We start from the raw sequence: 288,358 nt of genomic DNA, 5'->3' as shown, positions 1-288,358 counted from the left end.
ATGTATCCAGAATTTGAAAATAAGGCAAAGAGATGACTCTGTGACCTTTTATTGTCATACTAGGGCCCATCTGAGACTCATCTGAATCTCTAGAAAAATGGTAACTTTGACTAACAACAGATAAGGGTCCAGATGTTTTTTATCTAACTTAGTAATCTTATTTCACCATTCTTATTTTCACTGAGTATATAAATCCCAGTTTCTCATACTTTCATTGAACTAGCTTTGTCATTCGATGGTCCCTCCATTAATCATTTAAATGAAACTGACACATACCAAATATCTTTCTTTTTTAAATTGTGGTGAGAGCACTCAACATGAAATCTATCCCCTTAACAAAATTTTAAGTGTACGATTCAGTACTGTAGACACAATGTTTTACAACAGATCTCTAGAATTTATTCATCTTGAATAACTGAAACTTTATACTTGAATAGCCACTTGACTAGCCACTTCACATTTTCCCCTCCCTTCAGCCCCAAGCACCCACCATTCTACTCTCTGTTTCTATGAGTTTGACTATTTTAGGTTGCTCATTTAAATAGATCCATGCAGTACTCATACTTCTGTGACTGGCTTATTCCACTTAACTTTCTCCAGGTTCGTACATTTAGTCACATGTGTCAGGATTTCCTTCTTTTTTAAGGATAAACTATATTTCATTGTATGTATATACCACATTTTCTTTATCCATTCATCTATTCATAGACATTTAGGTTGTTTCCCCATCTTGGCTATTGTGAATAATGCTGCAGTAAACATGGGAGTGCAAATATCTCCTCAAAATCTTGATTTAAGTTCTTTTGGGTAAGTACTCAGTAGTGGGATTGCTGGGTCACATGGTAATTCTATTTTTAATTTCTTGATGAACCTCCATACTGCTTTCCATAGTGGTTGCACAATTTTACATTCCCCAAAAGAGTATACAATTTAATTACTTCCCCCCCAACCCCTATATTTTTGTCTATAACTTTTACAGTGTCAGGTTTTATGTTTAGGCCTTTAATCCATTTTGAGGTGATTTTTGTGTATGCCATAAGATAAAGGTCCAATTTTATTCTTTTGCATATGAATATACAGATTTCTCAACATCACTTGTTGAAGAAATTGACCTTTCTTTATTGTCTATTCTTAGCACCCTTGTTGAAGACCAATTAACCATATATGCATGGGTTTATTTCTTGTCTCTCTATTTTGTTCCATTTGTCTATATGCCTATCTTTATGTCAGTGCCATATTATTTTAATTACTGTTGCTATGTAATATATTTTGAAATCAGGAATTGCATGATGCCTCGAGCTCTGTTATTTCTTAAAATTTTGGGGGGTATTCAGGGTCCTTTGTGGTTCCAAATGAATTTTAGAATTGTTTTTTCTATTTCTGTAAAAATGCTATTGGGATTGTGATGGGGATTGCATTGAATCTGTAGGTTTCTTTGGGTAGTTTAGTCTTTTTAACAATATTAAGTCTTAAGAAGGTAAACACAGGATGTCTTTCCATTTATTTGTGTATTCTTTAATTTCATCCATCAGTGTTTTATAGTTTTCATTTACCAGTCTTTCATCTTCTTGGTTAAGTTTTTTTCTAAGTATTTTTTATGCTATTGTAAACAAAATTATTTTATTAATTTTCTTTCAGGTAGTTTGTTATTAGTGTATAGAAATACAACTGATTTGTTTAATGTTGATTTTGTATCCTACAGCTTTACTGAATTCATTAGTTCTAACAGCATTTTCATGCAGTCTTTAGGGTTTTCCATATATAAGTTTTGTCATCTGCAAACAGAGATAACTATACTTTTTCCTTTCTGATTTGAATGCCTTTTATTTCTTTTTCTTCCCTGATTGCTCTGGCAAGGGCTTTCATACTATGTTGACTAGAGATAGTAAGAGTGGGTATCCTTGTCTTATTCCTAATATTAGAGGTAAAGCTCTCAGTTTTTCACCATTGAGTAAGATGTTAGTTGTGGGCTTCTTATATATGGCCTTGATTATGTGGAAGTAAATTCCTTATATTCCTAGCTTGCTGCAAGTTTTTATTTTGAAAGGGTGTTGAATTTTGTCATATGCATCTATTGAGATGCACCATGGGAATTTTTTGTCCTTCATTCTGTTAATGTGGTGTAGCACATAAATTGATTTTCATATGTTGAACCATCCTTGAATCTCAGGGATAAATCCCACTTGGTCATGGTGTATAATCCTTTTAATGCACTGTTGAGCTCAGTTTGGGAGTGTTTTGTTGAGAATTTTTACATCTATATTCATCATGAATATTGGCCTGTAGTTTTCTTTTCTTTCAGTGTCTTTGTAGGGTTTTGGAATCAGGGTGATGCTGGCCTCATAGAATGAATTTGAAAGTGTTACATCCTTTTTAAGTTTTTGGAAGAGTTTGAGAAGGATTGGTATAAATTCTTCTTTAAATTTTTGGTAGACTTTACCATTGATGCCATCTAGCCTAGGCTTTTCTTTGTTGGGAGGGTTTTGATTACCGATGCAATCTCCTTAATAGTTATAGGTCTGTTCAGGTGTTGTATTTCCTCATGATTCAACCTTGGTAAATTATACATTGTTACAGTTTTACCTATTTCTTCAGGTTATCAAATGTTTTGCTGTATAATGTTTCCTAGTAGTCTCTTATGATCCTTTTTATTCCTTTGTCATCATTTATTTATTTGAGCCTTCCCTCTTTTTCTGGTTATTTATTCAAGCTAAAATTTTGTCAATTTTGTTAATCTTTTTTCAAAAACCTTTATTTTATTGATTTTTTCCTATTGTTTGTCTATTCTGTATTTGATTTATTTCTGCTCCAATCTTTTATTAGTTTCTTCCTTCTACTAATTTGGCCTTAGTCCATTCTTCTTTTTCTCATTCCCTTAAGGTATAAACTTAGGTTGTTTATGTGAAATCTTTCTTTGTTTTTAATGTAGGCTCTTATCACTATAAACTTCCCTCTTACTACTGCTTTTGCTGTGTCCTATTGTTTTTTAAAATTTATTTATTTATTTTTGGCTGTGTTGGGTCTTTGTTTCTGTGCGAGGGCTTTCTCTAGTTGTGGCAAGCGGGAGCCACTCTTCATCGCAGTGCATGGGCCTCTCACTGTTGCGACCTCTCTCGTTGCGGAGCACAAGCTCCAGACACACAGGCTCAGTAGTTGTGGCTCATGGGCCCAGTTGCTCTGTGGCATGTGGGATCTTCCCAGACCAGGGCTACGAACCCGTGTCCCCTGCATTGGCAGGCAGATTCTCAACCACTGAGCCACCAGGGAAGCCCCATGTGTCCTATTATTTTTGATATGTTTAACTTTCATTTTAATTTGTTTTGAGATATTTTCTCATTTTTCTTTGATTTTTTTTCCTTTGGCTCATCGGTTGTTTAGGAGTGTGTTGTTTATTTCAACATATCTGTGAATATTCCAGTTTTCTTTCTGCCTTTGATTTCTAGTTTTATTCCATTTTGGTCAAAAAAGATACTTAGTATGTTATCAGTCTTCTTAAATTTTTGAAAAATTGTTTTGTGACCTAATATGTAACCTATCCTGGAGAATGCTACAGGTGTACTTGAGAAGAATATACAGTTGACCCTTGAACAATGTGTGGGCTAGGGGCACCAACCTTTCACACAGTTGAAAATCCACATATAATCTATAGTTAGCCCTTGAACTCCATGGTTCCTCCTTATCCACAGTTCCACATCAATAGATTCAACCAGCTGCAGATATGTAGTGTTATAACATTTACTAGTAAAAAAGTCCATGTGTAAGTGGGCTGACACAGTTCAAACCCTTGTTGTTCAAGTGTCATCTGTATTCTGTTTTTGGGTAGAATGTTCTGTATATGTCTGTGAGTTTCATTTCACCTATGGTGTTCTTCATGTCCACTATTACCTTTTGATTTTCTGTCTGGATGTTCTATTCATTTTTGAAAAAAATGATGTACTTAAGTCTCTTACTATTATTATATTACTATTTCTTCCTTCAGTTCTTTAATGTTTGCTTTATATATTTGGGTACTCTGATGTTCGTTGCATATATATTTATTACTGTTATATCTTTCTGGTGAATTGACCCTTTTATCATTATATAATTCCTTCTTTGTCTCTGTGATAGTTTTTGTCTTAAAGTCTATTTTGTCTGATATAACATAGCCTCTTCTCTTTTGGTTACCATTTATATGGGATATACTTTTTTCTCCTTTTACTTTCAGCCTATTTGTGATACTTAAAACTAAAATGAGTCTCTTATAGAATGCACATAATTGAATATTGTGGATTTTTTAATGCATTCAGCCACTCAATGACTTTTGAATGGGGACGTTAATCCATTTACACTTAAAGTTATTACTGATAAGAAAGGACTTATTGTTACCATTTTGTTAATTTTTATTTTCTGTCTCTTATAGCTCTTTATTTTCTATTTTTCTCTTTTGCTGTCTTCCGTTGTATTTTGCTTAATTTTTTATTGTGAAATTGCTTAATTTCTTATTTTCTTTTGTGTTAGTTCTAGACTATAAGAGATGTCTGTTTTTTCTAATGAGCAGATACAAACACAAAGAGTCCAGGAAAATGAAGAAACAGTGTACCATGCCTCAAACAGAGGAACAAGATGCTCCAGAAACTAACCTTACTAATAAGGAAGTATATGAGTTACCTAACATAGAATTCAAATTACTCAATAAATTCAGGATAAAGAAGAAGATACTCATGAATTCAGGAGAAAAAGGCATAAACAGAGTGAGAATTTTAACAAAGAGATAGAAAATACAAAAAAAAAAAAAAAAAAAAAGAACCAAACAGAAATCTTGGCCCTGAAGAATACAATAACTGAACTGAAAAATTCAATAGAAGAGTTCAACAGCAGATTAGATCAAGCAGAAGAAAGAATCAGTGTATTTGAAGATAAGCAATTTGAAATTATCCAGATAGAGAAACAGAAAGAATGAAATGGAGTGAAGAAAGCTTAAGGGCTTTATTAAACTTTATTATTTAGACCAATATATGCATGTCCTAGAAGGAGAAGAGAAAAAGAATGAGCCAGAAAGCTTATTCAAAGAAATAATGGCCCAAAACTTTCCAAATCTGGGGAAGGGAATGGATTGTCAGAGCCAGGAAGCCCAGAGGATTCCAAAAAAAAAAAAAAAAAGAAACAAAGAAATCTACACCAAGAAACATGATAATCAAATTGTCAAAAGTCAAAGACAGAATTTTGAAAACAGCAGGAGAAAAGAAGTTTGCCATGCAGAGGGGGAAACCCCCCCATAAAACTACCAACAGATTTCTCAGCAGAAATCTTGCAGGACAGAAGATACTATATAATATATTCAAAGTACTGTAAGGAAAAAAAACTACCACCAAGAATACTGCACCCAGCAAAATTCTCCTTCAGAAATGAGGGAAAGATAAAGACTTTCCCAGACAAATAAAAGCTGAAGGAGTTCATCACCAGTAGAAATGCCTTCTAAGAAATGCTAAAGGGAGTTCTACAAACTGAATCAAAAGGATACTGAACAGAAACTTGAAGCATATGAAAATAAAAAACTTACTGGTAAAGGTAAATATATATATTTGTATATTTATATACAAAACAAAATACTATAATGGCAGTATGTAAATCACTTTTAATTCTAGTATAAAAGTAGTTAAAAGACAAAATTATTTAAAGTAACTGTAAGTATAAAAATATATTAATGGATACACAATATGAAAAGATGTCAATTGTGACATTAATAACATAAAGGAAGTGGGGGAAATAAAGGTGTAGAGTTGTTTATGCATTTGAAGTTAAGTTGTTATCCATTTAAAATAGACTGTTATACCTATAAGATGTTTTATGTAAGCCCCATGGTAAACACAAAGAAAATGTCTCTTTTTAAGAGAATTTAATAATTTGAAAAGTATGGTTTTCCATCTTTGAATTCTGATACTGTCTTTTTTTTTTTTTTTTCCAGCACGCGGGCCTCTCACTGTTGTGGCCTCTCTCGTTGCGGAGCACAGGCTCCGGACGTGCAGGCTCAGCGGCCATGGCTCACGGGCCCAGCCGCTCCGCGGCATGTGGGATCTTCCCAGACCGGGGCACGAACCCGTGTCCCCTGCATCGGCAGGCGGACTCTCAACCACTGCGCCACCAGGGAAGCCCCTCTTATTTATTTCTTATTGAGAGTCTTTTTGCTCATTTACACCATAAGCTTCTTAAGAGCAGGACAATGCCTTATATCTCTATACACCTTAGCTTCACATAAACTGTCTTAAATCTTGTAGCCATTTGCTCTAGTTAGACCCTATAGGTCAGGAGGAGCAAAGTTTTGCTCAAAGCAAAGCTTAAAAGAATGAAATTAATTATAGAAATATATGTATCTTGGTGCTGGAAAACTGCTGATGTCTCATTACCAACACTTTTCATATATTTTTTCAATAGTTTAAAATATCTTTTACTATCCCTCTCACCAGAAATACTCCTACTTGTCCAATAGCTCAGACCTGATAAAATTTTAAATTGCCAGTTTCTAGAAAGTCTTTCTTGAACTGCCCACATTATCCCATATATTCTCTATCAAGACACTTAGGACATCTTTTTCAAAATAATAATCTGTTCAGTTGTTGGCACCATGAAATCAGAGCTGTGTCTGTCTTACTATTGAATCCCCAATGCTCAGCCTTGTACAATAGGCACCTAACAAATGTTTGCTTAACAAGTGATATCTCTAGTGTTTCTACTTCCCTCTGCAACATAAACTTATTTTCTCTTGCTACCAGCTGACTTAAACTTTTCATTCTTATTCTGTACTTTTTACTGAGCTCATAGTATCTGCTACTTTATAACAACTACTTTGCCAGTATCCTGTTTCTTATTCTTTCTCTTGTAACTTTCAGTCTCCATCGGCCCTGGTCCTTCCTCATGACAATTCTCTACCTATAAACTCTCAATTTGAGATACTGATTCTTATAATCTTCCGCGGTAAATTTCAGGGAGAATCTCATTTGTTCACCTCCTCTTTTCATATCAGGCTGTATTATGGATTTTAAACATGGCTATCTAAACCCCTTCTTTATCAGGAGGTATATTTTCCTAGAAAGTATCATGGGTGTGTCAGCTATTATAGTTGAAATATGTTGTATAAATGATTATAAAAATACCAAAACATTTTGCTAGTTTCCAAAAATTCATAATCTGAGCTATACAAAAATCAGATATTTTATCCTCACAATGTACCCTCCAGAGGGAGCAAAACAAGTACTGCCTTCCTTTCAGCAACTGAGCAAACTGCACAGAGAAGTTGATTGACTAGCTGAAGATCACACAGTTAGTCAGAAAACTGTTTACCATGACAGGGGTCTTAGTCCTGGGGCTTTGCCAACTGGGCCTCTTCCATTTTCTCAGTCAAGTCTTCTTTCACTTCTTAATACCCAGAATACCTATTCAAGTAAGCCTTAGAGGAGTTCTGTTACCATACCTTTAACGGAGAGGATACAGAAGAAATTGGAAGAATGGAGATTACTGATTGAGACTCTTAAAAGTTTGAATTGAAATTTCTGTGATTAGCCTGAAGTAATACATTTCAATCCTTCCCATTCCCTCCTCCTCAATAATAAATAACCAAGTCTACTAAGATTAAACAGAAATTTCTTTGCATTTTTTTTTGACCATGAAATGTCTCATTGGGGAGTTGCCATGGAGACCGTGATGTCATGAGCAATACAATGTACTGCCCTGAAACCTCAGAGAATCAAAGATAAGCTTTGATGGAAGCATTTTCTGGGCAACTTTATTGCACTTAACAAGAAAATGGAAACTTGAGAGAAAATAATTTCTAAACATTGCACGCTGCTGGGGGTGTGCTGATGTGGTCACTGAAAACTTCACAAAGGAAAGTGGCTTTACAGTTTAAACACACTAAGAGGTCAGATTGAGGGGATGAACAGAGTATGTTACCAACCTGGCTGCACTTTGGACAGACTGTTCCCAATCTAAGAATGGCTCAATTTTTGGTAGCATAGCAAACTCTCTCTGTTGGATTTTTTGGTCATGTTGAAAATTCACTGTGGGATTAAATGGAAATAAGAAACTTCTAGATTAAATAAATTAGCAAAGCTTCGTACACACTCAGGACCACATGAGCTATGGTCTTCTTCAATGTCAAGTGTTGGACACTGTTCCATGTGCTTTCCAACTCCAATTCCCTTCCTTTACACTCAGCCTTCTCCACCCGAACTATATTCTGGCTCATCATCAGAGGGGTTTTGTTGTTGTTGTTTGTTTTGTTTTTTGCTTCATTCTTACAGACCACAACTTTCCACAGGAAGAAAAAAGCAATCCTGAAGGAAAAAGAATAATGAAATGAAAAGGAACTGAGAGGAGACCAATGTGGGTGATAGAACTGAAAAGCTGCAGGTTTGATTATTGAAATAGGGGTTGTTGAGGATAGATGAATATGATGAGCAGGTATGTACATGTCAAAGAATCAGCATGATCTTGGTCAATTCTGAGATTCTCTCAGATACATGGAGTGGTGCCAACTTTCAATTTAAGAATTTCAACATCTTTTGTGTTCCTGAGATTCTACATTGCAGGGACTTTAAAGCATATGGGATTATAACAAAGTAGATTAGCTGTAATAAAAAACTACCTTTGTGAAGGTATGTTCGTTTCTCATCTGTCTTTTTTTTAACCCCAGGTGAAATTCACATAATAGAAAATGTATCATTTCTAAATGAACAATTCAGTGGCATTTAGTACATTCACAATGTTGTACAAACACCACCTCCACTTAGTTCCAAAACATGTTTATCACCCCACAATGAAGGCTTGTACCCATTAAGCTGTTACTCCCTAATTCTCCCTCACTCCAGCCTCTGGCAACCATCAATCTGCTTTCTGTTTCTATGTATTGATATTTACCTTTTCTGGATATTTCACATAAATGTAAATATACAGTATGTAATCTTTTGTGTCTGGGTTCTTTTACTTGGCACAATGGTTTCGAGGTTCATCTTCATTGTAGCAGATATCAATACTTCATTCTTTTAGTGGCTGAATAATATTTCATTGTATATATAAACCACAATTTGTTTATCCATTCACCCGTTGATGAACATTTGGGTTATTTCCACCTTTTGGCTGTTGTGAATCATGCTGCTATGAACATTCATATACAAATATTTGTTTGAGTACCTGTTTTCAGTTCTATTGTTTATGTACCTAGGAATGGAATTGCTGGGTCATATCATAATTCTATGTATCACTTTTTGAGAAATTGCCAAACTATTTTTCACAGTGATTGAACCATTTTACTTTCCCATCAGCAGTGTATGAGGATTCCAATTTCTCCACATCCTCACCAACAATTGTTATTTCCCTTTTTTTTTATAGTCAATCAAGTGGGTGTGGAATGGTAAGACATCGTAGTTTGGATTTGCATATCCCTAATGAATATGATGTTGAGCATATTTTCATGTATTTGTTAACAATTTGTACATCTTCCTTGGGGAAATATCTATTCATATATTTTGCTCATATTTAAATGTGGGTTTGTTTTTTTTTTTTGTCTCTTTGTCATTGAGTTGTAAGAGTTCTTCATATAGCCTGCATCCTAGGCCAGTATCAGATACGCAATTTGAAAATATTTTCTCCCATTTTGTAGGTTATCTTCTTATTTTCTTGATAAAGTCCTTTAATATGCAAAATTTTTATTCTGATAATGTCAAATTTATCTTTTTATGTGGATGCTTTTGGTGTCATGACAAATCCAAGGTCTTGAAGACTTACTCATATATTTTCACTTAAGAGTTTTATAATCCTTTGTTTCTTTATTGATCTTCTGTCTAGATGTTCTATCCATCATCAAAAGTGAGGTATTGAAGTCTCCAGCTATAATTGTAGAACTATTACTCCCTTCAATTCTGTTGATGTTTGCTCCATATATTTGAGGGCTCTGTTGTTTGGTGCAGATATGTGTATAATTATATCATCCTGACCAATTGATACTTTTATCAGGATATAATGACTTTTTCATCTCATAACAATTTTTAGAGTCTATTTTGTCTAATTAGTATAACCCAAGTTCTCTTTTTTTGTTACTATTTGCATAGGATGACGTTTTTCATCCTTACACTTTCAACCTATTTGTATCTTTGGATCTAAGGTGAGTTTCTTGTAGACAGCACATAGTTGGATCATTTTAAAAATACATTCACCAGTCTCTGCCTTTCGATTGGTGAGCTAACTAGGTTTTTTTTTCAACTGAATGCAAAAACTCATTCCAAACACCCTATACTTTTATCCATTCATCCATTCACTTATCATCAACAAACACTGATTAAGGTCTTATTAAGTTCCAGGCATCATTTTAGATGCTGTGTAAAACACAACTGAACAAAATTTAGACTTTAACCTGGAAGAGTTCACAATCTGAAAAGTGAGAAACATATATAAGTAAATAATTATAATGCAATGAAATATGTATTATAATGGAGATGTGCATAAAACATTTTGAAGGAAACAAGTAGGTGGGAGGAGGATCTAGGAAAATCCTAGGGGATGGGTCATATGGAAACATAAGAAACTCAGATATTAGCTGAAATTCCAATAGAACAGGAAAATTTCCATGCAACATCCACTTATCCTGTTGATGGGCATAGGACCCAAATCAAACCAATCATAACCCTTTGCCATAATTTTTAAAAATTATTGCTGGGAGAGGGAAGCCTCTTTTTCCTTCTAGAGAGAAGCTTTGGGGATCATTTCTCCCTGCTTAAAAGACTCAATGAAGGTAAGCCTGAAACTGAACAATTAAGTACCTGGAAGAATACAGCCAAGAAGCAAAAATAAAGGCAAGAGAGAAAAAGCAAGGAAGTTCTGAAAACATTTCAATTCTAGTTCAAGATACCTCAAAGTAAGCTTGGCATGTCCCTCACACAATTTGGTTATGTGAGCTGTTATATTCCCATTTTCTTCTAGAGACCATTCAAGTTGGTTTACTGTCACTTGCAAATAAAAGTATTTATTAACACAGAGATTCTTGTACTGTAAATGTGAGAAGAAAGAGGAGAAAGGGCTAGGAAGCTCTTACAGTGATAAATAACCCGATCAAATACTGAAGTTAGCATTTTCACACTAATTCCTGTAACAAAGACAAACTACCAAAAGGCAGATTTTCTGTGGCTAAAAGATATGTGGGCCAAAGATGGGCTAGATTTCTTTAATTCAGTGCTAATGTTTGCAATTCTTTTGCATTTCTCTAATCATCATAATCAAGAAAAATTTTTCCAAAGAGATGTTACAATAACAAAGGTACATCTTATTGATGTTCAGTATCTACCTTATCTGTATAAAAAAATCTTTATTAAACATCCACAGTAAAATATTTCCTTGTCATCTCCCCAAAGGGCATGCTCTCCTCTTCCCATATCCCTTTAGCTTTATTCTTTAATAATTAGATCACTGGTCTCAAACCATGCAAGGAATAAGATATGATCAGCAAAATAATCCTTGGGCATTCCTGTGAAAAAGGAAGAAAGAAAGAAATGATGCTATTACCCTCTCCTCCTTTGTGTTCTTGTACAAGTCATCCCACTGTGCTCAAATCCCTTTTACCTGGGCATCTTTCCTATGGATGAGATCACATATACTCAGTTTCAATTTCTACACCATTGAATATTGGTGCTAGTTCTAGTAGAACAATTCTCTCATTGGCATATTATGGTACCGTATTACCTCCAGTAAGGTAAAGGCAGCCAAAGAATCCAAAGTTACTTGCCCAAAATTATAAAACTATTATCAGCAAGCTAGGACTAGAATCCAGGCCTCCTAATTCCCCGAATTCTCCTAATTCCTAATTCTGTGTTTTATTTTACTACACATCTCTGTCTCCACCCTACTTCAGGAAGAAGTAGAAGGGCAGGAAAACTCTTCACAGGGGAGTGTCAGTAAAAATTGAGGAGAACTCTAAACTGGAAATATCTTTCATGTCATTATTCTTCAAGAGTTACTGGCAAGGGGCAAGAGGTGACAGCGGGGATTAAACAGAATTGTTTGCAGTTTCATGAGTTTTCCACTGGAATGCCTTGACGAACATCAGCTGTTTCATCATCTGGGCATGTTAAGATTTTTTTTTCTACTCAATGTTTATTGCACGCTTACAACATACAGGGGACATTGCATTCTGCTGCCTCACTGCCCTCCCTGGAGTTAAATTAATAATTTCTAACTCTAAATATGTTGCATGTGGATGATACTCTCTGTTGGCAGAAGCCTACAGCTAAAAACCACCTGCCAGGCCATAGGTAAGCATTCGGAAACACGGTTTCCCTCCCTCTCTTTTCTGCACTGCAGAAGGCAAAACTACTACCTTGCCGAGGGGGCGTGGCCTATGCCGTTGCTGCCAGAGAGACACATGTCCCCTCAGTATCGCCTACGACTAAGGTGTAGGAAGAGCACAGGCTTAGGAGTCTGATAAGTGTCTGAATGTCAGCTGTGCCAGCACCTAGGCATTTGACCTGGGACAAGCCATAAAACTCCGAGGTTCACTTTTCCCATCTGTGAAAGGGGAATAACAACCCATATCATGTCAAACGTTTTGAAAGTAAGATGAGATACTGGAAGTAAAATGTTTATCATGTACTATGCCTAGAACACAGGATATGCTCAATAAGTGGTACTTTCACTCTCACTTCCTTTAGGTTTAACTCCTGCCTTCCTGACCAGACTGAGGGAGAGCATGCCTGAGCTCTGAGTACGGGATGTGAAGTACTCAGAAGGCCTGGCCGGGAGGGGCACCCTCCCCCTCTAGAGGGCCGCGTTGTTTGAACCACCACAAGAGAGCTTCTCCCACTCCAGCACGGCCTGAGTCCTGAAACAGCTACTTCCTGTTGCTCAGCTGCCAACCCACCACCTAAAAAGACTAAGCCCACCTTTCTCTGCCCAGGCTCACTCAGTTCAGCGTCCCATGGAACCTGTGAAATGTCTTTCATTCCATGGGTGCTAGAAAAAATTTGCTTTTGCCAGGTAAATGAAGACCTTCCAATACCAAGATTGTAGAATTTCCTTAACTGCATTGCACAGTTTAGTATTTAACGCTAGAGGATTTTGATGGCATTGCCTTAAATCAGACTGCAAACTCCTCAAGAAGGAAGGGATGCCTTACATTTCTGTATTCTCATGTTGTACCTAGTACAGTGTATTCAAGAATCAGTTTTATTACTGCATTGAGAGCCAATTTAGGTAGAGATTAAATTTAACCCAAACTAAAAGAATTCATCATACAGTGGTAAAGATCAGGAGATGAAGTTATAAAGGCAGTCTTGGCCTAAATACTTACTATTGGATGGACTTTTAACTTGTGATGGTGATAACATTAAGGAGTTAAATGAGGAGAAATAGGCTATTTTTGCTGAAATCTTGGTAACCCACATCTTTCCTCCAGTTTAGTACTTCCTGTCTATAGCCCTGATTTGGCATAAACTGTCTCATTGGACTAGTTATCATTTTATGTGTCAGCCATAAGCTGTTAGAGATCAAGAACCATATCCTTTTGATCTTTGTACCCTGCATGTCTAGCACAGCACTGGCTACATTGTAAGTGGTCAGTAAATGCGGTAGTTACTGATGATCGGCATATTGTGTCCTTGAAGTTGAGGTGACATTGAGATGCCCACCAGAACTTGGAAATAAGGCTTCTCTCTGAAGGTTAAACCAGTAAATCAGTTCTTAATAGATATGATCTGTTATCTCCAGAAAATGCTTTATAAAATAGTATGTTCTGCAAGCAAAAGATCAGGGACAGGAAAGCAAATGCCTGAATTCATGGGGAAAAAGAAAAAGGAAAAACCTGATGCCTAATCAATGCTATTGTTTTAATTGGTTTTAGAAGGGAAAATGTAGACACAAATAAGATGGTGCAGATGACACCTAGAAAGAGGAGGACCAGAGAGCAAGAATTTGTCAGTGTTTGTCCAGCATTGCTCTGAGTGGAGGAACTGAATGGGCCTCTAAGATGTTCTTTGATGTGGTAGTGTCATTGTTCACTGAGCTGCCCCAGGATCTGGACTACAGAATCTCAGTTGTCATCACCAAGCTGTCGGCTCCATGCAGGAAGAGGCTATCTAGTTAATCATGGTGTCGGTGACACCTATCATGGTGGCACTTGGCATGTGACAGGTACTCAGATATTTACTGAATTAATGAATATTTCTTGTTGTTTAAATATTAAAACTTCACTCTCCTTTAGGGTAATTAGGAATTAAAACTAACTTATGCGACAAAGGCAAATCCAAATAATTAGAAATTGACAATGTTTTTTTAGTATCATACGTCCTACCTCTTTCTCCTGCAAAGTTTTACTTGCTCTCTGAGGAAGGCAGGCCTCTCACTTCTCTTTCCAAGTGCCCCCCGCCAGGTCCTTTGGTTTGGGAGCCGCTGGCCTAATGGTCTACCTGCTTTCCTCTGAACCTCCGTTCATCAAAAAATCTAAGGAACCTTACAGTAGTTTGTTATTTCTAAGAGATGATGTACATTTCCACATTTTTACGTTTCTAACATTTGGAAGCATCTTCAAATGAGTACATTTAATGTGGTTCTGGTTTTGTTTCCCAAAAAATAGTAATTAATCTGTGCTATAATCTAATTATCATTAGCACTTTATTTTAAAATTTTTTTATTGAAGTTTAGTTGATTTATTATAATTTTGTGTTAGTTTCAGGTGTACAGCAAAGTGATTCAGTTATGTACATATGTGTGTGTGTGTGTGTGTGTGTGTGTGTACTTTTTCAGATTCTCTTCCCTTATAGGTTATTACAAGATTTTGACTATAGTTTCCTGTGCTATACTGTAAGACCATGTTGTTTATCTGTTTTATATATAGTAATGTATCTTTTAATCCCAAACTCATAATTTATCCCTCCCTCCCCTTTTCCCCTTTGGTAGCCATGTTTGTTTTCTATGTCAGTGAGTCTATTTCTGTTTTGTAATTAAGTTCATTTGTATCTTTTTTTTTTTGGATTCCACGTATAAGTCAAATCATATGATATTTGTCTGAATTACTTCTCTTAGTACAGTATGATTAATTATCAGTAACATTTTAAATCATGGAAATGCAGTAGTAATTAGTAGTAAAGTACATCAGCTCCTTATGTACTTTAATACTAGGAACAGAGGGCATAGATGATAGTTCTATAAAATTCAGACACTGGAAAGAACAGCTACTTTGTAAATGAATACTTCAAATTCTGATTTACATACCCAGCTCCTATGAGTTCTATTATCTTTATTAAGCTCCCAGGAGCTGGCCAAGTCTGAGGCACTGAGAAAATTGAGTTCCTAGTGACACACACTCTGATCCCCCCTGCCGACCAGTAAGCCTGGGCACCGAGGCTTCTTTCTTCCTCCCTGAGTGTGTCACCCTTCTCTAACCAAAGCATGGTAATTTTGATTTTAGCCTCAGACTTTTCTATCATAAATAGGCAAAATAATAGGTATTTCCCAGGGCTACCTCTCTGGTGTACAAGAGGGTCAGAAAATCAACAGTGTAGTAATTACAGTCATTTAAAAATTCAAAATCTGCTCAATGAACACCCAAACCTAGCCTCCTAGCTCAAAATAAACCATCTCCAAATATCCCACCATCTGCCACCTTCTTCTACATTCCCACCTGTCTCCTGATACCAGGTCACCAAGGTGCTCTGATGATATTTAGATTTGCACATGGAAAATCCACATGCCACCTTCACTATGAAATGCTTCCTCCAATGTCTATTTGAGACCACAAAGCAATGGCTATTTGCATTCTTTTCACTTCATATTGAAGCTCCCAGTGGCACAGCTTTTATTTCGCTCATTCTTTATTTTGAATTCCTCTTCTAAAGACTGTCAGACTCACCCAAAAAATACAGCTCTGGGAGCCTGTTTTCCTCATCCTCTGAAATCTCTCTGCTTTAGTTAGGATGTAAGCTGAGCTGCTGTTACAGAGAGACAAAACCATACCAAAAGGAGATAAAAGTTGATTTCTGTCATGGAATAGTCCAGAGGTAAGCTGTTCTGCCAGCCTGAACACCTGGGCTCTACCTGGTGGGACCCAGGTGCTTGCTCCATTCCTCACCTTCTCCACACCACTGGGAAAGAGAAAAGGGACCAGGAGTTGTGAGTGGAGTGATGGCTGCTGCCCCTTTCCTCCTTCCCATACAAAGCTTTAGTATGCATCCTGACTCTGTATCCAATCTGGCAGGTTCCTTCCCTATCTAATGCCAGACTAGTTCAAAGCCAGCTGCTGTTCTCTAAAGGGGGGAAGATATTTTTCTACCCTTGTTCCCCAATGTGTTGTCACTGCCCTCTGCCCCACCAAGTTCCCATTCCTCAAGCAAAGTGATGCCTGGAAGACCCATCTACTTAAAGGTGCTCAGACTCAGCTGAATGGGCAGATCTCCACAGCATCCATTTAAAAACAAAGAGAATTGGAGAAGGAGAGTAGAGTAAAACAGATGCTCAGTAACAAATTCATTTCCCTTATTGTTCATTTATTTGCACAACATGGGCTTTGTGCTTGGCACTGGGGATCGAGGCAAATGAGGCAAGCATGGTCCCTGGGCTGGACATCTTCCACATCTAATCTGATCTCCATCTTTCTCCACGCTCCTCTCTGCCAAAGGACATCAGTGGATGTCCTTGCCCCCGGCTTCCCAGCAAAAATTTGGAGGGAGAAAGGAGAGTGAAGCAAGGGGCATCTCCGACCCTGGCTCCCTTCCTGTGGAGTCAGCTTGGGTTGGCTGTATCCCTCAATCAAAGAGGATTACTTCACTCCTGGTGTTTCGGAGAGAGTGGTTGGTGATTCTGTCCCTCCAGGCCAGTGGCCACTCCCTTCTCGCACCCTTCAGGCTAAGGATGTCAATATCCCCACTTAGGTAGCTCCTGTAATGAACTACCCCTTGTGGTTTTTCTACATCCTGCCCTGACCAGCGCAACTAGCTCCGATAGTAAGTCCTGCTCAAAGTGTCCTTTGAGAGTGTGTTGTCTTTTCCCCACTGGGACTCTGAGTGATGGAGTACCTCTTCTCCGAGACTTAGTGACTAGTGGGAGGGGACAGACAACAAACAAACAAACATATAATTACAAGTCGTGATAAGATCCAGGAAGGAAATACAATGAATGGCGTGAAGAATAACAGGTTGGGATCTCAGTTAGACAGAATGGAGATGGCATTTCAGTCAAGTCCTAGAGAATGAAAAGAAGTCAGAAGAAGTGGATTCTAGGCAAAGGAGGAAGCAAGTACAGAAAATCTGAAGTGGGAGCGGGTTAGGTGTGTTCAAGAAATTTTAGGAAGGAAGGAAGGAAGGAAGGAAGGAAGGAAGGAAGGAAGGAAGGAAGGAAATCCAATGTTGTTAAGTGACATGAGAGAGAGTTAAAGAAGTCAGTCTTAGATTCAAAAGCACTTGTTTACGGTGAGTTTTTTAAAGGATTTTCTCATTGCTAAAAATCGTATCTGGACTTCTATCACTCCTTCCCTTACTCCTCAACTATGAACATCTCAGTTTAGCTAATATTTGGTGACATTTTATTTGTTTTCTTTTTTTTTTTTTTTTTGCTGTACGCGGGCCTCTCACTGTTGTGGCCTCCCGTTGCGGAGCACAGGCTCCAAACGCGCAGGCCCAGCGGCTGTGGCTCACGGGCCCAGCCGCTCTGCGGCATGTGGGATATTCCCGGACCGGGGCACGAACCCGCATCCCCTGCATCGGCAGCCGGACTCTCAACCACTGCGCCACCAGGGAAGCCCTGGTGACATTTTAAATTGCCAAGTGAAACATGATTCTGGTAAAATAATTAGACATTTAAGGGAAAATCTCATTTTAGCCTGTGCCCAAAATACAGCTCACACAAACACTTCGCTAAAGCCCCTACCCCTCAGTGCTCTCCCAACTGAAGACATTGTTAATTCAAATACTAATTAGCGAAAACACTGTAATGGCTCATCTTCCACTGAGATCTGCCTGACTGGGCTGTATGGCTGGTGGGTGCTGAGACTGAGAATGTCATTTAAGAGCCCAAGGAATTCAGCCTTTTATAAAGGACATTGTAAAGTTAGCTGCTTTGGGTAATGACTCAGAAGACCTAACTTCTCCTTTCAGTCCTTTATTGGACAGGCCCTCGGGTTGGGGTCCAGTCCTCTCACCCTCTGTCTGTCTGCTGAAGGGGCAGAACTAGAGAACAGTAAGGTCTACTCCAGCTCTGATGGCCTTTGAGCCTGGGTAGTAATCAGTCTTCTTGGGAAAAATTTGGTCTCTTTGAAATAAAATATCTTGTTGTAGACTACTCTGAGCCAAGCTTTCAGAATGAGACTCCTCTCTCTGTTCAATTCACTATCCACCTATGTCTTTACCTCTTCTGGTTCCTTTCTTGGGAAGAGCGTATCTCCAACCCTCAGGAAATACATCACTTGGCCTAGGTTGAAAGAGTTCTATCATGTATGCATATCTGTTATTAGCTGTAACGGTTAATTTTATATGTCAACATGACTAAGGCCATGGGACCCAGATATTTGGTCAAACTTTTGTCTAGATGTTGCTGGGAAGAGTTATTTTTAGGTGAGATTAACATTTAAATTGGTAGACTTTGAGTAAAGCCACTCACTCTCTGTAACACAGGTGGACCTCATCCAATCAGCTGATGGCCTCAAGAGAAAAAAGACAAAGGTCCCTCATGGAAGAGAGAATTCTGTCGCCAGGTTGCCTTATGACTTGAGCTATAGCATAAACTCTTACCTGGGTCTCCACTCTGCTAGCTTCCCCTACAGATTTTGGACTTGCTAGCCTCTATAGTCATGTGAACCAATTCTTAAAAAATCTCTCTCTCTCTCTCTCCATATACACATCCTATTGTTTCTGTTTCCCTGGAGAACCCTGACTAATACACTAACAAATAACACATAAAAATATATCCCTTTAGGAAGCTGAATTTGAAAACTCCTTTTATGAACAGTTTTATAGGTATTCAAATCAACACCTTTGACTTAGGAGTGAGGAGATTCATCCTCTCCCAGACCTGCCACACCCTTGTTATTAGCACTAGTTGCTTAAACTTTCAAAGCCACAGAAATTCTCCCTGGCCCCATTTGTAAAATGAGAATAAAGTGGCTATTATGCTTATTTTAGGAGATTAGTACAGGAAACATTAAAAAAAAGCATGTGGAAGTACTATATAAACAGGATCATTAAGCAATAATAATAAGTAAGCCTTATTGCATTTAATAATAATATGTATACACATATAATTAGGAAACATTCCACCCACAAAACCACCCTGTTTCTTAGATTGGGATAAAGAAAATCAGTTTCCTTTTTTTTCTTCCAGTTTTATTGAGATATAATTGACATTCAGCACTGTATAATAAGGTGTACAGTGTAACGATTTGACTTACATATATCATGAAATGATTACTATGTTTAGTGAACATGTATCATCTCATGTAGATAAAACTTTTAAAAGTAGGGAAAAAATGTTTTTCCTGTGATGAGAACTCTTAGGATTTACCCTCCTCACAGCTTTTCTATATAACATACAGCAGTATTAATTATATTTATCATGTTGTACATTACATGCCTAGTACATATTTATCTTATAACTGGAAGTTTGTACCTTTTGACTGTTTTCATCCAATTCCCCCTCCCCCTAACCCCCCACCTCTGGTAACTACAAATCTGATCTCTTTTTCTATGAGTTTGATTGTTTGTTTTTCAAGGTTAAGTGACCTATAACATTATGTTAGCTCCTGTTACACAACATAGTAATTTGGTATTTCTGTACATTTCAAAATGATCACTATGATAAGCCTAGTTATGATATGTCACCATACAAAAATATTAAACTATTATTGACTATATTCCCCACACATACATTTCATACCCATGACTCATTGATTTTGCAACTAGCAGGTTGTCCCTCTTGACCTCCCTTATCTATTTCTTACCTCCTCCCCTCCACTAGGGCAACCACCTGTTTGTTCTCTATATCTACAACTCTTATTTCTGTTTTGTTATGTTTGTCCATTTGTTTTGTTTTTTAGATTCCACGTATAAGTGAAATCATACAGTGTTTGTCTTTCTCTGACATTTCACTTAGCCTAATACCCTCTAGGTTCATCCATGTTGTATCAGATGGCAAGATTTCATTCTTTTTTATGGCTAATATTCCATTGTATATAGGTATTGTGTGTGTGTATATATATATATATATAAAACCTCTTCTTTATCCATGCATCTATTGATAAGTATTTGGGTTGCTTCTATATCTTAGTTATTGTAAACAATGCTGCAATGAACATAGGAGTGTGTATATCGTTTCTAACTGGTGTTCTTGTTTTCTTTGAATAAATAGGAGCAGAATTTCTGGATCATATGGTAGTTCTATTTTTAGCTTTTTGAGGAATCTCCATACTGTTTTCCATAGTGGCTGCACCACCTTACATTCCCACCAACAGTGTCCGAGGGTTTCCTTTTCTCCACATCCTCTCCAGTACTTGTTATTTGTTGTCTTTTTGATAATAGCCATTCTGACAAGTGTGAGGTGATATCTCATTGTGGTTTTGATTTGCATTTCCTTGATGATTAGTAACTTTGAGCATCTTTTCATGTGCCTGCTGGCCATCTCTATGTCTTCTTTGGAAATATGTCTATTCAGGTCCTCTGCCCATTTTTTAATTGGATTGTTTGGTTTCTTGATTTTGAGTTGCATGTTATTTGTATATTTTTGATATTAACCCTTCATCAGATATATTGCTTGCAAATATTTTCTCCCACTCAATAGGTGGCTTTTTCATTTTGTTGAACATTTACTTTGCTGTGTAAAATCTTTTTAGTTTGATGTAGTCCTATTTGTTTATTTTTGCTTTGTTTCCCTTGCCTGAGGAGACCTATCCAAAAGAATATTACTAAGACTGATGTCAAAGAGAATACTGCTTAAGTTTTCTTCTAGAAGTTTTATGGTTTCAGGACTTAAATTTAAGTCTTTAATCCATTTTGAATTTATTTTTGTGCATGGTGTGAGAAAGTAGTCCAGTTTGGTTCTTAAGAATATCAGTTTCTGACTGGTGTAAATGTTCCTCCAGTTAACTGATCAATGTAGAGGATCCTGCACTGTGCATGGAAGGAGAAAAGTGAAAATAATAAACACAGACTTTTTAAAAATAAATTAGAGCTAGAGTTCACATTAATAAAATAAGATTAATAAACATTGTAAATAGATGCTTATCTTCCTCACTTAAGTTCTTTGAAGGACAAATTATACAAGCATAATTCCTGTTGGAAATTATGTGGACAAACAACTATAAAGAGGGAAAGAGAGAAAATGAAAGAAATCATGGAGGAAGGGAAGAAGGGATTCCCTGAAGAGTGACACAAGGACCTACGGATAGACCTTATATGGAGACAAAGAGGAGGTTTTCTATGGTCAAGTAAATTTGAGAAATAGTGAGTTAACAAAGGTAAACAAAATTCTTTACCACAGGATTTCCTAGAAACTTTAAGATGCCAAAGTGCACAGTAAGTAAAATACAACAGTTTGCATTTCCTCAAATTTCTCATTTCCTTTTCTCATGTTCCCCAAGTTCTCTGACAACAGCATCTCCCTCCACTCCACCATTATCTCATAGGATGAGCAAAACAGCCTAAGAAGCCCTGGTGTACTGAGAAAAGTCCAAGGGATGCCCGTGTCCATCCTTTACCCAAAACCTTCCGTGGCTCCCCGTTGCTTACAAAATAAAGCCCAAGTACCTTATCACAGCCTGCGAGGCCCTACTGCCACCCCAACAGCCTCTCCTCTGTTCCTCACTATAATCTGTGTTTTAGCAACCCGGACCCATTTGTAATCACCTCGTACACACACAAACATTCTGTTGTAGAAAAAGAAAGAATAGAGAGAGGAGTGTCACTGGAAACAGAAGGAAAGAGAATTTCAGATTGAGGAATTGCTCAGCAGGGTCAAGAAAGACATGAACTGGAATGCTTTGATAGTTAGCGGGCCCCAATGGCCTCAAAGAGAGCAGCTCTAGGAATGATGGTGGAATCCAGAATACAGGGCATGGAGGAATGAAGCAGAAGTGGGGAGTAGAGACAACTCAACAGACAGCTCTCAAGGAACTTGATCTTTAGAGGGAAAGAAGCAATACACAGGTGCGAAAGAGAAAGCCAAGATAGACAATGAAAGTTTTTAGGAAGTTACATATTTAGGATATTGATGGTATTGATAGATCAATAGGACTGACAATACAGGCAAGAGATATGGCATCTTTATGACCAAGTTCATCTATATGAGAAAGTCTTCTTTGAGCAATCCTGCCACACACCCTCAAACTAGGTGAGGGTCACTGCATCTCACATAGGACACTGTGCACACCCCTATCATAGCATCTATCATTCTGGATTGAAATTCTCTGTTTATGGATCCCTTCATCTCATATACTGTAAATCATTTAAATGAGCTTACTGTTGCCATTATGAACTGTCATAAGCTTAGTGGCTTTTAACAAAAATTTACTATCTTACAGTTCTGGACTGTCCAAAATGGGTCTTATGGGTGTTGGCAAAATTGTGTTCCTTCTGTAGGCTCTAGGGGAGAATCCATGCCATTGTCTTTTTCAGCTTCTAGAGGCTGCCCACATTCCTTGACTTAGGACCTCAACTTATGGTCTTCACATCACTGGGACCTCTGCTTCTATCATGACATCTCCTTCCCTCTCTCTCTGATTCTACTGCCCCGATCTTTCCATTATAATGACCCTTGCAATTACATTAGATCCACCAGATAATCTGGATAACCTTCCTATCTCAAGATCCTTAACTTAACCACATCTGCAAAATCTCTTTGCCAGGTAAGATAACATATGCACTGATTGGGAGGATTAGAATGTGAAATTTTAGGGGGCCCTTATTCTGTCTACCACACCCTTTAATGGTAGGTCCATGTCTAAGTCATCTCTGCATCCCAAATGCCTGGATCGTAGTCTATGCTCAGTAAATGGCTGTCCTCCTTTCTGTCTACACTTTGTACAGTGCTTTCATGTATTCTCTTTTTATTGAATTTGCACATTCAATATTTCCCCTTTGAGAGGGAAATTTTTTTTTTTTAGGAGAAAATGCACTAGATAAGAAATAAGAGGTTGAGGTTCTTAGTTCCAGTTTCCCCATTTCCAAAAGGTGAATCAAGGCTCAGACAGTTAAGTGACTATGTCATACCCAAGTAGTAAAGCTAGGACTTGAAGCTTGCTCTCTTTTCATGTTAGTACACTAATTCATCAGCCTAGAAATAGGGTGTTTTACTATATGAAGATTCTGATCAGCATCTTATACAGATAAAGGGTTGGATGGAGTAGGTATTTGTAACAGTGTTAACTTCTCCAGAGATTATATATATGGATTTACTTATCCAGGAACACTAAAGACATGATGCTTTGCTCTTACCAAGTAATTTTCCTTTTACCTCATTTGATTTCCAACTGTTTATTTCCTAAGGAAAGAATAATCCATGAACTTTTGGACCTTACAGTGCCAAACATAGGCCACACTTCCCTGTATTGTACTGTTTGTGTCATTCCTGACATTGGCACAAACCTCCATCCAGATGAGACTGTTTTATGTCCTCTCTGGAAATTTCCTCTGGTGCCTGTGGTTGGCTGTGTTGGTTCACAGATGGGAATTCTGGCTGAGGTCACCATTGCACTTTCCTGCTCTTTAAAGTTTTGAAAGCATATCTGCATATCTTTTCAGATAAAACTCCCATTTGGCCTCCTTTTTTCTTTCTCATTGCAAATCCACTTTGAAGTCTGAGTCTTCTAGGGAATCCACCCAGTGCCATTCTAAACCAACAAGTACATGAAATTTAAACCAAGTAAATGAGACCACTTATTTTTCTATCAGTATACATTACTCTAGTCTTCAAATTATTTCCAAAGTTTAGTTTATCCTACTTTTAATCATACATCCTGCTATTAACTATTCTACAGTTCCTAAAATCTTCAAATATCTATCTTCAAATATTTTATTATTGCGATCATAGTTTTTATTTCATATCCTCCCTACAAATTTGTCCTTTTTTCTCCTGTATTTTTTGTACTAGTATTCTACTTTCCATCTACTTTTTCTCCAAAGTTGGACAAGTTTAATTACTTTCTTCATCCCCGTAATAAATGTCAGTTTTTTTGTCTGCTAAATATCCCCTTTCCCTTTTCTAGGTAACTGCTTCTTTGGTGGTAACTGCTTATACTTCCCTCAAAAAATAATGTGATTCTGGAGGAGTTGCTAATTACAGCCCCCACAACATACACACACGTGCACGCGCACACACACACACACACACACACAATACACATACATTTACATACACACACCACCTGCCACAGGGCTGGGCAAATGACCTGACCTGGTCCTGGCTCGGGACCTTAACTGAGCCAATCAGAATCTTTCACTGTGATTTATATGCATTGAAGCAGGAGGAGAAAAGTCCACCTGTTCCTCTATGGTCACTGAGCTGGGAAGATCTTCTTTAAGCCAAGGCCTGGAACAATGAATAAATCATGTGTGCCCCCTTAGATATGTTGCATGGAAAAAATCTCAGCCACAGGAGAGAAGAGCACCACCAGGCAAAGGGGAGCAGAGACAGCAGAGACTCAGAGAGAGTCCTGATATCCAGCTGACCTGAAGGCCAGTTTCACCCCATTCTCTCTAGCTGCATGAACCAGTGAATTCTCTGTTTCTTTAAATTAATTTCAGTCAGGTTTTTGTTACTTACAATCAAAAAGTGCCCAACTAATATACAATCCTTTTCCCCCTTCCTTATTGTTTTCTCATATTATATCCATGCTATATCATCCAAACTTTATTTCTTCTTTACAGCTAATTTTGGATCCCAAATCATTTTTTAACCAAATTACAATTCCCCCAAACCTATCATGGGTAGAGTAGAACTGCATCTTTCTGGAGCATCAAGAACCCAAAGACATACCAGGGCTGAGATGGGCCTGTCTGGAAAATACAGCCTCTGATCTAGTTCTGTACATTCTAGTGTGCAGCATACGGTGAAACCTGAGGAGCATTACAATAATCCACGTACAGAAGAACACTGGCTGTGCTAACTGAAGTCCTTTGGAGCCATTAGACTTCTGGAACAGTTGCAAAAATGTCTGAGAAACTTGAACAAAACAAAGCAAACAGCTCTCAGCAATAGAGAAGCAGTTTCTGAGAACATCCAACACCCAATGAGGGAGATACAGAACACTGAGGAGTTAAATTCCTCCCATAGCTATGAGATGGGAGAAGAAATTCTCATTTGATGGCAATATCTATATATCTCATTATCTAAGATATATGAGTAGAATGATAGGAAATGTAAGAGGCTAGAAAGATGGAAAATGGGAACAAAGGAAGAGAATGACAAATGTGAATCAACATGGAAGCAGTGGTAGAGATGGATTTTTAGGGGTGAGACCAGCAGTGGTGAACAGCAGATGCCCCGGCACTGTGGGAGAGGACATAGGAGCAGGACTCAGGAGAACTTTACCCACTTGGGGTGGGCAAAGAGAAGGTTCCAACAACCACCAGCCCTGTGCCCCAGCCTGTCCTATGCCCCGTACTCATTGAAACACCCAGGGACCTCATCAAAGTCATGACACCTGGTACATAGTTTAAATGGAGGTACATAGGAAGTGTAGGTGTTCCCCGTTCACTGCATCGAGGCAAAACTAAATGGCAAAGCTAAGCCTTAACAGTCACTTTGCTGGCACCAGATTGTAAACAGAAGTTTGGCATCTCAGTGAAGCCATTCCTTGATTTAAATTTCATCATTTTTTAGTGAGAGGCAAAGTGCACAAATCTAAAGTGTATTTCATAAACCTAAAAGAGAAAATAGACTCTACATTCCCAGTTGCTTTAACTAGTACTGGACCTCACAGTTTGCTTATCTGGTTGTCTGCACAGCTGTGGGAGGAGGGGGAGGGAGGCAGAGCATGGGCAAAGGCACTGTTGTGAGAAAGAAAGAACTCCTGAAGCCCTGTTGAGAAAGTTACTCAAGATGGGATTTCCCCTCTGACGGGCCATGAACAAGAGGCTCCAGGAGTAGCAACTGAAAAAGTAGTGAGAAAGCTTAAGCTCGTCCTCCCTCCCTTCCCTTTCCTTTGTATTTCCCAAGCCAAGAGTCACTTTTGTTATAACCATTACAAGCCCAGCCTCACCAATGCTTTCGGGAATTAAAGGGGCTTATGTCTACAGTGGGACAAATCAGTACAATGAAAGCAGCAGCAGCCTTGAGAAGTTGGTTACAAGCCAGCAAGAGATGCCCAGAGCACAGAGGAGTCATCTGGAACAGAATGATCAGCTGAGAGGACAAGTCCCCAACAGGATAGATTGGTGGGGCATGTGAGCATCCCTTAGGGATTTTCAGGAATATATGGGGAGGGGTTACAATAAAATACTGCATTTTCTGTGCACATGGAAAGGATTCTTACATTATTCCTCCTCCTCTTTCTTCTCCTCCTCCTCTAATTATTATTATTATTCAGAGTAAGGGAGCCCTAAAGGCTGTAAAACATGAGGACATAAAATTTTCATTGAAAAGTAAGGGGACTAGAAAGAATGGATACATGTATATGTATATCTGAATCTGTTTGCTGTACACCTGAAACGAACACACATTGTACATCAACTATACTCCAATATAAAATAAAAAATTACATTAAAAAATCTAAACAGAAAGAAAAGCAAAGGGAAAAATGCAAGTCAATCAGGGCAAAATTATGTAGCCACTCTCTGTGATATCGATGATCAGGATTCATATAAGCCTGCAGAGAGAGAGTAAGATGCACCTTCCATAAACTGAAGAATTTATTTTCTCTAGTTTTCAACCACATAACATCATAATTATCCTATTTCTGGCTCAATGACAAATCATAACATTTTACAAATAATTGAAGCTGACTGAATCATGTACATTTTTATAAGGGGCTAGTTTTGATGTTTCAAACCAAACTATGGTATCAGAAAGCTAAATATAGATGGAGAAGGAGAATCATTAAATCACACCTCATAAGAAAAACTGCAAGTGGATGAAAAGTATTTTGAAGATGTTTTCACTACCAGTGATGCAGAAATCAGAGGAAAAAAATTAATTGTACTCACCTGAGAAAACATTTCCTCTAAGCCCATTAAAGCATGTGAAAATTTTCTGTCATATGTATATCATTATTTTATTAAAATAAGACATACATGACTGTGCAACCTGTAAAAGTGACTGGTCACACCTGAAGTGTATGATGTCATTCCTAAAGGCACACCCAAAGTGTATGATATTATTCCTAGATTTAGTCCCATAAGGATGAGGTGAGTCTGGAAATATGGAATCCAGAACAAATCTGGAGACTTCTGGAAGACAAGGGGGGTAGAGATTCTGCCTTTTTAAAATAACTATTATGAATCCATTGATGTTAGCTGGACTGTGGGTTCCTGTAATGAAGACTATATTTCCTAGCCACCTTTGCAGCAAGGTGCAACCATATGTCCAAGTTCTGGCCAATGGGATGGAAATGGAAATGTTGTGCACAACTCTGGAAATTATCCTAAAAGGGAGAAGACATGATTTTTTTTCCTTTCTTTTCTCCTTTCTGATGGCTGATGTGGGCAAATAACTGGGGCTTCAACAGACGTCGTGGACAATGCTCAGTGCCCCTAAGAGATAGCAGAGAAGAAAACTGGAGGACACCAAGTTCCTGACAAATTCGTACCAACCCTGGATGCTGACCTCTAGAGTTTTTACATGAAGTAATGAAATGTTCTGGGTTAAGTCACCATATTTGGGTTTTCTGCCACAAGATACTGAACTCAGTTCCAACAAATACAAAGGGAAAAGTAAATCATTTTCTTTTGTGGCTTGGGCTTTGTACCATGTAGTTTCCTAAGAAAGTGTTCATTGAGTAACACGTTTAAAAACTGATAATGAACTCATGGAGCTGAACCAGGTACTAGAAAGTTAAAGACTCAGGCCAGTCATTTCTTTATCTGTAGCCTACTTAAGGGGTGGGACCGATTCTGCGAGACCCTGCAGTAGTTATATTTTATAGGCCAGATTGTTTACATTTCCCCTACTTTGGGTCCTTCCAACTCTCCATGTTTATTTCCCAGTTATCAAAGTTCCGTTTTGTTTTGTTTGTCAGGCTTGAGGGGAACTTGAGGGAAGTATCTTTATCCATGCTTGGGACAAAACTGAAAGAAGGACCTCCTGACACTTCTACACCTGAGTGGAGATGACAATCAAAATAAGTAAGAAACCCTTCAATGAATTCTTCCCATTGCTACCAAACCAGCAACATCTTTCTAGAGCAAATATTTTGTAGTTCTCCCTTTGCTACCCTAAAATAGAATTCAGAGGTAGTATAACTGATCCACTTGAATAAATAAATTTATATAATCCTCAAACTATAAAATAAAAATAAAATAATAATAATGTTTTTCCTATGTAAGTGCTCAAGTATGATCACATTGGAAGACAAAAGTGCCCCCATATTTTCAAAATGTTCCCCAGGGAACTGCTACTATGGAAGGTGATAAAACTTTGGGGTGAAAATGATGTCTCTTCTTTCCCTACAGGGACAACCATGAAGGTCTTGGTAGTTTTATTTTATTAATAAACATAGCACTTTCTCATAGCAGTATTACTTCAAATGTGTTCTGTAGCAAGCAAGTTTCCTGTTAATGGGTGTTATGTTAAAAAAAAAAAGTATAGTACAATAGTTATCAAACATTAGTTTAAACAGATTTGAAAGCTTTTTTCTTCTTCTAGGACATTTCAGAGTCCCAAAGATATCACTGTGCTCTGTGAATCTTATTCCCAAATGTATCTCACCATAGAATCCTTTTTCAGTGGGACTTCTCTTGGGTTCAGATTCTTACAGAAGGAACTTAGAAAACACTGCCTTACAGCCTGTCAAAGAAAGGAGATCTTCTGGAAATCTGAGGTCCACTTTTGGAAGAGTAGCCTTTACGGGACTAATTCATTTTGCAGAAAAGTGGTCATGTTAGTCTTCCTGGAACTCACAAATTTGCCCTGTTTCATTTGACTTTCCTGAGAGGAGGGCAAACAAGTCAAACTAAGATGAAATCAGAGACATCTTTAGGAAAGGACAATTTTAATGCTGCAGGAGTATTGACTTGTATTTGAGTTGATATTTCACACCACATACTTTTATAGCTATTTTAACATCACAGATATTCTGTTCATAATATAAACAATGAGGCATTAGAAAAGAATACAGGTTGTCTGATATTTTTAAAGAATATGTTTTACCAGTAGTTTTCAAAATATTTATCATTTCTGAAGTTTCTATCTTGTATAAGGACATTTTTATAATCATTGCTTCATTTCATCCACATAACACGCCCATGAGAGATTGGTAGTTTCATCTTCCAGATAAAGAACATGCAGCTCAGGGTTAAGTGCCAACGTCACAGAATTTTTTAGTTGCAGAACTTGGACAGAGCCCAAGTTTATCCTGCTTTTCTAAAGCCCATGTTTTTTCCATTGCCTCCCTTAATTAAGGGAACATTTTAGAATGTTTTAGAATGTTCCTCATTTCAAAAAAATCAGTTACAGCAATTAAAAGTTAACCATCAACAATCGGGAAAACAGCCACCCATGAGTACCCAGGATCACTCATTCCTTGAGGGTGCCAGAGCCCATGCTTTAGTGCACATATTTTAACTGATGAACCTACACTGAACTGCTGAAAAGTTACAAGATCTAAAAGATTGTCATGTTTTTCTTCCTCCCTCCATGTCACCTGCTTTAAACTTCAAGGTGTGTTCTTTGAAAACCACTGTTTCCAATGACTCATTTTGAAATCACTGATTTCATCTTCCTGGTTCTCTGCAAAGCCAGGAAGGGAGATCAACACCACATTGTTTTCACCTTCAAACACACTTACCCTGTAACCGGAAGAATCCAGAACTGTTATTGTTAATTCGTTGAATAATATGTTCTCGCTTCATCTTTCACAAGAGCAGAAATCCATTCTGAAAACAGGGTGCCCTGCTAGCCATCTGTTTAATCCACCAGCATGTTCAAAGGATTTTTGTAAAGGACTGCAAAGGATTCACATATTTAATCAACACACATTTATTGAACACCCACTTTGTACCAGACGTTGTTCTACATTCTGGGAATGCAGTGGTTAGACAGACTAGAACTTTTCTCCTTGGAGGCTGTACTCTCAGGATACACATATAGATAAAAATGGTCTTTCCAGATCGTGAAAAGGTGGTGTGTAAAGAGGGTGGTGTGCCACAGAGCGACCGAGTGAAAGATTTCTTTAGATTTAGGTAGACTTTCTAAGGAGGTAACATTTGAGCTGAGATAGGAATAATCACAAGGAGATAGCGATCACATGATTTGAAGGAAGAGAGTTCCAGGTAGAAAAAAGAACTTTAAGATGAGAGCAAAACTTGGGAGTCTGAGGAATAGAAAGGAGGCAGGTGCAGCTGGGAAGTGGTAAAAGAAGAGAAAATAGTAGATAAGGTCAGAAATGTTAACAGGGTCCAGAGCCCATGATAGAAAACTTACATTTTACCCCAAGTGCTGTGAAGAGTCATTAAAGGATTTTGAGGCAGCTGTTTGGAGAACTGATTCAAGGCTGGGAGAAATGGAGCAGAGAGACCGGTTAGGCCAATTGCAATAGTTCCGAAGAGAAGTACTAATGCTTGAACTGGGTAGTCCAATGAAGATGGGGGGAAGTAAACGGCTCTCAGGATAGAACTGCCAGAATTTACTGATAGATTTCACAAAGGAAATGGGAAAATCTTTTAGAATTTTGCCTAAACAACTGGATTAAAGCTGAAGATATTTTCTGAACTGGGGAAGAGTAGGAGAGTCATATATTTGGGGGAGAGGTGGGAAATCCAGGGTGCAGTATTAGACATGTTAACTTTGATATTCCTTTTAGTCATCTAATTAGAGATGTCAAGTAGGTAGCTGAGTATACAAGAGGTCAGAGGAGGGGGTCTTAGCTGGAGATATAAAGTGTTTCATGAAACCCCTGAGGGCTGAATCCTTTGCAACATGGTCATTCCCAATTCTCTGTGTACAACTGATTTGCTATGAAAAATAATTCTCCATGGAAATATCTAGTTTCAGTCTGATTTTTCACTCACTGAGGCCTTTCTGGGCTCTGTTCCTTTGTCAACAGTGTCTTCTTGAATAGAAGCAAACAGAATTAATACCCACCTAAACCAAACTAAATGAAATTGCAAACCTTCTTCAGTATGGCCATAACTTTCATTCCAAGACAATCTAGATGAATTTTGTAGGATTCTTAGGATGGATGGCTTCTGACCACCAGTCTGATCTTTGGACACTATCATCTTCTCATTCCTTGTAGGGCCTAGATTTCAACCAATTGCCAACTAATCAATCATTGGATGTTTAATGGCTTACTCATCTCCAGGTATATTTGCTTTTTACCTGGGAGACTGAAAGAACAAAAGATATTGAAAAACAAATAGGTGCTCTCAGATGGTAGGAATTCAAGCAGGGTTTCTCCAATCTTAATACATGGGTTGGTTCCTTTCCTGTGGCAGGCTCTATTCATTTTTTTCTCATATTCTCCATCTTAAAAATTTCCTTCTCCATGAAATTCTGACACATGCCAAAACATGGATAAACTTTGAGGACATTATGCTAAGAGAAATAAACCAGTCACAAAAACACAAATACTGTATGATTCCACTTATATGAGATATCTATAATAGTCAAATTCATAGAAACAGAAAGTAGAATGGTGGTTTCCAGGGGCTGAGGAGAGGGGGGAAATTGAGAGTTTCTGTTTAGTTGGTATAGTTTTAGTTTTTAAGATGAAAAAGTTCTGGAGATTGGTTGCACAATGTGAATATTCTTAACATTACTGAATTGTACACTTAAAAATGGTTACAATGGTAAATTTTATATTATGTGTAACTTGTCACAATTAAGAATTTTTAAAAATTTAAGTTAGCAGGTAAAAAAAGAGATTTGAAGCATGAAAAGGATTCAACTTGCTGTGGCTTTAAAGATGGAGGAGACCACATAATGAGGAATTCAGGTGGTCTCTAGAGGATGGACTCAGCCAGAAAATAGGAACCTCAGTCCTATAACCATAAGAAACTGAATTCTGCCAACAACTTGAAAGAACTTGAAAGTGGATTCTTCCCCAGATCCTCCTTATAAGAGCCAGCCTAACTGACACTTTGATTTCAGTCTTTGGAGACCCCAAACAGAGAACCCTGTTGAGTCATGCCAGACTTCTCATATACAAATCTGGGAGATAGTGAATAACTGATTTAAGCTGCTAAAAGAAAAATTACTTTCTTAACCTCAAGCCCCCCTTTCCATAAACTCCTATCCCATCTCTTCTTTCCTTTATAGACATATGATTTGACATTCAATGTCTACTTCAGCTTTTCCATTGACTCTATTTTCCCCCAAAATACCAGTCACTTCCCTTAGTTCCCAGTTTCAATGAACATTTCAAAAGTTTTCTCTTACTTGACCTTTGTGATGTTTGATGCTCCTGACTACTTTTTCTTTTATTAAATCATTTCCTCCCAGTTCTCTCCTGGTTTCCCTCTTATTGCTTCTTTCCAATCTCCTTTGTAGAATCTACTGTCTCTAATTAAATCTAATATTTATTGTCCCCTGGGGCTCTATTATTACGCTAGCTTTTCTACTGTATGTACTCTCCTTGAGAATATCACCTCTTACTTATGTATGTATCATTGACTCCACACATATTTTTTGGCTTGTACCTCTTGTTTAAACTTGAGATCTGTATATCCAACTGCTTATGAGACAGCTATCCTTTGAAACCCCAAAGGTCTTCAAGTTCATTATGCCCAGTCATTCTTTCCTTACCAAATCTGTACCTTTTCTTACAGTTGCCATCTAGATAAATCTCACCCAAAGTAGAATAAAATTGGTGTTGCCTATACTTTCTTTCCTCTCATCAACACTGCCACAATCCAAGCACTTGCTCAATCCTAGTACAGTCAATCTCCTAAATATCTCTTGAATCTGCCCCAAACACACCTTTCTCTATACCTACTGTCATTTCTTAGTTTGTACTCTAACCACTTCATACTTGCTTATAGCAGTAGCTTCCTAATGGTTTTCCTATCCTAACTGGTCACGCTGTTTTCAGTTTGTCCCACTACAAGTCATTCTCCACCCCAGGGTGATCTTCTTAAAGTGTGAAACTAATATTGTTTCCCTTGATTACACTCCTTTAACAGCTCTTCATTTTTTTCAGGATAAAGCTCAAATTCCTTTTCTTAGCATGAAATACTCTACAAGATCTGGCACCTGCTTACCTCAACTCCCCAACTAACTCATCCTCTCTCTGTGTACCTTTTGTTTGGGTCATACTAAATTACTATAAATTCAGTAATATGTCAAACTGTTTCTCATCTCCATTCCTTTTGGACACGTTGTTCCTTTTGTCCACAATTCTCCAACTCATTCTTCAAATCAGCTCACTTCCAACCCTCTTGAAAACCTATTCTAATGCCACACTTGCATTTAAGTGTCTTCCTTTTATCCATTAACATCACACCCTGTGTAAATCGGTAGCACTTCCTTTTCCACAGCTCCTACTGAGAGTGGTCATTGGCCTTCTCTGTCTCCACCATAAGAAAGTACACTCCTTGAGGATGGAGGATGACCCTTACTGACACTGTATACCTAGTATCCACCAGTGTCTGGCACCCATCAGTACCACAAGTATATTTTAATATATATATGTATTCATGAATGAATTGTCCTTTATTCGTTGTGTATTAAGAGCTGACTATATTTGAAAAATGATGCCAACACAAAAATATTATTTTTACCAGCCTGGTAATAATAATAATGGCTAACATTTACTATGTGCAGGGTACTATGCCACTTTACTGTGATTTCATTTGCACCTAGAACATCTTTAAGAGATGTAAATACCACAGTCATCCTATATTTTAGGTGAGGAAACTGAGGCATAGGGAAGTCAAGTAATTTGCTCAAAATATATGAAACCAGGATTCAAAACCAGACCTTTCTGACCCTACTACACTAAACTGCCAACCGTATAGTGAGCTGTATAGACGGCCTAGATTTTGAAATACTCTTTCCCATTGTCAGACAATGTACCTAATTCAAATTTTAGTTCAGAAAAGTCAGTCACTGTATCTGTATATGATGAATATATGAAAATGAAGCCATAATAAAAAATGAAGTCAATATTTTTTCTTTCTTTTTCCCCCCCAAAATTGATGTGCACACCTGGTCAAGTAAGCAAGTAGCTAACCTCATAGCTATTCTAACACATGTGTGTGTTCAAATAACTCACCATAAAGTAAGTTTCAAATTGACTATACGTATTTTGAAAAGTAGTCATTTCTTTTAATCACACTTGGACTTATAAAATTTTTTTAACTTTTTATTTTATATTGGAGTATAGTTGATTAACAATGTTGTGATAGTTTCAGGTGTACAGCAAAGTGATTCAGTTATATATGTATCCTTTTTCAAATTCTTTTCCCGTTGAGGTTGTTACATAATATTGAGCAGAGTTCCCTGTGCTATACAGTAGTGGACTTCTTATAAAATTTTATAGCAGAGTGTAACAAAACTCCTGGTACATAGAAGGGGCAGGATGAATTTGTCAAATGCTCTACAGAGCCCCATCTGTTCCTCAGTGATGCAATGCAGGTGAAAGGAAGGGGGGTTGGGAAGGATGCTGAAGATTGATGAGCATTTAAGACTGAGATAATGCAAACTTTGCAGCTTCACTTTCATTTATCTTGCTTAGTAGACTTGTAAGACTTTATTTGGAAAAAAAAGTTTTACTTTAAATAAAGTTGGAAAAACATTCAGTTTATGAAAGTAAATTTTCTGTGACTCTGTGTTAGCGAATTTCCCCAGGAAATTTTCCTTTCGGGGAATTTCCTTTTGGATGCTGTTTGCACATCTTCTACTTGAAACAAATATTCCTCCTTTCAGTCAACAGATTCTCCTCTATCTTTGTTGAAGACTATAAGCCCGAAATATAAAATAGACTTATTCAGTTGATTGTAATACAACAGTTTGAATTTAGGCACAAAAGTTACATTTGAATTGTACAAATAAGAGTCTCAGGTGTAATTCTCAGTTGCACTCCCTGGGTTCACATCCTAGTTCTGCTGCTTTCTAATTACATGACCTTAGAAAAATCACTGAATTTCCCTGCACACCCATCTCCCTATCTGTAAAATGAAGTTAAAAATAGAAGCTACTTCATAGTGCTGTGGTAAGGAATAAATGAGTTAACATATGTAAAGCTCCTCAAAGAGCCTGGTATTTAGTATGAGCTCAATAATTGAACATTGCTATACTATTCTTATTTTTTGAACTTTCTCAGTCCTTGAATACCCCATCATTTCCCAAGGGCCAGCACTAATCTTGGCCAGATCCATAAAAATAAGGGCACTAAGCTCTTCTCTTCAAGGAAGCCTAAAACAACACAGCATCTATCTAGTTTTTTCCCCTATGAAGATCCATTGACAAGATTGCAAACTCTCACCTGACCAACCAGTCAATATAGGACCCAATTGCTTAGGAACCCAGAAGCTTCCAGAAAGATGCTCATTCATCTTCTCCCTGCTTGGGGGTATGAAATTGTAATACTTTATTTTCCCGTGATATCCTCCCTGTCTTCCCCAGTGAACCAGGGATGGCTTGGAAATGTTCCTAAGCCTTGCTTTTGTTTTATTTATATTAGAATGCAAAGTTGAATAAGACATATTCCCATGGTAGACTTTTAGTGTCAAAGGAAAGACAGACCAGTGAACTTGTGATTACAGTACAATATAGGTGTTTGTGTAGCAGTAGCTAATATTTCTGTAATATACTGATGGCTTCCTCTTTCACTCTTCCTTGCATGAGACTGTCCTCTACTAAACCAGATGCATAGTTACATCTGGGAGGATTTTTTTAATAACTAGAATGCAAAGAAAGATCCACTCTTCAGCTTTTTGATTTGTAAGAGAGGATCTTGAAGTCCATGGCAAAATTGTAGTAATATAAGCCAGAGATTGCTGAAAAATAAAGGTATTTCTAAAGTTCAATAGCTTGCCTTTTAGTAACAGGAACAAAATTGGAAATGTTAAATATATAATTGTATTGTAAGTTCTAGATAAATATAAATTTAAGGTTATAACTTAAGAGAAGTTACCATCCACCTAAGGAGTAGGAAGGGAAAAGAAAGAACACCTGACTTGAGGGACAGAGGTCACAAGGAGATATAAAGGAGGTCAGAGGACAGAGAGGATGATCATGGGTCCCAGAGTATATCCCTGGAACAGGGGCTACATATGCATGGAGACAGGAGGATTTTGTGACAGCAGTTTGCCACAAAATCCCCAGACATGTTGAGGGAGAAATTAAGAGCATCCATGCTAGTGCTGTTTTCCCAGGCTGTCCAAGCTGGCCTTGGAGCAGCAAAGGAACAAAGAGTGGAGGAGGTGTTTGCAGAGATGGACCTGGTAGGGCACGCCTGACTCTCCCTTGGTGCTTATAGGGTGTGGAAGGAATCCAGAAGCTCCTGGATGCCTCGTGGAATGTGAACCATGCATGCTGGCTGTAAGCTTGCTAGAGGCAAAGATAGGCCAAGCAGGATATGAGATGGAGTCACTGGGAATCTGAAGCACCATGTGGTACCTGACCAGCAGGAGGTGATGGCTGAGCTCTTTGGGAGCAATCACCATGCATTGCCCATCTTGGAAAACAGATCCTGAGTTCAAACAGTCAGATGCTTGGTAGCAGCTTTAATGTGAGTGGAGGCTGCCTCCCAAATACCAGGTAGGATGAGCTTAACAGAGGATCAAAATGAAGCAAAGAAGGACAACATAGAAATCATTCACCTCTTCGTGGACACATCAGTCCAAGCAAACATTCCCCTACTCAGATTCCAACTCCCTTGAGAAGGTGGTTAGAACATTTGCAGTGTCTGATTATCCAAAAGAGACAGAGTCACTTTGCAATGAGCAAGTTTAAAGATTCTGACATTCCAGAAATAAGAACTCTTGAGCAAGATAAAGTCAGTTACCACAAAATTAAAAGTGTATACTTTTGCCCATCTGAGTTGTGGGTCATCACTTTTGACCTCTCTGTACTATGATTGAGTATGCATCGTGCTATGGAAACCTAGGAGGTCAATGTTTTCAGACTGTGAAATTAAAAAACGATTCCCAGAAGAATAACATTTAAGGTGAATTTTGAAGGGCAAGGAGGAATTATCCAGCTGTGAAGAGGCAGAAGTGTATTTCAGGAAATGCAAAAAACATGAGTCAGGGTACTTTGGTCAAACTAAGTACAGAATGTTCAAGTAAAGCAAAGTTGTCTGAGCTCAGGAGCAAAGGGAAATCAGGTTGAACAGGTAAACTGCAGGGAGGTTCTGTCAATGGTTGTAGAGGTTGTGACCTGCAAGGACCTTGGAGAGGTTGGGGGTTGAAAAACAGCATGTGCTCTACTCTCCAAGGTCACTGTGTACCCTACAGCAGAGGGCATGCTCCCCGAGGATGTGACCACCCTTCATCTGGTGTTCACACAAAGGCTTGCTTCTCTCTGTAAGCCGAATATCACCAGGCTTTCTGTGCCTCCAGGGGGTGCCTTCCCAATTTTGCACAAAGGCATCATGTAAATGAGCAGGGTTCCTTTAAATTTGGTCAGATTATGGAAGACCATGCAAGCTACTTTAAAGGATTTGGATTTTAAGGAAGAACAGTGAGGAGCCTCTGAAGGTTTTTGGACAGAGGTGTGATATGACAAAAAAATTATTCCACAGCAGCTGCATGCAGGGTAGATTGGAGCCAAGAGACTCAGGAAGTTACTGTAGTTGTCCAGGCATGAAGCAAAAAGGGAGATTCGATGGTATCCATGGTAACAGAAAGGGAAAGATATGGAAATTATTTTGAAGGCAGAAACAACAGGACTTGATTACTGATTGGATATGAGTGTATGAGAGAAGCAGCAATAATAAATGACTCAGAGATTTTGAGCTAAGGAAGCTATGAGAATAAATCTGAAATGGAGACTCTAGTCAGGAGGGCTGCTTTGAGAGGGAGGACAGAGAGTTTTGGTTAAGGCGTGTTCATGATGGAATGTGTAAGTGGAAATGCTCTCCATAGATTTAAAAGGGCAAGACTAGGGCATACTTCCTTTTCTTTTCCCCTTCTTCCTCTTCTTCTTCTTCTTCTTCATCATCTTCTTCTTCCTCTTCTTCCTATTTTTGTTCAGTCTCCATGATCTTGAGTGTATCTGAGTCTCTTTTTCCAAAGACTTTTGGGAATAAATTTACCGCTTCCTTTACTTTTAGTAAACTGTGAAGAAGTTTGTCATCATTATCATCATCAACTTTGTCTTCAAGTTAACACAAAGTGTTATTCAACACCTATTGTGTTTGTCACTTTTGTAGACACAATTCACAATAACAGATTCCATGCCCTTGAGACATTTCCACTCTATGACAGCCAATATTGATAGGATCAATACATAGAGAACACACAGGATAGAATAATAATCACTGAACAATACCTACGTAAGATTAAAAGTAGTATTGTATTTATGCTCTACAGGAGGAAATAAAGAAAGAGGAAGGGCACTGAGCTAGATAAGGTGGGAAACTGGTCGGGAGGTAAAAGAGAAAACCGGCTAGAATTTCTTTTCTGGACAAGGCTAATGTAAGTCATCATCTCCTTAGGGAATGAAGATGGATTTAGGATGCTGCTTTAGATGACACTTTAGATGATAATAATCATTATTTTCATTAATGCTTTGTACCCATTATTTCCTCCTCTCCATGGATTCCAGGGCTTGTGCAAGACCAGCTCTTCCACAGGAAGCTGGGTCTTAAACTCAACAAATCTCCAGTCCAGCAGGTTGAATCACTTTAAGGATGATGAGAAAGACCACAGTATTTCATGAGGAAATTCAGCTACTTTCTAAAAATATCAGAATGTAAGAACCCAAAAACATTGTTGTTAAGGGCAGGTCCTTTGGAAAGCTCTCCTTCTCTGCCTTTTACAAACTGAGGCCCTTCTGCATGAAAGGTTCCGAGAGTTGGCTGCTCGTCTCTGGACCATTGGACCAGCAAATCCCCTTCACTCAGACATCTCTGTTTGTCTCTGCTGCTGTTCCTTGCCTGGAGCAGCTCCCTGCCATATTTTCTCCACTATCTTGGAGAGGAGGATCAACTTTAAACAAAAAGAAAGAGAAAGAAATGACATGTTTTCTCCCTTGTTTTTCTATTTTGTTAGTTTCCATTACAGTTTAACACCGTGGGTCAAAATCTGGCCTTGGAGACAGGTGACTCGGTTCATGTTTTTGGTCCACTGATGGGCAAGTTATTTAACCTTTGTGTCAGTGTTTCTTCTGCTGTTAAAGAGATTTAGCAAAGCCATGGATGGCTGTTGAGAAGATTAAGAAACGCAGTCAAAATGGTACCTTACAGACATAGGCACCCTTCAAAATCAAAGTCTGTTGGTGCTGGTAGAGTCCACATTCCCACCTTTAGAGAACTCTGGATTAATTTAAGTTTCTCTGTAAGTTATAACCATCAAACATTCACCTTTAACTTACATAACATGTTTTCTTCAAGTTTCCCTTAGATTTTTCACTCTACCAAAGAGAGGGGCTTTCTAAAAAAATATCTTTATCTTTCACAGCAAGTTCAATATATGAAAGCTTGATTTCTTTGCTACCCACACAGTTTCCTCTGGGGCCTTAGCCGGTAAGGCTAAGTCATCATTCTATGACTCACAGCTTTACTTTTCATAAATAGATGCTAAATACTGTCCCTGATTCTATTGGAAATGGTAGATAAAAATACTCAAGACAAAAGCTTAACTAATGCAGTTAGATTTGAAATATACAACAGACCCCCTCCCTCTCTCCTCTGTCCTCTCCTTCTCTTTCTCTTGTGTTTCTGCTCATCAGCCTGCTTGTCATAAACAGTGGTTATCAATCTATGTCAGATAATTCTATTCTCTTTATTTCTCATTCCTCAAAATTCATAACCCTTTTATTGGGATGGGGTGGGGGGAGTCTTTAGTCCTCCTCCTTCTTTCTCTCTTATCCTTCATTTGTCCCTTCTCCCCCTCACTGTGTTTTCTCCTCTCCTATTTATTTTCTCCTCCTTCCCCATGCCTAGGCCAAGCAGGTGTCAGCACTGGTCCCAGAAAAAGTTCCTTCCTCCTGCCAGAGACCTAGTTGATTTGTCATCTTTCTTGATTGCAAAGATCCCTGGGAAACCTCAAGTGTTCAGAGTCAGCAAAAATAAAAATACTCAACATAATTCCAAGCCCAGTTTGAGAGCAGAAACTGGAGGCAGTGAGAACCACTACATTCTGGGTAAGATGGTGGCCTAAAGATAGCAGTGGAAAAGGGATGGAGAGCCCACAATGAGCATAGACACCACGTTTTTTCAAGACAGTTTCTGCACTGGACTCTCATTTTTCTGCACATCTCATGAGCAGAGGCACTGACTTCCTTTGTTTTGGAGTAGCTTTTCAAGGATACTTGTATGAAAAGCAGCCATGGAAGATAGAGCATTTCCCTCTGGAGTAAAGGGCAGGCCTACTCGTTGATCATTGTAATGGATTTGGGTTCCCCAGCCGAGGGTTGAGCTCCTGTCATGCAACCCACTGCATGTGCAGGTGTCACCTGGACCTCTTTGCATCACCCTGTGGGAATTAGGACTCAAGGTATTGCCATAAAAAAATTCTGAGACCCTGTCTACTGCCATGTCTCTGAGTAATAAAGCTTTTTGTCTCTGACCCAGGAGTCTTGTGTCTTCTGCCAGTATCTATGAAACTGTAGCAGAATCATGTTTTAAATTACAGATAGGGTAAAACCTCAAATCTTTATAGCTCTTAATAATCTCCATACTTTATATGATATTTTAAGCTGTCAGTAAGAATAGAAAGCAGGTAAAAATTTAGATGCTAATTTTTTCTCGATCAATATCTTGAAATAGTTAAATATACTTCCCCACCCCCTTAGGCTCCCACCTCCATCTAGTCTAATGTACCTTCTTAATGTTGATAATGATGGGCTTTAATGGACCATTTATTCAGTAGAGTGGATTTCTAAAAGCCATTTCCAGATTACACTTTGTGTGCCAGTATTACATTTGTTTTCATTAATAGAGGAGTCCAGCAGCAGATTAGAGCTGACTTTACAATCACTTAATCAACAAATGCATCCTGAGTACCTTCTTACTACTGTGTTGAAAGCTGCATAAAGCAGCCTCAGTTCTCAAAGCAAGTTAACTTCCTTCACTCCAATAAAGAAACACTTCCCCATAAAAAGAATCCAAATGTTTAAGCCACTCTTTCAACCAGGAGAAGCATTTTTATAAGAGGGCTTTTAAAAATATTCTCCCTCCTCTATCCTGCTCCCAAACAGAAAAGCAATTAGAGGACTCAGGCTCCGTACCCTTCTGATGTTGAAGAACCTCTGACCTTCAAGGAACTCAGACTAAAGAGTCCAGATCTATTAAGCCAACATTTTTTCTGGTACTACTGACTTATAGTAATCATAAAATCAAACATTGCTATCTGTCATTTCCAGTTAATTCAATCCATAATGATGATTATTTGCTGAGGGAAAGAAAGCAGTGAGTCATGGTAAGGCTTTAAAAGTTGGGAAAGGAGCCGCGTGAATACACACACACACACTCACACATGCACACACACAATTTTCAACTTTCGCATCAGCTTGAATCATAGCATTTTCTAAACAATGGTGCTCATATGATAAATGCATTTTACAGTTCAACAAAAACTTAAAGTCTATCCATTGAGAACAGACATGTGATTGCCCAGCTAGAGGGGAGGTGGGGGAGGAATGAAGTGGGAGTCTGGGATTAGTAGCTACAAACTATTATATATGGGGAATGGATAAAGAAGAGTATCCCACTGTACAGCACAGGGAATTACATTCAATATCCTGTGATAAACCATAATTGAAAAGAATATGAAAATATGTATAATTGAATCATTTTGCTATACAGCAGAAATTAACACAACATTGTAAATCAACTATACTTCAATAAAATAAATTTTTAAAAAACTTAAAGTCTATCACCTGTCCTCAATCCTTCTCAGTCTCTGTGATCCCCAATTCAGTCCAGAATTTAACCTCCAAACCGTACAGTACTGATCACTTAGTTTCTGCCACTGTCTTGAGAGAGAGAACACAGGAAAACTGGGTGCAGCTTGGCTACTGAAAGCTCACCAGGTTCTACAACCAGGGCACCCTGCAACCAGCCATTAAGGTAGTGAAGGGTTTAAAAGGATAGGAGAGCCTTAGGACTTGCATTTTTTCTGTGGGAGTGAAGGAACCCCAAAGCTGTCCTCCTTCCTATGACCTGCCCCACCATTCACAGCTTGTTGCTTTTAGTAACATGGCCTGTTTTCTTTGTATTGGTTTCCCTGTGGAAGAAGGCTGCACACATTCAGCGAAGTGTGCCACAGGCTTCACTGCTTACTGTCTTGGCCTCAAGACAAGGATGAGGATGAGAACCTAAGTACCAAAAAAGATCCTTTCTAGGTTTTCATAACTGAATGGGGGCAAAAAAAAATGGTTAAAGACCTCCATATGTACCAAATTGATGGGAGAAGCAGCCTAAAGTTAATGACACTTTTATAATAGTCAAGACTTTTAGGTAGTAGCTGGCTTGGAAGCTGTTCTCTTTTCAATTAAAAGCCAGTTATTTCTACAATTACTCACACCTCCTTCACTAAATAAGAGGTCTGGAAAACAAAAGTGAGGCATAGGAGAGAGTTAAGTCATATCCAGGTGACTAGCACAGTACATTGTTGGGAAAAAAAAAGGAAAATCTCAAGTTCCAGCATTACACAGACCCAGGCAGTAGTACTTTGGAAGGAGTCATTAGATCTCAAGAAACACAGCTGGTAGAAACTCAAAGTGTAGATTATGAGCAGTTGCAGACAGAGAGCCTCAGAATTCTATAGTAGTATAAGGGCTCTGATTCAAGAAATAATCACTCCAACACAGACGTATGAGGGATAAGGAATAGCATGACACAAAGCAGATAACAAAATCACATCCTAGAATTAGATGAAAATGGGGAGGGGAGGTGAAGACCTATACACGGACCGGGCATAGACATTTCCCGTAGGCATTCCTGACCAAACCTTTTACCAGTTCTCTAATGAGTTAAGATGGAAAATCTTGTGATTGCTTGAATGTACAAGATTGATAGTCTCATGTGTACATGTTGTGTATGTATATTTGCTTGTTAACTACTTAGTAAGTTGGACCTAGTACATTCTTGGGTATGGGTTTAATTATCCTCATATCATTATAAGACCCAATGTGGAACTCCGCAGCAAATATCATGATGAATAATTACCTGGACTGGATATGCCCAATAGACAATCATAATCAGATTCTGGTGATTAATGTAAGCAAACATTAGCAACAACCCTTCTAGAACGTTGCTCCAGCAAGATTATCCCTATCTGGATATGCCACACCACATACTGGCAAGGCACAAGGCTGCAGAAGAAGGGTCCCAAGTGATTTAGTTATGATATATAACTCTTCTCATAGAGGATCTGATTTGACAGAACTTAATGACCTGCCTACCCCCAAACGATCGCCTTCTTCAGCCTGACACGTGCCTGAAATTCTTCACTCCCTTTGTTAAAGCAAGCATGATGTTAACATGCAGTTGAGAGAAAGGGCTGATTGACACTCTTAGCTTCTACTCAGGCGTTGCTAAGGCCATTTCTTCAGATTAACTAGCAAGGGGTCTCCAATACAGTAAGCATATTTTACAAATCTAAAACTGGGTCAAGTGGTTGCAAAAGTAAAAGTGTAATCATGAACTTTAAAATTTTTTGAAATCACAGCAGTACTAGAAGAACTGAGCTATTAAGTTATCACGGGCATGAAACAGGGTCATTTTAATCTAGGGAGAGGACAGGGCAATAGAGCCAGGTAGAATGGAAGAGTGTGGGACCATCAGTGCCAGAGAGCATCACAGCATACACAAGAGGAATGGGAAGACAGGAAAAGAATGAGAATTAGCTGGTTCTGAAAACCAAAATGTCACAAGGCTGCCCTGGGTGACCCTAATGTTTTCACTTAGCCCTCAAAATTTTTGCTGTAGTCTTCAGGGAATGAAGTAAAAGAAAAGTGGACAAAGATAAGATATCCTACTTTCTTGAACATAAAATATGGATAGAGTGAGTGCTCAATTCACTGTTTCCCAAGTCCCTACTCTATGCCAAGCCCTCATCCCAGGTCTCCTTCCACCGGGCCAAGGACCAGGCGGTAGAGTGCATGTTCCCATAGCGACATGCCAGCGAAGACACCTCATGCCCCACTTATATTGATCTTTCTATTCTAAATATTTCCAAGGTTTATCTCAAGCAGAAATAGACTTTTCTTCACGCTTCTGAGAAAGGGCTGTAATGATTGATTATTTCTTTATTACCATAAAGCTTAACAATAATATACAAAAATTAAGCACTAGGAAAGAAACAAAATAGACCCTCAATGGGCAAGCAAGTTGTTTTAGTTTAAAAGATCATCATCTACCCGACATCTGGGCAGAATATCAACAGCCCTTAATGCAGCTTTCAATTCCATTTTCCAAAATGAGCTTTAATAATGTCTTTAAGAAATAAATGTCCCAGTCCCCCACACCTCAAAATATCATGAAAGAGCTAAATAGTTAAAACTACAGTGATGAGGGATACACTAAGCAAGGAATGGTAATTCGTTTACTGAGTAGGACAGCGACTTACTTCAGACATAGGAGAGGGTAGAGCCTCAGTCAGACTTTGGCTAGTCAGTGTGGGCTCTTCCTGCCTTGGTTGGAGAGCACCACCTAGAGTATCTGCCCCACTACACTTCTCACAAAGTTCCTTGGTCAGCTCCACACATCCCAAATGCCCAGGGCTTTGAGAACTCAGGGCCAACACTAATATTTATAAGCATCAATTGGACATACATGTCTTGGACTGTGGGATAAAGAAAGAGGAAGGAAGGGCCAGCTCTGAAGCTTGGAAAAAGGAGGAGCTTTGGAAGGAGGATTTTAGATTTCTTCTTAGCACCCAGACACCTGGTCTGACCCACTCTACACGAGCCCACTTTCTCAGCCTTATCTGCCACCAGTCCTTTGATCCATGTCTGCACCAAACTGGACTCCTCACCATCTCTTATGTTGTTTCTCATGATTTTGTTCATTCCATTCCCATTGCCTCAGCCTCACCACTGAATCAAAACCTCCATATCTTTCAATTATTAGTGAAGAATTTTTTTTAAATTTCATGCCAGCTTTCTTTCCAGCCTTCATGAGTCTTCATACCACACACGGTCAAGAACAATTATTTAACAATTAAACTGCATAGTGACATCTCTTGGAGGTTTTATTATTTAATTTTTGCCTGGTTCTCTAGGTAGTCATGTGCTTTAGGGTAATATCTTGACAGGTTTTTAAGCTCCTGGAGGGCAGCCGTGCTGTGAGATATTAATTCATATCACACAGCACCCAGAACAGGGCCTTGGACATGACAGGCCCTTCCTTTTGATCTCATCACTTCTTCTTCAGAACATCTCTCATTGTGCTCTGCATAATTCCTCATAGGAGCTTATCTTTGTGAGAGAGCTCTGAATTCAGTTGTTAACCATGTACCCGGTACTCTCTTATCTTCACAACACAGCAGACAAAAGGATGGGGTAAGGATGGGCAAAAGTGGAAAGAAGTACCAGCAAAGCTGAAGAGTGAATAATTTTTCTTTGTTTCTAGGGGTTCCTCACAGCCCAATAAGTCAAGAGGCTTAATTTTAATTACCCAGCCATGCTATGGAGATTCTTGAAATCCTTGTTTTCATTAATATTTAGAAACAGGTTAATGCATATAGCCTGCTATAAAGCATAGTAGCTAAGATCATAAATTTTAGAAAAAGACAGTAAACTGGGTTCAAATTCTAACTCTATCCATTGTATCCTATGTAACCTTGGACACATTTCCTAATACCATTGAACTTGCTCTCCCCATATGTAAAAGAAGATAACATTCACCTAATGGGGTTTTTATGAGAATTAAATGAGCAATAAACCACTTATTGCAGTATCTAATAGTAAGCATTGTTGGTGGTGGTGTTTTTATTCACAAGGCCTAGCAAGAGCCTGGCCCACAGGAAGTACTCAACACACCACACACACACACACATACACACACACATACACACACATACACACACACACGTGTTAAAGTAAAATAGAGTAGAGAAGAATAGATTCATTCTATCCCAGATGCTATGAACAGATCTAGCCTGATCAAGCACTGGGTGGTATAAATCTGTAAAGATTCACTCTCAGCCCCATTATCAGCACCCAACACTTGTTCAAGCAGTTCATTAATTACAGTCTTCTCTTTCTGCTCTCATCTTCTCTGAATCTCTGAACTTTTCTCCCAATTTCTACTTCTGGCCCCTTCTGTGTGGATGAGCCAGTGAGGCATCCCCCTGTAATCTGACCCATGTGCTCTTAGACCCAGCTGAGCAGCATAGTCTGGGTCCCATACTCTCTACTCAGTAAAGGTTGTTTCTGCTTCCATCCTTCCAGGGAATCCCTTCTGACCTCATCAAGGGAGGGAGACAGGCCACAATTATCCAAACGAATAACTAACAAAAGCAAAAATATCATCTACTTGAAAGATGAATACACTCTGAATTTTTTGATCATATTTTGACTGGTTGCAGGAAAATAACATATTCCACATTTTAACATTGTACATTAGCCTCTCCACTGTTAGAGACTAATGCTTACCATTGTTAATTTTTACAATAACCTATAAATATGTGTCCTGTAAATGTGATGTGCCAAAACCTCTTGAAGTAGGATGATTATTAAACACAGGTGGAGGACCAAAGATGTGTGAACTTGACAAACTTTGTCCTTGGTTTGTTTTAGCACCATTTCCTGGCAAACTGTGAGATTCACTGTTTTTCCTGTTATTTTGCTTTCGGCTAGTGTCAATGAGTATCCCTCAGGTGTAGACGACATTGCCTTAAGGTGTTTTAAGTGAAAAAATGTATAAGGCTTAAAATACAATACCTCCCAATGGTATTTACGCTTTTATATGGAACTCTTGAAGAGAGTCCCAAAAGAATGTCTCTCTCTTGGGCTTCCTGGGTGGTGCAGTGGTTGAGAATCCGCCTGCCGATGCAGGGGATATGGGTTCGTGCCCCGGTCCGGGAAGATTCCACGTGCCGCGGAGCGGCTAGGCCCGTGAGCCATGGCTGCTGAGCCTGCGCGTCCGGAGCCTGTGCTCCTCAACGCGGGAGGCCACAACAGTGACAGGCCCGCCTACGGGGAAAAAAAAAAAAAAAAAAAAAAGAACGTCTCTCTCACTGTAAGATTTCAGATATCTTGACAAAGGTTGAAAACTACATCTGTTCCTGAAATTGCATCATTTGTAGGCTCAGTCACTCCATCGTCCACTAATGTTAGAGCCCAGACATAGCAGACAGTAAGCAATAAAAAAGGTAGAGATGAATATGCAAAATATAAGGCTCTCTTCTTTCATTTGATTTCTGAGGTTAGAAGCAGTCATCGGCTCACAGCTGCTCCAAGAAGAGTTTTATAACAATCAAGCCCAGCTGTGAAAAATCCTCTCCTGGTTGGGCTCCTGACAGACAGCAGCTTTCCTATGAAAAGTAACAGCTCCTTTCCCTCAGGTAAAACCTGAAATGGCTGTGCTCTCTGTGAAATCCAAATTGGCCAAAGATTTTGAAAGAATATCATTTTGATACTGAAACCACCAACATGGAGAGAAAGTAGAAATGCTCTTTTTAGCAGGCATTATGAGTCATAAAGACTGAAGATAAAGCTGTAGAATTCAACCTACTTGACATTATTTCCAGAGGGCTTGGGACATCTAAATTCAATGAGCTCCATGGCCCTAACCCTCTAATGTATTGTCCCTATGTCCAGTTCAACATCACAAAACTCCCCACTTTATTTTGCTAATAAATTGAAAAAAATTAATGTCTGAAGGAAAGTGTGAAGAAAGCCCAAGGCAACCAGCAAAAAACACAACAGAATATTAAGTATGGCTGTAACTTGGCCAACTTAGCAGAGTACCATAGAGGAAGGGAGGGAATTGTGTGCGATGCAGTGCATGGCTGGGATCGAGAACCTCAAGGGAGACTAGAGAAAGAAAGGGCCCTGTGGGCAGGGGGATAGTGAAAGGAATTACACCCCAATCCTGGAAGCATGTTAGGGAGCATTTGAGCTGTGAGCGTCAGAGTAAGCTTAGATGGAATGATTCCTATTACATTAAGGTATCATAGGTCAGGTCAAAGATTCTCATGAGATGAGAAATATACAGATGTGACAACGCAGAGATTTTCAGCTTCATATAATAACCTCTGAACTGATGGGGTTTTTCCTAATTAAAACAATGTAGCTGTATGTTAAGAGTTTCTTGCCCCATATATTCCAGTATATACTTCTGGAAGAAGGAAATATGTTAACCCAGAAGTATTCCATGAAACTTATTGCCTGGTAAATTTGTGCAAAGAAAAATTAATACAGGGTTATTAAACAAGAGGTCTGGAAGAAGTTCTATTCTAAAGTCAATAGACTAAAATCAAATCATTATGGTATAGAGCATGAGACAATGCAGAGAGTGTCAATCGAGGTGTGTGGTAGGGAAGTAGAATTATCTCTGGCATCTTTTCCAAACTACACACATCTACCCACACATAGATTCTGATGGGATCTCAAGGGAACACTCCTACCTTCCCCGCCCATAGAGGAAAACTGCTATTGATGGACAGGAATCATTAGGTTTGTTGACTGAGAAAATGTTGGGAGGCATCAGCAAAATGAGGAAACCACTAGAGTCTAGAGTCAGATGGAACGAGAATTGAATTTGGGTTCCCACACATACTAAATACTTGTTTGGGTACTTATTATTTAACTTCTACCTGCATCTGTTTCCTTGTCTTCAAAAAGGGTGTTGGGGGATAGTAAGAGCAACCTTACCAGTTTAAGGTAAACATTAAATAAGATAATATATATGATAATGATATTAAATAAATATTAGTGGACTCTGAATTATATAGTGCCATTCATAACTATCTATGATAGTTTATCAAATAAATATGTCAGATTCTATCCACTGTTTTCATTTTACCTTATTTTCACTTATATCAATTTTCCCCAGTTTGTACTAAAAGGATTTCCTGGATTGTATATTTTTAATCAGTTTGTGGGAAAGGAAGTTCTCAAAGGAAAGACTCTTTGCTCTATATCCGATGAAATCACTGGCATAGTATTTAGAAAATTAAGAAAAAATAACTTGTTTACAATTATTTGATTCAACATGGAAATTTCCTTAAGTTTGGATTTCTTTTTGTTGATATCATTGGCATAAATTCAAACTGCTGAATATGAAGATATGAATCTAGTGTTTATGGAACAAAGCTGTGAAATGCTATCAACTAACCTAAATTTTATTCTCATTGGTGTTATCAATTAATGTGAATTTGGACAAATAATTTTCCCAGATTACAAGTTAGTCTATCCAAAATCTAAGGAATGCCACCCACTGATTAAAATAAAGAAATAAATATGGCATAATTCCATTGTAGAATACCACCACATAACTAGGATTCTGTAAGTCTACACACTTAAGGATAAAGTCTTATTTACCTGTTTCTATTTATGTATCACTAATATTTATGTATTACTAATATGTATCTCAGTCAACATTTGTGTATATACTGGTAACTCCATAAGATTTGCAGTTTGGTGGATCAGATGAGAAGATTATGCTAAGACTGACATGCTCCTTTCTCCACCTAATGGTTTATCCACTTAACTGAAGGATACTATGCTTATTGGGAATCTGTAAGTGTTCTTGGTGAAACTGACAAAATAATTCATTTTCTTAGAATTTTGTGATGTAGTTAATATTCAAGTTGGAACTTTCAGCATTCCAGAAAAGAGTCAAGTGTAGAAAGGAACTCCAAAGAGTATTTAAGAAGTGATGGAGAGGAATTTTGCCCTTCCTCCCCATCACAAACCTCTAACCTTAATCCACCTAAAATTCTGAGAAATCAATAAAGTTAAATGAATATGTGTGAGTTTATCATTGTCTCTCTAAAAAGAATTGGGCCCAGGCTTTACAAGCTGCATTTCTGTAGCTTCTGTGCTGTCATAAACTGCAGTTTCATTTAGCTGAGGTTGAGAATACTGGGCAGAGTCAAGGTGAACGTCTAGCAAACAGATTTGGAAGCACTCCAGGGAGAAAGCTGAAGCCATTTGTCACCGGAACAACAAATAAAGTGGATTGTTCTAGAGTTTGCTCCTTCACCTCCTTCCCCTACCTCCACTTTCACTTTGGTAGCCAGTATTGAATACTGGTTCTACACTGTTCATGAAATAACACCAAAGGGAACAGAAACTCAACATTCACCTCCTTTCATCCAAAATCTAATCAAGAAAATATGATAAAGTTTCTAACACTTCCCCTAAAAGATGTTTTAAAATGTAGCTAAATAAGATATATGAGAGTTTCTAAAAATCAGATTAGCAATTTAAAAAATCATTCTTAGGCTCAGAAATTTTGCCTAAACAGCTTCCTTCTCTGGAGTTCTGATAAAGCAGAATAAATACTTGTCATAAATATTCAATTGTAAAGGGTCATTTATAAAGCAACCATTTTACAAATGAAGAAACTAAGATTCAGGAAGTGCAAATGACTTGTCCTGTCATGGACCTAATTAATAGAAGAGCAAGGTGTTTCCTATACTTACTATCTTACTTTTCTGTTCATTATTTATGCAGAATTCCTGAGTATCTATTATATCTACAGTGCTGTATAAGGGCTGTGCAGGATACAAACCCAAACAAGTCATGCTTCCTGCTTCCAAATATATTATAATTTAATTCTTGACACAGAGCAATATGATAACCACTATTTATCAAATATTCATCATGTGAGAGAAACTAGGTCAACGTCAGGGTCACAGATATTATCTTCTTTCTTTCTTTCTTTCTTTTCATTATCTTCTTGATCTGAGTATCATTTTCTTCAGTTTACAGACAGGAAAATCAGGATACAAAATGGTCATGTAATTGTCTCAAATCACACAATTCATCTGAAGTAGAGGTCATATTTAAGCCAAGATCTGACTGATTCCAAGACCTTAGCTCTTAACTACATCATAAGCTATGCTACCACTGAAACTTAACACTTATCCTCGGAGGCAATAGGAGATACTTGAGCTAAATGTAAAAGGCATTTTTTTAACTTCTTTATTGGAGTATAATTGCTTTACAATAGTGTGTTAGTTTCTGCTGTATAAAAAAGTGAATCAGTTATACGTATACATATATCCCCATATCTCCTCCCTCTTGCGTCTCCCTCCCACCCTCCCTATCCCACCCCTCTAGGTGGACACAAAGCACCAAGCTGATCTCAAAAGGCATTTTTTAAAACAAGTTTATTTAATCTGGAATAATATACCAAAGGAAACTACAGAATTGCATCCTCTCTAAGTGACTTGAAAATGAGAGGTTTCATTTAAAAGTGGGCCTATGTGATTGCCTAATAGGAAATGAAACCAAATGACATCTCAGGCTTTCTTCCATCCTCTGACTCTAAAGGAAAACAATGACAATCAGAAAACAAAAACATCTACAAACAACAATGTCTTTCTCCTGTATTTTCCCTTGTGTTCACATGAGCTGAAAAGTAATAAATATATTGCAAAGAAAGTAGTTGTGCAGTGCTCTTGGGAAAAGAAGCATGGACTATGAAGCTTTAAGATGTTTTCAAGGAGATTTTGCAGAGTCTGTCATAGTAAAGCCTGGTACTGAAGTTTGGGCAAAGGTGTGTGTGTGTCTGTGTGCCGTGATGAAGCCTATGTGTGGAGGAGGCAAACATTGCAGAAGGCTGAAAAAGATGCTAATGCTGGAAGGCCAGTGTGATGGCTGGCATCCTGAAAGAGAGAGAGATGTTTCCTCAAAAGAAGAATTTTAGAACAAGTGGCTTGTGGTCCTATTTAGGCTTGGTTCTTTAGCTGTGTCTCAGGGTCATATATACAACGGAACAACTATGCTCCTCCCTCTGTATCCCAAGAAAGAGACAGAGCACCAGGAAAGAGATAGCTAGTTAATCACAAGGACTTGGATGATAGTACCTTTCATTAGAAATGCTTTTTTTAGTTTTCAAGATGTTTTCATGTTCTCTAACACTTGCTTTATAAACTCTGCCTTTGTTCACATACTGTGACCCCCTGCAGTGCCCCCATAACACTCTGTGCTTTCTTCTTCACAAAAACCAGCCCTCTAGTATTCACTTTTTAATACAATATCCCTTCTCTGCTAAGCTATATGCTCATTTTATGGCAAGAGCCATGACTGCCTATTAACCATAAAATCCCAAGGACCTAACACAATGCCAGACATATAGTAGGCACTCAAAAATATTTTTTCTCAGCACTCCTGAGAATATCTTTAGATATTCTCAGATATTCCAGAGGGGCAGAGGCTGGATTGGCTCTTTCATTAGGCTGCTTGGGCAAGATCATTCATTCATTCATTTATTCAACAAATAGTTTTGAGTTCATACTCTGTGTCAGGCACTGTGCTGAGTGATTGGGTTTCTACAATGAAAAGAAGAAAAGAGACAAAAACTTTGTCCCCATGGAACTTGCACGTCAGCATAACTACATTTGAGCAAGAAATTTTAAAATCCAGCTATTTGACTACAAAATCCTTTAGTTTGCAGATTGCCTATATGGCAAAGGATCTCACAAATTTTCTATCTTGATCAGGTGGGGATATATCTCCATAAAACCAGTAGAGTTTTAACTTGAGAAACATAAGTTAAAGGTGTAGAAATCTATTGTAATGGACATATAAAAGCCAGTCACAGCCACCCTTCCGTGTGTAACATTAGAAGTGGCTTTAGCATGAATACACATGTCCTATTGTTTCCTGCCACCTATCAGGGTTCTAAGTAATGGGCTCTAGGTTCTGATGGGAATAGAAACTTGTGGAGTGTGGGAATATTCGTCCAAAAAAGGAAGTTGAAACTAACACGTAACAAGCTGTTTGCAGGGGCTAAGTTATGATCGACACTTCACATACTACATTATCTCATTTAATCTGTACAATAAACAAACAATAAATTAGATCATATGGGCTCCTTTTTATTTCCTATCAAATGAGGAAATAGGGTCAAAAGTAGAGCTGTGACTTTACATGTCAATAGAGAAATTATAGATTTTGCAATGGCCAGAGCTCCTAAATCACTTATTAACTTCCCAACTAACAGATTTATAAACTTGCCTAAAGAGTGAATAAATGAATGGTCTCACCAGATACTAAGAAAATTTGTTGTTCATGACTCTGTGCCAAGAAAGAAATTGGAAATCATCAGACCAGAGAGAATGGCCATCTCCTTTCTATTCAGCCAGGCAAGATTTTGTAGAAAAGATGGAAACTGGCTACAGTTGATGCTATTTAAAGAAATCCTGACTTTTAAAATTCTCCACTCCCTTTCTTAATGGCATTTTTTTTCTGTCCTTAAGGTCACAAGCTTTTCTCCAGCTGAAAACACAGCTGTCTCACAGAAACACTGCATAAGAAAATTAATAACAATAAAACCCAGAGGAATCAGGGAAGTAGTGATAAGGCTGCTTGATTCTTTTCCTTTATTCACCTGGGAAATTCCTTTGAGCCTCACTTGCTGAGTGCTAAGAGGCCAGGGGAGAATGCTGGGCACATGGAGAGAGAAAGGAGAGGGGGAAGGAGCAAAGAGAAGAGGGAACAGAGGAAGTTTTACAAAGGAGAAAAGTCTCCAGCTGGGACTGGTCCAAGGAAAAATCGAAGGTCAGCAGAGGGGCTTTAACACAATCCTCTCTCTCTCTCTCTCTCTCTCTCTCTCTCTCTCTCTCTCTCTCTGTTCTCTGCCCTGTTCTGATCGCCTTCCGTTCCCATTCCTTTCCCAGCTGCTCTGCTTTCCATCCCCTCAACCACCTGAAACAACAAATGCTCCAAATCAGGAGTTAGCTTTGTGTGTGCAGCAGAGCCTCATTTTGTCCAAATTTAACTTCTATTCTGGCTTTAGAACCTAGACTTGCAACTAATTATTTTTCATCTTCAACCACAACAAACCTATTAGCATGTATTAAGGTTATAGTGTCTCAATAGTAAAAACCAAAATGCAATATACCCTGCAGGCAAGCTTTAGAATTGACACTTATCTCCTATTCTCCTCCAGAGAGTTAATAGGTACTTCAAAGGCAGAATGTTGTGAAGGGTCAGATATCAGAATATGTATATTATTTTTATTCCATCCTTAGTCTAGATCAATAGTAAGCGAATTCCAATATGCATAAGAATTACTGAAAAGCAAAATACCTCAAAACCATTTATACCATACGTCATAGATTAGCTCAGGGCTTTTCAAGCAAAATTTTGTCTCTAGTTTTGACTTTTGAACATGAACAGCTGCAAAAGTCACTTCCACTGTATGTACTTTTTTCTGGGGAGAAGGTCTATAGAGCTTGAAATACTCTCTAAGGAATCCAAAACCACCTAAGTTGAGAATCACTGCTCTTCCCGTATCAAATCTCAACTGTCTCACGTACTCTTCCCTCAGGAATATCCTGTTCCCTTACTAAATTACTATGGTTTAACTGATAAGTTAAACCGAGTTAATTTTATCATGGTTCCTGCACCTACATAGCACCTGTACTTTATGAAAGACTCTAGCACCCAAACCCAGGGGATTAGATGATTTGGGAAAATTCCAAGAACTCTGGCAGAATCAGAAAGGGAAGTGCTTGAGCAAAGGAGTCAAAAAGGGTTTTTAGAGCCTCTGAAACCACACCTTATAATTAAGCACTTCCTCCTCCTTCAGGAACTTTCTTCTTAGCACTCTCTACCAACCCTACTTTGGCTCTGTGTGGCAATATCAATGTGACCCTAAATTGCCTGGGTCTGAAGATCTCTAGGGAAATAAAAGAGAAAAGGAAGCTGAAGAGAAAGGACCTGAGAATCTTGAAGCAGAGTGAGGTTTTTAGAGGAGAGACTCTTGAGGCTCCTACTACTCCAATCCTCCATGTGTTGAAAGAGAATAGAATAAAATCAGAAAATCTTGTGGCCAAGCTTCTGAGATCCATCTCATGTCTTCAGGTCAGACAAGTACACATAAATTACAGATCCCAAAGTGATTCAACAGAGTTGGCATACTTTACCTCTAAGAAGTGTCACACTTAAGAGGAGGCTGGCACACAGGGCCATCCCCCAGCCAGTTCTGGGTAGAGAGAAATGACACTGGGAACCCCCTTTCCAACTGCCACACCAGGAAATTACTAATGTCCACTTGGTCACTCTAAAGAATCCACAAATTCTCTACCTTTGGGGAACATTTCAGGTCATCCCTACTTGAGCAGCAGCTCGCTTTTCCTCCACAAAGCAAAAATCCATATCTTGGTCATCACAACAGCACAGATCAGAACATGCATGTGCAGAGCAATATGGAAAGCTGAATCCAGTGTCTTGCAGAGCTTTGATTGTAGCTAAGCAACTACATGAAAAAGATGCCTAGAGATAATAAAAACCTTTGCACTCCAAACACTGCATCTGAACTTTGGGCAATTGCAAATAGAAATACAGAAAATTCTATGCAATTAGATGTAAAACCCATGACGAAAGTAATCAATCTGCACAAAGAGTCTGGGATATGAGTATGAGGCACAGCAGAATAGCAAGGTAGGCCCTGGATAATGAACTAAGGCAGAAATGTTTTCCTTGGTCACGTCTGGCAGAGGGTTTCACCAGTTCCTTGGGATGAAGGAACCAGAATTACTGCCAGAACAGGATTTTTAGTTTGTGATATATTATTATTTTGCTCATATTAACTGTATAGTAAAGTTCATATAATTTTCATTTCATAATATAGACTCACTAACCATACATTAATTCTTTTATTTTCTTAATAAATTTAAGGTAAAGAATTTCTTCAAATATTGTTATGTCAATATTCCTGGACTGGAATGAAACTTCACTGAATTTTGCATTCAAGATTCTCACATCCAGACAAAAATTCTAGGTAAGCAGCATATGTTCTTATTCCATCTTTTTGTTTTACAAACAGCAAATACAATGGATGGCAGTATGTATTTCCCCTTCCAGTGTCCCATAGATTTACTCTAATACTTGTAGGTTTTTAAAAAGATGCAGTCTCAGGATCAGGAAGTAGAATTGTTCTTAGTACAAAGCTAAAAGGATTAGATATTCAATGACTTTCCACCTCAGCCTCAGAAATATGGCCCCGTATCATCTGAGCTCCCATAATGCCTGGCACCAGGAAGCATGAGCAGATGCTCATGCTCATAGTTCCTGTCTCTGTTTCTGAAGTCTCATAATTTCCTTAAAAACATCTCTTGCCATTGTGACTTCTCCAAATTCTACCCAACAAACCTAGATCTGTTATTGTAAAAGAGCAATGGTGTCTTTTGGGTTTGTTTTGTTTTGTTTTTTGAAAATGGTCCCACTAATGACCTTGTTGTGATTTCTGTTCTATCAAATGCCACTGGGACTTTGCAAAGTAACTGGTCCTCAATTTGCTGAGTTATAAAACAAGGGTTTGGTCCAGAAGATAATCTGTAAATTGTACATGTACAGGAAACGTGAGTGAATGATACCCTTTCCTGTGAAAAATTCATCAATTTAACAGCAAAGAGATACCACTACACACCTATTCAAATGGCTAAAATTCTACATACTGACAATATTAAGTGTAGATAAGTACATGAATCAATAGGAACTCTCATTCATTGCTGGTGAGAATGCAAAATGGTACATCCACTTTGGAAGACAGTTGTTTATAAAACTAATAGTCTTACCAGCAGTTGTGCTCGCAGGTGTTTACCCAACTGATTTGAAAATATATGTTCACACAAAAACCTGCACACAAATGTTTATAGCAGCTCTATTCATAACTGCCAAAAACTGGAAGCAAGCAAAATACCCTTCAATAGACCAATGGGTAAACAAACCTTGCTACATTCACACAATGAAATATCATTTAGTGGTTAAAAAAAATTACTGTGTACTTCCAATTATGTGACATTCTAGAAAAGGCAAAAATATGGAGATGGTAAACAGATCAGTGGTTGCCAGATGTTCAGGTGGGAGGTGAGTAGGTAGGGTTGAATAGGTGAAGTGCAGATTTTTAGGGTGATGAAAGTATTCTGTATGACACTGTAATAGTGGATATATGACACTACACATTTGTCAAAGCCCACAGAACATTGCAACACAAAGTGAAACCTTAATGTATGCAAATATTTAAAAAATCATTTTGGAGGTCAGAGGATCTCAGGATTGAATTCAGAATGTGACAAAGGAATACAAATATATTACAGATGTATGAAACAATCTCAATGAATGGGGTAGGGAATTAGGGTGCTGACCCAAATAACTTTGGAAATCAGTGGCATCTGTCAGTCTAAAGGCAAAAGGGACTCTACATGTTTTCTAGTTGATAAAGTTTTTTCCCATGAATTATGGGTTAACAATTCTAAAACCACTAATGGATATTGGAATTGAACCAGTAAGTAAATGGATAGCAGATGGTGGAAAACAGGTTTCTCACTATTAGAATGGGATGTTACAGATAAGCAATGGGAAGAGTCTAGAATGATCCATACAGTAATGAGTTAAAGTTGGAGGCATCACTATAAACTAATGTTTAGCTTAATATAGATACAGATGGTTGCATATAGAAGTGTTTATAGATATGTGAATAAATACTGGTAAGAATACAAACATATATCTCCTTCCTTTGTCATCTGAAAGGACTTAGAGGCAATGACACCCTGGTAGCAATGAGCATATCTAGTGCCAAGATCTTGGTTTCTAATACCATTCTCTAATAAAAGGAAGTAGAACTCCTTGGAGAAATAGCTGATTCTAGGACTTGGACATAAAATATACAAAATGAGCTTGGAGAATCTTGTAGGGCCAGAAAATAAGAAAGTGCTCAAAACAAAACAAAACCCTGCACTGATGGGGGGTAGCCTACTGAAGAGTTCCCAATGGCAAAATTTGAAATAATTATAGAAAACAAAATGATGTAGCATTGGATTCTAACCCAAAGCATGAAGTAAGTATCCACGAGTTCACTCTGATGTAAATGATTGAATAAATAAGTAAATGGAGAAGAAGAAACAAATTCCCTGTGCAGACAAATTCCAAATAATTTATGTAGATACTCCACCTTAAATAAGATGGAGCATAATCCCCACTACTTAAGTGTGGGCTGCACACAGTGACTTTCTTCCAAAGAGTACAATGGTAGGGGAGGAAAAAAGAGTAACTTTAGAGTGGAGAAATCTGACAAACACTACCTCAAGCCAGGTGATCAACAGTGATAAGTCATATTGATAGTATGTACTCTTGATATGATGTAGTGAGAATGACACTCTACCTCTGTGGTCATCCTCCCCAAAACACATTATCCAGTCTAATCATGAGAAAAAAAAATCAGACAAATCCCAACTGAGGGACATTCAACAAAATATATGGCTAGTGCTCTACAAAACTGTCAGATCCTCAAAACAAGGATGTCTGAGAAATTTTCACAGCCAAAAAGAGACATGACTACTAAGTGTAATGTTGTATCCTAGATGGGATTCTGGAAATGATAAATGACATTAGATAAAAAACTAAAGAATTCACAGGATATCTGAATAAATTATGGAGTTTAGTTAATAATAAGGTACCAATATTGGTTCACTGATTGTGACAAATATTCCACACTAATGTAAGACATTAATAATAGGAGAAACTGAAAGTGGGGTATTTGGGTAGGCTGTACCACCTTCACAATAATTCTGTGCATCTGAAACTGTTCTAAAAAGAAAGTTTATTTTTTAAATTATCCATAAATGATAATTTTAAATTTATCCAAATGTTGCTATGTTCCTGCATTGTACTGGGCTGCACTGCCTATAAAGCAGTGAGCAAAACAAACCTGCTCCACACGCTCAGGAACTAATGGTTTAATTTGAGGCAATGACATTCAGCAAATACTCAAATAGAGAGAGAGAGAGCAAGACTATGCTGTGAAGATTTTATAAAGTCTAGTGACTGTGGTTCTGTAAAGATGTCCTGAGACTGATCCCAAAGGGGGAAGCATCATACTCTGGCCCCACAGCCACAGGCTGACTTTGAGCCCAGCCATCAAGCACTTTCTGTTGATGACAAAGAAGACTCTATGGGGCTTCCCTGGTGGCACAGTGGTTGAAAGTCCGCCTGCCGATGCAGGGGACACGGGTTCGTGCCCTGGTCCAGGAAGATCCCACATGCCGTGGAGAGGCTGGGCCCGTGAGCCATGGCCACTGAGCCTGTGCATCCGGAGCCTGTGCTCCGCAACGGGAGAGGCCACAACAGTGAGAGGCCAGCGCACCGCAAAAAAAAAAAAGACTCTAGGGAAGGTGGGGGTAGGCAGGACATGAATGGATCCATTAGAATCAGAAGACCTGGAATCAAATTCCTCATCCTGTCCCTTACCAGTCATTTCAATTCCCTGAGCTACAATTTCTTCACCAACAAAATTTAGATAATAATACCTACCTTTCAGAGTTGGTATGAAGATTAAATGTGATTGTAAATGCAGCCAGTCACACTTAATGTCTACTTTCAGGGGCTCAGCTAAAATCTCACATAAGTCTGCTCCCTTAGTCCAGACCATGTTCTGTCCCAACTTGCTGTCTTCCCTTCTCTCACATAGATCACAAACCACAGGCTTGCTAGGAATGTTTTCCCCTTTCTCCCCAAATATGCCTCTTTCTCCTTGAGAACGCTTGTTCCTTCACACCTGACTGCCTTATCTATAAAAGCCTGCTGTGCAATGACACTATAACTCAACAGAGCTGCCCAAAATGGAAAAAATTATTTTTCTAGTTGCTTTGCTTTCACACAAGGAAACAATTTATCTTGCAGAGGGCAAAAGGAAGCTTCATCCAATTTATTTCTAGAAGCAGGGAATATGTTACAGAGAAAGAGAAAAACTAGAAATACAATTGCACTTAAAATCTAGGAGAAGTTATCTCATTAATTTATATGCCACTAATTCAGAATTTTTGATAATTAAAAGAATCTATGTGTTTCTATTGAATAAAAATAAAGGCTAGCAGCTACAGTGCAATATGTTTAGTAGTATATTCTATTTAAATTAATTGATTTGATAGAAACAAACCCATGTTAAATTATATTAATGGTATAGGAGCACACTTTTTTAGTAATTTTTTTATGTATTAGATAATTCAGTCACAATCATTATGGATATGTGATGTTGTATTGTGTTAGTAATTCCAAGGATGCTGAAACTGAACCTCAAGAAACATACAATAGCTCTGTGTAAAATAATGCTGAAAAGGGTGTTGTTAGGGAGTGAAAGGAGAAAGCAATAGTTGGAACTTCAAATAAGAGGATATTCTTGGGTGAACAATCATCAGAAGTCCCAAATCCATTGCCTGGCTAGTATTAATTTTTAATCTAATTCAGGAGATGATGTCCAGCACCTACTGAAGAAATGGGTACATTTATATCTTCATCAGCCCTGAAGTAAACACAGGATTAAATTTTATCCCTGCCTCCCTTTTCCCCATCCTAAAATCTGACTGAGTTAGCAACTGTTTAGGTAGGTTCATTAAAATACATCTAGAGAAGAAGATACCACCTGTATCAAACACTAAAAAGACTACAAAAAGATTCTGACAGAAATACATATTTTTATCTCATTCTAATGAATTCATAAATATATATTGTGTACTGCCAAAAATATTTATTCTTTCAAATACATCATCATTATTTCTCTACTAATTTTAGCTTGAATTCTATTTGAAATATTTTTCTTTTAGTACTTCCAAAAGTATTATGAAAAACATTCAAATAGGAAAAGTACACATCTACAGAAAAACTGAGAAACCACTCTCAATGTCTTTTGTTTACGATTTCTATTATTAATACCCTACACTTCGCTGTTTCACAACAATGCCCTTTTCATAACATCTGTCATCTGTCTGTTTTAAAGGTGATGAAATAATTTCAGGGATACTAAATGCCTGAATTAAAGTCATACAGCAAATAAATGATGGACCCAGGACCAAATTACAGGTTTCCCAGCTTATAGCCAAGACTTTACAATACCTTCATAAGTTTATCTATTTTCAATACTGCTGCACTGAGAGTTTTTTAATCAAAAGAACATTTTCCAATTTAACTGTTTGCAAAACATAAATATATTAATGAGGTTGAGAATGTTAAACTTTGTAATATCAGAGGAAAATGATATTACCCAACAATCTGTTCTGTTCATGGATACTGACAACAAATCACATCAGAAAAATGAGTGAAGCCCTCAACATTAATTAATCTGAGAGAGCCTCACCTTGTAGGATATAACTAATAATGGAGAGTTTGGGGATAATCTTGGGAATTCTGAAGAACTGAAAAGATTCAGAATAGAAAAAGTAACCATGTTCACAGACAAACAGACCACACCTTCCTTCCACACTTGTTTCAGTTGAGATTCTTTTTGTTGAAAGTAAGAGACACTAACTTAATCCTGCTTAAGCAAAACATGGACATTTTTATTACAAGGACATGGTGCTGCATCAGAATCCAAGATCATGTGTCTGGGGTTCATGATGCCCAAGGCTCTATTTTTAAGCATTCTTTGCATGGAGGGAAGAGACTGGAGTATAGAAAATCAAGTCTAGAGAGGACTCAGTGGGTAGAAACATCTGAGCAGACTTGTTTCTGTGTGTACAGAGGTGTTCTCGGATTCCCACACTTAAGAGACTCAGGCACAGGTGGGGACTAGTAAGTTACTGCAGTTTAATAAATGAGGGCAAACGAGTGAACACATTCTGGACATTATGCTAATGTAGCTTTATTTCTACCCACAGAGGAGAAGCCTGAGGACATGAGTTACACACATACTATGAGTGTGACACAGAAGAGGGAGAGAGGGATTCTCCACAGACCAGTGGAGAAAACAGCATGAGATTTCTGCACCAAAGCTCTCCCCATCAGTGGCTTTGGCACAATGAAATAGCTTCAGTACTGAAAAAAGTGGGGGGCAGGAGGTAGGAGAGAGCCAAGGCAAGAACCCTTGGCAGTGGCATCTGCTCTTTGGCCCTGGGATATTGGCAGCAGACCCTACCCTAGGCAGCAAAACTGTGGCTGGAAAAAACTAAAATGATTGGGCTTGAGCCTGTCTGCTATGGTGAAACACCCTCTAAGGATGACTCAAAAGTAATCAGTAACAGTTTCAAAGGAATCGAGTGAATGAGGCAGAGCCAAAGAAATAATATACTTGTACTGTTATTCTGATCCTCTTATTTTTACCTCTTACTTAGTGTGGATTGGGAAACATGGTATATAATACGTCACTAGAAATATGTGACTTTATCACTATATATCTATAGAAATCACTGATTATTACCTTGGAACCATACTATTTCATGAGACTTGATGGTTGAAAAGTTGTTTCGTACATTTGTCTGCCCTTGCCTGAACACTATCTGACACACTGTACGGACTTAATAAACCATTGCCGTTTATGACAATCCTGATGCCTCACACATATGGGCTCATTTCAGTGTCACTGCTATTCTCTGAAAAGGATTCTACCCATGATATTAGTCAAGATGTCAGGAAATAAAACATATGGAATATGGCAACAAAGTTTTTTTTTAAACCCAGAACGTATCTATTACATTCATTTTAAAGGACATGTCTCATAATATATAATACTTACATTCCTGAAAACTCTTTGCAGTGAATTGCATGTAAAAGCAAATGGTGTAGATAGCCTCATCCACCAGGGGGCAGACAGCAGAATCAATAAGAACTACAATCCTGCATCCTGTGGAACAAAAACCACATTCACAGAAAAATAAACAAGATGAAAAGGCAGAAGGCTATGTACCAGATGAAGTAACAAGATAAAACCCTAGAAAAACAACTAAATGAAGTGGAGATAAGAAACCTTCCAGAGAAATAATTCAGAATAATGATAGTGAAGATGATCCAGCACCTCAGAAAAAGAATGGAAGCAAAGATCAAGAAGATGAAAGAAATTATTAAGACCTAGAAGAATAAAACAACAAACACCTAGAAGAATTAAAGAACAAACAAAGAGAGATGAACAATACAATAACTGAAATGAAAAATACACTAGAAGGATTCAGTAGCAGAATAACTGAGGCAGAAGAACGGATAAGTGACCTGGAAGACAGAATGGTGGAATTCACAGCCATGGAACATAATAAAGAAAAAAGAATGAAAAGAAATGGAGACAGCTTAAGAGACCTCTAGGACATCATTAAATGCAAAAATATTCACATACAGGGGTCCCAGAAGAAGAGAGAGAGAAGGACCTGAGAAAATATTTGAAGAGATTATAATTGAAAACTTCCCTAACATGGGAAAGGAAATAGCCAATCAACCCAAGGAAGCACAGAGAGTCCCATACAGGATAAACCCAAGGAGGAACACGCCAAGACACATAGTAATCAAATTGGCAAAAATTAAAGACAAAGAAAAAATTTTGAAAGCAGCAAGGGGAAAATGACAACATACAAGGGAACCCCCATAATGTTAACAGCTGATTTATCAGCAGAAACTCTACAAGCCAGAAGGGAGTGGCATGATATATTTAAAGTGATGAAAGGGAAGAACCTACAACCAAGCTTACTCTACCCAGCAAGGATCTCTTTCAGATTTGATGGAGAAATCAAAAGCTTTACAGACAAGCAAAAGCTAAGAGAATTCAGCACCACCAAACCAGCTCTACAACAAACATTAAAGGAACTTCTTTGCTAAGTGGGAAACACAAGAGAAGAAAAGGATATACAAAAACAAACCCATAACAATTAAGAAAATGGTAACAGGAACATACATATCGATAATTACCTTAAACATGAATGGATTAAATGCTCCAACCAAAAGACACAGGCTTGCTGAATGGACCCAAAAACAAGACCCATATATATGTTGTCTACAAGAGACCCACTTCAGATCTACCCAGATCTAGTAGTGGGATTGCTGGGTCATATGGTAATTCTATTTTTAGTTTTTTAAGGAACCTCCATACCTTCTCCATAGTGGCTGTATCAATTTACAGATCTAGGGACACATACAGACTGATCTAGGGACACATACAGACTGAAAGTGAGAGGATGGAAAAAGATATTACATGCAAATGGAAATCAAAAGAAAGCTGGAGTAGCAATTCTCATATCAGAGAAAATAGACTTTAAAATAAAGACTATTACAAGAGACAAGGAAGGATGCTACATAATGATCAAGGGATCAATCCAAGAAGAAGATATAACAATTATAAATATATATGCACCCAACATAGGAGCACCTCAATACATAAGGCAACTGCTAACAGCTATAAAAGAGGAAATCAACAGTAACACAATAATAGTGGGGGATTTTAACACAACACTTACACCAATGGACAGATCATCCAAGCAGAAAATTAGTAAGGAAACTCAAGCTTTAAATGACACAATAGACCAGATAGATTTAATTGATATTTATAGGACTTTCCATCCAAAAACAGCAGATTACACTTTCTTCTCAAGTGCAGATGGAACATTCTCCAGGATAGATCACATCTTGGATCACAAATCAAGCCTCAGTAAATTTAAGAAAATTGAAATCATATCAAGCATCTTTTCTGACCACAACACTATGAGATTAGAAATCAATTACAGGGGGAAAAATGTAAAAAAAAAAAAAAAATGCAGGCTAAACAATACATTACTAAATAACCAAGAGATCACTGAAGAAATCAAAGAGGAAATGAAAAAATACCTAGAGACAAATAAAAACAAAAACACAATGATCCAAAACCTATGGGATGCAGCAAAAGCAGTTATAACAGGGAAGTTTATAGCAATACAAGACCACCACAAGAAACAAGAAAAATCTCAAATAAACAATCTGACCTTAAACCTAAAGGAACTAGAGAAAGAAGAACAAACAAAACCCAAGGTTAGTAGAAGGAAAGAAGTCAAAAAGATCAGAGCAGAAATAAATAGAAACAAAGAGAACAACAGCAAAGATCAATAAAACTAAAATCTGATTCTTTGAAAAGATAAACAAAATTGATAAAACATTAGCCAGACTCATCAAGTAAAAGAGAGAGAAGACTCAAATCAATAAAATTAAATATGAAAAAGGAGAAGTTACAACAGACATCATAGAAATACAAGGCATCCTAAGAGACTGCTACAAGCAACTCTGTGTCAATAAAATGGACAACCTGGAAGAAATGGACAAATCCTTAGAAAGGTATAACCTTCAAAGACTGAAACAGGAGGAAATAGAAAATATGAACAGACTAATCGCAAGTAATGAAATTGAAACTGTGGTTTAAAATCTTCCAACAAACAAAACTCCAGGACCAGATGGATACACAGGTGAATTCTATCAAACATTTAGAGAAGAGCAAACACCCATCCTTCTCAAACTCTTCCAAAAAATTGCAGAGGAAGGAACATTCCCAAACTCATTCTATGAGGCTACCATCACTCTGATACCAAAACCAGACAAAGATACTACAAAAAAAGAAAATTACAGACCAATTTCACTAATGAATATAGATGCAAAAATCCTCAACAAAATCCTAGCAAACAGAATCCAACAACACATTAAAAGGATCATACACCATGATCAAGTGGGATTTATCGCAGGGATGCAAGGATTCTTCAATATACACAAATCAATGAATGTGATACACCATATTAACAAACTGAAGAATAAAAACAATATGATCAACTCAATAGATGCAGAAAAAGCTTGTGACAAAATTCAACACCTATTTATGACAAAAACTCTAAAGAAGGTGGGCATAGAGTGAACCTACCTCAACATAATAAAGGCCATATAGGACAAACCCACAGCCAACATCAATGTGAATGTCTCAACGGTGAAAAACTGAAAGCATTTCCTCTAAGATCAGGAACAAGACAAGGATGTCCACTCTCACCAATGTTATTCAACATAATTTTTGAAGTCCTAGCCATGGCAATCAGAGAAGAAAAAGAAATAAATGAAATACAAATTGGAAAAGAAGAAGTAAAACTGTCAATGCAGATGACATGATACTATACTTAGAGAATCCTAAGGATGCCACCAGAAAACTACTAGAGCTAATGAATGAATTTAGTAAAGTTGCAGGATACAAAATTAATGCACAGAAATCTCTTGCATTCCTATACACTAAGGATGAAAAATTTGTAAGAGAAATTAAGGAAACACTTCCATTTACCACTGCAACAAAAAGAATAAAATACCTAGGAATAAACCTACCTAGGGAGACAAAAGACCTGTATGCAGAAAACTATAAGACACTGATGAAAGAAATTAAAAATGAAAGAAACAGATGGAGAGACATACCATGTTCTTGTACTGGAAGAATCAATATTGTGAAAATGACTCTACTACCCAAAGCAATCTACAGATTCAATGCAATCCCTATCAAATTACCAGTGGCATTTTCTTCAGAACTATAGTAAAAAAGGTTAAAATTTGTATGGAGACACAAAAGACCCCAAATAGCCAAAACAGTCTTGAGGGAAAAAAACGGAGCTGGAGGAATCAGACTCACTGACTTCAGACCATATTACAAAGCTACAGTAATCAAGACAATATGGTACTGGCACAAAAACAGAAATATAGATCAGTGGAAGAGAATAGAAAGGCCAGAAACAAGCCCACGTACCTATGGTCAACTAATCTATGACAAAGGAGGCAAGGATATACAATGGAGAAAAGACAGTCTCTTCAATAAGTGATGCTGAAAAAAGTGGACAGCTACATGTAAAAGAATGAAATTACAACACTCCCTAACACCATACACAAAAATAAACTCAAAATGGATTAGAGACCCAAATGTAAGACTGGACACTATAAAACTCTTACAGGAAAACATAGGAAGAACACCCTTTGAGATAAATCACAGAAAGATCCTTTTTGATCCACCTCCTAGAGTAATGGAAATAAAAGCAAAAATAAACAAATGGGACCTAATGAAACATAAAAGCTTTTGCAAAGCAAAGGAAACCATAAACAAGATGAAAAGACAACCCTCAGAATGGGAGAAAATATTTACAAATGAATCAACAGACAAAGGATTAATCTCCAAAATATATAAACAGCTCATGCAGCTCAATATTAAAAAAACAAACTATCCGATCAAAAAAATGAGCAGAAGACCTAAATAGACATTTCTCCAAAGGAGACATAAAGATGGCCAAGAAGCTCATGAAAAGCTGCCCAACATTATTAATTATTAGAGAAATGCAAATCAAAACTACAATGAGGTATCACCTCACACCAGTTACAATGGGCATCATCAGAAAATCTACAAACAACAAATTCTGGAGAGGGTGTGGAGAAAAGGGAACCCTCTTGCACTGTTGGTGGGAATGTAAATTAATACAGCCACTATGGAGAAGGTATGGAGGTTCCTTCAAAAACTAAAAATAGAATTACCATATGACCCAGCAATCTCACTACTGTGCATATACCCCAGAAAACCATGATTCAAAAAGACACATGCACTCCGATGTTCATTGAAGCACTATTTACAATACCCAGGTCATGGAAGTAACCTAAATGTCCATCAACAGATGAATGGATAAAGAAGATGTGGCATATATATACAATGGAATATTACTCAGCCATAAAAAGGAATAAAACTGTGTCATTTGTAGAGACGTGGATGGATCTAGAGACTGCCATACAGAGTGAAGTAAGTAGGAAAGAGAAAAACAGATATCGTATATTAACAGATATATGTGGAACCTAGAAAAATGGTAGAGATGAACCGGTTTGCAGGGCAGAAATAGAGACACAGATGTAGAGAACAAACATATGGACACCAAGGGGGAAACGTGGTGGGGAGTATGTTATGAATTGGGAGACTGGGATTGACATGTATACACTAATATGTATAAAATGGATAACTAGGGCTTCCCTGGCGGTGCAGTGGTTGACAGTCTGCCTGCTGATGCAGGAGATATGGGTTCATGCCCCGGTCCGTGAAGATCCCACATGCCGCAGAGTGGCTGGGCCCATGAGCCATGGCCACTGAGCCTGCGCATCCGGAGCCTGTACTCCACAACGGGAGAGGCCACAACAGTGAGAGGCCTGTGTACCACTGAAAAAAAAAAAAAAAAAAAAAAAAAGATAACTAATATGGACCTGCTGTATAAAAAATAAATAAAATTTAATTTAAAAAAATTTTGTAATGCAGTGGTTTGTTATCAATCATGTAAATTTTTCTGGTGATTAGGAATCAATGTTTTAAATAGTTTATATCATAATATGATACTTTTACTGTGTAGTAGTTTTATTTTAGGAAATTGGTTGAGGGTTTTCAGTAAAGTATATTGATTGCACTATAATTTTTTCCCATTTAAAGAACTGGAAATATTGCAGTTATTTCCAATATTGCAGTTAAATATTCTTGGTTAGGTCTTTTGCACAGAATACCTGATTTTCAGATATGTATTAATGATGTTAAATAGAAGGTGACTGTATCTCTTCAATGTCATACTCCTATATACATCCAAATGTAACAATTTTGGGAAGTTCAGTTCTTTTGTAGTCATTGTCTGAATAACGTGTCAATATAACATTCTGATAATTGTTTCCTTAAAATATACTTAGGATTTGGTATCCTTTGTTTCCAACCTTTTTTTTTTTTTAGTTTTGTAATTTATCCTTATAAATGAATTACTTCTCGAAATAAAGAAAAACATCTAGTTATTAAAAAAAAAAGGCAAATGGTATTTTAAACACCGATCATTGAAAAAAAAATCTAGAGTGAATTCATTTGTGAAGGAAATAATCACCTTACATTCATTTCTTTTGTAGATTTGTCTTACCTCCATAGTAGGATTGCAGAAAGGGGATGACACAGCAGAGTGAAAGGAGCATGGGATTAAAATTAAATAGGCCCCAAATCATCTTTATCTGCCATTAACGAGCTGAATGACCGTAAACAAGTTTCTAGGATTTGTTGAGCCTCAGTTTTCTCATCTGTAAGTAAAGCTATTACTAACCTCACAACTTACTGTGAGGAACCATGTAAGGAACTTGTTTATAGTAGATGCTCATATAGTTGTATGTGGCATGTTTTATATTTCTCTCTCTCTCTCTCCATATATATATATATATATATACATATACACACACATATATATACACAAATATATACATATATAAAAATGTATACATATATAATACATATCTATACATATATAATATATATAATACCCACATTTTTGTTTCCAAAGAAAATAGCATTTCTAGAATTTTTAAAGTATATTTACAGCAATAAAAGTTTAAAAACTATGCAAGACAGGCAAACCATCACAACTCCTCAATATTCTGCATAATTAAATTTATAATTTTTAACCATTTCTAATTTTACTGAAATTAGCATCTAGCCTACTTTTTATTACTACTTAGATAAAGTTGAAATTTTCACCTCAGTTCCTACTAAATGAAAATATTAATGATTGAGATGCACTTTTCCTTGAGTGGATCCCTCCATCTCTATGAAAATCTCAATCAAGTGATCAGTCCCTACCTGCCAAGGACACAAGACTGTACTGAGCAATATCAGATCAGATATTAATTAAGCACCTTTTTTTTTTCCACTGAAATGATACACCCAGCTTCCCCAAAATCTTATTTTTGGTAATTTTATCTATCCTCTAAATTTTAGGAAAAAGTTTGCTCAAAATAGCAATGAATCCAAGAGTAAATTTCAGATGGCTTTTCTTCTTTGATAACATAGTCACCCAGATGCCATGTTTTATATGTTTTATAATGGTCACTCAGATACCATGACCATTAGTTGTTGCTCAAGTTTCAATATTTGTATATTTGCAGTTGCAAAGTGGGCCTCAAATATGCTCAAAAACCAATGTGTTTCAATTGCAAGGTTTTCCCCAAGAAGAAAACTAGAATAAATTTTATATGGTAGAATCACTGATTTGCATTCTATGACCTTAGCTGATTTCTACACTAATGTGGTAGAATTACAGGAATCATTTCTGGAACACATCCATCATTAACTTTGCTAGAAGAGGCCAAAACATGAGTTGGAAGAATATGTTCCTCAATGTTGGGAACACTTTGTGTCAAACAAATCTGTCAGTGTGTTTACCTCCACATAGGACATTAGTTCTTATTTTTAGATTCTCATTAAACCCAGTAAAGCAAGTGTCTGTGTAAACTGAAATTTCATTGATATGCTTGCTATGCATATGGATAGAAATTACATTGCTCCTTATTATTGGTAATGCTTGCTTTAAAAGCAGAATCTTAAGAGTATTTTAGTAACTGGATTGAAAAACTCTTTAGTTTCATTCTTACTTGAGTGGTCAAATCCTGTTATCACAAATGTAGTTTCAAAGAAAAAAAATCACTGTTAGCAAAATATTGGTTTCACACTAGTCAATGTGCTACCACTGACTTCAGGTGCTTCAGATCAAAGGATAGAATTTGAGATCTGGAAATGAACCTGGAAATTATCATATTTTCCAACCTACTTCTTTTATAGGTGAGTGAATTAAAGCCCATCGCTGTCTCTCTTGTAGATCTCATAGCATCAGACACTGACATGCCCCAGTTTTGTGAGTACTCTCTCACAGGTTGTGAACATTACAAGGTTTTTTCCCTAATAAGTGGCACTAGCTGTGTTCTCACCCTGTAACTGAGCAGGACCCTATGGGAACTTCCCATAACAGACCCCCCCAATGTTCTCCACCTGCCTCTTGGCTGTAGAAAAACTTTACCCTCCTAGGCCTTCCCCAAGTTCCAAAGAGTAAATTTAATCAGAGAAGAGAGAAAATGCAAAAAGAAAGGAAAACAGTCAAGCAAGACAAAATAATAATAGTTTAGCCATTAAAAAAAGTCAAGGACATTTAGTTCCTCCATGAAGGCTATAGATAATATTCTGAGCCATATCCTTCAAGCTGTTTTGCAGACACTGAAAACCCCACGAGGTGAAAGAAGTTAACTGCATGCTGCCCACAAGTACATGGACCCCAGAAGGTTGATGATGTTGATTCCTGATTAGCTCACCACCAACCGATCAGAAGACTATCCATGAGATGATCACACACCCCACAACCCCCCTCCCTCACCCTGTCTTTAAAAACCTTACCCTGAAAGGCTTCAGGGAGTTCAGACCTTTTAAGCACTAGCTACCTGGACTCCTTGCTCTGCACCCTGACATAAACGCTGCACTTTCCTTCTCCACAAGCTGGTGTAAGTAGATAAGCTTTATTGTGTGAAGGCAAGTGGACCCAAATTTGGTTTGGTCATAGCCCCACACCATTTTCCAGCCTGGGGAGCAGGCTCCCTTCAGGTATCTCATTCTGGTTACATAACTTTGTAGCCACTTTCAGTTATTAAAACCGTCACATTTTGGATCTTTAAAATCAAGTGCTGCTCATTTGACTTTAATCTCAAATTTGATCCCAGGTCCTCTTTCTCTCTGCCCTGCACAGACTAAACTCATGACTCTAGAAACTTGGAGGAGAATGAGGAGCACATTGGTTGACTTCCCCCCTTTTCACCCCTCGTCTTCCTGCTTCTTGTCCTCCTCCGATGTTGAGGTAGGGAGGAGGGAAAGGGACAAGAGACCAAGCCTCCTATTCTGATCCTGCTCATCACGAGGTTTCCATCTTCTTCCTGTTGGTGGATTCTCCTTTCCTGCCTTATAGGGCAGGCCAGAAATCCATTCAGTATGGCTGACATTCAAATACCCTTGGACCTCCCCTTTTATTTATTCACACATGCTTCATTGGTGATCTCACCCAGTCTGGTAGCTTTTCATAACTTCTATAAACTAAAAACTCCCAACATCCAACTGCCTGATCCTCATCTCCACTTGGATGCTCAGTAGGCATCTCGACAAAGCCTGCTCCACCTGTCATCTCCCCATCTCAGCTCACAGCAACTCCATCTTTCTAGTTGCATGAGCCAAAATTTGGAGTCACTTTTATTCCTTTCTTCTTCTCTTACCCCACATTCAATCTTTCCACAAATTCCATCATCTCTCCTTCAAAATTATATCCAGAATCCAAACTCCTCTTAACACCTTCCATGCTGCCATCCTCATCCCAGTCATCACTGGCTCTCACCCAGATTATGGCAATTGACTTTTAATGTATCTGCCTTGCTTTCCACAGTCTTTCTCAACAACAACCAGAGCAATCTTGTTAAAACGTATATCAGATCATATCACATGTGTGGAGTATTAAATATGACACAAATGAACATATCTATGAAACAGAAACAGACTCACAGACATAGAGAACAGACTTGTGGTTGCCAAGGGGGGCTGGTGGAAGGATTGGGAGTTTGGGATTAGCAGATGCAAACTATTATATATATAGGATGGATAAACAGCAAGGTCCTACTGTATAGCACAGGGAACTATGTTCACTATCCTGTGATAAACCATAATGGAAAAGAATATGAAAAAGAATATATATATGTATATATAAAAATATATTTATATATATACATATGTATAAATCTGTGATTCAAAGTGATCTGAGTCACTTTGCAGTACAGCAGAAATTAACACAGCATTGTAAATCAACTACACTTCAATAAAAAAATTTTTTTAAAGTATATCAAATCATTTCACACCTCTACTCAAAATCCTGCAAAGAGTCCCTATTTCATCCAGAATAAAAGCCAGAGTCCTTACGACAGCCTACCAGGCCTTCCATGATTCACTTCATCCCCTATTATGCCTTTGGACTCATATTCAGCCACATTCCTCCTTGCTCACTGCACACCTGCTTGTCTTCAACAAACACTCCTGGCACATATTTTTTCTTAATTGAATGGATGAATGAATAAAGAAGATGTGGTATCTGGAAAAGATGAAAACTCTAATTTGAAAAGATACATGCACCCCAATGTTCATTGCTGCACTATTTACAATAGCCAAGACATGGAAACAACCCAAGTGCCCATCAGCAGATGAATGGATAATGATGTGGTATACATATACAATGGAATATTACTCAGCCAAAAAATATAAGATATTGCCATTTGCAGCAGCATGGATGGGCTTAGAGAATAGCATACTAACTGAATTAAGTCAGACACAGACAAATATTATATTGTATCACTTATATGTGGAATCTAAAAAATAGTATAAATGAATCTATATACAAAACAGAAACAGACTCACAGACATAGGAAACAAACTTGTGGTTGCAAAAGGGAAAGGAAGGAAGGGAGGGATAAATTAGGAGTATGGGATTAATAGATATAAACTTCTATACATAAAATAGATAAGCAATAAGCATTTACTGTATAGCACAGGGAACTATATTCAAATATCTTGTAATAACTATAATGGAAAATAATCTGAACTATATATATACATATATATATTTATACATATATATGTATATATATATATATCACTGAATCTCTTTGCTGTACCCCTGAAACTAATACAATATTGTAAATCAACTATACTTCAGTTAAAAGAAAAAAAGATGCAGTATATATATATGCAATGGAATACTACTCAACCCTATATAAGAATGAAATCTTGACATTTGTGATAACATGGATGGATCTTGAGGGTATTATGCTAACTGAAATAAGTCATACAGAGAAAGACATATACCATATGATTTTACTCATATGTGGAATCTTAAAAATGTAATAATAAAAAGTTAAAACAAATGAACAAATAAAATAAAACAAAAACAAACTCATAGATATCAAGAACAGATACATGGTTACCAGAGGGGAAGGGGGATGGGGGTGAACAAGATAAGTAAAAAGGATCGATCTTATGGTGATGGATGGTAACTAGATTTCGGTGGTAGTGTACACAGATGCCAAATTATATTGTTGTACACGTGAAACTTATATAATGTTCTCTATCAATTTTACCTCCATAAAAAATAATAACATAGAAGCATGCTTCTGAATTGCAAATTGTAAATGTTGAATTTTTTAAATGACTTTTTTGTTATATTTATTGACTGTTTTCTTTTGAAGGCAGGGTAGGTTGGTGTTGTCTGTTTTATTTATTAATGTATCACCACTGCCTAGAATAGTGCCTAACACTTAAATAGACACTTATAAATAATTGTTAAATGGAAGCAAGGAAAGAAGGAAGATGTCAGAAGCAAGAGGACAATGTTTAAGGTGTGTCTCAAAATACCAAGTCATCTCTATTCTATGTGACTCCCCACGTCCCCCAAGCTGCTGATGCAGTGCCTCATTGTCCCCAGGGAATTTTGGTTATGGGACTCTGTCCCATCTGCCCTCTTCATGGACTTCCCAATCTTTCTCTTCAGCACATGCCAGGTGTTCACTTATGCAAAAAGCCTCTACATCTTGAGATGGAATTGCTAAAATGTTTCACTCATCAGGCATTAACCTGCTTGTCTTCCCCCTTGCTGTGTCTTGATGTATCTATGCATTCTCGCTCCTCACCCCCCACCCCCCAGCATACCCCACCCACCTAATTGTGAGGGGAGTCTCCGACTTCCTTCCCCTCTCCCATAAGCAGCACCCAACCTCAGACCCACCCCCTCCTCCAGTTCCTGCAACCCAGAAGGCACTCATACACTCTGTGCCCAGAATTCCTTCAGCTGAAGAGACTCCTGGCTTGTATTTCTCTTCAGAGCACTCATAAAAAGAAGTAGCTATTATCTGCTACATTACCTGGTGGGAAATTCTAGAAAGCTACATTTGTTTTGCCCTCCCAGTATCAGCCCTCACAAATAGAACAACAGGACTAGGATTGCTATTCATTTATTACATTTTCTTCATTTGAGAAAATAAAAAATGAAATGATGGGCATGTATGGGGATGGGGGTTATGGGAACTCACTGTAGTTTCTGCTCAATTTCACTGTGAACCTAAAACTTCTCAAAAAATTAAGCTTATTAATTAAAAATAAAAGTATAGCTCTGCCTTACAAATAACAGTGGATTTATGTAAAAATCACTGCCCACCATCTTCCTGTTAGTCCAGTAAAGTGAATGTGAACTCATTCAGACCTTAAGCAAATTCCCTCAATGTTTATTAATATTATTATTTATTATTTTATGTTTATTATTTATTAATATTACAGTATAACAAAGTTGTTTGTCTCAGTCACCTTTTTAAAAAATTAATTAATTAATTTATGGCTGTGTTGGGTCTTCGTTTCTGTGCGAGGGCTTTCTCTAGTTGTGGCAAGCGGGGGCCACTCTTCATCGCGGTGCGCGGGCCTCTCACTATCGCGGCCTCTCTTGTTGCGGAGCACAGGCTCCAGACGCGCAGGCTCAGTAGTTGTGGCTCACGGGCCCAGTTGCTCTGTGGCATGTGGGATCTTCCCAGACCAGGGCTCGAACCCGTGTCCCCTGCATTGGCAGGTGGATTCCCAACCACTGCGCCACCAGGGAAGACCTCAGTAATCTTAAAGTGATTATCAATGCCTATTTTGGTCAGGGTGTAACCAGAAAAACACAATTCACTTAAAGTATTTACAACAGAAGATATATAATGTTGAAAGTTGGTTTCACAGATAATGAAAAAACCGAGAAGCCAAATGAAATGGTGAGAGGGAATCTAGATATTAGCAACATCAGGGAACCACTACTATCCCTAGGCTGGAAAGACAAAGGGAAGAAGCAAAGTTACCAGAACCCAGGTGCCAGGGTCACTCAGCAGAGGCTGGCTTCATGGCAAGCCTGGCAGACAAGAGCTAGTGCCACGGAAAATATATAGCCCTGCCTGAGACACCCACCAGAAAGAGATGAACAAAGAGAAATACCCTTGTTACCAAATGCAAGTTCGTGTGCCTGACGCACAGTGCAGCCAAACAAACCGAAACATGAGTTTGGAGCAGAGAAAAGTTTATTGCAAGTCCATGCAAGGAGATGCCTAGCTCATGCCTGAAAGACCTCAAACTCCTTGAAGGGTTTCAGCAAAGCACTTTTTTTTTTTTTTTTTTTTTGCGGTATGCGGGCCTTTCACTGCTGTGGCCTCTCCCATTGCGGAGCACAGGCCCCGGACGCGCAGGCCCAGCGGCCATGGCCCACGGGCCCAGCCGCTCCGCGGCACGCGGGATCCTCCCGGACCAGGGCACGAACCCGCGCCCCCTGCACCGGCAGGCGGACCCTCAACCACTGCGCCACCAGGGAAGCCCAGCAAAGCACTTTTAAAGGCAAGATGAGGGAGGGGCAAAGTTGGTTGCTGCAAACTTCTTGGTGTCGAATCCTTTGTTCTTGCAGCTGTCCACGTATGTCAGGTCATGATGTTCCTGTAAACCTCCAACAAGACAAATGTTATTCTCTGTTCTTCAAATTTTATCTCTATATAAATGGACTCTTAAGGGACAGAGCCTTGAGAATAGGTTATCTTGAATATTTCAGGCTATAGGCAACATTCTTTTACAAACGGGTACAGAGCCAGCATGACTAAGCACAGGCAACAGAGCACAAAGGTAAAAGTAAAATGAACAGATCTAATGTGGAGTTAGATTTGTTCTTCCCTATAACACCCCGACATCTCCATGTCTCTCACCCTCTCATTTCCTGCAGGGCTTCCCATCCACCACACTGAGCCAGAAGCCAGGTGACACACGAACCTGGGAAACAGCCTAGAGGGATCAGCCCGTTCAAGCAGGGGCAGGGCAAGGATTAGATCTGAGGGCAGCAATCAGCACTGCACCAAAGCTAGAATAAATACATATAGCAGAATTTGAAAAATGTTCAATAATTTCTATCAGAGTAGATGTTATTTCAGAACATTTCAAAATGCGTGTTTTAACATAAGCAAGGGTAAATGGCTTATGCTCCCTTAGTTTCAAAAAAAAAAAAAAAAGAAAGAAAGAAAGGAAGGAAGGAAGGAAAGAAAGAAAAACTACCTAATGGTAAAACATTATTAGAATAGGGACTTCCCTGGTGGCGCAGTGGTTAAGAATCTGCCTGCCAATGCAGGGGACACTGGTTTGGGACACAGATTTGAGCCCTGGTCTGGGCTCCACATGCCGTGGAGAAACTAAGCCTATGTGTCTGCACTGTAGACCCTGCTCGCCACAAGTAGAGAAAGCCCACGTGCAGCAACAAAGACCCAACGCAGCCAAAAATAAATAAATAAATGTTTTTTTAAAAGCTATTAGAATAGATAAATACTCAAGCAAAGCTTGAAAATGGGTTCCTGTTGGATTCCAGCACACAATAATCCTATTCTCTTGGTCTTTATGGCATAAGAGAAGGTTAGAAGTTTCCATGTTATTTCTGGCTACTCCAGTTTCAGCATAGGAAAAAAAAAATAGTAATGTGAGTTCAGATCTTACCTTGATATTAACCTCAAAGGTTTGTATTTTTAGATAAGTGAAACTAGTAAATAATATTTGAAGATTTAAGTTTCTTTTTCTTCTTCTTGATGTTGTAAAGTTATTTCAATGATTAAAAAAAAATTTGTCTGAAAAAAGATTGTGCCATAAAGTTCAAGGGTCCATAATCTATAATTTACCAGGCAGAATGTTATGAGAAAACTAACAATCAGGCCATTTTTGCATGAAGACTATGAGAACTTAGGAACAGTAGAGACTTCCCAGGGATTTGAGTTCCAACACATGGGTCTGAGTGTCACCTGGAGTACTTTCCTAGCTTTGTATTTTTAGACAAAGAACTTGACAACTCTGAGCCTCCGGTCATTGCAAATAATAGTACACTCATGACACCACTTAGGGTCATGGTGATGATTTAAAGAAATAAGGTTGCTGACCATTATTGCACAAAGGTTGGCTACTGTTGTTTTCCTTCTTATTTCAGGGACCCAAGAATGAGCCTTCCTTTTACCGCATGAAAAAACAGGGAACACAAACATTACGTAGTCAGAAGCAACCTAAAATAGCCACTATATAATTAACCGAGTCTCCAGAAGAGAAAACAATTACAGGATTAGAGAAGGAAAAACACAGACAATTTTCTATGCCTTCTCCACTGCAGCAGCTAAATGAAGACCTTCAAGCTCACTGATGGCCCCCATCTATTTTACTGAATCTTTGCAGCCCTAAATAGTCCAGATGTGCAGGGCTCCCCTGGGTCTGGTAAGCCATGAAATAAGTTAACCAATGATTTCCCACAAAACGGTGGACTAAGTAATCAGAAGAAGAAATGAAGATCACCTGGACATCTTTGTCTTAAAATAACTGACACATAGTAGGAAAAATTTTCTTTTGTAAGCCCAAGTTTCTTACAGCAATTTTCTTATTTAAATACCTCCTGGGAAGCAGTTTGTCTAACCAAATCACCAAATTGGTTTCCACTTCATTGCTTTGTCTTTCTCTCCACTTCAGACCCTGAGAATGATCTATTACAACCCACTCACTCTTCTTTTCAAACGATCTTTTTTTTTTTTTTTTTTTCATAAAATTACCTCCAGTTTAGTCCCTTGGAGAAATTTGGCAAAGAATTCATCATACAACAAATAGTTAAAGACCTACAGTTGCCATGCACTCATCTAGGCTCTTGGGATACACTAAGGAATAAACAAAGGTCCATGACCTTGTGGAGCTTATATTCTAGTGGGGTAGGCAGACAATAAGAAATATAATAAAGAAGTAAGCTGTATAATGTGTTAGGTGATAACACATTAGGTGATAAATGTTACGAACGGTAGAGCAAAGTCAGCAAGATCAAAACTGCTGAGTTGGGTTTGGGGAGAGGGGCAGAAAGTTATCCCCTGTCCTCTCAACCGTTAGCATTTAAAGAGTGAGGATTCCGGAAAGGCACACAGCCTTTCTTCTGGAGCAGCGTTTCATACTGGCAAGTAATAGCTTTGTTCCCTTTCAGTTCAAGCAAGTAATGGAAATTTTACATAGTTATTTTCACTTTTTAATTTCCAGATCTGATTTTATGGAATAATATATTAGGATACCCTAGTTTCTACATCCATTATACTTCATTAGGGCTAATTTAGCTTCTCCATCTCCAAGTCCTCAACTTTCCATCTTCCCTTCACAAATAGAATAATTACCAGTTCATGTCCTTTGAGGTCAGAATAGTCCAATCAGTCAGTGTTTTACCAATTCAATTCTAAGACTTTCCCGGGACCTCATTTGAACTTCCATGTGTACAAGCCCATCTTAATAAAAGACATACTTTTATTATGTGGCAAAATTGTGGAGCAAGTGAAAACTGAAAGGGAGACCCTCCACAACTCATTTCTGAGGCTCTTCACCCATTTATTACTGTACTTTCCTTCTCCCCCTCCCTTCCAAAATATAGTGCTCTGATGGCAGTCCCACCCTGCACTACAAATCTCACCCACCACTCACCCAAGTTTACCCCCTGTGTGACACTTCCCTGAGGACTTTCCACTTAACCTGTACACCAGTGGTTGGTGATAAGTTAATTAAGATTTACTTAATCCAAGTAAAGTAATAATTTTTTAAAGTGGGGAGGGGTTTTTGGCCTCATCTTATTCAACCTTGTATTTCCAGGGCTCAATGCATGTTAGTACTCAATGTATGTTTGATGAATGAATGAATGAATGATTAACACCAATACATGAAAATGTCATCCTGTCAGAGGGAAGGAACAATGTGAATTTTGTTTAAGTGGTTGAAATCAGGACCACATCTCTCCTATAATCTTCTGCTTTATCCCCTACTCATATGTACTTTTATTTCATAATGTTTCACTTGTTTGTTTGTCTGCCTGTCTCTTTCACTTTACTCTGAGCTCCTTGAGAGATTCTACGTGTTTAGCTGTTTTATCTCCTGTCAGCAACATCCAGGATGGGGGAACACTTCTTTCCCCACTACTTGTTTCCATCCAGAGAGGAGCAGGAATGTCTATCTTCCTTCTGAGAAGAGAAAAATACAAGGGGATCTTCTAATGTCTCTCCCAGCCCTCCCTCACTCCTGTCCAGGCTGCTCACTTCATCAGGAAATGCAGGCGAAGAAATCACACGTGCTCGACTCAGCCCCATCTACCTCCCCTTTTGGGTTGACCTACCCTCAGAAGATCCATATCCTCTGTCATGGCCATGGAGTAAGCATATGGGGTAGGCTGGAGAGCGAGGGGGTGGTAGTGTTCTTCCAGGGCTGGGTGAGTAAGCTGGCCTAATCCAGGAGTTAAGTCTTAGGTGGCCGACTGGGGACACCATTTCTAAACCATGGTCTCTAGTCAGCCTTACCAACAAAGCCAATTTTATATCTCTGTTAAATTCCCGCAGCTATGCCTGAATCCTCTGAATACCACAGCTGACACTGGGCCTGGCTCATCATATGCACTCAAAAATCAGAGAGTTTAATGAAATAATATTGTCGGGGTCTTTGTGATGCTTGTCTAGAAATGTGAAGGATGAACTAGACAAGCACAAGGCAACTCCAATGCTCAGGAAAATGGGGAGTCGGCTCTGATTCCAAAGTCCAGGACTCATTCATTTATTTGGTACTTAGAGGAATAGGAGCAGGCTACGGTGAGGTAAAAAATGTCTAACCTTGGCTCTGTGTTTCCTTATTATTATATCATTATATCATTAATGTCTTGAGCCTGAGCTGGGGCAGGTCCCAGCAATACCTGATATCTTTATCCTGGGAATGCCCTTCTAAAAGTGTGTTCTGTGGGACTGTGCTTGAGCAAGATACTCTTTGGAAAATTAAAAAGGAAGAAAATAGAGCATTGTGGTCAAGACTGTGGGTTCTGCTGCCAAATGCTTGGGTTCAAATCACAGCAAAGCCACTCGCTCATAATGTCCTAGGCAGTTATTGAAGCATTCCAGACCTCAGGACCATCATTCCAAAAAATAAGGACATATCATACAATAGTTATATGGATTAAATGAGGTAACCTATGTAAAGCATTTAATGTGGTAAACAGTACAGAGGTGCTCAGTAAATGCTGGCTTCCTTGCATACATTTGATAAATTTATTACCTCCCTCTGTCAGAGATTCACAATTGGCAGAAGTATACTCAGGGCTCTGAAATACCCTGAAATATGCCTTGACTTCCTAAGTGTATTTCACCATGAACTCTTTTTTTGTGCGTTTAAATTTTTTTCTTAACATCCATGCAAAAACTTTACGTAACACTGCCATAGGATGTGAATATAGCTAAGGGCCACAAACATCCCTAGTGGCCATCAAACCCTAAAAAAATTCAGACATATACCCCCATTTGGCTGGTGAGGCATCTCTGAGGTCAAACAGCGCGCAGCTTCCCTCACCATCTGCCTTTTCATAACCAGTGCTATGCACAGGCCTTAGTTAATTGAACATGCAAAGTGCCGCCCACAGGCAACGATCTCAGTGTCTATTTTGACTCATCATCCCACGAAATCAGAGATGAAAGCAACATCTAATGGCTGCAAATACATAAATAGCCATTTCCATTCACTTTCAATTACCCTGCAGAGGAATCTGGTCACAGATGAGCTCAGTAAATTCACAATATGTTAGCCTCAATAGCCATGCTGAGCAAAATCACCCAATTTGTTAGAACATTAATCCTCTAAAAGCGTGCCAACCCTAATCATTTTATGGCTTCAGATTGCTTAATGGTAAAGCTGAGACGACCCCCCAGGGACACCCAGGTGTGACCTTCAGTTAGTCAAGTGCAGACAGTCGCCTGATAATGTGGATTGAAGTCTTGCTGCCTCCATAACTGCTTTACACTCGGGTGGCAGGTGTTCTAAACTCTCATTTGCACTGTACCTCTTTCACTAACTCATCTTGGAGGAACATCCAGTCCTTTGAAAGCAAGGATTACATATTATTTATTTCTGAATCGCCAGTGGTGGGCATAGTATCAGGCACATAGATGTCACACGAAATACATTTGTTAAATGAAAACTCAAATAAGCGACAGTCATTTACCCTTAGAAAAGAGGAGGGGAAAGAAAGAAAGAAGAAAGGGAAGGGAAGGGAAGGAAAGGAAGGGGAAGGAAAGGAAAGGAAAGGAGAGGAGAGGAGAGGAAGAGAAAGGAAAGGAAAGGGAAGGGAAGGGAAGGGAAGGGAAGGGAAGGGAAGGAAGGGGAAGGAATTAGGAAGGAAGGAAGGAAGGAGTGAGGGAAGAGAGAATGGCTTTTTTTTTTTTACACTTCTCTGTCTGAAGGCAGAGGTGAAGGCTCTCTTTGCTTGATTCTACCTGTGGATCTGAAATTCTGTACTGATAACTTCAGAGTAAAACTGGTAGAATAATGTAACAAATAAAAGCGGGCTGCACCATACTATGTGGGTTAAAATTTTTGGATGTCTCTTAGTAGCTGTGTGACTTTTGGGGATTTATTTAGTCTCTCTTTGTTTTAGTTTCTAAACTCTCAGATAGGGATGATAACATGTGGAGTAAATATAGTTTATATAATATCTATATCTATCTATCTGCCTACCTATATATGTAGAAGGTCTGGTATGTGGTAAACACTATGTAAGCCTGAAGGACTAGGAATAGAGCAGTAATGAGTTTATGAACCCTTGTTCCCATGTCAGTTGCTCTCTCTTAACACGCTGTTCCCTTTTCTGCATCTCTTAGAATTCGCTTCTCACAAGGCGGAGGCAGCATCAGAGACCAAGAACCTAGCAAGGAGCAGCATGTATATATTTGTCTGGCCGTGCCCTTTAGTCAAATCTCTCTAGTAGAATTGGCATCTAGTCAAGGGCACTATCTACCACATGGTAGACTTGGGCCCTCTGGCCTTCCCTTTTCTCTATCCTGGGGGTCTCTCATTCACACCTTCCACCCCCAGAGACCATAATAAATTGTAGCCATGCAGAACACCCACAGTCTCACCAGAAAAACTGTATTCACATCCTAGCTTGGATATTGAGTCAGTGTTACATGAATTCACACAACCAGTAGGATGACTGTTGCTGGCTGACCAGTGGTCATCTCAGGGACCCATGCTTCATAGTCACCTTCTTTTTTCTCAATGAAAAGTGCTTTTTTAAAAATCAACTTAATTGAGGTATAAATTATATGTAATAAAATGCGCCCATTTTAAGTGTTCAGTTTAATGAGATTTGATAAATGTATACACCTGTGTAACTACTACCATCATCAATACATTTCCCTCCCCCTCCCCAAATTTCCCTTGTACCACTTGGTAATCAATTATTCCCACACCAATCCCCAAGCGACCACTCATTTACCATTACTGATGAGTTTTGCCTTTGCTAGAATTTCATATAAATTCACTTTCGTGTATTCTCTTTTATACAACATGTTTTTGAGAGTTATTCACGTTGTTACATATTTCAGTAGTTTGTTTCTTTTTATTGCTAAGTAGTATTCCAGTGTATGGATATATTATAATTTGTTTTATTCACCTGTTGATGGACATTTGAATTATTTGCAGTTTTTGGCTGTTACAAATAAAGCTTTTATGAACATTCATGTAGAATTTTTGGTGTGGCATACACTTTTATTTCTCTTGTGTAGATTCCTAGGTGTGATTGCATGATTGCTAGTCCTATGGTAGTTGTGTGTTTAAATTTATAAGAATCTGCCAGATTGTTTTCCAAAGTGTTTTACCATTTTATGTTCCCATAAGTAATTTACAAGTGTTACAGTTACTCCACATTCTTGTCAATTATTGATCTTACCAACCTTTTTAACATCTTTAATATCTACTAATTCTAGTAGATATGCGATTATATCTTATTGTGTTTTAATTTTCATTCCCTAATGATTAGTGATGTTTGGCGTCATGCTTACTGGCCATTTGTATATCTTCTTTGGCAGAGTATCTGTTTAACTCTTTTACCCATTTTCTACTTGGGTTTCTTTTGTCTTCTTATTATTGAAATCTAAGAGTTCTTTATATGTTCAGGATATAAGTGTTTTGCCAGATATATATTTTGAAAATACTTTTTCCTATGTTTACTTTTTCATTTTCTTAATGGTGTCTTACGAAGATCAGAAATTTTTGATTATGGTAAAGTTAAATTTTTTAATTTTTTTCTTCACATTTCATGCTTTTTGTGTTCCTAAGAAATCTTTATGCCAACACAAGTTCACAAAGATTTTCTTATATTTTTCCTTTAACAACTTATAGTTTTGGAATTTACATTTAGGTCTATGAATCATTTCAGGGTACTACATGAGAATGATGTGAAGTAAAGTACAATGTTCATTTTTTTCTAAGTGGACACCCAGTTGTTCCAGCATCATTTGTGAAAAAGATTTGCTGCAAAGTGAATTCAATACACACACACACTATCTTCTGCTCTGTCTATCCTTACATCAGTACCATGTTATCTTGTTTATCATCATTTTTGTTAATCTTTTTTTTTTTTTTTTTTTTTTCGGTACGCGGGCCTCTCACTGCTGTGGCCTCTCCCGCCGCGGAGCACAGGCTCCGGACGTGCAGGCCCAGCGGCCACGGCCCACGGGCCACAGGCCCAGCCGCTCCGCGGTATGCAGGATCCTCCCAGACCGGGGCACGAACCCGCGTCCCCTGCACCGGCAGGGGGACTCCCAACCACTGCGCTACCAGGGAAGCCCTATCCAAGGAGAATTGATATCTTAACAATAAGGAGTTTTCCAATTCATAAACATGCTATATCTTACCATTTATTTAGGTGTTCCTTCATTTCTCTCAGCAAGGTTTTATAGTTTTCAACTCTCATAGTGTACAGTCTTAATATCTCTTGTTAAATTTATCCTTTATTATTTTATGTACTTTATTCTGTTCTAAATGGAATCACTTTTTTGTTGAACGCTCCAGTGGTTCATTGCTAGTATATAAAAACGCAATTGTTTTTTGCGTGCTACCTTTTATCTTATGACCTTGCTAAATCCACTTGTTAATTCTAGTAGCTTTCTTGTAGATTCTTTAGGGCTTATATACATATATGATCATGTCATATGTGAATAAAGACAGATTTACTTCTTCCATTCTAATTTGTATGCTTCTTTTTTTTTTTGGTCTGGCTTTATTGCACAGAGTAGGACCATGTAGAAGGACAAATGCAGTGTTGAATAGAATTGATAAAAACAGACCTCCTTGTTATGCTCCCAATTTTACATTGAGTCTTTCACCATTAAGTATGATGTTAGCTGTGATTTTTTTGTTGCTGTTTTTTGTAGATGTTCTTTATCAGATTGGAAAGTTTCCTTCTATTCCTAATTTGCTGAGATATTTTACCATGAATATGTGTTGAATTTTGTCCAATGCTTTTTCTGCATCTAATGATGTTTATATTGTTTTTCTTCTTTATTCTGTTGACTTGGTGATTGATATTGATTCTTTTACTATAAACCAACTTTGCATTCCTCGGATAAATCTTATTTGTTAATTTTGTATTATTTCTTTCATGTATTGCTGGATTCCATTTGCTGATAATTTGTAGAGTAATTTTTTTCAATATTCATGAGGGACATGGGTCAACAGTTTTCTTGTAATGTCTTAGTCTGGTTTTGTTTCAGGGTAAGGCTGGCCTCATAAAACAAGTTAGGATGTATTTCCTCTTCCTCTATTTTTCAAAAATGTTTGTGTAGGATTTGTTATTTCTTCCATAAATGTCTGACGGAATTCACCATTGAAGCAATCTAACAAATCTAGCAAATCTGTAGGGGTTTTTTTTGTAGGAAATCTTTTCATTTTGAATGCAATATCTTCCATAGATATAGGACTATATAGATATTCTATTTTTACCTATGTCCGTTTTGATAATTTGTGCTTTTCAAGAAATGTTTATTTCATCTTAGTTGTCAATTTTTTGACATAAAGTTGTTCATAATATTTCCTTATTTTCCTTTTAATGCTGCTGGATCTATAGTGATAAATCTTTTTATTCTTGATATTTGTAAGTTGTAGCTTTTTTTTTCCTGATCAATCTGGCTAAAGGCTTATTTATTTTATTGATTTTTTTCAAAGCATCAGCTTTTGGTTTTATTTATTTTCTCAGCCCACTTTCTATATAATTACTTTTGTTCTTGTCTTTATTATTCCCTTCCTTCTGCTTATTTTGGGTTTCATTTCCTCTATAGTGTACAATATACATCTTCTTAAACTGGAAGCCTAGATCATAATGCCCTTCTTTATCCTGATAATATTCCTTGCTCTGAGTCTACTTTATCTACTACTAATACAGCCATTCTTTCTTTTGATTAGTTTCTCCTTGGTATTTTTTTCCATCTTTTACTTTTAACCTAGGTTTTGATATTTAAAAACAAGTTTCTTGCAGGTATCATAGAGTTGAGTATTGCTTTTTTTAATCCAATTTGACAATCTTGGTCTCTTATTTAGGGCCTTTAGTCCATTTACATTTCATGAATTATTGATATAGTTGCGTTTAAATCCATAATCTTGCCATGTGCTGTTTATGTTTGTCTGAATAAATCTTTTTCTCATTTATTTCTGAAGGATATTTTTGCTTAATATAGAATTTTAGGTTAACAGGGTGTTTTTTGTTTGTTTGCTTTTTTACTTTTTTCAGTACTTTAAATCTGTTTTTCCATTACGTATTGGCTTGTACTGTTTCTGACAGGAAGTCTGACATCATTGTTATCTTTGTTCTCTTTTATATAATACGATATTCTCATATCCTCTGGGTTTTTTAAAATATGTATTTATTTGGCTGAATCAGGTTAGTTGCAGCATGTGGGATCTTTGTTGCAGCATGTGGGATTTTTCATTGTGGCACGCAGGCTCTAGAGCTCGCGGGCTCAGTAGTTGCAGTGCACGGGCTTAGTTGCCCCGCAGCATATGGGATCTTAGCTCCTCAACCAGGGATTGAACCCATGTCCCCTGCATTAGAAGGTGGATTCTTAACCACTGGGCCACCAGGGAAGTCCCCCTCTGCCTGTTTTACGATCTTCTCTTTATCAATGATATTCAGCAATTTGATTAAGATATGCCTTGATGGGGTTTTTTTGTTTGTTTATGTGATTGTTTGTTCATTTTGGTTGGGGTTTGTTGAATTTCTTGATGTAAAATTTTATGGTTTATATCAAATTTGGAATTTTTCTACTTTTCTACCCCCTTCCTTTCTTCTTGGATTCCAATTATATATATATAAAGTAATTGAAATTCTTGCAAAGATCACTGAGGCACCATTCATTTATTTTAGCCTTTTTTTTTAAATCTGCTTCCATTTGGATAGTTTCTATTCCTACATCTTCAACTTAACTGATCTGTTCTTCTACACAATCTAATCTTCTGTTATGTTCATCCTGTAACATGTTTATGTTAGATACTGATTTTTTTTTATTCCTAGAAGTTCCATTTGCTTTTTTTGAAATATATTTCTCTCCTCACTAACTTCATGTTTCTCTTTAAATCCTTGAGCATATTTGTCATAGCAATTTTAAAGCTGTAATATGTTAATTCCATCTTCTTTGTCATTTCTAGGTTTACTGAGTTATTATTTCCTGGTAATGGGTCACATTTTCTGGCTTCTTTACACAGCTAGTACTTTTTATTGGATCCTGGGAATTGTGATCGTTATACTTTGAATGCCTAGATTTTGTTGTTTTCCATTAAAGTGTGTTTAAGTTTGTTTTGACAGGTAATTAAATTATTTGTGATCAGCTTGATCTTCTTGAGGATTATTTTCAAGTTTTTAGGAATGTCTAGAGTAGCCTTTACTCTAGGGTTAGTCTAGATCTAGTACCAAAGTGTGAACCTTCTGGGGTCCCCATTTATCATTCATTGAGGTCTCACTACTTTGGCTAGTTGGAACTCAAATAGCTTCCAGTCAAGTAAGATCTCTGGAAATTGCTTATTTTACACCTCCCTAATTGTTCATTGGTTGGCTTTGAGGAGTTTTCATCCTCTGCTTGCATAGCTTACAATTCATCAACAGACTCAACTGGACCTCTGTGCAGGTTTCTGGTGCTCTTTTTCTGCATGGTTCCCTACTGTCCAATTCCCTGACCTACATACAAACTGCATCTTTCTCAGCCTTCTCAACCACTGGTTTCTGTGTCCTCAATGCAATAGAACCACTGCATTCTGCTTAGGCTCTCACTCTACAAACTGGGGTCATTGAAAGAATGACCCCACACTGCTTTTTTATCATCTCTTAAGGGTCACAGTTCTGCACTGCCAGTTGTCCAAAGTCTGAAGACAGTTATTTAATGTATTTTTGTCTAATTTTCTAGTGTTTTTGGTGGGAGAGCAAGCCCAATCTGTTACATCATCATATCTGGAAGTGGAAGTCAAATGCTGTGTTTTGATTGCTGTTATACTTTAGGCAAAAATGGTTTTCTGATTTAAGTAAAGTTCATGTTAATCTACAAGACTTAACCTTCCCCTTCAAAGATCACTGTAATCCCTTTTCATCATTGACAAGATTTGAGGAAGAGAAAAGAACAAATGGTCAAAGAAATCCTAAAATGGTTATGTTGTCAGGATTTCCATTTAAAAAGGGTATGTACCCACTTCACTTAGCAACAAACCTTTGCCTCACCACTTTTCTTCATTTACATTCTTTTTTTTTTTTTTGCAGTATGCGGGCCTCTCCCTGTTGTGGCCTCTTCCCGGACCGGGACCGGGGCACGAACCCGTATCCCCTGCATCAGCAGGCGGACTCTCAACCACTGCACCACCAGGGAAGCCCCATTTACATTCTTGGTTCTGGATTCCCCATGTAGTACACCGTGCTCCCCACTTTTTTCAAAATGTCTCTCAACAGAATTTTCTGCCTAATTATCCATCTGCTCAGAGTCCAGCTCCCCATACAGGGACCATACACATGGGCCACACTTCAGTGGTGGTGGGAGACTAATTCAGGGCTTATTGCCTTTGACCAAGGTAGTATCTGTTATTATCAGCAGACCCCTTCTGGAGAAACAGTTCTGCCTTTGTTGTTTAACCCAAAAGAGTACATTTAATCAATCCAGGAAGAACAAAGACCTCTTGGCCAGTCATTGGAAGTGAACATTTTAATTAGATCAGGTATTTAAATGTCTCCAGGTGGGTACCTAATACAACAAGAGAACTTTCAATGACGTTTAACCAAAATATATTTCTCTCCTTCCAGTATGCAGAAGAGCAATCGAAGGAAGCATTCAAAACGATTCCTACTTAATTGATCTCCAATGGATGATACAGTTATACCCAGCAAGTATTTACAGGCCAGGTGTTTGTTGTTGTTTTGTGTTTGCTCTTTTAAGTAATTTGTTAAATGGTATTTTTGTTTATTTATTAATTCAGAAACATTTACTTCACTCTTACTATGTGTCATGCTTTGTCCTAGCCAGTCCCTAGTGGTGACTGGAGATGGTGGCTCTTCCCAAGATTCTCAGAGTCTCCTAAAGGAGCAAGATGTGTAACTGGATCATTATAATATAGTGAACTCATTTTATGGAGATATGCTCAGAGAACTGCAGGAGCACAGAAAAAGGAGTAATTCTCCATGCCTGGGAAGAGCAACCCAGAGGGGGTATCATTTCAGTAGTAGATTATGGTCAATATATATGAACCTTTCAGAATTGAGGCAGTTTTGAACTGGGTACATTGTAAGAAATACAAGGGGAAAGTAACACAAAAGGAGACAAAATTGTATAGTAACCGCCCATGTACTTGTTTCCATAATTATCAATATATAGCCAATTTTGTTTCACCTATACCCTCTTTTCTCACTGAACTATTAAAAAAATGACATTACCTTTTTTTTTTTTGTGGTACGCGGGCCTCTCACTGTTGTGGCCTCTCCCATTGTGGAGCACAGGCTCCAGACGCGCAGGCTCAACGGCCACGGCTCACTGGCCCAGCCACTCCACGGCATGTGGGATCTTCCCGGACCAGGGCACGAACCTGTGTCCCCTGCAACGGCAGGCGGACTCTCAACCACTGCACCACCAGGGAAGCCCACATTACCATTTTTAACATAGCAGAAATATCATTATTACACCCCCCAAAATGACAGGAAATACTCAGTACCATCAGTGTACAAATTTCCCTGAGTGAGAGTCCAAAGTCCACCCTGAGCCTTTGGGTTGAGAGGGCTCCAGAAGTTTCCTCCATACTGACCTGTCCAAACCCTCCTAGTTAGAGTCCTCAGTTCCCTTCCCCTGCAGCTCCTGAGTCGGAGCTGATCAGGCCAGGATTGCAGCAGCAGTGTTAACCACCAGCAGGTGGATCGGGAAATTATCTTTCTTGCCATAGCATTTATCAACTATAGTTGAGCCTGATTTTCCTTTGTGCTTCTGCTTTATTTCCATGATAAGTTTCTGACCATTTGACTACTGCACTCATGACTATCTGTGGTGGTTTTAAAATCTGGCTACAAATTCTTTGACACCCCTTCTATTGATAAATGATGTCTATGCCCCAGTTGAACTGGGATGAGTTTTAACTGCTTTGATCAATAGAGTATAACAAAAGTGATACAATGTGACTTACAAGGCTGGGTCATAAATGGTCAGGGAGCTCCTGTCTTTTTTGCTGCACCAGTTCACCATACTGTGAGGAAGCACAACCCACATGGAGACGTCACATGTGGGCCTTCCAGTTGAGAATCCCGACTGAACCCAGTCTTTTCACCACCTCACCAGACACCATACCTGTGGTTGAAGAAGTTTCTAGCTGATTTCAGTCCATTATTATTTGAGTCATTCTAGATGTCTGAATCTTCCCAACTGAGACATGAGGTATTATAAAGCAGAGACATGCCATTGCCACTTAATTTTTATTAGAGAGTGACCCATCTGAAATCCTTACCCACAGAATAATGGATTCAGCATAATAAAATGGCTAATGTTTTTGCCACTAAATTTCGTGGTAATTTGTTACATACAACATTAATAATCACCCTAGTTACTGCATGTCTGTTTCCTTGGAGCACTAAATCCCCCCAAACTTCTGCCTCAGTTCAATCCACTGAATTGCCATGATTTGGGAGACCAGCTAAAGAAATAGACTAAGAGATCTTACCATTCACTCTGCAGAATTTAATGTAATCCCCATTTCTAGTACAGTGACTCACTCTGACCCCAGGCTGTAACTGTCATCATTAAGTCCAGAGTGTCTTGGTTCCATTTTTCTGGAGAATAAATATATAATATTTAAATAATAAATAAATAATAAATAATAAATAAAAATTTAAATAAATAAATGCCTGGCTTTATGGTTGTGGGAGAAGGGTTTAAATAGTCTGAATTTCAATCAGTCTTCCTACATTAAGCCCATCCCCACACTGCTTCCAATCCTTCCGTCTTTCCTGGGTCTTGCAGAATCAAGCTTCACTGTTGGCATCTTCTTTGGAGGCACTTACATTTCCGCTGTATTCACTTGGCTAAGTTGGACTCCACCAGCATTCTCTCTTCTACAGTATTTGTTGGCATAACACGTCTGCTGTGGTTTCCCACCCTCTTTTCTCTGTCCTTGTGTATCTGTATCTTGTTTTATTCATCCTCAGGCTTCTGATCTCCTAGAAGCAGATCAGGGAAAGTGGCTGGAGGGCTGGCCATGTTTTCTGGATGTGGACTCTCACTCAGTCCCTGCTTTCTGGCCTGCCTCTCACCCTAGCCAAATACGATGTCCAATACTGCTGAGTTCTAAGCTCAAGCTTTCTTCTGTGTGTTGCAGATTCTCAAACAATCTTCTTATTCTCAGTCCTGTGACTTGTTCCCAACTTGCACAGTACCTGACATCTCCAAGTTCTGAGCCTCGTATGGTCTCTGTGGACAAGCTCTCTCTATGGACAAGCTCACCACTTGTAAGTTTCCCCCTTCTCAGATGCTACTATGTCAGTCATCACTTCTCTGTCCACTTTCTGTCTCTCAAAAATGTATCATTCCCCCCTGAAGTACCATTTTCTTCCTGGGTCTATAGCTTTTAAATTTCTTTAGGTCTTATAAGGAAGAGGATATAAACCTATGTGGTCAATATACTAAGTTTAATAAATTGAAAATTGTCAATATTTACTTAGAAAGTCACCAATGAATAATGAAGGTTTGCTAAGATAAAAATCAGAAATCATATAGTAGTTGCTATTTTATATCATACTCACTGTCTAATGTACTTTTCTTTTTATTGGGTTGCAGAATATTGAGAGACTTCTATTTCATAGAGAAAAATAGTTGCAAACAATAATGTTTTTACCAGATTGCCCAGAAGTCTTCTGATACTCAATATAACTGATGCAAAAGCTTGAAAGAGGAGCTGCAAGATATGTTTTATCTACAAACAATAAATGCTGGAGAAGGTGTGGAGAAAAGGGAACCCTCCTACACTGTTGGTGGGAATATAAATTGGTATAGCCACTATGAAGAACAGTATGGAGGTTCCTTAAAAAACTAAAAGTAGAACTACCATATGACCCAGCAATCCCACTCCTGGGCATATATCTGGACCCCAATGTTCATTGTGTCACTATTTATAATAGCCAGGACATGGAAACAACCTAAATGTCCATCGACAGAGGAATGGATAAAGAAGATGTGGTACATATATACAATGGAATATTACTCAGCCATTAAAAAAAACCAAAATAATGCCATTTACAGCAACATGGATGGACTTAGAGATTGTCACACTGAGTGAAGTAAGTCAGACACAGAAGGTCAAATATCATATGATATTGCTTATATGTGGAATCTTAAAAAAAAAAGGGTACAGATGAACTTATTTACAAAACAGAAGTAGAGTCACAGATGTAGAAAACAAACTTATGGTTACCAGGGGATAAGGGAAGGAGGGATAAAGTAGGAGATCGGGATTGACATATACACACTACTATATATAAAATAGATAACTAATAAGAACCTGCTATACAGCACAGGGAACTCTACTCAATACTCTGTAATGACCTATATGGGAAAAGAATCTTAAAAAAAAAAGTGGATATATGTATAGTATAACTGATTCACTTTGCTATACACCTGAAACTAACACAACATTGTAAATTAACTATACTCCAATAAAAAATTTTTTAAAAGATATCTTTTTTTTAAGTTGATGCACTAACAATACCTCACATTTTTCACATTTTGTCATCGGTAAGTATTCAGTTTGGAGTGAGTTGGGACAATTTTTTGAACAGCACATAATTGGGAACATAATGAGATATCCAATAATGTCTTTAAAAATCTCAGAAAGATTTCTGTTCAAGGTTGTAAATGAAGCACACACTTCCCTCCCCTTGTTCTTGAGAACCAATTGGAGTGACAATAAGCAAAGAAGAGGAGAAATTCCTATAAGAGCTGGAATTGGGAAGGGGGATATCAATGTAATTTACCAAAAGGCATTGGTAAATTTCCAGAAGACAGAATCTAGGTGATGTGATTCCCATGGAAGAACAAGAGTAGATGGCACTCCAGCTCTGAGCGTGTCCCAATGTGGCTGAGGCAGAGGGCTGGTCAGCTTTAGTAGTGATACACACCAGAGTCAGGAGTTGATAATTATCATAGCTGAGTTTTGTTGAGCACTTACTACATGCCAAACAATGTATTTTTAAGCACCTTACTAGGTATTGTCCCATTGAATCCTGACAACAACCTTATTAAATCTGTACTATATCCAGATGAAGAAACTGCAGCACAGAAAAGTTAATATTATGCCCAAGGTTCCTCAGCTAATAAGTGGTAAAGCTACATGTGGGACTTGGGCAGTTAACTCCAGAATCTTGTAACTGCTTTGCCAGACTAAGGCTGTTTCCAAACAGCTATATTCATTTTGTTTTGCATGTAGAATTCAAACTTTAAGGTTCACTTCTTTTTTTTTTTTTTTTTAATAATATATATATATATTTTTTGTGGTACGCGGGCCTCTCACCGCCGTGGCCTCTCCCATCACAGAGCACAGGCTCTGGATGCGCAGGCCCCGTGGCCATGGCTCACGGGCCCAGCCGTTCCGTGACATACGGGATCCTCCCGGACTGGGGCACGAACCCACGTCCCCTGCATCGGCAAGCGGACTCCCAACCACTGTGCCACCAGGGAAGCCCAAGGTTCACTTTTATTGATGATATTTCATATGTATTTGCTTAAGCTAGAAAATACTGAGAGACTGCATTGTAAAACTGAGCTTATTCAATTTATTAAAAGTCAGACAGAAAGCACCAAAAACTCACAAATGCTAAAGCTGTCATATAATTGGATCACAAGTTACCCATTCACATATCTTTTAAAACAAGCTGTTTCTCCATGAAAATGCCATGCATCCCGTGGAAGCATTTAAGTGTTGCCTAAGATTTAATTGAGCACAGCATACAGTAGCTCGTTATAATATACTTTTCTATATAACTTTGTGAGGAGGGCCATACAGCAATCTGAATTCAAAAAAAACACTGGGGTGGGATGACAAATCTCCTATAGAATGCATTTTTTAAAGTACAAGTACAAAAGCTCTCAGAAAAATTTTATTCCAAAGTTTGCACAAAAGCTAGTTAAACTAGGTACCACAAGTCAACACCTAATTTGTGGCCCATATAGTAGACTTTGCAAAGGTGTCCTAGGGCCAGCACACACAGGAAGAGGCTCCTGGCAACCGTATTTATACTGCATGATTCTGTGCCCTTGGCCACGGTTGATTGGCTTTACAGTTGATACCTGGGTCAAGTTAGCCAGCTGGATTCTCTCTCCTAAGCTTTTGGAATTGGTACTGCAAATTGAGTCAGTGTCTCCAGATACACAGATGCAGAGGGTGTGTAGTGGAGATATTTTTGGCTACAAGGCCTGAAGAGCACAGGAAGCATGTCTTGAGAGAAAAGAATGAAGAAACACACAGAGATGAGAAACAGCCCTGTTGACCTCTGGTACCTGGCTTAGGTTCCTTTGTGAGACCTGGCTGCTTTCCAAACCTTGGTCTAGGACAAAGTCCTCAGTCCTTCAAATAAAATACTCCATTTTGGCTTGAGCTAGTTAGGGTTGGTTTATATTACTTTAAATCATAATCCTAACTTATAGGATTAAAATTTAGTAGCACGGGTTAAAATTTAGTATCAGCCCATGGGTGTGCTTTTTATTTTTATGAGTTTTTGAAGTATTCAAAATGTCTTAAATGAATTTTTCCTATGTTTGCAACTCCCGCTACTTCTGTGGCACGCACAGCATGGAAACCTCTCATCTAAAGCTGAACAATCTGCAACCAGAATGAAGAGTTTGGCCAGCTGGAAGTGCAAACATCACACCATTGGCAAGATATAAAAACTAAGCTGCCTCTCGATCAGATTAGTAAGAAGTCTAGTCTTGCTGAAGATGCGTTCTTGTATCTGTTGGGTTATCTCATGTTTCTTTGGGCCCAGTGGAAAACAAACAGGAGCCCTGGAGATTCAAAGGCCCTCCCTGCTGCCTGAGGCTGTAGCCTCTGCACTTATTGTTGCTGCTCTTCCTGCCTTTGCCGTGGGAAAGCAGTTATTTGTTTGCACTGGTCTCTCCTTACTTGTTGTTCTTGTTGCTGGTGCAGTTCACTCTGTTCCAGGCCTCCCACTCCTCAGAGACCAGGCTCAGCTTGAAACAGAACAGGACTCTATGGGGCCTTCCCAGGACAGACCCCACTCCATGTCCTCCACCTGCCTTTTTTCTGCAGAAAAACTTTAGCCAAAGAAAAAGTTTAATCAAAGAAGTGAGAAAATGCAGAAGCAAAGGAAAGCAATCAAACAAGACCAAATAATAATAGTTTAGCCATTAAACAAAGCCAAGGACCTTTAAGTTCCTTCTCAAGGGCTATAGATAATATTCTGAGCCATATTCTGTGAGCTGTTTTGCAGATACTGAAACCCAACCAGGTGGAAGAAGTTAACCACATGACGACCAGAATGTAGCCATGACATAAGCTGCTACAATTCCAAGAACTGGCCTCAAAGAAATGGGAACAAACCGACCCTGGAACTGAAGATTAACTGTACTTAAAAAAATCAAGATGATGATGATCAAACAACCGCATGACCAATTTCAAGATGACTGTCAGAGCTGACTGTGCTGTTTCTGCATGTAGCCCCCTCCCTCTCCCTAGACACCCCTGAGACACCACCCCTTTAAAAGCTCTTGCCCACTGATTGTCAGTGGGGAATCAGCCTTTGGTTGCCGGCCTCCAAAATAAAGCAAACTTTCCTTTCCACCAACCTTGCCTCTCAAGTACTGGCTTTTGAGGGACTAGAGGCTGGACCCTACTTTTGGTAACAAACTGACACAGAGCACCAGAGAGGAGTCAAAGCCCTCCCGCCTAGACCATGGTCCTCGCTTATCTCAGGTCATGACAATGGCAATATCCATTCCCTTCAGGGGAAATCCTTTCCTCACTACAAGGTGTCATGCGGTTTGTGGCCTCAACAAAATAATCCGGTACATAGTGGATCTTCCTAAATCTGAGATTTTCCAGTCATATTCATGATCAACTTTTCTCGATGCTCCATTTATTGAATTGGATCTGTTGGCTGGCTGGTTGGGATATTAAAAGTGCAAAAAGCACTTTCTTTGGTCTTTGATGGCCAGGAAAGTCAGGCAACTCACTAGCATAGCAAAATTAAAACAAAACAAAGCAAGCAAAAATAACAAAACAGAAAATACTAGGGAGAAAGAAAAGAGGGAGAAAATCGAAAGACAGAAGAAGAGTCAGAGAGTAGCAAATTCTGGCAACCAAAGAAAACAGATATTGGGCTTCCCTGGTGGTGCAGTTGTTAAGAATCCACCTGCCAATGCAGGGGACATGGGTTCAAGCCCTGGTCTGGGAAGATCCCACATGCCTAGGAGCAACTAAGCCCATGTGCCACAACTACTGAGCCTGCACTCTAGAGCACATGAGCCACAACTACTGAGCCCACATGCCACAACTACTGGAGCCCATGCGCTTAGAGCCCATGCTCCACAACAAGAGAAACCACTGCAATGAGAACCCTGTGCACTGCAACGAAGAGTTGCCCCTCCTCCCTGCAACTAGAGAAAGCCTACACGCAGCAGCAAAGACCAAACACAGCCAAAATAAATAAATAAAATAAATAAATTTATTTTAAAAAGAAAGAAAGAAAACAGATATCTTTGGACCTTACTGAGAACTTGCGGTTTAGAGGGATGTTCAGTGAAAGGACAGCTAACTTATTAACCTTGGCAGCTCTGTAAGTAGAGCACAGCAGAACTCAGGCAGTGCCAAATGTAAGGTACCCCAGTGGGCTCAGCTCAGTTCAGCTGCCAGGGGAGCATTTGCTACTTGATCATTAATAACAACAACATTTATGGAAGTTTATGGAATTTATAGGAATTTTCGTAATCATGATCTTATTTGATCCTCATGGCCCTGGGTATTGACAAGTACAGCAGTATTATTGCAACACTTTAGAAGTGAGGAAACTAAAATGAAAAAAAGAAAAGGTTATTTTCTCAAGGTCTCCTGACTCCCCACCTCACATTTCTTTCTATACATCACAACAGACTTTGTTTCAATAATTAATTGAATAGAAACTCAGCTCTGGAAGTTATGCCATGGCAGAGATATCACTCCCCTTTATTCGGAAGAGACAAATAATTGAAAAGCAAGTGAGCAAGTTCTAGTGTCTTAACCTATTCAGTCCTACATTTGCATTTATAAGGAACAATAAGAGCCCATTTACTGAGTACTTAATGGGATCAGCATCTTAGATGCTTTATTTAAACTTGACAACAGCTATGTGATTGACCTTCATTCTAATGACAAAACTGAGTCTCAGAGAGGTTAAGTAACTCACCCAGTGTTGCACAACCAGATAATAACAGAGTCTGAGTTTGAACCAGGATCTAACTCTAAAGCCTTGCTTGGTTCTTAACCACCACACCTTGTGGTCTGGGTAAGCAACACTGTGCTAAGTCTCAGGTGAGGTGTCTTGTCTTTGAGTTAAGGAAAAGGTAAATCAACACCTAAGAATACCAGAAGTGTTATATATATATTAGCCAGGGGGCAGGGGAGGAAGGTGCAGGGGAGGATCAAAATCTATTTTAAATTTTTTGACTTAATTAAACTTTAGTGGTCAGGAGAAATTACTTTCATGAATTACATTTTTCCTTGTAGTTCAGGACACATGAGTCGTTATTCCACTTTTACTTTGTATATCATTGCCCAAGTTTATCTTTATTATTATTATTTTGATTGCACTATTATCTTTATTTACATAAAGCAGGATTTTTTCTAAAAATAAAAAATCTCTTGAGCAGTAGTTCATTTTTAAAAATACACACCCACCTAATTTTTTGTATATGAATAAATGAATAAATGTGATTCTCTTCATGCTACACTCTTACAGCACAGTCCTATTCTTTGGGGCTTCCTCTTCTTTTGAACAATTCCACATTTCTTGTCACTGCTCCCTGTAGTTATGTTTTTAATGATATTTCCTTTTTGCCTTTTCATTATTTTTACTGGTGTGATCAGGCTGTTTTGAGTCCAGTTTTTCTCCTGATATTTTGCAAGTTCTGCCTCCCTTTCATTTCATTAATGGCTGCCTCCCCTTTCCTGTGCTCACAATCACACTCATGTTTTCCTACTTTATTTGAAGAAAAGCTGCCATCAGTTTCTCCCCTACCCCAGGAGTTCTATTATTTCATTTTCTCCTGATCCTAATATGATTAAACTTTTAAAATATGCTCATTCCCCCTTCTCTTGCTGTTCTCTATTCCCTGACTTGCTCACCATGAAACTTTGGGAATGGAATTATTTAGTCCTTTTTCCTATCTCCAATTGTTAGACTTTGCTGAGATAGTTAAAATCATTGGTTTCTCTTTTTGAGAGTTCATATTTATCACTTCCTAATATTAAAACGTCCCAGGCTAATATTATCTATATAGATTTAAAGTAAATATATCTTGCAAGCTTCATTGCTCACCACTGTTTTCTCTCCTTGACATCTCCATACTGAATTTTCTTTTTTGTTCTTTTGTTTGGTGTCTTTTCTAGAATAGTTTCCTCATATGGAGAACACAGATGACAGAGTCTCTGATTACTAGCACAACCACAATTAAATTTCTTTCATCTTGACAGGAGAATGATCCTTGGTTAATGTAGGATTCCTAGGTTGCAGGCTTTATTTTTGTAAGTAGTTTGTGGGATGTTTGTTAGTTCTCTGTTGCTTCTAGTGTTACAACAGATGAGAAGTCTGATTCCTTGTCCTTTGCAGAAAACCTGTTTTTTTTTCCTGTCTGGAAGTCTGTAAGATTTTCTCTTTAGCCTTAGAATTCAGAAATTTTACCAAGACATGTATATTTTTTAAAAAAATCAATACTACTAGAAACTCATTGATTCTTTCTAATATGCAGACTCAAGTCTTTCATAGTTCTGGGAAGTTTTCTACTATAACTTAATAAATGTTCTACTCCTGTCTCTTGTAAGTTTTTTCTTCTATAAGTCCTTTAAAATTATTACTACTTAGCATGTCAGAACTCCTAAATCTATCTTACCAAAAAGTGATCTTTTCTCATCATTTCTACTGTGCATTTTGGGTACATTTCTTGTCATTATTCTTCTAGGCCACTAATCCAATCTTAGCAAATGTTTGGCTGGGAAATCATCTTTTTAGGTGGAGGAAGTCTCTTTCCCCCCACATGCTGTTCTTCAAGTGTATTTTTATTGTTTTTCTGTTCAAATATTTGTCTCTCCTCCTCTGCAGCCCTAGTTCATTGTGCTGTTATTTGTTCTGGTTGATCTTCCCCATATAAATGCTGGGCCCTGTTCACTGGGAGCAAGTCCTTTGTTAGCTCCCAGGAGCTCAGTTGGGTTACTGGGGGCTCCTAAGCAGTGGCTGGCTCACTCATAGTGAGCCATAGTCCACTCATAGTCAACTGCTTTAAGATTCTCATCCTGGAAGGAAGGGTCTGGGAAGGAATAGTTAGGGAGTTTGGGATCAACATGTACACACTGCTGTATTTAAAATGGATAACCAACAAGGACCTACTGTATAGCACAGGGAACTCTGCTCAATATTATGTAACCACCTAATTGGGAAAAAAAAAGTTTGAAAAAGAATAGATACATGTATAAGTGAGTCACTTTGCCACAGCAACTTTGAGAAAGAAAAACAGAGCTGGGGGAATCAGGCTCTCTGACTTCAGACTATACTACAAAGCTACAGTAATCAAGACAGTATGGTACTGGCACAAAAACAGAAATATAGATTAATGGTACAGGGTAGAAAGCCCAGAGATAAACCCACACATATATGGTCACCTAATTTATGACAAAGAAGGCAAGAACATACAATGGAGAAAAGACAGCCTCTTCAATAAGTGGTGCTGGGAAAACCAAACAACTACATGTAAAAGAATGAAATTAGAGCACTCCTTAACACCATATACAAAAATAAACTCAAAATGGATTAAAGACCTAAATGTAAGACTGGACACTATAAAATTCTTAGAGGAAAACACTCTTTGACAAATCACAGCAAGATCTTTTTTGACCTACCTCCTAGAGTAAAGAAAATAAAAACAAAAATAAACAAATGGGACCTAATTAAACTTAAAAGCTTTTGCACAGCAAAGGAAACCATAAACAAGACAAAAAGACAACCCTCAGAATGGGAAAAAATATCTGCAAATGAAGCAATGGAAAAAGGATTAATCCTCAAAATATACAAATAGCCCATGGGGCTCAATATCAAGAAAACAAATAACCCAATTAAAAAATGGAGGGAATACGGAGGGTGGGAGGGAGGGAGATGCAAGAGGGAAGAGATATGGGGACATATGTGTATGTGTAACTGATTCACTTTGTTATAAAGCAGAAACTAACACACCATTGTAAAGCAATTACACTCCAATAAAGATGTTAAAAAAAAATGGGGGGAAGCCTAAATAGACATTTCACCAAAGGAGACATACAGATGGCCAAGAGGCACATGAAAAGAGGCTCAGCATCTCTAATTATTAGAGAAATGCAAATCAAAACTACAATGACGTGTCACCTCACACCAGTCAGAATGGCCATCATCAAAAAATCTACAAACAATAAATGCTGGAGAGGGTGTGGAGAAAAGGGAACCTTCTTGCACTTTTGGTGGGAATGTAAATTGATACAGCCACTGCAGAAAACAGTATGGAGTTTCCTTAAGAAACTAAAAATATAGCTACCATATGACCCAGCAATCCCACTACTGGGCATATATCCAGAGAAAACCATAATTCAAAAGGACACATGTACCCCAGTGTTCACTGCAGCCCTATTTACAATAGCCAGGACATGGAAACAACCTAAATGTCCAATGACAGATGAATGGATAAAGAAGATGTGGTAAATATATACAATGGAATATTACTCAGCCATAAAAAGGAGCGAAATTGGGTCATTTGTAGAGATGTGGATGGACCTAGAGTCTGTCATACAGAGTGGGGTAAGCCAGAAAGAGAAAAACAAATATCGTATATTAACGCACATATGTGGAAACTAGAAAAATGGTATAGATGAACCTATTTGCAGGGCAGGAATAGAGACACAGACGTAGAGAACAGACATGTAGACACAGGGTGGGAAGGGGAGGGTGGGAAGAATTGGGAGATTAGGATTGACATATATACACTACCATGCATCAAATAGATAGTTAGCGGGAACATGCTGTGAAGCAGGAAGCTCAGATCAGCCCTCTGCGATGACCTAGATGGGTAGGACTGGGGGGGTGGGTGGGAGGGAAGTCCCAGAGGGAGGGGATATAGGTATACATATAGCTGATTCACTTCATTGTACAGCAGAAACTAACACAACATTGTAAAGCAATTATACTCCAATAAAAAAAAATTTTGAAAAAGAATAGATACATATATATGTATAACTGAGTCACTTTGATGTACAACTGAAACTAACACATTATTAAATAACTATACTCCAATATAAAAAGTTAAAAAAAAAAAAAGATTCTCATCCCCGAGGTGTTGGGTGTGGGAGGGGAAATAAAAGGGGAAGTTTGAGATGAAGAAAGATTTAAGAGACATAATCAGTGCAACATATGGACCTTATATAGATCTTAATTTTAACCCTATACAGAGCGTATTTTGATCTATGAGGAAAATTTGAACACTGATCATTATCTCATTATCAAATGAGATAATAGAATTAAATGTTACGTTTTTTAGAAAGAATCTTTTTCATGTAGAGATACATATTAAAATATTTATGGGTGCAATTATATGATGCTTTAGGATTTGCTTGAAGAGAATCAGGGGAGAGTGGGACAGCTCCTTTTCCTTTCTATCTAGTCTCGGACTTTTCCTCTCCATGTGGCCTTTCTATGTGGTCTCTTTAGCAGCAGATTTGGCCTTCTTGGATGAATCACCCCGAAAGCACAAAATTAGAAGTTGCCAGACCTTCTTAAAGGCTGAGGCCCAGAACTGGCACAACATCACTTCCTTTGCATTATGTTGGTTAAAGGGAGACATAGGGTCATCCCAGAATCATTGGAGGAGGGGGCTACACCAGGGTGTCAACACTGGAAGGTGTGATTCATGGGGCTAAATTAATTCATCTACCACACCTATGTATTAATTAAAACTTAAAAATTATAACGTTGAGACGACGTCTCCTCTCCAGCTGATGACTGCTGTGGACCAGCCATTTCAGAGGGGAGAGAGGTCCTGAGCCTTCTCTACCCCATTTAGCATTTGTCCTCTTCTGCCAGCCTGCCAACATCTCTGACCCAGCCAGCATCAAAGCAGGGAGATGCAAGAACAGTAAACAGAGTGGGAGTTTTTACTTTAGTGATGTTTTTCTAAGATGGCTTCGCTCTTTGAATTTGGCAAATGTTTACAACTGATTTCTTCTCTTGCGATGGGATGGTGGCTGGGGCAGAGTTGGTGTTTCATGAGTTCTTTTGAGATCTCCCTCCAGGCCATGGGGAACTTTGTATTGTACTTTCCACAGCAGATAAGATACTTTCCTGTGACTCACTGGGCCCCTTAAATCTCAGGTTTGTCTTCTGACTCTTCAATGAAGACCCTTTGCTGGGATCGCTCTTTACCCATCTCCTACTCACCCAAAGCAGTCCTCTTGGACAAAACTTGGACCAACTCCAAGTTGACTAGATCACATTTCCCACAGCTGGAAGCACTACTCACATACCCTTGACTCAGTAATCTCTGAGAATGGAAACCAGTCTGGATGCAGGAACATGTCCTTAGTTGGCACCATCCGAGAAGCTAGCTAAGCCAGCCATCTTTCCCAGATTTTAGATTTTCCAGGGAGAAGTCCATTTTATCGCCCCAGTGTCAGGGAACATATCAAGCTCTTCAAGTAAATTCACTGAAGATCCTCTCTTTTCATGGGGTTCACACCCCAAACCTACCTCCTTGGGTGGAGAGAAGGGCTTACAGATCTGCTCTCGCCAAACGAATCTTCTCCTAGGTACTGCTCTCAACCATTTAGACCCTCAGTGTTGGAGGGGCTTAAGAACTGTGTCCTGCATAGAAAACAGACTTGTGGTTGCCAAGGGAGCAGGGAGTGGGGGAGGGATGGATTGGGAGTTTGGGATTAGCAGATGCAGACTATTGTATATAGAATGGATAAACAACAAGGTCCTGCTGTTTAACACAGGGAACTATATTCAATATCCTGTGATAAACCATAATGGAAAAGAATATGAAAAAGAATATATATATATATGTATGTATAACTGAATCACTTTGCTGTACAGTAGAAATTAACACAACATTGTAAATCAACTATACTTCAATTAAAAAACAAAAAAAGAGGGCTTCCCTGGTGGCGCAGTGGTTGAGAATCCGCCTGCCGATGCAGGGGACACGGGTTCGTGCCCCGGTCCGGGAAGATCCCACATGCCGCAGAGCGGCTGGGCCCGTGAGCCATGGCCGCTGAGCCTGTGCGTCCGGAGCCTGTTCTCCGCAATGGGAGAGGCCACAACAGTGAGAGGCCCGCGTACCACAAAAAAAAAAAAAAAAAAAAAAAAAAGAATTGTGTCCTGGGTTTTCAGTTACCTCCTTTTCCCAAGTTCCCGAAGATGGCTCATCTCACTTTGGTATCTACTATCTATTGTATCTTGGCATCTCAATCATGACTTTTAATCTCATATCCTAATACAAATGATCTGTATGTGCAAGCTGAATTCATAGCCCGATTCCTAATTCAAATGTTTGTTTTGCACTTCCATTCAAATGTTCTCCAAAGGTTTTCTTGCTTCAGTAGTACCTTGAGACAAGTGGATTGAGAACAGTTATTTAGAGAACATGGAGAATGTGTAGTGCTTTATATTTCAAAAATAATTTATATCACAACAACCTCAAATTTCTTTACCCGAAGGAGAGACTAAATACTGACAAGTTCCCTTTTCTTCTTCTACTCTGTACAGCTACACAGATATTCATAGTCTAGGAACCAGGCCACTTCACTGACATAGATGATCAGGAATCCAGGGCCCATCTTGGTAACCATAGGAGCAGGCAGCCAATGACATCAGAAGCCTACATCGTGGCTTCTGTTTGCTTAGTGCTGCTATGTTGAAGGAAATCACAAGGTGAGGCAAGGAAAACATTATATAAAAAGCCTTTCATTCCTTTTGAGAGGTACTTGGGAATGATTTCTAAAAGAAGTATCTGAATCCCTGCAGCCATTTTTAAACCTTCGGCTTGCATTAATAAAATTTACAGTAGAAAAGAACTTGACAATTTGAAAATGATGTAAAGTAATAAGAATGCAGATTCAAATATATCTATTTTTTATCTTATATAAAATATATAAATACATTCTTTTTAAACCAATTGTTAGTTTTGGCTTTTAGTTTGACTATAAAGGCACCCAGCTGTAGCATGGTTATGCCATAACTATCCCAGACTAAGTCAGGCTTGTATAAAGTCATTTTAACATAAACAAAAGTTGGATGCAGCAATTATTTTGGCCTATGGTGTTTGTTGATTTCTACCTGAACTCTACTTTTCCTAATGCTCCACCTTCTTTCCAGCTACACTCTAGGCTTCTCAGATTACGTCCTCATGCCTGTTCTACCTCATCATTATTGCCAGGTCCACTCATTCATTTTCAGGAAATCTCTAAAACTGTACTTGGAAATAACTTGCCACATGCCAGGTTTATTATTCAGAATGGTAATGCATGTAATATATTTGGCCTAGAGCCTCAAAAAAATTAGTGATTTTATCCCACTAAGAAAATTCACAAGCCCTATCCTGGTTAGAAGTAGCTAGCAGTTTGGTTGGTTGTTATATGGACAAGGGAGAAACGATTTTTCTAGCTGCATTGACAATTAAGACTATTAAAAAGAGGGGTTTTCAATAGAAGCTGAATGACCCAGTCCATATGAGTTCCTGACACCCTGGCAGACCTATCCCATTACTAAGGAATAAGGGAGGCCTAATAACCCTCTCAAACAAAAATCCATGTCGGGCTTCCCTGGTGGCGCAGTGGTTGAGAATCCGCCTGCCGATGCAGGAGACACGGGTTCGTGCCCTGGTCCGGGAAGATCCCACATGCCGCGGAGCAACTAAGCCCGTGAGCCATGGCCGCTAGGCCTGCGCGTCCGGAGCCTGTGCTCCGCAACGGGAGAGGCCACAACAGTGAGAGGCCCGCATACCGCAAAAAAAAAAAAAAAAAAAAAAAATCCATGTCACATGAAATGTGCAAAAATGAGCAAAACGCTACAAAGAAATGTCATTTAGATGCCGTTCAATACATTCATAGCTTGACTCAAACCATATCATTCTAGCCCCGCGGGTACGCCCAGTCTCAGGCCACTGTTGATGGCTACACAAGCTGTGTGTCATACAACCCAAGCCTCTGGCGTTACTTTTGACATAGACCAGCTCAACAATGCAGTGGTCATGTCAACCCTCTCTAGGAGACATAACTTAGTGGGGATGGAGGGCCTCTGACTTAGGACTGCTGATTCCCTGACCCATTATGTCACCCCTAAGTGTCTTGGGTGCAGGAGCTCCCTCACAGGTAGGAGGAGGAAGGCCCAAACAAATGTCCCTAGTGCATCAGCAGGACCGGCTTAAGAGAAAGACATGTGCACAAAACATCAAGACAGAAATCTTTAAAGCAACTCTTTTTAAAATAGCACTTCTGAATTCAAAAACAATTTGTCCCAAGACAAACATTTTAAAACTCATCTTTTGTGAGCTAATCGGTTGAGTGTATTGAAAAGGTGTATTTTGGAATTGTGCACAACCAGTTCTTCTACAATTTGCTTCTGCAAATGGGTTATCCCCACTTGCAACAATATATATCCTATATATGACATAACTTTGTCACAAAGAGTAGCTGTGAGAATGCTTGCTCCTATCAGGGTGACCAACACAGCTGCACAGCCAATGAAGCTTGTGTAGTATTATTTAGCAGTAAAGCCCACCCCCTGGTGGACATGAGTAGAAATTTAAAATCAGTAAAACCTTTCAAATGTATTTCATTCCTCTTTAACGTTTAAATCATAGAATTGAAAATGAAAAGGGGATAGCTGCTTCACTGGTGGGCCATAAAAGCTGTAACATGGTAGAAAGGTGTGTGTGTGTGTGTGTGTGTGTGTGTGTGTGTGTGTGTGTGTGTGTTTTAATATATTTATTTATTTAATTTATTTATTTTTGGCTGTGTTGAGTCTTCATTGATGTGTGCGGGCTTTCTCTAGTTGTGGCGAGCGGGGGGCTACTCCTCATTGCGGTGCACGGGCTTCTCAGCACGGTGGCTTCTCTTGTTGCGGAGCACGAGCTCTCTAGGCACAGGGGCTTCAGTAGTTGTGGCATATGGGCTCAGTAGTTGTGGCTCACGGGCTCTAGAGCACAGACTCAGTAGTTGTGGTGCATGGGCTTAGTTGCTCCTAGGCATGTGGGATCTTCCCAGACCAGGGCTTGAACCTGTGTCCCCTGCGTTGGCAGGCGGATTCTTAACCACTGTGCCACCAGGGAAGCCGTGGTAGAAAGATTTATGTTAAAGTCAAGGCTTTTGAGGCCATAGTGAGGGTTGAGATGTAAAGCCATTTTAGGGTTTGGAGTGGGGCAGGGTCTCTCAATCTTGGCACTATTGACATTTTGGGCTTGACAGTATTTCTGTTGTGTAGGCCTGTACTGTGTATTGTAAGATGGTTAGCAGCATCCCTCACCTCTAACACGCTGATGTTTGTAGCACTATACCACACATGCACACACATTGCCAAATATCCCTGGAGGCGCTATAAATAACTCCCAGCTGAGAACCACTGGAGTAGAGGGATGACATGATATGATATCAATTAATAAAATCACTCTCTGCTTCTCTGTTGAGAATAGCCAGCAGGCAACAGAGAGACCAGATAGGAGTGGAGATGGTACAAAGTGGTCAAGTCCTGGATATATTTTGAAGTTAGAGCTGACAGAAATTTTGGAAGGACAGATACGGAGTGAGAGGGAAAAAGTCAATGCTGTCACCAAAGATTTTGGCCTGAACAACTAGAATTGAGTTGCTGTTAACCGAGATGGGAAAACAAGCATGAAGAGCTGGCTCTGGAGTTGTTTGGACTTGAGGGTCTAGATCAGGAGCACACAATTGTGGATGCTAGGTTTGATAGTCATTTTAGACACTCAAATGGAGATGATAGACTGTGGAAATTAGGAGAGAGGTCCAGACTGCTGCCATAAGTTTAGGAGTCATTAGCTTACAGATAATATTATAGATAATATTTAATGAGCTTAAGAAATGAAAAAAAGTGTATATATATTATGTATTTATTAAAAAGTAGATATATAGAAAGATAAAAGGACTGGGCCCTGAGCAACTCTAACCATTCGATGTAAGGGTATAAGAAATAAACAGCAAAAGAAACTGAGAAGCAGCAAGAAAAGTTAAACAGGCAAGTGTAATGTTCTGTAAGTTATGTATCTTTGTATTTTTTTTTGGCTGCGTTGGGTCTTCGTTGCTGCATGTGGGCTTTCTCTAGTTGTGGCGAGTAGGACCTACCGTTTGTTGTGGTGCGCGGGCTTCTCATTGTGGTGGCTTCTCTTGTGGAGCACGGGCTCTAGGCGCACGGGCTTCAGTAGTTGAGGCTCATGGGCTCTAGAGCGCAGGCTCAGTAGTTGTGGCGCACGGAGTTCGTTGCTCCGCAGCATGCGGGATCTTCCCGGAGCAGGGATCAAACCCATGTCTCCTGCATTGGCAGGCAGATTCTTAACCCTTGCACCACCAGGGAATTCCTAGGTTTTTTTTTTTTTTTCTTTAAAAAAATGTTTTATATTAGTAACTCCCTTCTTAATGTTATCATTTGTGAATATCTGTAATTTATCATACTTTCTGAAATAACTTAATTACCTGGCTCTTTCTTCTAGATTGTGAGCTCTTGAGAATGAAGATCTATCTTTGCATCTTTGTAGCAACTGGCACAGTGACTGGCACGTAGTACATAATAGATGCTTATAGTTTAATAGGAAATTCACTCCTCTGAAACGAAAACACCTGTACAATAAGATGACAGTCATTGAGATTCCCAATTAATTCAAAATCAGCAATAACTCAGACATAATTAGATTATGTGGCATTATCAAGGACTCAGCCACCAACATCTGCTGCACTTAATCCTACAATGAAAGGGACCCCATCCTTGCCTTGACTTCTACCAAAGTGTCTCAGCTTTTATTTGTTTTACATATTGGTACTCCTGATAAGATTTTATTTGATAAAAGAAAATTAGTTCCATGGTTAAAAACTATGAAGACATTAATCAACCTTAATAGTCTGTTGTCATCAGACTCATCAAAAGACATGCTTGAAAACTGAAAAAGCACAGTTAGCCTTCATGTTATCTTTAAAAATATTTAGTTGATTAAGTAAACAATTGCCTAGTTATATTGTATGTCTACCATGTGTCAGAGATTATGTAAAGTGCTTTGTATATTAATACTTTATCTTATTTAACTGTCAATAACAACCCTATAAATTGTGACACAGATGAGGAAACTGAGACTTGGGGATATTAATAATATACCCCCAAAACTTCCAGTTAATAAATGGCAGAGCTGGCTTTGAAACTAGATTTGACTCCAATAATAGTGGTCTTAAATACTAGGCTCTACTGCCTTACGTGTATGGCTATGAAAGTAAGGCTATGAAATTACTACAAATGGTTTTTTTATAATGTAGGAGTTGCTTTTGTTATGGAGGTGAGGGGAGAAGAGAAGGATGAAAACAGGAATCAAAATTACATTGTAACATGATTATAGCCCTTACTCACAGATAATGTTAGAAGAAAATGTACGAAACAGAAACAGGAACGTCCCCAGGTGGTAGAATTGTGGGTGGGTTTTTCTTCTACTCTTACTTCTACTCTTTATTGGTATTATCCTTAATTTTTTCAAAGAAGGTATATTGTTTAAGGTGAGCCATAGTTCAGCGGGGTTGGTGGTGGTATTTCTTATTATGAAAAAAAAAAAAACTTAACTTACACTAAAGTTGAACTGAAGAGTATAATAAGCTGCCATATACCAATTCTGGAACTCAATTCCGATAATTAACAACTACAGTCAATCCTGTTTTGTTTATATTTCCATCCACATCCCTCCCTATATTATTCTGAGTCAAATACCAAACATCATGTCGTTTCACTGTAAGTATTTGAGTAGGTGTCCTAAACATAGCGGCAATAAAGCCATTATCACACCTAAGTTTAACAGTAATTCCTTGCTATTATTAAATAACCAGTCAATATTCAAATTTCCAGTTGTATCATAAATGCTAAAATATTTTTTTTCAATTTTTAAGTTTTTTTGATTCAAGATCCAAACCAGGTCCACATATTGTGATTGGTTGATATCTTCTAAGTACCTCTCACCTTGTATGTTTCCCTCCAACTTCCCTCCATCACTTTTTTCTCCTTGCAAATTATTGAAGAAACAATTATGCCAACTGCATCCCTTCAGTGTCATTCAACATAATATGCTGTTCTCTTTCCTGTAAATTGGTAGATACTTGATCAGATTTAGGTATGATTCTTATTGGCAAAACTACTCTATGGGTCATAGTGTGCTCCTCCTTCAGAAAGCACATGATGCTAAGAGTGAGTCTCTTGTTTACTTTCAGCAGCTGAACAATAGCATGGCCAATGCTTATTATCTCCATTAACTCATCGGAAGTTGCAAAGTGATGATACTGTAATTCCATCATTCCTTTTTCACTCATTAAATGGAACTTTTTTTTTTTAAGAAAAAGTATCCCTCATTTACTACTTGCCTATCCAGAGGTACAGTGTGTATGGGAACTATAGGAAATATTGAATTCTTTTCTGTTTACTTACCAGTTTTCAAAATGTTGAGTCAGCTTGCTAGTATCCTCCAATGGTAATCAATTAGTGCTTTGGTTTTTGTATGGTGTCTCTTTATTTAGTATCATTTTGAACTCATGTATGTAAACATATTCAGTGTTTCCACCCACTACAGATATTATTTTCTATATTGATGTTAAAATTGTGCTATCTGCCAACTGGCTCGTGAGTCTTTTGAGAGTGTATTAAATCATCCTTGATTAGCTTCCTTGCTATCTGACCTGACAAGATACGCAGGCTCATTTTATACTTTTCCTACTGAATATATCTATTTCTTCTTAAAGTAACTTAAGTTTATGCTGATAATTCTAATTAAAAACAGGGCTCTACAGATTTTCCTAAACTTATATCTCCTTTCTATTTAGCCAAGAATCCTAGTCCTAAACAATGAACAGAATGAAAGAATTAGAAAATCACATATTCACTTGCCTTATTCACAATGTTTTATTCCACACAATAATCTCAGAATGCTGACACTGTCACCAATGTGATTGTCAACAGTGTAAGATGATTTTGCAGTTCTTTTTTATTTTAGGACATATCCCACTAGGGAGGTACAAATTATTGTATTTTATAGCAATTAGCATAGTTATCTGTGTGGTTGTGGCACCAACTGGTTATATGTTTAGGTACATTTGGTGGTTTTTTTTTATTATAACATTGTAAAAATATTTAAGTGACTCCAAAGTCAAATCAACAAAACATGGTATATTCCAAGAATTCTAGCTTCCAACATTGTCCCTTCCAACGTATTCCTCCCCCCGCCCCCTTATTGGTAACCATTTCTTTAAAATTATGGTTAAACCTTCGATTTTTAAAAAATATAATCATAAACTTGTATGTGTGCGGGTATAGAGCCCTACCCTTAACTAGTAACATGCTACAACACACTTTCCTCTAGTTTGCTTCTCAATTAACAATGTATCCTAGAGAAGTAGCTGAGTTAGTTTTACAGCTACATAGTATCCATCACATGGACTTATCATAGTTTTTTAACCAATCCCTTGAAACTTTTTTTTTAAATTTTTTTTCTAAGTGTGTATTTGGGATAGAATTTTAGAAATTGGATTGCTAGGTCAAAGCACAACTGCATATGTAATTTTGCTGGTTACTAAAATTTACCTCCATAGGGACTGTTTTGCAATGACCAATAGGAATATAGCAAAGTGTTTCCCCACAACTTTGTCAACAAAGTATGTTGTCAGATTTGGAATATTGCAAACCTACAGGTGAGAAATTGTAACTCCATATACGTTTGATTTTCTTTTTTCTTATTATGGGTGAAGTTGAGCATCTTTTCACATGGTTAAGAACCATGTGCATTTTTCCTATGAACTGTCTATTCATTTCTCTTGCCTAGTTTGCTATAGGGTTGTTGGTCTCTTTCTTCTCTATTTTGGATACAAGTCAATCATTTTAGTCAAGATACAGTTTCCAACCCCCAATCATATAACTTTTCAGACTATGTGTTTCTTGAAAAGTAGTGACTAGCACTACATATTCCAAATGCAATCATATCACATTAAACATGAGAGAAACAACACTGGGCTTGAATCATCTATCATCTCCTTGTCAATTAAAAACAAATTCTGTGCCTTATATGTCAAGGCATAAGCTTGTTGCATCCAACTGATTTTTCTCACTATCCTCAACTTCTTAGCTATGTCTGATATGACTATACATATCCCTCTTTAAAACTTCATTTGTGTGGCAAACTGGCTAGGTACAAATCACTTAAACCAAACTACCTTAAATTTTTAGAAAATGTCAGGACATTAATAAAAGTCAATACTTAAGTCATTTGCCCCTTCTTGCTCCATTTCTTTGGCTATGAAATAAAGCAGCTGGTCTTCTTAAAGTGTCAAATTATCTGGTCTTACATCACTTCGTTTTCAAAAATCTACTGGAGACTACCCAAACTGCTTTTAAAATACATCTCCAAAAACTTTTCCAAGTTTATTCTTCCCCAAATGTCTTCCACTCATTGTCTCTTAAACCTCATTCTTTTCTTTTTTTTTTTTTTTTTTTTAATTTGTATACTTCTTGGGCCAGAAGCATCAGCATTACCTGGGAGTTTTAAATGCAAATTTGGGGGCCCCATCCCAGAGCTATGGACTCAAGAAACTGGGGCTGAGGCCCAGGAACACATGCTTAACAAGCCCCACACCCCGACTCCTGACTGATGCACGCTCAAGTTTGAGAAAACAATGATATAGACTAACCTTTCCCACAATTCTGCAAATGCCCTTGCTAAAAGCTATTAGCTTCTATTGCATTTTAATTAAGTTCCAGGTATTTTTTCATGTATACTGTCTCCCCAGCTAGGCTAGAAATTAAAGTCATGTCTTCAACTCTTATCCTATCAAACAATCTAGCATGGTTCTAGTCATGTTCCAACGTTTGCAAAAACCTCTACTACACATAGCTTGATTCACCTATTGTTGCTCTGAAATAGCACAATAAAAATTTATATAATTTCTTTCCAGGAAAATAACTATTTCATGAGAGCAGTCTTAACAGATAGGAAAATTAAATTTGTTTGGCCTGAGTCAACTCCTTCAAATCTATCGTTTTAGAAAAATGTAGGTGAAACTTACTGTAGGCTCAATAATGGTCTCCCGAGATGTCCAAGTCCTAATCCCTGGAACATATAAATATATAAATACTATGTTACCTTACATGACAAAAGGGAGTATGCAGATGTAATTAAGGACCTGAGATAGGGAGACTATCCTGATCATCCAGGTGTGCCTGACAATGTCCTCATAAGGGGGAACAGAGAGAGACAATATGACTAGAGATCATATGACGACAGACGCAGAGACACTTGAAGATGCTGTACTTCCGGCTTTGAAGATGGAGGAGGGGGCAATGAGTCACAGAATGCAAGGAATGCAGCTCCAGAAGCTAGAAAAGGCAAGAAAACATTTACTTCCCTAGAGCCTTCAAAAGGAACCAGACCTGCCAACACCCTGACTTTAGCCCTGTGAAACTGATTTTGGACTTCTGGCCTCCAGAACTGTAAGAGAATTGATCTGTGCTATTTTAAGCCACTAAATTTGCAGTAAGTTGTTACAGCAGCAATAGGATACCAATACAAAGCTTTTGACAAGTTTTTATTGTGAAATATTGTATTTAGAAAAAAAGTACAAAATGTCAACAGTCAGATGTGTACAGGTACAGTATTTCAATAGTCTATACATGTGAACAGCTTAACAGGTTCACTGCAGAATGCATATTTAGACCAATACAATCTAAAAAGGACTGCAATATTCACAGGCTATTAATACATAAATAACTGGAGCCAAAATGACCCTCACTGGTAAATGCTAATCGATAGCTGAAAACAGGCTAGAAAGCACAATACGGCACACCATAGTATCTCCTTACAGGTCCACATTGAAAGGGTATCAGGTCATTATGTCAATACACTACAGATTCAGGACTGGGACTCAATTACTAGTTTATACAACTGCAAAATAATCAGGTTATAAAACCAGGTCAAGGAATAAAGAGAGGGCATTTAATTAGGACTAAATACTGTGAAGCCCCTAAAAGGTTTTAGCCTTGGAATTTACAAAGCTTAAATATTTAGACTCATTTCAATTTTTAATCTCTTACCTAAAAAATGGGGAAGGGGCATCTTTCTTTTGTAGCAGCTCCAACAAGGTATAAGAACTATTACACAGTTTAAAACCATAATGACCACTGTGGATTGACAAATGGCTATGAAACCAGAATACAAACATTATAAATTTTAAAGAAAGGTAATGACAGTATTATGAATTTAGCAAATCCTGAAAACAATAAAATCTGTGTTAAGGAGGCATTATCTATCATTGTTGAGAATACTAAGTTTAGGAAGATTATTGCATGAAGATTTCATAAAAATAAATTGGTTTAATTCTTGCAAGTGTGACTGATTCAATATTTTACTATCACTTGAAAATTACCCTAGATTATATGTTTTCAAATTGGACAAAGAATTATTTGATATCTGTTTATAATGAATCACTATAGAATAATCTACTGAAACATGAATCACGTTAAAAACAATTATTACAATCATCCTGTGTCCTGCGGAAAGAGGATCTTTGATAGGACATTCATAATCAATGCTTCAAGACTGATAAATTTAATAACAGTTTACCTGAAACAAATTTACTTTGCCCATAAATTCCTAAGAGAAGGAGCCTTCTACTGTATACAGTGTATCTAGCAATGCTTGACGCTTTAAAATTGAACTGAAACTCTGAACTGGCATTTACTAAGTAGGAGATCAATTCTATTACAGGCTGAAAACCACTGGATTAGAACACAATTAGTCAATAACTTCTCCTAACCTATCCCACCCTACCTTAACCTTTTATAGACAATTTTAAAGACTCTGATATAATTTTCTTATAAATAGTGCCTGAATCTTGCAGTAGATTCCAATTTATTTAAAGATAATCACAGATTGATTTTAAAGGTATTTAATTTTTTTCCAGATTTGCTTTAAACTTACAAATTAAGGATGGTGTACATAAATATTAACTTAGATAACCACATATTATAGGGAAAGCAGATATATGGACCACTGCAGAAAAATTATTAATTTTAAAAAATTTTAATAAAAGGAAAATAAAACATGTAACACAAAATATGAACATGAAGCCATATGACATAAAAAATAAAATTACTCTATCAGAAGTGATTTAAAATTAAATCTTTTGGGAAGTATTTTGACATAATTCAATGAATTCAATGACCAACAGCTTCCCATATCACACAGAAACAAACCACAAAATCATCTAAAGTCTAGATGCATTATCAGTTCTTAATGCAACCTCAAACATTTTACTAGCAACTTTGATTTCCTTTTGAAATAGGCTTCTGTACATATGCATTTATATACAAACATTTATTAAACATGATTTTAAAACAAACTATGTACAAAAGATCAGCATTCCTATAAATAAAAACATTAGGTGGCAAAAAGGCACTTGTAAGTAAAAATCTACAGTAGTTTTTACAAAACAAACACATTTACCTTGGATACTGTACAATAAACATTAATTCCTATACCAATAATGAAAATACTAGTTTACTAACTAATGGTAACGATGTAACTTTAAAAAACATATTTACATATACTCTGAAGTCCATTTAATAAAAGCACCATGATTCTCTCCTAAAGTCATGTTCATGAAAAGTAAAAACACAATTACCAAAAAACCAGTGTTCACAATTTTTCTTGTTTAAAAGGTTTTGTATTTCTAAATTGAAAACTGTTTATATGAAATTAGCATAGTGTAAAACAAAAAAAACCAAAAAGCCCTGCTGCTCTGACTTCTGAAAACCATACCTACTCTATTATTGCATGTTGTATTTTATAAAGAGCACTACTCATGCACTCCCTTACAACTGTTTAATACTATTGCTGGCAAAAAAGTTCCTGAATATCAAATAATTAAAAAGTTGCTTCAAACCAGTTGAAGTTTTATTTGAATGTTATACAACTTAAAAAATGCTGTATATCAGTTACAAAAGTGAATAGGAAACATGCCAATTCATTTGGTGTGCAAAAATATTTTTCCACTACACAGAATTTAAGGGCTTCACAGAATTTTTTTCAAATTTTACATTTTCAGCAGAAACACTAATGAATAACCACTTCTCAAGGGGATGTTAATATGCTTCCACTTTTGTCAAACTTTTTACCCTTTGACAATGCTGCAACCTGTTTGAGTAGTTCTCTGTTTTTGGCCTGCAGAAGACAAAAACATTTACGATTAAAAATGTTTCAAACATTAAGTTATGCTGAAGAATACTACTTCAAATATTTTATTGAAACACTAACAGAATAAATGAAAGAGTTGATATATTTAGGTTCATCTCTTTAATGTTGGATATGTAGAAGGAAAATTCTAGATTCGTTTATCAGCCCTCTTTATAATGGCAATATTAAAGTCATTGTTGTCCAAAGATATAATTGGTTACACAAAAGGCAACTTAAAGTGAATCCCTTTAAAAGAGTGTCAAAATTTTAAATAGGGGAAAAATATTTTTGTTTTAGCTGAAAAACATGAAACAAAAACTACGAATATAAGTACTGTTGTATAATTAATAAGATCAAATAACAAGTGATAATTTGAGAGGGCTATTTTCAGACAAACTCTACAAAGTCTTTCATTTTGATGTTTACCTATTTATAGAGCAAGCATAAGAGATCCTTTCTGCAAAAATATTCAGACTTTATCACTTTACCAAAGGGACTACTCTCTTAACTTAATGATATTCAAAAGAAAACTTTTTGAAGCACCCATCACAACCACCCTTTCTGGTCTTTTTGTTGTTGTTGTTGTTCCTTTAATTGGCATACAGTGATTTGGTATTGGCTTTGATATAATTTGAGCAGTTACACATCATCACTGTTTTCATTTTCATGAAAGGCTGAAATGTCTTTTCAAAGATTCAAGATTTCATTTTGCCATCAATCTGAACTGAATTTGCAAGTCATTCAAATGTTCCATCCACCACTGACAAACACACTGTCCTCAAGCCAATGTGCTATGACAGTCACTAGTGTTTAGTGAGGAGGAAGGTATAAATGGCAGCCTTCAGTGAATATTTTCAAATTTTGACTACATCCATCTCCCTGTGTAATCTCTTAACTGTGGCAATGTAGATGATAAAGGACCCTCCATATATACAAATATGTTAATGCACAAATGCTTTTGGAGTTTTTGAGCCAAAACGGGGAGTATGTTGATAACAGTCTGGAATCTGAGCACTGACAAAATTTCAGAAGATATCCTCTGGTTTATGTTTGAAAACCATTTTCCTTCACAGGTCTCAAGATTTTTTATTATCTATACTTTTTTAACCTCCGTGCTTTATCTTCTGCTCTAATTTTAGCCTTTGTATGGCACTCTGCCTTTTCAGTATACCATCTTAAAGCAGTTTCATAGAATATAAACCTTTCTCAGGCTTTGTACTTCCACTCCCCAACACTTCACCAATCAAATTCTCCCTAATTAATACCCATGACCTCCAAAATGCAAACATCCTAGCTATCTTACATTTGCAAGTCAAATCATTTTTTAATGTTCAACTGTATGATTAATAGCATTTCTCTATTCCATGATTATTAAATAATTAATTAAGGTGGTAATCAAGGGCTTCAAATTCAATTTCAAATTTGGAAAATCATCAAGAATTTAAAAGGATTTTTATTTTCCTTTTAAAATGAAATAGTTTGAGAAACTCAGATGACAAATCAGTGAGAATGCCTGGCAGTTAGTGGAAGTCAAGTGCATGCAACCATTATCAACTGGTGTATTACTCAGCTGACCAGTCCTAGTAAACATGGTAGTTATAAGTTGTTTTCTTTTCAGTATTTGCTACATATTATTCAATATATAACTATAAGAGACTCACTGGTTAAAAAAAGGAATCTTAAGAAACAGAAATTTAAAAATACAAATTAATGAAGGGCATAAAAAAAGGAAAATGTCTGCAAACTTGCTTCAAAGAGATCTCTGTCAGATCTGTAAGTTATATAAGTGTTTACACTGAATAGCAAATCATTAAAGAGTTATTTTCAAACTATCTTTTCTCATTCATCAAGAAAAAAAACAAAAAAAATCAATGAGTTTATAACTTTCATATTCTAAGTATGAAATACAAGAACTCAAACCTTAGGTATTGAAAGAAGTTTTTCCTTTTAATTCTTTAGCAGCTAATTTTCAATCTGCATGTATATATTCAGTCTCCTAATCACGTCACTAGTAAATTTATTTGCTGATAAATTATGTAAGAAAAAAGCCTTTAAGAAAAATAAACAGTAAGTCAGTTGTTAAATGGGGACAAGTCCAAATCTGTCTTGTTCTTATTTCGGTACATTTAAAATATATTTTATAGTAATATTTAATATATATGCATTAAAAATTTTTTCCTAATATTACTTCCTTATTATGCACCATGCAACAATCAATTATTTAAGAACTCTTAACCAAGTTAAGTTAAAAATGTTTAGAAATGCTGGCCTCAAGAAAAGAATATGTGGATTACGAATCACACAGATCCTGCTTTGAATCCTGGCTCTGCCACTTATCTGCTATGTAACTTGGGAGTCTATTTTCTCATATGTAAAACAGAAACTTCACCATCTACCTCAACAGGAGTGGAAAGAACTAATCAAATCTATGAAACACTTAGCCTAACACAGTGGCTGGTATATGGTAGGCACTCAAATGTTAATTCCCGTTCCCCTTTTATCAACTTATCTCCTAAACGAAGGTATATTTTTTATTTGGCTTTCTTGATATTTTAGACAATTTGGTTTTTGTTTGGTTGGTTGGGATTTGTTGTGGGGTTTTTGTTTGGTTGGGTTTTTTTTGGTAGTTTGGACAATTTTTTTCTTGTGATGCTCAGTGCTTATTTTTCAAGTTTGGTAGTTTCAAATGTTTTGAGAGTTATTAGAACAAATAAATTTTCTGCTTCAGCATTGTTTCTTAACACAAAAAGAAAAACAGTTCACTATGTTTACTCACTTAGGTGGAGAACCTTACTAGTACATGGTTGCTAAAGGGAGTGGGGTTAAAAGAGGATACATAACTGTGACAGAATGTCACCAGTAATAATACAAATGATAAAGGGAAGTGGTCTGACAATAAGGATGAAGTAGAAAACCTGAGTAACCTGAGGTGGGAGTCAGTGCAGAACAGGAGAAAGTATAGTTAAATCTGAGTCAGAAGATACAGGTTTCTATGCCACTTCTGACTCTGTGACCAGTCTCATCTGGATTACCACATAACTTAAAGTTACTGTAGGGAGCAAATAAGACAGCCTATGTAAAATTATGTGGAAAATGTATACTTCTATATAATAGTTATTATTAAATTTTATGAAACTTCAGCTACCAACCAAGAAGAGGCAGGCTTAAGATACCAATCAGGCTAAGATATCAAAGCGAGGTTCCCTTGTGCTTACAACTACAAAATGAAACAACGAATTGCTCTTTTGAACAGTGAGAAGTACTAAGTTTTATCATATTTAAGTACTGCTCACAGGTTTTCTGTCATGTCATTCTGGATTTATTCATGTCTTGGTTAAATCACATTAAACCAGAGATCATCATGCAGAAGATTTTGTTTCCAGTAATCATTCAGCACTAGTAACTGAATGAGTAAAATAACATAAAACTACTGCTTGCTGGTGGATGAGAAACAATAATGTACAAGAAGCCTAATATATAAAACGTGCAATCTCTCAGAACAGAGGGCAGATGGGCATTTCCATAAATCGTCACTCATTCAACAAATTATTTGAATTCCTACTATGTGTCAGGTTCTACGAAAGTTTCTCTTCAGAATTCTCTGTAATAGATCAGCATTACGACTAGGCAATCTCTACCTTGAATTTCAACAGGTTCCTAAATCCACTTTACAATCTTACTCAATTTAAGCTATTTTCAAAATATGAAGAACACAAACCCAAAAGATACAAAATAGCAAATATCCCTTGGTATTACAATGTTAAAAAAACAAAACAAAACAGGGCAATATTAATTCCTTCCTTCCCAAGCTACACTCTGCCATCAAGAGCCTAAAGTCTGTGTGCTGCCATCTTCTATGCTTTTAAGACTTAATTCTACAAAGGTCAGAATGTATAAATCGATAGAACATACGATTAACTTAGTGTAGTCTGATTTCTAAATTTATGAAACCTAGGTGAAAAAAGGCTTAAATAAGGGAATAACTTAAATCTCTGTTTGATGCTCTCCATCTCTGCATTCCAGACCTCAGAAACCACCCTCCTCGTCACTGTGGTGACTCTCGGCATCACCAACCGGTTGTTTTGTATATGGACACCCTACTGAGTATCCTCTGCAGTACTCGGAGGTTGGCCTACGTCCTTAGAGGCTCCCTGCTGTGGATACAGCAGAACCCTATTTGGCACTTTAAAAATCACAGTACAGAGGTTAAAGTGCACTCTTTGGCCTTGCATCTCTGCAGGCAGCATGAATTTCTTTCACTCGAGGTCCTGTAAATTGGTTTTGTACCCCTACCTCTCCTCCCATTATCTGGGAGGAAACAGGAAGAATAACTACACAATGTACTGAAGACCTTACTATCACCTTAGTTTCATGAATCTGATTTTTAATTTTTTGCTTTTCACCTGAGGATCAACTGAACATACTTCAGTGATATCCTCCTCTGAGAACCCCATTTGAACTTTAGGCAAAAGCTTTCAGAATTAATCTACTGAATCCCCTTATCAAGTGATTTCAGGCAATAACTTTTAATGGGAGCAGGGATAAAAGGTATTTTAAGTCAAAATCAAAGCTGAAAATGCTCTAGATATGCATAAAGTAGGGATACCAATACCAGTCTAAGAGAAAGAATACTATTAACCAAGTTTACCCCTCCTTGCCTAACAGTTTACATAAATAATCTCATTTACCTGGAGTTGTTCCACAGTTTCTTTGTGAGCTTTTTCCATACTGTTCATCTTTGTTCTCAAGTTTGACTCTTGGTACTGAAAGTCTGCCTTAAGTTCAGTTAACTGAAAGATTAAAGAAAAAAAAATATAGGTATATATATATGTGTATATATATATATATATATACACATATGCATATGCACAAACACATCATTGTTAAATATTTTTCACAATAAACTCACAATTCATTATAAAAGTGGAGAATGTTAACAGCAGTTTACTGAGTTTTGTAACTTATCTCGAATTTCTGTTTTGTGAAATGATGAATTCTATCTAATTTACTACTTTAACACTAATACAATTTTAATGTTAAGATAAAATTGAAACATCAGTACAACTTTTGAGTTGTCTTTTTTGTTTCTTTTTAAAGGTGGTTTCACTGGACACAGTTTGGCAACTGGTATGCCAACAGAAAAGCTTAATGGTCAATACCTTGAAAAATGCTTCAGTTAAAACATACTTCACATTATATATAAACAAAGTAAACAGTAAAACTGGTTTTCAATGAAAAAAGAAAAAAGTTTCACACTGGGCAAGTACATAAAGGAACAGTCTTATCAACCAAAAGCTATATTGCTTTTATTTTAAAATTTATGTTCAGAATTCCATATCCAATACCACTTAAGATTTGAGGTAAAAATGGAGAACAAAGCACAGAAATACAACTAACATGGAATAAGAAAGGAAAGGGAGTTACTTTAAAATTGGGGCTAAATTAGACAACGTAAGAAAAAAGATGGTGATTTGAGGAAGGAAAGACAGCTATATGACAATTTTTTTCATAAATATAAACGGCATACATTAAGATAAAAAATCTCATGACTTCATACTAAAAAATAAGCTGGTATTATATAATTTCAACATAAGAACCAGGCAGAAGAAAGCTTCTGGTTATTTTTAATTGGTTTTCATTACGTAAGCTTTAAAGGTTTGCAGGTTCTTTTCTATAATTACCCTGTAGCCAGTAAACAAAGCAGTACACCAAAAAGAGAGAAAGGAAGTCATAGTGCCCTATATTCTGATTTTCTGAATAAAAGCTCTCACTTTTTGTCCAATTCAAAGAATAACTGAATCCTGCTTTCTACATTACAAAGGAATTCCTGTTCTGAAATGTCAGTTCACATCAGATAAGCTATGATATTTTCATCACTACACCGTGAGTTGCCTCCAGATTATGAATTTCTAGAAGTTAAGAATCATGTCTTATTTCACCTTTTTATCCTCATGATCTAGTACATGGCTGGCTCTAGAAGTCACTGAATAAAGTGAAATAAATTATAGAAAATAACGTGGTTGTCTTACATTTACATTATTTTAAAAAGCTGTAAGTATGTAGCTATTTTAGGCTTACAATTATTTTCCTCATAGTACTGCTAATTTCCATCCCCATTAGTGTTTAAGAAAAAAGGAACACTAACAAAACCAGAAAACTTTTCACTAACTGCACTAACATAGAATAGTGATACTTGAAAAAAAAAAATCTAAAAAAGCCAAAATTCCACAATTCATTACTACGTAGTTTTGGAATCATTGCTATTTTATAGTAAACGTCCCATTTTATTCAACTTTTATCTAGGTTAGTACAGATAGACCTGTCTTTGTGTAACAGAAATGTTTCTAATATTTTGTGTGTAAAACAAATTTCCATTAAAGCTAATTTAAAATATTCTGTTGTTAAGCAAAAAGAACCATAAAAAATAAAATACTCGTAACTATCCTTTTTTGTCTTATGTTAATCCAAAATTTTGTATATTGAATTTGCTTAAAGTAAGGTACAAATGTATTAAAATAAATTTAAATCCATTAACCATCAAGGTGTGGGAAAATATAACATAAAAGTTACATTTTTTACATGAATGCCAGAAGTAAAAGCCAACTCAGACTCAAGTACTACTATGGAATCTCAGAGGTAGCTACATACTACATATTCATAATCACATCTTGTTCATAATTTTAAAAGAACGTTTTTAATGTTTTCCTATTGCAATGATATGTTTGAAATAGGTCAAACCAGACAGTCTAGGATCATAAAACAAGTACAGAAGTAGGTTCTACCCTCAAAGAAGACCAAACCCCAGTAATAGCAGCTATGAGCACTTATACATGCCAGAAGCTGTAAGTAAACACTTTACATTCTCATTTAATCACAACCATCTTCCCATGAGATGGTGTTAATACTCTCATTTCTAAAATGAGAAAACTGAGGCCCAAACAGGTAAAATTCTGCTCCAGTGCACACAGAAAGTATTAGAACTTTTCACTAAACAGACAACATATTCGATATTCCTCTTTATCTAACTGATAAAGTCCCAATAAGTATACTTACTTCCTATCTTAGATACCTACTGTTAATCATTACCACATAGGAAATTCCCACAGCATTAATTTTCTCCATTTATTTGATCTTGATTGAAATAAAAAATTAATTGGTATATTAGACTATATTCAATTACTTTCTTATACCAAAACAACTGACATAATATTCCATTTACATCTCATTTTCAAATTAAGACATTAGATCTAATTTTAGATTACAGGCTTACTGAAAACTAATGTTCAGAAATTATTAGAATTCTAATCAGCTCTCAATTCTTAGAACTAAAATTCTGAAGTACCACTTTTACATATCATAATTAGATGGCCTACGTTCCAATTTGGGCTTCTCTGTGTCTTGTAAGAATCATGTACAACAAACATGACCAAGTTATTAAAGAAAGTCTAACAATATTTGCAATTATCAAGCAAGAGTCAAGATGTAAACCTTACCAGGCTTCAGTGAATCATGTACTTACCTTTTTATCTTTTTCTAAAATGGTCTGGTCTCTCTGTTGTAAGAGACGTTTAAGTGACATCACTTCTTCTTTCAGTTGACTTATAAGGACAAAATTGTCTGTTCCCCCACTATCTGCTGACTGATTTATAGAGCTACTAAAAAGAAAAAAGTAAAACACAGTTAAATGAAGTAGAAGAAAAATTAGCAGGTGTTCAAATTGCATAAATTAGACAATTCCACAAACATCCTTAAGGCTAATGCAAAAAAATATGTACCTGACAGAAATGGATGCAACTGGCAAATTACCTTACTAATGGCACACATTACATACACCTGCAGAAATATAATTCAGTATTAGCTTTTAGGGGGTCAATACTTCTAGTGTAAAGCAATAGGCAGCCAATTTGTACAGTAACATCAGCAAACTTTTGGCTAATGAACTAAAACAAAGTCACTCTCAAAATACTTTAAATCTAAAAACATTTTCCAAGCAGGTCAATTTCAAATATCACAATTAGTTTTGTGTTTCACTGAAGAATAATTAAGATAATGTTCTCTATTCAGATTTTTTTTCAAAACCCAAATTTATGCCCCAAATAGAACATCGTTCAGTGCCACTTTCTTATTGCTAAAATTAAGTTAAAAATTTTAACTGATTATGTTTACTCTTCTAGGCGACTCAAAGAAGTCAATGTAGAAGATACATGTTCTATTCTTTTACCTAGTAATAACTGGCAATCAGCCATAACTGTTCAACTAAGTTGAATTTTCACAGCACTAAAGGAATTCATTTTTACCTATCTCCATTAGATGGCTTAGATTCCAATTTGGGCTTTTTCTTTGGAGTTTCATTCTGAATTGCTGCAGAGGATTTATGGCTGAAACCAAACATTAATAAAAATAATTAGAGTAAAAAGGGCAGAGGCATCAAATGAAAAGTTATTCTTCTTCCCCTAAAGTTTTACTGAACATCAGTTTTTTTTAAGCCTAAGTAACAAAGTTAAAGGAATATCACATCTTAAAAAATACATGTCAAAATAACTTCAGAAAATACGTTAACATATTTACCTCTGTTTCCACAGTCCCTGCTCTTGTTCTGGACTCAGATTGCTGATTCTGAAAAATACACAGATGATATCTAATAACATTTATTTAACCCATCAACGTTTTAACAGCATTCTTCCCAATGGAATCAAATGATATATGTTTATATTCTTTTGTTCTGAGAAAGGCACATTCAACTACATTTTCAGACTAAGCTAATATATATTGAATAAGTCACATTCTAATAAGATAAATTCTAATCAAATGACTACTAGCCATCTTAAGTTAAGAAAGGTAAGATGATAGGGACTGGATTTTCTTTTTAATCAGGACTTTCAATAATTCAATTTAATATCATATTAAGGGCTAGGGTATATGAGCATGAAAACCACCACAACAGGGTTCTATAATGACAAAGTCTGAAAATCATCATTCTTAGGCTACCTTTACTATTTCAGACAGATGTTTTATCTTAAAGTTAAGGCCTTCCTAATAATCCTACGTAGGGATTCCTTTGGAGTAACTCAAGTTGCTCACAATAGTGTGTCAAGTTGAACCAGGAAATATCTGAATTTTTCTTTCTTTCCTAGTCTTCCTAAGAATTTTTTCCAAAGTCTCGTCTTTCATTAGGCTGTACTCTAGAGCAGCCATGCTGAAAATACTGGGAAATCTCATAGTAACTACTGAGTTTACTTTTACTTGTAATTACTACTACAGTACTACTTCTTTTCCACTATGCTGCAACACTAGTAGCCACTTTATAACTCACTATGAATTGTCCATACTTTTTTCCTGTGCTTTCACATTGGCCAATCCTTCATTAACCTCTAGCTTGTTCATTCAACACGTGCAGAGCATCTCCTATGTACTGCACACCATGTAAACTGCTGACCCTTGAACAACATGGGGGTTTGGGGGTGCTGATCCTCTGTGCAGTTGAAAATCTGCGCTTAACTTTACACTCAGCCCTCCATATAGGAGGTTCTGCATCCACAGATTCAATCAACCACAGATCATGTAGAACTGTAGTAAATATTTAGTAAAAAAACCTGAGTATATAAGAGGATCTATGCAGTTCAAACCTGTTGTTGTTCAAGGGTCCACTGTATATACAATATAAGAGATGTTAAAAAGACCTGGGCTGTGTGACCTTTTGCAAATTCTTAAAATCCCTGAGCCTCAGTTACCTCATCTGTCAAATGGGTAAAAAACATACATTATAGGGAAAATGAGGATTAAATGAGTTACCTATGTAAAGACATAGTACAGTGCTAGCATACCCAAAATAGAAATATGTACATATGTTTGTGTGTATATATAAAATGTACTATTCTTCTAGCTGTAGAAGCTTTTTAACCATGTTAAGAATTAGCTATAAATAACAAGCTGGGGAAACAGCAGCTATAATTCTCTCAACCTGAGTTATTCTCTACTTGTGGCAATGAACAGCAACCCTACTAAGGAATTCAGTTGCCATTTTGTTTCTTTTACAAATTTCATTAAAAGCATTAGCAAGGTATATGATCACACATGAATTAATAGAAGTATCCAGACCTCAAAATGAGAAAATAATCACATTAATAATGACTTAACAGAAACAGAATCTCAGCTTTCTGAGGTGGGCTATTTCTTGCATCCATATTAACCTGAGATTCTTCTTTCCCCCATCACGATATATATCACAATATGTAAGCTCTTCATAATCATCCTTATCCAATGAACTTAAGATAGGGATCCACAAACTGGTCGCCTACTCATCAAATACAAAATAATATTTGCATATCTTAAATAATCAAAAGGAAAACAAAAAGTCAATCTATTCCCAGTCACTTTACTTCCGAAACCTTAATTTCAAAAGATTAAGTTACTATCACAAAATTTGATCTTTATAAACATAATCTGAGTGTGTCCCTTCACATCATGCTAAAACAAATTTATCTGTAAAGGGCAAGGGAAAGGGACATTTCAGCTGAGGCTTAGGTCTGACCGTTACCATCATGGTAGTTATTTCCTCATATTTTTTCCTAAAGCAAGAAGCAAAAACAAGGAAGGTTTACATTCCTTTATTCCTTGGGATACACTGATATAGAGGCCACAAGATTTCTTCAAAATAGCCAGATCAGAAGTCATTATGCAGTCTACCACTGTTACATCCAGAAAGCACTACAACACAGTGAGACAAATGGAAAAATTGCTAGAGAAGCAAACAATCTCAGTGCCTCAATAAACCCCCATAATCTAATATGTGCTGGCCTATAATTCAGAATCAAATGTTGCTAATTAGACAGAACTACATTACATTCCACAAATATCTTCATGGGTTCCTAACTGTGGCAGGCATCAGTTTTCTACAAATGAAACTGTTTTCACTGTCTAGAACTTTAAAAACGCTCGGAGAAATTTGTGAAAAAAAAAATAAATTCTCCTGAAAATCAGTGTGTATCATGTCCCCTTCTTCTCCGTTTTAATTTTTGTGTTTAATTTGCATTGTAATGTTCTTGATTTGTCCATGAAGACTAAAGCTACACTTTAACAAAACTTTACACACATAAAGGGTTAAGATACTACTACTATGTAACTTTTCTCCCTAAGGCAATTTAAAAATCAAGTAGTTGTTAATAAGAGTTCCTGTCTGTTTTTTAAAAAAGCAAAGTACCATTAGTCAAAAAGATTACTTCTCACACTTTGTGAACCTTCAAGGTTTAGAATGCTTCCATCATGGTCACAAATGACAGTGTTACAATCTGTTCTCCAAAAACACAAAATACATTTCCCAGTCACTGGTTTAAATTTGTTTTAACTAAAACAAGTTAATAGTAACTGAAGTAAATAAAATTTTGACAAGTAAAATCCTAACAATTCTTTGAACAAAAAAAGAATATTGAGGCTTTTGATAACATGAATCAATGAAGCAGCAATTAACTCTGATGTACTTGTATTCTGACTTCATCATATGATCATAACTTTATATTGTAATTCTCTAAAAGTCCTATCTTTATATTTATGGTAAACAACTAAATATACTCATTATGTGTAATTCTGTACACTGAATAAAGTGGGGAACAGCCCTAGAAGCTGTCATGGTAACACTCAAGAAGCTTACCATGTACAATAGAAACTAGACAAGCACACAGCTAGAGTTTACAAAAAGTTAAACACCAAAATCTGGCATTAAAAATGCCAGTGAGGACTTTGGAAAACACGATTTCAAAGTACTTACTTGTGATGGCTACTGCTGTGACGATGGTGATGGTGATGATGGTGGTGATGATGTTTTGAATGATGCTGGTCTTTCTCAGTAAGAGATGAAGAAGATGAATTTGAATGTGACGATCCCAGGCTCTTCCTTTGTTCTTTTGTCTTCTGTAAAACTCTCTTGTACGATAAAGTACAGAGCCAGCATAATAACTTCCCATCAACCTTTTAAAAGAAAATACTTATATTAGATTAAATGTATGTGTTAACTGGCTATAAGTGAAACCAGGTAAGATAAACTGTTCGACTGCCGGTGTGCATGTGCGTGCTCTCTCTCTCTCACACACACTCTCACACACACACACAATGACTGTTGCAAATGGAAGTAAAAGTAGCCTTTTCTGAAACTTGGGGAAATGCTTATTTAGAGGATCATAAAATTATAAAGGATTATATATGGATGAGGCATTTTTTAATTTGGAGAGGAAAACTTATTTTATTACTAGAAAATAAGCATAACTTGATGATATACTTCAAAGAAACCTTATCTAAGCACTATCATAAATTCTTAAATTACTGTGTAACTACTAAAATGACAAAGTATTTCCCATGACAGCAAAACTGTTCATTTATAGAAAAAAGGAGATGGAATGACATATAGAATCAACTCTCATTTGCAGATTTTGTACTGGCAAATTCACCACCTATTAGCTAAAATTTATCTGTCATCCCTAAATCAATTTGTAGCACTTTTGTTATCATTCCCCCACATGCACAGAACAGCAAAAAAATTTGTGTAGCTAGACTGCAAATGTTCCCAGATGAGGTTAACAAGGTGATGCTTTGCTGCCTTTCTTCAGCTCTCATATTGTAAACAAGTATCCTTTCCACAGTCTACCTACTATCACGTTTTTCACATTTGTGCTTTTTATTGGTGATTTCACTGTTAAAATGGTCCCCAAAGGTAGTGCTAAAGTGATGTACAGTGTTCCTAAGCATAAGGCGGCTATGATGTACTTTATGTGGAAAATACCTGTGTTAGGTAAGATTCATTCAGGCATAGTTAAGAGTGCTGTTTGCTATGAGTTCAATTTAATCAATCAACAATATATGTTAAGGTGTCTTTAAACAGAAACATACACAAAACAAAACAAGATTAGGTACTGATCCACTGATTACCATGTTGTGACCAGAGGCAGGGACCTATCCTGTATTGTGTGTAGGAGCAGCAGTTCTACTCACTAACTCAGTGTTTGCAGCAACTTTATAGAACACAACTCTCACAGACAATGGGAGGCCAGTGTCTATGTGTCAACGGGGAGGAAAACAGACTTCTTTCCAAAATTAAGACTAAAATTAAGTTCCTATCCTGTTTGTTCAAACGACAAGTGCTGGAGGAACATGTCTTACAACTAGGGTACATATATCGCTGTGGAGGAACATGGCAGAGCCCCTCAAAAAGACAGTCATCCTCCAAATCAGCTGAAACTGATAGTCATCAGGAGGCCTGTGTGAATGCTCAGCAGAGAAAGGTCACACACATACAGATAACTTTTAAGTCACTGTAGGTAGAGAAAAACAAACAATGGTATAAAATATGAGCCCAAATCAAAAGGCACATGACTAACTTTGAATCATATGTATTAAGGTGCCATCAGGTATATTTTCACACCAGCAACTTCAAGTAACCAGAAAAATGGTTAAGTAGCTGAGAAGACTTAAAAGCATTTAGTAATCCTCCCACACCAAATACTGCATAACCAAATACTACAAAATAGCTATCACAGAATGTTTTTTAAAGTATAGTAATCTCAACTGATCAACATGAATCTACATATCATGCCAGCAAGGAGAAAATGCACTGTTCCTGAACTTTCATCTAACCACCTGCTTTCAGGGACCCAAACAATACATCAAGCTTCAGTAATATATTAATTATAATTACTTCCAACTTGTTTGTGTTTTATTTAATTTCCAGAAGATGTCATAAAATAAAGAAAACATACCTTTCTTCTTCCTTCCTCCTTCCGATCAAAAGCACATTGTTGTTTGCACTGTTCACAAGTCTGAGGTGGTCCATATTTTTTTTCTGAATTTGTGCAACGCTGACACTTGGTACCAATAAATGCTGCAATTATGTTACAGTATTGACAAGGCTTAGGCTGAAAAACAGATATATATTTTCTTTAATTGAGACGTTTTAAAACACTAAAATTTTGCTGCATAAAATATATCCAGTGAACAGGACATATTTTAGGAATTAATTAAGGAAACTAACAGGCAAAAAAGTTTTCTGTGAAGTATGTTGCCCTATCATAGTCAAAGACATTTATTATGTTTCTAGTCGTTTGCTAACATTTATTTCTAGACTCATTAAACTGTTCGTTAAATAAGATCATGAGAAATGTACTTATGACCTGCATAGTATGTTATATAATACAAAAGCTACATGTAAAGACGTTTCAATCAATAAAAACAAAGGTACACACTGACAGAAAAGTTTCATGTATCCAGTATTTGCGGGAGTGAACTCCTACTAACTTAACATCCTGTTAGCTTAATTACTATATCATTTATTCAAAATACATTTCTTTTAGTATTCAAAAATACTAAAAAAAAGTATTCAAAATACTTTTCATCTTATATAGGTACAGCTGATGCAATAGGTGAGTTTTCAACTAAAAAAAACTGGCACAAGCATATTCAACATAACTATAACAAACATACCTTGATTTTCTTTGATATTCAAAAGAGAACTGAAGATTTAAAAAACCCTTAAGGCCAGAAATTTGACTAATCATGACTGTAATATGCCAATAATAACTGTAATATACATATAAGAAAAGAACTTACACTAGGATAACTTCTTGACTTTTGTGACTAAATGCCTGAACTGTGCCACTATACAAAATTGTCAGAGGTTCTGAGGAAGAGGTCAAGTACAGTTATGCAAACTTTATAAGTAGCTTCTCTACAACCAGGAGTTTGTTTGCTATATTTGACTCTTTAAAGAATAAAATCATAACTTCACCACTGAAATTCAATATATATAAACATGCACATAATATGGCTGTTTTAAAATGTTATCTTCCCATCAGACTCTCTATAGAAAGTTTCTTTCCTGAAATATTTTGGTACTTGAAATATTTAAGAACATAGCAATACATATTTTTTTAAAAGTCCATCTTTGTGAAAACATCAATTGACCAGCAGCAATAAAATGAGATGAAAATATAAGATATACTTACAGTGCCAAATTGCTTCACATTTTGAGCACACTTCTTACAAATCGTGTTAGTTTTGCTGAAAAGGAAATTGTATATAGATGATGAAACTTATGCAGCACAATGCTGAACTAAAGCAAGTAGTCAAAGTGTACTATTAGTAGAAGTGTACCTTGTGCTTTAGTATAAAACTTACTCTAACACAGAGTTAAGAATTTTTAAAAAATGCAAACATAAGGATCTTTTTAGGGCTGTATATTATCCAAATTTGCTCCCCTTAATTAACTGAAGATAAATGTTTTCATACATTTTTGTGTGTTTTAAACGGAAACAAATCAAAAAATCCTATTTTTTTAAATCTAGTTCCCAAATCCTCACACTTGCCACTATTTATGCACAGCACCAGTGCCTATCTAACCTTCCACTGGGTGCTCTCCACTAGTAGGATGCTCACACCTACTTGTGAAGAAATTATTTGTTCTTCTCTTAAGCTCTTGGGTATGCACTGAGGCCCTAACAGGAATCACTCCATTAAGAAATATGCGCTGTTCTTCCACTGGTAACAAGTTACTAGATTTCACCCTTGGAAGGTAGCTGGTAACACTATAGACCTTTCCTCAGGTCCATGTCAGCACTAACGTTCTGCCATTTTTTAATAGCTTAACAGTAGCAGTGTATATTTGCACTTTTCGTTAGCAAGGCTGTACATTTTCCATGCAATCATTTATTTTTTATCTCCTCAGGTATAAAGTCTAGCTGTAAAATACCCATTGATTTTTGGTCAGCATTCTCTCTCCTACCATACAGAAAGGGCTTACAACTTAAAGCTTGAGAAACTAAACCATTTTATTAAAAAAAAACCTGTAACATAAACATGGGATTACAACCCTCGAGTATTCCTTACAGACAATACTTTGTCTTTAACAATCAAAAACTGTTCAATATACGAACCTCTCTTGTTGAAATTCTGATCTGCAGTAAGTACATTTTACAATGGGATGCGCAATCCGACATTCCTGTAATAAGACAATATATTAGTCATTATCTACCTCAATGCCCCCAAAATTTCACGTTTCTGGTGGAAAATTATTACCCAACCTAGTCAAATGCCTAAAACGTCAACAAAATCTGTCCCCCAACGTAGAAAATGGAGTGATTTATCAAATAAGTAGCGAATTACAGCATAATTCCTTAGGGAAGGCTTAGGTGTCTTTGTCTTTATTAGATGGGGGGGGTACGCAACAGATAAATTTTAAAAAGCTGTCAGGGCCGATTCCAAGGATTGGTTAAATGTGAAACTACTTATTATTTTGCACCGTTGCTCACAGACAGCATCCCGGCTTTAATGGGATGGAAGGAGCTCCAAATCATAGAGCATTCTGTTCCCAAGCCAGACGCTTCGCTTTCCTGGACAGGGAAGAAGGATGCCATCAGCTTTGCGGCTTCAGGTTCCTAGCAAGAAAGTGCAAACACCGTCCTCTGCCTCCCGGTGGAAGGAGAGGACAGACTAGACAGAAAACCGAGATGAAAACATCTCCATCCCGGGGTCTCTGCGGCATAGACAGGTGGCTGCCTCACGCAGCCCCACCCCTGAGACCCCTCAACGTTGCTGGGGCCCGGCCCCCTCCTGGGTCGCCTGGAAGAGAGGAGGGTTCTGTCCTCCTCTCAGGGGCTTTCCCAGCTGATGCCCAGGTCCTCGGATAACGGGGTCTCTGAGTGAGGAGGCGAGGGCTCCAAACCCCCAAGGCGCCGGCGAAGAGAGAGGGGCTGCAGTGCAGCGGGCACCCAGCTCCCTCGGGCTATGGCCGGGGAAACCCCGCCCGCCCACCACCCAGCGCCCACGGACCTTGCAAAGCTGCTGGCCCTGGGAGAGCTCCTCGAAGGGATAGCGCTGGGTGCACTTGGTGCAGGCGTACAGGGCCGAGGCCGCCATCCTGCTCCTCAGTCTCCTCCTCCACCGCCGCCCGCTTCGAGGCGGGGCCCTACGGGGAACTCGGGCGCCGCCGCCGCCGCCGCCCGGGCCGCGGGCTCCTCCTCCTCCCCCTCCCCCTTCTCCCCCTCCCCCGCGCCCACCAGAGCCTCGACGCGAGAGACCAAAGTACTGCAGACGCAGCCGTCTCCCTCCGCCTCCACTTCCGCCCCAGCCCACTCAGTGACGCCGTCCTAGCAGCTCCCGCTTAGGCCCCAAGAGCGGCGGAGGGAGACGAAGCGGCTAGTTCGCTGCGGTTTAGCTGCGCGGCGGCGGATCCACTTCCTCCTCGGCCTCCCTTCCCCACCCCTGATTGGCTGGGGAGGCTACTGCGTCACTCGGTCGCTCCGCCCAACTTCTAACCCCCGCTACGCAGGGAGCTCCCACAAAGGGAGGAAGTCACTGGCCAATAAAAGCCCGGCGCTGTCAGCGCGCGAAAGCCGCTTTAAACTCACCCCGCCCAAAGGTCTCGGTCGCGGCTTTTCCTAGCAGCCAGTCCCAGGTTTGGGTGGGAGCTTCCGAATCCAATTGGGCAGTCGTTTGCGGAGGTTTACTCTCTGCCCCTGTTTTTTCCCCTTAACTTCTATTGGACCAAATCTTTAAGCTCCTTCTCATTCTATTTGTTATTGGCCGAAAGGTAAGTACCTCACGTGGAGAGGCGTCCCCGAGTCAAACTCACGCTCTCTCCGGCGATTAACGCAAGGGAAGTGTTGGAGTGTTTTGATCTTCGCATTCGCTTTTATTACAGTCATCCCATTAAATCGCCACTGGAGACGACACAACCCCTCGCCCACGCTCCCCCTTCGAGAATGACCGTCCCTGTGCAGAACCCCTTAAACAGCCGCCCGGTAGCCAGTCAGCTCCGTCCCCGCGGCGCGCTACCTTGTGACGTCACCGAGGGAAGAGGCGGATTCTCCTACCACCGGAAGACGTCTGACTTTTTGATTGGCTAGCCAGGACGTCCGTTAGGACGTGTTGCGCTTTTGGCGTGCACTGCGAGTGTGGGCGGCCCTGTGGGGGTGTGTGGCAGGGGTTTCCAGACCCGGGACCAACACACCAGCCCCTTCCATCAGGGGTTCGGCTTAGGGTCGCCCCTGGTGGGCGGCTCTCGAATCTTGAAGAACAGCACGCGAACCCGGACGCTCCCGGGGCTACGGAGGTCGGCAGGAAGATGGCGGCAGCGTCGGTCTCTGAGACTTCGGCTTCTCAGTTCTCGGTAAGAAGCGGTTGACGTTCGAATAGGCCCCGGGTCGGTCCTGGCGCCCCTTTGCTTTTTCTCACTCTTCAGAGCGCTCTCGGCCCAGAGTCTCACTCCATCTTGGGGAGCGGCGGGGGGCGCGTAGATCGCCCCTTGCTACCTCGGCGCCCACTGCTCCTATGTCAAGGTTGCACCCTTCCATTGAGACCGGCCGGGCCCGTTACTCCCCCCTTGCCTCTTTGATCTTTCGGCCTAGCCGCCCAGGTTGCCGAACGTTGCCTGGCCTCGCAGGGATGACTACCTACACCTTGGCCTGCGAGAACAGGGCTCCTGGATGTCGTGGGTGTAACGGCTCCTCTTGGAAAGTCTCCGAGACCAGGTGGGCGCTCTAGTCGGCTGAATGGGCAGCTGCGTACAATTGTACGCAGTCTCGAGTGCTTCTGCTGATTCCTTCGCCTGCAGTGCCTCCCCCTCCCGTCCTCCCAGTAACTTCGATGTGTGCTCATCCTACCTCGAGCGCGCGCGCTTCCTACCTCGCTCTATGTTACGGTGACCTCAATGTGTAGTAAGTACCCTTTTAGAGAGGCGACAAGGGGAGCCAGTCTTAAATATTGTATTGGCCTCTGCGAGAGCCACCAGCCTATTCAGTCACTGGTATTTTGTGGAATTGGAGCGGGACCCGCCGCATTGGGAATAGATAGGCAGTAAATGTGAACGTGAAGCAGCTCGAGTTGGAGCCATTAGCCCTTCATCAAGCAAATGCTGAGTGGCTGGCGTACTTTTAGGCTCTAGGATTACACGGATGAATAGGGGAGAACCCCTGCTCTGAAGGAGCAAAGCACTGAAGAGAAACTACACGTCATTAGATTATTACACAGTGCAGTTTGATAAATGCCACCCTGCTAGAATAACCTAGGCGAGAGTGGTTAGCAGTGCTTGGGTAGAGAAGATGGAGCTAGCTGGGTGGTGAAGGAATCGGAAATGCTTGTCCCAGGAACAGAAAAGGAAGGAGAAAAACGCACCGCAGGCATTTTGGAATATGTGCCAAGACAACAGGTGTTTTCAGAAAAAAAAATTTGAATTGAGCAGAGGTAGTGTGGAGGTAGAATTCGGTTAGATGAATTGTAAAAATAGGTTAAAATATGAAAAAAAGAGAGAGAGTGAGAGGAGACTATCAGGGTAAGGTTGTCAAAGAAGTTAACGGGGAAAAGCTTAGGGGGACAGTAAAAGCAGAGTTACCTTGGTGAAAACACACTTTTCCTCAGTTTCAGCTTTTGGTGACTGTTGTTAAAATTTGTGTTAATGAGGCCAGAAGTGATCTTCAGGGTTTCAGCACAGTGGGGGTAGCAAGTTTGTAGAGAGGTCAGGGAACATTAAGAGGAAGGAAGGAAGGAAGGAAACAATTGGAGTTATCCAGGAATTAGATCAGTGAAAGGGAAGATAAAAGACGAGCTATTAGACTGTTAAGAAATGTCAGTAAGTAGATGGATGAGATGATATAGGAGTTGTGATTGATTAAATTTAATCGGGAGAAAAAATAATTAAACATAATTGGGAAAGGAGGGGTTTTCACCACTCTCAAAACATCATTTGGAGAGCAAGGAAAACTCCTGTAAATGGTGAGTTGAGCTGAACTCTGCCAAGGCCACCTAGCTGAGAGTGGTTATTGGGGTGTGGTCAACCCTTAGTCTTTAAGATACCCTGGACAGAAATCCTAGAGTGTTTAATAGGAAAGCATATCTATATTTATATGCTAAGCTCAGCTTTAAGTGGATTCAAAATACTCAGGGTACACTAAGAATACCTAGGACCCTTTACAAATCAAAGTATAACTTTACCTGCTGAATCAAAATATCTAATTTGGAAGTCACTCTGTCTCAAAAGAAAAATAACTAAATTTAACTTATCAGTGTATAAGAAATGGCCCTGCTTAGGTACTTTAACTGTCCTGTCAGAAATAAGGCTGGCATTTCCAACAGAGTTTTTAAAGAGCACTCCGGCTTAACAGATAGCTGATCATAAAATAAGGCAACAAAAGAAGACCGTTTAAAACTACAACATGAGCTCAGAAGGCTACTCATAATGAGATTTCAGGGTTGTAAACATTAACTATTTCTATTGTATTTAACATTGATAAACCCAGCATAGGTATAGTAGGTGGAAATGCTTTTAGGAGGCAAGGATTTTTATCAGGTAGATTCACAAATAACCGTCTTTGGGAAGCAGGTGCAATGTAGATCTCAACTGTGAACAACATGGAACTAGGTGATACTTTTGAATTGTTCTTGTAAGCATTCTTTCTCTGCAACAACAGCAAGAAGAGTCACAACTAGCAGCTAACATTTATTGAAAGATTGCTGTGTATTAACCCACTAGTGTAGAGCCTCAGGAAAATAGGTATGATCAGGCATAATGATAATGAAAGTACAGGCAGCCTAGTGTTGAAACAGAATATCTTTCCTGTTTTTGTTTTAAATTTTCCCCGGTAACCATGGTCAACACTCTTAGGTCACTTTGGCCTTAATTAATAAGCTAATCTCCTAATTGGTCTCCCTGGCTTTTTTGCCAGGCCCATTGACAAACCTGCTTTGTATTTCTCTTAAAAGTGATTTATGAATGTATCATAGATTTCATAACATTAAATTTATAAAGGATTTATTTTTGAGAATAATAAAATGAATACCTTCATGCCCTTTAGTGCATCTTCCTGCTTCTTTTACTCTCTTACACACACACACACACACACACACATATTTTGAGATTATAATAATATACAATACTAGTATAGTACTATCCGGCAGGCATTTTTAATACTTTTTATATATTAACACATTTAATCTTCCTAATAATCTTATGAGGTTGGCATTAGTATTTCCATTTTTGAATGAGCAGAATGAGGGACAAAGAGGTTAAGTCAAGGTTACACAACTAGTAATGGCAGAGCCTCGTTTATATTTCTGTATAGTATATATGTTCATGGGCTTTGGCATTTTTAGGGTTTGTTCATTTGTTTTCCAGCTATTGTAAACAGTCCTGTTGTGATCATCTCTGTATGTTTCACATGTGCAAAATTTTCTCTAGCGTGGCAGTTCTCAAAGAGTGGTGTGAAGACCTTTGGGGGTCTACAGTGTCCTTCCTTATCCAGCCACTTTGTGGGAGACCAGATTCTTCATGTACATCAGCCAAAACAGAGAAAGTAGAAGCAAATAAAATCTAGCAGCCTTCTTTAAGCCAAGAGTTAAAGAGATTTGCAAAAAATGTAAAACAGTGCCACTTTTTTCAGTAAATTTTTTGGATGATATAGTTATTTTTCATTCAAAAATTATATCTATGATAACATCATGGGTTTAACATTTTTAAGTTAGTAACTATCTTTAAATTTTCTCTGTTTTAATTTTTCATGTGATGAATATCAATTGATATAACCCACATAAGCAAAAGCTTTTCGGGGTCTTCAGTAATTTTTAAGAGTGTAAGGGTGTCCTGAGACCAGAAAGTTTGAGGAGCAGCGATTTTTGAAACACAGGTTTGGGCTGTGGGTTACAACTCAGTAATGGGTTGTAGTATATGTTTAGAAACTTAGGACTGACTTTTTTTTTTCTTTTTTGAGGAGAGAGAGAAGATAGTTCAGTGAAATGCTGGGTCATAGAGTGTGTGCATCTTTGGCTTTATTTGGTAATGCTGAATTGTTTCCCAAAGTGATTGTACCTGTTTACATTCCCATCAACAGTCCCCTTTAATCTATATCCTCTTTAACAGGTGGTGGTGTGTCAATTTTTTTTTTTTTTTTTTTTTTTTTTTGCTGAGAGATGAGTGTGAAGTGTTATCCTGTTCTTATTTGTGTTCTCTGATCATTGATGAAGATACACTTCTTTTTTTCGTAATTTTACTAGTCTTTTGTGGGTTTTGTTCTTGTTCTGTGGAATGCCTCTTAGTACCTTTTGCCTGTTTTCAATTGGTTTGTCTGCTTGTTTTTTTTTTACTGATTTATAGTCATTCTTTATGTATTCTGGGTGTTAATCAACTATTAGGAGTCTTCTAATGCTCTTTGGCTTGTCCTTTTATGATACGTTTTGATTAGCAAGAGTTCTTTATTTTAATGTAAAACTTATTCTTGCTTTAATGATTATTGCTTTTTGGCTAAATTCTTCCTTATAGCCAAGGCCTTAATGATATTCTTCTATATTTTTCTCTACAGATTTAAAATTTGGGGCCTGTTGTCTTTTATTTGCTTGAAATTAATCTGTGCGCTTATGAGGTAGGGATGTTTTATTTATGATACACATTTCAGCATTACTTGTTTAAACTCATCCTTTCCCCAGTGGTTTACAATTCCAGCTGTCAGTATATTAATTTCCATATGTGTATGGACGTGTTACTGGGCTCTTTGTTCCACTGTTGTATTTTTCTATACTCACTGTCTTAATGATTTCCTTTTTTTTTTTTTTTGGTCTGAGAGGCCAACTATCTTCCTTGTTCCTCAGAAGAAATGGTAGCTATTCTTGGTCCTCTGCTTTTCTTCAGTAGAAATTCTAGAATGTGGTGTTGGAATCTTGATTGAAATTGAATTGAATTTCTAGTTCATCTTGGGAATAACTGATGTCTTTAGGATATTGAGCTGTCTATCTGAACATGTTATTCCAGTTTTTTTGAGTAACATTTATATGAACATTTTTCAGTAAAGTTTTATAGTTTCAGGTCTTGTATATTTATTAAATTTATTTCTAGTTACTTTATTTTTTATATGTTTTCATAAGTTGCATTTTCTAACTAGTATATAGAATTATTATTGATTATTGCGTATTAATTTAACTCAGCAACTGTCCTAAACTCCAGTTCTAATAATTGAGGGTTCTTGATATTTTCTGTTGAGACAGTCATAATCAGTGAAGTTTGGATTCTTCCTTTACAGTTTTAACATCTGTTATTTCTTTTCATTATCTTAATGTGCAGGCTAGGAAATAACAGCACAACATTGACTAGAAGTTGTCTTATAGATAGTCTTTGCCTTGTTCCTGAATTTAAAAGGGATGTTTTAAATTTTGCACCATTAAATGTTGCCATTTTTTTGGTAAATTTTCTAATTACTATAAGAAAAAAGTTATTTAATAATGGCTAGATATTAAATTTTATTGACTACACTTTTGCATTTGTTGCTTATATGGATTTTCACTTTAATGGGATGGATTGCATCAAAAGATATTCTAATGTTCACACAGTTTTAGATTCCTGGAATAACCCCCACCTTGGTCATACTGCTTTATCTCTTCTATGTATTTGTGTATGGTCTGCTAAATGGTATTTAAATTTTTATGTACCTGATTTTTATTTCCTCCAGCTGTGTTGCACATTACATTTGAAAAGAAGTCAAGTGATAATACATTTTTTATCCTCCTTCACACTTAACACAGTGTCATAACACAGAGATGTTTAATAAATATTTGAGGGGACTTCCCTGGTAGTCCAGTGGTAAAGAATCTGCCTTCCAATGCAGGGAACACGAGTTTGATCCCGGGTCGGGGGACTAACATCCCACATGCCGTGGGGCAGCTGAGGCCACGCGCCACAACTACTGAGCTCACGTGCCTCAAGGGGAGAGCCTGCCTGCTGCAGACTATGGAGCCCACACACCCTGGAGCCTGTGCGCCAAACTAGAGAGAGAAAAAGAGAAAACCCGCACACCACAGCTAGAGAGAAGCCCAGGCACCACAACGAAGAGCTTGCATGCCTCAATCAATCAATCAATAGTCTTTTAAAAATATAAATAAATAATAAATATTTGAGTTATAAGTGTCCTAAGTAGGATGTTTGCCCTAACAACTAAAGCTACTAGGAAAGAAAGTGGCTAGGTTAAACATTTTGCCTTTAATCCTGAAAGTTTTTCCTAGAATCCTATCATTTTAGTCGGAAAAATATTTGGAAAGAGGACTGGATTAGGAGCTGGACTTGGGCTCCTTAGTAGCTGTGAAACCTGAAGCAAATGGTTTATGTTTTCTTAGCCTCTTTTTTCACCTACAAAATGGGGACAGTAATATTTGCTCTGCTTGCTTCATAGGGTTCTTGTGATAATTAAAGGAGAATATGAGTGTGCTTAGAGAAAACAATGTGCTAACAAATCTAGATACCATGTACATTGTTTTGAAAATAAATCCAAGTATATTTTCCTCAACTATAAAGTGGAAATACTTTCTTACTGGTCAGGAATGTTGTGAAGATCAACCCAGATGATGAAAGTGTAGGTTGTAAAGTGCAAGGTGAGTTTGAGGTTTATGGGTTGTTTTTGGTATTAATATGAGACAAGATAGCATAAACAGTATGCTTAAAGGATCCTTTGCCCTTCCATAGTTCTCAGGTACCATGATTGGATGCATATGGCGTTGAAGACAGAAAAGAATTCTCTTGAAATCTTCCATAATTCCATATGACTTGTTATTTTTAGAAAGGGCTGTTTGCAAGGTTAGCTGTTCATTGGCATCTGTGAACTTGAGTGGTAAACAGTTTCCTACACAGATCTAGAACTTTAACCTAAATCAGGAAAGAGTGGCTTATTGTGCTTAAACTGTTTATGCAAACAATGTTGAACACCTGTTTTTCTTCTTGGAGTCAGGAATATAACCAGCCTCAAATGAAAACCTTGGCCACTGAGTCTAAAGAGCTTCCTTAGTAGACACCACTTGACACAGCTGTCACTATTAGTTGCTCAAGGAATTAAGCACATCCTGTATGACTCTACCTGGAGAGGAATTTTCAAAGCTTGTGCCTGATCTCTTGTAGCGTTTTCCCTTTTCTCATTCTGCTTTGTATCCTTTTGTTTTAAGAAACCGTAGCCGTAAGTATAATTCTGTGCTGAGTTTTGTCAGTTCTTCAAGCAAATCATTGAACCCAGGGCTGGTCTTGGGGACCCCTGACTCTAATGGTGACAATATTTGGAACCTTGCCAAAGTTCAAGTTCCGAAATACCAGCCAAGAACTGACCTTGTAGGCAGACCTTGAGTCTGCTGTGTTAACTCTTTCTACACAGCCTCCCTATGACATTTGTGCTATTATTTGGTACAAAAGAAACCAAAAGCTTTTGTCTTCTAAGAGATTATAGTAACTTTATTGAATAGGATTATTTAGTTTTATAAGCATTATGCAGTTTTCCTGTTTTGTAAAATATTTATATAATTAATTCGTTCAACAGATTTATTGAGTGTCTTTTTGGAACTTAAACCCTTAAATCGGGTGACTATATTTTTCCAACATGCAGTTTTTCTATGCCAACTGAGTGTCCTACAATTCATTTCTGACCCTACCTGGAGATAGTGCAAACACCATAGGTTAAGACACTAGGTCCCACAAGACTGCCCCCATTTCAGTTGCCACCTGCAAGTCCCAGATGTCCCCAAGGAAACTGTACTTCTGCCCAGCCAACTGTAGATTAAGAAGTTCTGACTCTTCCCCTGTCACGTTCAATAATTTGCCTCAGTGACTCACAGAACTCAGGAAAACACTACACTTAGAATTATAGCTTTTTAAAAACTTTTTCTTATAAAGAATACAACTCCAGAAGCACCAAATGGAAGAGACACACAGAGTAAGATGTAAAGGGACTTCCATGACCAGACCTCACTGAGCAAAGAATTTTTTAGGGAGGTTTCATTATGTGGGTAGGATTGACTAAATCATTAGCCGTTGGTGAGTGACCTCAATCTCTAGCCCCTCTTCCTTCTCTTGAGGGCAGGGGATGGGACTGAAATTTCTAACCCTCTAATGGCCTGATAGGTTTTTCTGGCTATCTGCCCTCATCCTAAAGCTATCCACGGCCCCCACTATTCCCATAACAAAGATACTCCTATCACTTAAAAATTCTGTGAGTTTTTAAACCTCTTTCAGGGACCAAAACTAAATATACTTTAAGTTTTTCCACAGGGCATAGAGAGGATAATAAATGTATCAGGTAGAAATAGTGTTTCTTAAAAGGGTAAGGAGATAGAGTGACAAAAGGTACTACTTTAGATAGGATAGTCAGGGAAAACCTCACTGACAAACTTTTGCGTAGATAACTGAGCTTTCCAGGCAGAGTAAATGTAGCAAATGAAAACAGTGTACTGTGCATTTTAGAAATCCAAAAGTTGGTCAGTATGGCTGGAAAATATGGGGGTGGGGTGGGGTGGGTTAGGTGGTGTGGAGAGAGACTGGTAAGGGATGAAGTCAGGGTTAGCCTGAGGTCAGTTAATGTGGAGTCATGGTAAGAATTTTGGATTTTATTCTGGGATGGAAAGCCATTCTGATTAGGGGCATTAATTGAATTATTTTCTTAAAGAATCATAACACCTACTATTTGGAGAACAGACTGGGGGAACCTCGGCAAAAGTGGTTAGGAGGCTATTATGGTAGTCCAGACAAAAACATCACAGTGGTGTCAAGCAGGGAATTAGTAGTGGAATTGATGAGAAGTTGAAGACTTTGTGTATATATGGTCAAGACAGAGACCCAGCCAGATACACTGAAAGACTGGATGTGAGATGTGTATGAGAAATGACTCGTGCAAGGGTTTCGGCTTGAGCAGCTGGGTAAGTGGTGGTGCCAGTTATTGTGGTATGCTTTGAGGAGTTGGTTTGGGAAATAGGTTCAAGAATTTGGTTATAGACATGCTAAGTTTGGGGTCCTCATATTGACATCCAAGTGGAGACAGCGAGTAGGAAGGTTGATTTGAATATAGAGTTTCAAGAGGGAGAGCTATCTATATATAACATATTTACACTTGAAAGTCATCAGCAGATAGAGGCTTTTTGAAAGCCCTGAGAGTTGATGAGATAATCAGAGGTATCTGTGTAGATGAGACAAGAGGAGGAAGGACTAAGCTTTAGGGAACCTCTAGCATTTAGAAGGAGGAAGGAGAGAGCCCAGGAGATTCTGAGGGAGACGCCTGGTGTTAGAAGGAAAATCCGACTGTGGTGTTCCACCCACTGAAAGAAGTATTGGGATGAGGTGATCTGCTGTATCACATGCTTCTGGGAGGTCACTGAGTTCAGCACTGTAAAAGTCACTGGTGAACTTGAAGAGCTGTTTCTCTGAATTGGTGAGGATTGAAGTCTGGAGAGGATTAAAGGGAAGGTGATTAAGAAGTGGCAGCAATTACAAACAAGTATTTTGAGGGACTTTGTTATAAAAGCTGAGAAATGAGACAGGAGATGGAGAGGAGTCCTAAAGGTGGAGATAGGTCTATTATACAAAGCTCATTCCCTGTGTTATGTGTGTGAGAACAAATGCAAGTAGGTTTGTGGGTTCTCTTTTGAAAGCTAGTTAATTTTTCAGTTAAACACAGAATGTGATTGCCCTGATTCTATTGGAGGTCAGGTTGGTGTGACAACTCACTATTTTCTTATTATCTTTAGTTGTTTACCTAGTACTTTATCATCTTAACCATTTTAAAATGTACAGTTCAGTAGTATTAAACATATTCACATTGTTGTGAAACAGATCTCCAGAACTTCTTCATCTTGCAAAACGGAAACTCTGTATCTGTTAAACAGCTCCCCTTTGCAACCTCCACCCAGCCCCTGGTAACCACATATTTCTACTTTGTTTCTATGAATGTAACTGCTTTACCTCATGTAAGTGGAATCATAAAATATTTGTCTTTTTGTGACAGGCTTATTTCACTAAGCATAATATCCTGAAGGTTCATCCATTATGTAGCATGTGATGGGATTTCCCTCCTTTTTAAGGCTGAATATCGTATGTAGGTACCACATTTTATCCTCTACAATTTTTAATAGACACTGTGTACGTAATTGAGTTATCAGTTTCTTAGTTCTTGGTTTAATTTTATTTCAAAATAGTTCTTGTAAATAATTTTTATAAAGCCATTTTGTTTTCCTTCTTCCTTTTGCTTTGGGTTGATTTATGTATTCTTCCTATTCTTTGCTTCAGACTTCTGGCAGCAAATGAGGACATTGCTCCAAAACATTCATAGTTAACAATGACTTTCATTGCTTAAACCCTGACATTCAAAATGAGGTGACTGACTTAGAAAATGGAATATATTTAGAATTACTATTCCAAAAAAAAAGTCTCATTATAACTTACATTTTTATATTAAGACTTTTCTTAATTTGTCAACTGACCCAAGCAGTATTTTGATGATATATATGTAACAAATTTTGTTGAAAGACAAATATTGAACTGTTCATTTTACAAGAACTAGCAGGCAATGAATTTAGCAAAGATGGTTTGTTCTCATTTCTCGATTGGGTGTTTTGTTTTTGTTTTCTTTTGGGTTTTGGTAAATTATTTATGTATAATCCTTCTGTTAATATCTGTGTAGTGTTTGGTAATACTAATACAATTCATTTTGAAAATCATAAGTGAATTTGCTCATGGTTTATGTTCACAGATATGTTAAATGCTTCCTAACCATTGTTCTTTGAATGGTAGTTGTTAAATGAGAGGATTCTAGTAGGTTGTATGGAGACATGAAGTACTCTTTAAAGAACAATATTTAAAGTTAAGCTATGTGATTGATTATGCATGGTGTTTTGCAAGAGCTTTGGCAGTATTATATATTTTAAAAATTGAAAAACACCCTATTTTCTAGCCACCTGCAAAACTTGATGTCAGTTTGCCCCAAAGTTGAAAAAATGCCAACTGTTAGTCCTTGTCGCATGTGAACACACGTTTCACAGTAGAGTAGCATGGGTTTAAGTACTGCTTTTGAGACTTAACCTCCTACCCTTTCCAAGCTCTTTGCCCTCTCTTTTAGTTTTCACAGCCATAGTGTATGTTTTGTATTTGCTTTCTTAAATCAACTGGAACATTGCATGGTTTTTAACATGGAAATACAGTCTTCAATTTTTAATAAGATTTAGATACGGTATGGTTTTTGATGGCCTTTTATTCCAGGAGGTGATCTACTGTATTGTAAATATTCATTGTTCCTTTTTACTTTTCTGGACACAGGTTATTCTGGTACTTTATAGTCATAGTTCCCCAAGGTAAGAGTTGAGAACCTAGTTTTCTGTGGCTATTTGAATAAGAAAAATGGATGTCTGAGAGTTTTGAGCAGCTAGCAGTCATATCTTCCACCTGAGCTTTTCCCACTCCAGGTCTTTCTACCAAAAGGAAGTCACGTACCAAAAGCAAAACAGTTAGCATCCCCTGCACTGAAAATTATCATGTGGAATGTGATCCCAAATTGAACAGTATGACAAATGCAGAATGGTGTATGTGTGGAAATAAAGTTTTATATTGATGTGTTTGATAAGCTTTTATGTTTTCTAATGGCTTCTCCCATTTTTCCCCCTAACTAAATGTAAAATTTTTGAGACAAGAAATATGGCTTATTTTCTTTCTATATACCCCAGAGTTTTGGACATTTGATAGATACTCAGGAATTGTGTAGTTGATTGGGGAAAGATTAATTTAGTCATTTCCTAGCAGTTTCTGATACTGTAAAAAGATAATATTTACTTTGCTGAATATATATCTTACAGTACATATTTTTAAAATAAACTATATTAATAAATTTAATTAATTTATTTTATAATAAACTAATTAAACTATACTCACAGTATTCATTGTGAGTACCATATTTAAGTATCTCTGCAGCATTTGTATTCAAGTTGTGTGAACATTAATTCCTTTTATAGTATTTGCCATATGGCTACATTTAGATATATGAAACGCATTAAAAGTTTTATTATTTTCAAGTAATGTTTGAATTCTGTTGTGTTTGGTCAGTGGACTTTAGTTTTTGCCTCCATCAGTGGAGCATATGTATATATACACATGCTATTTGTGGTTTAAAATTTTGAAAGGTAATTTCTGTATTTTTATTTTTCAGAACATCTTAGCAGAACCATCAAAGTCTAATGGAAGTATGGTTCACGATTCCTCATCTCCATATGTAATATATCCACCTGATAAGCCTTTCCTTAATAGTGATCTGCGACGTTCCCCAAATAAGCCTACATTTGCCTATCCAGAAAGCAACAGCAGAGGTAATAGAGCCTAACAAAATGGAGGTTTCTTTTGTGTGTTTACTCACTGGTTAAAAGCTCTTAATTGTGTCTTCCATGTATTATAAAATTAGAGGGGGAAAGTATACTTCCCCCTTCCTGTTTTTAACCTTCTCACAATAGAATGCCTTTCTTTTGTTCCTTGATTATTAGGCATCATCATCCACCTGATCATCAAGACTATGTTACTTTGAGTCATCTAGGACTGCTCTGTCACTTCCAGCATCACTCAGGAGCCAAGACTTGTGTTTTGCTCCTGAAATATCCCCAAAACTTACAGGTTTTCTCTGTCTCTCCATTCTCATTGGTTTGGTTCAGGTTCTCATCATCTATTGCATAGATAATTGTAGTACACTTTTAACCAATTTCCCTGCCCTTGGTCTCCCTCTCATCCCCAGTTAACAGCATTGCTGCCATTTGCTGTTACTCAGCGTCTCTCCCACTGTGAAGAAAAGCTTCAGCACCTCTCCATGGCTTAAATAATGAAGTCTTAGATTTTTTTATAACTTAGGCTCTACCTGCTTTATCAGCTTTATCCCTAGCCACCCTTCCATTCTTCCTTCCCCACACATCCTTTGCTTTGGCTGCTTTGAAATACAGTTGTTCCTGAAACTTGCCATCTGTATTAGTTTTCTTGTTGCCTTAACAAATTACTACAAACTGAGCAGTCTTAAATAACCAAAATGTATTATCTGAGAGTTTCTGTAGGACTAGCAGGGTGCTCTATTTAGGCTCCTGAAATCACAGTGTTCAGTGGACTGTGTTCCTCACTGGAGAGTCTAGGGAAGAACCTGTTGCTAGCTCATTCAGATTCTTGGCCAAATTCTGTTCCTTGTGGTTGTAGAACTGAGGTTCCATTGTCTTGCCGACCTTCAGTCAGCACCAGTCTTTGCTCCTAGAATCTGTCTGCATTCTCGTGCTTTTCTTATGGTCCCCTACAGGAATGGTGGGTCATGTCTCTCTCATGCTTCCAATTTCTCTGACTTCTCCCTCTGCTTCTTTCTAATTACAGCCAGAGAAAATTGTCAGCTTTTAAGGGTTCATGTATTTTAGTTAGATAGAGCCCAGTCAAATAATCAGATATAATTTCCCTATCTGTAAGGTCCATAACTTTAATTACATCTCCCAAAGTCCTTTTTACCATATAACAGGTATTCAGAGATTCTAGGATTAGGACATAGGCATCTTTGAGTGTCTGTTTTGCCTACCACACCAGCCATGGTGAAAATTATACTCTTTTCTCTAAAGCCTGGATTGTATATTATTTCTTCATAGAAGTCTTCTTCTCTACCAGCTTCCTCAACACATACCTCTCTCTGCTGTCTTCAGATGTCTCTTCTGAACTCTCTTGGCCCTTTGGTCATACCTCATAGCCTTTACTTTTTTGTCTGGGGCGAGGGGTGGTGGTTTCTGTGTCTATTCATCCTATACTGAACGTAGGTATCATTGGATTGATACCAGAAACACTGTAGAAGTATAATGGATCATAATGATTATCTTGGGGCATTGCTACCCAGTTTATAACACCATGTTCTGAAGGAATAAAAGAAACTTATTTACGGTCTTCCACATTATTTTTTCTCGTTTACTTTCATCTTCCTCTCCTTTTTTCTGCCCTTTCTCATTTTCCTGAAAACCACTAATTACTCACAGGCAGAATTTAGGTTAAACACACTAGGTTAAACACTTGCTAACCTTTGCTCTTTGAATAAATCTGCCCCATTTAATTTTTCTTATTCATGGATTCTTTAGTAATTTGCTTTTCTCTGAACTTTAAAAAAAAAGTTTCTTTAGATCGAAATAAAGATCAAAACCAGATGAAATATTGTGATAGGATTAGTATCTAATTCTTAGACCTTATGTTCCTGCTACAACTCTTGCATGTTTTTGTGTGTGCTTATTTTTTTAAAAGAAATTATTACTAAAATTTAACTGATTTTTGCTCCAATGTGAGCTTCAGTTATTTGTGTTTTGCTTTTTTAACCTATGTTGTTTGAAAGTTACACAACTTTTGTTATTTTTCTAAATTGCCAGTCTTTAGCTATTGTATTCTGATGAGTAGCACTTTATCAATTGTTTTATTAACTGTTAAATTAATTAGTGTTTTCTTTATCATCATCTTTGAGATACAGTATCTTATGAATAAGATGTTTCTAGTTAGTAAATTGAGTATCACCTATTGAAATTCTTAAAAGACACTTAAATTCTTAAAGGCCTCGGGTTAAATTTATTTCAGCAAACACTTTTAATGCCCCATTACAGGCTAGGATTTACCTTGGTAACTCTACTTAGATATTGTTACCTACCTAGTGTTTTATTATACAGCCAGTACACAGTTTACAAACCAGTGTTATTCTGAGATTGATTTTTAAGATATTTGCAATGCATTTCCCAATTAAAACAAAAGGGTTCCTAAACTAATTTACAGACAGCTGTGTAACCCATATGTGGCTAAAATATAACACTTGTTTTATCTAGAAAATCATTAGTAAATATAGTTGCCACACCACTGATTAAACACAACTTTAAAAAAAAAATGAAAGGAATGAAATGCAGTAACATTTCAGACAGCAAATATATTTCATTTCATCCTTCCTGGAAAACTGTATAAGGTAGGTATATTCAAAATTAACTGATGAAGAAACATCTCAGAGATGATTACTTTAACATATGCAGTATCAAAAACATTTTCTCTTCCCACTTTTTCCCTGATTTGTTCAGTGAACCCTCAAATATTTACTGAATGAATGAAGGCTTATTTTGAATAGATACTTGCTGTGATAAACTTTTTCTTTTATACTTAGTAAATGTTTTTTCTCACTAATACTTCAGGGGGAAAAACTTGTTATTTTTTAGTTTAGTTATGCTTTAACATTTTCATTGATAAATTACCATTTCACTTCACTATCTGGAAATCACTTTAAAAATATAATTTGACTAACGCCATGGAAAGAGATAAACTGTGCTTCTTGTAATTCTCATATTAATTTTGAACTTTAGTTAGAAAAGAAATGAGCAAGAAATTCGAAATTACTACTGACATCGAAAAATGTACTAATGTCTTTAGAGAGTCCTTTAAAAAAATGGTAACATCATTCCAAAGATTTTCAGTATAACGCATAGCTCATGTCTCTTGTTCAGTACATTTCAAATGATGGTAATGTGAAGAATGGCTTGGATGTTTGAATCAAGTTAAGAAGCTACAAGGTAGTTCTACTAGGCCAGTGCTTTCCAACCTTTCACATACCATAGTACATCTGGACAATAAAATGGTAATATATATACAGCACATTGAGATAAACTGGTGGGGTTGGTGGCAACTAATCTGGAGTCTTTTACTGTCCCAAGCTACTCTTGATCCCCCTAAGAGCTGAGAGTAAGAACATCTTGGCGTATCTATTACAAATTTGTGTTGGAACACTCAGTGTTATTGGGACCAGTGTTATAGTCAAGTTATAGCTATTGTGTTAGGTACTGATAACAATTTACTTCCCATCTGTTCTTCTAAAGCATTGGTTCTCAATTTTTTTTTGGTCCAGGAAACCCATTACATGTGTACATAAGTATTTCAATGAAGAATATTTTTCCAAATTTAAAAAACATACTATAAAGAGTGGCATTGTTTTATTTTACACTGTGTAAATCTCTTATTTCTGGCGTAATAGAAGACAGCTTAACTCTCATATCTACTTTTGAATTCTACTTGTGATGATAAATTGTTCTGATTGAAGTATGTGGGAAAGAAAGTCTGGCCTTACACAGATATGCAGTTGGAAAACGAGTAAATTTTAATAGCCTTTCCAACAGTCTGTGGCTATTCTTCTTTGACACTACATCACAACTTGGCAAATACAGTTTCTTAAAATTTAGCTGCAGTGTGGATTATGGAAACATTACTGAGTTTTTCATACTCTGGGACCTCAGGACCACCTATGTGGTTGCATATTAACTAGAAGGATTTAAGATTCAGAAGCCCTTGTAATTACACCTGTGGTTTATTACAGTGGAATCTGGAGAAATCCAGATTCAGGCTTCCAAAGTTTTTTCTTGTGATCACATAAAGCACACTTCTTCCTCCAGCAATAAACTGCATAACTAGGCTCAGAGACAAGGGCTTTTATTTGGAGTTGGTCACACAGACACTTTGTGCCTGCTCAGCCAGTCAAGATATTCACCATAAAACATATTGTTTACACATTCTAGGCAGGCTTCTGCAGTAGGATTCAGTGCCCTAGTCATACAAAACAACCTTATCGGTTAGTAATATAGAGAACATTCCCAAAGCCAGTTCCCAGAAGTTAGTCAGGGTTCAAGCCTGTAAACCTTTTTTTTTTTTTCTTTTTTGAGTGCTATTCCACTGAAATTCATTGGTTTGTTTTGAACTTTGAATGGCTCTTTTACTAAAACCATGCATGACTTGTTAATTGTATTGACTTATACACACTCATAAAATTTGACATTTCTTTATACAGTATCAAAAAGATTACATTTGTTAATATCACTTGATCTCAATAGAAGAAAATCTTTATATTGGGAAACTATAAAGCTCACAGAACAGATAACTTTTTTTTTTAGAATTTTAACTTCCACTTGAATTTTATCATTGGCAGCAATTCCTGTCAGCTCTTTGAAGGCCCATGTCATTTGAGATATTCAGGACAAGCTCATTAGGAAAATGACTAAATACCTTAAGTCTGAATAGTCATAGTCTAACAAAAGTTCTTTCAAATAAAAAGGGTGTTCCGGGCTTCCCTGGTGGTGCAGTGGTTGAGAGTCTGCCTGCGGATGCAGGGCACACGGGATCGAGCCCCGGTCCAGGAAGATCCCACATGCTGCGGAGCGGCTCGGCCTGTGAGCCATGGCCGCTGAGCCTGTGCATCCAGAGCCTGTGCATCCAGAGCCTGTGCTCCGCAACGGGAGAGGCCACAACAGTGAGAGGCCTGTGTACCACAAAAAACAAACAAACAAAAAAGGGTGTTCCTTTGAAGGAAATGGTTTTTGTTCAGTTCTCAAGTCAAACATTTGTGCATCAAGACCATTGTCCTTTGTTACATACTTTACAGATGTGTCCTTCCCATTTTGTCACACAGTATTAAGTAGATGTGTACTCAAGGCTTGAGATTTAATGATTTTTACTGCTTCATCGAGGACAACAAACAAGCGGCTTTGTTTTTTCTTACTGGGAGTGAATGGCTGTGACGAATACAATGCCAAAATTATTGTTAGTGCCAGTGCTTTGATTTGTGGTAAAATTAATAGCTCTTCCCAACATTGCTCTTGCATCATCTTTGCAAATGTCAACACAGTGAAAAGAGTAAATAAAATCTTAGTAGTGTAATGAAAATAGTGTTGATCTCACAGACCCAGTAACAATAACAATTCACTGCCCATCTGTTCTTCTAAAGCATTGGTTCTCAATTTTTTTTGGTCCAGGAAACCCATTACATGTGTACATAAGTATTTGAATGAAGAATATTTTTCCAAACTTAAAAAAACATACTATAAAGAGTGGCATTGTTTTATTTTACACTGTGTAAATCTCTTATTTCTGGCGTAATAGAAGACAGCTTAACTCTCATATCCAACACTATTTTCATTACACTACTAAGATTTTATTTACTCTTTTCACTGTGTTGACATTTGCAAAGATGATGCAAGAGCAGCGTTGGGTGGGGTGATGAGCCTCACCTCCCCATGGGGCCATGCCCCATGCCTTGAGAACCAACATAGTAAAGACTCAATACATACAGAGTCATGTTTTGTTTATGTAAATATTTTTCACCCGGTGTGGGAAGAATAGATAGTAGCTTCTCTTTCCAGAAACTAGACAATAGCTACTTGAAAGCAAGGACTATCTTAATTACTTTTATGTTTTCTTCTTCATCTTGCAGAGTGCCTTACACATCATATGTGCTCCATAGATGTTGAACTGAAATTCAGGTCAGAAATTAGTCTAAAGTGAAGCAATGCCAGTTGGGATAGAAAACAGGAGACTCATTAGGGAGAGATTTATGCTTATTTTGGTGGGCAGTGAAGAAGTCCAAGATTTCTATTGTGGAGAATGGTAGTGTGATTAGGACAAACTACAGGAAAGCTAGAACATTTCAAGGAAAGATAATATAATTTTGGCTATATCAAATTTGAGATGCCTATGAGTTAGGTGGAGATGAAATAGTGAGCAAATGAAAATAAAAGTGAAGTGTAAAAGAGAACTCTGCACTAATGAACTCAGGCATGAACAGGGATACGGTTGTAAATGAAGGTATATGTGTGTGGAGGGGTTTCTTTGGAAAGAAAGTAGAGGGGGAAAGGGTTTTGGAAAATAGCACTGTTTAAATAGTGAGCTAAAATTAGTGGGAATAGTCAGAAGGGTAGAGAACTACGAAGACAGAAAAATACTAGGGAAATTGAAGATGTGTACTAGTGATTTGGGTCCCCCCATGCCGCCTCTCCTTAATCTGAAGCAAACTCGTGCTGATAAATTAGTGATAGAAATATTCCAAATAACAGACCCCACTTTGTTGTTAATGAGATGATACTGAGGTCTGCTAGGCTTAATGTACCCCAAATTCTGAATGAATGACAAGCTGGATTGAGAAGAGGAGAATGTCTTTCATTCTTTTCGTGCTCTAGATGTTATTGGAAAGTTTTCAAACTTTGCACATTAGAATCACCTGAGGAGCTTCCTGGACTCCTGCCTTTCGTTCCAAATATTCTGTGGTGGTTTTTGCTTGTTTGTTTGGGGGGTTTTGGGGTTTGTTTGTTTTTGTTTGTATGGGGTATGTTCTGGGCATTAGGAGTTTTTAAAGCTCACCAAGTAGTACAGAAGATGCAGTGAAGGTGGGGAATCACTGATTGTCTTAGGGACAATCAGTGAGTTAGAAAGAGATTGCTGCCATGCCTTCTAATTGATATTTTAAATTCATAATCATGGTGACTTTCCTAGATATGTTTATTGAAACATCTACATACCAACTATGTGCCACACATTGTATGTAGCATTGGCATTTGAATTATGAATAATAGGTTGTCTCTTCCCTCTGCAGAGTTCACATTTCAGAGATGATTAAGGAAAACTCGGTATCTATCTTTGACGCTGAGTTTTCCAGAGGCAATTTGCACTCTCCTACTCAACTAACCAAAATGTATTTCATTTTGAAATATATGTTCAGGGATACTGTGGGTAAGGAGGATAAAAATTTTAAATCTAGTGTTTGCTGTGGAAGGTCTGTTTGTGAAAATACAACAAATACATATACAGTATTATTATATTTTAGCATGTCACTTTTTTTTCCATCTTTCAGTGTTTGAATTTGCTTCTTGTTCTAGAAATATATTTCCCACTGTATACCTTCCCAATATATGAAGTTAAAAATGTCTCATTGTTCATTTCTATATAGAACACTTTTCACTCAAGGGAATTTCTAGGTAGTGTGGTTATTTGAACATAAATGCAGTGGTGCATGACCTCATAGATGTGAGGGCAGTAGATGGGAGAAAAAAGCAAGAGCTCACTCACATACTTCCCTAAGGAAAAACAAAAAACTTAAGATCCATCATTTCATCACCTGGAATGTTCTTTAACTCAATAAAGCAGGCATGTTTGTATGAAAACTAAATATAAAGCTGAAAAACTATGCCAAATGTAACTCTTAAAGTGAAGATATAATGTACATGAACTTCCTTTCATACAAAATCTCATTTTTGATATAGAAAATGTATTCAGGGATGTGTGTGCATATGCACTTAGGTGTTTATATATTTTTACATATATATTAGGCATTTGGTAGAATAAAGTCATTTTGCATCTTTATGGTACTGGATTTATTTAATAAAAACTTAGAAAACAAAGCAGTTAATAAAAACTTAGCTATAAGTGATAGACATTACCAGTCTGAAGTAGCTTTGGCAAAGAATATTTTTGGTTTAGAAACATGCTAGGGAGGATTGAACAACCAAGAACAGAAAGGCAGATATACGGGTGGACTTCAAGAACATTAGAAACCAGGGACTCAAACATGACCAATACCTTCTCCCCATCTGTTTTTAAAATTCTTCTAGCTAGCTTCATTCTCTCTAGCCATAGGAGAGCTTTTCCACATATCAGGAAACATAGCTACTAAAAGCTTGAGTTTTAAGTTGAACTAATTCTGGCTTCAGCTTTTGGGGCCAGAGTCCAAAACTCCCAAGAAGAAAGCCATTGTCTGGGCTTCAGTTGGGTATCACTGTGGGTCAGTCAGCTGTGGCCATATTTGTGAGAGGGTACTAAAGGAATACATCAGTTGTATTTATAGCCATGTTGAAGTAAGAGGAAATTACCAGGAAAAGACATGTATAAGCCAGACAAACAGTTCCCAAGATGTATGCTATATTTCATCCAGTAAAATATAATAATAAAGAAAAATCAAGGAAACAAAATTAGAAATCATAGAATACAGTGAAAAAATAGGGTGACATTTATCAGATGTGATATTGATTTTGTTAAAAAAAAAAAACTCAAGGTCAGTATATGCTTTTTAAGCCAAACAAAATGACACAGATTAAAAGTAAAAAGCTGTCAAAGACATGTTAGGAACATAACAAAAAGGATGATGGCTGTATTACTGTCAGAATAATTGTCATAGACAAATATCAGCAGTTACATATGATAATAAATAACAAATAAAACCCAGCTTTAAATTAAGAAAGGGAAATTCTGGCACCTAGGTGCCAGAAATAAAATGAATTTAAGGCCAAAAGCCTCAAGGACACTATTAGGAGTCTTGGTATTAGATGTAAGCCTTAGGTATTGGAGTACAGTAGGGGAGAAGTTGGGATTTTTAATCTAGGTAGCGACTGGAGACAGAAGCTTTAGGCCTAGGTGAAGTAGCTTCTGGAATAATGCTTCCCTTGCAAATCTAATTGGAGAAAAGGAACTGGAATCGCTCAGCCACCTGGCCTGGCTGGGAAAGAGACCATGGTAGAAAAGTCACCTGAGGTACATCAACCTAGGCCTGTTCTGTGTGCTCTGTGAGGAGAAGACTTGAATAAATGGAGCTGTGCAATGTTCCTCAGTGGAAATTCTTAATATTGTGAATATCACGTAAAGAATGATGTGTGAGAGCTGCATTTTTGTTTTTGTTTTTTTTTTTTTGCTCTACGCGGGCCTCTCACTGCTGTGGCCTCTCCCATTGTGGAGCACAGGCTCCAGACGCGCAGGCCCAGCGGCCACGGCTCACAGGCCCAGCCACGCTGCGGCATGTGGGATCTTCCCGGACTGGGGCACGAACCCATGTCCCCTGCATCGGCAGGTGGACTCTCAACCACTGTGCCACCAGGGAAGCCCCATTTTTTCTTTTAATAGAAGGCTTCACTCGTACAAAGGATGGCCTCACCATGTCAACTAATAACAGATTATAGAGCTATAAAAATAGGAAGTGTGGTTTGAGCCGGTTCAGAACTAGACATTAGTGGAACAGAAAGTTCCTAGACAAGTATATGTGTAAGGATGGAACTCTAGAAATGTATCTATAGATTGACATGGAGAAATACTCATAATTGAATAAGTGTGATATCAACTAGCAAAGGGATAATTTCACTAACTTATAAAAGCATAGAAAAATCCAAAAGGATTTCAACAAAATGTTTATAATTATTATACTGAGATGATAGGATTGTGGGCAGCTTGGTTTTCCTTTTCATTTCTGTTTTTTCCTAAATCCTGCTTAATATGCATTTATTCAGGTTTTTTGCAAAAGAAAAGAGTTAAACATTACGTACTTAAACATACGGATTGCAGTACTTGGAAAGAAACTCATATAATCTTAAATACTTTCATTATCGAGGAAGAAAAGAATGAAAATAATTGTGGTTAACACTGCTGTATGATATATAGGAAAGTTGTCAAGACAGTAGATCCTAAGAGTTCTCATCACAAGGAGAAACTTCATTTTTATTGTATGAATATGAGATATAGAAGTTAACTAAACCTACTGTGTTAATTTCACAATACATATAAATCAGCCCATCATGCTGGACACCTTAAAGTTATACATGGATGTATGTCAAGTATTTGTCAGTGAAACTGGAAAAAAAAAATCTAAGCATTAATTCAAGTTTGTTAAAGAACCAGTAGAGCTAAGAAAAGTGGGAGAAAGAAGTAATGTTTGGCTCTGTTTTATTTTGAAATAAAAATGCTGAAGATTCCAAGGAACTTCTGAGAGAGTCTAAAGAAATGCTAAGATTTTAAGGAAAGAACATAAATCAATTATTCACAAAGTTAGAAATAAGGAGAATATGATAGATGACTGTAGGACCATTGAGTTCAGTTCTCTATTAATAAATGTGGGTGTCTTAATAAAATATTTTTAAACATGGAAATGAGGGGGAGGGGGTTGACTAGAAAAAAGTGTTTAAAACTGTCAAAGTCTCGGTAGGGTTCTAGCCCTGAGTAGTTTTAGGGACTAAGTTTTGCGAAATGTTTAAATAAACAATCTCCATGATATATTAACCATTTTTAGAATGCAGTGAAGGAAAGCATATACTTTTTGAGTCTTCGTTAATCCAGCATATCCCTGCAATATAGTGGCTGATATATCAAACAATAATAGAGTGTTCCAGCCAATTGCAATAATAACTGTAAATGCAAAAATAAAATACTAGCAAAATCATTTACTGTTAGGTACAGTTTAATGAAGGAATGCAAGAACTGTTTGCTATTACAAAGTTTAATAAATACTCAGTGGTTCAAAACAGGCAAAAAAACTCAAATGGCATGTATTAATTTTGTTTTTCTATTAACATTTTTTATCTGATTATTCCAGGTATATCAAAGAATTATTGTTCCTTTAAATACTAGTCTTATGTCTGGGCTCTTTTCCTATTCTCAAAGTCTTCTCAGTTGATTTTTCAGGTTTCTGAGTGTGTGTATTCATGTTTCATATCTGTGTTCTTTCTAATTAGATTGTAGTCTCATTGCATACCAGCAAGAATAAGCTGGCTGTATTATAATATCATTCTCCTGTTTGGGGCCTGTCACATCCTAGGCACTGAAAAACTTGGTGAATTAATGAATTATGTTAATACATGAGAATGTGTGCCTTGTTTTGAGTGAGAAAGCTTGATTTTTTAAAGATGGTCTTCCTACTTATTGTATAGTTTACATGACGTTTTATTTAAATCCTTGTTTAGGCGAAATTATTCTGAATATTTAATTGGTAAGAATAATTTTGAAATGTTTTAAAGATTTATATACTATGGGAGACTGGCAGAATTGATGTTTATATTATAAAAGTTTTAGTAATGAAAATACTGGCATAATATTAATGAAACCAGAGTAAAAGGAAGTCCTGAAACTGTCTTGGGTATGTGTAAGTAATAATTATATCTGTATGAATAGATGTGTGAACTTGGTATATGATAAAGTTGCCATTTAAAGTTCTTCCTTCCATACAAAAATGTTTGTATTGACTTTTATTTGACTTAAAGAATTAAATGTAAAAGTGTATGAAACTATAATAAAGGAAAATACAAAGTTTATCTAATCTTGAGGTTACAGAAGAACTTCTTAACAAAGAACTTGATGGGAAAGATTGTTAGATATAGCTATGAAAAATCAAAACATCTTTGTATCAAAACTAAAATTAAAGACAATAAAATGGAACAGGGAGACTAATGAAAAATGGGCACAGAAATTCATAAAAGACAGCCAGCAATATATAACAAAATATTTAAACTTTTAATAGAAATGCAAAGTAAAGTAACCAGAGTAGCATAGGTTTCTTAATCAGAATGGTAGAGATATTATAATTAATGATTGTCTATATTGGCAAAGATATGTACTTCTGATGAAGTATAAATTGATAAAACCCTTTCTGAAGGTACTTTGCTCAAGAGTCTTTAAAATATGAATATTCTGGGACTTCCTGGTGATCCAATGGTTAAGACTGCTCTCTCAATGCAGGGGGCCCGGGTTCAGTCCCTGGTCAGGGAACTAGATCCCGCATGCCACAACTAAGAGCCCGCATGCCACAAGTAAAGATCCTGCATGCTGCAACGAAGATCCCGTGTGCCACAGCTAAGACCAGCTGTGGCCAAATAAATACGTTTAAAATAAAAATAAATAAATAAAATATGAATTTTCTTTGATCCAGTCCATTTGGTCACAAGGAAATAATCTTTTAAGTCTATCTGATTGCATGAGGGAATGCTCACAGTTCCATAATGCTAAGTGAAAACATTTAGATCAATTTTGATCTCAATTTATGTTATACATATAGGAAAAGATTGAAAGAAATGACCAAAATTGATAGTAATGATCCCTTAGGATTATCGGTTCTTGTCTTTGTTGTATTTTCCTGTGCTTTCTGCAGTGAATATGTATTATTTTATAATCAAAAGCTTTTTGAGGGGCAAAGTGCTTAGGTTTTTTTTGGAGATCAAAAAGAAATAGTCCTTTATGTGCTTGACTATTTTTAGCTCTATAATTGGATTCTGCATGTGATCCTATTAGTAAAACAGAAAAGATTTATAGTTAATAATGTGCCTTGGGGCAGTTTATGAATTTTGTATGATTAGCTAAATATTTTTACCATTTTATAAAATCTTTGAAATTTTTTTTTTTTTTTTTTTTTTTGTGATATGCGGGCCTCTCACTGTTGTGGCCCCTCCCGTTGCAGAGCACAGGCTCCGGATGCGCAGGCCCAGCGGCCACGGCCCAAGGGCCCAGCCGCTCCGCGGCATGTGGGATCCTCCCGGACCGGGGCGTGAACCCGTGTCTCCTGCATGGGCAGGCGGACTCTCAACCACTGCGCCACCAGGGAAGCCCTGAAATGTTTTTACCATGGCATTCTGCTTTTTACTTGAGTACCTAGCACATTTCAGAGACTCAAAAGATGTCTTTAAATGGAGTTTTTTAAACAATTACTATGTGATGATAATTCCCAAAGAGTAATCCTCCGTCAATTATATTTTTTATTTAGATGAGTTTATTCTTTTTCAGTGAACTTTTTCCGTATGTATTATAGTATCCATGTTCGTATTTGGCAGCTATATTTTCCGCTCTGAAGAATCTTCAAGATAAAATTCGACGTTTAGAACTTGAAAGGATTCAGGCAGAAGAAAGTGTGAAAACCTTGTCTAAAGAAACAATTGAATATAAGAAAGTACTGGATGAACAGATACAAGAAAGGGAGAATTCAAAGAATGAGGAATCGAAGCACAATCAAGGTTTGTTTAATTATGAAAGAAATGAGACACTATCAAAATAAGTATTGTAAAATCATTCTAAAAGAAATTCCACATTAGTGTTTTCTAGTGCTTAGTGTCTTCGAGCACTACAAAATTACATTTACATTTGGGAGCATTTTGTGGAACAAGTGCTGATGTCCTGTATTTTATTTACTGTCTGAATTCAAGGCAGATTAGACTAACATACAGAAAGAGAATGTTCTTAGGTCATCTGAAAAGGCTTCTAGAGCTACTGGAAAATGTTTATTATATATACTGTCGATTCATGTTAAGCAGCTTGTTAAAACTAAAACTTCTGCAAGTGAGCTAATTTCTGCTTTCCTTATGTATTCTTTTTAGAGTTGACATCTCAGCTCTTAGCTGCAGAAAATAAATGTAATCTTTTAGAAAAACAATTGGAATACATGCGTAACATGATAAAGCATGCAGAAATGGAGAGGACATCTGTATTAGAGAAACAGGTATGTTACTTCATAGTCACTCTCAAGAAAAGTTAGTTACGGAGAAAATTAAGTTGATATAAAGACCTCTTTTCTCAGTGAGGACTAATGGTGCTGTTACAAATAATCAATTCTCCGTCCATCTTAAAAGGTAATAGTACCAGTAGTTCATTTTGAAAAACTGCTAGTGGAAGCTTTGAGAAAAACGTTTGTTTTTTCAGCGAAGCTAAAAAGAGGAGTTTCCTCTTTGGATGACCTTCACACACACTGCCATATCCTGTACACACAACTTGACAGCTTCTGCTTTGGAACAGTACAACAGCACAGGACTGAAATTACTTGGGATCAGTTATGGTGTCTGAAGATTTGATTGTTCTTCATTGTTATTGGTGTATTTGGTAAAGTTTTACTTAAATGGGAAAAATACTATACATTTAATTGTGTTTTTTTTCCAAGTCATGTTAACTTCTTTGTATACTATCAAAAGTATAAATAAGCATATTATGTACCTCTCTGCCTCTTGAATTTTGTTTAAAGACTCAACTCAGGTAGCACATTTCAAGGTTCTTTATACTTTGAAAAACTTATTTACAGTTGTTATTTTAACAAAAATATTTTGCTCTGTCACACCAGAGGTATTTTAAGTAACCTATGCATTTACGAGAGGACATCTGCAACATCTGTCTCAAATATATTTTTTTAAAACATACCTCCTTTTCCTATTATGAATATAGAATTTGAATTCATCATGAATACCACAGTTTCTGGGCATCTTAAGTTTATTATGCAAAAGTTGAATGTTTATATGCTTATTAATATTTTGCTGGGTACTCTGCAGTGTGAAAGAAATTAAATGCTTTCCACCTCAGTCAGCTTTCAGTCATAGTTGGAGATATCAAAGAAATATTTGATTGCACAGTAATATTTAAGAGGATGTTTCAGCAATTTTCATTTGTATTATAGGTCTCTTTACTATGCCATTGAGTTTATTTGTGACCATATTTTTTTGTTTCCAGTTGGATCCTCTTCAGTCCACCTATTTTTGTTGTTTTTTTAATGTACCATTACTTTGCTTTTTATTCCTTCATTTTATCTCTTTGAACACTATAAAAATTCCCAGTCTTTTTAAAATCATTTTTTTCTTGTGAGAACTGTATACATATATATATATATATATATATATATATATATATATATATATATATATATATGTTTTATGATGAACTCTTATTCTTTGGAGTTGTTTATCTTGGGAATTCCATACTTCTAAGTTGTGTAGGCAGTCTTATGAAATGGTTGTGGATTTGCCTTTGCTGGGGCTTGATGGGTTTCCCTGGTTCTGTTCTTCATTTATGAGTTTGTCGGCTTTAGGCTCTTGCATCATGCAGATGGTACATTACCTGAGATTTATGTCACGTTCCTTGTGTATCTTATACACCAAGGCTATAGTCTTGCCTCATGTAATATTTGGCTTCAGTATTACTTGATTTTGATTTATCTTTTTTGCATCTGAAGAGTTCCCTTTCTTCAAACTTGCTATGCAATTATTATTATTTCTGTGTTTTCTCTGACACTTTTATGTGATGGATGGGGTTGGGAGAGGGTTGGTGAGTTAAATCTGCCACATCATTGGAAATGGCAAAACATTATGTACGGTAATATGCAGTTCTCTTCATCGGCATATTTCTGTTCTCGGGTTAGAAAGCATCTATAACACAACAGTGAGATGTCTTGACTAATATTGATATAGCTGTTAGACATATATATATGTATATGTCTTTGAATTAAGCCCTGTTTTCATCAGTAAAGTTTGATTAGCCCATTTTATAAGAGTGGTTCCAATACTGGAAGTGAAGTGTGATTTGTGCCAATATTTAACTTAATGTATTATTTCAAGGGCAGTAACTATCCACCAAGGTGGGTAGGAGGAAATTAGTAGTTCACACAAATTCCTGAGAAATTTATTGGTTTGTATTACTTTGTCATATTCAAATTTCTGTTAGTATGATACCTAGTGCTATAGACTTGTATATGAAGATACCCTGTTTACAAGTTCGCATGCTTAATGTTTTGCTTTTTACCAGTAGACCTCAGTTTAGCATACTTCCACTTCTTATCCTAGTTTAATGGTTTATCCTGTGGCTGTCAGTCCTTAAATCTGATAGGTGGCAGTCTTTTCAAATCCTTGACCCCACGCCTGAAAAAAAGAAAATGATCGATGTTTTGCATAGAATTCAGAGGAAGTGTAAATGTTACATACCAAAACCGTGATTATTGCCTTAATTAAGAGATTAACTATGTAAGAGAATCCTAATTACAACTATTTGTGTGTAGCTTGTATGTCTAGTAAATACGTTCATTCAGAGCGTATTAACAAGTCTTAGTATAGAGAACCAAATGTTATAATAGTATATAGTAAGAACAAGATTTCACTTGTATTTGTTAATTTTCCTCAGGTTTCATCTTAATATTGTTTTCCTGGAATTTCTCTGTAGTACCTAAATAGTTGTATGAAAAGCCAGACAATATCCCTGGTACTTATTCTACTTGTAACTGGAAGTTTGTACTTTTTAATTTTTATTTTATATTGAAATGTGGTTGATTGACAATGTTGTGTTAGTTTCAGGTATACAGCAGAGTGATTCAGTTATACATATACATGTATCTATTCTTTTTCAAATTATTTTCCCATTTAGGTTATTATAGAATATTCAGCAGAGTTTCGTATGCTATACAGTAGGTCCTTGTTGGTGATCTATTTTAAATATAGAAGTGTGTACATGTCAATCCCAAACTCCCAATTTATCCTTTCACCCCACCTTTCCCCTTTGGTGACCATAAGTTTGTTTTCTAAGTCTGTGAGTCTGAAGAAACTTAGTATTTTTTTGATTTTTCAAAGGACTGATTTGTAAAAGTCAGTTTTACATTGTCTAGGTCATAGCCTACCTTTTCTCAAGTAAAGCTGGTTAGTCTCATTTTAGGTTAGTCTCATTGGGTTTTCTGCCTGGTTACGTTTCAAGGTTTTATATGGTGAAGGAATCTCAGATTCCTTTTAATTTTTTTAGGGAATTTAGATTACTTTTGATTAAGACCTGTAGATCAGATACTTAGGATAGAAGCATCATGAATGAAAAACTATTCATAGGAACACCTTTCTAAAAGTATTATTTTCACTTGTCCAACAAGTATTTATAGCCACTGTACTAGGCAAGTGGAGACCACAAAAATCAGAGACTACTGTGATTGTGTTTTATAGTCTTGTAGTATAATAACATATATGTAAGTATAAAATAGTACACTAAAAATATAAGAACTCTGAATAATCAAAAAAAAAAGAAAAGTCAGACAAGTAGCATACAACATAGTACTCTCAGTGTTAGTTTTTCAGTTTTTCTGTCCAATTATTATGCTGTATTTAATATTGTTTCCCAGGTTTCCCTAGAAAGAGAACGACAACATGATCAAACGCATGTTCAAAACCAACTTGAAAAATTGGATCTTCTTGAACAGGAGTATAACAAGCTTACCACGATGCAGGCCCTTGCAGAAGTCAGTGAAAATCTTTTTTACTCATCAATGTATAATAGTGATTCTTATGTAAAACTGGTTATTTTATAGGAAAAAAAGTGACCTTGTAGCAAAGAAACATATAGGAATTTTTTTAAAGGAAGAAATGTAAATTTGGAGAGAAAGTTCACATTTTACCATCTTAGTGTACATAAAGAAGGAGTTCTTTTTGAAAATGTTGAAAGATGAAGTGTTTTTGAGTATCCTTAAGGCTTGTATCACTTCGTTTTTGTTCCCTGAACTAATTTTAGTTTTTTGTTTGTTTGTTTTTCTAAAATTTTTTATTTATTTTTGGCTGCATTGGGTCTTTGTTGCTGTGCGGGGGCTTTCTCTAGTTGTGGTGAGCGGGGGCTACTCTTTGTTATGGTGCGCGGGCTTCTCATTTCAGTGTCTTCTCTTGTTGCAGAGCATGTGTACTAGGCACGCGGGCTTCAGTAGCTGCAGCACGCAGACTCCGTAGTTGCAGCACATGGACCCTAGAGTACATGGGCTTCAGTAGTTGTGGCACGTGGGCTCAGCAGTTGTGGCTTGCAGGCTCTAGACTAGAGCTCAGGCTCAGCAGTTGTGACACATGGGCCTAGTTCCTCTGCAGCATGTGGGATCTTCCTAGATAGGGATCAAACCCGTGTCCCCTGCCTTGGCAGGTGTATTCCCAACCACTGTACCACCAGGGAAGTCCTAATTTTAGTCTTAATTGATTCATTTGGGAAGTATTTAATACCACTGAGACTATAAAGCTTCAGATTCAACTTCCATGTAGCCCAGGGGTCCCCAACTGATTAGGAACCAGGCCACATGGCAGGTGAGCGGTGGGTGAGTGAGCGAAGCATCATGTGCTGCTCCCCATCGCTCACGTTACTGCCTGAACCATCCCCCCCACATGCGTAGAAAGATTGTCTTCCGTGAGAAACCGGTCCCTGGTGCCATTTGGTTGGGGACCGCTGATGTAGCCTATATGGCTTCATACACAGGCTGTGTTCTTTGGCTGTGAATTTTACCCATAATTCTGTGGAATTGCAAAGGAGAGTCATGGATAAAAATTTTACAAATAGACACTGAAACTCTTTTCACTATTATCATTTTTAATATTTTTATCACTAGAAAAAAATGCAAGAGTTAGAAGCAAAACTCCATCAAGAAGAACAGGAAAGGAAACGTATGCAAGCTAAGGCAGCCCAGGTAAGTTGAAATGCGAGCAGGTAGGCTCCTCACATTTCATGCTACTCTTTATATATAAATAGATGTAGATGTGCGCTGTTTTGATTATTTATCATTGGAATGGTCCAATATATAAATTTGCAGACTTAGCTTAATATGGAAAACTATAAACATATTTTTACAGACAGAAAGTAAAAGCTGAGCAATTCTTTAAGGTTTTTAAAATTGTGGGCTTTCCATCAGCTTTATTTTTTTTTTTAATCAATAGACTAAAAACTATCAGCGACTGTATACATAATATAATACGTAATCATCTAAAACTTTTCACATTAGTCACTATTGGAAATGTTTGAAAGCCTCATTCAGTATCCTGCTTGTAAGTGCTTCCCTTTTTTGGTGGCCTCAAGACACCAGGACAGTAGCTGAGGTAGTGGGCTGCCCAACAGGTGGTGACCCATACTAATTTACAAAAGCCACCATATAAAGAAAATGAGCTCTGCTCATTCCTAGCCTTGAATTTGTATCCCATGCAGTGGCCACCAGGTAAAATAGGTGAGGCAGTGTGAATTCACAGAATCATTGAGTTTATAGATATCAACTAGAACTGCATTTCTAGAAGATATAGCAACATTTCTATATCCAACAAATCTTACAGGCTAAGTAAAATACTTGTGTTTATAACTGAAGACTCTCCCCATGTGAGCTTATTAATTCAAATACCTCTCATTTATTGCCCCTCCCCTTCCAAAGTCTTTAAGTTTTATAACATTTACATGTATCTTTTCTCATAATATGAACACAAGAAGCAGGTTCTGATTCCAAAACAATTAGGAGAGGAGGCTCTGCAGTTCAGGTTGTGGCCAGATGCCAACGGTGTCCTGGGCTCACTTCATAAATGTGCCCGCAGGACTATAAACATCTATTCTCATCTTTGTTACCTTGTCTATTTTTTCCAGTGCTTCCCAGAATTCATTGACTTACCATATTCTCTTTCTATTAAACCCGATATATTTTCTTTCTCAAATATTTACCTTCTGATCAATTTGTATGTATTTTTTACCTCTGTGCTTTCTGAGTTATATAGTCATGTGGCTTTATTTTTGACAACCAACAAATTTTGAAATTACTTGATTTCTCTCCCCATTCCACTTTTTAGGGTAGGCAGGCCACTTTCCTGTGCCTCTGTTTCCTCAGTCATAACATGCAAACTTTAAAGTTATGCTTTATATACATTGTGGTGGTGAGTTCTGTTATACATGAAATGCAGAATTCACAAGTTTATTTTTATGAATTTTAAAAATTATTTTGTAGTAGTTTTGTTTTATATTTAGCAGGCAAAAAGTTGGGACCAAATCAGTTATTACTGATAATATATCAGTAAAGGTTTTGAGTTCTGATAGTGAACACTGTTGTGGTAGAACAGGGGCCGGGGTTGATACGTGGTTCCAAGTCTAACCATAATTTGTGTAGTCCTGGGCGATGTAACCATTCAGAGCTTGGGATTTTTCCACTGACACTGGTCTTTATTTTACATCTTCGTAATGTTGGAGAGATCGAGCAAGAGAAAATATAATGAAAGCACTTAAAAATGTTAAAACTCTGCCACACAAATATATGACAGCTCTGGGAAGAACTTAGGAAGTTAAAATAGTTCACATTTTTTTTGTTTTGTATACTCTTCAAACTCATTGGCTTCATACGTCTTCCAGAGTAGTAATTTCACGTTCATGGAATTATATCCATTCAGTTTATTATGTATAAAGCATCGTTAGATGTGTGGGAATGTAGACCCTCCTGGGAGTAGGATCCCTGTGTTCCTTTGTCACTGAATAAATTCTGTCCCCGAAGAATGCAGTCATTGTGGGAAGCATTAGTAATGATCTCAGGATGTCTTTTAACTAATCCATTGGTTCTGAGTGTTTGAGCTCCATCATAATTTCCTGAAGAGCTTTAAAGTACTTTTAAAATATAAATTTCCCCAGCCTGGAATGTTTAAAATCATGACATCTGGAGAGGCACCTGACAATCTGAATTTTCTTATAAACTCCAGACAATTTCGATACATAGGCAGGTTTGAAAACCACTGTTCTAGACAAATACAGACGAACACAGAAACACACTCACACACACATACCTGTGTCTATGTATGTAATTCTATTTTTTAAGGAAAGTTGAAAACAGCAGTCCTTGTTTGAAATCCTTAGTAATTGTTTGTGGAGTTTCTACCATATTAAATTAATGTAGTTACTAAGCTTCTAGAGAAAAGGGAAAAGGGCTTGATAACATTCTCTGATATACCTCCCAGTTCTTTTGCACATAGATTTCCAGTTCCTTTTTCTTACATTGCTAAGTGTATCGGTTTTTAAAAGAGGAAGAAATTGTACTTTGTTCTCCAGCTGCTTTATGTCTAGCACTGTTGTATATGCCGTGCGTGAAAAGAAGAAAATGTTGAAACATTGGTTTGGAGTTAGAAATACTGCCTTTAACTCATTAGATATAATTTAAGGACCAACCTCAAATAAGGAGCTAAGAGTTTCCAGGCTAAGTGAAAGGACAAAGCATAGGACAGCTTTTTAAGTAAATTGAGAGAGTGGTATTGATTTAAAATATTGGATAAATGTTGACGGATTGATTCCAGATATAGGTACACAGCTATGATGGGTTTTTCATTCTATACTATATGATACTACTGTAGGTTTTTATTACAGGCCTTTACGTGGCAGATCTCAAATTTGAATCATAGCTTTTATTTCTACAGTATTAACTTTAGGCTCTCATATTTTTCCTAGTTGCAGACTGGTCTAGAAACAAATAGACTTATCTTTGAAGATAAGGCAACTTCATGTGTTCCCAATGCAAAAAGAATTAAAAAAAAGAAGTCAAAACCACCAGAAAAGGTATGAAAACAGAACCATTAAGTCAAAGTGCTGGTTATTACTTGGCGTATTTTGTGTGAAAACACTTATAAACCATGTGGTACTTCAACCTTGGATGAATAAATCTCTTTCATTCTCAGTTTCTTAATTGGGAAAATGGGGATAAGTAATATCTACTTCTAAATTTTCAGCCTCACAGTGAGATATAATATATATGAAAGCGTTAGAACTAAATAGCACCGCACACATGTTACTTATTCTTCAGTATCGCATTATCTTTTGCACTTAAATGTTTGTGTATATACATATGCACGCGTGTGCACACACACACACACACACAGTTTCTCTACTGAGACTGTAACTGATGTTTTGTCAGGAACTATTTTTTCTTTCCTAGGCTAGGATATGTGTTGACGAGTATTATTAGGAGCTCCAGACCATAATGCCAATAGAGTTAAAACAAGCAGTAGCCCAGCAGTAAGCTGAAGTTTCAGATTAGTCCTATATATAGCCAGCTTTTATCATCATGTGAGTAAAATTGCTCTTCTTTCTTTTCCATGCAGAGAGGTTCTAGGAACTATTTTGCTGCACAACCACACTATAGATTATGCTTGGGTGATATGCCATTTGTAGCTGGAAAGGTGAGTTGGTCGAACTCTGGCTTTTTTTGTACAACTTAGATCTTTGAATTAAATCCACTCATCTGCCTGTATACCTATAAACGGTGGAAATATTTTTCTGCTCTTTTACCAATTGGATCATAGTGATGTGAGAATGAGATGAAGGAAAGTTTTATGGGACTGGGGGAGCAGGGAGGAGACTGGGGGGACACTTTAAAGCAGGTAGAGTATATGCAGAAGGGAAGTTATGAGCAAAAGCAGAGACTCTGGTTTGCAGGTGTGGTTGCAGATAGGAAATAGTATATTTGTAGCACTGGATTTTTAGTATCAGCCCTGTTGATTTGTATTTAGATAGAGATAGATATTTAAATGAAAAGAAGTCACATCCTCTTTGTCCTCACATGCTTATTACTTATAGGATTCATCCTCCAAGAAGCAGTCATACATAGACTTGAATCTTAAGTTCCTTTAGTGCTTAAAAATGTGGAGATGATAATTTTATCAAATAACAGCAAGTACTGACTGGGTGATTTCTAAAGAGTGCTTAACATTGTGTTAGTTTATACCACTTTTTCATTAATGTTTGTGTTGCTGGTTGTTTCATGTATAGATGCCCTGAGTATCCAACTAGATTGTGAATTTGAGAAGCTTGAGGGGTAAATTTAATTGTAGGTATTTATTTCTTTATTTTAACCACACAGTAAATCCTCAGTGAAAGCTTAGGGAATGACCTATTTCCTGGCTTTTCCACTTGCCCTTTGTAGATGCGTGCGGCCAAATCACTTTAAAAAAGTTTTGTTGTTGGCTGTCCTTTACTCTAAATTTAACCTCTTCTTAGATTGCAGACCATCTTTTGACCTACCAAGGTCAAAAGGTTCATCTTTGAACCTTTGTTCCTAACCAAGGTTCTTCTATTTGGCAATAGAATCTTTGAGTTGGGCTGGAAACAGTTTCTCCAAGGATGACCAGCTGCATCAGAATCACTGACTATGCATCTGAAAAAGCAGATTACGAAGCCCCACCACAGTTCTCCCAAATCAGAATTTTCTGGGTGTGGGACCTAGAAAGTATAGTCAGTTGTTAGTCAGGACCTAGAAAGTATAGTCAGTTGTTCCCAAGTCTCAATCTAATGTTCATTTAGATTTGGGACCCACCTAGTACAGTTTCCTGTCCAATGTTTTCATTATATAAACATCCAGAAAATGGTCATGTACTCTGTCCAAATACATCTACTGATGAGACCTCATTATACCCTCAAACAGCCCTTCACAGTTCTAGACAGCTTTATTTGAAAGTTCTTAAGTGAGATGAAATCTGTCACCATAAATTTTACTCATTGTATTTTTTTCTGCTCTCAGGGATCCACATAGACCAAATGAACCCTTAACTATAGGAAAATTTTAAAACTTTAGAAGATAGCTGTATCTTTTTTTTAACCTTATATTGATAATAGATTAAGGGGTTTTTTTGTTTTTGTTTTAATTAACTTTTTTGGCTGTGTTGTGTCTTAGTTGCAGCATGTGGGATCTTTGTTGTGTGCAGGATCTTTTGTTGCGGCGCAAAGGCTCTTCATTGCAGTGTGCGGGCTTCTCTCTAGTCGTGGTGTGCCAGTTTTCTCTTCTCTGTTTGCAGCATGCAGGCTCCAGAGCATGTGGGCTCTGTAGTTTGCGACCCGTGGGCTCTCTAGTTGAGGCGCCCGGGCTCAGTAGTTGTGGTGCACAGGCTTATTGCCCCACAGCATGTGGGATCTTTGTTCCCAAGACCAGAGATTGAACCTGCATCCCCTGCATTGGAAGGCAGATTCTTTACCACTGGACCACCAGGAAAGGTCTCAGATAGCTGTATCTTTATTCTCATATCCTTATTCTAGGTTATAAATAATTCTTTTTCTTCAGCTATTCATCATAAGATATGCTTTATGAGTTTCTTAACCACCTCCTCACTCCCTTCCTGAATCGAATATAGTCCTCTAAATGTGGTGTGACTAGCACAGGATAGAGAGTCTTTGTCACGTTCTGGATAGTCTGTTAACTCAGCCTAGCATCACATTAATGTTATGGGGAAGCCACAGCATCCCTTTCACTCATTAATTCTAGAGTCATCTGAAGTAATAGGTCTTCTACTTAGTCTTAGCATCAGCCTCTCAAGGTCCTATACTTGTGGAGTTGATTTTTTTATACAGAATTTTTAATAAATGAAGCACTATAGGAATTGATTCACCCTATCCCACATTAGGTTAGAATCTAGTTCAGTCTTCCATTATGTATGTGTTATCCCCAAATTTAATTTGCCTATCTTTGGTAATTCTCACTGAAGTCATATTATATTTGAACAGGACAGGTTCAAAGATAGGGCTTTTCAACCTGAGGTCTTCTTTTGAAGTTGTAATTTGTACTTTTTGTGAAATATTCAAACAGCTAAGAATGTGCTGTCATCTGAGCATTTCCCAAACTTACCTGTTGTGGAGGACCAGTTTTTATTTTTATTTATACATTGTCATAAACCAGTACATTTGTAAAGTGAAATGTGAATTGCTAGAAAAAATGAAATTTAAAAGACAAAATACACTTTCCAATTTTTTAAATTACTAGATTCAAGACATAAAATTTCCTTAATAGAGTCAGAAAAATAACAGGAAAAAGAACTTCAAGATTCTTTTAGCTCTTCTAGTTCCTTTGCCTTTCCATGTGAATTTTAGAAAAAAACTTCTCTACCAAAGAAAAGGTCTTGCTGGAATTTTGATAGGAACTGTATTAATTTGGAAGGATTGACATCCTTGTTGAGTCTTTCAGCTCATGAGAGTGGTACATTTCTTACTTATTTAGATCTTTGATTTCTTTCATCAGGATTTTCATCATATTAGTCCCATTCCTGTTTTATCAGATTTATATACAAATTTTTTTGAGCAATTGTAAATTGTGTTGTTTTCATTTCAGCTTCTACATGATCATTGTTAGTATATTTGAGTTTTTATGTTAATCTTATATTCTGTGACATTGCTGAATTCACTTATTGGTCCTGGGAATTATTTTTTGGTTTTACGTAAGCTTTTCTATGTGAAGAATCATGTCATTTGTAAATAAGGATAGTTTGTTTCTTCCTTTTTAATTTGTGTGCCTTTTATTTCCTTTCTTGCCTTACTGCACTGGCTAGGATTTCCTGTATCATGTTGTAAGTAAGAGTGATGAGAGTGGATATCCTTATATTTTTGCTGATCTTCAGGGGAAAGCATTCAGTCTTTCACCGATAAGTATGATATTAGCTGTAGGTTCTTTGTGCTCTTTGTCAACTTGAGGAAATTTCTCTCTGTTCCTGCTTTGCTGAAAGTTTATACCCTTAACGGGTGTTGGATTATTTCAAATGCTTTTCTTCATCAAATGATATGGTTATGTGATTTTTCTTCTTTACCTTGTTGATATGCTGGATTACATGGATTCATTTTCAAACATTGAACTAGTCTTGCATTCCTGGAATAAACCCCACTTGGATGTGGTATATACATCTTTGTATATATATTACTAAATTAAATTTGCTACCTAACAACAAAAACTAGGATAAAAAGAGCATCTGTTAAGCTTAGCTGAGTGGTTTGCAAACCTGGCTGATTAGAATCAACTGGCAAACTTTTAAATGTACATTTCTAAGCCTTGACCACACACTGATTGAGTTTGGCATGCTACCTAGGAATCTGCATTTTAAACTTGCTTATGGAGCCAAGTTGGCCCAACCATCTGTTTATAAATTGAAATTGCACATTGAGACTTGTTCAGTGTTCAAAACAAAAACAAAAATTTTGAGAGGGTTACCAGGTTTTTCCCATTGCTTGTGTGACAAACATGAACTAAATGTTTCCTACTAGAGGACAGAGAAATGAATACGGTAATAGTCCCTACCACCTGGAAGTGCTTACACTACTTAATAGGTGAAAAAGACATGCAAACACAATTACAATATATTGTGATAAATCCTGTGATTGAGATAAATGCCATAGGTGATCTGAGAATGGACCAGTTAATTACCTGGATGTTTTAAGAAAGTCTTTACAAATCATGTATTTGAACTGGGTTTTTTAAAATGGTATAAAAATTGGCACACAAAAGAAATGGCATGTGCAAAAACAGTTCATTCAAATAGTGGAGAGCAGGTAGGAGATAGTGAGACATGAGGCCAAGGTGTAGAAGTTGCAGCTTAGTGTTATAGGGCCTTGATTTCTGTGCTGAGTAGTTTGGACATTAGAGTCAGCGAGTTTAACATTAAAGGGTGTCAAATAGAAGAACGTGATCAGAATCATCTTTTCGGAGGATAACTGATAGAACTATGGAGTTAGAGACTGAAGAGACTGGGAGCAGGGGACAGTTGGGATGTTTGTCCATAGCTAATAGAGATGGGTGTGTAAGCCAAGTGGATAACACTAGGGTGGAGAGGAGATTGGAGATGCACTGTACACCAGGTTTGTATCACAGGGTTTTCTGCAGAGGAGAGGGTCTTTTTACCCAGGCTTAGGGGGGAAAGAGAAAACATTTTTCTAGAGGATGTGGCTTCAATCACTTCTCTTCATTTTTCTTCAGTCCACCAGCCCTAGCCATGCTGTGGTAGCCAATGTTCAGCATGTCTTACATCTAATGAAGCAACACAGTAAAGTCTTGTGCAATGATCGAGTAGTCAGCAGTGTTCCTCTGGCAAAGCAAGTGTCTTCACGAAGTGGGAAAAGCAAGAAGTCAGCAACACCTCCTCCATCTAGCAGCATTAATGAAGAGCTGGCAGAAGTCTTAGAGACTTTACAAGATGAATTTGGGCAAATGAGCTTGTGAGTTTCAGTTTTTTTGTTTTTTAGTTATATTTAGTTCTAAAACCTCATTTAACTTCTTGGTGACTTTATTAATTCTGTCTTTCATATTTCAGTATTTTAAGAAATATTTGTTGAACACAGTCCTTGCACCAACCACTGAACAAGTTACTAGGACTTTAACCAATACAACTGTTCTGGATGAAATCTCTCCTTTTTCTATAACTGTTAAATGTTTTGGAGACCAAGGTTTACATTTAAGTTTTATTTCCTTGTTTGGGAGCTTGATCTACATTAACTTTGGCTAAATGTAACTGATAAGTTAGGAAGTGAGTGTTTGAAGAACAATATCCTTCTCTAGACTTTCCTTTTCTACATATGTAATGCTCTTGTGGGGGAGGTAAAGATATAAATAATTAGCGCTTTGAAATTAAGAACTCTTCTTGCATTTGCATCCAGTACCTTTTTTAAAGTTTTACACTATCACTAATAATATGGAAAATTTTGCTGTATTTTAAAATATTGAGTTTTTTTTTTTTTTTTATGTGGACCATTTTTTAAGTCTTTATTGAATCTTTTACAGAATTGCTTCTGTTTTTTTATGTTTTGGTTTTTTGGCCACGAGGCATTTGGGATCTTAGCTCCCCGACCAGGGATCGAACCTGCAACCCCTACACTGGAAGGTGAAGTCTTAACCACTGGACCACCAGGGAAGTCCCAAAATTGAATCTTTTTTTAATGCGCAGAGCAGTGGTCCCATGGTGAGTGAGATGTAGTGGACTTAACCAGCTAACACAGGAAACTTAACCAAGCTCTCCTTCTGTTTTTTATTCAGTGATCACCAGCAGCTTGCGAAACTTATCCAAGAATCACCAACCACTGAACTGAAAGACAACCTAGAGTGCGAACTGGAGGCATTAGTGGGCAGGATGGAGGCAAAGGCCAATCAAATAACTAAAGTTCGAAAATATCAAGCCCAGGTAACTCTGTTTTCCTTAACTCGTTTCTAATGATTAAAAAACAAAAGTAGGGCTTCCCTGGTGGCGCAATGGTTGAGAGTCCGCCTGCTGATGCAGGGGACATGGGTTCGTGCCCCGGTCTGGGAAGATCCCACATGCCGCGGACCGGCTGGGCCCGGGAGCCATGGCCGCTGAGCCTGCGCGTCCGGAGCCTGTGCTCCACAATGGGAAAGGCCACAGCAGTGAGAGGCCCACGTACCCCCCAAAAAAAAAATCAAAAAAAAAAAAAAAAAAAAAAAACAGAAGTAAAACAGAACAAAACAACCCCTTTTCTTCAAATATGTTAATTGATGCCCTTGTAAGTGTATCACAGACAGAAAGCTATAGGAAGTATTTTTCACTGTAGACACTTATTAATTCATTGCATTAGTTATTAAGAATTGGTGTTAAGAAGGCTAAGAAAGAAGACACTGTCTTGAAGTCTCTGAGTAGATTTTATAATTTAAAATACATCTTCCAAGTACTGAATATATTTAATACTCTTACATGAACAAGTTTTACCTCTGTGATGAGTTTAAATGGTTCTAAGTTTACCCAAGTCTTTTTAAAAACACCTAGAAAGTCTTAATTTCTAAAGGAATAAATCAGATGTAAATATGTGAAAAAGATCTTTAGTTATATTTATGTTACTAATTATATTAATGAAACAACCATGTATTTAGTATCCACTAAGTGCAATGGGAAGTCACACTCCAGGGTTTCCATCCAGAGAGAAATGTAATGATTGGTGTGTTTAAGAGATGACTGTGACTGCCGGGAGGGGGATAGAGACAGGAGAGAGGCTGAGAGACCAACTACGCATTTAAGCTTATCTTGATCAGAGGTCACCGGTGACTGCAGTTGGGGAGAAGTAGACAGATTTGAGGTGAGTCTTGGAAATAGAATTATCAGGGCTGCTTGCTGCTAGATATCATGTGGAGGGAGAGGACGGTGGTAGAGCTGACTGAAACGGAGAGGACTGGTAGCAGAACAGGTTAGCAGACATTTATTAATTGGTTGCTGTGTAATAGGCACAATGCTGAGTGCTCTATGTCATCTTATTTAATTTTCATGGAAGGCTTATGAGGTGAGTATATATTTCATTTTACAAATGAGGAAACTGGAGCCAAGGTCCTGGGAGGTGGGCATACCCTAAAATGAAATTATGTAACTTGCCCAAGGACATACTGGCTCACTGGTAAATGGCAGACTGGGGTCTTTGCAACTCCAAAACCTAGCTTTTTAAGCATTTTTTTCCAAAGTTCACATACTAAAAATAAAAGAATAAATACAAGCAAATGATTCCTATAGGAGTAATGATCTAATTTGTTTCCTGTACATTAGATTTAACTTTATTCTAGTGGAACACCAGTGTGCCAGCAGCGATTTATTTCAGCCAGCAGCTAAAGTAAAAGTAAAGCTCCCTGTTTGAAATTATTCTAAAAGGTGAAATAATAAAATTAAAAACCTTTTCATAGTATTAATACATCACCATTATATCCCTTCATCCATCTGCAACGTGCTTCTTTGTGCAAGACTAGTTTCTAGGATGCCTTTATCCTTCGTGTATTAAAATCCTGTCTTCCATTTCCCATGTCAGATTTTTTTGCTGCCTCCTTGAGACCTTGGCCCGAACTCCCTTGCTTCTCACTCACCCTGTGCTGCACTTTGGCAAGTCTTAACTTCTGATACAGCACCACAATTGATGTGTTGACTCTTGTTTACAGGTTTTTATATGACTATATATTTTAAACACTGGTAAATGACTAGTACAATAGATTTTTGAAGCCTTTAAAAATATAAACCCAGAATATATTATATGCGTTTTAGTTAGTATGAGAGTTAGAAATACCAGTTTTCAGAAAAATATGTTTTCATTAATTTCTCCTTTTTTCCCTGCCTTGGTTTTTTGGTATAGCTGGAGAAACAGAAGTTGGAGAAGCAGAAGAGGGAATTAAGAACCACCAAAAAGACTCTTGATGAAGAAGGAAAAAGCAGCGGCCGTTCTTCTGCAACCACAGGGACCACAAATAAGAAGGACTTTGCCAAACCAAGACCTGGAGAAAAAAGCAGGAAAAATCTTCAGCTATTGAAGGACATGCAAACCATACAGAATTCATTACAGAGCAATAGTTTGTGTTGGGATTACTGACTGGTACCAGGTCATAAATGTTATTCACATAATCCGTACCTCATCAATCAGATGTTGACAGTTTACTTTCCAGGTCTCATACTCTTATGTTGGAATTAATTAATAGCAGGTATTAAGGGGCCCAGGCTTCATTACACAGGCTTCTTATGTATCACAGCTAAATGTTAAACCATCTAAATGGAAACCAGGGGAGTTTTAAAGGCCAAGAAGCCACACATACTCTGTTTCTTTGTTTGAGATGAATTTGCTGTACTGATATTGCACTTTGTAAACAAATTACCAATTTTTTACTTGTGGGTGTGATTTTTTTAAATAGTTCTATATATCTAAGTAAAATGAGGTTTAAATTATCAAAGTATGAGGCTGTCCCATAGGCAGTGTTTGAAAAGTCTCATTTTTAAATCTTCCCCTGGCGTGAATCGCCCACTTCTCCTTTTCAATGCAACCATTAAATGTACTGTTTCAACTATTGATGGAGGTTTTCTATATTTAAATATTTATACATATTTAAGAGGATTGTTTTCTTTTGCTCTTTGACACTTCAAACATTGATCAGTGTTAAAAATACCTTTATCTATGTTAATCCACCATTAAAAATTTTTGAAGACCGAAGCATTCATTTTAAATCAGTTAACTGTGAAGATTACAAAAGCGTTTAAAACTATAAACAAACTGTAAATGAAGTAAATGAGGTTTTAGAATGAAGAGAGAACAGGAGGTGTTGTAAAGCATATATGTTCGTATTTTTAGATAATACCTGTTTGTAATCATGCTATTTATTTCAAGGCATTATGGTTTTTAATCTTAAAATTTAGAAGAACCCCTTGGCTATTTACTTTTATTGGTGTACAGTGTGAGTGCAACATTAACTGTACACATGGAATTGTCATTGTGTTAATAATGTAAATCATAATTTTGAATAGATCAAGACATGTTAACTTTTTATAAATTTGCCACTAAAATCAATAAAGCAGCTTTTTAAGGAAACACTGAAATTTTCCTTAACAGCCTGTTAATAAAGGCTTTATTTGTTGCAGTCTCTCAAAAAAATACACTTTTAAATAGGACATTAACGTATTATGAGAAACAATATATGGTATTTAATACATAATTTACTTGCCTTTTTCCAGCTTACATAGAAACTAGGCCCAACAAAACTGGATTATCTCATGGTATATGTTAAGATACTCTTTTTAAGAGTACTAATGAACATGTTAACTAGATATTAAAGCGATTCCTTTTTTGCCTCCCCTGGGATTGAAATGGAGTTCTAGGATTTTATCTAGACAACAGCATGAATTGTAGTGGCTGTCTGGGCACTAAGCTTGTTAGGCCTTTTACTGAATTCATTGTCTACAAAGTTTTTAATTAAGTGTCCTTAGATTTGGGGGTATTTGTGAATCTCCTAAAATTGTATGTACGCTTCTGCTTACATATACAGTTTTCTTCCTTAGTAAGCAAGGTATGCTTACAAGCAGACTGTAGACACACACAAGCAGGCCTTATTTGATTACATTATCAAAAATTGCCCCCTCATCTCATTTACTATCAGATTAGCCTATTTTATTCACAGCACTTATCACTATTCAAGTTAATTTTTGTGAATGGTGTTAGATAGGCATCCAATTTCATTGTTCTGCATGTGTTCTTCTCTGGTTTCCCAGCACCATTTGTTGAAGAGACTATCCTTTCCCCATTGGGTGTTCTTGGCTCCCTTGTCAAATATTAGGTGACCACTGGGATTTAATTCTGGGCTTTCTATTCTATTCTATTGGTCAATGTGTCTGTCTATTTTTGTGCCAGTACCATGTTTTTATTACCGTGGCTTTGTAATATAGTTTGAAATCTGAACGCACAATATTCACAGCTTAATTCTTTTTTCTCAGGATTATTTTGGCTGTTTGGAGCTTTTCTGTGGTTCCACAAAAATTTTTGGATTCTTTCTTCTATGTAAAAGAATGCCTTTGGCACTTTGATGGGAACCGCACTGAATCTGTAGATAGCTTTGGGTAGTAAGGACATCTAGTAAAGCCTTCCATTGGATTCTTCCAATCCATGAACATAGGATGTCTTTCCATTTGTGTCTTCTTTGATTTCTTTCAGCAGTCTTGCAGTTTTCATTGTACAGATCTTTCACTTCCTTGGTTAAACTTTTCCTCCGTAGTATATTGTTTTTATGCTATTTTGAGTGGGATAGTTTATCAATATTTTGCTTCATCATTAGTGTAAAGGAATGCAACTGACTTTTGTATGACGATTTTGTATCCTGCACCTTTACCGAAATTGTTGATTAGTCCCAACAGTGTTTTGGTTGACTCTGGGATTATCTATATATATAAAACCAAATCATCACAAATAGAGACATTTTACTTCTTCCTTTCTGATTTGGATGCCTTTTTTTTTCTCTTGCCTAGTTGCTCTAGCTAGGAATTCCACTACTATAATGAATATGAGTGGTGAGAGTGGGCATCAGTCTTGTTCCTGATCTTAAAGGAAAAACTTTCAATTGTTCTCCATTAACAGCTGTGGGTTTATTTATGGTACACAGCCTTTATTATATTGAGGTATATTCTTTTTTTACACAATCTGTTAAAGGTTTTTATTATGAAAGGATATTGTATTCTGTCAGATCTTTTCTCTGCATTTATTGAAATGATCATGTAATTTTTCTTTCATTTCACTGATGTGCTATATTATTACATTTACTGATTTGCATATGTTAAATCATCCTTGCATTACAAGGGATCAATCCCACTTTGGTCATGGTATATAATCCTATTTATGTGTCCTTGAATTTGGTTTGCTAATATTTGGTTGAGAGTTTTTCTGTCTATATTCAGCAGGGATATTGGTCTGTAGTTTTCTTGTATCCTCATTTGGTTCTGGTATCAATGTAATGCTGGCCTTGTAGATGACTTTGGAAGAGTTCCCTCCTCCTTAATACTTTGGAAGTGTTTGGAGGAAGACTGTGTTCATTCTTCTTTATATAGTTTGGTAGAATTCACCACTGAAGCCATCTGGTACTGTCGTTTTCTGTTGGGACTTTTTTGATTACTGTTTCAGTTCCTTTACTCATTACTGGTCTGTCATGGAGATCTCTCCTCAGAAATGTGGGGTGTCGCTGAAAAGCAATGGGACCCTCCAACTGCAGCCCACAAGCTGAGTAGACTTATACTTACCCTTTTCACTTTCCGCCTCTTCTGCTGGACAGGTTGCTGCCACCGCCACAGCCAGTGTCACCACATCTCCCTTGGCTCCCTAGCCTCCTTTGAGGTTTCATTCACCCAATTTCAGATACACAGATGAATCTCTCTCAGGTGTCCTGGTATGCTGTGCAGAGGCACCTGTGTCCAGTTATGGATGTCTGATTCGTTAGAAGTCAAAGGGAGAGAAAAGGAAGCACTGGTGCCACCATGATGCTGATGTCTTCACTAAAGGATCATCTTAAAGGCACTCCACTTTGGAGACTCCTGCAAAAAGTAAAAGGAAACCCCTAGAAAGTTTTAAAAGAAGTGATAGATTTGCACTTAGATTGCTCTGAATGGAATTCAGATTCTGAATGGATTAGATTGCTTTGAATGGAGTTTAAAGTGAATATGAGGGTATTAAGACTAGAAGTTTTAAATTCTTGAACCCTTCAATCATCTACATTCTTTTATGTGGCATCAGACCAAGATGATAAAGGCTTACTAAGGGAGGGAAATGGTAGAATACACAGAGAGAATGGATTTATAAAATATTTGGAATAGAAAACTTAGCTTTAATACTGACAGACTGGTCACTTAAATACTGTTATAAATTTTCTTATAACAAATTTCAATGATCAAATCATTTTGGTACCAATTTTGCTAATATTGGGTGTACTAATAACAGAAATTATACTTACTTATTGCAAAACCAAGAGCAGGGCAAAAGGTTCAGACTAGTGAGTTAACAAGTGAAAAAACACTGATTTTGAGTATTTGATTCATCTGATCAAACTGAACATTTCTCTTAGAGCAGCTGCTATGAAACACCACTTTCCTCAAAAAATTCCAAGTAACATTTCCACAAAAGAAACTTAAGGCAAACAACTTAGAACAAGGACAAAGTTTAAAAGTCAGCTGAAATTTTCCTTTAATTAAAGACCCAAGGGACAAGAGGCTCCTTTGTGTTACAGTACATAACATATGGCTCTTATACAGAGTAAAATAGACACCAGGGAGTCAAGTGTTTATACCCGCGCTGAATTCTTACTGTAGCAGCCAAAAAGTGAAGCAGGATTTCCTTTACTGGCATTGAGACTGTAATACATTTTTACATGCAATAAATTCTTTGGTAGACTTAATCATTCAGTGGAATTACAGAATTTGCAAAGGAAAGTAATAGTAAAACATTTCATGTAAAATTTGAGCACAGTACTTCTCACCATATGCTATTTATACAGACTTCAGAAAAAAGTCAATCCTACTAAACTCTTAAATACTGCCTCAAAATTTGCCAGTTAACTTCTATATGTTCAAAAAAAATGTAACTAAAATGAAGTAGGGCAGATAACGAGTTTTTTAAATATGTTTCATGATGTTTCTAGTAATTGTGCAAATGGAAACTAATCTGAAGGATGTGAAATTCTTTGAAATCCTGGACGGCTACCACTTTCTCCTCTCCATCCTCCTCCCAAGCACATCTGTAAGGCATCATTTTGGAACAGCTATCTAATACATCTTAAATTAAGTACATAAATAATGACAGCAACAATTTTCAACTATTACTACACCATAATATCCTCAAGACTTTGCCGTATTATGTGAAGAACACGAGTTTTGAATGGTGAAAGTAAATCACTTAACTACAAAAAGGAAAAACCCATGATGGGGAAAGGAGCATCAAATGATCTTGATTATGACACTGAGGCCCAGTATGTACAATGCCATGAAATGCCAGTATTGGTTTGGTTTGAAAACTGATGCTCCTCCTCCTGTGCAATGAGTGCTCTTCCATCAAGAAGTATATTTCTGAAGTAGTTTGTGTTTTGATTTTACCATACACCAAAATTTCTGAGACAGCATTTTCCTTTTAATATCAGAAAATTGTTCCCACTGTGGATCCAGGACTGAAGCATTTTAATATTCTTTGGGTGACTTGTAAGATTAGTGTCATAATCATGTAATTACATGTGGGGTTATTTCACTTAAACCACCTGCACTGCTACAGTTCTAAACACATCCTAGAGAGATTTAAAATAAATAAAGTGACTTAAGTTCTCTCACAGATGGGTTCTATATTCAGAAACTTTCTCTTCATGAAGCTGCCATTGTAATCAGGGTTCATGGCGATGACTGATGGCCCCATCCAGTAGTCCTCTCACACAACAGTCTGTACAGGAGTGACACACTGTGCAGGAGAACCGGCTCTCTCTGAGGATGAGGTTGATCGGTTAGAAATTTCTCTCTGGAGTTCCTCTACTTTCTTCTGAAGCTCCGCTCGTTTAGCAAGAAGTTCTTTATATCTGTTGTGAATGGGCTCCTACAAGAGCAGCACACCCTAAAATTATTTAACTAGGCAATCCTAAACAAACCCAAAGTCAAGTCATTCCAGGATAGAGCTCCTTCCCTAAACGCTGCAATGTGTGTGTTTTCAGCTATGGGAACCACACCCACCTTTCCAGAACATCAGTGAAAGTTAACTTCAGGGACTCCTCTGACACCACTGCTCTTTTCACTGGCTTCCCTAGTGCCCCCAAGTGTTTCCACAGAATACCCTGAAACTGGTACTTAGCCAAATACAACAAATAATTAAGTAACAATGTAATCTAAAAAAATTTAAAAATTAGGCTTTAAAAAATTAGGCTTTTAACTTTACTAAAGCTATTTTTTCCAGCCTATTAAAACAAGACCTCTAGTCCAGAACCCTCATTTTATAGAAGAGGGGAAAAAAGACAAAACAGAAGTGACTTGTCCAAGGCCAAACAAGTGAGTCATGATAATAACCAAGTGTGGTGATTATCCCTATGTAGTGCTTTTTCTACTACACAATTAAAACTGTTAACAGGAAAGGGTGAAAGCTTTAAATATGCACAGATAATTTTTATAGCTGCTTTAAAGGGGACAAATGTAATTCATACAACTGCATGGATAAAAACTCTCATTGTATATTGCAGGGCATATACCTGTGGCTTCATCCGTGGATTCCACCTTACGTAGTATCCCACCCAGAGCTCTAGGTGACGCATGCTGGCTACTGGATAAAGGACATGATTGGAATAGCTTCCATAGAGAGGATTAGTGAAGTCCTCCAGCTGACTATTTATGTAAGACCACAATGACACAGTTCTTTTGGGAAGATTCTATAAGAAGGAAAAAGATTCTCCATTACATAAGCTAATTATACTTTAGACGGAATTTGTAAAGAGGTATACTGTGTTCATTTAAATTGTTTCAGAGGGAGAGAGAACTCAGACACTGTGGTGACAGCCCCACTTAGATTAAAATTAGAGGGTATTGGAAAACTGTGCAGTTCTTCAAAAAGTTAAACAGAGTTACTATACCAGCAATTCCACTCTTAGGTATATACCCAAGAGAAGTGAAAACACATGCGCACACAACCCAGTACACAAATGTTCAAAGTAGCATCAGTCACAGTAGCCAAAAAGTAGAAACAACCCAAAAGACCATCATCTGATAAATGGATAAAATGCAGTATATCAATACAATGGATTATTCAGTCATAAAAAGGAATGAAGTACTGATACATGCTACAAATTGAACCTTGAAAACATTATGCTAAGTGAAAGAAGCCAAACACAAAGGCCACACCCTGACTGATTTCATTTATAGGAAATGTCCAGAAGAGGCAAATTAAGAGACAGATTAGTGTTTGCCAGGGTCTGAGAGGAGAGAAGAATAGGGAGAGCAACTACTAATAGGTATGGGGTTTCTTTTCAGTGTTCTGAAATTAATAGTGGTGATGGGTATACAACTCTAGAGATGCTAAAACCCACTAAATTATACACTTTAAAAGAGTGAATTTTGTGGAATGCAAATTATAGCTCAGTTTTAAAAACATTTTTTTAAAGATATAGTGAATCCTATTTGAGGCTCTCAGAAAATGAAAATATCTTTGGAAGTTATCTATTAATTACCTAACATGCAAGAAATTCTTTTTTTGTACCAATAATTGTTTCTTTTATTGTTGAGTAGTACTACATCATATAGAAATACCACAGGTGAAGGGCATTTAGGTTGTTTTCAGTTTTCAGCCACTGTAAATAAAGCTGGTATGAACATTTGTGGGAAGAAAATCAGAATTTTGTGGGAACAAAAGTTTCTATTTCTCTAGGATAAATACCCAGTAGTGTGATTACCAGGTCATATGGTAAGTAAATGCATAGCTTTATATACAAATGTCAACTGTTTATGAGACATTCAATAAACTCTTGATTGCCTACTATGCACGGAAATATTTACTGCATGCTACATATTGAAGATGTAATGGTGAATTAAAAAATTTAATATCGGCCGTCAAGGAATTTCTAGTCTAGGAAGCACTTACTACATGGCAGTTATTATAGTGTTTTGTATAGTTTATTTTATGTAATCCTCACAACACTAAGCAATGGTAAATACTTAAGTAAATAAGTACTATTATCCCTACTTCACAGAAGCCTAAATTAACTTGCCCAACTTCACACAGTAAGTCAAAGATCCAAGATTTGAACCCAGGCAGCCTGGGCTCCAGAGCAAGCATTCTTTGCCACTAGGCTTTATAGAAAAGCATGAAGAAACTATTTTATAGCCACATTTTTTAGAATGAAAACTGAAGCAGAGGGAGACACTAATCAAGATAATTTAGAATTTCATATACAGGACAGATGTATTTTGAGGAAGACAACTTGAAATGTAATCCTTACAAGATTTCTTCTAAGTAATATCAACCACTTAAAAGTAGTAACTCTGGGGAAGTGGGGTAACAAATTTTAGCTTTCTACTTAATATCTTTTCAGTGTTCAAATGTTTTATGGTATTATTTTACAATTTATAAAAAATCCTAAAATGCCTCATACATATGCAGAATATATTTGGGGAAGTGAGCTGTCCATTCATTCAAATACATTTTTTTTTGCTAATTATATTTTTCTGCACCTGTTTTGATGGATTTCCATCCTGCAGGGAGTAACAGGTACATGGGCACTCCTAAGACTCCACATACTTCAGTTCTCTTTAGGAGACACTGCTTCCTACCCATAAACTCAACTGACAGCTAGCTGGCCAGCATATTCAGCCTTGTGACAGAGGTGCTTTAAAACAGATCAGGTTCAGATGTATGGAAAGGAGCATATTACAGCATATAAAATAAAATATAGCTAAAGGAATAATCCAAAAGAACAACTGTTCAGCTGAAATCCATCAGAGGATGCACTCTAGTAGAGAAAGCACATATTAGGGATACAGTGGGGAGGGTCAGGGCTCATGTTTTACCTCTTTTCCTCTCTGCTGTTCACTGTTACAGAGGAATGTTCCAAACAAACAGCTATATAGGTGGTCCAAAATGGTAATGAGAAAATATTCATTGAATTCAAATGCTGTAGGAAACTGCAAAATCAAACAACACAAACAAAAAATTATTAAGAAATTTTCTCAAGCATATTCATCCCTGTATACTGGCAGATCCTTTGTAATACTTCTTAAAATTAGGCTAAACAATATTCAAGACTATATATTTCTAAGCCATTATGGTATTATCTGCTTGGTCTTCTGTTCAAAATTATTTTCTGAGATAATTTTTCCTAATATCTCCTTTTCTTGTACAGTAAGAGTTTGAATGGTCTGATCTTGATGTTTCTGTATCCGTTTATATCAGTTAACCCTCAACTTGAGCCTAATAAATTCTGACTTGTCTTTCTCTGCCAAAAATGACCGTAAGGAACATAGTAAAATGTTTCTTTAAATTTTCAACAACATAGTTTTGTTTTTAGGAATTACACAAAAAAATATCGACGTCTCCAGAAAATATCAGCAATGCACAAAAATAAATTCCAAGGCAGACATGCAGATCATTTAAAAGCCAACCTACTTATCTTTTAAAGGAACATACACTCAAACCAGGATATCTTGTAATCCAGTACTCTGGCAGCCTCTTTCTAAAAAAAGAAAATTCACTGTCTCTTTAACCTAGGACAAGTGCTTGACTGGATGTCCGGCTATTACACAAACAACACAATTTTGGGGGAATGTATCAAGGACCAATTACAGATCCCAGGAATGAGGGTAAGGGATTTAGTATAATCCATCCTATTCACCTAATGGTTCAAGAATTATTTGAAAGCTTCTATGTAGGACTGTACCATTTATAGGACTGTGAAAAGGAATTCCATGAATATTTGGATTGTGGATTTGGGAAATAAATATTGGTGCCAAATTTTTCTTAGAATGATCCCTACCCCATAGTGGAGGAAAACAGTATGAACTGCATGCAAAAGGGACAGGGATGAAAACAACTTTGCTTTGAAGTTTCCTAAATTTATAAGCACGGTAACATGGCAAATTTACCTTCTCAAACAATTTATCTTCTCGAACAATTCATTCTTGAATAATAATTTTTGTGGCTGTGAAGCAAATGAAGCAGGTAATAAAGCACATGCCAACATAAAGCCAATCAATTGTAAGAAACTTTGTCAAATCCCATTCATTCATTTACAGAACAAATCCTATCTCCTGTACTGTTCTTTTTTTTTTATTTTTTACTTATTTATTTTTGGCTGCATTGGGTCTTCGTTGCTGCATACGGGCTTTCTCTAGTTGCAGCGAGCTGGGGCTACTCTTCATTGCAGTGCGTGGGCTTCTCATTACAGTGGCTTCTCTTAGTGGAGCATGGGCTCTAGGCGCATGGGCTTCAGTAGTGGCACGTGGGCTCAGTAGTTATAGCTCACTGGCTGTAGAGCACAGGCTCAGTAGTTGTGGCACACGGGCTTAGTCCATGGCATATGGCATCTTCCCAGACCAGGGATCGAACCCGTGTCGCCTGCACCGGCAGGCGGACTCAACCGCTGCACCACCAGGGAAGTCCCCCCATCTCCTGTACTGTTACACACTCTTAACAGCCTTATTTATTAGCCAACCATGAATACACCCTGACTCATTACACAGCAAGCCAAAGGAGCTAAGCCTATAAGTCTTTCATCTTTGTGGCAAAACTATTATCTCAGGTACGAGATGATGGCTTAATCAGTAAGCGTTTCCGCACAACAAAACTAAATAAGCATTATTTTAGAGCATTAGTTAAATAGAGTACTAACTGCTGCTATTGTTTTTAAAATTCTGAGCAGAGGAATATTTTGTCTCCTTACATGTTTAAAATCTACAGGGCCCTTTATCAACTGCTTCCTGATCCGAGGACTGACGGGATGAGGATGAGGGCAGCAGGAGATGTAGAATCTGGCTAATTACATTATTGGTCCCATTTTAACAAATTTGCTATTTAAATCTCTACACATTCAATTATTCATAAAACTAATGATTGCCAATAAACATTATTACTATCTAACACATTCAATGCTCAGGAAGAAAATATCATACAGAAAAATATAAGCAGACACTTACAATAAAGACAACTATAGTGGTATTTTAAGTCCTATCAATGAAACAAGATTAAACTGGTATTACATTACTTATTAACTTAAGCTCAAAATTAGAGTTAAATTGCTTTTAGATATAAAGCATATAAAAAGTTAACACAACTACTAAGAAAGAAATGCATTTGTCATGTACTCTTCTATGTGAACAATTGGTAAATGTGACTAATTTTGTTTTTCTAACAAATATACCAGAACTAATAGTTCGCACACATTGCTCCCTTCAAGGTATGTTCCCCAGAAAGCAGTACACTTAACCATCAGTGATGACTTTTGTAGTCCTATGATATGGCATATTTGATTTTTGCCAACATTGTCAAATATTACTTAAAGATTGATAATGGTCAAAAGTAGGTCTTATTGTTTTTGGTCAACCCCCCCCCCCAAAAAAAAAAGGATTGATAAGGATTTGTAAGAGCTAATATATCGAACACTATCTCAAAGGCAGTTCCAAAGGAAAAATTCAAACCTACTCCAAGAAGCAGTAAACATTATTAAACTAATAAGCATGTTGTATTTCCCTTCCCCTCAATACACCAAGGGCCTAATTTGTAGAACAAAACTGAACTGTATACACATTTCCATCACATGTGTTAAAAATACCAGCCTCAACAAACGGTAGTCATATCTATTACAAAACTTCATTTAAACCAGCAGGTTTCAAAACAATCCACCCAAATTGAAATGCTTATGGGGGAAAAATAAACTATTCGATATGTAATTAATGTATTTCACTTGAGCATCACCATTTTTCTCTTAATGAAATAAGGAGTATTTTATTGAAGCTAGAACACAATCCTAAAGCCAAGCAGAGCCAGCAACGGCCCTACTTTATATTCCTGTGGCAGTCTAATGAAAAACCAACCAGGCTCCCAGTTGTTTGAGGTCTAATAAAACTCTTGGATAAATAATTAACTGGAAAAAAAATGAACTGATACACCAATGAACTGTATCTAACTTTGGGGTTCTGAGATTATTTTTCCTGAGTTAAACATTTTTAAGACACCAATTCCTTGCCTCATTAGTGAAGTGATCCCATAATAAATCAGGTGTTTTTCAATCTCCTCTGGTATCTTTCCAAAAGACTAAATCTATTTACAGTAATATTTCAAATCATTTGCTAGAATGTTGATTAAGTCTAAAAAAACATAATCTCTCTCTCTCTCCGTACCTAGAAACAAAAAGAACTGAATCTATTATATACATATCTTGCCATAATTTCCATCTAAATACATTTTTCCATCAAAAGTGCTTAAAACAGGATGTCATTTCGCTTGAGTTACCTAGCCTACTTCATTTCTTTACCTCCTTTAGCAATGTACAGATGAGTTTCTGGGTGAATATAAAGCCATTATTTAACACTACTTGTCCAAACAAAAGAGGAAACCTCTCAGGGGTTATTATCAATGCCATGCATTGAAATGCTAATGGAATCAAATTGTCAAGTGTTTAATACTACCTCCAAATAATATCCTTTAACTTAATTCATAATGTAATAATAGGTAATAATAGTTCTAGTACCTAGAAAACTTACAAGAATTTCCATTTTACATGAAATGTAAGATAATCAGTGATCAAATCCAACTCTGACTGCTTAAAAGAGAGATGTAAGAATGGATATCCCAGATAAATTACCTGTCTTGTCATCTGCCAGACACAGTCAATAAACTGAAGAAAAACAGGTGATCTGTCTGCATCTGCATGGTTCTTATCTCCATGGCCAAGTCTCTAAAGCAAAGAATGAAATATTACATGAGCTTTGTGGGATTTTTCAGCTTTTAATGAAAGTAATTTTATTTTCCAAGAAAAGTAATATTTGCTCAATATTTTTAAAAATTCAGAAAATCTTTTTAAAAGATCACTACAAGGAAAATAAAATCACCATAATCCCACCAAGCAGAAATCTCTATTAACATTTCAATGTGCAAACTGCCAGGTTATTTCCTAACATGAGACACTTGTAACAGGAATTACAACTCAGTTTAGTAAATAAAACTCAGATCCTAAAAGGCTGATAATGGGGCACAGGAGCAGCCAGACCTCAGAGCCCAGATTTTTTTCTTCTGGAGATTTATTTTGCCCTGAATATTAACAGTTCCTTGTACACTAGCTTCAGGAAGCACCCTTCTCCTTTAACACCTTGGCCAGTGCATGAAGGGGACCTGCTGCATCTGAGCTCCAGACTATCTTTAAAAAGGAATCACATTAGCACAAATCTTTGAAAATTTTTTAAAAATGCTTGACAACTTCCCTCAAGCATGCACTCACATACTTTCTCAATTTTTTTTCTCCTCTGAGGACTTCTGCCCCCAGTGACTGAGATAAACCTCTACTCTGTACCCAAAAACAGTGATTCTAAAAGTATGGTCCACAGACTTCTGGCAGCAGGGCAGGTCTGTGAGTTCAAAACTATTTTTATAATATTACTAAGACACGCTTTGCCTGTTTCAATGTGTTGACATTTGCACTAATGGTGTAAAAGTGATGAAGGATGAAAACTTTTGGTACCTTAGGAGGAATCAGGAAGCAAGGCATTTAAATCAATCTATAGCCGTTATTATATTCTTCCCTGCCAAACACTTGCAGTTAAAGAAGAAAAAAAACAAAAACAAAAAAGCCTATCTCTCTTAAGCCAGATTCCTTGATGAAGCAGTAAAAATTATTAACTTTATTAAATCTCCCCATTTGAGTACAAAATTTATAAGTATACTATTAACAAAATGGGAAATACACATAATATGCTTCTGCCGCAGACTTAAATAGGATGGTAGGAAACACGGCTTTTTCATGCAACATCATTTTGACTTGAAAGAACAATATATGAACTATGATTATTAAGACTTGAATATCTTGCAGACATTTTTTTGAAAATGTACAAAAGTGAATGTGTCACTTCAAGGAAAACAATGGACAGTATTTGTTACCAATGATGCAATTCAAGTTTCTGAGTGAAAATTAGATTTGGGGGAAATTTTTATCTGCTACAATGAGTTTGATAATACTTTTCTGATAAAATCAGTAGCGGTATTAACAAATGTGACTATATGATATTATATAATGAAATACATTAACACTGGAAGGGCTGTGTAAATCTTTGAGCCAGTATTTTCCAAATTATCAATGCATGGGTAAGAGATCTATTTGTTCAAAGTGCAAGACAGACCAAAGGAATTTAATAGAACAAACAACGAAAAATTCATTGAGTTAGTTTTGGATTCCACATTACAATTAACTGCTAAGAAACTACCATTTGTCGAGTTTTGGCACAGTATCAAAGAAAAATATCCACAATTCCCTGAAAAAAATTAAAATACTCTCTATTTTTCAACCTACATATCTGTGTGTGGTCAGATTTTCCTCATTTCTTCAACCAACAGAACATATTGCAACAGATTGAATGCAGAAGGAGACATGAAATTGAGCTGTCTTCTATTAAGCCAGACATTAAAGAAATTTGTAAAAAATGTAGAATAATACCACTCTTCTCATTAAACTTCTTTATGTGTTTTGGAAAATGTAGTTATTTTTCTTTAAAATGTTATTTATGTTAATATATAATAGTACTACGGTTTGAATGTTTGTGTTCCCCCAAAATTCACATGTTGAAATCCTAATGCCCAGTGTGATGGTATTAGGAGCTAACTAGGTCATGAGGGTGGAACCCTCATGAATGGGATTAATGCTCTTATCAAAAGAGACCCCACAGAGGCCCCAGCCCTCTTCCACCATTCAAGAACACAGCAAAATGTTGGCAGTCTGCAACCCGGAAAAGGGCCTTCATTAGAAGGCCATGCTGGCACTCTGAACTTGGACTTCCAGCCATCAAAACTGTGAGAAATATAGCTGCCCAAATGGACTAAGAAAACAGATTTCTTTAAATAACATTTAAATGTTTAAAATTTAATTTCTAATATGGTAACACTGATAGATATAAACAAAGTTCTTTCCGGTCATCAATAATTGTTAAAAAAGCAAAGAGGTCCAGAAATCAAAAAGTTTGAGAATCATTACCCTGTATTAACCATGTAAGCATACCCTCTTGATCAGATGTCCTTTAACTGTCAAAGTCTGCTTTCAGATAACAACTAAGGGGGAAAAAATGGAGTAGGTAACCAGAGACAACAATTTAGGAATCCACTGCAACTTCAAACAGTCTGAAATATTTATGATTTTGGCTACATTTATATGAACATGTACAGCTTTGGCTGACTAAAACTTCATTTTTTTAATGGTCTTTTTCATGGTAAGTACATTATATAGAGAATTGAAAAACATGAGCTATTTGAATAGATACTCCAGATGACCAATTTTATTTAACAGTTCAAGTTCAAAAGAGCAGACTACCTTTAAGTGTCCATTTCTTGCAAGTTTTTTTAATAAACACTACTGGTAGCTACTGGATACTAACGGTTACCATTAGAGACAGCATCTGAGCAAACATATTTCAGAAAGTCTTTCAGCTAATCTAGGAAAATGCTGCCAAAAATCACACTCTCAGGGGCTTCAAGGCCTCTGAGCAATCTTAACTCTCATCTCCAGACTGTCTAAACCTGCCCCTCCATCGACTCTACTCAGCCAAACTCAGTCGCACCCAGTGTGAGACATCAGCTCGCACAGCTCCTCTTTCCGGGGAGAATATCCCTGCTCCTCACTCTAAATTCTATGATTACAACTGGTATATACCATGCACGGGCATACATGAGAACCAAGGCCTACAGGGTAACTGTTCCCAAGTTTGCTGGTTCCAAATTTAGTGTTTAGCAGAAACACAGCTAAAAACCACTTGAATGTTTATTTAATTAAAAGCTACATGAATCGAAAGTATGTTGTAACAAAAAGCAAATACAAAAGCACAGTATCCTTTAAAAGGGACATAATAACCCCATTCCTCTATTTTAGGAACTACTATAGTTTTGGGTACCACACTTGTAGAAAGCCATGAGCAAAGTCCAGAGGACAAAGGGGAGGCTGAGGGGATTAGCATGAGAAAAGACTGAAGAAAACGGACATTTTGCCAGAACTGAAGATTATGACTGACACAGGAAGACAGCTACTTTCAAATATTTGCAGGGCTATCTTATTTGGATTAGTAGTCATATTTGTTCTTCTTATCTCCAAAGGGGAATGTAAGAAAATGAGAAGTAAATTTTAATTCACTGTGAAGAAAAAGTTTCTAGTAGGTAGACTTTCTTCAGTGAGACTGGACAGCCTCAGGAATGGACTCGCTGCTTATTTCTGGAGGTGTTAATGAAGAAACCAAACAACCATTACACGGGGACACCAGAGAAGACATTCAACAGTTAATGCCTGGGCTCTGAGGCCCTTCCAACTTTTAGATTTGATATGAATGACAACATCAAAATAAATTTTAAGTCATATAGAGGGCACAAAAATTTATCATTTCCATAAAACTGCAACACTTTCCATACATACGGTCATTAAGAAGGGTAATAAAAAGCTATTCTATTCCCAATTCTAAATTAAATTATTTTTTCTCTGTTATTTCTTTTAGTCCCAGTCTAAATTGTTTTAGACTCAGATCCTGTGTGAGTAGTGCTACTTTGTAGGGCCTACTTTAAATTAAGAATAATAGGCCAGTCTCGCGTTTTTTTAAGTCTACAAGAAAAGCTAGAAGTGCCCTGTAGCTCCGTAACAGTCCATGCTGCTCTGAACTGTCATTTGAAGGTGTAAGTCACAGAAGGGTATCTCCTATTCCCAATAGAGAGTACGGAAGAGACTGGGCCAGACACCTGACAAACAGCTAACCCTGGCTCCAGACTGCAAAGCCACAGCAGGATAACCTAGTGCTTCCAAAACAAGCCTAAAGTTCTCTTGGGAAGTTTACCCATTAGAACAAAGGATCAGATTTAGACAAATATCTAGTGAGTAAAGGCATGATTTTTACACGCCTTACGTGAGATGCATATGTGATACACTGAGTCACGGTTCTTTACTCACAAGCTGAAATCGATGGCCAAAGCTTAGCCACTCTTTCTCCACAAGGACTTCAAATCCTCGGATGGTTCGGTAGTATCCATCCAACATGAGCATGGCCAGGGAGGTCAGCTGAGCTGTGCGATCCCAGCCATCACTGCAGTGGACTACCACAGACGTCTTTCCTGACTCTACTTTGTCAGCAATCCTAAGAGCCCCTGCAAGAATAAGCTGCAAACAGATTTTTTAAATTAATTTTTTAAAAAATTAAATGCTTCCTTCTTCAAAATTTACTAATAGAGTTTTGTTTAGAGATGAACTGTCTCAATACCAAGTGGAGAAAAAAACATCAGTCCCTTCCTAAAAAGAATTTTTGTGAATGGTAGAAGATACATAAATTTTGTTTTTAAAACTAAAATCTCATAAATGCAGACTCCTATTAATCCGCACAATGAAATATCCAAACAAAAGGTGCCTTTGAGTTTGAAACAAATCAAAAATATGAGTAAGAGGAAAGAAGGATTAAGTTCTAAAGAGATCTATTTCTGAGAATCTTCAAATATTCCAACATCATCCATTTAAATAAAAATAATACACCAACTTTAGTCTTACCTGTTATTTAAAACAATGATACTTAACCAAATTAGAATATGAAAGCAATAAAGTTGGATATTTTCAAATATTCTACAGCTTCTATAGCATTTATTCTGCTGTTTTTATATACATCATATAGCACACAGCAAGCACAGTATAAAACTTCAGAATAAGCTGCTTTTTTTATATCAGTATGAATGGAAAATTCTCATCAGACCAATATATTACCATGTCAATTTAACTGTTATCTAAAATTATTTCAGGATTTTTTTAAATATGCAGAGACTCTGCAAAATAATTTACCTTTTCTGAAGCTGATATTGAGTTAAAACTAGACAGAATTAGATGTAACCAGAAAAGAAACACAAAGTATGACATCCTTTAAAATGAACAATATAGCCGCATTTTTCTCTGCAATGGCCAAATCATACTTAAAGAACAGCATGATTACACAAACATAGATGAGAATGAAAGAAAAGATATACTAGGCTTAGAGAATCTCATGATGACCTCCTTTTGATTATAACTGTAGGCATATTCTGGAAGTGGGGTACTCTGAAGCAATCTCAATCTTGACTACACATCAGTGTCATTTGTGAACATTAAAAAAAACAAAAACAAACACCTGGTCCCCATTCTCCACTAATCCTCATTATTTTAAATAACTTCTACCTAAAATTCATATGTATATCCAAATGTACACATCACTGACCCAAAGGATTAAAACAGCTGGAGAGTTAAGACTGACAAGAAAGAGTTATCCAAAGTGGTCATCTTCATTGATTGATTGATTCATTCATTCATTCAAAAGATAAACATTTACAGAGTCCCCTACCATGTGGCAGGCACAGCTGGAGGTGTTGGAAATAGAGTAGCAAACAGAACAAAGTGCTGGCTTAATGAAGTTTACATTCTACTTAGGTGAGGCCAGCCAGGTGCAAATAAAGAAAGAAATATACAGTGTGTCAGAGGGCAGTAAGTGAAAAAGCACCATCTAGGTCTAGGGAGTGCTGGCAGAACTGCTATTTTATATGGAGTGGTTGGGAAAGGCTTCTTTGAGAAAGTGATATTTGAGCAGATTTCAAGAAAGTAAGTGGGTAAGCCTTGCAGGTGTGAGGACTGGGGGAGGAGAAAGTGGTCCAGACACAACAGTACCTGTTAAACTTCCTTTCTAAAAGGAAACTTATTTCGGTTATAGCCAGATTTTTGGAGAGAATGTTGTACCTGCTAAAAATTGACCTGGAACTTACAGAATGCTGCAATTTATGTTAGTTCTGAATCAAGTCTTATGGTTTTTTACTTATACATCATACAATGTAATAGATGGTCCCGTGACCATTCTCTTTAACAGAAGAATGTGCATACACTTTGCTACATTCAAGCTTCTATGTTTCTAGAAGAGAAACAGTAATCAAAATAGTCTATAATTGTTATTAGGTCAATTTAGCTTTCAATTCAGAGTCTTAGTTTTAGAGGTTTTAATGTGAGTACAATCTGCTCCTTCTTGACATGAAAAATCTCATTTCCATTTATTTCATAATATGAATATATATGGTCATATATATTATAGAAATCTATATTTTGGTAAGGTATCTTACTGAAATTCAGACACTATCTGAAAATATTTGTAACTATATTAACTGAAATAATATTTGGTGCTTCAAACATTATATATATTAACATATTAGGCAAGCTAGGGTTCACATGGTAGTCTCCAAATCATTTAGCATTCAAATGGTATCCTTCATTCAACTACTTCACCTCATGTGCCTGACCAGAATGGTTTTCACAAGCCATGCAACAATTATTTATTGAGTGCTTTATTCATATCATATAGTGCTGCCCTGGCTCCTCAGGGGACAAAGAAGAAATATGATTTAGCCTGTCCTATTCTCCTTGAATTAGCAATATATGTTGGGTGACACATAAAAGTAATTAAATCAAGTGCATGGTAACACCTGATTAGCTGGAAAGCAAAAGTAAAGTGAAAAGTTCAGAGAAAATGAAAACAAATGCAATCTGGGAAGACTTCATGGAAGAAATGAAATATGAGCTGGGATCTGAAGGATGGGCAGAATTCAGATAGGATGGGAAAGAGAGGGAACAAAATAAGTACAACTGAACCAAATGCATAGTACAGAAAACTAATTCATTCAGGCACCACAACTTAAAAGTAGTTTTAATTATCAAAGCAGTTATCAATTTTTCGCTGTGTAAAAAGGTACTTTCATCTTGATTTCAATTGTAAGAAAAGAGCCAATATAGACAAAAGGGCAGAGAAAGTCCTTGTTTGATATTCTATGATAGTTTAAAGAAATAATAACATACCCACCTTAATATGCTCTAGCCAGTGAGTAGATTCCAAGTTAGACAACCAGTGGGTCTCCTCAATGTTGGGGTACACAATCTCCTTAAGTTTTCGTAAAGATTCTCTCATAACATGGATATTGTGGATATCTAGAAAAACTAGTTCTGCATTTTGATAGGCATCTTCACTTTCATAACCTCCACCTTTTGCCTGGGGAAAAAAAAAGCAAATATCACAGGAAATATCACATCCATTGTATGCTGACATCCCCAAGAATGCCACAAAATATCCAACAGAATCAAAGATGATACACATTACTGATGGATAGGAAAACTCCATGGGAAAATGTGGCTGGCTCAAGGCAACTTAACACAACCACGCTCTATCACATGTTCTTCATAAAACATGAATATAATCTCACCCTGACTTCCTTTTGTTGCTGTTATTAAAATTATATGTGATAACATAAATGAAGGTAAAATTTCCCTATCCATATTTCAAGTCCTACTCAAACATAATTTCATAAAAAAGACTGAAGTCACCAGACTAACAAGCTCCATGTGCAGGGACATGTGTCTAGTCTACCCCCAGCCCATGCTTCTTCACCTCTCCCTTCCTCTTCACCTCATTTTAATCTTAATATTTGCAAAGCGCTTTGCAATCATAGTGACTGGCTTCTATTATAACCACACAACTACTATTAAACAAAAAGACTGAACAAGTATAAAAGCACAGAGTACTATAGTGTAATACTATCACTATTTTCAAAGATGTAAATCTACAAGTACAGAACAGAATGAGAAATATTTGGTGTTCACAATAAGCTACGGAGAACTAAATTTTTCTGGATTCAATCTCTATTTTAAGAATAAAATATTCTCCTACCTTATGTATAAAATATGCATCCTGTCTTATGTATAAAATCATGCTTCTTAGAGCATTAATGGAAAAAAAATTAGGAAGATACAGGAACAGCCACTGTAGTTATACAAAATTAAGAGATTATACCTTTGAAAACAACACCTCTTAACCAACAACAAATTACCAAAGGAAGTTTAAGTTTCCTTTCTGACACTGATAGTCTGAGAAATAGTTTGGAGTTAAGAATGGTACAGGTACAAAATTAACAGGTTTCATTAGGTACCTGTTAACAAGGACTACTTCTGGAGAGTGGGATAGGACAGGCAAGCGGTAAAGGGACATTAAAATTTGTTGCAAAAAATCCTAGAAACATGGCAGTAGTAGAAACTACACAGAATCTGTCACAAAAACACACAGAATGAAAATGCTCTGGAATCAGTTACACAACTTTATGAATATAATAAAAACACTGAAATACATACTTTAAAAGAGTACATTTTATGGCATGTGAATTATATTTCAATATAACTGATAATTTAAAAAATAGAGCAAATAGATAGTAAAACCAAAAACACAAAAAAATCATTCAAGACAGTACCGGAGGACAAAGCATTCCATCAAACCCCCAAACCACCAACAGTCACAAGATCTAGATGCTATCAGCAAATGTGTGAAGGAACAAATGGATATAAGATGAACTAGAGAACAAGAGATTTTACAGGAGAGTCTTATAATTTGTAGTGTTTGTTCTGCTTCCTTGTTTTAGCTTTCTTCCTCCAGAACTACAGGAGAGAACAGACCAATCTAAGAAGTACCGTTGAAACCAGGAAGGGTTCTGTCCATTCTAACAGCCAAGTTACTAGAGAAACTCAGAAATGAAATGAGACTTGGGAACAAATTAGAAATAAAAGAAAAAAAATCAGAAATAAAGACTAAATTAGAAGAAACTCAAGAGCAAATAAATACAATGGATATTAAATTAAAAGAAATAGACAGTGAAAAGCAAAATATAAAATCAAAACAGAATAGAAAGCATAAAAAGGATTCACGAGAAAGTGGCAAACGATGAAGACAGGCAAAGAAGAGCCAGCACAGGAATAACAGGAGTCCAGAAGAAGCAAGCCATACATGGAAATGAAACAAATACTAAGAACTATGATTAAAGAAAAAAATTCATGAAATTTTTAAGCTGGAAATTACCAATTAAAATAGCACACATGCATACTTAATAATACAGACCCAGAACACAAAACATGAAGACAAATTCTGGCAAAATAACTGGACTTCAAAGAAAAAGAAAAAACAAAATCTTTCACAAATCCAAGTAAAAAGAGTGACTTAGAAGGAAATTTAGTTTATCATCAGACTTTGAAACTTTATGGCAAAAAAAAGCAACATATTTAAGACATTCAATAAAATCAAATGTAAGCCAAGAATTTCATGCCTAGCAAAACTTATTCGAATATAAAGGACATAAAGCTGCTATCAGCATACGGATACTCAGAATATAGTTCTTATGAGCCTTGCTGAAATATTTACAAGAGAACAACTCCAGACAAAAGAAAATGACCAGAAAGACATCCATATAAGAATTCGTTATCAGCACAAAATATTTAGCTACTTACAGAAGTCAGAGGTAAAAGGCAAAAAGTATGTGTACAAAAGGGAGACTATGTAAAGACTACACATGCTCTGATGATGTAAATATAATACAATTCATTTTAAAATGGGAGCAAATGGAAAAAAATTTAACTTTTCAGTAAATGTACTGGTGATGATACTATTAATACTGTTATTCTAAGACCATGGTAGGATAAAGCAAATGAGTAATTATGTAGCATACTAATGTTATTATCCCCTCTGTCTTTGAGAATCGGGATTTCTGGTGTGGAAGGAAGGACATACACATGTAATTTAGAAGAAGTTATATAAAAACTCTAGCACTGAATTTAAATTTAAATTCATGAATTCATTAAATATGAATTCATGAGGTATAATACTTTATCTTTAAAAACATAAAAGGGGCTTCCCTGGTGGCGCAGTGGTTAAGAATCCGCCTGCCAATGCAGGGGACATGGGTTCGTGCCCCGATCCGGGAAGATCCCACGTGCCGCGGAGCGGCTGGGCCCATGAGCCATGGCCGTGGAGCCTGTGCTCTGCAACGGAAGAGGCCACAACAGTGAGAGGCCCGCGTACCAGAAAGAAAAAAAAAAAAATTTATATATATATATAAAAGTTTTCTAGCTCTATCCACTGAAAAGACTTAGAAATTAGACCAACCCAGTAGCAAATAATTATCCTTAGCACTCAGATTATGGTTTGAAATACCATTTCCTACTAACAGAAACCAGAACTTCTTAGAGAAATGGCTATTCTATGCCTGCGGCAGGAAACATACAAGATATCCTGATGAGTCTGGTATACTGGTATACCCTGTCATACCAGATAGCAAAGATTACTATGGTTATATACCTTGTCATACCACATAGCAAAGATTACTATGGTTATGTCAAAAGAACTCGGGAGATAACTTGAAAAGTGTCCCTCAGACCAAAGGTGGGAAATTATTTTTTCAAAAAAAAAAATTACCATCTGCAATGAATTAGAAATTGTTGACTACATATAAATACATGCATTCATAATGACACTTAAAAAAATCAGTCACCCTCATGGGATGGTAGGGAGTAAATTCATTATTGGGAAAACTGATAAATAAGGAAAAAGAATCAAACATTTACCCTGGCTTTCTTATATGAACTGAACTGCTAGTTAACCAAAATTTAGATAAGAGAAAGTGTTTCTTTACAGAAAGAGTTCAAGTAAGCTGAAAAGGAAATCATTAAATTAGAATATCACCATTTCGCAACCCCAGTGAATTAACACATCTCGGTACTGAGCATGAACAGCTGCTGATTTCCCAAAAGAAGAATCAGCCACAAATTATGTGCCTCCTGATATATCCCCTATAGCCTTGCCAAAGGAGGTGAACCTGAATCTGAATAAACCTCTGAATTCATGTGAAGGAAATTCAGAGAACAGAAGAAAGTTGAACCATACCATAATACAATCAGCAAAATCTGGACTGTGGAAAACCCTACAATAAAATATATTGGAATGAAGGAGGGAGGAAAGGAGAAAGAAAGGGCAAGGGGAAGACTATAGATGAAGAGAGACTTAAAAGACATATCAAATACAATACTTGAAAAGGCAAGGCTAAGAGCCTAGAGATGTATACACTTCAGTAATAAAAGTATAAAGTAATGTAAGAAGACTACTATAAGTCAGGATAGTGATTACTTTTAGCAGGGGTAGAAGGTAAATTTAATTGCGGTAGGGCACACATGGAAGACTTAGTGGGTAGTACAGTTTTAATTCTTGATACAGCTCATGGTGCAAAAGCAGTTGTCATATTCACACTGACAAAGCTATAAAAAATGTTCTTACTACGAAGGTAAAAAAATACTTGTTCCAACAAGGATGTATACTTTTGCAAATTTTAAAAGGGAGATGGTGGGGAGATTGGGTGAAGGTAGTAAAAACGGGCAAATTTCCAGTTAAAAGATAAGTAAGTAGTGGTGATGTAATGCACAACATGATGATGATAGTCAACAATACTATATTGTATATTTGAAAGTTGCTAAGACAGTAAACTTTGAAAACTCACAAGGAAAAACAATGTAACTGTGTGAAGTCATAGATGTTAACTAAACTTAGGGGGGTGATCATTTCACAATATATGCATATATCAAATCATTATGCTGTATGTACACTTTAAACTTACACACTTTTCTATGTCAATTATATCTCAATAAAGCGGCAGGAAAAAAATATATCAAGCTGGTAAATTAACCTTCAAGAAGAATGCTGGCAATATGTAACAAAACTTTTAAAAATATGCATACTTTAAACTATGATATAGTAATGGTATATCTACAAAATGATTTTATGAAAATAAAGATGCCAACAAAAGATACTTATTTTAGCTATATTTAAAATACTAAAACACCTAATATTAGAAGAATGATTAAGTGAACAATTAAGTGCTGTATGATGAGTACTATTAAAGTTATTTCAGGAATATTTCTTGAAAAATAATTCATATAGAGAGGAAAAACAATGAAAAATAACAATACATAAATGCACAGAACAGTGGGAGAACATAGATCAAAGATTACTGATTGTAAGTGATTTTTATTTCTTTGCTTTGTCTATGCCTTCCTAGATTTTTGTTGTCTATTACATATCAGAAAAATGTCCCAATAGATAAAATATATCAGAGTCTTTTTTAAAAAAGAGAGATTTCTGTAGTGAAATACGCATGGGAATGACTTAAAAAATAAGACGACACCAAGACACATATTAATCAAACTATCAAAAACTAAACATACAGAAAAAATATTAAAAGCAGCAAGGGAAAAACAACAAATAACATACAAGGGAATCCCCATAAGGTTAACCGCTGATCTTTTGCAGAAACTCTGCAAGCCAAAAGGGAGTGGCAGGACATATTTAAAGTGATGAAAGGGAAAAACCTACAACCAGGATTCTCTACCCAGCAAGGATCTCATTCAGATTCCATGGAGAAATTAAAACCTTTACAAACAAGCAAAAGCTGAGAGTTCAGCACCACCAAACCAGCTTTACAACAAATGCTAAAGGAACTTCTCTAGGCGGGAAACACAAGAGAAGGAAAAGACCTACAATAACAAACCCAAAACAATTAAGAAAATGGTAATAGGAACATACATATTGATAATTACCTTAAAAATAAATGGATTAAATGCTCCAACCAAAAGACACAGACTGGCTGAATGGATACAAAAACAAGACCCGTGGGCTTCCCTGGTGGCATAGTGGTTGAGAATCCACCTGCCGATGCAGGGGACACAGGTTCATGCCCCGGTCCGGGAAGATCCCACATGCCACAGAGCGGCTGGGCCCGTGAGCCATGGCCACTGAGCCTGTGTGTCCGGAGCCTGTGCTCCGCAACGGGAGAGGCCACAACAGTGAGAGGCCCGCATACCACAAAAAAAAAAAAAAAAAAAAAAAAGACCCGTATATATGCTGTCTACAAGAAACCCACTTCAGACCTAGGGACATATATAGACTGAAAGTGAGGGGATGAAAAAAGATATTCCATGCAAATGTAAATCAAAAGAAAGCTGGAGTAGCAATTCTCATATCAGACAAAACTGACTTTAAAATAAAGACTATTACAAGAGACAAAGAAGGACACTACATAATGATCAAGGGATCAGTCCAAGAAGCAGATATAACAATTGTAAATATTTATGCATCCAACATGGGAGCACCTCAATAAGTAAGGCAAATGCTAACAGCCATAAAAGGGGAAATTGACAGTAACACAATCATAGTAGGGGACTTTAACACCCCACTTTTACCAGTGGACAGATCATCCAAAATGAAAATAAATAAGGAAACACAAGCTTTAAATGATACATTAAACAAGATGGACTTAACTGATATTTATAGGACATTCCATCCAAAAATAACAGAATACACTTTCTTCTCAAGTGCTCATAGAACATTCTCCAGGATAGACCATATCTTGGGTCACAAGTCAAGTCTTGGTAAATTTAAGAAAATTGAAATTGTATCAGGTATCTTTTCCGACCACAACGCTGTGAGACTAGACATCGATTACAGGAAAATACCTGTAAAAAATACAAACACATGGGGCCTAAACAATACACTACTAAATAACCAAGAGATCACCGAAGAAATCAAAGAGGAAATCAAAAAATACTTAGAAACAAATCACAATGAAAATACGACGACCCAAAACCTTTGAGATGCAGCAAAAACAGTTCCAAGAGGGAAGTTTATCACAATACAATCCTACCTCAAGAAACAAGAAAAATCTCAAATAAACAACTTAACCTTACACCTAAAGCAATTAGAGAAAGAAGAACAAAAAACCCCCAAAGATAGCAGAAGGAAAGAAATCATAAAGATCAGATCAGAAATAAATGAAAAAAAAATAAAGGAAATGATAGCAAAAATCTCTAAAACTAAAAGCAGTTTCTTTGAAAAGATAAACAAAATTGATAAACCATTAGCTAAACTCATCAAGAAAAAAAGGGAGAAGACTCAAGTCAACATAATTAGAAATGAAAAAGGAGAAGTAACAACTAAGACTGCCAAAATACAAAAGATCATGAGAGATTACTACAAGCAACTATATGCCAATAAAATGGACAACGTGGAAGAAATGGACGCATTCTTAGAAAAGCACAACCTTCCGAGACTAAACCAGGAAGATAAAGAAAATATAAACAGACCAATCACAAGCACTGAAATTGAGACAGCGATTAAAAATCTTCCAACAAATAACAGCCAGGACCAGATGGCTTCAGAGGCGAATTCTATCAAACATTTAAAGAAGAGCTAACACCTATCCTTCTCAAACTCTTTCAAAATATAGCAAAGGAAGGAACACTCCCAAACTCATTCTACAAGGCCATCAGCACCCTGATACCAAAACGAGACAAAGAGGGCACAAAGAAAGAAAACTACAGGCCAATATCACTGATGAACACAGATGCAAAATTCCTCAACAAACTACTAGCAAACAGAATCCAACAGCACATTAAAAGGATCATACACCATGATTAAGTGGGGTTTATCCCAGGAATGCAAGGATTCTTCAATATACGCAAAACAATCAATGTGATACACCATATTAACAAACTGAAGGAGAAAAACCATATGATCATCTCAATAGATGCAGAAAAAGCTTTTGACAAAATTCAACACCCATTTCTGATAAAAAAGTAGGCATAGTGGGAACTTACCTCAACATAATAAAGGCCATATATGGCACACCCACAGTCAACATCATTCTCAATGGTGAAAAACTGAAACCATTTCCTCTAAGATCAGGAACAAAACAAGGTTGTCCGCTCTCACCATTATTATTCAACAGTTGTGGAAGTTTTAGCCACAGCAATCAGAGAAGAAAAAGAAATAAAAGGAATTCAAATCGGAAAAGAAGAAGTAAAGCTGTCACTGTTTGCAGATGACATGAGAATACATAGAGAATCCTAAAGATGCCACCAGAAAACTACTAGAGCTAATCAATGAATTTGGTAAAGTAGCAGGATACAAAATTAATGCAAAGAAATCTCTTGCACTCCTATACACTAATGATAAAAAATCTGTAAGAGAAATTAAGGAAACACTCCCATTTACCCCTGCAACAAAAAGAATAAAATACCTAGGAATAAAACTACCTAAGGAGACAAAAGATCTATATGCAGAAAACTATAAGACACTAAGGAAAGAAATTAAAGATGATACAAACAGATGGAGAGATATACCATGTTCTTGGATTGGAAGAATCAACATTGTGAAAATGACTCTACTACCCAAAGCAATCTACAGATTCAATGCAATCCCTATCAAACTACCACTGGCATTTTTTACAGAACTTAGAACAGAAAAATTTCACAATTTGTATGGAAACACAAAACACCCCGAATAGCCAAAGCAATCTTGAGAACGAAAAATGGAGCTGGAGGAATCAGGCTCCTGGACTTCAGACTATACTACAAAGCTACAGTAAGCAAGACAGTATGGTACTGGCACAAAAACAGAAATATAGATCAATGGAACAGGATAGAAAACCCAGAGATAAACCCACGCACATATGGTCACCTTATCTTTGATAAAGGAGGCAAGAATATAAAATAGAGAAAGACAGCCTCTTCAATAAGTGGTGCTGGGAAAACTGGACAGCTACCTGTAGAAGTTATGAAATTAGAACACTCCCTAACACCATACACAAAAATAAACTCAAAATGGATTAAAGACCTAAATGTAAGGCCAGACACTATAAAACTCTTAGAGGAAAACATAGGCAGAACACTCTATGACATAAATCACAGCAAGATCCTTTTTGACCCACCTCCTAGAGAAATGGAAATAAAAACAAAAATAAACAAATGGGACCTAATGAAACTTAAAAGCTTTTGCACAGCAAAGGAAACCATAAACAAGACCAAAAGACAACCCTCAGAATGGGAGAAAATATTTGCAAATGAAGCAACTGACAAAGGATTAATCTGCAAAATTTACAAGCAGCTCATGAAGCTCAATAACAAAAAAACAAACAACCCAATCCAAAAATGGGCAGAAGACCTAAATAGACATTTCTCCAGACAAGATATACAGATTGCCAACAAACACATGAAAGGATGCTCAACATCATTAATCATTTTAGAGAAATGCAAATCAAAACTACGATGAGGTATCACCTCACACCAGTCAGAATGGCCATCATCAAAAAATCTACAAACAGTGAATGCTGGAGAGGGTGTGGAGAAAAGGGAACACTCTTGCACTGTGGGTGGGAATGTAAATTGATACAGCCACTATGGAGAACAGTATGGAGGTTCCTTATAAAACTAAAAATAAAACTACCATACCACCCAGCAATCCCACTACTGGACATATACCCTGAGAAAACTGTAATTCAAAAAGAGTCATGTACCACAATGTTCACTGCAGCTCTATTTACAACAGCCAGGACATGGAAGCAACCTAGGTGTCCATCGACAGATGAATGGATAAAGAAGATATGGCACATATATACAATGGAATATTACTCAGCCGTAAAAAGAAACGAAATTGAACTATTTGTAGTGAGGTGGATGGACCAAAGTCTGTCATACAGAGTGAAGTAAGTCAGAAAGAGAAAAACAAATACCATATGCTAACACATATATATGGAATCTAAAACAAACAAACAAAAAAGCTTCTGAAGAACCTAGGGGCAGGACAGGAATAAAGATGCAGACATAGAGAATGGACTTGAGGACATGGGGAGGGGAAAGGGTAAGCTGGGATGAAGTGATAGAGTGGCATGGACAGATATACACTACCAAATGTAAAACAGATAGCTAGTGGGAAGCAACGGCATAAGGGAGATCAGCTCAGTGCTTTGTGACCACCTAGCAGGGTGGAATAGGGAGGGTTAGGAGGGAGGGAGACACAAGAGGGAAGAGATATGTGGATATATGTATATGTATAGCTGATTTACTATGTTATAAAGCAGAAATTAACACACCATTATAAAGCAATTATGCTCCAATAAAGATGTTAAAAAAAAAAAGACGAGGAATATAACATTTTGCTCTACCCCCTTTTCTGCCTTATATGCCTCTCTCCTTCTCTCATCCTAGATAACATCTTAAGTCTCATTCCTGCTAATTCATGGTATAAGGTTTACGGAAGGGAACAAGTAATTACTGGAAAAATACATGCCAGTCTCTGGGGTACCAACTTCATACACACATTGTCTCATTTCTCCTTTAAGGGGAAATACTTACAGTTTAACAGAGAATGTCTGAAATTCACAATGTCCTCAAAACACTAAATAGGACAGAAATAATTAGGTACATGATCCATAATTTAATTTAAGGATGGTCACCTCAGCACTGTTTATAATAGCAAAAAAAAAAAGAAAAAGAAATAACCTAAATATTCAAAAACAACTGGTGTTATTAATTATCATGTTACAGATATTTACTGACATAGAAAGAAACAGCACCAATTAAAAAAAGGAAGTTGCAATTATCCCATTCTGTGTCAAATATATGTGTGCACGCATCTGCACATAGGTCTGGAAGTATAACCAAGATTTAATGGTGTTTCTCTCTTATTTAGTTATAGGATTTGGGGTGTTTTAGTTTTGGGGGGGCTTTGGGGGTTTTTTCTGCTAATATGTGAGGTAATTTTTTAAAGCTAAATTGTATCTCTTCTTTTTCCTTCTCCTATGGTAGATTTTGTCAACTGGACTAGAATTTCTATTTCCACAATGCTAATATTTATTCTATAGCAGAAATCAGGACCACTGCTCCAGCTAACTGCAAGTTTTCAGTCTGAACAGCTTGTACAGGTGGAGAGCTGCCAGAAGAGGGCAGCACTGGTCACTGAGAACACTGCATGATTTCTACAACAGTGCTGTGCAGACGTCTTTTGTCAGTCACAAGCTCAGTTTATTATCCAGTTTGGAGAAGGGAAAGAGAAACTAGTAATTGATGAATACCTATTTCTTATGTAAGTAAGCAGGATTATGCACTATTTTTTATCCAGTGAGTTTTGCCCCCAAAACAACCCTGTTAGTTATTATGATTCTCATTTCACAAATAAGCAAATTAAAGTTACTAAAAAGATTAAATACCTGACTCCACATTATACTGGGATTGACATGTACACATTGCTATATTTAAAACAGATAACCAGGCTTCCCTGGTGGCGCAGTGGTTGAGAATCCGCCTCCCAATGCAGGGGACAAGGGTTCATGCCCTGCTCCGGGAAGATCCCACATGCCATGGAACAGCTGGGCCCGTGAGCCATGGCCGCTGAGCCTGCGCGTCCGGAGTCTGTGCTCCACAATGGGAGAGGCCACAACAGTGAGAGGCCCACGTACCACAAAAAAAAAAAAAAAAAAAAAAAAAACAGATAACCAATAAGGACCTACTGTATAGCACAGGGAACTCTGATCAATATTCTGTAATAACCTAAATGGGAAAAGAATTTGAAAAAGGATACATTTATATATGTATAAATGAGTCACTTTGCTGTATACCTGAAACGAATACAACATTGTTAATCAACTATACTCCAATATAAAATAAAAATTTTTTTAAGTTATACTATCTAGTAGAAGAGACAGGATTAGAATCTACATTTTTATCATTGAAAAGCCTGAAGTCTTTCTAGTGCACTGTGGCTCCCACCAAACTCATGAAACTAACTATAATCTTAATTACTGGAAGACGATCTCACCTTATTGGCAACAGCATTAACACTTGGCCGGGCGTCAAATATAAACATTTTATGAGATTGGGCATTGGAGTCCATAATGGCTTGAAGGTATTTTTCATCTTCTTTGCTTCGCTTCCCACTTACACCTACCATGGGCTGGCTACACCGAGTGATTGTGGCTTGACTTTCAGGATGAATCCATGATAAAACCTTAATGGGGGGAAAAAATGGCAACACACCCTTTTACATGCTTCTCTGTTTATAATTCTTCTGAAAATCATTACTGTATAAAACTCTGCCTTCTAATTGGATTCAAAGCCTAGCCATAAAAGGATATACGAGGCTGCTATGAAAAATCATCACCTTTCTTTCAAGCCAATTCTGGCATGTGGAAAACTTGGTCTAATTCGTTAATCAGATATTGATTTATGAAAGTCACTGATTATTGGAAGTGTTGTCTCTAGAAAAAAATACATTAAAAGGGGGCTAAGTAAACCCCACTTTTAAAGTCTGAGCACTATATCAGCAAAACTGTCCAACTATAAAGTCTTCAGAATCTGAATTTTTGTACCTAAAATTATTTAAGCTATCTTTCTAGAACACAGTAATTCATCATAAATTTGTAAAGTTTTCTTCTTTCTAGGATTTAAAGGAAAAAAAGCATTATCACCATGACCAAAGATGTATAATAAGATAAAGAAATAGTGAATACAGAGCCAACTTTGTTTTCGAGTTAAGAACCATGCAATTCTGTGCAGCTCTCTAATATCCATCTCAAATTCTCCAGAAATGTCTTTAGTCTAAGTCTTTCCTCTGGTTTTAATTTTACTAAATAACTCATTCCCTAATATCCCCAGAGAAGACCTGCCGCTGTAGCTATTTTAATCCTGCAACCATTCTCCCATTTGTCATCCCCATCATTATGTGAAGTACAAAAGCAATGGGAAAGTTTCAGCACAGCTTCACACTTACTGGGATACGGCCCCGGGATCTGAAGGATGCCACTCTCTTTAATTCTTCATCAGGAATATTTGCTGGCACAACCAAGAGGGCAGGGTATGTATCACAAAGCTCATACCGTTCATTTATCTTTGTTATTCTCCAGCTTTCATTTGGAATTCCCTACATGTGAAATAAAACATAAGACAAATTACTGCCTAACAAAAATATTTTAAAACATCAGAACAGAAGCCTCCTATTCAACTTCTCTTTTCTCCACTATCTATCACTTAAGTTGTTGGAATAGTTATTGTCTGCCTGTGGTGACCAGGCTTTTAGGATGAGATATTCTAACACAGGGATCTGTGTTCATTTTGGCATTCAATTTTATATTAATAGATTTATTAAATCATTAAATACTGATTGAGTGTTGGGTCTGTCCTAAGCACATCAAATGAAAAGCAAGGAAACAGTAAGACTGAAAATGTTCTTGTCTTTAAAAAGAACACAGTCTCATACAGTTTGACTGGTGAGTGATTCTGCTGCCATTCATCTATACAAAGAAATTTCTGAGGGCAGCCACCAAGTGTCCACCAGAATGCTACGTACGTGTTTATCACTTATATATCTAAAGTGAATTTTACAGTATTAATAAAATGTTGCTGATGTAAAACATATTAAAAAAAACAAGGAAGTAATGGAAGGCAAAACCAAAAAAAAAGAGGCAAGAGAAACACTTAAAACAATTTTTAAAAAACACACCAATTATTAAACTCATTTGGTCCTTAAATATTTGCCATATTTATAATTAGTATACCACTTCACATATAGGATTACTTAATAAGACACTTTAAAATTTCCATCCTCCATTCCATAGAAAATAAAGCCATTACATTAAATGGCTGGAATTAAGAAAATACATATATTTTAAATTTTATTACCTCTGACAACTCATAATAAACAGAAAAAGACAAAACTGAAAGAAAACAAATTACAGAAAAAAATATTTACTGAGTACCTACTATGTGCAGGCACTATGCCAGCAGCCTTTCTCTGTATCCCTTCCTCCCTCCCTCCCCCTCCTGCCTCCCACACACACACATATTACTCTATTCAGGTTTCATTACTGTCATTTTATAGATGAAGAAATTGTGGCACAAACTGTAACTTGACCAAAGGAAGCTGTAAAGAATTCCATGTACATTCTAAAACTATCCTTTTAATTAAAAAAAGTACACTGTTCCTCAAGAAAAATTTTACTATCGTGGTTCACAAAATTGTTATAAAAATATGAAGTCAGGGCTTCCCTGGTGGCGCAGTGGTTGAGAGCCCGCCTGCCGATGCAGGGGACACGGGTTCGTGCCCCGGTCCGGGAAGATCCCACATGCCGCGGAGCAGCTGGGCCTGTGAGCCAGGGCTGCTGAGCCAGCGCGTCCAGAGCCTGCACTCCCCAACGGGAGAACCACAACAGTGAGAAGCCCGCATATCGAAAAAAAAAAAAAAAGGTTTAAGTAAGAGATGTTTAAAATAAATGTACATGCTATAATAAAAAATGTACAATAAAAAATGAATATAGAGGTGGTACTCAACCAAGAAACTTGGATACCACCTCTAACTCTCCCTCACCCTCTACTTCCAATGAATGACTAATTTTTATGATTTTTTTCTTCCAAAAGTGCCTGAAAAAAGTTTGCTCACTTCTCGCCATCTTCACTGTCACTTCCCTAATTCAGGCCATTGTCACTTCTCTTCTGTCCCTCCACAATCTATTCTCCACACTGCCTCAAAATTCTTTTAAGATGCAAAAGCTATCACATCATTCTTCTGTCTAAAAACTATCAATGGCTACCTATTCCTTTTCACATAAAGTGTAGAACCCTTTACGGGACTTGGCAAAGACCTTCACACTCCTGCTTTCCCCAGACTGATCTCTGGCCACTCTAAACTCTAGTCTAGCCTATACCAAACACCTTCAGTTTCCAGATGGCTTCATATTCTATTACCAGAGTACTTGCCCTATTATTCACAATATTCATCACTGTGTATTTTGATTGTTATTTTACTTCTTTGAATCCTCCATTAAACATATGTTCTTTGGGAGTCAGGATTGTGTCTGTTTAAGCCACTAGTACATAGTAGGTGCTACATGAATTTGATGAATGAATGAATATATGAATGAATAAAATCAATGAACCACAAGGAAGCTTCTACAAGAAGCAAAATTAGTTTCTGAAGTTTTCTTAGAAAATATGGAGTCAAAGCTGAGAGGGTCAGATCTACTGAGATCCTAGTGTACCATCTTTAACCCAGGTAGGTAACTCCCATCTCTCTCTCACTGCCTTCCCATATCCTTGAAAAATCACTACCAGGTAGAACTGTTACCACTGAGATTGTGTCATATTCTTCAGAAAAATGGATGGGTGGAAGTAGAATCACTGACTTAAATTACCTTAATGGCTACTGTCCTCCTCATTCTTAGAGAAGCTGACACACCTAACTCCACTAAAGGAAAGGCCTTCCAAGCAGAAAACTGGTGTTGGCTAGTCAGCATATACATTATTTGTAGACAGTGCTAAAGATATAAGGATAACTGTTGATCTCTGGCATACATCTTTCTACTCTCCATGCAAATCACTGCCCTTCAGTTAATGTATCCATTTGTCAGTCAATTTACAACCAAAGTAACTGGATTATAGCTTTCCCTAGTTACTTACATTCCAGTTCTGAGGCTAAGTTCTGTTCCCTTTACTGCACTTGAGTGCTCTCCAAATTTGTTAAGCAAGATATCTACCATATGATTATTTCTGCAGAAGACCATGCTCATTTTCTATATACTGATTTTTACTATTTTAGCAACTTGATGATTTCTCTTGACCTTATACACAAATTTCAGGTCCTGTGTATAATCACTACATGTGTCAAGAGAATATTAAAGAAATACTCATATAACAAATGATTACTAATAGTTTTGCCCATTTAAAAAATATATAATCTAATTTCTTTAGGCACTATACGTATAGGTCTACAAATTTAATGTGGCTTTCCTTTTGTGTTTCAGTGGCAGCACACAAAAAGCCAACCAATCATAACTTCTGTTTTTAGAGCTTTACAATGTAATAAATATAATAATAATCATTTGGATCGATTTCTATGGTTTATAATGTGCCTTTCTGTATATCACTAATCCTTCAAACAATCCTATAAGGCAGTTCCTATCACCAAGTAAAAAAATTTGTGACATGAGTGACTCATTCAACAGCACATATCTAAGTGTGAGAGCTAAGCAAGTGCTAGAGCTAGGATTCAAAACTGAGCCTTCTAAATGATCTGGAATTAGATTGTGGTGATAGCTGCACAACCTTATGAATATGTTAAAAAACAGTGGTGTATGCTTTAAAGTAGAAAATTTTATGGTATGTGAATTATATATCAATTTTAAAGAAAAAAAGAATAGAGAGGCCATGTGTTTTGAGATGGTATAATCTCCAAAATATGTTAGACGAAAAACAAGGGTACAGTGTGCACAGAATGCTATTATCTGCTTTTAAAAAAATACTGTATATACATTATACAAGCTATGTAGCATAAAATCTCTGAAAGGATTTACGGGTAATGAGTAACATTATTTCCTAAAGGGAGAGGAACTGGGATGGCTGGGGAACAATGTTGGCCGGAAGGGAAACCTTCCTTTCAGTATACCCTTTTATACCTTTTGAATTTTATACAGACAGCGTGTATTACTGCATCCAATTTTTTTTAATTTAAAAGAAGAAAGGAATATTCTGATGCTTTATCTGTAGTCTCAACATTTATATTAAGAGACTACCCTGAACAGCAAAGGAAAAACCATCAACAAAATGAAAAGGCACCCTATGAATTGGAGAAAACATTTGCAAACCATATACCTGATATGACATTAATATCCAAAATATATAAAGAACTTAAAAACAACAAAAACTCTGATTAAAAATGAGCAAAGGGGGCTTCCCGGGTGGCGCAATGGTTGAGAGTCCGCCTGCCGATGGAGGGGACACGGGTTCGTACCCCAGTCCAGGAAGATCCCACATGCCGCGGAGTGGCTGGGCCCGTGACCCATGGCCACTGAGCCTGCGCATCCGGAGCCTGTGCTCTGCAACGGGAGAGGCCACAACAGTGACAGGCCCACATACCACAAAAAAAAAAAGAGCAAAGGATCTGAATAAACATTTTCCCAAAGACATACAAATGGCTAGCAAACACATGAAAAGATGCTCAACATCACTAATCATCAGGAAAATGCAAATCAAAACTACAATGAGATATCACCTCACATCTGTTAAAATGGCTAATTACCCAGCATTGTAAAGTAATTATACTCCAATAAAGATGTACTAAAAAATAAATAATTTTTAAATAAATAAATAATAAAATAAAATGGCTAATCACCCAAAAAAACAAGAAATCACAAGTGTTGGCGAGGATGTGCAGAAAAGGGAGCCCTTGTGCAGTGTTGGTGGGAAACAGTAAGGAGGTTCCTCAAAAAATTAAAAATAGAACTACTATATGTTCCAGCAATTCCACTTCTGAGTATTTATTCAAAGAAAATGAAAACACTAACTCAAAAAGATATATGCTTCCATTCATTGTAGCATTATCTACAATAGCCAAGATATGGACACAATGTAAGTGCTCACTGATGAATGAATAAAGAAAATGTGGTATATGTGTATATATATATATATAAAGAGAGCGAGAGATCTCTATATATAATGGAATTTTATTCAACCATAGAAAGAATGAAATCTTGCCACTTGTGACAACATGGATGGAACCTGAGTGCACAATGTTAAGTGAAATAAGACAGAAAAAAGCAAATATTGTATGACGATCTCACTTATATGTGGAATTGTAAAAAAAAAAAAAAAAACCAAGAAAACAAGCTCATAGATAAAGGGAACAAACTGATGGTTGGTTGTTGGAAGCTTGGAAGCAGGGGGTCAGGAGTGGGCAAAATGGTGAAGGGAGCCAAAAGGTACAAGCTTCCAATTATAAAGCAAATGTAAGTCACAGGGATACACTGTACAGCATGGTAACTATGGTTAATACTGTATTGTATATTTGAAAGTTGTGAAGAGAACAAATCTTGAACGATCTCATCACAAGAAAAAAAATCCTGTAACTATTTTTGGTGACACTGTCTAGATGTTAACTAGACTTACTGTGGTGATCATTTCACAATATATATAAATATCAAATCATTATGGTATATACCTGAAACTAATATAATGTTGTATGTCAATTATACCTCAATGAAAACAAGGAAAGAAACAAACAGAAGAGATTATCTTCATTTTCTTCAGTAATAAATTTTTTTTTAAAAGTCTTCTAACTACATCAAATACAGTGTCCTCTCCACCAGACTTTTAGTTGACTCAAAGTGTCTAACTCTGCAGTAAAAAGCCAACAAATTAATCTAGTTAGGTCAAAGACCATAAAGCATCTGTATCATTCAGTGTAGATTTCAATTCTGTATTCTGATTACCGTATTTCCTAATCGCATAATTCTCTTCCTGAATGTGTATAGCTGTTCATTTACTCTTTTTTTTCAATTGGAGTATAGCTAATTTACAATATTGTATTAGTTTCAAATGTACAGCAAAGTGATTCAGTTATACATATTTTCTCTGATTTTTATCCATTATAGGTTATTAAAAGATATTAAATATAGGTTCCTGTACTATACAGAAATCATTGTTGTTTATTTTACATACAGTGGTGTGTATCTGTTAATTCCATACTCCTAACTTATCTCTCCTCCCACCTCTTTCCCCTTTGGTAAACATGAGTTTGTTTTCTATGTCAGTGAGTCTGTTTCTGTTTTGTAAACAAGTTCATTTGTATTACTTTCTTAGTTCCACATATAAGTGATATTATATATTTGTCTTTCTCTGCCTGGCTTACTTCACTCAGTATGATAATCTCTAGGTCCACTCACATTGCTGCAAATGGCAATATTTCACTCCTTTTTATGGCTGAGTAATATTCCTGTGTGTGTGTGTGTGTGTGTGTGTGTGTGTGTGTGTGTGTGTGTGTGTATACACCACATATTCTTGATCCATTCATCAGTTGATGAACACTTAGGTTGCTTCCATGCCTTTGCTACTGTAAATAGTGATGCTATGAAACATTAGGGTGCATGTATCTCTTTGAATTAGAGTTTTCATCTTTTTCAGATCACATGGTAACTCTATTTTTAGTTTTTTAAGGAACCTCCAGACTATTTTCCATAGTGACTACACCAATTTACATTCCCACTAAAAGTGTAGGAAGGTTCACTTTTCTCCACACCCTCTGCAGCATTTATCTGTAAACTTTTTGATGATGGCCATTCTGACCACGGTGAGGTGATACTTCATTATAGTTTTGAATTACATTCTCTAATAATTGGCAATGTTGAGCCTCTTTTCATGTGATTGTTGGCCATCTGTATGTCTTTGGAGAAATGTCTATTTAGGTATTCTGCCCATTTTTTGATCGGGTTGTTTGTTTTTTCACACTCACTCTTCAACTTATTCTTTTTCATATTAATTTCCTTCTTTTCACTGGACACAGTTATCTCATCTCCTTTCCAAAGTTCTATGTTGAATGCTACTACGACAGACAGAAATTTTTGCCCAGATTCCCAAAGAATATTCTTCATTTTTACAATTCTACGGACATTTGTTAGACTTTCTGATTGCTTTGCCACTTAATTCTGACACTGGACTTTTGGTTTAGCAAAAATTTTGTAATGTTACTTGTAGACTCTTGGTTTTTAAAAGCTGATCCATTTATTTTGTATTCTGCTTCGTATTTTGCCAGCTGATGGTTTTATAACTAATTTTAAATTTCTCTTGCCACATACAATTGAGCAACAAAATCAGTTTCAAACCATCTGGATATCTTTAGTTCTCTAGTGATGGTTTTTTATTCTTCCTGGCTTTCTGAAACAAACCTAAAAAATTAGAAGCTTTATAGTAATTAAAATGCAATGTTTAAAATCTAAATACAAAAATCACAGCCTAATGTTTGTCATATTTGAATTCTAGAATAATTTGAATATCAAATCTAACAATTACCAAGAAACAATCAATGTGTCTGAAAAATTCTCAAGAATGCAGAGTGAACATGTGGAAAGTTAAAAATAAAGACTATTTTTGGTAGAGTTTAAGTATTGCAGTATAGGAACTCTGGGAAGTGGTATATTGAGGAAGAATAGGGAGAATGATACACTATAACACAGATTTCAAGACTGAATTCTGCTTTAATCTCCTACTGTGGAGAATCACATTATTAGGTTTTCTAATATTAAGCAAACTCACCTTAGTCATGAAGTATTATCTCTTTTGTATACTATCAGATTAGATTTATTAACATTTTATGTAGAAGTGTGTCCTCTGAAAATGTAGAACTTTCAAAATTTTATGTGCAGCTAAATTGTAAGCAGTAGAATTATTAGGAAATGTTTTCAGAATTATAGGATACCCAAAAAGAAAAATCTGAGTAATGCGAATGACATGTAAAAACATTAAAATGTAAATATATTTACAATTTTATTTTTATTTTTAAAATTATTAAACATTTTTTAAATAAACTGATTTACTTGTAAACTCTTAGATAAGTAAAGATTCATGAAAGATCACTGGCATAGTCTGAAAAGCTGTTTAAAGAAACTGTAAGGCAATCAAAAAAATCAAGATTAGCCTTTATTAAAAAACAACAACAAAAACCACAAAACTATATAAAGCTATTCACTTCTATCCATGAACATTTTGTTGTAATGAAAGGAATACAGAATATTGAAATTCAAAAAAAAAAAGTACTTACCTGCCTTCTATACTCTAAAAGAGAGTCATATAGCTTCCACCCATTTTCAGGAAATACTTCTTTGTACTCAAAAGCAAAAAGAGGCTACAAAAAGTAAAGAGTTAATAGCTAAAAAAGACATTTAAGAAGGTAATGAATCAGAAATGTAACCTTATCATACCCCAAGTTTTCATTTACTTATCTGTAAGGATATTTTATATTGGTATTCTTCTTTATATTGTTGTTTTAGTTTTATAATTTTGAAAACTTACTTTTAAAAATATTTCCAAGCACAGAAAAGCACAAAGATCTGCCACCAAGATTTATCAAATGCTAACATATCACCATGTTTCCTTCAGGTATCTTTGGTAGCTGTTTTAGGTTTACTTCTAAATAATGAAAGATATTACATAAAAAAGACATCTTCTGATATAATTAATTAGTTTAACATCACAGATATCAGCAGTTAAGCAGCTTTAAAGATTAGGCTACATTTTCTAAAACATACTGAATAAACTTTTTATTTTAGGACATGCAATCTGTACCAAAAAAGAAACTTTAATTTATCATTAATGTAGACAGAATAGCAGGAACAACTATGATGATAAACACTCAAACTCGAGTCAGAAGACCAGGATTGATTCTAAATTTTACTTCTTACTAACTACGCCACTGAATCAATTGTTTACCTGCTCCTGGTTTCAACTTTAAAATACGGGTAAATAATATTTAGCACCACAGGGCTACTGTAGAAGTTAGATTATATAAAATAAGTGAGGAAACCTAGTACTGTTAATAGCACACAGTAGGAACTCAGTTCTAAGTATTTAGATTATATAAAATAAGTGAGGAAACCTAGTACTGTTAATAGCACACAGTAGGAACTCAGTTCTAAGTATTTATCCACCTTTCCCTCCTGAAATTGCTAGACTTAACCCTCAGCTCTCAATTTAAAAGATTTCACATCCTAATGAAAACCATATACAGCTTTTCATCATGGAAATACCCTGGATAGAAAGATCATATAATGATAGAATGTCAGTCTGCAGGGATGGACCTCAGAAATCAGCTAGTCCAGCTTCCTCATTTTGTACCTTAAAAAGCTGGTCCTATAGGTTAAACCTAAACTAGACATCTGGCAAAGTGGGATTGTAAACAGAAAGATTCTAAGTAGCCTAGACAAGTTTCTTGACCCTACATCAATAATTATAATATAGCTTTTTCAAAGATGAGAAACCTCTTACCAGGTTATTAGAGACAGGAAATGCATATTTCATTAGATTCTCAAATATAGATCTTCTTGTTCGCCCCTCAGGTTTATGAGCAAACCGTAAGTTCCGAATATCCTAGAAAAGAGTTATGATCCAAGTCACCTATCGTTTGTTCACTTTTTATTTAATGAACAAATAAGGCAACTATTTGTTCATTAAATAAAAAGTGAATGAATGTGGGATACAAAAATAGACAACAGCTCCTGGAGGCAGGGAAATTACAATGCCTTATTGAGAGAAACAAAAATAAACACAAGACACTCTGATACAAGGCAGAATTCAGAGGACAGAAAATTTCCCTCTGCTTATGAACTCAAGATAGGCCACTGAAGGAGCCAGCATCTGATGCAGGCACTGGAGATTAGAGATACTATATCTGAAGTCATGATACTACGTGGCTGATACACACTATCAACATTATGTCCTGGGACTTCCCTGGTGGTCCAGTGGTAAAGAATCCACCTTTCTATGCAGGGGACGCGGGTTGATTCCTGGTCGGGGAACTAAGACTCCACGTGCCATGGGGCAACTAAGCCCCCTCGCCACAACTACTGAGCTCACGTGCCTCAACTAGAGAGCCCGCCTGCCACAAACTACAGAGCCCACGTGCTCTGGAACCCACATGCCACAACTAGAGAAGAGAAAACCTGCACACCACAACTAGAGAGAAGTCCACACACTGGAACAAAAGATCCCGCGTGCCTCAACGACTATCCCACATACCGCAACTAAGATCCAATGCAGCCAAAAATAAATTAATCTTAAAAAAAAATTATGTCCTTTCCCTGTGAAAGCCCAATGTCTGTTATGAATTTCCCTATTAAAAACCTGATTAGCTGTTGCTATTTTTCATAAATGTCTTCATTCCCATTATGAAGTGATCATTGGTGATCATTTGCCTATTTATAATCCCTTGCCAGGACTCATTTCCATTGGATCTTCAATTCATAAGGCTCCTGCTACTAGACTGATAGAACCAAACTCTGCCTAAAGGTCTTCCTCCAGTCCACGTCCCAAGTCCTTCAACTATTTACTAGCAAAAACTTTGAATAGTTTGACTGATATCATCCAGGCTCTAAAGTCAGATCTAAAGAGCAAAATTCCCTTCCCTTATTTGTTCTCAAGCAGTTTTCTATGCTCAGGCTGAATGTAGATATTCATGTTCCAATTTACTGAGATCTTAACAGCACTAAGAAAATAAACGGGATTAAGATTAATATCAAGACTATTTATTTTATTTAAGTGATTTCATCTAGACAGAATTCAAAATAGCTTTATTCCACTACATTCTGTAAAACTGAGCACACACTCCACTACAATGCACCTACAGAACATGAACAAGCAGAACATTTTATTATAAATGTGATCCAAAATTAGAATGCCAGCTCTACCACCATTTAAAACAAATGTGTGAGAACCTAAGCTGATATTTTGTTTTTCATCAGTAAATACCTTTACAACTAATAGAGATATTCATAATCACTCTGTTAAACAGAGCTCTCCAAAAGTACCATAGCAGGGCCCCTACAAATGTTTGGGTTTATTGATAACGGTCTTGTTCTATGGAAAAAGTTGTATTTAAAATAATCAAAATTTCAAAGTCACCCTCTTTCATGTCCTCTTATATTCTATGTTCTATTTACTCTTAGACCACAGAAGAGCAATCAGGAGGCAATGTGTCTGTCACACAGCTGACAGCTATTATACTCTTAGAGCCCTTCCAACTATAATGGAAAAGCACACAAATAATTACTAAGTCATTAGCTTTAATACTAGATTCATAAAAGCTTCTAAGATTGGCATGAGAAAGGATCTTGAAAGTTATGCATATGCTGTTGCTTTCACTTTTTTGGCACTCGCAGAACAGCAAAAGAAAGGAAAAAGATGATCTAGAAGTGAGATGTACACAGCTGTTAATTAGGCTATATAGTAAGGAGAACAGTGACCCTAGAAGTGTCAATGGTATTAAATATTTATGACTGAATGTTAAGATTATAACAATCTAATTCTCATTCAAGTATCAATGCACTTAAGGAATACCAGTTAGATAAGAAAATACAGAAGGTCTATAACATGAAGTTTTCCTCACCATTGTTTTAGAAGCAGAAAAATTAAGAGAACTAGAAATAGGAAAGAGAGGTGACTGTATCATAATCAGTTCCTCCACTACAATGTACTATGAGCCTTAACTGCTCAGAGCCTTATGTTTCTAATTTGTAAATTAAAGGTAATAATGTCCATCATGCCTACTTCAAGATTTTTATGAGGCTCAAAAATGAAATAATGAATGTGAGAGTACTTTGGTCGTGAATTAGACTTGAATTTTTTGGACTGAACACAATCACCTTTTTATTACTCCTAAATGTTGTTTTCTTCTACCAGAATGAGGCTTCTAGCATGAAATCCATTTGATATTTTGGAAGTTTCTAAAAATATCTATTTAATAGAAAGCTTTTCAAACAAAAAAAAATTGCATACATATTACATTTACCTTGCACACAGTTTCAAGTCCGTAAGAGTTTTCACCTCGACTAGAAGCACCACCAATTTTTTCTACTCTACTTATAACACCAAGAGAAGCATCTAAAACAAATGGGGGATCCTAAAGGAAGGAAAAAACAATTAAAACTGAGCAACTGATACTGTACAATTATAGCTGAGAAAAATATTAACTAGAAATGCTTTAATAAACAATGACCAAAGATGAACAAACAACACACAGATGTACATATAAAAATCTAATCCAACAAGCCTTACCCGTTCCATGCTTTTGAAATATAACCTGTAATTCGTAACAGTCAGAGTTCCTCGTACAGCACCAGTGAATGGACATATATAAGTTACATCTTTGGCTGAAAAGGAAAAGAGCCCACAATTTACTATACATGTGCACTATTAAAAACTGCACTATCATCTTTTCACAAACGAAATTTAAAAGAATTCTGATTGCTAGTCTAAATTATGATTTTTAAAAAATCACGGAATCAGTGATTCAAAGAGACCTCAAATGCCAAATCCAAGCTTCTAACCACACACTAATCTGGGGAAGGAATGTAGAATAAATGGGAAGGACTGAAGAAGCAGAGGGACATCCTTTACCCTGAGACAGACACAAGGAAACAAAGATGGCCACTCTCCCTGATGGACAGACTAGGTGTGGCAGTTGGAGTAGTGAGTGAAGGAGTAGTGGTAAAGGTGGGAACAACAGTAAATGTCTCAAGTCACAGTCACCAATCATCTAATCATAGTTCCTAGATCATCTCTCCAACCTGCTGGTCTTCTTCAGGCCACAGTCTAGTGTGTACCACCATTCCTCTAACTACAATACCTAAAACATAATAACAGAAACTCCTGACCTGACTACATTTATATGGAAAATACTGTACAGAAAATGAAACATATATGAAATAGATTCTTAGAAAAAATAACAGTACAATAAGAGGGTATTATATTCCTGACCAAGCAACAGACGTCAAACTTTGTAGAGAAATAATCACAAGCATTGTTTAATTAAATGATAAATGATGAATCTATACAGTATTATTGCTTTTTAAAACCTGTTAATTAAGCAGGGTAACTCAGCTACCACCAGCTCAAAATAATATTTAATATGGTAGAGTTCATATGCCCAATACAAAGGTTTTTTGTATCTTGAAATATTCATAAATCCCTGCTATGTCATTATTGTAGCAAAGCAGCAGATAAAGGAACATCTTCATTGTTCCAAGAAACTAAGGCACAATTAGGAGCAAAACATTTCTAAGAACCTTTCAAGGGGCTTATGGGAAAACTTAGGAACATGAAATATGTTTAATAAGGTATTACAACTTCCTGACTTTGCTTTCTATTCCTCACTTTTGAAGGACTGACTGCTTTGTATGGAATCTGAAATGAGACTGATCTTCTAACAAACATTTCTAACCTCCAAAATAGCTCCCTTGGTAATGTTCAAGTATGAGCTAAATTATTTGAATCACTGTTTCCAATGCATTTCCAATGTTTCATTTAGAGGGAAGCTATTAAAATTAAATAAACCAATCATTATAGAAAGATACATAAACTTGCCTTGCATTTTCTTGCCCTTATGAATTTTTATCTCAACTGGGAAAGCTTTATTCAATGTTACTAAAAACATTTCTTGATTTTTTTTCCAGAGCCAATTTTCTTCACTCACACAAGAAAATCAGTCTTATTATTCTATATTCTACTACAGGATATGTCCCTCTTAGTCCCAGCCCAAAGTTTTGTTACAACTTCCCCTTTATTCTAAAATCATGAAATAATATACATGAATGTGCTTCCAAAATTAAAAGTACTCTACTAGATATCGGGTTGGCCAAAACCTTCATTTGGTTAATGAATACGTTATTCAATAAAGTTCTTGATGAAAATTACTTACAACCAAATGAACTTTTTGGCCAATCTAATACAAGGGTTTATAGTTATGATACTATTATCATCATTAGGCTTGGCTTTGCTCTGTCCCTTTTATCCGTTTTCCTCAGGCTGGTGGCAGCTTAGTCACTCTGAAGAGAGAATTTAGCCTAGCAGAGTTTGTATCAAGTAGAAGAGAGACTGTGATTAGGAATCTTAACCAGAGTGAATGACAATAGTAACAACCAGCACTGACAGCCTAGCACTTCAGAATTTATAAAGTACTTTTTACCTGAGTACCTCCCTTAACCTTCAAAATGACCTTTAAATATAAAACCTCTAATTACCTACAATTTTTAGATGAGAATACCAGGGCTCAGAGAAGTAAAACAAATTGTCTAAATGTTTCAGAACCAGTAATCGCTAAGATTAGGACTTGAATGCAATTTCTATGACTGCAAATTCAAATTTCTTTCCACCACATCATGCAAAGCTAAGTCACTCAAGTAGCACAGTCTGCCTCCTGTGTTAAAGGGTGAAATACTGTCGTCTGGGGCCACCTCTACTGCTGACGTGCGCAGGCCACAATACCCTGAGATTGTTGCTGCTACTGTTAAAGCATTCTGTTGATGTTCCTAACACTACTCTTTTAAAATATGTCTAAACTGCAGATTTAAATTAGACCAACTATGAATGTCTTTTCTATTTGAAGTAATACACTCAAGGTTACCAGCCTAATCCTTTGTATTAATTTAATTTTTTTGAAGAATAATCAAGTCTATACAGATGACTGAATCAGAATATTTTATTTAGGGCTTCCCTGGTGGCGCAGTGGTTGAGAATCCGCCTGCCGATGCAGGAGACACGGGTTCGTGCCCTGGTCCGGGAAGATCCCACATGCCACGGAGCAACTAAGCCCGTGAGCCATGGCCGCTAGGCCTGCGCGTCCGGAGCCTGTGCTCCGCAACGGGAGAGGCCACAACAGTGAGAGGCCCGCATACCGCAAAAAAAAAAAAAAAAAAAGAATATTTTATTTAATATATTAGGTATTCCTCTAAATTTCACAATACTGATACTGCCTAGTGGTACCAAAAGAGCTTAGATTTACCAATCCTCTCAAATTTTCCCTGAGTTCACAAAGAATCAGTAATAGTTTCCATGAGGCAGACCAAAATGACTTTGAGAATACATATCTATAAGGATGTAAAATATATACAAATAAATGTAATATATGAGAGCATGAAATCTGTGCAGAAAGAGAGGCACAAAAACATACTCTAAGTAATACAAAGAAGGAACGTCCATTAAGCTATGGGATCGGAGAAGGTTCAAGGAACACAGCCATGTTAGTTGTGCCCCAGTGGCTGGTATCCTTTTAATGGGTAGAGATGTTGATACAGCACTGAATGCAGAGAAGAACCTAAACTAAAATACAGAAGTAAGAAAGTAAAGTAACTATTTGGACAAGGTAAGTATATAGTCTGGATCTCTCTAATTTATATATCACATTCTCTTCATTCCTTCTCAATTTCCCTCCCTGACTCCTCTTCTACCATTTACCAAAGCTATGTTCTTGGCCCTCTTTTTACTCAATACATTGTCTGGGTTATTTTCCTCCTTTCACTGCCAACTAATATGCATATTCTGATGATTCCAAAATATGTACTTCCAGCCCTGCTCTCTCTCCCAAATTCCTACAAGTTTCTCATAGGTACCTGAAATTCAATGTACATAAATATTATACCAAGGGCTCATGAAAATGAGAGAAAAAGATATCATTCAAGAAATTTTTAGAGATTACTCCTCTGGATCTGGTAACTGATTGAATGTCAGAGTTCAGAAAATAAAAAAGCAGCCGAGGATGACTCCCAGATTTCTGCCTTGAGTGAACGGACAACCAGTGTTAATATTAACCGACAGAAAGAATAAAAGAAAAGGAGTAAATTTAGAGATAAAGGTGATGACAGTTTTGGAGATGCTGAGCATAAGGGATATCTACAGAATATCCAAGGGCACGTGTCTAAGACACAGGCATTTGTTTTATACGTATTAAGACAGAGGTTCACACTAGAAGTAACAAATTTTGGAGTCATCAGTAAATATATGGTAGGTAAAGCTACTAATTTAGATATGATCAACTAAAAAGAGCAAATAGGAGAGAAAAGGGAAATGAGCCAAGGATGAAGTCCTAACTGGAGTGTTGTTATTTAAAGGAGGAGAAGACAACAAAAGAGATTGAGTGGTAACTTGAAAATCTTTTATAAGGTAATTTATCATAGTGGAAATAGCATATGCTTTAGGCTCAGAAGAAGGAAAAAAAATTGTCTCAGTGTTAGCTATAACTTTACTAGCTAGGTAGTCTCCCTATGCCTTAGTTTCTTCATCTACAAAATGGGATTAATATCTTCCTCAGAAGATCACTGTGAGGATGATTAAATGAGACAGTAAGCACTTAATAGTGATAACTACTGTTATTATATAGTATCCAGTGATAATAACACATAACACCTAACTTAGCAGGTAGCTCAGCAGAACAAGCTTAGGATACCTGAGGTGAGTAGGGGGGGAAAAAGGAATGTGAAGGTACTCAATCAAGAGTTAAAAGAAAGGAAAGAGAAATGCTAAGTGTGAAGGAACTAAATGTACCTCAGGCAATAACAAAATATTTAGGGAATAGGTCCTCTTTGGCTTGCTTATTTTTACACAAGGAAATGACATGTGGCCAGGGGAAATTAGGCATTTATTAAGTGCTTTTTAAAATTATGATTGATAATCAAATGAAAGGTGGTGTTTACTTTGACTGAAAAACCATCTACTGTATTCTCCTATATATTACTTTATTTCTCAAAAGCTATGAGTATTTTCTTTTAATGACTGAATAATATTCCACTGTATATATATAAATATATAAACATACCACATTTTTTCAATCATCTTACGTTATTTCTTTGCAGAGTTCTCTTACGAACGCAAGCATACAATTTTTTCTTTTCTTTTTTTTAAATTTAAGTATAGTTTCTGTAACATATTATGTAAGCTATAGTTGCACATACGGTGATTCACAATTTTTAAAGGTTTTATTCTATTATAGTTGTTCTAAAATACTGGCTATATTCCCTGTGCTGTACAATATATCCTGGTAGCTTATTTTATACCTAATAGTTTGTACCTCTTAATCACCTACCCCTATATTGCCTCTCCCCACCTGCAACCACTAGTTTGTTCTCTATATCTGTGAGTCTGCTTCTTTTTTGTTATATTCACTAGTCTGTTGTACTTTTTAGATTCTACATATAAGAGATATCATACAGTATTTGTCTTTCTTTGACTTCTTTCACCTAGCATAATGACCTCCAAGTCCATCCATGTTGCTGCAAATGGCAAAATTTCACCTTTTTATGGCTGAGTAATATTCCATTTTACACACACACACACACACACACCAGCTTCTTTATCCATTCATCTATTTACAAACACTTAGGTTGCTTCCATATCTTGGAAACTGTAAATAATGCTGCTATGAACATTGGGGTACATGTATCTTTCTGAATCAGTGTTTTGGGGGTTGTTTGTGTTTTTTTGGATATATACCCAGGAGTGGAACTGCTGGGTCATATGGTAGTTCTATATATACCTCATCTTCTTTATCCATTCCTCTGTTAATGAACACCTAGAAAAGAATGAAATCTTGCCATCTGCAAGAACATGAATAGACTTGGAGGGTATTATATTTAATGAAATAAGTCAGATAGAGAAAGACAAACACCATACCATTTACATATACATGGAATTAAAAAAACAAAGGAACAAATATAACAAAACAGAAACAGACTCACAGATACAGAGAACAAACTAGTGGTCACTAGAGGGTAGAGGGGTGGGGAAAGGGGCAAAACAGGTAAAAAGGATTAAGAAGTATAAACTACCAATTGTAAAATAAATAATTTACAAGGATGTAATGTGCAGCACAGGGAATATAGTCAATATTTTATAACAACTTTGCATGTTGTATAATCTATAAAAATATCAAATTACTATGCTGTACACCTGAAACTAATACTGTAAGTCAACTATACTTCAATAAATAAATAAACATCTTAAAAATAAAAAAAGCTATGGGTATTTTGTAGATCACCACGCAAATGAAACAAAATAAAAGCATGAGGACAAAAAAATAGCTTAAAAGTGTGTTTCCAGTTTCCAGTCCATACAATAAGTTAATGCTTAGTTATTTAGGCTGGACAAAGAAAGGCACCTACATGCAAACGGCTTGCTTTGCAATGGCGATGAAATATATTTATCCAAAATTGACAAATTTATTCAGAGTAGGAAAAAATAAAGAAGCAAAAAGAGAGAATGTGCTTTAAGAAAAATTACTTGTACAAAGTGACAATTCAATTTTTTTTACCTATGCAACCCACTATCTTACTGCAGTAATTCAAAATAATGAAATTTACTTTCACGAAATTCAGCAACAGTTTTAAAAATAAGTCACCTACTTTCAGTGAAAGTAAAGCAAACCAGAAAAGCAGCAGAATATCATTCAACTTGCATGTTTCCCAGTAGTCCAAATCCAAACACAACCAACAGGTCTAGACTTAAGCTTACAGAACACACTGGATGCTGGGAAGGCTGGCAGTAATGAGTCCACCAAACAGGAGGTGTCTAGGCAGTCAGCCTGTTCTCTGTACATTGAGAGTACTGAATAGTCTGTACAGTCACAAAGGAGGAGGAGATTCAACAAAAAATACCATTACAGACCCATGTCTTTAATATTTTCTCCTGGAAGTAAGGGTGGTTCTTCCATTTCTGCTAATTTATTAGACTCCCTCAGGACCTGGATTGGAAAGGGGAGGAGAGAGCAAGAAAAGAAACATTTTGTTATTCAAAGGCTAATTTTTTACTCAAATTTCAACTATATCACATATACTGCTTTAAATCAAATTATAAAGACTATCACGTTGGCATGTGTAACATGTGAAGTTGCTGGTTTTCTACGAAACATGTACTGAGTGCCTACTTTGTATAAGGTACTACACAAAACACTACGTTTTCTCACTGACTCCTACAACAGCCCTATAAGAGTAGATATTATCATCCTCATTTCCTAAATGAGGAAAAAGAGGCCAGAATTAACTTGTTCAAGATCCTATAGCTAAAAAGCGTCAGAGCCTAGATGTGAATTATAGTTTTGGTGGACTAGGAAGCCCATTTTCTTTCCCTTAAGCCACGCTCAAATGCCTTAGTGCATTTAGACTTGGATGAAATCAAACTCTTACGTAGATTTAATGTTTAGAGAATTTGGAAATGATGTTGATAAAGAATCTTACTGAAATCAAATCAAGAATCTTACTGAAAAAGAGATATTTAATAAATTAAAATCAAGATCAACATTTATTGAGTAGTTACCTTATGAAGGATGTTACACTGGATTCCAAGAATGTAAAGGCACAGAATCATGGTTCTAATGGATTTACAACCCAGAGACTACACACACGCACGCACACGCACGCGCACAACTGTCATATGCTAAATATCACAATTGTAATATGCTAAATATCACAATTGTCATATGCTAAATATCACAATTGTAATATGCTAAATATCGCAATTGTCGTATGCTAAATATCGCAATTGTCGTATGCTAAATATCGCAATTGTCGTATGCTAGATACATCCCACTAACTGCCAAAAGCCTCCCCTTTCACCTCTTTCACTGCTAAACAATAACCTTCACTGTCACCAGTTCTTTACCTCCCATTAATTCCTCAACCTTCTGCAATCTGGCTTTGTGACCTAACCCAACCCCTTCCAGGGAACCTGCTTTCTCCCCAATAACCTCCTCAGTATTAAAGACAATGGGTTATTTCTCAGTCTTTATTTCTATCTCCTAGCTACACGTGATACTATCTGCACTTGCCTGCTTCTTGAAAGTACACTCTCCTGGCTAAACTCTTCCTTCTCTGGCCATTCTTTTTCAATGACCTTTATATACCCTTTTCTCAACCCTCCCTGTTTCTTCAAGGTTTGTCCATTTCTCACTTTACTCACCTCCTGTTGATTTCATACCTTATCTATGACATTACCTAACTTCAATCTACACTGTCAGCCGAGATTTTTCTTGCACTCTAGTTCCATACATCCAACTGCTTAATGTTCCTCTCCATCGAGATGTCTCACAGACACTCTGAACTCAACAGATTTAAAACTGATCTGTGTTCCACACTTATTAGCAAGAGGCACGACCATGCATTTGGTTGTCCTAAACTGTCTAGGGGGAGGGCGGAGCAGTGGTCTCTGTGAGCAGACCCAGGCCTTCTATTTCAACCTCAATTTGTTTCATTAGACTGAGAACCAAATACTACTAGAAAAAAGATTCTCAATTTTTTAAAAATAGCTTTTGACTTTTATTTCCTTCCATCCAAAAAGTAGACTTAAGAGTCCTCAAAAGAAGGTAAAAGGGAGAAAAAACAAGGTATTACCACTACCTTAAAGGTCACCTTCTGCAGGCCATCAAAACTGAGTTAGATGTCTGCCATGCGTGAGCTCCCATCTGGCACTTACTACACCACTCTAATTGCCTGTCTGTCTTCTTCCGTACTAGACCCCTAGAGAAGAGGTACCATACCTTATACAATTTTGAATTCCCAATAAAAATATAACACAACACACATATGTAATTTTTTTTTTTTTTTTTTTTTTTGTGGTATGCGGGCCTCACTGTTGTGGCCTCTCCCTTGCGGAGCACAGGCTCCGGACGCGCAGGCTCAGCGGCCATGGCTCACGGGCCCAGCCGCTCCGCGGCATGTGGGATCTTCCCAGACCGGGGCACGAACCCGTGTCCCCTGCATCGGCAGGCGGATTCTCAACCACTGCGCCACCAGGGAAGCCCCATATGTAATTTTTAATTGTCTTATAGTGACATTAGAAAAAGAAAAAAGTCAAAATTGATTTTAATAACATTTTATTTAATCTAGTAAGTCAAAACTATTATCATTTCAACATGTAATAAATATTTTTAAGTATTAATGAGATATTTTATATTCTTTTATTCATACTAAGCCCTCAAAATCCAGAGTATGTTTTATACTTCTAGCACATCTCAACCAGACCAGCCGCATTTCCAGAGTTCAACAGCCATCTATCTAGTGGTACCCATATTGGCAGCACTAATCCAATGAATCTAATTCCTACTGATAGTCAAGTCATTCCCTAGTTTAAGTTAGGTGCTTAGGGAGGATAACACAAAAGCGTTAGACATTACTGCCACAGCCCAATGCTCACCTAAGGCCAATCAATAAAGGAAGAACTACAAAGAACAAATTACTTCTGTTCAATAAATATGCAATCTAAACAAATTCATACTTTTGAAAATTTAAAAATTTATTTTAGAAAGTCACCTTAGTGCAATACCTAAAGAACTAAAATATATACACACATACATACTTTTTTAATATTCCACATTCTAGAACTCAAAAGAGGTCATATTTTTGAATGGTATCTCATTGCCAGTTCCTGATATAGTCTTTCATGCAGTCATAAAAGAAAGTTAAGAAAAAAGGAAGAGAGAGAAGTAGGGAATGAAGGAGAAAGGGCAGGCCCATGAAGATGCAGAAAAACAGGATAAAAACTTGCACTATGCAAATATATAGACTTCCTGGCTTCAAATCCTGATTGTGCTGTATGTTAGCTAAGTACTCTTAGACAAGTGTTCAACTTCTTTATGCCTCATTTTTTCCACCTATAAAATGGTGATAATTACAGTATGCCACAAAAGGGCTGTTATAACTTAAATGAGTTAATACACTTAAAGCATCTACATCAGTGTTGACACAAAATATATACTTAATAAGTATTTTCTATTTATAGAAATAATAATAGTAAAATTAATAATGGTAAAAATTTAGACTAACAAGATTGCCAGAATCTGGTAAGAATTTCTAATAATTATGAAAACAATTAGATCAAAAGATATGAATAATAACTAACACACAGTTTACTGAAAAAACCAAACAAGGCTACACATGTGAAAGATCACATAAAGGGAATCTGCTTTATCCTTTGCCCACTGTCTACCACTTGATTTGGAAATACAAAGATTATGTCACTTCCAAAGCTGGGCACTAGTTCTCTATTGAACAGGTATACCTTCTTATAGTTGCTATAGTGTTGTTCCCCATGATTTCCTCTCTTTCTATATTTCTATACTCAGAAGGAAGCTGCAAACCCAAGAAAATACATGTGTTGTAGACAGCTGTGGAGAGAAAGGCAGTTCTGGCAGAGGCACAGGTGTATTACAATCTTCATAAGTAAAGCTTTGCAAAGTGAGAAAAGACACAGGGAAACGCATGCAAGTAGTGCATGTTGAGAAATCATAGGCTCTCTTATACTCTTTGACTAGAATGTCAGAGAGCAAGACAATGAAGAGAAGCAAGATGGACAGCTTTGTTTGGAAAATCTGCACCAGATGACAGACTTTTAATAATAGGCATACACTGGAGGTTATACATGAACAATTCACTTTAGAGCTCAAGATACAGAAAGCAACTCAAACAAGTACACAAAGCAGGGCCAACGGCAATCCAGACCCTTTGTTTACTGGCAAACACTGATTCTGAACCAATCTATCCTTAATGAAACAGAAGAGAAAAAGAAATAGGGCCTAAAAAAAAACGATTGTTTGACAAGAAAAAGATAGTATCAGCCTGAAGCTCAAAAAAAGAGCAGTTCTCTGAAAATATTCCTATAAGTATTAGTAGAAACAATGTATAAACTATATGGCATACCCAAAAGGAAACCAGCCTATCCCCTAGGAAACAGGAATAGAAAGGAGAGACTGAAATTAGAGAAATGTGTAAAATAAGGAATTACTACAAAAAAATTTAAATGTAACAGCAGAAATAAAATCTGTGCTGGAGTTAATAAAGAACTGAATGGATTATTCAGAAGACAGCATTTATGTACAGGGCAAACGTGAAAAATCCTCTAATAATTTGTTGAAAAGAAGCGACATAAAAGTCATGAGAGAAGATGATAACCAATAAAATAATTCTATACCCTAAAGGAAAAAATTAAAACAGGATGGAAGCAACAATCCAATATGTAATTGAAGAACATGTTTTTGAAATGAGTAAAGGTTTTCTAAGTTCGCTGATCGAAATAGTTTATCATGTTCCACATAAAAATCAGTGAACAGACATATATGGGTGTATCTCAGCAAAAATTTTTGAACTGTAATTAAAAGACAAACTGTGAAAATATAGACAAAAATGTTTAGAAAGAGAAAGAATTTACATACAAAAGCAAAATCAGGCTACCTTCAAATTTCTCTGTAAAACCATATTCTAGAAGACAATAAGGAAATGTTATCAGATTCTTGAAGGAAAATTCTGTGACCTCTCTAATGTGGAAGTCATTCTCAGATATGCCAAGTCAACAAAAATGTAACCCACGTGTCCTGCTTTTGAAAAAAGAAAAAATTACCCAAGGCAGTAATTAAGGTGAAAAAGGGAAATGAAAATTAAAACTTATATATAAGAAATTTGTGGTACCCAGCGAAGACAAGTTTTTTATATCCTAACTGCCTTCCAACCAAAAAAAACCCCACTTGTTGGCAGTAGCCACCATACTAACCTCTCTGAGTCTTAGTTTCATCATTTATATTATTATGGTAATATTAATATCCACCTTACAGGTTTGTGGATATGAAATGAGATAGCTGCATCATAAAGGGATTTGCAAGATGCTATTAAAATATAAGAAATACTTATTCACTTAACAGAAGCATCAACATAAATTTGCACTGTCTCTTCTCACAATGGCTTATTCACATGGTGCTTTATTCCTCTGCTCTAAAATACACAGGGATTAATATTTGAGACAGCATGTCATAAAGGTAACCATATATCTCTCTAACTCTTGACCTACTAACTTCTAGACTTAGCTACAGAATAGCAAGCATCTACTATGCTAAAGAAAGCAGCAAGAGAAGTAATGCTAGGTCCATGGTAGCATAAGGCATCCTTCATTTTCATTGTCCTTTAACATCTAAAATTTGGTACCTATCCATGAACAAAAGTGTCCCCATGCGAGCAATGGAATCCAGCACCATATGCCAAGGAACCTAGAAGGAGTCTCCCCGACCACTGCATCGTGTAAAAAGCAGACAGAACCTGATACAGGCTGTGGAACCATCAGGAGCCTGTGAACTGACACCAACCCATCTTAACTGCGGTACCTGGAAAACAATGACTTGAGCAAATACCCACAGATGAGAAAGGCTTTATGGAAGTTCAGGTTTCTAAAGAAGTTCCAGCACTCCAGTTGGAACAACAACAACAAAAACAAGTTTGGACCCATTAGAGTAAGAGGACCTTTGCCAGTATCACCCCTCCCCACAAGGTGGCAGAGCCTGGAGAAAAAGGTTTGGAATCCCTCTGGGGAAAAGGGAAAACAGTGAGTGAGCACACATCTTTCCCAGCTGTGGGGACACTGCTAAAGTGTCCCACAGCCTCAGAGTATTATTAAAGCAAGAGCTCTGTAATTGGGGGAAGGGAGGAGTTCAGGGAAGAGGCAGGTAAGAATACCAGAGGGCATTACATGGATGTGGTTCTCTGCATTCTAGACTCCAGGAGGAAGGCCACCATGAGTCACTGGAAAAACTTCATCCAAAGATCCCCTAATCTGACCCACCAGAACTCCCAATTCCCCAAATGCCACATCCAGACCCTCCCCACTCTGCAGCCAGCTCCTTGTTCACATTCCAAGGGCAACAACAGTGAGAGTAAGGTCAGGTAGACAGGGAGTGTACACAGAAAACAAGCCAGGGTCTATGGGCAAGGGAGAAACCACAATCTTGAGCTGTAGCACCACCCTCAGGAAAATGAAAGAGAGGTTAACCAACAGCCAGCCTGGGTCACAGTAAGATTTAGAGAAGACATACAAGCTTAACAATTCTGCCACCAGAGGGAGCAAGAAGTGTGGAGCTGATGTACCCATACAAGGTCACAGAAAGGCCCAGACACAAGTAGGATCAACAAAAAGTATCTCTCAGCTAGTAAAGACTGGAGGAAGCAACTTACTTCAAATGCCAAAACAGCAATGTAAAACTACAAGGAACATGAAGAATTAAGGAACTGTGACATTACCAAAAGATCATAATTATCCCCCAGTAACTGAAGGCAAAGACACAGAGATCTGTGATTTACCCAGTAAAGAATTCAAAATAGCCATTTGAGGAAACTCAATGACCTACAAGAAAATAAAGAGACAATTTAACAAATCTGGAAAACAATACATGATCAAAATGAGAAATAAACAGAGATAGAAATAATTAATGGTCAATTAATTTACAACAAAATTGCCAAAGAATATACAATGGGGAAAGGACAGTCTCTTGAACAAATAGTGCTGGGAAAACTGGACAGCCAAATGCAAAAGAGTGAAAATAGACTCCTATCTTACACCATACACAAGAATCAACTCAAAAGGAATTAAAGACTTGAATGTAAGACCTGAAAGCATAAAATTCCTAGAAGAAAATATAAAGGATAAGCTTTGGCAATGATTTTTTGGATTTGACACCAAAAGCAAAGGCAAAAAAAGCAAAAATAAACAAGTGGGACTATATCAAACTAAAAAGCTTCTGCACAACAAAGGAACCCATCAACAACAAAAAAAGACAACCTACCAAACAGGAGAAAATATTTGCAAATCATATATTTGATAAGGGGTTAATATTGAATATATAGAGAATTGATACAACTCAATAGTGTGTTTGGAAATGATTATAATAAAATATGTGGGGAGTGGGGAGAGTAAGGATTTTAAACTTGACCAGTCATGTTAAGGAAAACCACTACAAGTCTCTGATAAAGGTAAATGGCATGGTCATAAAGGTGCACAAAACTGTATATGATAAAGATGAAAGGATAATAATCTAGGACAGAAATATCTAAATCCTGGATTAGTCTGTGGTAGGAGAAATAAAGATGCATATGAAATAGCTTGTTGGAAGAAGTGATCAAATTTGACCCTAGGTTTATAATAAAAAATATGAGCAATTATTGAGTAATACAGGAGGCATTTTACTTGAAGAGAATTGCATTTCAGATATGTCAGTAATGAAAAAAGAAATGCAGATTAAACAAAGAAAGGAGTTAACGTCAAAACAAGAGGTCAATTCAAAAACACCAGGGTCCTATCTTTCTAAAATGAGAGTAGAGAAACTAAGACAGCAAAGCCAGACTGATTCATTAGGTTTGTCAGCATTCACACGGACTGTCTTCAGCAGAGAAAAAGTTATATAACCCTCAGATATGAGAGGAAGAGAGAAATTCCCCCCAGAAGAAACCCTCTGGAATATATAAAACACTTTCTCATACTGGGCCAAAGTCATGTTACTAAGTGGCTATCTGTTCTGTTTCCTATCAGATGCATTAGATGCTGGCCTGCCTCAAGAGCTCTGGCTATACCAATAGATAAGATTATATAAGATCTGCTCTTTACCAGCACTTAATACAATATTTAATCCTTTTCTTAACTCTCAAGAAAAGTGTATTGATCACATTAAAATCTTACTGGTGGATAAAAACACACAGATTGAAATGTATAATTTTTTATTCCTAAAACATAATTCAGTTTTGCTCTCTCCCAACCATGTTTTTCCCCCCCCATTTTCTTCCATGCCCTCTTTATCAAACTATTTTCGAAGTGCTCAGTAACTTTCCATGCGACTCTAACCTACCTCCCTTTCTCTCCTTCTCTCTGATCAGGAAATTACTATAAAGGAAATTCAGAAACCTTGTCTATAATGATGATCTGGAAGTTGGCAAGTTTATGGGTCAGTTTTCACATGGAATGTCAGATGACAGAAAGACAGGAAAGAATTTTTCTGAAATCTGCAAAACACTAAATTATAATCACCTGAAAGGGAAAAATGAGTCTGTAGAAGTTATATACTATCTCACAGCTTCTTTATGTACTAGAACTGTGAATAAAAAAATAATGAACTTACTCTTCATTGGATAATTCTATTAAAGAAAATTATTTTACATCAATTTCACTTTATTCTATTTTTATACTTCACTGACAAACCACAAAGTACGCAAATGAATCATACAAACCAAAATCTGAAGAGGCACAGACTGGCATCTGGGATGGATCTTACTGGTTACATATTTGAAAGTACATCCAAATTCAAGCACAAGGAAGCCCGTTCTTTTTATAACACTGCCAAGGACACTGGTTTTCAGCTGAAACCACAGTTAGTAAGATATGGATAATATTACATCACCATCAATGAACAACAACAAAAAAGGGCGAGTATCTACAGAGGAACAGTCTGGAAAGCATCACTTCATGCTATGGGTTGAACTGTGCCCCTCAATAAACATAGGTTGAGGTACTAACTGACAGCACCTTGGAACATGACCTTATTTGGAAACGGTCAATGCAGATGTAATTAGTTAAATGAGGATATATGGGATAGAGTGGACTCCTAATCCAATGTATGACTGTTGTCCATATAAGAAGACATCCCTAGAAGACATAGAGATACCGGGATAATGCCATATGAAGATGGAGGTAGAGATTGGAGTGATGGATCTACAAGACAAGGAACACCAAGGATCATTGGTCCTCCCCAGCAGCAAGAAAAGAGGTATCAAACAGATTCTTCCTGTGAACCCTCAGAAGTAACCAACCCTCTCAACACCTTGATTTTAGATTATGAGAAAGAAAGAAAAATCACTGTCTTTCTATCCTCTACTCTCAACACTTCTGACACCAGATGTGTGGTTTTTTCCACACTAAGTAATTCTCCAATTCTCAGCGGATACCAACGGGGTGCCCTATAACTCAGTTACTACACTATCACCCATAGTTAGTGCAGACTTCACATTGTAAGGGCTTAGTCCCACAAGACTGCCCCCTACTTCAAGCACTAACCTCAAGTCCCAGGTTGCCAACTGTACTTCTGACCAATCATTCATAAATCAGGGGTTCCCACAACCCCTCCTTGGGTTCAATAATTTGCTAAAATGGTTCACAAAACTCAGGGAAACACCTTATCTACATTCGCCAGTTTATTATGAAGGACAGAACTCAGAAACAACCAGATGGAAGACCTACATAGGGCAAGGAATGGGGTATGAGGCTGTGTGGAATGTCCATGCCCTGTCTGGGCATATTACTCTCCCAGAACCTCAAAGTGTTCACCAGTCTGGAAGCTCTCTAAATCCCTTCAGTAAGGGTATCGTTATGGAGGCTTCATTACTTAGACATGACTGATTGAATTACTGGCCATTAGTAATTAACTAAACCTCCAGCCCCTCTCCCCTCCCCAGAGATGGGAGGGGGCTGAAAGTTTCAAACCTAATCAAAGGTGGATTCTCCTGACAACCAGGCCCCATCCTTAGGGGCTTTCCAAAAGTCATTCATTAGTATAAACTCAGGTGTGATCCAAAGGGGTGTGTTATGAGTAACAAAAGATGCTTTTACTTTTATCACTCTGGAACCAGAGACAGAAACTAAATATTATAACAAAAGATGCTCCTATGGCTCTTATCACTTAGAAAATGACAAAAGTTTTAGGAGCTCTGACCAAGATTTAAGGATGAAGACCAATATATATTTTATATATATATATATATATATATATATATATATATATATTTCTTATTACATACTCCAGAACTGTGAGAGAATAAATTTTTGTTGTTTTAAGCCACCCAGTTTGTATATTCTGTTACAGCCCTAGGAATGAACATACCTAATATCAAGAAAAATTTTCAAGTTTAAATCTTAAAATGCAAGGTGTTCATAACTGCCAAAACTTGGAAGCAATAGAAAAGTCCTTCAGTGACTGAATGGATATACAAACTGGTACATCAATACAATGGAATATTATTTAGTGATAAAAAGAAATGAGCTATCAAGCCACAGAAAGATATGGAGGACTCTCAAAGGCATAATGCTAAGTAAAAGAAGCCAATCCGGCTATGTATTAGATGATTCCAACTATATGATATTCTGGAAAAGCAAAACTATGGAGACAGTAAAAAGATCAGTGGTAGGCAGGGGTTCAGGGAGAAGGGGAAGGGATAAATAGGTGGAGTTAAGAGTGCTTTTAGGGTAGTTAAACTACTTTGTATGATATAGTAATGGTGGAAACATGTCATTATACATTTGTCAAAACCCATAGAATGTACCACACTAAGACTGAACCCTAATGTAAACTATGGATTTTAATTAATATTATTATGTGTCAATATTGGTTCTTCAATTATAACAAATGCACCACACTAATATGTAAATAGGATGTAAATAGGAGAAACTGTGGAGGTTGAGGAGGGGAATAACATAGGGCTGCAACTTTTTTTAAAAAATAACTTAGAACATTAAAATAACCACAAAAACAACTACCACTGGGACTTCCCTGGTGGCACAGTGGTTAAGAATCCGCCTGCCAATGCAGGGGACACGGGTTCGAGCCCTGGTCCGGGAAGATCCCACATACCGCAGAGCAACTAAGCCCATGCACCACAACTACTGAGCCTGCGCTCTAGAGCCTGCGTGCCACAAATACTGAGCCCATGTGCCACAACTACTGAAGCCTGTGCACCTAGAGCCCGTGCTCCGCAACAAGAGAAGCTACCACAACGAGAAGCCCGCGCACCGCAACTAGAAAAAGCCCGCGCACCAACGAAGACCCAACGCAGCCAAAAATAAATTTATTTTAAAATTTTTTTTAAAAAACTATCTATGATCAATATCATTTCATAAAAGAAAGGAGACTTTTAAAACCAAAAAGTTAGAAATGATATAATCCTGTGATAAAGAACACTTCTTCCCAGTAAAGGATGGCTTATATCAATTTCTGCCAAAAACAAACAGAAGTAGATAGGTAGGTAGATAAAATATTATCTCATTACTTTCATTTTACCTCATACACAGAAGATATCATCATGACCTGACCTGGTTAATGCACTACTTTTATTTTTTTTTTATTTTTTATTTTTTTTTTAATTTTTATGCGGTATGCGGGCCTCTCACTGTTGTGGCCTCTCCCGTTGCGGAGCACAGGCTCTGGACGCGCAGGCGCTGCGGCCATGGCTCACGGGCTTAGTTGCTCCGCGGCATGTGGGATCTTCCCGGACCAGGGCACGAACCCGTGTCTCCTACATCGGCAGGCGGATTCTCAACCACTGCGCCACCAGGGAAGCCCAATGCACTACTTTTAGAAGATCATTATTCATTTACTGCTCATAATACCTTGAAAGAGAAGTAGTGTTTTTATTCCCATTTCTAAATGGGGTAATTGACCCTTAGAGAAGTTAAGCAACTTTTCCAAGGTGACATATACCTCACAACAGCAGCTGAACTTGAACAGATGTATGACTGAACTAAGACTATGACCATGACATAATAACATCCTACTGTAACTGTACAGCAAGCAAGTGATATGATGGATCAGAGGCTGAGAAAGAAATCACAACCAGAGGTAAAGATATGGGAGTCATCCATAAAGTGATGATAGCTGAAGTTATGGGAAAGAAAGAGCATAAGGAAGACAGGAGTAGGGAGTTTGGGGGTGAGCAAGGGATAAAGGACATAATAGGGTCACCTTGTTTATTAGCTGAAGAGAGAGGAACAGCAAGTACACAAAGGAGGGGCAGTCTGATAGAAAAGAAGTGAACCCATAAATTGTCACCAGGTTTGAAACCTGGAATCATCATCTTTGACTCCTCTCTCCCCCATTCTGCAATACTCAGGCAGCTTAAACACATTATGTCCACATAAATATTTTTTCAAACTTGTCCTTTACTCTGCATTGTCATTACCCTAGTGCATGCCCTTTATCAATTTTTACTTGGAATTGTACAAACAGCCTCCAAACATATCTCCTTGTTTTCATTCTACCTGCCTCTAATTAATACCCATGTTTATGTATCCGCAGCTTCTTCTAGCCCTCCCCCAACAATTCCCAGCAAATGGAAACTTAAACACACTCTTCTGTCCTGAATTTTTTAACCTATCTTGAACATATTTTCATATCCACACATGAAAATCCATTTCTTCTTTCCAAATACTACATAGTATTCAATTGTAAACACATAATTTATCTAACCATCCCCCTAAGCAAAAAACCTTCCTATTGTTTCCAGACTTTTGTCATTACAAATTTGAGAATCAGCTTGTCAAGTCTTAACCATATTATTTACAGAATAAGCAAGAATTAAAATCTGAACAATATTGAGCCTTTCTATCAAAAAACAAGGTAAGACTTTCCATTTATTTAAGTATTCTTTTATATTACCCAGCAGAGTTTTAAAGCTTCTTCATATAGTTTCTTCCTATATCTTAAGTTTATTCCTGGATATTTTATATTTTTAATTGTTATTATAAATAGGACCTTTCCCTTCCTGATATTTATAAGTATTTTTATAATAGAAAGCTGTTGATCCTCACATATCAATTTTGGCTTTTAGTATGCCTTGTAATGTTTTGCTGAAAGTTGGACATGATGCACCAGGTAAAAAGAGCTGAGATAAACAGGTCCCTAATGATGTCATAGTGAGGTGAGGAGGTGGGAGGGGAAATGTTCTATAGTCCTATGACTGAATCCCATAGTCCTCTGTCTTTTAATGGGCTTGTGTCCCTGCAGTGTGATGTTTACAAGTGCTTCTTTGTCCCCCCACCCATCCCACCCCCAGATAGGACAGGTTGGCTAGAGGGTGCTGAAGTCTGTATTTCTCTTCTCCCATGGGGAAGGTTAGAGGAGGCTGGAATTGGCTATTTCCCTTCCCCCAGGTCAGTTAGGCTCTCACAAAGCCAGTAGGCTGGGCTAGTAAAATAGTTTCTTTTGAGGGCAGGCCTTGTTAAGAAGAACAGAATGTTCTGGACATTTTCAAAATAGCTGCTTTTCCCCTCCCTCTGCCAGAAGCAAAAGAGATTTTTCTCAGTCTTCACTGTGAGAACCTGGTAGGGCTCCTATAGGTAAAACTCACAAAACTATGAAGGCCCCCCCCTAAGACTGGGACCTCCCTTGAGTATTTAACTCTCAGACTTGTCCACACTGATCCGCCATCAATTCATCAATTACAGTTTAAGTTGTCCTGCCCCTTACTGGTTCCAGAGACAGTTTCTGCTGATGGGTTTCTGCTCTGCCTGTCTCTCTAATTTCGGAGACAGCCATTTGTCCTGTGATCTCAATTCTCTGATGGATTTAAGAAGAGTTAAATTTCAACTTTTTGGCTTTTTACTTGTTTGTTAGGACAGATGACTTCCAAGCTTCTTTCTGTAACCAGTCACCTGATTCGTCTTTTGTTTCTATAATTTTCATTTGACTTTCTTAACTTCCAGATAAAAAGAATGCTCCTTTTCAGTAATATGCCTCTCATGTACAGTCGTCCCTTGGTATCCACAAGGGACTGGTTCCAGGACCCCCACTGGATACCAAAATCTAAGGATTCTCAAGGCCCTTTTATAAATGGTGTAGTATTTGCATATAACTTACGCACATTCTCCCACATACTTTAAATCAATACTAGATTACTGAAAAAAAACTAATAAAATGTAAGTGCTATGTAAATAGTTGCTGCTGAGTGGCAAATTCAAGTTCTGTTTTTTGAAAATTCTGGAATATTTTTCCCCAAGTATTTTCAATCCACAGTTAGTTGAATCTGCTGATAAGGAACCTGTGGATTCAGGGGGCAGACTATATTTCTCTAATCTAATTGCATCAGACAGTACTTATAAAGAATGCTAAATAACACAGGCATGATAGTAGGTACCTTGTCTTGTTCTTTAATGGAACTACTTCTAATGTTTTAATATTCGGCACAATGCTTAATAAGTATTTACCTATTCCCCTCTAATTAAAAGTTCTAAAAACCTGAAACAGGTAAAATTTGGTCAAATACTCTTTATATTAAATGCCTTTTCTGCATATATAAAGATAATTATGTGGAACCCTCTTTGTCTTGTAAAAGAAGTTATATAAGCAGCACTTTTACTATGCTTAGCTTTGAAGTGTGAAACATTCTCTACTCCAGTATCAGGATCATGTTAATAAGTGTTCTACCTAATTAAATATACTTTAGGCACAAACACTTTTCCTTATCTCCTTACTATCAACTGAATATAGCCACTATTATTCCTGTTGCATCGTGACTATATTAAATATACTTTTATGTTTATCAGTTTTTCCATACATTCTAATTTATTAATAATCTCTATATATGTTTCTATTATAATTATTTGGCTCTTTTTACAAAAACTCTTAACAGAGTTAATTCAGAGCTTTTATTCTTTTAAGCCTTAAAGGGGTTAATAATATCTGCAATATAATCTGCAAATCACATCAAAATAATTACAAACCCAATAAACATGCTGTAGACTATTCAACAGTATAGCATCTAAGACCCTACTTACTATAGCTTAGCCAACTGCTGACATCATGAACTTGTGGTAAGTAGAGTTGAAGAGCTTTTACTCTGATACCCAATCTTATAACTGTAAAAGTTCTATGTAAAACTTTTAAGGAAGATTTTTTTGTGTACCAAATACTCTGAGTAATGGTGACAGTAGTAGAGGCACTGGTGATTTTTATTTTTTCCTTAATCCTATTTCTATTTCCCACAAAATGGTACACTGTATTACTTTTATAATTTAAAAAACTCTCAAGGTTATTATAAAAGATATGAAATTTTACAAATATGAGTCAGGTAATTTTGTTGAGAAAAGTTTCAGTAAAATGGAAATCATGAGGGTGTGGTCTCAAGTCATTTCTCTATTAAGCATGGAAATGAGATAACTGTGAACATTTTCAAGTGTGATGAAGGAACTGAATTAGTGACTGTCTCTCTTCCAAATTTTCCTCATATAACTTCTTCAAAGTTTTTTCAACATTGTTCTCTCTCTGATTTTTATTTAAATATCTCCCATCAGAAAAATAAAGATCATAATGAGCTAGAAGGGTCAGAGATGGGACTGAGTCTATGATAAACGGGCTGACCATGATTTGCTTCCCTGAAGAGCAGAAGTACATTCCAGATGTGTGAGCAAGTGATCATGAATGGAAGTGAGAATGAGCACATATTGCGTTAAGGGACTAAAAGAAGAATCCCTATCTATCGGGGTGGGATTACACTTGGGGACAGTTAGAGATACAGTGTGATAGTTGTAATGGGATCAAACACACAGAACCCTGAACACAAGGCTTAGAAGTCTGCACTCACTACTGTAAGAAAAGGGGATCCCCTTGAAGAATTTTTAAACAGGGTATCACATATGAAAGTGATGTCGGAGGAAGACTAGCCTTATGGTAGTGCATTAGCTGCATTAGACAAAGACAAGCCTATCAGACATAATAACTAGGTGACTGTTAACAATGGAAAGTAAAGGGGAAATGAGCATTTTTCAAAAGATATGACATTCTGTTAAAAGAGAAAGTAACTTCGTATTTCTCATTCTCTTCAACTGATTAGTCAAAACACTTTTCCTGGGTACCTTCCACATTCGAAATATGGAGTTCTAAGGATACAAGACAGGGTAACAGATATATCTTATCTGTATATATCTTATAGTATATTCTCTTTTTCTTTCCAGAACGTTTATTTTTCTTTAAATTCTTGTTTTTGTAAATGCCCTCCAAGTTTTTTCTTTAAGTATGTTTAAATGTAGTAGTACTTTATTTGCTTATAATGTAAACTGCTTTAGAATGTTCTGCCCTTTCTGCTCCCAAGGTATACCTTTGTCATAGTACCTATCATACAATAATCATGGATTTGCTTACCTCTTTTTCCACTGTACATATAGATTTTTCTTAAGTCTTCTGTATATACAGTCATTTATAAATAATAAAATTTTGTTTCTTCCTTTCATTTCTTATATTATTTATTCTTTTCCTATTTTACTGGTTAGGACTTCTAGCATAATGTTGAATAAAAGTGGTGACAGAAATCATCATCATGTTTCTAAGTTTAAAGGAAATGCTTCTAACATCTTCCCATTAAGTATGAGGCTTACTATAGAGTTTTGGTGGGTATCCTTTATTTCGCTAAGATGTTCTTTTCAATTCCTAGGCTCTCAAGAGTTGATGTTGGTATGAGCAGTGGTGGTATTAATCATAATAAGTGCTAACTTCAATCAGTTTTTGCTCTGGCTATTGAAATAATTATGTATAATAGACACTGTTCTCTGTTTACCTAACATCTGCTCTGAGACTTAACTCATTCCAACTAGATTTGCATATTTACAGAATATGTCAATATTACATTCATGTACACACTCTAGATAAGAAATAATCCAATTATCTCTGACCTTTGGTTCATAAAGAAATATGAACAATGTAACACAAATTTTGAAAGGATAATCACACTTGCTTGATTTAAGCCCATTAAATATTTCAAGGGCAGATGGTTAAGAACAAAACCCAAAATATTGTTAACTTTTATCTCATATATATTTATGTATACATAAACTATATAAATATATATATATATTCTGAGATCAAATAGGCCTTCTAAAATAGAGATAAAAAACACAGAATACAATTTCATTTTAATATTTGAGTTTGAATTGTAGACAAACATCCGTATAAGTGCCATATCACAGGCATCAACAAAGGAAAGAGGATACTGTGTAGCCTGACTTTTAACTTATCTTTTAATCACCACCATTTAAGGAACATACTTCGCTTAAAGACCAATGCTATACTAATTACTATTTATACTATTAAATAGTATAAATACTATACTAATTAAAATTTATACTATTTATAAATGGAGTTGTGCATTTGAATTTTAAAATCCTGTATTTCATGGGATTTTAGTCTTCAGTGAGCAAATAAATCAACCAAACACAAGTCCCCTAGGTTCTTAATTCCACTGTCAAACTTTAAAAATGTGTTCTTATTAAAGAAAGTCTGATTTTTAAAATTGCTAATTTATTTTAAAATAATTTATTAAAAATTCTACATGAAAGAATTTTAAGTTTTTTAAATGAAATTAAATAAGCTGCACTACCAAGTGAAGAACAAATGAAGCAAAGAGAAAACACTAATGTTACTGAGGATTCAATTTATCAAGCCTTAGTTTGTGCTCAACTTTTTAGAAATACATCTACTGGATTAAATCTGTATATGACTTTTTCCACAATAAACAAGGCTCACAGGGTGAAAAAGTACCACAAATAGAATTCCACCTGAGTAAATACAAGTTCAAGATATCTAGAATAGTCCACTACCCCCACTGATTTTCCATTCTGCTTTACTGATGTAGGAGCAAAGAATCTTGCTTGACTAAGAAATTCATAACAGAAGCTTTCACAGCTGTTACTCCACAACACTATCCTTTCAGGGAAGTGTCACTTCATGGTGCCTGCAGCAGAAAACCTATACCATTTGACTTAATATTTTTAATGAAGCAGGATTAGCTTTTCAATGCATTATGTTCTTCACACTTCTATTTAAAAGTTGTTACTAACAGAGCTTCTAAAATGTTGAGGCTCAGGGCAGAGATAAACAGTGAGGCTATGTGGAGAACTCAAAGCCTAGAGGTTAACCAACTTCAAATCATCTGTGAATGATGATGTTCAAACTACCATACCAAGCCCCTCATCTCATAAATAGAGCTAAACCATGGTCAAAGAACAACATAGCTGTCTGCAGTTCGTTGCACCTATAATTTACTAGAACACTACCATTTTATAGCCACTAAAGGTATGCATAATAAAAGCGAAACATCATCAACTAACAAAATTGAGAAGGGGGACAGATCAGATATTAGAAAAACCATCTTTTATGATTAATTAGAAAAGCAATTCTCACTTATTAAGGAATATTGAAAACTGCTATTTCTACCTCAAAAATGTGTTAAAGTTATTCCTTTTAATTAAGAAAATCACACTTCACATTTGAAAAAACTTAGCAACAAAATCATGGGAGAATAGTCTCTCTGGATAATGTGCTGTACAGGAATATGACCAATCTGAGACCAAATATCAATGAAAGGGCAACACCTAGCTGTGTGCCTTTAAGCACATGATTTAATTCAGCTCTTCTGAATATCAGGTTACTCTTTGTCAAACGGGGTAGTGATATCTGTCTCACAGGATTGTTGTGAAAGTTAAATGAGATAAGGCGTGTATAAATATTTATCCAGGTAGCACACTATATTTTTTTCAATTATTAGAAGTATGTTTTTCCTCCACCCTACACATACATTTGAAATCAGGCTGCATTTTTTAAATGATATTAAATGTTATTCATTCATTTCCCTTCCACAACTGAAAAAAAGACTGTGATTCAAGTAGAGATTATATCTAATAATCAAGGATATCTTTTTAAATGAGGAAACAGGAAAACAGTCAGCCTAAGCATATTAGTTTCCTTTTTTCTCTGTCCTTTCAGGAACTTTACCGTAGAAAGCACGGTTAACCTTTGGTTGCCCAAAACCATCTTCTCCTTAATTTAACATTTAACAATTGTCTCTTCATTTGTCTATTAAAAATTATCTGAGGGCCCCACAAAGTTGAGAAAGATGCTGAACTGACAAGGCACTAATGGGGACAATTCCTGAAGTCATGGACCTGATGTATAAATTTAACAGATTCCCTTAGTATCCTAGTGCTAAGAGAGTCAATAATTCAGGACATTTTTGTGTCTAATATAAAACCTGAAGGGACAACAGCATAAAATAAGACTACTCCAGACAAACTTACATATATGATCACCAGATTCATTATCTCCAAATAGGATGTATGCAAATGACCTTTTGCTTCAGAAGGAGGATAAAAGTACTTTGTTACCTTTTGGGAGGAAGTGGGGGAGGGAGAGAGGAAGGAAGGAAGGGAGGGAGCACGTAGTGCCCAGATCTTGGTTTCTAATACCATTCTCCAATAAAAGAAACCTGGCTCCCTGAGAAATGGATGATGATTCTAGGACTGGGGAAGGAAGTATCAAGATGAGCTTGGAGTATCTTGCAGTGACAGAAAGTAAGGAAGAGCTAATAAACAAACAACAAACAAGAAAATCAACAGCAATAGCAAAACACCATAATGATGGGAGTATGTCAAAGGGACACAAGATCTGACTGAAAGAAATCCCAATCTGGAGCTGGAACGATTTGAGCAACAAAGTAGTACTGGACTGTAATATATAAAATAAATATCCATGAGTCTATACTGATATAAATAAATGATTGCATAAATCAATAAATGAGGGAGAAGAGACAAATCTCTCATGCAAAAGAAATAAAAGGTGTTCCACTCTAACAAGGTAGAGTCTGGGCTCCTTAAGCATGGACTGTGCATAGTTACTTCCTTTCAAAGAGTACAGTATAAGGATAAGAAGGGGAAAAAAGAGTATTTTATAGTGAAAGAACCTAACACTACCTCAACCAAGTGATTAATGTTAACACCAACAGTGACAAATCATGTTGATAGTATGTACCTTTGATACGATATGATGAAAATGGCTCTTCACCTCTGTGGTCTTCTTCCCCAAAAGACATAATCCCAGTCTAATAATGGGTAAAACATCACACATTCTACAAAGTATCTGACCAGTGCTCTTCAAAACTAACAGGTTCATGAAAAACAAAGAAAGTCTGAAAATCTGTCACTGCCAAGAGGTGCCGTGCCTAAGGAGACATGACTACTAAATGCAGTGTGGTATCCTGGATGGACCATGGAACAAAAAGAAGGACATTAGGTAAAAACTAAGGATATGTGAATAAGTCATTGATTTTAGTTAATAATAATGCATCAACACTGGTTCATTAATTTTGACAAACATACCATACTAATGTAAGATATTAATAATAGGGGAAACTGGATGTCAAGTATCTGGGAACTCTGTAGTATCTTTGCAATTTTTCTGTAAATCTAAACCTGTTCTAAAATTAAAATTTTATCTAATAAAAATAAGAAATAAATTATAATATTTAATCTGCAGATTAACATTATGACCCTTACTTTGTCCCAATGTAAGCCAGTCCCTCTTATTATGGTATACATGACATCCTGAGGAAATAAAGGGGGTCTGCACACAGAGAAGCTGACAGTGGAGGCCTCCTTTCAGCATCCTACAATGTACTGCAATTCACACCAGTGCCTAGTTAAGTAGTTTAACTAAGCTAACCCTCACAAGAATACACACATGGTTTAACATATTTTAGGCAAGAAACAGTAGGTAAAATATAATATTAATAATATAAGCACAGGCTAGAAATAAAAGCGACATTTCTCCCATTCCTAATATGAGTTCTTTATCAGAAGTTAAAAACGATGATTTTAAATCTTAATGATGTTTTTAAGATTTTAATAAAATCTGACCAGAAGTAGGCCAAAAAATTTCATAATTATCAAGAGGCCTAGAGGCCTTTAATGTATTTTTATTAATCTAATGACTAAACCAGGGTTAGATACATATATCAAATATGTATTTTTAAATAGTAATAAATTAATGAAAGGCAACAGTGGACTTATATCCACTATTATTAATGATAAACTCTGCCCTAAATGTATGCTGTGCTTCAAGATAACAGCTAATGATATTATGAGGCCTTTTTAACCAGCACAACATATATTCAGATTATAAAGATAATTGTTTATCATTTGTAGCAATGTTTAAAGTCCTTCTATACCCAATTTAGTATTTTATGACATTTCACAAGAGATAATGGCAAATATGCAGAAGCCTTTACACACACTTCTAAACTGTCTTCTTACATCTGTTGGATTCTGGTTTTGAAAATGAAATACATGAAAAAGATATATTCTCAACTGCAAATTACTTCATTAATGAAAACAACGTTTTAGTTAAAATTGTGAAAGTATAACCACTGAGAAGGCAGTCATTTGACCAGAATAAAAAGATTTTGAGGTAAGGTTTAAATGTTATCACTACATATGAAATTCATTTTCCCCATCATTCATACACAAGCAGCAGTAGAAAAGCAGATGAATCCAAAAATGCACAAAGTGCTATAGGATATCACTGATATGGTTAATTTCGTAGCAACAAGACCTTTAATAAATAGAGGAATACCTACATACTATAATGAGGTATGTAGCAACTAGAGAACAGTATTTAATTGACTTAGCTCCAGAACTGGACTACATGAGCTGTAATACTGACAAATTTATTAGCTATGAGACCCTGGACATGTTATTTAATCTCTCTCTGAGTTACTGTCATCTGTAGAATGGTAGTAATAATAAGTTCTACCTCACAGAATTGCTAAAAGTATTACAAGAGATATTTCATTAGAGCACTTAGTACTTACCATACTTGGCACATGGTAAGTACTCAAAAAATATTAGATATTATTGGGAGTAAAGCATTATGGCAGTATTCATGAAAATCTTTTATATCACAACAAAATTCATTAATTATCTTAAAGATATCAAACCCAGAGATGAATTACACATTTTTCTTTTACAAATAAATAAGAATGGCCTGTTCTGGGATATTACATAAAGACTCAGATCTTTGAGACTTCCATCAGCGTCTCCTTCTTAATTAGTTAAAGGTTATATTGATAGTGTGGCCACAAACAGCTAACAGAAAATACTTCACTAGAACTTAGAAACAGTATACGTACCCTCAAATCAGGAGAAAAGTTCTCTGCAGAAGTTGATATGGAATCCGATGATACAACAGAAGCTGATTTTGTATGCACTGAATTCTCTGAATGAGAAGTGGAAGCACTACAAGATACAAAAGCACAGTGTGTTTGAAAAATGGGCGTGTTAAAAACCAATTTCAGAAATTTTATTAACTATAACTCTATTATTTCTTAAAACTTCCACTGCCAACAAGTCCTACTTTGCCTATTCAATCTTACCTCCAAATACTGATAAATTGCAAGCTCTATTGGTAAGAATAGGGCTAAGTATTATTACCATCCACATTCCCTCTGGACAAGCTTCCCCAGTACTCATGAATACACTCCAGGTTAATTCTTCCTTTTTATCCAAGCATCCATTTATTCATCCAATGATCAGGCTAATGTGCAAAACCATTACACCAGGCACTATGATTTGGAGATAAATATGGCAAAACCCTCATGTTCATAAAGCTCACAAGCTTGTGAAAGAGACAGACAAGTAGATAATAGTGCAATGTGATAACTCTAACTACATACACACACACACACACACACACACACACACGGGGTGGGGTGAGGGCAGAGAGAAAGAGAGAAAGAGAAAGAAGGACTATGATTACAAACTTGGAGAAAAGAAAAGAAAGCACCTAACTCTACCCAGGAAAGTTCTGGGAAGACATCACAGAGGAGGTGATATCTGAACTGAGTCTTGAACAATAGGAAACTGTCAGGCTGACAAACAAGTAAGGGAATTCCAAAAACAAACAAAAAACACTACAGAAGTATAGAATTATCAAAGAGCACAGAACACTTGAGAAACTACAAATAGTTTGACAGTTCTGGATGAGCAGAAGATGGAAAGATGAGCCTGTCTTTGCATCTTGTACCTTTCCACCAAACCAAATTCTATATTTTTAACAAGCCTGTCTTAAATATCCACTTCTTCCTTTACAATAACTAATCACACTTCAGAGTTACTTTTATTCTGTTAAATTCTTATAGAACTTTTGATACCTGATCACATACTGCCTTTTACTGTTTACTGATCTCAGGTATGTAAATTTAGTTTCACCAACTAAAATTTAAATACCCCAAGAGGGAGGACTGTGTCTTTATTTTCCTTAAAATCGACTTCAGCGCCTGTGTATACACTTAACATGTATTATGTTTCTTAAATTCAAAAATACAGGACTTCCCTGGAGGCCCAGTGGTTAAGACTCCACGTTTCCACTGCAGGGGCCATGGGTTCAATCCCTGGTCAGGGAACTGAGATCCTACATGCCCTGTGGCCAAAAATACAGTGACAGTATACCTATGCCACAAACTGAAATGATTTTCATTTCCTTTTATCAGTAAAACAAATTTTTAATTATTTAAGGAAGAAAAATCAATGGTAGAAAAATCTCATTTTAATTGAAACTTAAAGTTCTAATAAAAAATATATTTTTCTAAAGTTTCATTCCCAACATATAAAAAGTCTCCCTCACATGAAAAGTCAAAACTTTTTCATTAGATTCTGATGGAATAATCCACCTTGAGGTTGTGAAAATATTTAAGAACCATATTTTTGTTTTAAAATTTGTCCATCATAAACCTGTGTATAATGATTACTAAACTATTTTTACAATGTGAAAATCATCTCCCCTCAAAAAACTGTCAGTTTACTTTTTTTATTGGTTTTTTCAGCTTTATTGAGGTTTGATTACTAAAAATTGTATATATTTTAGGTGTATAACATGTTTTGAAATATGTATACACTGTGAAATGATCACCATAATTAAGCTAACTGAAACATCCATCACCTCACATAGTTACCTTTCTTTTTCTGGTGAGAGAATTTGAGATCTACTGTCTTGGCAGTTTCAAGTATACAATACCGTATTACTAACTATAGTCACCGTGCTATGTATTAGGTACCCAAAACTTAATTTATAACTGAAAATTTGTCCCTTTTGATCAGTATGTCCACTTTTTCCCTCTTCAGATAGGATTTGAAAATATTTTCTCAGTAGGTCACTTTTTCATTTTTATTTTTTCTTTTGTTACAGGGACACTTTGTTTTTGATGTAGTCCCAATAGTTTATTTTTGCTTTTGTTGCCTGCACTATTGGTGTCAAATCCCAGAAACCATTCTCAAGACCAACACCAAAGAGCTTTTTCCCTATGTTTTCCTCTAGGCGTGTTACAGACTCAGGTCTTATTTTTAAATGTTTAATCCATTTTGTGTTGATTTTTGTGTGTGATGTAATACAAGAGTCCAATTTCATCCTTTTGCATGTGGATATCCATTTTCACCAACACCATTTATTGAAGAGTCTATCATTTCCCCACTGTGCATTCCTGGTGCCCTTTCAAAGGCAAGTTGACCTTTTACATGTGTGGTTCTATTTCTGGGCTCTCTATTCTGTTCTAATGTCTATGTGTCTATTTTCTTATGCTGGTACCATATTGTTTTGATAACTATAGCTTTGTAATACAGTTTGAAGTTAGGAAGTATGATGCCTCCAGCTTTGTTCTTTGGGCTCAACATTGCTTTAGCTATTTCAGGTTTTGTGTGGTTCCATACTGACTTTAGAGTTGTTTTTCTATCTGTGAAAAATGCCATCAGAATTTTTATGTAGAATGCATTGAATCTGTAGATCACTTTGGGCAGCTGTGACATTTTAACAAGATTAATTCTTCCAATCCATTAACATAGGATAACTTTCTATTGATTTGTGTCTTCTTCAATTTCTTCCATAGTTTTATAGTTTTCTTCATACAGGTCTTTTACCGCCTTGGTTAATTTTACTCCTTAGTATTTTATTCTTTTTGATGTTATTGCAATGAATTTGTTTTCTTAATGTCTTTTTTGGAAAGTTCATTGCTAGCATATAGAAACAACTGATTTCTGCATGTTGATTTTGTATCCTGCAACTTAACCTGAATTTACTTATAAGTTTTAACAGTTCTTTTGATAGAGTTTTTAGTGTTCCATGTATAAGATCATGCTATCTACAATATGTTTTTATATATTTATACAATGTGAAAACCATATCCCCCAAAATAAACTGTCACTTCACTTAAATGAATGAAAATGGCATTCCAGTGTGAACACTTCAAAATTGTTTTTTCAAATACAAACATCTCTTTATTTTATTAACTATTTCAAAGTATAATTGTGTAATTTTTTTGTATCCAAGAATCTATATTATACAAAGGAGCAGTCATAAGAATTCTATTATCTAGTTTTATAATGCAAGGAAAAGAAATTGATAGGCTGAGAATGATTTCTTCCTTTTTTCCGTACCAATTTCTGAGTAATTAAATTCCATGTGCATTAAAATAACAAGTAAAATAGACAAACTTTAGGCACAGTACTCTAACAGATATTGTTTGCTGCCTGCTCCATATATATCCACACCCTTTCTTTCCCGCCTTTAGTGAGGACAGTTTGTGGCCAGCCCAAGATGACATGCTTGTTTTTGGCTCCCTTGTGTCTAGGAAACAATGTGACACAATTTTGGCCAAAGAGATTTAAGGGGTGGTTTATTAATTGTTATGGAAGCCTTTTATTTTCTTAATAAAGGAGAGCAGAAATAACAAGGTGGTCCTTAACCTTCCCTACTTTCTCTTGCCTGGACCAAGAACGTAAAGCTTGGATATACTGTGGCCATCCTGTAAACATGAGCAAATGCTGGCTTGTGAAGGACACAAAAGAGCATAAAGTCCTTTCCTGGTGAGCAGCTGAATCTACACCAACAACTCCCTACTTTGGGAATTCTGGTTATGTAAAATAAATGAAGTTCAATTTTTACAATCACTAATGAAGTTTTCTATTCTGTATAGCCAAACACAATTCTAAGTGTTACAGCAATCAACACCTCACAAAGTCTATTTTGAACCAGCTGAATGAATGCATGGTACTATTTTTTATGTATATGACCTTCTGGGAAAACAGAAAAAACATGTAAAGGCAATAAAACACAATTTGGAATTATGGGTAGTATATACCTAAAAATTATAGTATCAATAGGAATATTATAGCATGTACCATTAGGACACCAATAGTTCTTTAGAGCCAAAGTATGAAATAAACAAATCTAAGAGAAATAAAATAATAAACAAAACCAGGTCTTGCAACTAATACTTTGCAGTCTCAAAGAATCAGTCTTTCAAGCAAAAGTGTGGAAAACAGCCTTTAATTATTAACTTCTCTTTTCAGATATACATAAACATGGGTAGATATTGTGATCTACACTGTTGTATTTGAATAAGCGCTAAAAGGTTTTAAATTCCAGGCAGGCAACGAGGGGCTGGAGGGGACAAGGGTGGGAATACTTGTGATTACAGCAAACACAAATACACACACCACCACCACCACCATCACAACTCCTGAAAGTTCTGGTATAAACATGAAGTGGCTACTCAGACTGAAGGTGGCCACAGAATGCAGCTCTTTTTCAGCAGTTATTTTTCTCCTGTCATATGGGCTCTATGCATGCTTCTGATCACCATGGCTACTACAATAATACAAGCTAATTTCCACTGCTCTCTTCCATTTCCCAACTGCTCATCTTGAGGTCAAGCTCTCTATGTTGACCTTTTATGAACTGTTCCACAAACAAGCTCTGTATTTCCCTGAATTCATACCTTTGCTCATGCCATTCCAAAAAGAATGCCCATTTATCCCAATCTATTTATTAACATCTTACTTACATTTTAAGACTCGGTTAAAAGGCTAGCTTTTCCAAGAAACCTTCCCCAGGTCTTCCAGCTGGAACAAAACTCTCAGTCGACAACACTTCTGCCTATACTCTAAAATGGCACTTAACACTTTCCACATTAGACTAGAGCTCTTTGGTTACACAGCCTCCTCCTTTTTAAATTATAAACTGCTAGAGAATAAGAATCTTGTAATTGGCAAAGCATTTGAACTCAGAGCAAAGATTACAGTCTGCTAATCTCATTAAGTAACCAATGACACTTTGGTTTTCCTAGGCCCATAAACTTCACTACATAAACTTCAATCCAAACATTCCTGTTATCCTTGTCATCCTGAACTTCTTCAAAAATGCCAGACCTTCTAGTCCGACTATGTGTTTTCTCCATCCATTTTCCCTGCCCAAGTCTTCCTTCAGCTCCTAACTTTTCCTAACCTTTATACTGGACTTTTTACTCCATACTGAATAAATTCTCTTACATCTTCAACCAAATTCTCCCCTCCACCTCTTTGCTTCAACTGAGATCTCCTTCCAGGAATCCACTTCACTGCAGCCTTTTCTAAAGAAAACTTTCTTGTCCCACATCTTAAAAGCCCAAAGGTGAAGCCAGCATTTCCCCAGCTCCTTTCTCATGCTTCTACACTAGTATAACTTTTCCATCTTCATATATAAAAGCCTTCTTCCTCTGAGGTTCATGGGATTTGGGTGTAAAACCTCTCTGTAACTATCATCCACTCACCTTTTAATTACTCCTCCTCACTCAGTAAGAACTTTTTAATCTGGCTCACTTTCTTCTCTAAAGTTTCTTTCTACTCCAAAAGTGCCTTCTTCATCATGGGAATTTTAATGCCCATAAGGGCAAACTAAACCTAGCTCAAAATTCCTCACTTCTACATCCCTCGTCTATATCCCCACCTTAGCAATGTGCTTCTGTAGTCACACATTGTACTTTATCATTTCTGGAAACTACCCAGCCTTTGTAATCTTAAACTTAAGGAAACCAATATCTGACCACAGATGCTATTCTTTCCAAATATCTCACTTTCTTAACTTTCCCTTCATCTAATCTTCAACCTAGTGGTGACAACTCAACTCCTCCATTTGTCATTATCCTTCATGCTTTACTGCTCTTTCTATCCCCCTTCACTTCCTTCCCCATCCAACCTGAAATACACAGTAACATTTTATACTCTCTCTCACCAAACACTCAGTATCCTTATCCACTGACCACCACTTCCCTAACTAATCCCTAAACTCAGATCAATATATTGAATAACTATCTACCTTCTCCTGTGCTAATGGAATAAATCTTCACATTGGGGCCATTTAAAACTCATGGTTAGAAAATATTAGCTAGGCCCTGGGCAGTGCTCAGCAACACTCTCTCACTTACCAAGTGATTTTTCTAAACCATCATTATCTTTTCCCCAAGCCAATCACATCCAATCAATCCAAAGTCCCGTAGAGTCTACCTTCCTATCACCTCTTGAATGCATCCTTTTTTATATCCTAACTTTTACTGTCTTAGCTTAACACCTCTTCCCTCAACTACTCATTCAATATATCATCCCAAACTAATACCAAAGTGATTTTTCAAAAACAGATCTGATTCTATCATTCCTCTGCTTAAAACTTTTTTCTAAATCGAGATATAATAGACATATAACATTATATTAGTTTCAGGTGTACAGCATAATGATTCCATGTTTGTATATATTATGAAATAATCACAGTTAAGTATTGTTAACTATTGTTAAATATGCATCACCATGCATATTTACAATTTTTCTTCTAATAAAAACTTTTTAAAAAATAAATTTATTTATTTACTTATTGACTGCATTGGGTCTCCGTCGCTCTGCACGGGCTTTCTCTAGTTGCAGCGAGCAGGGGCTACTCTCTGTTGCGGTGTGTGGGCTTCTCATTGTAGTGGCTTCTCTTGTTATGGAACACAGGCTCTAGGCGTGCGGGCTTCAGTAGTTGTGGCTCGCGGGCTCTAGAGCGCAGTCTCAGTAGTTGTAGCGCACGGGCATAGCTGCTCCGCGGCATGTGGGATCTTCCCAGACCAGGGGTCGAACCTATGTCCCCTGCATTGGCAGGCGTATTCTTAAACACTACGCCACCAGGGAAGTCTCTGGTGAGAACTTTTAAGATCAACTCTCTTAGCAACTCTCAACTATACAATACAGTATTATTAACTATAGTCACCATACTGTACATCACATCCCCATGACTTTATTTCATAACCAGAAGTACTTTGACCACCTTCGCATTTCACCCGTTCCCTCCTACCCTAATCCCCTGCCTCTGGCAACCACCAATCTGTTCTATGTGAGTTCGGTTTTTGTATTTCAGATTCCACATATAAGTGAGATCATACAGTATTTGTCTTTCTCTGACTTATTTCATTTAGCATAATGCCCTCAAGATCCACCCATGTTGTTGCAAATGACAAGATTTCCTTCTTTTTATGGCTAAATAATATCCCGTTTTGTGTGTGTGTGTGTGTGTGTGTGTGTGTGTGTGTGTGTGTGTAGCACATTTTCTTTATCAATTCATCCATCAGTGGACCCTTAGGTTGCTTCCATATTTTGGTTATTGTAAATAAGGCTGCAATGAACATGAGGGTGCACATATCTTTTTGAGTTAGTGTTTTCGTTTTTCTCAGATAAATATCCAGAAGTCAAATTGCTGGATCATACAGTAGTTCTATTTTTAATTGTTCTATTTTTAATTTTTTGAGGAACCTCCATCCTGTTTCCCATAGCGACTGTACCACTTTATATGCCGACCAACAGTTTACCAGGGCTCCCTTTTCTTTACATCCTCACCAACACTTGTGATGTTTTGTCTTTTTGATAAGAGCCATTCTAACAGGTGTGAGGTGATATCTCATTGTGGTTTTAACTTGCATTCCCTGCTTAAATCTTCAGTGATTACTCGCTGGCTACAGAATCGAGCCCAAACTCCTTAGTACAACACTTGAAGTCTTCCATGATCTGGCCTTTGTTCTACATATCTAGCTGGAGCTCTTATTCATCTGAACCCGTTGGGAATGGCTTGCAGTTTCTCTAAGTTCTTTAGCTATTTCACGCATCTGCACCTTTGCTAATCCTGCTGTCTTTGCCTCTCATGTCCTTCGTAGATTTCCATGCCCTCTTTGCCCCTATCTATCTTGTAAACACGACTACTTCTTCCTTCACTGTACACTGTACATATTTCTATCATAATACCTGTAACACTGTATTGTATTTACTCATCTATGAGCCCCTCTTCTCAGAAACTGTTATTGTTTACTATTCCAAGATCCTTCACCACAGATCACTTCCCTATCTTGCTCACAATAAAGTATGTAAAGCGTCTAAAAAATATGTAGCACCACGTGTAAGTATCAATATTAGCTGTAATTATTTATGACAAATGAGTGTTATTACACAGAAATTACCCCACCCCAAGTAAGATTAGCTGCATAAATTTAAAAATTATAATGGCAAAGTTGCTGTTTCACCTCTCATTAATACTACTTTCAGCTGTGACATATTACAAGTCAGAATACAAATGTCCCCTAGTGACTGTACCCACAGATTTACTGGGGGGGCAGAGGGGACAGCAAGAACTACAAGTAAAGACCTGGTATTCACAAAATAAGGAATTATGTCTTTTGGACAACATTATGTTAGAAGTATTAGAAAAATGAATATTTTTCCCACTATAAGGGCATGTGTTTTGGCACTGTGAACGCCAATTTAAAAATGAAGTCAAATGAAGTCTGTCGTTGCCATGAACTGATGGTGCCCCCCCAACAAATTCTTATAATGAAGCTCACTATGAGCCCCAGAGTGATTATAATTGGTGACAGGGCTTTTAGGAGATAAAGTTAAATGAAGTCATAAGGGTGGGGTATAAGTTAAGATCGATAGGATTAGTGGCCTTATAAGAAGAGGAAGAGAGAAAGCCTATCATTGCCCCCATCCCTACCTGACTCTGCAAGCACACACCAGGAAAGGCCATGTAAGAAAACAGCAAGAAGACAGACACCTGCAAGCCAGTCAAAGAGAGTCCTCACTGGGAACTGAATTGTCTAGCACCTTGATCCCAGACTTCCCAGCCTCTAAAACTGTGAGAAATAAATTTCTGTTGTTTAAGCCACAAGTCTATAGTACTGCTTTGTATGCAAGCCTGAGCTGACTAATACAGTCATAGAGAATAAAAGTCATCAAAGGAGTTTTTCTTGGATATAATGATAGAAGTGAAAGATTTCCAATTTAAAATTGATAATACAAAATTAATTTTTTTCTATACAAAAAAAGCTCAAAAGTTCTGAAAAGTACTAAAAAGGACATGGCAGTCCTACCAGAAGAGACCTAATTATGTCATCAGAAATAACCTTTCTCTGGGAAAAATATGAGTAAAAATTAATGTTCATGTTGCCTATTATTTTTTCCACAGAACTACCTTTCCCAAAACTATTCACCCCAACTTGATAGACACTCCAACTGCATGAAGTCATTTCCATCAAGAAAGTTTATATTTTCTTTTCTTCTTCCCTTCCTTTTTTTCACATTGGATATGGTTTTTATTTCCCATTTTCATGTCTCACTCTAGCTCAATACACTTTTGCTGAAAAAAGCTGGAATCAGCTCATAACTGGATTCACTCAGGGATGTTAGTCTCATCACTTTCTAATATATAATATTCAAATCTACAAGAATAATGTTCTTCAAGCATCACTCCATCAATCCTGTAGCACCTGTATTCATTATGATGAAAGTGCGTATACTGGTACCCAATTGCCTCCAAATCAAATTAAATCTCGTAATAGCTTTCAGAGTGCCAAGGCTCTCCACCATACCTACTTCTAGCTCCAGTTTACATTTCCCTCCAGCCAGACAAACCTGTTCCTTGCCCCTGGTCATGAGAATCAGACTCTTCTCTGTTTCCACTCCAAACAGCTTTTAATTTAGTCTCCAAACTGTCTTCTCTTCTGATCAACTCTGGTTTTTAACACCTCAAACTTATCTTGAAGGTGCATTTTCCACAATAAACCAGTCCTAAGTTATTCTTACTGATTAATTTCAATAAGTCTAGTCATTCCAACACCTGTGCATTTGTATTCAGTTATGTTTACATTGATGAACTGTTTATACTGATTCATTTTTGTCTATATTGATTCACTGTATAACGCACATATACCTTTAAAAAATTTTTAACCATTACCAAACCCTGACTATGTACAAAATACTAGATTACAGAGCAGCCTCTGCCCTTGAGATTTCAGCCCGATAAGAAACATTATACCACATAAGCATATCAATAATACCATGAGAGGTACAAACAAGGGCCAGGAGAAAAAACTCAAAGGAAATGGTAATAATTTGAGGATTAGAGAAAAGAAATACATTAAGTTGAACCATTTGAAATTGCTGTTTTGTAGGTAAAATGGTCAAATATCAACTATTCCACATGGCTCGATGTGTTCAAATGAAGGAGAAAGAAATTCAGCTGGGCCTTTAAGGAAGGACTGCAAGGCACAGATCAAGGCTTTGCAAATCACAAGCACCCCCTCCCATCCCCCCCAATCCCCCCCCCACACACACAGAAATTTTTTAAAAGAGTTTTGGAAAGTATAGGTCGTATTTTGTGAATAATAAGTCACTGACTCAAACAAAATAGATAAAAGGCCTGGTACCAGAACACTAAGAATCCTAAATGCCAGGATTAAAACCTTGCTAGGAAAAGGCAAGGGGTTCACAATGAGAAACCACTCCACACCCTCTAGGGTGGCTAAAATCAAAAAGACAAGGGCTTCCTTCCCTGGTGGTGCAGTGGTTGAGAGTCCGCCTGCCGATGCAGGGGACGCGGGTTCGTGCCCCGGTCCGGGAGGATCCCACATGCCGCGGAGCGGCTGGGCCCGTGAGCCATGGCCGCTGGGCCTGCGTGTCCGGAGCCTGTGCTCCGCAGCGGGAGGGGCCACAACAGTGAGAGGCCCGCGTACCGCAAAAAAAAAAGACAATAACAAGCGTTAACAAAATTGTGGAGAAATTGGAACCCTCATGCATTGCTGATGGGAATGTGAGATGGTATAGCCACTTCGGAAATCAGTCTTGCAGTTCCTTAAAAGGTGAAATGGAGTTACCAAATGACATAGCAATTCCACTCCTAAACATATATCCAGGACAAATGAAAACATGCCTACTTAAAAAAACTATTCAAATGTACATGGATGTTCACAGCAGTATTATTCATAATAGCCAAAAAGTTAAAAGCACCATGCCATCCCCCTGCTTGAAATCCTTCCATGGCTCCCCAATGCTCTTACTTACCTTAGCCTCTAGTAGCTACATGATCTGCCCCTGCCTCCTTCTCCAGCCTCCTCTTGTACATCTCTCTCTCTCTCCTTGCTCTTCTGTCCAACCACAGTGGCCTTCTTTGAGATCCTTAAATAAGCTGGCACCTCTGCAGGGAGCCTAGTTCTGCAAAACTCCCTGACTAGTTCCTCTAAGACTACAAACTTTAAGAATGAAGAACTGTCAATTTTGCTCGCCATTCTATTCCTAAGACCTAGCACGGTACCTGGTATAGAACAGGCACTCGAGAAATACTGCTCAAACTAATTAATGAGTGAAAAAATGAGAATGATCAAAAGATTAAATTATTCTAATCAAATTCATCAGAGGCCATGACTAGAACATAAGACAAGATGAAAAAGAAATGTGGCAAAGGGGGGCTGGGGGGGCAGAACAAGGCAGGGGAAGATAAACAGAAAGTTTCATTTTCCTTCTGGAGCTCATGCGCATATGTTACTTTATATACCATATATAGTATTCCATTTCCATTGAAAAATTTCTTAGGACATTGGAGCAAATATTTTGTTAAGGAGGCTATGTCTTAAGTGAATGACAAATAATCCTTAAACAACTGGTGGGAATTGTTTTTTGACTGTTATTTCTACTGGAATGATTAAAGAAAAAGTTGGGAATTAAGAAACAAGGATACTTAACAGCAGTATCCATGGCCAAGTGACTTAATCCCCACTCCCCATTACAGTTTCATTATCTGTGAAAAGTACCAATTAGACTATTTTAATGGTTAGCTTTTTGATGGTCAGATACCTCTTTGAAAAATCTCATGAAAGCTATTCCCTGAATTGTTTACAATTTCAGGGACTTTAAGGTTAAGAATCGTGGCCTAGATAACTCCTTTTAGTTCTAACATTCCAGAGCTTCAGAAATGAGTATTCTGCCTTTTGAAATATTCACACAATATATAGATAAATACTAAAAAATTAAACTGATTGTCCAAAAGGTATATGTGTATGTAAGTGTATATATACGTATGTTTTTTCTAATTAGATAATCACAGTCTTGAATATGAAGTTAAGACTCATAAACTAAATAGAAATATTCCAATATTGTATTTCATACAACAGAGTCAAAAGGAAACTAAATTCAATAGCTATACTTATTTCAGGAACTCTGGGCTTTCACTGTGTAAATTCAATGCCCCTGATTATAGATAAACAGAAACAATACCCTATCAAGAAATATAAGCCACAATTTCTTTAAATATTTTCATTGTTTTTATATTAAATGATTTTATCAGAAGCTATATCTATCTTTTAAAATACGCTTGAAAAATATTCTAATTTAGCTAAGTAATGATTCTTTTTTCCTTGTTTTTTTTTTTTTTTTTTTTTAACTAACTACAGATGGGCCACAGAAGTCTCCCCCATAATGTCATTTCAAGTGCAATGGAAAGACCTTCACTGTCTGCCTCCCTGGCCCTACTACACATTATCAACAGCTTCCACCATTAGGGTTTCTGATCTTAGTGATTCTATTTCAAATGTCATACATTTCAAAACATACCTGTACTAATTAGGGGGAGATACCTCCTTAAAAATATACATATGGTTGGCTCAGTAACTCTTCTAAATAAATAATTTCATCAGAATGAACTGGAACACAAGAATATAAACTCATTGACTGAGGAACATCACCCTTGCTAATGCCCAACATGGTTATGTTACAAGGTTTCTTATTCTGTGATTCACACACTTAATCTCATCTTGTGGCCTCAGTACACTGGAACTCATTATTAGCTTCAGTGGCCTGACTCACTGGACTGCTTCTCCTCTGCCAAGGTGAAAAACAAAAACGCATGACTTGGAGTAATCTTGGCACTTGCGTTTCTGACAGCACACTCATTTTTCTTTCAAACACCACATGTGGTTTTCCTCCACAAGTCTCTTTCCAAATCTGCAGGCCATATTCCATTTCTTAAGAGTTTAGCTACCTTCTACATTACAGCAAACTGTCTATCCTCAATGGTTCCATTCTCTTAGTACCTACTCATGCCCTAATTCCTTCCCATCTGGCCTCTGCCTCTATCAAGCCCCTAAAATGGCTCCTTCCTATAGTTACTAATGACCTGATTATTTTTTTAAAAAAGGTCTTTTCTCAGTTCTGATATTGTAAATTCAGCTCTCTTCACTAGCATATTCTTTTAGTTATCCCATATCTCAGTTTAATTTCATCAATACTCTTGAGCATCTACTATATGCAAGACACTACTGTTCTAGGAACTACTAGAGATATGGAGATAATAACATAGGGTTGCTGCCCCTAGTGAGCTTTCACTCCAATGTACTTAATACAAGTACAGAAAAATCACAACACAATATAGAATATGAAAAATGAATGAAATAAAGAACTTAGGGGTTTGGAAATTGGAATGCTCATATACAGCTTTAACTTAGGGGCTTGAAAAAGGTTTTAAGAAAGAGGCAGCATTTGAAGTTAGACCATAGAAGAGGTTCAACACCTTCTCAACAATTTCACTAAGCAAAAGAACAATATGAAAAAAAGAAAAGAAAAAGAAAGTATTAGGAAATTCAGGGCATATTAAAGCTACTGTAAGAGGCAGACCACTTTGGTTGAAGTGTAGGATACTTGTAAGGCTCAATCAGAGATATGCCAGAAAAGGTAAGTTTTAATTAGCCTGTACAAGTTCTAAAAAATAAGTTGGTATCTAGATATTTAGTTCTGAAAGCAGTGAGAAACCACTGAAAGTTTCTGTGCTTCCGGAAGATGATTTTAACAATAGGTCAAAGAGGATGACAACAGCAGGAAAATCTGTTCGAAAACTATTAGGAGACCTCCTCAAGTCAGAGGTACCTAGACTAGCAGAAAAGTGAAATAGGAGTGGATGCAAGGCACACTGGAGACAGAATCAATAGAACTTGGCAACTGACTTGACATGATGAGAACGGGAGAGAAAAGGGTCAAAATATGAACCCAAGTACTGCTGACTGAGAAACCAGTGTGCCAAATTAGAGAGCAAGAAAAGTAGGTAGTTTGGGGAGCTAAAGAGTTTCATCTTGGAATTTTTAAGACTGAGGTGGCATCAAGGCATCCACCGGGAAACATATGTACCCCATGCAGCAGTAGGCCAAAGGATTTTATATTTTACCTGGTCATGCATTTGTTCATCCATTCATTCAGGCAATTTTCATTTACTGCTTACACTGTGTTGGATGAGTGCACTGTGAAGATACATGCAATACGGCAACATTAGATGTGCTCCCAAATTAAATCTTCATGGGAGAGGCTGACTCCTATTCAACTATCTATGAAACTGACTGTGATAACTGCTATAAGAGTGGTTTAAAAAATAGAGTAGAAGAGCAAAGGACTCAGTGCGACTGGGAAAGGTTGAGGCAGACCTGAAAAATGTGTCATCTTGTTATGGACAATGGCCCGTTAATAGGATTTGATGGTAGAGTGTTAAAGTAAAAACATTCCACACAGAGAACAGCAGAAGTAACTAGATTACTTGGGGAAACCTATGTGACTGGGCTTTGTGGATCATGGCAGGGGTGGAGGCAAGAAAGGCTGAGCTATGTTCTATGAAGAAACCATAGAAATTGTGGTTCTATGAAGGATACCATAGTAAGAGTTCAGATTCTATTCTGTAGGCAATGGGAAGCCATCAAACATTTCTGAGCATAAGTGTTACATAATCAGTTCTATGTGCAGAGAGAGATTCTGCTGGCATGATGGAGCACCAACTGGGGGAAAACCTCTAGAGGAAGTCAGATTAGTTAACAGGCTATTGAAGGAAATCATTAACAGACATTTGGAACAGGCCGCACAATGACAAAGACACGAAATACAGAAGAAAGCAAATTTGAATGGGGTATGTGAAAATATGCAGTAGATTTTGATGCTGTTGAACGTGAAGCTCTTACAAAGTACCCAAGTGTTCATTAGTGGAAGTACAAAACTTTTCCAGTTTTGAAATTCTTTGGAGAGGTTACAGTTAGGTGACAGCTAAATCCATGAAACTGAATCACGGAGCCCAGGGACAGGATGTATAAAGCAATAAGAGATTTGAGATTTATTGAACAAAACTACAGTCATTTTCACAGAATACAGACTGGAGGTAGAAGTCTAGAAAAAAATGGTCAGAGAGATGAAAGAATCAAGAGAAAAAGTTTAGTGAAAGCCAAAAAGAGTGTTTTAAATTGGTAGTTCATAGTACATAATAATACTACAAAGAGGTCAAGGAAAATAAGAGCAAAATCCAATGGAATTATTCATAAGATATGTAAAATCAATTACTACATCAACAAGATCTATATGTTTTAGAAACAATAATCTAATAGGAATGAATAACTGAGGTAATAAGGCATATTGTCTCTCTCTCAGTAAGCTTAACTGTGTCCAAACCCACTCTTTCTTCCTATCTTAGATGATAACACATCCCTTCTAAGGTTCAAGGCAAGTCCCTCCTCCTGTGTTCTTCATCCTGCCCCATCCAGTCATCTTCAGGAGAGGAGAGTGAGAGTGTGTGTGTGTGTGTGTGTCTGTGTCTGTGTGTGTGTGTCTGTATGTGTGCATGTGTACACATGCATAGACTTTATACAACACTGGATATTCAGTAGAAACTCAACACTGATTTGCTGAATCTATGTCAGGTTCATTAATAACTCTACCCTCTACTGCTCTAATGATACTGCTTTCTGGCTGTCATGTGACTTCAGGAAGTTTCTCTAGTTCTTGCCCTCCTTAACTTCTCTGCAATATCTGACACTACTGGCACTGCCTCCCTCTTGGGATTCTTTTCCTCTCTAAATTTCCGCTGTCATTAAAATTTACTGGCTTCCTCCAGGTTCTTTTCTTCCAGTTGCCCCCTAAATATAGATTCTCTTGAAAGTTCTGACCTTGGCTCTGTTCTCTGTCCTCAATCTCTCTCTGAAACATCATGGATTCCCACAGCTTCAGTTATCACCTCCGTGCCAACGATTTTCAAACATCTTTAGTCTTCTCAGTCCCACATTTACAAACACTACTAGTACTATCTGGCCCCACCCTCTCTCTCTCCAGTCCTATTTCTCACTCTGATCCTGTCTGGCTATTGCCCACACCTTACAATGACACTAAGCTGCACAGTAAGTAACCACAGTTATACCAAATAATAGTTGTTAATTGTTCCTTTCAAACGCAAGTATAGGCACCAGTTAGCCAACTACTCTGATAGTTAGCCAGTTAATTAAAGAATATTATAACTTTCAAGGACCTCCAAGATTTTAGTGAAACTCCCCTCATTTACAGATAAAATACAGACCAGAGAAGTGAAGTGAATGATTTGAAATACGATATCAAATAAGTAGCAGAGCCAGATACATCAGGTCCCATTTTGACTAAATCACACTGCTTCTGATATGGAGTACAGAATCAAAAGGACAAATACCCTCAGGGTGTCTACTATCTAACTAGGGACATGAAACAAATGCACACACAAACACACACACCAATATTTCTATCATATACGCTCACTGTATAAAAATGAAGTTCAGCTGAGACCAATGAAGGACTGCTCCCTGGAGAAGATAAAGCTGAACTGGATTTAAAAGTGAGTTAAGAATAAAACAACCAGAAAGCAGTTTCTTTGGGTTTCTTTCCCATAATTTTTTTTAAGTTTTTGGACAATAAACACAAGGAACATATTCAATATGAGAAGACTAGATTGTTCATTAAATCTCCCATTTAGAATTCAGTATGAAAAGGATGTGATAAGAAGAAAAATTCAAAATTAAAATGTATAATGAGGTAAAAATATATATAAGAATTCAGTATAAATCCAAGTGATACTGTAGGATCTTGAAAGTAAATGAAAGCTCCAATGACAATCTACTATTATCTCAGAATGTTACTGTTCCTTGACTCCTCATCTACTTTACTGTTTAAGACTGCTTCATCTCCTTTTACTCCACTACTCAGCAGCCATGTGGCTGTGGGCAGGATGCTCTACCTCACTAAGTCTCAGTTTCCTTATGTGTAAAATGGAAATGATAAACTCTACCTCATATAATTGATCATTTATTCAGCTCCTTGTGTTCCAAATAAGACCACCCATTCCCCCCAGCCCCCATCAGTAGGAGTTACAAAAGGACATCAGAAATCCAAGTGCTCTGGAAGGGTAAGACTGTGTGCCTCCATCTCTCTATAGCCTCCCCAACATCACCGGCAAGTGAAGAGTAGATCCCAGAACTGTGAGTGATCTCTACAGGACCTCATCCTTCCCTCCCCCTCAATACTCAGTCTCCCTACATTCTATCATCTCATCTTAAAAACTGTAAGGACTAACTTCATTATACCCTTTATCTCTGTTCACAACAGTTCCCACAAGAAGCCAGAACCACCAGACTAATTCCCTCCTCTCATCTCATCTTCCATTCACTCCCCTCCCAACTCCTGTGCTTCTGAATTTCAAGGTCAATCATCAGCAAAATATCCTCTACCTTCCTCTCCCTTAAATGGTCTCTTTACCTTTTACTCCAACTAAAGCCTGGTTTTACCCCCGAGAACACTGCTCTCCCTACAGCCCTTTCCAATGGAAAAATAAGCCCTCTTATTTTCTCACCAATACCTCTCCTCTCTCCCACACCTGGGCCTGGAAATTAGACCTTGTTCTCCATTGCCACTCTCAGACTACTCTTCCTCTCCATGTCTAAAAACCCCAATCATTCAATCTTATGTCATCAGGCTCTACTACCTTCTACCCCTCCTTGCTGAGGTCAACGACCAATCTCTAACTCACTCTCCCTCACTCCTTGAAGAATTAGCTTCAGGCTCACCCTGACTCTTTCTAATATCAACACAATTGCCATAATTCTTATTGATTTCAATATCCATATAAATGAATATTCCAACACCCTGGCCTCTCAATGCCTTACCTCCTCTCCATCAATGATCTTGTCTTCCACTCTACCTCAGATCAGGATCACATCCTAAAACACTGGCATTCCCAATTAACTGACCTCCATAATTTAAATTTCAAACATTCTACTAACTACCAGTTCATCTCTCTAGGACCCTAGCCAACATCTTTTAATTGTTAAATTCCACCAAGGCCTCCACTGTTCCTACTGTCTTTCACTGTCTCTATTTCATGACCTTATTTCTCTTTCCCCAACTTATTAAATTCTATAGCCTGTAATTACAATCATCTCTGGTCCTTGCTTGCTTCATGGTACTTACCTGGCAACACCCAAATGCTAGTTAAGCCAACTCTCTGCCTACTCTAGATCTGTACCCATACAGCTGGATTAGTGTAGAGAAAAACACAACCATATGGCCTGGACTCACTTTGAATACATGATCACTCACCTCAACCAAGCCCTAATACTGCCCAGCAAACACACTACATTTCCCTAATCCATATGTTCTCCCATTTTTCCAGACAACTATTTCATATGGTCTTTTCTTTTCTCATACTCTACCATCCTCTCCGTCTTGAATTTAGTAGGTGATCTAGATTTCCATTTCACTGAAAAATATAGAAGTAATCAAAAAAGATCTTTCACAGGCTCCCTCAACTACAACCTCTTTGCATCAGTGCATACGTACTCTGCCTTCCTTTCTCTTACTGTAGGGAAAGCATCCATACTTCCATCTAAAGCCAGCTCCTCCACTGAACTATCTCCCCTCATCTTCACAAGAAAATCTCTCCAGCAATTCTTTCCTCTGGTTCCTGTACCATAAAAATTTTCCTCTCTTCTCAATCATTCCAGTCAGCATAGAAACATGCTATTATTTCTCTTAACTTACCCTCCAGATACCACTTCGCTTCTCTGAGCTTCCTTAGAGCAAAACTCCTTGAAACAGATGTCTACTCACTGCTTCCAATTCCCCACTTCTCATTCTCTCTGAACCCACTTCCAATGGGCCAAAAAAAATGCTTTTGTCAGGCCATCAAGAACCTCCACTTTGCTAAACTCAATTGTCAATACTTAGTCCTCATCTATAAGCAGCATTTGACATAGCTGATCCTTCCTTCTTGAAATACTGTCTATCCTTGGCTTCCAAAACACTGTACTCTTATGGTTACCTCACGAGCCCTTCTTCCTCTCAGGTCTCCTGTAGTGATTCCTTCTCACTTCTGAACCTCCTTACACTGGAGTACTCCTAAACTCTCGGTCCTTGAAACTCTTATCTTCTCTATGTACACCTCCCCTCCTTAATAATTTCATCCAGTCTCACAACTTTAACATCTCTAAACTGATGAACCCAAATGTATAGCATTATTACACACTTTTCTCTTGAATTCCAGATTCCAATAACTTATTTATGTAACACCTCCAGGTGAACAATATGCCCCAAACCAAATTCCTGCTCTTCTTCCTGAAACCAGCTCTAACATCTTAGTAAATGTTAATTCTATCCTTCTATACTTTCTTGAGCCAAAAACTCTGGAGTCAACTTTGACTCTTCTCCTACACTACACGTTCAATCCATCAGGAAATCCTATTGGTTGAACCCTCAAAACATGTCTAGTATCCAATCACTTCTCTTTCCTCTTTGGCTACTACCATCATCTCCCTCCTGGATGATTCCAATTGCCTACAAACCAGTCTCCCTGCTTCTGCATCCTAGTCTGTTCTTAACACAGCAGCCACAGTGATCCTTCTGAAACATCTGACATAGTCACTCCTTGGCAAAAAACCTTCCACTACCTTCCCATCTCACTCAAAACAAAAGCCAAAGTCCTTAATACGGCCCAAAAGCTTTCACATCTGCCCCCACCCTTACCTCCCTGACCTCATCTTCTACTATTCTCCCCTCTGTTCCTCTGCACCATAACAACACAGAAGCCCTTGCTGTTCCTCAAACACACCAGGCAACAAGCTCCCACTTCAAGCCCTTCATATCTTCCATTACCTCTATCTGTAACTCTCTTCTTCGAAATATTCCATTTCTTCCTTTACTTTCTTCAGCTATTTTGCTCACATGTTGCCTACTTAGTGAGACCTTCCCTGGCCATTCTATTTAAAAATGCAAACAACTCCAAACCCACCCACTCATTCTCTGTTTATCCTCCCGGCTTTATTTTTCCCAAAACACTCATTGCTATCTGACATACTTTTTGTTTTACTTATTTATTTTCTGTTTCCTCCATTTAGCTAATACTTGCTAAGTACTTACTTACCACATGCCAGAAATAGTTCACATACTGATAAAGATTAAATAAAATAATGCATGCAAAGAGCTTAGGACATTACCTGACAGAAACACCTTAACAATGTAAAATACTATTTTTATCTAATGGAGGCTGGAATGGGATGCTGCCTACTGTCATCAGAGAACACCAGTTTAACAGAATGAGGTTAAACACAGGGTTGGAGAATTAAAACAAATGAAACTCTAACAATTTTATCCTTAAAGAAGCAAGGAGCTAAATTATCCATAATCAGATATGGAGCTAAATCATCCATAATCTCTGCCAGAGAAAATGTAATACAATTTATTTAAAACATGACAAGAAAGAAAAATAACTTCTGGAAAAGGAAATTTCATATTTCCCCTCTAGCAACCAGTTCCAATTATTAAATCGTTGTTGGATACATAAGATCCTTTCTGCTTTCAACACAAATGCTGTGTACTATGTCATTTCATGACCAAAAAGGGATGTCTACCATTAAGCGTTTAATAGTGATTATAAGTAACCATACTGCAAAGCACCATCACAGTATGAAGCATGGGACACTTTGGAGGATGCTAACACAAATTATTCTCTCACCCCAACTAAGACATGTAAGTTTAAGCTACAAGAAGAGAAAGGAAAATTAGGTCTCGTAAATCATGGGAAAGTCATTTAGCCTCTCAGAGCCTCAATTTCATACTGCAAAGTAGGGATAAAAATACTGATACTTGTTCTTATCTCACTGGATAGTTCTAAAATGATGTGAAAATGCTATCTAAGCATTAAGATTCTTTTACATATAAACACCACTACTAAGGGGGGCGGGAAGGGACCAGCATCCAACAACTGATAATATACTAAAATATGGAAAATGAAGTAACTGTTAAAATGTTTAAGATATACACGGGGCTATCTAAGAAACAAGGCATCTTCTCAGGAAGACTTTCTACATTAACACCATTCCTCCTGGATGACTCGTTGGATATATACCCCCCTCATCACATTCATCTTTGAGTCACAGCTATTTCTTACAGTTCTTTGCTAATGTTTTCAAGCAAGCTTACGTTTTCTAGTTAGATAAAATGTACAAAATAAATGCTTATGTACCAAGAAAACTTCCCAAATAAAAATCAGAGCTCCTTAGAGATTAGCATTTAGGACATATCCATTATATTTTAAATGGTAAGGCAGACCTATTTACACTAAAATAATTTAAAGGAATAACTGATTTATAGGAAAAGACATTAAATAAAGAAATATTTGAGATGATCAAATCTATCATGACAAACAGTAAAAGACTCATGGAAAAGTCACCAGATGTCCAAAAAAAAAAAAAAAAAACAACACATCATCTTATTTTAGACAAAAGCCAAACTGGATAGAATTTGGGCACACAAATGAAAAGATGACATAGAGAGTCACAAGTTCATGGTCCAAATACTTTTTTTTTAATGACCATTAGTTTCATAACAGTTTCACAGAGTGATTTCAAAGAGTCAAGATGAAAAGAACTGTGGTGTTACTATTCAAATTAAATTATAACTATTCCATAGTATCTGCTTTAATCATGAAATGTCACCTGCCCTCAAATGACAAAAAGGATTTTTCCAAATGTATGCTTAAATGAGAAATACAACTATGGTTCCAAACTAAGCAATCATTCTCCACTATCCATATTCCATTTAATTGACAGGCTACCAAAAAAGGGTCATTTCCTATACCCAATGCCTCTTTTCTTTGATGAGAGTGATCTCCAAAATGGAGCAGGAAGTGTTGAGGAAGTGAGGGCTTTGTGAATGATGACATTCAAGTCATAGGGAAGACCTGAGGGGTGGAGCTGCTACACAAGATGGTCTCAAAGTTCAAATCTAAGGTTCTATGATTGAGAGCATAAAAATCCTAGAGCTAAAATTCTAGGATTACAAATGAAGAGTTATTGTTCTAACTATTGGAAATATTTGCTAAACTGGATTTTACCATTTTTAATATCCCTTTCAGCTCTTGATAGTCATAATGCCCCCAACTCTCCCCTCTTATACACACACATGCATACATACATAGAAATAAACTATTGTCCCATATGAAAATGTGATTCAAAGACTTCTCCATCAACATTATTTCTTACGTATACTGCATAAACTTTCCCTGTAAAAAGGCCGTCACACAGCAGCAACATCGTGAAATTTTATTCATTTTCAATTAGTGTAGGCACTTTTCTGCCCAAACCTTTTATCAGAATTGTTACTAAGAAACAGTATCAAATTATAATCATTCTGTTCCTATAAATCCTTTAATGGAGGTACAGAAAAACACTGACAAGGTTCAAATACCTAAGCCATAAATAAATACAACATTCCCTGGCCCTGGATAACCTGCAGGTTATTAATAAGGTTCAGAATAATGGAAGGTAAGTGTACTTCGGAACAAAAATAGTCATAATACCTCAAGGGTAGGCCAAACAATTTCTGCCCTCAAGAGCAGTAATGTCTGTACTTGTGTGCTATGTCAAAAAAAAAAAAAAGTATAAATAAAACACACATTTTAGAAAATAATAAAGCTGTTATAGAGAGAATATTTTCTCAAAAGCTACAAAACTGATAAAAATATAACCAGCACTGTGGAATACTCTTGGTACTAATACTAATTATTCTTTATACTTATTCATATGTAGACTGCTTTTCTCAGGAGGCTCAAAATACCTCAGAATAAAACTGCATTATATTCTAAATTCTGATCCATTGTATAATCCTTTGGAAGACGAGTTAAAGATTATATGAACATGCAAACAATTTACATTCTCAGATGTGCTTATCCAAATTTGCAGAGCCATGGCCACTGTAAATGGGAAACCATTCTCAGTAGAACTCCTCTCTTTAACCCACTTCTTATTCTACCCTAAACTATATTATTCTCTTTATTCCTAATTTAAAGGAATCAAGTAAGTATTATTTAAATGTTAACTTCTGGCTCCACAAAAATAACCAAATGAACATACACACATACCTATGAAAGAACACAACTTAGCTTTATAGTAACTAAGAGAGGCATAATACAGGACAGCACTAGTCATACTATTTTTCAATAGTCCTGCCACTATCTCAGCCAGAGTGATGCAGTTTTCTTTCCACCACAGGATCAAAACAGTAATCCCATCATCTGACTCTTAGTCATTCCCACACATTTACTGGTCTGTTGTTATTGCAACAGAATATCTTTTTCCCTTGCTACACTATTCCCAAGAGCAATGTTCCACCCTTTTAGTCTCAAAAGTTCTACTATTTCAAAGTGTAGCATTTAGGCGAACAGAGTTATACAAACTAATTATTGGTAGGAAGATAGAAATTACTCTTTATATGCTTTTCAAAATATATAGTATTAAATAAGGTACCCTCCACTTTTCAATTTTTTGGTTTGTTTCAGTTAGATTTTTTTTAAGTTATACTTATTCCTGAGAATTAATCAGGTTAAAAACTTGCTAATTATGACAATTATGTCTAAACAAATGAATTTTGGTACCTACCACAAAAGGATTTCTTGCCTCAATACTAGTGAACTTACAAGCATCCATGGTAATGCTGCAAAGGCAGAAAAATCTGTCTCCAGATAGCAGGGGTCACTTATCAATTCCAAATATTCCCATGCCCTAAAGTACCCCTCAGCTTCCTTCAAGGATGGAGACTAAGAATCTCTACCTCCACTAAAGGCCTCTTAGCCATCTTCCCTCTGGCTCTTCACACTCTTCCCCTCCATTTGTGGGGCAGGAACTTCCTAAGTCTCCTAATTCATACCCTCCCCTCTCATAGACATTTACTGACATCACCAATGAATCATGTACTGGGGACAGTATTGAAAACAGATTCATTTTCTTCAAGGGACTTATGGTCTAAGGAAGATGCTGGATATCTAAGTATCTCATAATAGTAAAATGTGGGACTGAAAGGATATAAAGGACGCAATGCGAACAGAAGAGAACACAAAGCATAGAGCACAGATGCAGAAGTGCTCAGTAGCTGAAAATATGAGCTGCAGAGTCACAAGGACTTGGTTTCCCGCTTAGCAAATAATAATTCAAGCAAGTTACTTAATCTAACTTCTTTCTTTATAAAATAAGGTAATGACATCTTATTAAGACCATAGTAAGGATAAAAAACATGACCTGTAGAAAGCAATTCGTACTAAATACTTAACTGGTAGAAAGCGTTCAACGAATAGCATCGTGGAAATACAAGAGTACCCTTGTCAGAAAGGAAAACAGTATGAAATCAGAAATAAGGGTCTCCTTGGGCTTCCCTGGTGGCACAGTGGTTGAGAGTCCGCCTGTCGATGCAGGGGACACAGGTTCGTGCCCCGGTCTGGGAAGAGCCCACATGCCACAGAGCGGCTGGGCCCGTGAGCCATGGCCGCTGAGCCTGCGCGTCCGGAGCCTGTGCTCCGCAACGGAAGAGGCCACAACAGTGAGAGGCCCGCGTACCTCCCCCACCCCCCCCCCAAAAAAAAGAAATAAGGGTCTCCCTTATAAAGGAACCCACTAATTAAATTAAAATGGAGCAAAGCTCTTAGACCTAAAAGTACTTTTCACTCAGATGTACACGATAAAATGTCTTCATTTGACTAAGATAACTAAACATATAAACTTTTAAACGTAAAAAAGTTTCAGTTAACGGACGAATCACTGAATACTAAGCACAAATATCATGGGGAAACTTTTTTAATATATATAAATATGTACATATTATACACATACACACACACACACACACACCCTCACACTCGTGCATACATGTATCCTGTGTAACTTCTTTTTTTTTTTTTTTTTTTTTGCGATACGCGGGCCTCTCACCGCTGCGGCCTCTCCCGCTGCGGAGCACAGGCTCCGGAAGCGCAGGCTCAGCGGCCATGGCTCACAGGCCCAGCCGCTCCGCGGCACGCGGGACCCCCTGGACCGGGGCACGAACCCGCGTCCCCTGCATCGGCAGGCGGACTCCCAACCACTGCGCCACCAGGGAAGCCCCCTGTGTAACTTCTGATAGATTCAAACAGAAGACTGGCCCAAAGCTTCAATCACAAAACCAATTCCATCACCAGTATTTTTCTTTCTTTTTTGTGGTACGCGGGCATCTCACTGTTGGGGCCTCTCCCGTTGCGGAGCACAGGCTCCAGACGCACAGGCTCAGTGGCCATGGCTCAAGGGCCCAGCCGCTCCGCGGCATGTGGGATCTTCCCGGACCGGGGCACGAACCCGTGTCCCCTGCATTGGCAGGTGCATTCTCAACCACTGCGCCACCAGGGAAGCCCCCGACCAGTATTTTTCAATGTGACTGTTAACAAAGCACTGACCCTCTTTGACTCTGCTAGTGTGCTGGACCGTTAATGGAATTAACATTACTTTATTGTCCGTCGTACCAACACTGGCGGTATTTCACAATAATGAACAGAAAAATAAAATTCAAGCACCAAAAGATGCCAAAAATATAGTTATACTCCTCTTAGTTCTCCTGATTTAACATTTCAAAATCCCATAAAAATGTTTCTAGCAAAAGTGAAAGTGTCTGAAAATTAGGGATGCAGATAAACAAACATACCAACATTTTACACTCTTAATTCAAAACAACCTAGAAACAAGTCACCTATCTTTCCATATATCCTAGTAAACAAATGCCTCCCAAGGATTTAATTTTTTATTTCCAGTCATTACTGACTATAATCATTAAAATAAGATTTAAATCACTTGCCTTATTTAAACTGCTTCACTCCTACTGCCAATTCAATTTTTCTTCAGTATTCCATGGAAAGAAAAGGTTCTTTTCAAAAAAGTATTCTCCTGTAAGTAATGTCCTGAGCACATACATAGCATGCTTGCCCAAGAACATTAAAGAATGTACTCTATATTCTGACTGTGAATGAGCTTTTCTAGAAATGCAAATTTTGCTGTCAATACTTACACAATGGACTACAGTGCATAAGCACTGTTCATGCTCTATTAGTCATTCTTTTGGAAATTTTATTTAAAAAAAAATAAAAGGCCTGCAGTGTGTATAAAGCACTTAGGATACAAAAGACGTATTGTCAGAATATTTGCAGGATCTCCAAAACAGAAAAACAACCCCCCCAAACAAATTAATTACAGCTCATAGTAATTATTTTTTTAAATGCTATACCAGAAACCTGAACTTCTTAACTTAACCAATCTACAGTATAAAAGAGATGACATAAGTGATCTTATCATCATGGCATCTGATTGACAGATGAGAGCCTACATTTTGTATTCTTCCAAGAAACAAAGGGGATCTGAGCTCTGAGACAGCTGGTGCAGTGCATGTTGGCACTTAGTCTGGAAAATCCCTAGGTTCTGAGGTATAAATGACCTTGGATACAGTTTAATTTGTATTATTTTATTTTCAGGTCTATCAACTACATTTCCCTAACTAAAAGTTAGGGCATATTACTTGGTAATGCAACAGAAAGTGTGAAAAACCAGGTTGTAAATAAATAGTTTACATACATGTTTTTCTTCTGCAGAGTATTATTTCTTCAAAGATCTTATCTGGAAATATAAATAAATAGGTAAAAGCTAAAGTATTCTAGCCAAAATGAGTATGTCCACGGGGAATGGGGTGAGAATTGGACAGGAGGAGGGACTTTTAGTCCCAGCACCAATCCCAACACCCTCAGCAACTCCTTAAAAGAGTTTCTCAGCATCCCTTCAAAAATCCTGATTCAAACTCTTATTAGAGCTGAAATTAAAACTCAAGTGGATTCATAAGTAGCCTACAGAGGAAAAGTTAGCAATTTAGCTGAGAAAAATGTGGCACTAAACTGAAAGTTGAAAGAATAGAGCTCAAAGCGCACTACACTGAAATTGCATTTCCTTTTAGAAACAAACACTTCCATCCAAATTGAAGCATAGGGCAGAAACACTAAAAAGAGGAGAGTTGACCTATTCTGTAAATGCTTGCTCAACAAACACTTTTATCTGGACAAACAATAGAAAACACACGGGGAATTCATGCTCTGATAAATGACCTTGCATGTAATTTTTTCATTCCATCATGCAAATCTGAATTCATTATTAAAACCATGAAGTCACATATCATTCTTTAGGCTATCTAGACAGACATTTTGTTTTCCCAAGACAGAGAAAAACAAATTATTACTATTAATTGGTCACAACCCCATCAGCATAATGAGATATAACTTTTCTGCACAAACTTCAGTCATATAAGTGAAGTTGACATAGGTGTTTTATTTTGTTTTGTCCTGCACTCACTAAAACATTTTGTAGGAAAAGAAGAGCATTCAACATCTCTTCCTTTACCTAGCCTGGAATGGTTAAATTAAAAATCTAATGTATTGGCATCATTCCGTGATTTATCCCTCCTTAATTTTGAATACTATTCTCTATTTACCAGATTAAGCTGGTTGTTTTTTCTTGCTTGTTTTGCCTTTTTTTTCCTCTAGCTGTATAAAAAGGATGAGGAAAACATCTCTCTTTTAAAGTAGTTGTAGAATAATGATGCTTAACGTTAGCATAGCCCTTTACAAATGTCAAATAGCTCTCATACACACTTATCTTCCATACATATTACCAACCCTGGGGTTAGATTGCCTGGTACTAAATTCTGGTTCTACTACCCTGTTGTGACCTCAAGGAAGTTACTTAACCTCTCTGTGCCTCAGATTCCTCATTTATAAAGTGGAGATAATGTTAATTCTTATACCTCACAGGACTGTTATGAGAATTAAATGAATACATATAAAGTACTTAAAACAGTGCCTACTACATGGTACACACTACACAGGCATTAACTATTCTTTTAACTTATTGTTATCAACATAAATCATCATACTTAGGTCTCACAATGATTCTGTAAAAACAGGACAGCAAGTATTATTTTACCCTTTTTCCAGATAAGGGAATCAGGCTCAGAGAAATCAAGGGACTTATCCAGAGTCATAGTTAAGAAGTAGAAGCCGAACTAAAAAACACAGGCCTAAGAAAGTATCAAGGAATACAATGAAGGAATTATACTGCTTGATAAGACTCCTTTTTAGAACCACCATATTTACAATTTTAAGTCTGTTATTACAAAAAGAGCAAAAAAAAATTTCATGGGAAGAAAATTTTAAATTACAAAAATACAGCTTATTAGAAATGAATATGTGATCTTAAAATGTCTTTTTAAAAATCTTACAGTTAGGGCTTCCCTGGTGGCGCAGTGGTTGAGAGTCCGCCTGCCGATGCAGGGGACACGGGTTCGTGCCCCGGTCCGGGAAGATCCCACATGCCGCGGCTTAGGCCCATGAGACACGGCCGCTGAGCCTGCACGTCCGGAGCCTGTGCTCCGCAACGGGAGAGGCCACAACAGTGAGAGGCCCACGTACCAAAAAAAAAAAAAAAAAAAAAAAAATCTTACAGTTAAAACATGTCCCAAAATTTCCAGAAAATTGAATAATAGCATTTTATAGTTAAACTCAGTCGTTAATTTGAGAATTACAGAATATTTCAAAGAAAATTGGATAACGACATTTACTAATATAAGGTTATAATTTAGTAACTATCAATATACCATACACAATACAATATAAAATACACATATAACACTAAAATTAATTCAAATACATATAGTTCAGAAAATACTTTAGAATAATTTAGTCCCTCAGAGATACTGTGAATATCAACTACAACAATGGAGTATCATAAATATAAATGACTTCAATTATTTAAGGTCTCTGGCTTGGTATACCAAGTATCAGCTTCTGTACAAAGCAAATAAAACCACTCCTAATAGTAGCTTATAGAATACAAAGGAAAAAAAACAAAGTTTTAACAGTAACCTGTTCATACTATTTATCAAGCACCTACTATTTGCAAAGCACTGTGCTAGCTACCCATCATTCAAGAAGGAAATCAGATCCTTCCTTTTCAGAAGCATAAAATTTAAAGACCAAGTAGGGATAGTGCCATAGGGAATAAATGGTTTGTTTCCTCTTCCTGGACTACCAGGGGTTCCCCCCGACCCCAGTGATTTCAAAATCAGAACCAGTCATATATCTGACTAAAGATGAAGAAACAAACAGTTGATGTTCTTCAGTTACTTTTTTAGTTACTTTTTACAGGAACAGTGATGAACTGCCTATGATTTTATATATATACACTGTCTGGCCTAATAAAACCCACAACGTGATTTGAAGTCTAGGAGTCAGCAGATCACTTCTGGCACTAAATATCTCCGTGACTTTGGAGAAAACACCACCAACCATTCCTGGTCTTCCAACACTTATGGTGCCTTGGATAAAGTTATTAAACTTCTCTAGGTCTGTTCCCTCAACTGCAAACTTATAGAGCTGTACTAGAATCCAAAAAGTAACTGGATCGGTGGGGTTCTCACTTTAAGTAGAGACTCCTGGGCCCACTCCCAGTGATTCAGAATGTCTGGCCTGGAACCCAGGAAGCTAAGTGTTCACCAAGCACTACAAGTGACTGAAATGTGCAGGCAGGCCTCAGCCACACTTGAGAAATGAACTACATGATCTCTAATGCACCAACTGTATAAAAAGATGAGATAAGATGACGTAACTTATTTCAGAAACAAGGTCTTAGGAATTCTAGATCTAGCTCAATGTTCAGGACATAATCTATGTCAAACAAATGCAGAGAGTAAGAAAGGAAGGAAGGGAGCTGGTAAAGACAGAAGGGAAGGCAGGGAGGAGGCTAGCTAGCTTACTGGTCATAGTTCTGCCTAAGAAACATACAGAACTATAGTAAAATTAAAACTGTGCAAAACATACGTCAGCAGCTAGAAAGCAAAGACCTCAGTCTCTACACACATACAATTTCAAATACAACATCAGCCCTTGTCAAAGTGCAAAGTACTAAGGAGAAAAAAGCAAAAAACAGTACAGGGAAGCCAAAAGAATCCTAATGGAAAATTACTGATGACTAAAACTTAATGACTGTTTTCCCTAGGTAGAAGAGAACAGAATTTTAAGAACTAGGACTTGGAATTGGGACTAAAGTTTGAAGTTACTGGTTAGTCATATGCATAAATTGCATTTGGGGTAATATATGAATTGCAGAAATATTGTTGGCAATATTCCCTTCTGTCCATTTTTAATTTCCATTTTCCCATTCACTTACATTATAATTTTTGAGATGTTTTATCTTCACTTCTGATGATCTTCAAATGTCAATGGCTCTTAACACATTAACTGTAAACAAACACAAAGGAACTTAGGGGAATTCAGATATTTAAGGAACCCTACAGTAAAGTATTCTAAAGTATTCTGTAAAGCCTACAGGGGAGGGAGGGTTGGGAAGAGGCATCATGTTTACTTGCTTTTTTATTTATCTGATGTTCAAAATGTAAAACTATTCTTCTGAATGAAAATGATACTATCCTCTTAATCATCAAGCAAAGAAAAAAAACATCTATTTTCTGTCAGAAGAAAAAACATTCAAAGCTAGAGAAAATTCTCTCCAAAGATGGACATTCTGAATTCACTAATGTATTGTGTACCTTATCCTTCTCCTGCTCAGCAGTACAGCTGGTCAAGGAAACTCATTTCCTCATCAAGACAACCCAACTGACCTGTCCTGAGACTGCCCTTAACTACCAAGTTTTGCCCTGGAGCTGGGGCACCAGATCGTCAGGTATGATGAGTTAATTACAGCACAGAGACTTTGAAGTTAAAAATGACTTGGGTTCAAATGTCAAACTGCTCTCCCTAATCTTCAGTTTTCTCATCTGTAAAATGGAAACAGTAATACTGTGTATTTTATAGTTATGAGGATTATATGAGAAAATGCATATAAGGGATTTACCATTATGCCTAGCATATAGTAAGCACTCAATAAATGTTAAGTGCTATTATTTATATTATTATTATTGGGACTGTTGATATTAATACTATTGTTTACTACAACAACTTTCTACCACTTGAAAAGTAAAGCTTATCTCAGATGTTCATATTTTTAGGTACTGCCTTTGGTTATAATGGAAAAGTATTATCCAATAATAGTAACAGAGGACATTCATATATTAAAATTTTATTTTTGACCTTTGCTGCGTTTCCTGGCTCAACTCAAGAAAATTAAGGCTCATAATCACTAGCCCATCATCAGCCAAAGTTATTACACCTTTTGCTAATACACAACCTCCTAACAAAGTCCTAGTTGAACAACTATTCACTTGCTGTTTTCAGTAATGGCAATTCTCTTAAGAAAGGAGATGGATATATTTGTAACTCATGCCTATTAAACCCTATGAGCACAATGAATAATGCTGTATCAACCCAGAAGAGACTCCTCTACCCTCCTCTACCCATCCCCAAATGATTAAACTTCTGTTTGACATTACATGCTTAAAATATTAATATTTAAGTTAGATGACACAAAAATGCATAAAACACTGATTTCTCTGAATTTTCAATCAAACCTTAGGTTGAAGATGTAAAAATAAACACAAGATACTGGCAAAAGCATTCATAAATTAACATGACCCAAAATGGCCTGCTTTATTTCTCTTATGAAGACCAAAGCTTTTGAACTGAAATGAGAGAAAATACCTAAGTACAAGCTGATGCAATATTCTAGGGGGAGATAAAACACATGGATACATGGCTTGGAAATGAATGCCAAACTGCAGAGGAGTAATCAGTGTAGGCCATCATCCTCATACCACCACTATTTTACCAGGCAACTCCTTGAGCTCTTCAAATGAATTAACACAGCTGATCATTCCTCATCTGATTTCTATTTGCCTTTCACTTAATGACATGGCAATTAATAAGTCTATCCCCTTTATTTTATGGTCCTAGATTAAGATTATAAAAATCTGGCCCAAGATAATACAAACAAACAAAAGTAAAAAGCTTAAAAACTCAAGAGTTTAGAGCAATCCAAGATATAGTTCTCTTTTTCGGTCTGCTACGATATATCATCTCTCTCTTTCCAAGCATATTCTATTATGGTCATTGCAGGCAAATCTAAGAAAGTCTTTGGCATAAATTAAGTGTTGTACACTCGAACTGAAAAATGTTTTCCTTGCTTTAAGATGATTTATTTGTTTACGTGGAAGAAGCTGCTGACTATCTCCAATACCCATTTCTCTCCTATTCCTTAGAGACAGACCTCCAATTTCCAGCTCAGTATAAAGCCTCCCAGAAGAGACTACGTATCCTAGCCTCCGTTGTGGCTAGGTATGGCCATGCGACCAGGATCTGGCCAACTGGATGTAAGCTTAAAGGCGGTATGTGACTTCAAAAAAAGTATCCTTTACATAGAGGAACATGCCTTTCTTCTCCCCTTCCTCCTTCCTTTCGACTAATGAAGATCCAATGGGTAAAGCGTTGCAATAGCAATTTCAGTTTTTGAGGTTAACACTGGAATGTAACATACACTAAGTTAGAAAGAGTCTGTGTCCTTGATACTTTATATCCACTATATCAGATCTGTATTAACTATCTCTGGGCTTTTACCATGGGGGGGAAAAACCACAAAATTATCTGTTTTAAGCCACTGTTAGTTTGGATTTTCTGTTATACTCTAAACCTAAATCCTAACTTTAAAAAAATAATAAAGAAGAGTTTTCCAAGTACATGTATTTAGGTTTTTTTAAGTGTATAGGTTGAAACATTTTAAGTTAATGTTTATTATATTGAAAACATAGCATTTGCCCTTATTTAATCTAGACTAAGAAGCACTTAAAGAGGCCAAGAGTTAATCACATCCAGTAAAGAGTCTTTAAAAGAAGTAAAGTTCATCAGCAATTACTGCATGGGTACTATGTACTTGGCCAGGAGCAGAATTATGAAGCTTGCTCATTAGTGGTCTATAGTGATGACAACATTGGTACATAGAGAGAAACACATTAAGAGGGATAAGCACAATCAGTTCTGTGTAATAAAGCTACAGGAAAGGGAACTGAGGTTATTATTTTCATTAAGAGGGCATCTTCTCTAGTCCCTTTAAGAAACTTGTATCAATCTTTTCATTTTATACAGTTGTTTTTAACCTGACTTCCTGTGGAATGCAGGCATATAAAAACACTCCCTATCCATATCACCTCTCAAGAGTTCTAATCCTATCCACTGATTTAACTATAGAGTAGGCCAAGAGATGGGAAGTGCTTTACCTATTCAAAACTAACTTCCTTTAAAAAGAGAAAATATTCTATACTAATCTAGAGAATGGTCAAGTCCTGAATCACATGCAACCTTTGTCCCTGATGAATCTGAATACAATATCATTAACTGGCAGCTTTCCAATATAAACTCACTGCTTACTGAACATCTGTATCTGGGTTATTTCCTTCCCTTGGGCATAATCTTTTATTGGTTCAGGTGATGGCCTCCTGGCATTCCTTATAATACTTTTTTAATATGTATGTTACCACTAATGCATCTCACCAAGGATCTATTTTTAAGAAAAGCCTAAAACATATATTCTTGATCTGGTGTTCTTTCTTGTGGCTATGAAAGAAAAGAACTCAGGAAATTTCCAAAAAGCGAGACATAATAAATCCACAAGAGATGACTTCTACCTCTACTTCAGTCAATGTTTTTACAAAAGTGCTCTAAGTAATAGGCTTATGATAGTTCTAACACAGACCTTAACCTAGTCCATTTCAACTAATATTGATGGAGTTACTAGGCAACAATCAGGAAAAGACCCAAGACAATGGTTCTCAAACTTCAGCATACTTCAGGATCACCTGGAGGTCTTGCTAAACTACAAACTATGGTCTCCACCCCCAGAGTTTCTGATTCAGTTAGACCTGAGGTAGGCCCAGGAAATCTGTATTTTAACAAATTCCCAAGGGATGCTGATGCCATTGTCCTGGAACTACTGACCTATACTAATAGAAGACTATTGATGATATAGCATAAGGAAGAAAGAATAAAACATACACAGGACCCAGTCTCAGCTTTAGTATTAACTTGTATACTTTTGACTGGTAAGTAATTTAAATGTTCTTCCAGAAAAATATACACAATTACTGATTAGTTCACAAGAATACTGGATCTTTTTTTTTTTTTTTTTTTTTTTTGTGCTACACGGGCCTCTCACTGTCGTGGCCTCTCCCGTTGCGGAGCACAGGCTCCAGACGCACAGGCTCAGCTGCCATAGCTCACGGGTCCAGCTGCCCCGCGGCATGTGGGATCTTCCCGGACCGGGGCACGAACCCGTGTCCCCTGCATCGGCAGGCGGACTCTCAACCACTGCGCCACCAGGGAAGCCCAAGAATACTGGATCTTATCTAACAGAACTTTAAGGTTCTTTTAGGGTCCTGTTATAACAAAACCCAAAATAAGTAATTTTTAGGCTACCAAAATGTTCAAGGTCTGATGCAAGGTGTTAATAATAAGGCCAAGGTTGGAGATTCAACCTATTAGCTTCACTTTGTTCTGCAGCTATAGTTTCTACCACCAATCAGGCCAGCTGCCTCAGAAGACATGCCAAGAGTCAAAAGGAGTATTGGTAAGAATGTGTGATTGCATACAAATCCATCACCACTACTGAAAAAACAACCTAAAAGGATATTTCCTACTTATATCACCTCTAAGTAACCTTGGGGCTGAAACTAGAAATGAGACCTTATGACAAAATGTATTTTAGAAATATTAAAAACTCTCCTACCTCTTCAGGCTATAAGTACCATCAAAACTCATGGAAACAGAAATTCAGGATCTACTGTTTTTGAATGATGATAATTTTAAGAAAGACATGCAATTCAAAAATCTAATTAGTTGGAGCTATTTTTTTTATTACATTATGTGCACCTCCCCTCTGATTTTTTTAATCTAAGTTAAACATAAATACAGAATGCTTATAAATATTAATGAATATACAGACTAGAAATCAGTGCATAACGCAAAATCATCTGAGACAAACAAGTGGTGCCCAGAGTAATTAGAAAATGAGGATATACAGGATGAAAGAAACATACATTAAATAAAATGACTGAAAAAATAAATTCGAGAGAAAGAGACCAAAGTAATCAAGACAGATGGAAAATCCAGTAGGCTAAGGAAACAATGTTGTGAAGACATACAGGAGTGGGCACAGAAAAGATAATGCAGCCAATAAAATAGCTCAGGGTGTCAAGAGGCTTCATGCAAGGGTAACTTCCCAGCTTGAACCTGAAGTTGTGACTTTACAGGCCAAATCCACATAAGAAAACCTTTTTTAATTCTTTGAATAGAAACAGCAAATAAGACAAGTGGCGAACATTCGGTCAACATTTCTTTATTCAATCATTCACTGGGCACATATTCAGCACTAGATATATTAGCATGTGATTATGCACTGTAAAAAGTAATCAAAGAAACTCACTTAAGCAGTACATTTTATAACAGTGTACAAAATGGAAAACCAGACTAAGAAGGCAGAATAGTACCAATATAGTATCAAATTCTGCTGTATAACTTCTACAATTCTAAGGCTCAGGCCTACCCTAGCTACCATATCCAGCCTACAGTATTGTTTTATCAATATCCTACCCAAGAATCAGAGCAAAACCAACAAGAAGAAAATTATGGAATACAGCCAGATAAACAGTGTGCTGAAGTGAATTTTTTCACAACTCTCTCTGTGGGGCAGAACATGTATGATGAATGGACAATAGCAGGATATACAAGAGCTGCTGAACAGCTCACTGAAGTAGACAATACCAACCATGACTCACCAAAGAAAATTACTTTTTTTAAGGATGCAAGATGTAATTCCTAATCATATACAGCTGATTAGGAAACTGCTATGTGACTATCATATTAAGAATGAAACTGTTCTTCTGTGACCAAAGATATCAGGCCTATGATGACCTAGAAGGCAAAGCTAGAGCAACAGCAATTCTGAGCTGACTACAGATTTATAGATACATAGACAGTAGATACATAGATATCAAGATTCAATATATGCTTAGTGTGAACTACAGATCCCACAAAACCCAGTCACCCAACTTACATGGAGTGTCATTTTCCAAAAAACAATGGGCAACCACATAGGTTACAGTACTATTTTTCAGATTTATATTCTTCCTACTTCCCAGAAGAGTGTAAAACATTTTACAAATTAACACATTTAAACATAATATTTAAACTGAATTCATCTAACAGAAGTACTTGAAGAAATTAAAGATGAGTATATTAACAACTTCAGTTATAAATCAATCTGACTGAAGTCTTTTGCCAAATTGAAGATGCATTAATAGTTTCCATTTTCAAACAAATAGGAAATACAATTTTTTGCATAAACAATTTTCCTTGGAACTAAACTCCGCAGAAATAATCGAATGTGTAAAAGACAATCTGTAACACACTGAACAATTACTCTATAGGAGATATCAAAACAATTTCACAAGGCAATTTCCTAAATGAAAATTTGAAAATGAAAATTTCCTAATTGTATAAAACGAAAGCATAACTACAATTTAAGGGTGAGATTTCTGCAAAAGGCTGAGATAATACAGTTCAAACACCAATATTTTGCTTTACTATAGGCTAACAAAAGTAATAAACTTAATCTGGGTAGCGACTTAACATTGCTTTTATAACCAGTTGTCCACCCCCATCCCCCGTGTACTACAATCGTCTGTGACTGTCACCCTAAATTAAGTTTAAAATTAGGCTTTCTAACAAGTGTCTACAATGCAGCTTTTCTATAATGTTGATTAAAGAGAATGTCACAAACAGGTGTAATGATTCATGAAATAAAAGATGTGAAAGAATTTAGCAGGGTGGACTGTATACAGTAGACAATCAACAAATGTTATTTTTCTTTTTTTTTTTTAATAAATGTAATTTTCCACCTTCTAGAGAAGAGGAATGAAAGCTGGCATTTTCCTGTGAAAGTAGAGTCATACTTACGTTTTTGTCTGGAAGGGATGAAGCTAACATATCCTAGTCAAAACTCAAGGAGTTCTTAATTTTCTCAAATTCATATGTAACATAATGTTTCATTAAGAAGTTAAAATATATATATATATATATATATATATATATATATATATATATAAACCTTAAAGTTGCTCGACTTTTTTTTTTTTTAGAAAATTGTGCTGAAGTGGCACAGGTAGGTACATTAGTTTGTAATACTAACAGACATTTATTTAGTGTAATTGCAAAAATTCATAACAAAGATTATTATCAAGTATTATCATTAAGGTAGAGAATTTTAGACCTCCAAAGGACCTTACAGGTTTTCTAGATCAACCCCCTTATTTCAAAAGATGAAAAAACTGCAGACTGGAAAGGTTAAATGGTACAGGCCAAATCACTAGCTGAGCCTAGGACTTTAAAAGAGCCTGAGCCTCCTGACTTGCAGTTCTTTCTTTCTAACAACACTATGCTGCCTCCTGTGGTTCCAAATCCTCGCCCTTGGATGAGATTACTAGTTGCCTCATTTTTGTTCTTTACATTCTATCCTGAGCCATAGTTGTCATTCGTAATTCTCCCATAAAATTGTAATTTCCAACCTGTTTTCTGAATGATTTTACAGCTGAGTGTAAATCCCCAGCTTTCTAAATTTCCAAGTAATAAACATAAACCTAAAAAATACTTAAAACAAATGTACACTGTACATAATCAAACACAAAGAAAAATTCTTCCCTCCTGGATAACTCAATATACAAATTTAAAAAAAAAACATTTATTAAGCACCTCTGACAGGCAGGGTCTCTGTTTAATGCTGGTGATATGAAGATGAATACGATCCTTGTCCTCAAGTAGCTTATAGCCTAGTAGAGAAGACAATTAAACCAACAATTACACTGTGCTTGTTAAGGACTCCGAAAAAAGCGTGGGCAGGTTGCTATGAACGCATTTAAGAGAATCTAATTTAGAAAGGTGGGATCAGCTAATGACTTCCTAATGAGGTCCAGAACAGCAAGAGGAAAAAAAATAGCAGTATCACCCATATCTAGCAGAATCCAAAATGAATTAAAAGACACAGAGCAACTTCAATTTATTCACAGGAAAAAAATGAAAATAGTTTTTTCACAGCGGTTTAGTATCTAATAACTCTCTAATAACAACTAGACTATTTTTCAATGGAAAAGAACCTGATTTCATTGTGGCCATATAACAAATACAGGTCTTCCAATTATTTCTTAATAAAATTTTAAATCATTTTAAAACCAAAGGAAAAAACTGCGTCTGAAACACGTGTAATTAACATTCACAACAGCTCTCTGCAAAGCTGCATAGTAAAGTCCTCCTCAAAATCCCATCTGGTACAAGAGAAATAACCTGGAAAACTGGTAGCCCAAGAAGGAAGAAAACTACCACTCATTAGTTACTCGGGAATAATGACTTTCAGCTGAAAGACTGTGACCAGAGAAGCACAGTGGTGGGTATTTTTACTTACATTTTAAAGCAAAGTTGGCGGGGGGGGGGGGGGGGGTGGGGTGGGGTGGAGATCAGAATATAAGGAAAATAGTAAAAGAGATAAGTGAAGCGAAGGGAAAGAGAGGAAAGAGTCGGCAAGAAACCAAAAAGCAAAGACTTAAAGACGGATGGAAAAAACACTGGAGGATGATTTTGGAAAGAGTGGTCAAGAGAGAAAGGCAGGGAGGAAATGGGGGGAGGGCTATCCAAAAAATGAATTAAGAAGTAATGAAAGATTAGAGAATGTAATGAACCGGGGCTTCCCCAACCGCGGATAAAACGACCTCGGAATACAAAAGGTAGAGGAGCCGAAAAAGAAGCAGTGAGTTTTAACCTCCTCTTTCCCAGCCTCTAACCCCCAGAGAGGGAGAAAGAAAACGTTCCCAGTCCTAGGGAAGGAATTCCGGCGCAGTCTTCTGGAACCAGAGGCGGCGAGCTGGGGTACCATCCAGCGAGGCCCCGGCCCCTCTTCATCCCCCTCGGACGCTGGGCGAGGCCCTGGGCGTCCCGGTTACCTGGACAGGGAATCCACGCTGGGTGGCCGTGCTACTGCCGGCTGGGAGCCAAGACTCTCGCAACTCGAGCTCTTCTCCATGGCGCGGCGGAGGCAGCGGGAGAGAAAGCCTGCAGCGACCTCCGCGGCTGCCGGGCTGGAGAAACGGAGGGCGGAGTGCGACGGGCAGGGGCCGCGGTCAGGCCCCCGCCGGCCCAGGAGGGAGACCGGAAGCGGCCATGTTCCCCCAGCTTGCACCGCGCGCGGGAGCTGCCGGGGAGCCAAGGACCCTGCGGCGCCCTCAGACGCCCGCCCCCCACGCACCACGCACGCTGTGACCCCCTGCGCTCCCACGTGCCGCGCCAGCTGTGTCCGCTGTGCCTCCGCTGGTCGATGGGAAAGAGAGGGGCGGCACCGGAGGGGAGGGGATTCCGTGAGGCAGGAGGGCCAGGAGTTTGCGGAAGGAGGGGACATTTTAAAAATAAGAGAGAGGAAACAGGGAATATTACGAACGAGGATCTCAAGAGAAGAAAGAGACAAGGACCTTAAGGACGGGGAAGATTGTGACAGGAATGTGGAGGTCAGGGAAAGTGCGAGGACAGAGTAATAAAGGAACGTGGGCAAACAGTAGGATGAGGGGGCAAAGGGACGAGGGATGAGGAAGGAAGAGAACATAGGGACGCGTAAAGGATAAAGATATGAGAGATGAGATGGCAAAAATGTTCACCCGATTAGGGGCTGAAAATAGTGATTAAATCGTTGTTCATTAGATCATAATTAAAGGATGCTTTAGAGTTAGGCATGCATTCAGATCCTGCCTCTGCCAGTTATTTGCAGTGTAATTCAAGGCATGGAACATCAGCTTCCTTATCTTTAAAATAGGAATAATAATAGCTTCAGAGATTAGATGAGTTAATACATGTTAAATGCTTAAAATAATGCTTGATACATAGAAAATACTCAAATGTAAGTAGTATTACTGCTGTCTCCGTAAGGGTTGTTAGGATGGAATGGACTAATGTATATCAACAGTTTCGAATACAACTTCAAAAATGGTGGCAGTAGGAGGGGAAGATACAGAAAGCGGGGCTGAGAAGTAAGCAAGTGATTGGTATGGTAAGGGTAATAGGGAAAGTATAAAACAGGTAGGGA

At 37.1% G+C, this 288,358-nt stretch overlaps 3 protein-coding genes across 16 annotated transcripts; 1 reads left to right on the top strand and 2 right to left on the bottom strand.

Annotated features, from left to right (window-relative positions):
• Positions 1 to 113,402: 113,402 nt before the first annotated feature.
• On the bottom strand, positions 113,403 to 133,063 carry LOC131759624 (protein FAM76B). 2 transcript variants are annotated; one of them, XM_059069021.2, is made up of 10 exons: positions 132,874 to 133,063; positions 131,979 to 132,043; positions 131,052 to 131,106; positions 129,810 to 129,965; positions 127,829 to 128,028; positions 124,633 to 124,680; positions 124,362 to 124,442; positions 123,584 to 123,719; positions 120,753 to 120,854; positions 113,403 to 116,052 (listed from the first exon to the last, which is right to left on the bottom strand). In XM_059069021.2, exons 1-10 carry the CDS (start codon positions 132,958 to 132,960, stop codon positions 115,963 to 115,965), a joined length of 1,020 nt encoding a protein of 339 aa, XP_058925004.1. In that variant the 5' UTR covers positions 132,961 to 133,063; the 3' UTR covers positions 113,403 to 115,962. The 2 variants fall into 2 exon arrangements, with proteins under 2 accessions (XP_058925004.1, XP_058925005.1); XM_059069022.2 differs by having other exon boundaries at positions 123,584 to 123,716.
• A 433-nt stretch (positions 133,064 to 133,496) lies between these two features.
• On the top strand, positions 133,497 to 177,007 carry LOC131759481 (centrosomal protein of 57 kDa). Of its 4 annotated transcripts, XM_067038261.1 has the most exons (13): positions 133,964 to 134,212; positions 143,832 to 143,921; positions 145,139 to 145,173; positions 146,022 to 146,178; positions 159,223 to 159,402; positions 159,763 to 159,884; positions 163,296 to 163,412; positions 164,532 to 164,609; positions 167,378 to 167,485; positions 168,028 to 168,105; positions 172,653 to 172,891; positions 173,706 to 173,850; positions 175,787 to 177,007. In XM_067038261.1, the coding sequence occupies exons 4-13, from the start codon at positions 146,058 to 146,060 to the stop codon at positions 176,018 to 176,020; spliced, it is 1,422 nt and encodes a 473-aa protein (XP_066894362.1). In that variant the 5' UTR covers positions 133,964 to 134,212; positions 143,832 to 143,921; positions 145,139 to 145,173; positions 146,022 to 146,057; the 3' UTR covers positions 176,021 to 177,007. The 4 variants fall into 4 exon arrangements, with proteins under 4 accessions (XP_058924628.1, XP_066894364.1, XP_066894362.1 ...); XM_067038263.1 differs by lacking the exon at positions 143,832 to 143,921 and having other exon boundaries at positions 133,957 to 134,212; XM_067038262.1 differs by lacking the exon at positions 145,139 to 145,173.
• A 3,104-nt stretch (positions 177,008 to 180,111) lies between these two features.
• Positions 180,112 to 287,610, bottom strand: MTMR2 (myotubularin related protein 2). Of its 10 annotated transcripts, XM_067038255.1 has the most exons (18): positions 287,229 to 287,522; positions 285,988 to 286,064; positions 278,468 to 278,538; positions 262,315 to 262,387; positions 248,135 to 248,240; positions 226,287 to 226,362; positions 219,909 to 220,003; positions 219,643 to 219,753; positions 217,125 to 217,226; positions 215,902 to 215,985; positions 208,090 to 208,239; positions 207,139 to 207,327; positions 195,490 to 195,675; positions 192,588 to 192,794; positions 188,265 to 188,357; positions 184,477 to 184,590; positions 182,169 to 182,345; positions 180,112 to 181,525 (listed from the first exon to the last, which is right to left on the bottom strand). In XM_067038255.1, the coding sequence occupies exons 4-18, from the start codon at positions 262,332 to 262,334 to the stop codon at positions 181,364 to 181,366; spliced, it is 1,872 nt and encodes a 623-aa protein (XP_066894356.1). In that variant the 5' UTR covers positions 262,335 to 262,387; positions 278,468 to 278,538; positions 285,988 to 286,064; positions 287,229 to 287,522; the 3' UTR covers positions 180,112 to 181,363. The 10 variants fall into 10 exon arrangements, with proteins under 10 accessions (XP_066894356.1, XP_066894357.1, XP_058924213.1 ...); XM_067038256.1 differs by lacking the exon at positions 262,315 to 262,387 and having other exon boundaries at positions 287,229 to 287,472; XM_059068230.2 differs by lacking the exon at positions 285,988 to 286,064 and having other exon boundaries at positions 287,229 to 287,462.
• Positions 287,611 to 288,358: the final 748 nt, after the last annotated feature.

The sequence above is a fragment of the Kogia breviceps genome, chromosome 7 (genome assembly GCF_026419965.1).
Source record: "Kogia breviceps isolate mKogBre1 chromosome 7, mKogBre1 haplotype 1, whole genome shotgun sequence".
NCBI lineage: Eukaryota > Metazoa > Chordata > Mammalia > Artiodactyla > Physeteridae > Kogia > Kogia breviceps.
This window is presented reverse-complemented; position numbering and strand designations above follow the sequence as displayed.

Excerpts from the sequence above, each read along its gene's own strand:
- LOC131759624 (XM_059069021.2), bottom strand. The coding sequence starts at position 132,960 with ATGGCGGCCTCGGCCCTGTACGCCTGCACCAAGTGCACCCAGCGCTAT. Across the intron at positions 124,681-127,828 it reads CACAGCAGTAGCCATCACAA|AATCAGCAATCTGAGTCCAG; the intron begins GTAAGTACTTTG and ends TGTATTTTTCAG. Across the intron at positions 116,053-120,752 it reads AAACTGTGGAACAACTCCAG|GCCAAAAACAGAGAACTACT; the intron begins GTAAATGAGATT and ends TGTCTTCTGCAG.
- LOC131759481 (XM_059068645.2), top strand. The coding sequence starts at position 134,168 with ATGGCGGCAGCGTCGGTCTCTGAGACTTCGGCTTCTCAGTTCTCG. Across the intron at positions 134,213-146,021 it reads CTTCGGCTTCTCAGTTCTCG|AACATCTTAGCAGAACCATC; the intron begins GTAAGAAGCGGT and ends TTTATTTTTCAG. Across the intron at positions 167,486-168,027 it reads AGTCAAAACCACCAGAAAAG|AGAGGTTCTAGGAACTATTT; the intron begins GTATGAAAACAG and ends TTTTCCATGCAG.
- MTMR2 (XM_067038253.1), bottom strand. The coding sequence starts at position 287,161 with ATGGTACCCCAGCTCGCCGCCTCTGGTTCCAGAAGACTGCGCCGGAAT. Across the intron at positions 208,240-215,901 it reads TTTTAGAGTATAGAAGGCAG|GGAATTCCAAATGAAAGCTG; the intron begins GTAAGTACTTTT and ends TTTCACATGTAG. Across the intron at positions 181,526-182,168 it reads ATCCACGGATGAAGCCACAG|GAGCCCATTCACAACAGATA; the intron begins GTATATGCCCTG and ends CTGCTCTTGTAG.